The sequence below is a fragment of the Eptesicus fuscus genome, chromosome 6 (assembly GCF_027574615.1).
Source record: "Eptesicus fuscus isolate TK198812 chromosome 6, DD_ASM_mEF_20220401, whole genome shotgun sequence".
Classification (NCBI taxonomy): Eukaryota; Metazoa; Chordata; class Mammalia; order Chiroptera; family Vespertilionidae; genus Eptesicus; species Eptesicus fuscus.
Genome location: NC_072478.1, coordinates 16,285,376 through 16,523,586, shown reverse-complemented (window position 1 = coordinate 16,523,586; position 238,211 = coordinate 16,285,376). Strand labels below are relative to the sequence as shown.

The window sequence follows — 238,211 nt, the reverse complement described above, 5'->3', positions numbered from 1 at the left end:
CCCATTAGGCTCCATTCCTTGCCCTTTCCGTAGCAGACCCTGCCCCAGACCTGCTGCACCTCACCGTCCCGACAGCCCCGCTCCACCGCTTCTCTCTGGCCCCACCCTCGCCAATCGCCACGCCTTTATCCCCCGACCCTGCAACCGTATTTTAGGCTCCGACCCATCCCAGACCAGGCCCCGCCCCTTTGTGGACTGAGCCTTGCCCCTCGACCCCCAGACCACGCCCCTCACCACAGGCCCCGCCTCTCCTCTACTCAGGAGCGCGGGCCTTCTGCCCTCGCCGCCCCGCCCATCTCCAGACCCCGCCCCTCCCTGGAGACCACGCCCCTCCGACACGCCCGGCCCCTTGCATCGCTCAGGTCCTGCCCTTGCGGAGCATGCCCCGCCCCCTGATCCCCAAGTCTCAGTTTTCTGGACAGGCGCGCGGCTCCCCGTCACTCGAACGCGCGGCGGTAAGATGGCGGAGTCCGGTGGTGGCGGTGGCGGCGGCAGCGGTGGCGTTGGCTTCGGTGCAGGCCCGGGCCCGGAGCGCCCAAGCAGGTGAGACCCGGCCCGCAGTGGGCCTGCAGCTGCCCCACGGCTCAGGTGACCTGTGGGGCGTCCTGGGGCTTGGAAGTGTACTGGGCTGCCCGAGGTTCTTTCCGGGGGACCGCAGGCTTTAGGGGCTGCTGAGGGGGCAACTGAAGGAGGGCTGGGAGCCCCGGGACCTCGAGAGGTCGACATGTTGCTCTGGGAGCCAGAGGGGGCATTGGGGGGCTTGGAGGTCTGAAAGGAAACCTAGGGGCTCCTGACTGGGAACTTGGAATGCCAAGGGGTTTGGGAGGCAGAGAGGGCCTGAGAAGGGGCAGTGGGCAGTCTTGAGGTTGTTGATGCTGTTTTCGGGACTCTGAGGAGGGGACTGAAGGGAGCTTGCAGGGACTGAGGCCCAAGCTTTTCTAGAGGGTGCTAAAGGACCCCAGTGTTCTAAAGGTGGACCTGAGGGCATGCTGAGGGGACCTGGGATGAGTGAGGACTGTGGAAGGCTGGGGATAAGGGGCTCAAGTGAACCTGAGGACCTGAAAGAGGCCTAAGAGGACTGGAAGAACCTGACAGGGGAGGCTGTGGGGTCCTGGGGGCGGGGGAGGGGTCCCAGTGAGTCTTGATGGGCAGGGACGGGGATAGGGGTCTTGGGGAGCCAGAGGATGGTGAGAGATTCCTGAAGGTCTAAAGAAAACAAGGAAGATCTATCTTTTCCCAACCCATGGGGTTTAAATATCTCCCCCCACCCCTGGCTAAAGGACTTGAAGCTAGGTCTTGCCCTCAGACTAAGGGGGCAGAATTCACCCCTTTTGGTAACAGGGAAAGTCCCCTTTCCTTTTGGCTAAGTCCTGAGACTGGTTGCTTGAACCCCAGAATTGGTGTAAAACTTGATGTTTACATGTGTTGTTCTGGGTTTTCAGAGGGGAAGAGCACAACCTCCCTTCCGCTTTACATTGCACAGGGCCACTGTAGCCCAGCCCAGCCCAGCCCAGCCCCCTCGGACAGCCTGCCACCCTTGGCTGACCGCGTACACAATTTGGGCTCTTTCTCACTGGAGAGCTTATGGGAGCAAATCATTTCAGTCAACGTGATGAATGATGAAGTTGGTCAGTACTTGTGTGCTGTGGTGTCATGTCTCATTGTGGGGACCTGGGATGGTGCTGGCCAGAAAGGCCTGACGGCCCAGATGCATGAGTTGGGAGTTGGGCTTTGGAGGCCTCCAGTAGGGAGCAAGAGAGATTCAGAGGATTTGGAAAGACATTCAGCGGGTAACCTGGGCAGGGTGTGGTGACCAGGCGTGAGGTGGCATGTAAGGAGCAGATAAGAGGGGACAGTGAACCCAGGTCCCTGCCTTGGGCCCTGGGGTGGGATAACCTGGGTGAGGTATAATTAATTGCATACGATACTGTTCACTCATTTTAGCTGAGCAGTTCATTGACTTTCAATAAATTTATAAGGGGGGATAAATGGTGATGGAAGGAGACTTGACTTGGGGTAATGAACACATAATACAATATATAGATGGTATATTATAGAATTGTACACCTGAAACCTACATAATATTATTAACCAATGTTATCCCAATAAATTCAATAAAAGTAAATTTATAAATTATGAGTATGCATCCATTAACATAACCCAGTTTTTCGGAATGCTTTCATCACGACTAAGAGTTCCATCCAAGCCCGTTGCAATGAACCCTGCTCCCACCCTCGGCCCAAGACACACTCTGATCTGTTTGTTTTTTTTTCTCTGTAATTTTGCCTTTTTAGAAAATTTACAAGAATGAAATAGTATAATCTGTGGCTTCTTGTGACTGGCTTTTTTCTCTTAAAATGTTTTTGAAGTTCATCTAAGTTGTTACAAGTACCAGAAGTTTGTTCTTTTTCACTACAGCATAGTGTTCCGTTGTATGGATGGACACTGTTTATCCATTTACTGGTTGTTTTTATTTTGATAATTACAAATAAAGTTGCTGTGAAGATTTGGTTATGTATATATTTTTTAAAAATATATTTTTATTTACTTCAGAGAGGAAGATTTGGTTATGTATATATTTTTTAAAAATATATTTTTATTTACTTCAGGAGAGGGAGATTGAAACATCAATGATGAGAGAGAATCATGGATTGGCTGCCTCCTGCACGCTCCCCACTGGGGATCGAGCCAAAAGCTGAGCATGTGCCCTGACGGGGAATTGAACCGTGACTTCTTGGTTCATAGGTCAACACTCAACCACTGAGCCACGCCAGCTGGGTTGATTATGTATCTTTGTGAGACATATACTTCCACCTTCCCTACCATATAGGACCCAGAGTGAAATGACTGGGTCCTATATGGTAGGGAAGGTGCACCATTCCTATCAGCAGTCCATGAGAGTTTCAGCTGCTCCCCATCCACAACAACACTGATGTGGCCAGTCTTTAATTTTAGCAATTCTAAGTGTATACTGGTATCTTATTTTGGTTTTAATTTGCATGACCCTAAGAACTAATGATATTGGACATTTTTTCATGGTTTCATTGGCTATTCATATTTTTGGTCAAGTGTCTTCAAATTTTTGCCTATATTTTAGTTGCGTTGTCTTCTTATTTATCTAAAATTGTATTTGTTGATTGATTTTGGAGAGAGAAAGAGAAAGAGATCAGCATTGATTTATTGTCCCACTTATTTATGCATTCATTGGTTGACTCCTATTTGTGCCCTGACCAGGGATTGAACCCTCAACCTTGGAGTATTGGGATGATGCTCCAACCAACTGAGCTACCCAGCCAGGGCTCTTATTGACTTTTAAGAGTTCTTTATGTATTCTGGATTCAAGCCTTTTATCAGATACATGATTTGCAAATATTTTCTCCTAGTCTGCAAGTTGACTTTTCATTTTCTTAATATCTTTCACTGGGCAAGTGTTTATTATTTTGATGAGATGGAGTTTATCAATATTCTTCTTTTATGGATCATGCTTTTAATGTAATATCTAAGAAATCTTTTCTAAATGGAGGCACTTTCTTTTTTTTAACTTATTGTTTAAAGTTTTACATACATATGTCTCCTTTCTCCCCCCCCCCCCCCGTCATTCCCACCCCAGGCAAGCCCCCACCGCCCCAGTGTCTGTGTCCATTGGTTATGCTAATATGCATGCATACAAGTCCTTTGGTTGCTCTCTAACCGCCCCCGCTTCCCCTGCCATTTGTCTCTGGATCTATTCTTGTTCATCACATTATGGTGATCATTATATCCCACATATGAGTGAGATCATGTGATATTTATCTTTCTCTGATTGGCTTATTTTACTTAGCATAATGCTCTCTAGTTCCATCCATGCTGTTGCAAATGGTAAAAGTTCCTTCTTTTTTATAGCGGCGTAGTATTCCATTGTGTAGATGTACCACAGTTTTGTAATCCACTCATCTGAAGATGGGCACTTAGGCTGTTTCCAAATCTTAGCTATTGTAAATTGTGCTGCTATGAACATAGGGGTGCATATATCCTTTCTGATTGGTGTTTCTGGTTTCTTGGGATATAGTCCTAGAAGTGGGATTACTGGGTCAAATCCATTTTTAACTTTTTGAGGAAACTCCATACTGTTTTCCACAGTGACTGCACCAGTCTGCATTCCCACTAGCAGTGAAGGAGGGTTCCTTTTTCTCCACATCCTCTCCAGCACTTTTTGTTTGTTGATTTGTTGATGATAGCCATTCTGACAGGTGTGAGATGGTACCTCATTGTTTTGAGAGTCACTTTCTTAAAAGATATCTCCGCTGCCCCACTGGTGTGGCTTGGTTGATTGAGTGCCATCCCATGCCCCAAGAGGTCACCAGTTTGATTCCCGGTCTGGGCACATGTTCGGGTTGTGGGCTCAATCCTTGGTAGGGGGTGTGCAGGAGGCAGCTGATCGATGTTTCTATCTCTCCCTCTCCCCTCCTCTCTCTCTAAAATCAATACAAACATATATTTTTTTAAATATATTTTATTGATTTTTTACAGAGAGGAAGAGAGAGGGATAGAGAGTTAGAAACATCGATGAGAGAGAAACATCGATCAGCTGCCTCCTGCACACCCCCTACTGGTGATGTGCCCGCAACCAAGGCACATGCCCTTGACCGGAATCGAACCTGGGACCCTTGAGTCCGCAGGCCGACGCTCTATCCACTGAGCCAAACCGGTTTCGGCAATACAAACATATTTTAAAAAGAAAAAAAGAAAAAGCCCCAAGACCTAAACATATTAAAAAAAAAAAAGACATCTCCATCATCTCTAAGATGCCCATTTACCCCCTTCCATCCATCCCAGTGAAAAATCACTGTTGTGTTGTCTGTAGCAACTGATGGTGTGTGTGTGTGTGTGTGTGTGTGTGTGTGTGTGTCTTATTCCTGTGGTGCTAGTGTAGGGAGGAAGGCAAGAAGCCCTAATATGGTGAGATGGAGCATACAAAAAGAAGACCAGGCCCTAACTGGTCTGGCTCGGTGGAAGAGCGTTGGCCTGCGGACTGAAGGGTCCCAGGTTTGTTTCCGGTCAAGGGCATATACCTTGGTTGAGGGCACATCCCCAGTAGGAGGTTTGCAGGAGGCAGCTGATCGATGTTTCTCTCTCATCTATGTTTCTAACTGTCTATCCCTCTCCCTTCCCCTTTGTAAAAAATCAATAAAATATATTTTAAAAAAAAGACCAGGTTTTGAAGGAAAATGTGGCACACAGTAGTCTCCCAAGGATCTTTTGAAATGTAGAGGCCTTTGTAGCATTGTTCATGTATTATTTCTTTCAAACTGGCCAGCCAGTCCTGGCGCATGACTTGCCCATGCTCCATTCTTCATCCTTCCACACTCCAAGGTCATGGCCTCCCAAAGTCACCTGCCTGATTACCTGCATTCAACTAGCCCCGAGGGCACTTTTTCTGGCCACCTTGTTGTATGTGTGTGTGGTTTGTTTGTTTATTGTTAGTTTTTGTTATTTATTTATTTATTTTTGGTAAAACTTATATAACATAAAAACTCACTCATTTAAAGTATACATACAATTCAGCCCTGGCCAGTGTGGCTCAGCTGGTGGAGCGTCCTGTATACCGAAAGGTTGCAGGTTTGATTCCAGGTCAGGGTACATACCTAGGTTGTGGGTTTGACCCCTGTCAACCGATAGCTCTCTCTTGCATTGATGTTTCTCTCTTTCTCTCACTCTTCCTTCCCCTCTCTCTAATATCAATAAGCATATCCTTGGGTGAGGATTTAAAAAATAAACTAAGCTGGCTGGTGTGGCTCAGTGGATTGAGCATTGTTCCATGCACCAAGAGGTCACTGGTTCGATTCCCAGCAAGGCATTAAAATAATCAATCAATCAATTAATTAATTTAAAAAAATAAAAAAATAAAGTGTACAATTCAGTGGTATGTAGCACATTCCCAATGTTGTTATGTATCCTTTATCTATTTCCAGAACATTTCCATAACCTCAAGAGGAAATCTGTTCCCATTAGCAGTCACTCTCCATTCCCCTTCTATCCCAGCCCCTAGCAACTACTCTACTTTCTGTTTCTAAAGTTACCTGCTTTATAAATAGAATTATACAATACAAGATCTTTTATGACTGACTTCTTTCATTCCATGTAATGTTTTAGAGGTTCCTCTACATTGTAGCATGTATCAGTATTCCATTCTTTTTATAGCTACATAATATTCCATAGTGTGGACATACCACATTTTGTTTATCCATTCACCAGCTGATGACATTGGAGTTGGACCCACCTTTTGGCTATTTTGGATAGTGCTGCTATGAACATGCATATTTAAGTTTTTGTGTGAACCCCTGTATTCATTTCTTTGAGCTCGATACCAGGAGCAAAATTGCTGGATCATATGGCTGGATCCTGTATCCTTGATCACATCATCACCACTCAACACTGCTTGGTCTATTTATTAGTGGAGATGCCTTGATGGTGGGGACCATGTCTTATATGTCTAGAACACAGGCTACACAGAGGAAATAAGTGTTCAAGAAATATAGCCAGGTAGGGAGGGATGGATAGGGTGTGGAAAAGCTCTCTAGGGCTTGCAGTTGGCAGGGAAGTCTCATCTATGGACAGGTTGGTCCATAGCCTTTTTGGGGAGACGTGTGGGACTGCTGGGGGCAGGAGTTGGCTGGCCTTGTCTGGAAGGCTGCTTTTTCAGTCTGCCAGGAGGTGTCTGCATCTGCCTTTTTGTCCCATGAAGGTTTTGCCATTTGGCCTGGGGTGGGGGCAGTTCCTGTCTTCCCCTTGGCCCTTCTAGCGGTCCCACAATTTGAGAAACTGTCCTCAGGGGACTGTGCTCCCCCACCACCCCTAGTATTATATAACTTGTTTGTTCCAACTTCTCTTTTCTGCAACCAAGGGGGGAAAATGAAAGAGAAAAGCTTATTCTCTTTCCTTCCTGTCTCCAGGGATCAACAAAAAACCCGTTGCCTAGTAGAGATGGTCGTTAATGACTGAGCCGAACCTCCGGGATAGATGAAGCATGGCTGCCTCAGCCAGGGCCTGAGGAAGGGAGGTGGAGACTGGCTGCAGGCTCACTCACACAAAAGACACTTGTCCTCTAGTGGGATCCCTCCCAGCTCCACCTTCGGCCCTCGGTGAGGTTCAGGTTCTTGGAGGAAGAAGAGGTTTGAAACCGTGCAGGGTGTTAGGGGGAGGAGGTACTCTCCAGGGAGTTGAACCTCCCCAGCTAAAATTCCATCGCTATGAGGTACCTAGCTGGCTGAGTTCCAGGGGAGCCTTTTCTCCACGGAGGCTCTTCAGACGTTGGGCCTTTGGCATCCTCACTCCTTGGCCCATCTTCCCTAAAGGTGTCTGGATGGGGCCCAGACTTGCTGACTCACACTGCTCCTGAGGGTGAGGTGAGGGTATCTGGGTGAGGGACATGTCGCCCACAGGTGTTTCCTTGGGAAGGTGTGCCCAGGACACAGTGTGAGTGGGTTTGGCACAGTTCAGCTGAAGTGTCTGCTCCTGGGTTGGTGGCCTTGGTTTGTTTGAATTTTCCTAACAAACCATCTCTGACTGCACCCTAGCTTGTGTCCACTAAGCCTCGAGGTTCTGGAAGAGTCCAGTCCCCCAATGCCTGTGCAAATAACTGGAGGATGAGTAGGTTCTTGTTGCTTTGGCCCCATCCTCTTTTTCAGCTGGCCCTTCAGACATGGGGACTCCACTATTCCTCTTGGGAATTCTGATGGTTTCAGGGGCCTCATCACACCCACATGGCTGTGGTCTCTCCTTCCATGAGTAGGACAGCCCTACATACTCATTGTGTGCCTTGGGCATATCTACACACCTCTATGCATTAGATTCCTCACCTGGAAAGTGGGACCCCAGACCCACAGGACAGGGTAGCTTGAAGAAGTGAGCTAGGGTGAGGGTGTGCTCAGAGGGTGCCCAGCACTTTGAATGTGCATGTGTTGATGCAAAGGTAGCGACATTGCCCTGGGGCCCTGATGATGTCAGTGTTCTGTCCACTGTGCCTGTGTGGGCTGTGAGAGGATCATGGGGTGTTGGCAGGTCAGTGTGGCAGGTGGGGGAAAGAGAAAGTTGGTGTCTTTGTCAATTTGGGTTGCTGAAATAGAATACTGTAGACTGGATGGCTTATAAACAACAGAAATTTATTAAAGTTTGGAAGCTAGAAGTTCGAGATCAAGATGTCTGGTGAGGCCACTCCTGTTTCATAAATGGTGTATTCTCACTGTTTCCTCACATGGTGGAAGGGTCTAGGAGCTCTCTAGGGTCCCTTTATTTTTTTTATTTTTATTGATTTCAGAGAGGAAGGGGGAGGGAGAGAGCGATAGAAACATCCACGATGAGAGAGAATCACCGGTTGGCCGCCTCCTGCACAACCCCTACTGGGGATCGAGCCCGCAACCCGGGCATGTGCTCCCAACTGGAATCGAACCCGGGACCCCTCAGTCCACAGGCTGACGCTCTATCCACTGAGCCAAACCGGCCAGGGCTCTGGGGTCCCTTTAATGAGGTCACTAATCTCATTCACAAGGGCTCTACCCTCATGACCCTTCCCAAAGGTCACACTGTCTGACACCATTACATTAGAGGTTAGGTTTCAATATACGTGTTTTGGGGAGATACAAACATTCAGTCTGTGGCAATTGGCCTGAGCAGTTGGGAGGACGATGGCATCATTAGTCGGTGGCCACGAGAGGGACAGTAGCAGGGCAGTGGGAAAATGGACCATGTCAAGTCTTAGCTGCTTCTGCAACATGAGAGCAGAAGTCACTGTGAGAGCCTGGCACTCTGGAACAGTGTGGGCACAAGTTGGGTGGGTCTTGGCGGAGTATTGGGATGGGGGCAGTTGAGCCTGAGTTAAGCTGGAGGGAGCCCTGGGCTGGTGGTGCTGGGGAGTCGGACCATGCTGTTCGTCCCTCCTCAGGGAGTGAGGTGCCCCGTTTTTCACCTCTGCCAGCAGAGTCCCGGCAGGGTCCAATGAACTCATGATGTGAAATTGCTCTGAAAACTCCACACTTTGCTCTGAATTGATCAGGGTGCTCTGAATTGATTGTCTCACAGCTGGACTGCTTCCACATGGTAGCTGCTACCCCCTGGGGACGCCTTCTTCTTGTTGTCCATAGTAACTGGGGTAGAAAGGTTTTATTAGCTTCTGCTATCATTGTGCTATCTCCAGGGAGCCCACCCTGTGTATCATTCACTTTCTTTAACAGCAGTTATTTTTTTAAATATATATATATTTATTGATTTTTTACAGAGAGGAAGAGAGAGGGATAGAGAGTTAGAAACATTGATGAGAGAGAAACATCGATCAGCTGCCTCTTGCACACACCCCCTACTGGGGATGTGCCTGCAACCAAGGTACATGCCCTTGACCGGAATCGAACCTGGGACCCTTGAGTCCGCAGGCCGACGCTCTATCCACTGAGCCAAACCGGTATCGGCAACAGCAGTTATTTTTGATCACCTATCCGCAGGGGAGAGTTCAGCAAGGCCAGGGTATAGGTTTTATGCCTGCATTTTCACCAAGCGCACCCCCCCCCAACACTTTAAAAGTGGGGCTTCTCTGCACTCCCTCCCTTTGGTCTTAGGGCATGTGTCAGATTTGGGGTTGATGACCCTGGAGAAGGAGAACGGAAGTGGGAGAAGGAGGGAGAGGGAGAAGCGGAACGGCCCAGATAAAAACAATTAGTCAACATGTGGATGAACTCATGACATCTTGCTCTTCTTCTGGTGGTTGTCACATGCCTCTTGTGTGCCTACCACTGTGTTCGGTGCTGGGCTTGCTACGAAAGGAGGGCGGGAAACAGTTGGGTCCTGCCCTTGGGGCTCCTACGTGCCAGCAAGGAGTTCGTGAAACAGTGGTGCAGTCATTGCCCCTTGGTTGCCATGAATGATCCTGAGGCCAAGTTGGCGGTTCCTGCCTTCTTAGAAAGGTTCTGAGAGCCTCCTCAAGAACAAGGTTTGTGTCATATGATGTTTAGTGTCATCAGCTCAAGTGAAGGGGGTCAAGTGAGGTGGATAGTTCTGGGTGCTGGCAAGGGGTGTGTGCAGGTTCTGAAGGTGGAGGAGACAGGCTTTTCAGGGGTCTGGAGTCAGAGAGGAGCTGGAGTGGGTGGGAGGGACCAGGTGGGAGACTGGAGGTGCAGGATTTGGGTGAGGGGACACACAGGTCAGATTTGTGTTTTGGAAGGATCCCTTTGGCAGGGGAGGAGGGGGCCTGGACCAAAGGTGGGACTGTGGCGAGGGCATAGGTTTGGGGAAGATTTGAGGTTGAACTTGTGCAATGTGCTGACCAGTGGTGGCAGCCAGACAGGGGTCATCTGCTCTCAGGATCCAGGAGTGCATGCTGGGGGAGGATTTGTGAGTAGGTGGGTGGGCAGGGGAGGACCAGCCCTCACTGGACCTGAGAGGCTGTGCTGCCTGCCAGCATCCGATAGAGAGCTGGGAGGTAGACATCCTACCTCCAAGTCTCACTGGCTGCCTGTTCCAGAAAGCCCTCAGGCCTCTCCTTGGTCAAGGACCTCGGGTCTTCCAGGTCCTGGTCCTAGGAATGTCCCTCCTCGAGGAAAAGCCTTTGTCGCTGCAGGAGATCTCTCCAGTTTGATTCCACTTGCAATGGCCTCTGAGCCTCTCACTCCTATTTGCTCTCTCCTCTCTGTTGGCCACATCCTGGTCCGGCCCCTTTTTCCACCTCCTCCTCCTGCAGGCTCTGTGCCACTGTCTCCCCATTCTAACTGGTGGGAGACTGCTCATTGTTCCCCCATCTGACACCTGCCAGGGCTTCCTCAATCTCAGAACAAAATCAGCTTCTCCATGTGACCCCCTCAGCCCACCCTCTAGGCCCCCTAGCTTCCATCACCCTGCCCTCCTCTTGGGCCAGCACCCCTCCTGGTCCATTGGCCCAGCTCACACTGGAGTGTCCTGTCTCAGCTTTTTGCACACCCCCAGTGTTGCCTCCTGGTTCCTGGCTCATCCATCTGTTCACACGCCCCATTCCCACCACAGCCCACTGCCCGCCTCTGCTTTGTGTTCACGGAACATTCTCTGTGCTTAGGACTTGTGCCCCCAAAAATGTGTGCTCCTCGAGGGCAGGGCTTCATCGTGGAGGCTCTGATTCCATCTAGCAAATACTCCACACATAGTCTGCTATGGGTTTGCCAGGGTTGCTAGCCTGACCGAGAGGCTTCTGGAACAGTCCTCGCCAGGTGAGGGGCACCCTCCTCCTCCTCCCTTTATTTCATGGCAGGATCTGGATAGAAAAACCGATTCCCAGGCGTGTTGTCAGTGAATCAGACCTGTTCTCTCAAATAGGAGAGAAGCCAGTGAACAGTACCTTTTGGCAGGTGTGCTTTGTGTAAGATCTTAATGCTCTGTGTTGAACACGGAAACAGCTGGCTGCTCTCCCTGTCCAGCTGCCTGCAGTGGGAAATGGGGGCCACCTTCCAGGTCCCTACTAGCAGACCCCCTTCCCTTTGTGGTAGCGCTAGCAGCTGTGCAGATGAGCTTTTAACACTTGTTTAACCCTGGGTCTCCAGTCCCTTCTTTCTCCCCTTCCCGACCTGTCCCTGGTCTCTGCAGAGGGCTGCTCGGGATGCAGAGGACAGATCCTCCCTAGCATTCTTCCTCTGCAGAACAGGTTTCGGAGAAGATCCAGGGTGATTTTAGACCGCTCGCCAAGCAGCTCAGGACTAATCTTTCCTATGAGCCACCTTGCCACACATGGAAATACTGTGATTCCGGAGGAAGTAACCAGCACCTTTGGGGAATCTCAGAGCTTTCCTGTGAGTGAAGCAGCTTCTGGAATTGAACATGCTCAGCTTGGAGGAAATCTTGAGGGGTGGACCATGGGGCTTTTAAAGCCTCGAGGGTGGTTACCCAGTCCAGGTCCAAGATGTTTCCCGACACCACAACTGCGAAATTCCACAGGGGTCAAAGACTGACTGGACCAGGGAGTGGGCTGAGCTAGATATCCGGAGAGCTCTCCTCTCAACGGGGTGTTAGGAGTTGAAGCAGTCTGCCAAAGGAAGCAGGAATGGAGACGTGATCACCCAGAATCTCCTGTAACTGGAGCTAAGAGTGACGCATTCTCTCAAGGAATGGTTCAGGGCGTGGCAAGGTGCCCATAAGGTGACAGGCATGTAAGGGAGCCCCAACGAAGACCCCAAGGCAGCTTCCATTTGGAAAACTTCCAGGACTAAAGTTGTAGTGAGGTCTGGGGTGGGGGGAAGGTGGGGGGGGATGGTCCCAGGAGGGCATCTCTTGCTTTCTCTCTTCTCCTTCTCTCTCCTCTCTTTGTCACAAAAGGGGATAATTGGAGCCCTGCGTCTAAGGTAGGGCTGTTGGGAGTTCACAAATGTTTATGCTGCATGTGAGTCACTTGCAGAAGCAATGGGTAGTGTTTTCCTTGTCGAGGCTGATGGCATGGACTGCCTCGCAGCTCCAACCTTAGGCATGCTTCCAGCATTTTAGCATTTAGAGTTGCTGAACTTTCGCAGTGGGGGGCGCGGGTAGCTTGTTGACCTTTACCACGGAGCCTGCTGTCTCATTGCAGGCAGGCGGGGCTCAGGCTGAGTATGGCCACCACCTACTCACCCAGAGATCGCCCAGTGTGGCTTCCTCGCCCCCCTCCCAGTCCCAGGCTAGGAAGCCTGTGTGCAGTGCTGGAAGAGGTGGCAGCTGGAGAATTGTTAACTCCACAGTGGTTTTTCCAGAGGCTCATCTGGAATGTGGTGGTCAGGAGGCCAGGATCTGAGGCTTCTGACATTGAAGGCCCTCTTTGGTTATAAGCACCAGAAACTCAACTCAATGCCTTCAATAGAAAAATAAAAGTTCATTGTTCACATTGAAAAAAGTTTAGGGAGGAATTCAGTTTTAGGTCTCTTCAGGGCTCAGATGATTCTCCTGGAATCTGACTCCCATTTCTCAGCTCTGCTTTCCCTCTTGACTGGGCAAGGTGACCCCACCTTGCTCCCCACTATACCAGAATCCCCAGAGGAAGGCGAATCTCCATTCTGGTGGGTCTAGAAAAAGTCTCAAGGAAGGCTCGGATTGGATTGGATGATTCAAAACCCCATTCATTGTGCCTGGAAGCCTGGGAGGCTCTGGTTGGCCAGGCTGAGTCATGAGTCTTTTCTTTCAGCCCAGGGATGGGGGTCTCCTGATCCTTACCACTCGGGCTGAGAGTGAAGACTAGAAGGTTCCCTGAGGAAAACGGGGACCTTATCAGAAGATGGGAGTGATGTTGGTACCTCCTAAAATGAAGATGTTCATGACAGATCCCTACTTATGCCTAAATTTGTGCTGCTGTTGGAAGGGCCTGGCTGAGCTATCCCCACAGCTGTGTCTGCCTGTGTCTGGCCTGGCACCACTGGGCATGAACACATGCCATATCACTTGGCAGAACCATCCCTTTCAGGGCCTCAACACCTGTCCTGCCAGGGGAGGCAGCTGGGCTGGGCCCTGAGACACTGGAATTTGGCAGTGTTAGAATGTCACTGGGTTTTTGAATGGTGTTCTGGGGCCGTGCAGTCATGCACATACTTGCCTGATTTGTAGAGTGAAGGGGTTTTGCTCATTCAGGTGGCTTTGTTTCCAAGCCCAGTGAAGTAGGGATAATGTGGGGGGATGGGCTGATACTGGGATCGGCTTTGAGTCAGTGGGTGGGAACGGAACAGGCAAAGCCTTGGCCTGAGACCTGCTCACTAGTCTGCCCCTGCTACTCATGGCATGGGGCAGGGGGTGGGGGGGGGGGTACTGCTGGGCTTTGTGGGGCAAGGGAGGCTGTGGAGAGATCTGGCTGGACTGTGAGGGCAAGGGAGACCATGGGCGACCTGCTTCAAGAAGGCTTGGAAGAGCTGGGGGACTTGGGAGTGCAGCATAAGGAGGGTTAGAGGGCAGGAGGAGTTGGCCCTTCAACATGGGGCACAGCATGAGCAAATTGTGGAGGTCAGATGTCCCAGAGGAAATTTTGCTGAGGGCTTCCTGGTTGAGCCCAAAGGATAACATACCCAATTACAGGACTTGGACCAGGAGGGTGCATGGAGGGAGTGAACAGAGCAGGTATGTGTAGCAGAGATTTGTAGGGAATAGAGATGGGAGTCAAGCTCTAGCCAGTGCTACCCCCCCCCCATTACCTCACCCATCCATTTACCCATCCATCCATCCATCCATCCATCCATCCATCCACCCATCCACCCATCCATCCATCCATCCATCCATCCATCCATCCATCCATCCCATGCAGCATCCAGTTGATAAGTGTGACTGAGCTCTGAGCACATTTTGGGCATGGTGCCTGGCACAGGAACTCAGCAGGAGATAGAATCCATCTTACCTTGCCCTGGTGAGGCTCCTGTTTCAGCCTTGGGGAGATAGGCTGGGAACAGACAGGTGGTGTGCCAGACAGAGCAATGAGTTGGGAAAACAAATAGAGCCAGGTTGGGGATCTGAGAGGCCTGGGGGTGGGGGGGTATGGCTCTCCCAGAATGACCCACCAGAGTGGGGCAATCTCCCATGTAGCAGCTGGAGGATTAGTGGGCTAATCTATAACCTTGTCGTGGCCGTCACCCAGGAACCACGTCCTGCCTTTCCTGCTGTACAGCTCCACGTCCACTTTGTGGCTTGGCACCCCTAGATAGCGGTCTCAGTGATCATGGGGTCTCCCCACCTGGGGCTACAGAGAAAGACTGACACCAGCCAGGCCTCTTGTGTGCTGTGTGGCCTTGGACCTCTCCGTGCCTAAATGCCCTGTCTGTAAGAAGGATGATAGTGGTGTTCCCTTTGCCAGACTGCCCACTGAGAGGTAAGCTGGGAGCCAGGTCTGCACCACCCAGCCCATAGCTCTATATGGAGTGGGTTCTCACCAGGACAGGGAGGGATGGGGACTGTGGAAGCAGAAAGCTTACTGCTGCCAAGGGACGTTGGCTTCGGGTGTCCTTTTCCTTCTTCCTAGCCTTGAGAAGTGGCCAGAGTTGGGCAGGTCTGGGAATGGTAGGTGCTGCCTACGTGGTCCTCCTGTCCATAGTAGTAGCTAGATCCCCACTTGTCCTGGGCTCCCAGGGGCATCAGTAAGAGGCTGGGGTGAGGACTCAGAGCCCGAACAGGTCTTGGCCCAGTTTGAGGGGCACTGGGCTCACAATGGCCCATGGGAGGCTATGGAGAGCAACAGGGTCTTTGGCAGGGGGGTGACAGGGTATGATGTCATGCCCTTCTCCTGGCAGGAGGGTGGATGGTATCTGCAGAGCACTCCCCTGTGACCCAGTGAGTATTGGGGGAGCATGGGGGTTTGTGCTGTTTGTCCCATCAAGTCACAGAAGGGCAGGACGATTGAGCTGACAGGACCTATCTGGAGTGGAACCAGCACTGAGTAGGGCCACTCTGCCAGGCTCTGTGCATTAGGGATCTTAGGCAGGCCTAGGGCAGGGTGTCATTGTGGGGCTGGTGACACCCAGGCTGGGCAGGATGGGAGCAGCTTTTCTCACCTCTAGAGTCCTCAAGAGGATTCATGAAGGCTCTTTCAAGGTGAATGTGGTTCCAGAACCTACCTGTCTGCCCCACCACCTTCCCCAGCCTCAGCCTGCCTGGTGTTATGTGGGGCCCTCAGGAGGTGCCAGCCCTAGGTATGGGCAGGTTGCACAGTACTTCCTTCTGGGCACTCCCTGACACCCCCTCTCTTCTGTCACCCTGTCACTGCTTGGCAGGCACAGATAGGCAGAAATAAGGCCATACAAGTAGATGAAGTCTCCAGATGGTGAACCATGAGGAAGACGAGGGGATGTGTGGGTGTGTGGCCTGGAGTTATTTTTCAGGGCTCAGAGAGGGGGGTTCTGTGGGTGATGTGTTCCCAGGGTAGGCTCAGAGTGGGCCTGGCCATGTCCATAGCCTTCGGCTCTTGGAGGAAGCAGGGCAAGTTCTAGGGTGTGGACTAGGCTCTGCCTCCACCTGGTGGCCTGGCACTCCTGCCCTCCCTGGACACACACACATCCACCCACAGGGTGTACAGATTGGCGTGGTGCTGGCAGCCTGTTTTAAGTTGTCACAGAAAATATCGGAGAATAACCAGCATGATGACCAGGAGGGAGAAATAAACAACTGCTGATGCTGTAGAGAGAGTCCAGGGCTTGGAGGACCTGGGATCTGGGGCCCTGGCTGGGTTTTCCTCTCTCTCTCTGGGTCTCTATCCCCCTTCTCTCTGGGTTTCTGATCCCCCCACATTCCCCCTCTCCCTGGTCTCTGTCCCCTTCTCTCTGGGTCTCTGTCCCCCTTTTTCTGGGACTCTGTTCCCTCTGGGTCTCCATCAGTGGATTGATGCCCTGGCCTTCTGGGACACTACTGTGGGAACCTTTATCTGCTTCTGGCTCTGAGCTTTTCTCTGCTCCCCCTGTAAGCCCAGGGGTCAAGCCCTGCCAAAGAACTGCAGGCATCTCTGAAGGAGCTGCCCCTTATCTGTAGGGATGGCCCCAGAATGGGCTTGCTGCCCCTTGAGGGTGAGGGGGGCAGAGCAGTCCCAAGAGAGAGAGATGCTGACATGAGTGGGGGCTGTGAGCCAGAGCAAGGTGCCAAATCCTGGAGACTGTCCTTGGGCTGTGAGCATAGCTCTCCAAGCTGTGCAATATTGTAACCATGGTAACAGTGGCTGGGCTGTCTGCCTCTGTGGGGCATGTGAGACCCTGGCTTTGTTGCACCTCTTACCCACGGAGCTGCGGTCCCAGGAGCCAGCCATGGCCTTGGCAGAGCCAGTAGGCTACATTGTAGTGAGCAGGTATGGGGGCCATGCTGGGCCTTGGTCTCCCACTGAAGGGGATACTTGTTGCACCGTCTTCCTGTGCTGGTAGGGAATTCATGAGGTTGTCTATGAAGAACCACTTGCAGTAGGTGCTTAGTTATAAGCCTATCTTGTGAAGGTGAACCTGAAGAGGCGGTTGGAGCGGGAAGTCACAGAGTTTCCAGTATGGCTAGACAGGAGGTGGGGGAGGGAGATATGTGAAATAGAGCGGAGAAGTGGACCAGCAGGCTGCCAGAGCTTTATCAGGGCTCTAGAGTCCAATTCCCCCTCTCTGAGCCTCTGTCCCCCTCTTTCTCTGGGTCTCTGTCCCCTTCTTTCTCTGAGCCTCTGTCCCCCTCTTTCTCTGGGTCTCTGTCCCCCTTTCTCTCTGTGTCTCTATCCACCTCTCTCTGTGTCTCTATCCTCCTCTCTCTCTCTCTCTCTCTCTCTGGAACTCTGTTCCTCTCTCTCTGGTTCTCTTCCTTCTGTCTCTGGGTCTCTGTCCCCCTTTCTGGGTCTCTGCCCCCTGAAGTGCAGTATCTTCCCTGCTGATGCTCCTGGGACTTTGGGTGGAGTGGCTGAACTCCCTGGTACAGCGTCAGCCGGGGTACGAGCCAACCAGCTGCGCTGCGCTGCTGTGCTCCTTGGAGCCACATGGACAATAAAACCAAAATTGGCTTTGAAAGTGGAAGTGCTCTCCGTTTTGAGGGGAAGTGAGGGAATTTGCATGTCAGAACAGTATGTTAAAGGGGCAATACCGGCAGACTCTGTTCTGGCCTGAGCTTTGGGCTCCATGTGGGGGTGGGAAAGGATTTTACAAAACCCCAAAGAAATGTTTCCATGAAATTCCTGTTGTTGCTTTTTCCTTTTTTCTTTCTTTCTTTCTTTTTTTTTTTTTTTTGACATTCCAATGAAAAGAACTGTTCCGGGGCTTTGGAGATCTCCTGTAGGGTTGGGAAACTGACCACGGAGACCAGGGCCAGCAGTGGGCAAGGACAGGAGGAGAGTTTCCACCTCCACCATGGGGCCCTGTCACCCTGTGGCTCTGTACTTCCTGTGGCCTCTCCCCATTAGACCGTCCTGCCCTGGGCTGGGTCTCCTCATAGCAGAACCTGAGGCAGCCTGTAGTATATTCATGGGGTGACCCCATGAAGGACTGGGGAGAAGGAGCCCATGTAGAGGGTACCAGTAGGGAACTGGTGACAATGTGGACAATAGGCTCAGTGGCTGGGGTTCCCTGAGAGATTATGGGTATCCTGCCATGTGGTGGTCCTTCTGGGGGCATTTACTCCACCCAGTCCCATGGGCCATCGGCCCCTGTGCAGGGGAAGCCCCAAGGGAAGCAGAGGCCATGTTCCCATGTCTAGCGCAGGCCTGGGCCCGGCCAGAGGTTCCCAATGAGTGCTGGAGGAAGGGGAGGCACCAGCACAGGGTTAGGGGATCAGGACAAGCCCAAGCACAGGCCAAGTCTGTGGGGGCATGTGCAGCCCCTCAGCGTCCAGATCCGGGCAGAGAGTCATCCAGGACAGCAGTGAGCAGCCTCCAGAGACACTCTGACCAGCTGCTGACGCACTGGCTCCGATGACTCAGTGCTAGTGACCATGCTCGGGTGGCTGTCTAGAGACTCCGACTGGCCCAGGAAGGCGGCGGCAGCCTTCCTGGAGGAGGCCTATAGTCCCGCCACAGCGGCCACCCCCTGTCTGGCTGGCCTGAGTAATGGGTCCTTGCTTTAGTCATTGGTCCCAGGCCTCAGCTCTCCCTCCTCCTCCTGCCCACCTCTGCCCAGCCATGGCTGCCTCTTTGTCCAGTCTGGGACTTTGGCCTCTGCTGGCTTCCTGCCTCCCTCCCTGAGCTCCCCAGAGGCTGTGAGATGTGTGAGGGGTAGTGCAGGGGCTTCAGGGACAGTTGTCCCGTCGTTGAGATGGGAGGAAGGAAACAGCTTGTGGGGTGCTGGGAGCCTTGCCCAGCACGAGGAGGATGTGTACGCAGAAAGTGGTTGTTTCTCACTCTGGTTATAGCTCGGCCCACACCCTGTAGGCAGCAGCCCAGTGGGCTTGGTTGGGGTTCCAACCTGGGTATCCTAACTCCCATATATGAACATTTTAGCTGCCTCTATGCTCAGCTGAAGGGCAGACCCTATCAGAAGGCACCGTAATTCTTTGTACCTCCTTGAAGGACATTTAGCTCGTTTCCCATCTTTAGCCCCCAGGAATGGTATGTGGGGAATATTCTCACTCATCTCGTGCACATGTGAGTATACCTCAGCTAAATCCCAGAAGTAGATTTGCTAGTATGAGGATATGTGAGACACTGGGAACAGGCATGAGTGTCTGCTGTGAGGTAACCTGATGAATCTGCCCACCTGAGGGGTAAAGCCAGTCCCTTGGTGAGCAGGTCTTTCCAGCCAGCTGTGCTTTCTTTCCTATAAACCATCAGCCCCATCATTTGTACATTTTTTCTGTGAGGTTTCTAGTTTTGTATTGATTTCTTGGGGCTCTTTACATATGGAGGACCATATATGTTCAGGGACAGAGCAGCTCCACAATGAAGTTGCCCTTGATGTGGTATCTTCTCGTGAAAATGTGAATGTGCATTTCAGTCCTTGGGCTTAGGGGAAACACAAGAAGTTCTCCTGCCCTGCCCCAAAGTCTCCAAGAAAAAAAGAGACTATCTGAAACCAAATTAGCAAAACGTACAGAATCTGCGAGGCAAGGTGTCCACAGAGAGGCCAGCCTGGCTCAATGGGCATCTACCATGTGCCAGTGCTCTGTGGGTGGTTCCAGGCTTTAAGTTCCCAAGTGCATGACCATGTTCCGTGGCTCCCAGGTGGCTTGTAAGGGTAGTGGCAGGTTACAGTCCCCCACTGAGCCTTACCACCTCCCTAGCCCAAAGGGAAGCTGGGAGAAGTAGGTGGTCTGTGGTCCATCACTTCCCAGGAGGTGATGGGAGCCTCACCACAGCCCTGGGACATCTGTGCTCCCGCCTGCCCCATTTGACAGTCAAGAAACAAAGACCTGGGGACCAGGGAATGTGTCTGAGTCACACAGCTGGCTGATGACAGGGTAGGGATCAGAATTCTCCCTCTGCTTCTCACATCGGATGTCAGACCCTGGCGAGGTGAGGTCTGTGGTACAGCCTGGGCAGGTTTCCTGGAGGAGTGGGTCTCACTGATCTGCACCTCCCAGCCTTTGGGTCCTTGCCTGACCCCCAGAAACTCCACTCAGGGCTAGGCTCTGGGTTTGGGCTTTAGGGGGTCCTGGTGATGAATGCGACATACTGGTGCTTGGACCTGTTGAGTCCAAGTCTGCTCCTGGGAGGGGGGCTCCCAGGGGTCACACCAGCTGTCCTGACCTCTCAGGTCACTGTGCTGCACAGAGAAGGTGGTTCACCAGCCCAGGCTAGAGGAGCTGGAGGGACAGAGGGGCTGTGGAAGTGGGGACAGACAGCTCAGCATGCCTTCGCTGCAGGCAGGGCCCCAGGCAAGGCTGCCAGGAAGGCCCTCTGTGGCGTCAGGGACCAAGGCCCAGCACCCAGGATACAGCCAAGCTCTTACCCCTCTAGGGAGAGGCCCCATGGCCATCACTGTCTAAGCGCAAGGGTAGCAGGGCTGGGAAGGGAAGCCAGGGCACCCCCACTTTCTGGCCACTGTATCTTTCTTCCCTGCTCTTCTCCCTTCTCTCTGGGGCACCCACAGCTGCAGTGTGAAGCAGTTCTTTGGTCCCAGTTCCTAGGGCATGCGCCCATTGAGGACAAGGTCACTCCTTGTTCATGCTGTGTCCTTCCACCCATGGGAAAAGGTCTAAGGGCTGACAAAGCCAGTGTATGTGTGTGTGGCGGGGGGGAGTAGGATGGACCTGAATGTCTTAGGGGTCCTTGGAGGCTTGTGTGGGATATGGCCTTGGCTGAGGTAGTCCAGAGGCCTGTCAGAGGGTGTAAGCAAGAGGACACAGTGAGACCCCATTCCTGGAGATGTCTTGGCAGTGGCTGTACTATGGAGAGCAGCCCTGGCTGGGGATTGGGGAAGAATGGGGGCAAGGGGTGGTGCACTTTGAGGCTCTTTGACTCCTGAGAGTTCATGAACCAATGGCATTCTGTTCTAATTTTTAGGATTTGGGTCCATTGTGGGGTCTTGGGAAACTGACAGAGCAGAGACTGGCCAGTCAGGAAGGGTGGGCTGGATGCCGTGGCTCCAGCTGCTCTGTGTCAGGGGGAGGAAGGGCCGAGTGAGGTGGGCATCCCCCCTACATGGTGGGGAGAGGCAACTGGGCCAAGCTAGAGACTCAGGGTCCTCCTAAGCCCCTTTTCTTCCTTTCCTCCATGGCCTTCAGGAGGGCTGCACACCCAGCCTCCCAGGCACACCAGGCCCCACAGCATTGACAGCCCAGACAGCTAGGGCTGGGCTCCAGATCATGCACCTGGGCTTCCCATGGGTGGGAAACCTTTCTACCAAGTGCAAGCTGTGCCCCTCCTCTCATGTTCCGTGTGCCCCAGCCATGTCCCCACGCCTTCGGGACCCTTGTAACCCATCTGCCCATGGTTAGCCCTCCTCTCCTAAGGCTCTCTGGAAGGACGCTGAGGTGGGTGGCTTGTGTGAGGTTGGCAGCAACTGCATGGATCCAGCACAACTACATGCCCTGTGCTTGGCGTCAGTCCTTTTACCCCCTGGAGTGCTTTGGGAGCTGGTTGACAATGGGGCCCACGGGCCATCTTTCCTCTGCTGCTTTTTTGGGAAGACTGGTGCCCACATTTCAGGCCCTCACTTGTGGGCAGGTGTCAGTCCCAGGAATGGGAAAGCAAGTTTCAGAGAGCCTGAGGCTGGGAAGGTAGGCTGGACCTGGGCTGGGGAAGTCCTGGGCTATTGAAGCACTGAGGCCTGACCCTGGAGGTGACCTTGTCTGCTCCTGAGGTGTCTGGAGGATGAAGTGATGTATTGGTGCCTCCAAACCATCCATTCACTGATACATTCTACTAAAGTTTTCTGAGATGAAGCAGCAAAGGGGACATGCACGGGAGTGGGGGGGATTGCGGGGGAGGCAATGGAGGGCCTCCTCATACACTCTGAGGTGCTGGGTTTCATGCAAGGTTTTAGGTAGGACCTGAGAAGGTTCAGATGCCCTTTGATGGTTCTGTTTTGGGGTTGTTGTTTGTTTGTTTGTTTGAATATATTTGTATTGATTTCAGAGAGGAAGGGAGAGGGGAGAGAGAGACAGAAACATCAATGATGAGAGAGAATCACTGATCGGCTGCCTCCTGGAGGCCCCCTACTGGGGATTGAGCCTCCAATCCAGGCATGTATCCCCGACTGGAATTGAACCTGGGACCCTTCAGTCCGCAGGCCGACGCTCTATCCACCGAGCCAAACCAGCCAGGGCTGTTGTTTGTTTTTGAGGTGAAATTCACATAATATAAAAACCATCATTTTAAAATGAACAATTCAGTGGCATTTAGTATATTTACAATGTTGTGCAACCATCACCTCCATCTAGTTCCAGAATACTTTATCTCTTCAAAGGGAACCCTGTCCCCATTAGCAGTCATTCCGCATTTCCCCTTACCATCCCCGGACAACCCCTAATCTGGTTTCTGTCTCTATGAATTTGCCTGTTTTGGGCATTTCATAGAAGTGTGATCATACAACATGTGGCCTTTTGTGACTGGCTTCTTTCACTGAGCATCATATTTTTCATCTTGGTCAACATTGTAGCGTGAATCAGCTTCATTCCTTCTTAATATTCAATTGTGTGCACATACCACATTTTATTTATCTACTCATTCGTTGATGGGCATTTGGGTTATTTTCACCACTTTCCTTTTTAAAACTTAAAAAAAATTCTAAAATGGTCTTTGCCTTCTGAATCCTCATTTGGAGGTACAGGAATCTCTTGTCCCCATCCCCCCAGCAGATGCCGCCATAGGTAAATCCATCTTCTTACAGCAGATATTCTTGGTTTTGTGGCTTCCCCACAATTTGCTCTGTTTATCCTGCATTGGCCAGGAGGTGACAGGAAGATCCCGTGCGGCCTGCTGCTTCCCTGAACAGGTTCAGATTCTGCTCTATCCTCTCACAGCTCTGGGGCGATGGATAAGCTGCTCAGCCTGCTTCTGTCCCTAAAGATGGGACTGATGGACCTTTCCCCTTGACTGGGCAGTCAAAGAGTGTAGCCCACAGCCAAATTCTTCTGAAAACGGCCAGGGTGACATTGTGGTCATGTGGCTGCCCTACCCCATAGTGCTGGGCACAAGAGGTATGCTGGGCAGGTGTCAGAGCGGCTGGGCTTTGAAGGCTGGGCCCTTCTGGAGGTGGCACCCTCCCCCCCCGACCCCCCCGTGAGAGGCTGGCCTGAGGCACCCGTGTTCTCAGGGCCTAGCCCTCCTGAGAAGTTGCAGGTCAAGTTCCTCCTCCATGCTCACAATGGGCTCTGTGCCAGCACCCAGCATCTTAATCCCCCCCTCTGTAGAGGAGAGATAAGTGTACCCATGGGGGCAGCTTGCTGGGGCTTAGGGGACAGTGGTCACTCAGAGTGCAGCATTCAGGAGACACGTTTAGAATAAAAAATAATGGAATAGAGTTTTTAAAAGGAGAGGTTGGAAGCAACCCAACTGTCCATAGATAGTTGAAGGGATAAAGAAATTGTGCATTCATACATGCACACAGTGGAATAGTACTCGGCCATAAAAAGGAGTGAAGCACTGATACATGCTACAATGTAGATGAACCTTGAAACATGATACTGAGTGAGAGAAGCCAGACACAAAAGCCACAAAAGACTACGTGTTGTCTGATTCTATTTATATGAAATGTCCAGAACAGGCAAACTAATCCAGAAAGTGGATTAGTGGTTGACAGGGGATGGGAAAGGGGGATGAGTGAAGCGGGGGATAGGGAGTGACTGCTAATGGGGATGGGGTTTCTTTCTGGGATGATGGAAATGTTCTGGAACTAGATAGAGGTGGCAGTTGCACAGTATTGTGAATATACTAAATGCCACTGAATTGTACATGTCAAATGGTGAACTGTATGTTAATGTGAATCTGACTTCAATTAAAAAAAGAGAAAAGGCACGTGCCTGGCCAGTGTGGCTCAGTGGTTGAACGTTGACCTATGAACCAGGAGGTCATGGTTCTATTCCTGGTCAGGGCACATGCCTGGATTGTAGGCTCGATCCCCAGTAGGGGGCATGCAAGAAACAGCTGATCAATGATTCTCATCATTGATGTTTCTCTCTCCCTCTCTGAAATCAATAAAAATATATTTTTTTTTAAAAGAGGGAATGTGGTTTCCTCAGGTCCTGTCTGAAACCCTGTCCATATCATAGGCAGAAAATGGCAGTTTCTGGCCTGAGTGGTGGCAGGGCTTGGCCAGGTTTCTACTCCACTGCCAAGGCTCAGTGGTTAGGTGGCAGTCAGGACACAGGTCTTGTTTCTACTTCTCTGGGGCGGATTCTGGTGATTTAGCCCATGCCTGGGGCAGCTTCAGAGCCTGGGCGAGCTGCCCAGGATCCCCGGGCTGAGGCCCTGAGGCCTCTGAGCCTGACACCCACCCTGTTCTCCCATAGCATGGCTGATAAGAATGGAGCTCTCAAGTGCACCTTCTCTGCACCCTGCCATAGCACCAGCCTCCTGCAGGGCCTGGCCACACTTCGATCACAGGGCCAGCTCCTGGACGTTGTGCTCACAGTCAACAGAGAGACCTTCCATGCGCACAAGGTGGTCCTGGCTGCCTGCAGCGACTACTTCAGGTGAGCACAGGCCTGGGGGATGGGCTGGAGAGTGCAGATTCTTCTGAGAGGGGCAAGTTCAACTCTAGCTACGGAGAGATGGCATTGAGGGAAGGTGGCTGGTGTTGGCCCAACATTCAGTAAACCTTCCACTTTTCCCAGGTTTGCAACTTACGCAGACTTTTTAGGGACATTACACAGGCCAGTAGAACATACCTGGGGGACAGAGTGGCCTGTGGGCACCCAATTAGCAGTTTCTGTCCTGAGGGGTGGCAGGGCTTGGCCAGGTTTCTGCTGTGTCTTTGACACCTGTGTGAGCTGGCCTCAGAATCCAGCAGGGACTGGCACATGTCCCTGCCCTTGTGATGCCTGTACTCAGGCCGAAGGACAGGAGGGACTCCCAGGCGGTGGCCCCTAGTTTGCCAGGCTCTGTTGCAATCCCCATGTGACAGGCGAGACCTTGCTGAGTGTCTGGGTCAGTCTGCTGTGAAGACCCTTTCCTAAAAGTGTCGTCCTGGGGGTGATTCTCTGACGCTGCTTTGCCAGCGGTGACAGGCGCTGCTGCGACCGTGTCCGAGTCCCAGCCCAGGTGCGCACCACAGGCTGCACACTCCGAGGCGAGGTGTCCAGCCCAGTGTGCCCCCGGCTGCCCGCCCTGCGGGCTCAATGAGGCCCTTCTGGGGAGCTGGAGAAACCAAGCCATCTGGGGCGCCGCTTCTATTTTTATTCTGGATTTGGGGACGGGCGGGCCGCCCCAGCCAGAAATGCCCTTTAAAGGCTCTTTTGCGCTGGCACTGCAGCGGCAAGGCCTTAAAAGGCAAAGCTCCCTCCCGTCGCAATGACTGTTTCTGCCTTCGACAGGCCGATGGGACTCTCGGGGACAAGAAGGGGTAGGGCCCTGGGGCTGGCAGAGCGCTGCTCCTGGAAGCGATATGGCACTGCTTTGTGGAGTGCTGGGCGGTTGTTCGTTGATGGTCCCAAGGCAGCATCAAGCTCAGCCGTTCCTGCTCTGGGGCCTAAGCCTGGCCCATACTAGCGTAGTGACTGGGTGACAAGCATTCGTTAGGCAAATGGCCAACGGAAGTTCCCTTCCATCAGTCATCCGTTATGTTTATGATGTATGTTGATGGCAGTCACAATTATGATGAAAGACCAGCTCACCCTCTGAGAGGAGCCTCTTATGCAACATCTTTTAGAACCTCCCATGAACTTCTAGCAGGCACTGGGATTCTTACCCCTTTTCCTGGAAGGGCCCCTCCTGAAGGCTGTGGAGGGGAGGGTGCTGAGACCCAGGTCCTGTGCCCCAGAGCAGGACAGCCTAGCTGACGGACCTGGGGCCATTCACGGGGAGCATGGGGGGGTGTCTTACAATAGGCTGAGACTCCTGTGGGTCATTTTCAGGGGCTCCCCTGACTACCCGGACCTTTCTCTGGACATATCAGTGACCCCAGTGGGGGGCCCCAATAGGCACTCCAACCAGAGACCCTTATCCCCTTCCCATCCCTGTGTGACAGCAGTTGAGATTCAGGCAGGGGAAGGTGGAGCCACCTGTTCAGGTGAGTGTGCTGGGGAGGTTCTGGACTCTGTGAACCATGATGTGTATTCCCTTGGAGTCCCCACTATATTTCCTGAGCTCACTGAGGAACTGGTCTTCATGGCTGGGCACTGATATGGGGTTGGAAACTTTCCCTCAGAGCCAAAGCCAAGGTTTGGTCTCCTGCACAACCACATCGCCATGCCATGAGCGGGGGGGGCGGGGTGGGGAGTTGGCCCCCAGCCTCAGAACCAGCCTACCCCAGTGCTGCATACATCTGGGTGAGGTTGGGCAGGGCCCCACGAGAGAGGCAGAGCGTGCTGTTGGTAGGAAGATGCATGGCTTGGGGTGGATTGAAAAACCTTTTATTTTTTGCGTGTTTTTAATGCATACCTGGCCTGCTTTCCCCTGGTGGGCAAAGCCCTGCTTGCAGTGTCTCGGGGCCAGGCCATCCCAGTGGCCACAATGTCTATTGGTGCCCTGAACCCACGTGCTGTGTTTCTGACCCTCAGGGCCATGTTCACAGGCGGCATGAGGGAGGCAAGCCAGGACATCATTGAACTGAAGGGCTTGTCAGCGCGTGGCCTGCGGCACATCATTGACTTCGCCTACAGTGCCGAGGTGACGCTGGACCTGGACTGTGTGCAGGATGTGCTGGGCGCAGCTGTGTTCCTGCAGATGCTACCAGTGGTGGAGCTGTGTGAGGAGTTCCTCAAGGCTGCCATGAGCGTGGAGACCTGCCTGCACATTGGTCACATGGCCACCACCTTCAGCCTGGCCTCACTCAAAGAGTCGGTGGATGCCTTCACCTTCCGGCATTTCTTGCAGATCGCTGCGGAAGATGATTTCCTGCAGCTGCCACTGGAGCGCCTCGTCTTCTTCCTGCAGAGCAACCGCCTACAGAGCTGTGCCGAGATCGACCTGTTCCGAGCTGCTGTCCGCTGGCTGCAGCATGACCCTGCCCGGCGGCCACGCGCCAGCCATGTGCTCTGCCATATCCGTTTCCCACTCATGCACTCGTCTGACTTGGTGGATAGTGTGCAGACGCTGGACCTCATGGTGGAGGACGTGCTATGCCGCCAGTACCTGCTGGAGGCCTTCAACTACCAGGTGCTGCCTTTTCGGCAGCACGAGATGCAGTCCCCGCGCACGATTGTGCGCTCTGATGTGCCCTCGCTGGTGGCCTTTGGTGGCACGCCCTATACTGACAGTGACCATGCTGTCAGTAGCAAAGTATACCAGCTGCCTGAGCCAGGAGCCTGTCACTTCCGTGAGCTCACAGAGATGGAAGTGGGCTGCAGCCACACATGTGTGGCTGTGCTGGACAACTTCGTGTATGTGGCCGGGGGCCAGCACCTGCAGTATCGCAGTGGTGAGGGTGCAGTGGATGCCTGCTACCGCTACGACCCTCACCTGAACCGATGGCTGCGCTTGCAGGCCATGCAGGAGAGCCGCATCCAGTTCCAGCTGAACGTGCTGTGTGGCATGGTCTATGCCACGGGTGGCCGCAACCGGGCCGGCAGTCTGGCTTCAGTTGAGAGATACTGCCCACGGCGCAACGAGTGGGGCTATGCCTGCTCGTTGAAGCGCCGCACCTGGGGCCACGCAGGTGCCTCGGCCGGGGGTCGCCTTTACATCTCAGGTGGCTATGGCATCTCAGTGGAGGACAAGAAGGCGCTGCACTGCTATGACCCGGCAGTCGACCAGTGGGAGTTCAAGGCACCCATGAGCGAACCCCGTGTGTTGCATGCCATGGTGGGTGCTGGCGGCCGCATTTATGCCCTGGGTGGCCGCATGGACCACATGGACCGCTGCTTTGACGTGCTAGCTGTAGAGTACTATGTACCCGAAACAGACCAGTGGACCAGCGTGAGCCCCATGAGGGCCGGCCAGTCAGAGGCCGGCTGCTGCCTGCTGGACAGAAAAATTTATGTTGTTGGGGGCTATAACTGGCGCCTCAACAATGTGACAGGCATCGTGCAGGTATACAACACCGAGACAGATGAATGGGAACGTGACCTGCACTTTCCTGAGTCTTTTGCAGGCATTGCCTGTGCCCCGGTCCTGCTGCCCCGGGCTGGAAGCAGGAGGTAGCTCCCGGGATGCCCTCCCCGCCCCCACACACACACACATGACCTGGCTGCATGCTGTTCTTGCCAGGGGTTTGGCGAGCACGTGTCCTATAGAGAACCTTGGGCCCCCTTCCCGTGGGCTGGCTGTATAGTCCCATTTTGTTGATAAGACTCCTTCCTAGGGTCCTTCCTTCCCAAAGCAGATCTTGGCTCTCTGCCTGCCCAGGGAGCCTGCCAGTGAGGAGGCCGATGTGTTGTGGCAGAAAACTTGAGCCTGAGGCAGTTTCCTCGTCTGCACAGGCTCCTCACTCATGGGTTGGAATAGTGGGTCTCTTTGGGGTATTGTTATGTCCCACTTCTCCCATCCCTCAGTCCAGCAGTCTCAGATGTTCAAATGCAGGCTCATTCGTGTCAATCCAAATTCATAGTATGCCACTCTCCCCATCCCAAGTTTCTTGCCCAAGTTTCTTGCGCATGTGTATTTTGTTTGCTTGTTTTTGTTAATCCTCACCCAAGGATATTTTTTCCATTGATTTTTAGAGAGTGGAAGGGAGGGAGAGAGAGAGAGAGAGAGAGGGAGAAACATTGATGTGAGAGAGACACATCGATTGGTTGTCTCGCGCGTGTGCCCCAACCAGGGCTAGGGAACGAACCTGCAATCCAGGTATGTGCCCTTAACCGGGAACCGAACCCACAACCTTTTGGTGCATGGGCTGATGCTCTAACCACTGAGCATTCTGGCCAGGGCACACACATGTATTTTTAAACTAGAGGCCCAGTGCATGAAGGGGAGTGTCCCTCAGCTGTGCCTGTGCCCCGTGATCAGGGCCTATCGGGGCTTTCCTTCCCCTGGCTGCCAGCGGCTGGCCCCGCCCCCTCTGCTGCCACTGCTTGCCATCTGTGGCGCTGCCCCCCACTTCCCCCTCCCCTCTCCCCATCACCCATCGTCTCCCTCTGTGGGCGACAAGCATGGGGTGCGATCGACAAGCATGGGGTGCGATCGACAAGCATGGGGTGCGATCGATCTCGCTTGCCTGGCCTGGGCCTCCCTTTGTGGGACTCCATGATTGATGGTTCTGCAGAGGGAGGCCCCGCCCACCCACCGCAGTGCTGCGGGCCAAGTGGCCTGGGCCTCCCTCTGCCCCCTCCCCCCGACCAATCGCATTGCACCCGCCTTGGCTGGCCTGGCACCAGTGCTTGTCAAAGTGCGGTCGTCCAGGAAGTCGCCCGGACTGTCGTTCTGCTGTTTGGTTGATTTGCATATTACGCTTTTATTATTATAGATAACTGCACCCCACTTCTCTGGAGCTGGAGGGGCTTAGAAGCACCCAACTTGGATTGATGACCAGAGGACAGTTCTGTCTCCCCAATAGCCTAAGCTGCTGAATGGGAGAGGGCCGCACAGGAGGGTTCAGTGTGTGTTCCTGTTCCTGTCCTTGGTCTGACCACCTCAGGGTGTTTTGCTCATTCGCTTTCAGGAGGAGAAACCACAGCTTCCAGAGCTGGTCCTCATGGATGTCGGGCCTTCCACCGGGCACTGAGCCACATGGGGGCCCTGAGGAGAACTGGGCTGATATGTCCCTGTCCCACAGATGAAGGAGGATCCTGCTTCAGGATCCCAGTGCACCTGCACTCCGCAGGTCTGTTCAGGATTTTCATTTCATCCGCTCTCCAGCCCCGCACTCCCTGTGTCCTGTGTTCAGGGTGAATGAAGTGCCACCTGGCCAAGGCCACCAGCTGGAGTCAGTGGGCAGGAGCCTCTCTTCAAGGGCTTCATGGCATCTCCAGCCACATTTGTTTTGGTCTCTAAATCTTTTTATTGTTGTTCCATTTTGCTTTTTTTTTAAGAGGCCAGCACCGCTGCCTTATAAATGGGATTTATACCCTTGGGGCAACTTAAAGTGTCTCTTCTGCTGCTAACAGACGATTGATGTCATGTTTCTGTGACCCACTCGCTGTGTAAAGAATTAACCTCATACCTTAGCAGACGTCGTCTCCTAATATTTTCCTTGTATTTAATAAAAATGTTATGGTGAAAAGATGGAGCAGGCCCAGTGCCGAGTTTGTGGAGCCTGATAGGTCACAGATTCCTCCTGTCCTCTGTGCATTTGGGGCCCCCTCTCCCACCTCACCCTTTCCCATCCTTGCAGAAGAGCTGGCAAAGGTCCAGTCTTTAGCTCAGGGATGTGAGTGAGGGCAGCAGGAAGTGGGGCCGGTTCTTCTACGGGATGCTGGGAAGACAGAGGGCAAACTTCCTGGCCTCCGGCAACGCTCCAGGCTGTTCTATGTGCCTGGTGGTCTGGCCCCCTGCCACCAACCAGCCTTCAGTCCTCACAGGTTCTGTCTCCATCTGCTCAGTTCTGGGGTGCAAGATCGGGTGGCTGTGGAGCCCCTCTCCCCAGAGGCTGCAATGCAGAAGAGAAAGGGCAGGCCTAAAGAAGGCATGAAGTCATTACGCTTCCATAGGGGCCCAAGAGCTCCACAAGTTGCCTCAGTCCTTGCTTTTGTGGCAGCCTCACTGTGAATGGGGCTGCACTTTGGTAGAGACGGCCTTCTTGTTCATGTACAGCCTTCTGAGAGGGGAGGCTTCCAGGTCACCCTCAAAACATACCACAGGCCTGGTGCTCCCTCCCGCAGGCACGGGGCCCCCAGGGGGAGGCTGAGTTGGGAGGCAGTGCTGAAATAGGAACTTGGTTGGGAACCAGGAAGGAGCCCATGCTTTCAGGGGCATTGAAAGGAAAGCAGTAGTCCTTGGGGACTTACCAGAACATTTTGGCCTCTTCTCACCTCCCTAACCTGAGCTCCCCCAAGAGAACCCTTTTCTGCTAGAGGCACGGCCCCTTCAGGGGGCAGTGAGAAGCCTTTGCCAGCCACAAGTTCCCCCAGATCAGCTCACACCTCAGAACATCTTGTCCCCAATGAGCTGGCAGGGGTGCCGGTGCAGGGTGGAGGGGGTGCTGCCGTATCTAACCAGTCGATTGTGCGTAACCGTCTGGGCTGGTTCGTGGAATGTTCTCGGGGGCCCTCTACCCCTCCTTCTCCATTCACCCCCCCCCCCCGGAAGAAAGGAAAATTATTTTTCGTATTGTAAACTTTAAACACGAAAAAGCTGTTTTTAATTTAGCAGAAACTGGCTTGAAACTTTGTGAATGTTTGTGTCCTTTGGAGAAAGGCAGAACATGTGTACCCATACACAGAGGCTTGCACACACACACACACACACACACACACACACACACACACATGCTTACTCAGGCATACCTGCACACACGTGCTTGCTCATACACAGTTGAACAAATAGCTTGTGCACATGCCCTTGGGCCAGCCTGGCCCTTTCTTTCTGTGTGGCTCCCTGAAGGAGTCTGCAGCCTATCACCTTATCACTTCTCTTCACCTTTCGCCCAGGGCAGCATCCACTGTGCATGAGGACCGAGCTTGGGGAAAGCCCGTCTCCTTCCAGATGGCCTGCTTCCCCACCTCGGGCTCCTGGAGCCTCCCTCTGCACCTGGGCTGGGGTTGTGGGAAAACGCTGTCTCCAGGGACAGTGGGATGCAGGCCCGTGAGAGGGAGGCCAAGTGTGACTTCTGGGGCCTTTCAGCCAGCAAGGGCCAAAGGGGCCTCGGGGGAGCCGTGTGAGGTGGGAATCTGCCCCAGACCTGGCCAGTTTGGAAATCTGCCCCTGGCTTTGTGTCCTGGAATGTAGCTACAGCTCCTCTGTTCTCACGGCCCCAGAGATTTCCCTTCTCATGGTGGAGTCTCCGCGCACGGGTTTTATTAGGGGCACCTGGCCGTGTGTCCCAGGAGGCACAGCCAGGAATGTTTGTTACACAAATGAGAATTTCTGGGTGGGGAGGTGGGAGCAGAGCCTCATCCACTCTAGTGTCTGTGGGCGCTATCCGTGGACCCCAAGGGCAGATGGTCCATGAGACCATGCTCCCCACACAATAAGACCTCAGCTTAACTCTGGGCACATGCCCAGATTGCGGGTTCTATCCCTGGTCAGAGTGCAGGCGGGAGGCAACTGATCAGTGTTTCTCACATCGATGTTTTTCTCTAAAATCAATAAAAACATTTTTTTTTTTTTTTTTAAGGAAAGACCCCAGCTTAATTCTTGTGACTGACCTACTGTTGCTATTCCGGCAGCCATTTCTCCCTCCTCACCCATAGAGCCTTGATTTGGCACCAGCAGCAGTGTGCCCAGAGTTGGGTGGGGGTTAATTTAGGATTTGGCTCAGCTTTTTTTTTTTTTTTGGTAATGCCTTTTGCGGGGATTTTTTTCAGCCTGGGCAAATTTCCCAGCTCTGGCCAAGCTTTAAGGGAAGGTCTGAGCTGGGGGTTTCTGGTCATGGAAAAGGCCTTATTGCCCCCTTCAATCCCTTAATGCTTCCTATGAGGACAGTATGCAGGAGTTTCTGCAGCCCTCTTGTGGCCATGAGGAGCAAGTTAAGAGAAGCACAGAGAGGCTGCCTCCCAGAGCCCTGAAATCATGAGGCCACCAGTTCTACCCTGGAACCTCTGATCTCCAGACTCCTTTTTCTGAGAGTCACAATGTCTGTACTGCTCAAGAGTCGTAGTATCTTAAGATACTAGTGGTCAGCTATTCTGTTATTTGCAACCCAAACACTTAACAAAATTATAATGTAAAGGTAACAGATGCTGGGATTTCCCAGTCTTATGTAAGTCAGGGATTTTATTTGCAAACAACAGTAACTGGCCAATTTCAATAGCAAAGATGTGCTTTGGAGGGCTGTTGGGTTGCTCACAGAAGTGGCAGGAAGACTGGAAAATTAGGCTCAGAAAACAGTAAGAATCAAGGTGGCAAGGCAGCTGGGGTGATCAGCTGAAATCAGGTCAGGGGACTGACTGGTGAGGACGCTTCTGCCACCACCACAGAATCCAGATGTCTCAACTGGTAGTCATCTGCCCTTGGCACTCGGCCATAGCTGTCCCTGGAAACTGGATACTCCTGCCTTGATGCTGTTTCTTTGCATCACTTTTTCCTGAGTGGAAACATCCTATTGGCCTAGTCCGTGTCCTGTGCCAACCTAGCTGTCTGGATCCCCAGGAAAGTGAGTATGTGAGTGTGCTAGTCAGCTGCTGACAACATGTAGCAAACAATCCAAGTTTCAGTGGCATGCAAAAATAAATGGCTGGGCCCTAGCCGTGTCGCTCAATGGTTAGAGCGTTGGCCTGTGCACCAGAGAGTTCTGGGTTCGAGTTCCAGTCAAGGGCATGTACCTGGGTTTCGGGTTTGATCCCCAGATCTGGTCAGATCACGTGTGGGAGGCAACCAATTCATGTGTCTCACTTCAATGTTTCTCTTCTCTCTCTCTCTCTCCCCTCCCCTCCCCTCCCCTCCCTTCCTCTTCTCCCTCTCATCTCCTTCCCTCCCTCCCTCCCTTCCTCCATCCTTTCTTCCCTTCAACTTTCTAAAAATCAATGGAAAAAATATCCTTGGGTGAGGGCTAACAAAATAAATAAAGAAAAAAGTAAATGGGTGTTTTTCGTGTATCTGTGACTCAACTGGGATGCCTGTTCTGTGCTGCCCTCAATTGAGCAGCTCTGCTTCCAGGTGCAAGGCTGTGGAGGAGCAGGTGGGGGAGGGGGAGGGGTGCATAGCCCAACCTGTCTTCATCCTCAGACCAGCAGCCAGCTCACGTAAAGTTCTCCCAAAATGGTGCCAGAGGACAAGTGGAGTCACGTGAGGCCTCCTAAGGTCCAGATTCAGAACTTGTATGCTGATGCTTCTGCCCGTATGCCGTTAGCCAAAGTAAATGACATGGCCAAGCCCCAAATCAGGACTGGGAAATATCCTCCTTCTTACAAAGGAAGGATGCACAACGGTGTGGCACGGGGCGGGACACAGGAACAGATGGGGAACTGAGGCCCACAGTTTGATCCATCAAACTGTTGACTTTGAGGCTTCTGTTGTCAGTGGGGGGCTGACTTCCCATGGTGGGGGCTCCCTAGGCTTGAATGGGGATTCAGATGCTGGGCCTCCAGAAAGAAAAACCCACTGGGCCACCAAAAGAAAAGCCAGTGCCCCCTGGAGGTCAGGAATTACCTTTTGTCATGTAGGTTGGGACTATAGGTGTCCCGGGTTTTGGGATAGTGGGAGGGGTGCTGTGTGAGGGAGTTCAGCTGCAGCTCAGCCAAGTATCTGCATTGTGTTGTCACTGCATGTCCCTCTGCATGGTGGTTGCAGGGGAGGGACTGGACTGCTTGCCCTGCCCCACCTGCCATCCCTAGAGCCATCCCCCTAGGTTCCTGCCCCTGTCAGCTCCAGCCTCTTGCTACTCTCCTTGGCAATCCTGCCCTGTCTCACCCTCTACCCCACACTCAGCCCAGGGGAGGGGGGACAGGGACCTTCGTCCTCATCTAACCTCTTCAATTGTATGGAGTGAGCACTGTGTCTGGCATTTATGGCTTCTATTGCCTGGTTCTTCCTTTCACATCACAATTAAACCTGGCTCTGGCTTTACCTTTCAAAACTCTGTCTGATGAAGGTCTGGTTTGGAAGTCAAAGATAGGCTCTGGATGGCTTTCCTCTTTGCCTCCCCACCCCCATGGCCCAAATTCACCTCCATGCAATGTGGGTACCCCAGATTGACTAAGGTTCCCTATAAGGCAGTGCAGAAAAGCAAGGCATGAAAACTCACATCTCCAGACAGGGGTTGCTTCCCCTAAGAGTTATTGCGTGTTGGTGAGGAAGCAGGCACTAAGCTAAGTGCTTTATTTTCATTATCTATTTAATCTCCCAAGAACCTGCTATGAGGATTGCCACTGTTCACTTTTAACATGGGTGGACAGCAAGACACTGAGACGTGAAGTCACTTTCCTGTTGTTACACAGCTGGAGAGTCAGCAAGGGCTGGGCCATGCAGAAGTGCTCAGCGTAGGTTTTCATTTAGCTTGCGTTTAGAGACTTCATGTTGAGGGGTATTATGGCCTGGATGCAGGGAAAGGGGCATTCTAGACAGGAAGACAGCCTGAGCAAAGGCCCTGAGGCAGGATGCAGCAAGGCTAAAGTGGAGGACATTAGAAAGGGAAGGGTGGGAGATGATGCTGGGGAAACTGGCAAGGAACCAGTGGAGCCAGGCAGATCTACGGAGCAGATGAGAGAAAATTAAATCCTGGAAGCAGCAGGAAGTGGCTTATGAGGACCCACCTCTTAGCTTACACTTGGCCGTGCTCTGTAACTAAAGTGAAACTATTTAACAATTGGACACTCCCAGCCCCTTCGGTCAGAACTGGCCGGAGAAGGACCTAGGACTGGGTGAGCCTAGAGTGAGGAACACAGCTCTCCTTAGGGGTCAGGATAGTCTTTCTGGAGGAGGGATGAATAGGAGTTTCCCAGCAGAAAAGGATTCATTTAACAAACGCTTCCTAATTACCCCACTGTGCCTCGTCTTACGTTAGCTCTGGGGACCCAGGAAAACAGAATGAACAGACAAGTATAATATGAGACCTCAAGTTCTCAGAGCCTTCAAGGGACAGAGAACAAGTCTTAAAAGTAGGGAACTGGGTGTGTCTGTGTCCTTTCTGCATCACACACGGAACTCTAGCCCGGTGGTGTTTGGCTTTTGATCTCAGCTCAGTCTACAGGCTAGCAGACAGGAGGCTGGACACAGCTGCCTTTCGAGAGTGGGATGTTTCCTGGTCATGGGAAACACACAGGGCACACTTCAGATAGGGCCCTCAGGGAGGGTCTCTCAGAGGAGAGGCCTGAAAGATGAGAAGGTGCCAGCTATGAAAGGATCTGGGGGGCAGCGGGGAGCAGTCTGGGAAAAAGCAGTAGTATGTATAAAGGTGGCGAGTGGGAATGGCTGGGTGGGGGGGGGATCAATTGGGGAAAAAGGAGACATGTGTAAAACTTTAGACAAAAAAAAAAAAGAAAAGGCAGTGAGGGGCCAGGGAGGGGGGCATGAACCTCGTGGGTCACTGGGAGGAGGGTGGATATTTTCCCCAAGTGTGACGGGGACCATGAGATCCACCCCAGTTTACAAAGGCCACAGGGTGCTGGGAAAAGCCCTACCTTGGCCACACTGGGTGGCAGCAGCTTTCTTTGATGAACTAAGAAAGTGAAAACATCAGGTCTGGGTTCTTCCTGGGTCACCGGATGCCTCCACCTCACCCTCCTCAGTACTAAGGGTCAGTGGAGCCGGAGGAAGGCTTGGGTCAAGTTCTGGCCATTGTGCAATGAGTAGGCTCGAGGCTTCCTCTGACTCATCACCAGGGTTTAAGATGGATTTTGTTACTGCTGGGGTGAGGGGTGAATGGGGATGAGCCCTGGTACCTCACTTCTGCCCTGGGGCCATTGCCCAGTTTTGTGACCTCATAACCCCTCCCTTCTCCCCCCGCCCCCAAATCTTTTTCTGTGCCCGGAAACCAGCTTAGTGCAGACATATGGAAGTGATCAGGGTAAACAGCATCTTTTGAGCACTTATGAGCCAGGCACTTGACTCATGTTAATCTCATTTAAACCGTACAAAACCCAGTACAGAGAAGGAAGCTGAGTTCTGCTGTCAGGCCTGAGTTCCAGTTCTGGCTCTGGCTCTTAACTGGCTATGGGGAAGTTGCCATCAATGTGCTCTGTCTCTGTTTCCTCTCCAGTCTCGCAAGATAGTGGCAGGACTGAGAAGCACTTTTGTAGAAGGCCCAGCCCTGCACTTGACTCCCAGAAGCTGCAGTCTCAGTTAGTGCCAGGGACAGAAAATGGACTTCAAATCAACTTCAGCAAAATAGAGAATTAGCTGACACACTGAAAAGGCAGGACTGTCTATTTTTTTAATCCTCACCCGAGGATATTTTTCCATTGCTTTTAGATAGAATGGGAGGAGGAGGGAATGAGGGGGGAGGGAGGGAAGAGAGAGAGAGAGAGAGAGAGAGAGAGAGAGAGAGAGAGAGAGAGAGAGAGAGAGAGAGAGAGAGAGAGAGAGAGAGAGAGAGAGAGATGAAAGTGACACATCGATTGGTTACCTTCTGCACATGCCCTGGCCTGGGCTGGGGAATGAATCTGCAACCCAGGTACTGCTGACTGGGAATCAAATCCTAGACCCTTCATTGCACGGGCCAATGCTCTAACCACTGGACCACACAGACATATCTTAAGGCATGGTTGGATCCAGGAGCTCAGACAGTGTCTCTCTCTCTACCTTTGTCTCTGTTTTCCTCTGTGTGGGTTCACTCTCTTGGCCTATTTCTCTTCAAGTAGTGACCTCTGGCACTGGAGGCTTGTGTTATCCTTCAAATCAGCCACCCAAGCAAAGAAGGCTCTACTGATTGTCCGAGGCTTCCAACTTGAGAAGAGGTGTTTGTGGGGAGAGGGAGTTGGTGAGACCAGCTTCATTCACATCTCATGGACTGAAAGTCAGAATGAGTGTTCCCTGCAGGGCAGTTAGTTGTTGATACCCAAAAGCGGGCAGATACTGGTTAGGCAAAAATGCTGAAGTTCATGATGTTTCTCAAAACCATATGAACAAGGAGGATAAAATGGAGCAGTGTCAGTGCCCAGGACACTCCAAATTAAAATCTATGTGTGTATATATATTTAATATGGACATTTAATTAAACAGTTGGAAATTGGAACTAAAAGCATATTCAGAAAAAGTCATCGTCCCCTTGTAATTCTCCACTGGGGTTTCCCCTAAGCCATCCCTGGCTCTAGTAAAAAAGTGTATTTTTTGTGCAATTACAACTGCCCACATCCCCCTGGCTGCCCCTCCTGGCTTCACCCTGCCCATGCCTGAGAATCCCTAGGGTGTCCTGAATATAAACCTTTGATATGGTGGTTGGGGTCCCTCTGCTTAGGGAGAGACAGCTGGGTATCAAACGGAACCCCTCTTGCTTCACTGGGTCATCCCTCTATCATCTGGGAGACTCTAGTATCCCATTCACTGCTGGTCTGAGTGGGATTTCTGGACCTTTCCTTTAGTGCCTCATGGCAAAACCAGTATTCTTGAGCAAGACTGAACTGGAGAAATTCACAGAGAGGAGGCTGAAGCTCTGTAGTTCTGGTTCTTTGGGATTAAGGACCCAGAGAATAGGAACTGGTACAATATGAGGTAACCGGGAAAGAAAGGTATTAAGGATGATGCCCAGGCTTGGGCTGAGGCTGCTCACAAGGGCCAGGCCTCAGCTCAAATACCCCCTCCCCCCAGCCTTCCCTGATGGTGGTGGTGGTAGGAATCTCCCTCCCTAACATCACCCCCTGCCAGCCCATCACTGAGTACTTTTTTTTATATATATAAAGAGAAGTATTCTTTTAAAAATATATATATTTATTGATTTCAGACAGAAAGGGAGAGGGAGAGAGAGAAACATCCACAATGAGAGAGAACCATGGATTGGCTGCCTCCTGCACGCCTCCCACTGGGGATGGATCCCGCAACCTGGGCATGTGCCCTTGACCAGGAATAGAACCTGGGAGCCTTCAGTCTGCAGGCCGATGCTCTATCCACTGAGCCAAGCCGGCTGGGGCCCATCACTGAATACTTACTTTTATTGATTTCAGAGAGGAAGGATGAGGGAGAGATAGAAACATCAATGATGAGAGAGAATTATTGATTGGCTTCCTCCTGCACTGCTCTACTGGGGATCAAGCCTGCAACTGGGGCATGTGCCCTGACCAGGTATCTGGACCGTGACCTCCGGGTTCATAGGTCAATGTTCAACCACTGAGCCACATCAGCCAGGCAAAATGTTTTTTACTTTTAAAGGAAATAACTTACTTTCTTTAATGTAAATGATTTATTTTTTCAATTACAGATGACATAGAATATTATATTAATTTCAGGTGTACAACATAGAGATTAGACATTTATATATCCTATGAAGTGTTCACCCCAATAAGTCTAGTACCCATCTGATACCATACAGATGTTACAATATTATTGACTATATTCCCTATGTTGTACTTTACATCCCCCTATTTTTATAACGGGCAATTTGTACTTAATTACTTTCACCTTTTTCACGGAGCCCTCTCAACCCTTCTCCCATCACTGAATTATTTTCTCCGTCACATTTATCTCCATTTGAAAAAATTCTTGGGTCATTTGTTGGTGACCCCTCCCCGACTTTGCACCTCATGAGGGCGTCCGCCGGGCACATACTGGCTCTCAATAAGTATTCGTTGAGTGATTGAATGCAGGAACGAGCAACGTCCTGAACAACTCTCGAAGCTGAACTGACCCGAGCCCAGGCTCAGCCTCAGGGTGCTCCCTGTCCTTGGAGGGTGCTGGCCCCGTCCTTGAAAGGGTCTGGGTCTGACTGTATCGCTCTTGGAGGATCCAACGGCCGCTGTCCAGCGGGCCAGGAGGAAGCCCACTGCGCCTGCGCCGAAATTTCCATTCGCTCCCCCCGTGGGTCGCGACAGCGCTGGCGAGGCGAGCGCATGCGCCTGCACCCCCGCCGCGCGGGAGGTGCTTGCGTTGCTCTCCCGGCCGCCGCCGCGCCTGCGTGTCGCCCGCCGCCCGCGGGCCTGGCCGGCGCGTGCGCGGTGGCACCGGCGAGTGGGGGGGCTAAGGAGGTGGAGGAGGAGGAGGAGGAGGCGGAGGAGGAGGAGGAGGAGGTGGCGGCGAGAAGATGGCGACTTCGAACAATCCGCGGAAATTCAGTGAGAAGATCGCGCTGCACAACCAGAAGCAGGCAGAGGAGACGGCGGCCTTCGAGGAGGTCATGAAGGACCTGAGCCTGACGCGGGCCGCGCGGGTGAGGGGGCTGCCGCGCCGACCCCCTCAGGGCCGAGAGGGTGGAGGAGAAGGCGCGTGTCCAGCGCGTGCACAGGGCGGGGGCGCGCGGCGGGGGCGGGGCGCGCGGCGGGGCGGGGCTTGGCCTGGCCCGAGGGGACAGGTGTCCTCGCTCCTTGGGCGTCGTGGGCGGGATTGGTGCCCCACATCATCGGTATCTGTTGGGGGACAGGTGATCCCACATCATTGCTACCTGGAGGGGCAGGGGTCTCCATGTCATTACTACTTGGAGGGAACAGGTGCCACCACATCATTGTTACCTAACGGGGACAGTGTCTCAACATCATTGCTACCTGAGGGGGACAGGTACCCTCACATCATTGTTATCTGGAGGGGCAGGGATCTCTATATCATTACTACCTGGAGGGAACAGGTGCCACTACATCATTGTAACCTAATGGTGACAGGTGTTTTTACATCATTGCTGTCTGAGGGGGCTAGGTGCTCCCACGTTACTCTACCTAGGGGTGACAGGATGACACTGAGGTATATGAACTGGGCGTTGCTTGAAAGCATCACTGGTACATGGGGACGGTCCATATGTGCTCCCAAATTGTTACCTGAGGGGACAAGTGATCCCACATTGTTACTACTTGAAGGGACAGGTGTCTCTACCTCATTGGTGCCTTGCCTTATTTCCTGGGAGCCTGTGGAAGGACACGTGGCCCTGCTTGCAGACCTGAGGTGGAAGAGACCTTTTGGACTCCATAGGTCAAGGTTAGATGCCCTCCCCTGTGGGGACTTGAAGGGGGTCAGGAAGGCAGATGTGTTCAGTTCTAGAGTTTGGAGTGGAGACAGCTGCCCCTTGCCTGTGCAGCCTATATGGTGGGGACCAGGTGATGTTCCTCCCACAGAGACAAAGGACAGCTACACACAGATGCCCCCTGGCCTTTAGGAACAGGGTGGAGGGTCAGGTTTCCTCAGGTAGCTGGGTGGGTTCGGTGTGTAGAGGCAGGCCTGGTTATCTGCTAACCTCACCTGGGAAACCACTGTGGGCCCGGAGCATGGGCTTGGTTGGGGCTGAGGTTGGTGGCCTGGCTTTTCTCCTGGACCTCAGCTCTCTGGCTGCATAATCGCAGCAAAGGACTAAGCTCCTCGGGCCTCATGTTCTTTGTGAAGTGTGTCTAGCAAGCCCTTCCTCGTGGGTCAGAGGGCAAGATGCTATTTACAGGTGTTGGTAATGTCTGCTGTATTCCTCAGAGCAGTGGGATCCCCACCCTGCACCTTGGGGCTTCAGAGAGGATTTGACACCCACATTGCTGGTTTCTGGATTTGGCCACTGATCTGACCATTTCAGGCAGACCTACCTCTGTGACTTCAGCTTCAATCTGATTCCTCAGATGGAATTTTCAGGTCATGTTATTTTCTCATTTTCGCTGTGAGATTGTGACCTTATAGACTAGAATGTGTCTTCCTTTCCATGCATTTATTTGGCACATATTGGTTGGGTGCTCACTGTCAGCCAGGTGCTTCCTGTCCCTACTCCAGCAGCTCATGTTCTCACTCAGGACATAAAGGAAGAGATGGTTGGTGAATGAATGAATGAATGAATGAAAGTGAGCAACTGGACTGACCCCATAAGTCAGGGCTTCTGAGGGCAGGAGTGTCCATATCATGTTGTCTCCAGCACGTAGTGTGTCTTGCACAAGTACGTGTCAAATGTATATAGTATGACAGAAAGAAGTGGGTTGTGTGAAATTCATGCCTGTCTTCATGACTGGAGGTCTTGTTTCTGCCTTGCGGTTAGAAATGGATTATTGTTGAAAAGTTTTCTTTAACAGCTTTATTGAGATATAGTTCACATACCATATAATTCACTTGTTTAAAGCATACAATTTAGTGGGTTTTAGTGTATTTATGGAGTATGCAATCATCTCCACTGTCTAATTCCAATAACATTTTCATCTCCCCCAAAAAGAAACGTGGTACGATGAGCAGTCAGTCCCCATTCCTCCCTCTGCCAGCTGCTGGCAACCACCAATCTGCTTTCTCTTCCTATGCATTTACCTATTCTGGGCATTTCATGTAAATGGGATCATACACTATGTGGCCTTTTGTGACTGCCTTCTTTCAGAATGATGTTTTCAAGGTGCATGCATGTTGTAGCATGAATCAGAAAACTTAATTCCTTTTTATGGCTGAATAATATTCCATTGTTTGGATGGACTACATTTTGTTTATCCATTCATCCACTGATGGATTTAGAAAAGATTTTTAAGATACAGGGACAGCATTTCTCTCAGCCCTAGTAACCATTTCCCATCTCTTTCCTCCCTCTCTCTGTTGTCTTCCTTTACGTCAGGATTTGGGGAGGTGGGATGGGCATGGTCTCCGGGCAGAGATGAGCTTACACTGGATTTTAGAGACAGAGCAGTGTTCTCTGCTGGGGGCACTTCTGCCCCCTAAGGGGCATATGGCAATGCCTGGAGACATTTTTAGTTGTCTTTACTGGGAGGAGGGAGTGCTACTGGCATATGGTGGGTAGAGAACAGGGATGCTGCTCACCACCCCACAATTCACGGATGGCCCTACCACAGGAGTGAGTGATCTGGCCCCAGAGCCCAGAAATGTTCAGTCTGGAGGGAACCCTGAGTGGGCAGGGTTCCAGCCTTGGCACCTGGGCAGATAGAGTTCAAAGCTCTGCCCCTGCTTTTATGGCTGTGCCACCTGGGCAGGCTGATGGCTTTTCTCGAACCTGGGACCAGGATGGACAAGCTTCTTCCCAGCCTTTTGGCCATTGTCTGTGGCAAGTGGCATTTCTGCAGTGCCTGGTGTAGGTGAGTGAACCCACTTGATGCAGGCTCCCCTCCTGCCCTCTCTCTGTGGCTGCAGCCTTCCCTCACTACCTCCCTCTGCAGTAGACACCTTGGTTTCACCTGCACATGCTAACAGATAGGGCATGGCCCTGTTGGTAGCTGCTCCTCTCCAGTGAATTCTGCAGGACAGCTTGCCCACTCCTGGAGTGAGCAGGGCCACTTGTGTTTCTGCGTGTCCGCACACGGTCCTCAGTGGTGATGGAATGCTCGCAGTGCCTTCCCATGTGAAAGGCCAGTCAATAGACATTCAGTGTGATAAGCAAATCAACACTGTCACCTTCCTGGGGAGCAGGGTCACAAGGGCCAGGTTGAGTGGAGGGACAGGGTATAATGTCGGGGAGACCACTTTTGTATTGTAGCACAGAGAGGTTGGGTGTATGAGGGTTCCTCTACGACCCTGAGACTTGGGTCGCATGATATGCAGGGAAGGGCTGTGGTGCTCTGCTGTGTGACTTTGAGCAGGTTTTTTTTTTTAACTTTGTTTTGTTTTGTTAATCCTTACCTGAGGATGTTCTTTCCATTGCTTTTTTAGAAGAGAGTGGAAGAGAGGGAGGAAGGGGGAGAGAGAGGGAGAGAGAGAGAAGAGAGAGTGAGAGAAACATCCATGTGAGAGAGGTATATCAACTGGTTGCCTCCCGCATTCGCTCCATCTAGGGGAATGGGAGGGAACCTGCAACCCAGGTACATGCTCTTCACTGGGAATCGAACACAATCCTTCGGTGCCTGGACTGAGTCACATTGGCCAGGGCAGATTTTTTATAGTTTGAATTCTGATCTATAAAGTTGGGGTAGCGTGTTTGTTCCAACATAATGACATTTTTGATTGTCCATTATGACCCAGGGATCATGTTGGGTGATTAATGTAGCATACAGAGCATTAAGGGCCGTGCTTTGGGGGAGTGGGTGTGTTTTAATGGGTCAGGAGAGAATCACTGCAAATGCACGAAGCACAGGCTTTCAGAGAGAAGAAGCAGGGTGATGTGGACTGACTTGGGGGGAGTGGAGGCTAACACCTGGACAGTGAGGCAGAGCCCCCTATGCCGGTAAGAACACCCTAGCTTAGGACAGACAGATGCAAGGCCCTGGGTGGGGAGGGATTGGCAAAGTTAAGGACAGGTCAGAGGACAGAGAGGCTGGCTTGTGGAGGGAGTGAGAGAGGTGAGGCTGGAGTGGCTCTGGGAACCCTGGATTCCACCTGAAGGAGGGGTGTTTGATGGTTAGAAGCCTGAGCTGCTGCTTATTTTTTCAGTAGCTGTATTGAGATATAATTCCCAATACATCCAACCCACCCATTTAAAATGCACCATTCAGTGGTTTTTAGCACATTTACCATGTTGTGTAACCATTACTTTTATCTAGTTCCAGAATATTTCTGTCACCCCAAAAGGAAACCATGTCCCCATTAGCAGCCATTCCTCATTACCCAGCCTCTGGCAACCATTAATCTGCTTTCTATCTCTATAGATTTGCCTGTTCTGAACATTTCACATCAATGGAATCATACACCATGTGGACTTTTGTGTCTGGCTTCTTTTACACTGCATGATACTTTTGAGGTTCATCCATGTTCTAGGGCAGTGATGGCGAACCTATGACACGCGTGTCAGCACTGACACGCGTAGCCATTTCTGATGACACGCAGCCGCTGAGATGGCCGCATGCCGAGGATGAAACATTTGCTGCTCCTGAGGATGAAACATTTGCGAAATAATGTTTTTTCCTCAAAGTGACACACTACCCGAGTTATGCTCAGTTTTTTGGCAAAGTTTGACGCACCAAGCTCAAAAGGTTGCCCATCACTGTTCTAGGGTGTGTCAGTACTTCAGTCCTTTTTATGGCTGAGTAATATTCCATTGTGTGGATGGACCACATTTTGTTTATCTTTTATCAGTCAATGGACATGTGTGTTGGCCATTGTGAATAATGCTGCCATGGATATTTATGTCCAAGTGTTCGTGTGGATGCAGGTCTTCCTTTCCCTTGGGTGTACACCAAGGAGTGGAGTTGCTGGGTCATATGGTAACTCTCCATTTAACTATTTGAGGGCATTATCTGTTCTACAAAGATGGGTGTGAGCTGAACTGGCAATGGGAGGAGAGGGGAGGGCAGCAGATAGTGTGAGAGGCCACTGTAGCATCTAGGTTAGGGACTTCAGGGGTGGGGTGGCTTGAGCAGGATCAGTGGATTTTAGTGGTATTTTGGCATCAGAGGCAAAATATGTGCAGGTGGATTGCATGTGGGGCGTCACCTTCTTGCCAGGGGCTCAGGACACAGGAGGCTCTGAGCATCCCAGGAAGCAGCCCCAGGGCCAGGAAAAGCTTGCGGGCAAAGCAGTCCACGTGGCTTGGCTTGACTGCAGATTTGGCTGCACTGAAGGAAGCGGGGTGTTCTTCTGGCCCTAACCTGTGATAGGGGTAGCTCTGCACAGGCTGGAGGAAAGCGCAGTGGTGAGCTGAGCATGAAGACCGCCCCCAGTCCTGGCCCCCGTCCTGGCTTTGGCATCCTTTGCCTCTGTGCCGGCTGTTTCAAGTGTTTGGTACCATCTGTAGCTTCCACGTATGCACACACGCAGGAATCCATGAGCTGCTCTGCTGAGAGGATGGGGAGCCATCCCCTGCCTCAAGAAAGCCCCAGCAGCCTCAGTGCTCTCTTGGTTATGAGCTGTGCACATTGAACCCTAAGAAGGTATGCCCATGTGCTAACCCAGTGGTTGGCAAACTGCGGCTCGCGAGCCCCGGTTTGCCGCTCTGTTGACTAATGGGTTTGCCAACCACTGGGATAGGGGCTTAATCACAAGGAACAACAGCAGCCTGTAATTATTGGAATCGAGAGTGTAGGTCAGTGGTTGGCAAACTCATTAGTCAACAGAGCAGCAAACCGCGGCTCGCGAGCCGCACGTGGATCCGCTTGTGGATCGGGAGCCGCAGTTTGCCGACCACTGTCCTAACCCCAGAACCTGTGACTGTGGTCTTATTTGGAAAAGAAATCTCGCAGATGTAATTAGTTTAATAATCTCAAGATGTGATCATCCTGGATTTAGGGTAGTCTTAAATCCAATGACTGGCTACCTTATGAAAAGAGGAGAGGACAGAGACACATAGGGAAAAGGTCATATGACAATGATGGCTAAAATTGGGGTGATGCAGCCACAAGCCAAGGATGCCTAGAGCCCCAGAAACTGGAAGAGACAAGGAAATATCTTCTCCTAGAGCCTCCAGAGAGAGTGTATGGCCCTGCAGACACCTGTATTTTATGTATTTCTTTTTTCTTTTTTCCCCAAAGGTATTATTCTTTTTTAAAAAAATATTTTTTATCGATTTCAGAGAGGAAAGGAGAGGGAGAGAGAGAGAAAGATACATCAATGATGAGAGAGAATCATTGATCCACTGCCTCTTGCATGCCCCACATGTGAGATCAAGCTCGCAGCCTGGGCATGTGCCCTGACCAGGAGTTGAACCATGACCTCCTGGTTCAAAGGTCGATGCTCAACCACTGAGCCATGCCAGCCAGGCTGACATCTGTATTTTAGACACCTAGTCTCCAGAACTATGAGAATATAAATTCCTGTTGTTTTACCTGATTGGTGGTCATTTGTGATGGTAAACCTGGGATATTGTCCCCCAGGCTGAGAGCCTGCAGAGTCCAGGTACCTTATAGAAACCATCTTTAAATCTGTTGTTGTTGTTTTTTTGATGTTTTGTGCCTGGCCAAGTGGCTCAGAGTTGGTTGAGCATCATCCCATGCACCAAAAGGTCTCAGGTTCAATTCCTGGTCAGGGCACATGCCCAGGTTGCGGGGTTGATCCCCAGTTGGGGTGCATACAGAAGGCAACTGATTGATGTTTCTCTCTCTCTTCCTCTCCCTTCCTCTCTCTCTAAAATAATTTCTTTTTTTAAATTCTCACTCAAGGACATGCTGAGAGAGAGAGAGAGAGAGAGAGAGAGAGAAACATTGATGTGAGAGAGAAACATCGATCGGTTGCCTTCTGTACGCACCCATAACATTCCGTATGCATCTCCCCTCCCCCTTACATATGAGGAAACTGAGGCCCCAGCTGGGAAGAGGCAAAGCTGGTGTTCAGCCCCTGGATGAGCACATATAATGTGTCCAGAACAAGAAATTAAAAGCACAAACTAGAACCTCTGCTGTTCACAGAGCCCACTTGGGCTACTTGGCCTGTTCTTCTAAATAAAGTTTTATTAGAACATGTCCATGCCCATTTGTCTGTGTCTGGTGTATGGCAGAGTTGAGTCATTGTGACAGAGTCTATGTAACCTGGAGAGGAAAAAATATTTACCATCTGGCCCTTTACAGAAGGAGTTTGCCACTACTGGCTAATGGTTCTCACCTGCAGTTTGAGATTTGCTGACCTAGAGCAACATGGAAGATCTGAAGGATGGTGGGAGTCGGTTCTCCTACTTTCAGGGGCCTTTGGACCATCTGATAGCTGAAGAATAAGACTCCTGGGCTACCCCAAGATTCTGCTTCTGCAGACCCGGTGTGGGTGCCTGAATTCTGAGTGGGGGTGTGAGGATCCTACCATGCAGGCCTTGCTAGGAGGCCTGGGTGCTGTAGTCACCATGGTTGTGCCAGGTAGAGGGAGAGGGTCAGCCTCAGTCTGGGGGTGAGCAGGCTGTCTGGCCCTCAGGTTGCTGGCCCAGTGGTCATTGTTGGTCCATACAGCCAGAGAGGGTGTTTGCTGTCACTGTCCCCAAGGCTGGCCTCGGACACAGTGCCAGGTGACCCTTGTCCATGTGGTGAGCCTTGTGGTCCTGGTTGGGTTAATTAGGTTACACTGCCAGGCCATCCTGGGCATTGGGGAAGGCTGCGTTGGCCTTTCTCTGTTGCTGTCTGTCCTGGGAGTGTTTCTGGTTTTGGCTCAGGACCTGGGGCTCCCTTCAGTGTTGCTCCAGTGAGGGGAGGTGACAGCCTCAGCGCCTGGGATTTAGTCTTTGGTGCTGGGGATTTATTTTTAAACAGGACCCTCTGGGAAATGCAGCTCAGAGGTCAGGGGTGGGATCTGGCCTGGGAGGTATTGGCCTGAGTGCAGTCCTGGGGGAGCACTTGTAAACATATGGGGACAATTTTGGTTGTCATGACTTGGAGGATTAGGGATTCAGCTCAACACCCTGCAGTGCCTAGGATGGCCCTACACCAGAGAACCAGCTGGCCCCAGTAGCCCTGTTGTATGCTCCTCTCTATGCTGGGATTATGCAGGTACAGAAGGTTGGGTGGAGGCCCCCGATTCCATGAGACATGTGACAACATCTGCTGCAGCTGATGGCATCCTCTCTGGTTTATAGAGGGGGAGACAGAGGCTTGGAGTGCGTTAGAGGTAGGAGGGCTGGGGTTGGACCCAGGCTTGGACTAACCCAGTGGCTGTATATGTTCTCCCATCCATACTGCTCTGGGAGTTTACCAGCTGGTCAGGGTAGGAGAGAGCCTTCCAGGCTGCTGGAACCTGGCGTGCTGAGGAAATGGTTCAAGGAGCACAGGCTGCTTGGGCAGAGCTCTAGGAGGGAAGCAGTTGAGTGGTGGAGGGCCCTGGGCCAGGCCTTGCATGTGGGTGATGGGGAACCACGGAGAGTTCCAGCAGGATGGCCACATGAGTGACTAGAGGTGCTAAAAGCCCATGTGCAGGTACCCAGGGGATTGTTGCAGTGACCCAGAGGAAGAGCCTATTGCTTTCTCCGTTGTCCAGATGAGAAACAGGTGTGAGAGGCCCCATGGTTCATTGTATATGGAGGTGCTGGGTTTGAACCTGTGTCTGAACCCGGGGCCTGTGTATTTCTTAATGCAACCATGGAGGATCATGGTGTATGCCAGTGGTCAGCAAACTCATTAGTTAACAGAGCCAAATATCAACAGTACAACGATTGAAATTTCTTTTGAGAGCCAAATTTTTTAAACTTAAACTTCTTCTAACACCACTTCTTCAAAATAGACTCGCCCAGGCTGTGGTATTTTGTGGAAGAGCGACACTCAAGGGGCCAAAGAGCCTCATGTGGCTCGCGAGCCGCAGTTTGCCGACCACGGGTGTATGCTAAGCTTCCGTTCATAGCCATCAGTCGAAGACCTTGGTGGTTGTCCTTGGTGTTTTACAAACCAGATACATATTGTGTTCATTCCATGCATGCAAGCAGCCAGGCACAGGGGTGGGCGTAGAAACTTGGAGTGGCCCATGGTGAGGACAGAGGGAAGGCTGATTTGGGCAGTTATAATGCCAGGAGATAATAATGATAGCATTTATTGGGAGATGAGAGGAAGGAAGACAAGGTAGTGACTCCCTGGCTGTGATGGGGGACCAGACATCTTTTGTTTCTGGCCAGGATGTCTCTGATCCCCTCTTCTCTCCTCTTTCCTGCTACCATGTCCAGCCAGGCCCCCAGGGCAGAGGTGGGTACCACTGGCCAGATGGGAGTCCAGGTTCACAAACAAGGAACCCACCAAATGCCTCATGGTCCAAGGACATGGAGAGAGTCAATATTTATTATTTGCTAGATGGGAACAAAGTGTGGCACAAAGGATTCCAGAGTACCTTACCTTAAGCCTGACAGAGTCCCACAGCAGGCTTCTCCTTGCTTACTCCGAGGTGAGTTTAGACCCAGACATCCCCTCTGAGCTTCACTCCCTCTTTGTAAAGTGGGAGTGACAGTGGTCTCCACCTCATTGGACTAGGGCAACACTTAGATGGGTTAACCCCTGTAGTGTGTTCAAAATGGGACCCCGCACACACTGTGTGCTCGCTTCTGAGATTTTGGAGACATGTGCACTACTAACACACGGCAGGCAGCTCTCAGTGCACATATGGAAGGCATTTAGTAGACTTTTGGTACATGCTCAGCAGCCACACATGTATTCAGCAGGTACATAACAGGTATTAGGTGGACACACAGAAGGCACACATGTGTAGTCAGCAAGCATCCAACAGGTATATAGCAGCACACAGGGTATACTCAGCAGACACTGAGCAGGTGCATAGTGGGCATTCAGCAGGCGCTATGCAGGCACTGGATTGTGACCTCCCTGAGGGCAGGCTCCTGTTCATTCTAGAATCTCCTAGGTTTCCCATCACACTGTCAGGCTCCCCCCTTAAGCAATGAGAGTGTGTTGTGGGGTGCTGTTCTCCATCTGGGAAAGTGAATCACGCACTGAGTGGCACGGAGCCATGTGGGTAGCATGGTGGTCTTTGCAGAGCTCAAGTTTTGCTGAACTACTTCCGGGAGAAACTTTCAATTTGTATTGACCACACACAGTGTGTTACAGGATGGGTTGGGATAAGCAGGGGCAGTTGGGAACCCCTGAGTGCCCTGGGAAGAATGTGAGAAACACCAGGCACTCTGACGAGGTCCCCCATGAGATGCCTGCAGAAGCTGGGGTTTGGATGGAAAAGCCCTGCTTTAGTTGGTACTTTTTGAGCACCCACCCTGTGCTGGGCTCTGGGGATGCCCTGCAGAATAAGTCAGATGGAGCCCTTCCGTCAGAGGAAACCATGCCAGTGGCCAGCTGGTCCCTGGCCATGGCCCTGAGGTCACAGCTCAGAGAGTGAAATGGAGTGGGGGCCTTTAGAAGGTGGTGACATTTGGGCTGAGCCCCCTGGGATGAGGGTGAGTCATGGAGGTGGGGAGTGTGAAGCCTGTAATGGTGGCAGGGGCTGGCTGAGCTCAGTGGGTAATTCTTCATTGGCCTGGTTCTGGGGTCGGGGGGTACTCAGGTAAGGTTAGGAGCAGGACCTGAAATGAGATGCAGGTTTAGCAAAGATTCCTCCAACCACCATCTAGGGATAGGCCTGGGAAGAGCAAGGAGAAGCCTTCAGGGACCTAAGAGGGTGTTGGGGCAGGTGTCCCCTGAGAGAGGGTGGCACCAGGGGAATGGATTCGGACTTGCTGATTTGGCAGTTCTTTCACCTGAAATCAGGAATCTGATTGTCAGGGGCGTGAACAGGGAGGTTTATATTGAATGGCTTCTACTTAATGTTCTGGTGGCCTCAGTACAAGGAAAGACATTTCTGAAGGAGAAAGGATACCTCGAACCCTAATTCCGTATTTGAAAGTCCTCTTTCTCCAAGTCCATCCTGATGCTTCACTGGTCATGGGAGTTTCACCCCAAATCCGGAGCATGGCCTTCTGTCCAAAGGTTGAATCTACAGTGAAGGACAGACTTTCCTCCTCATCGGCTGTTAACTGCGCCCGGTTTGCCCCATTCCCAGATACAGCCTTGGAGCTCTGTGATCTTCTGAGTGTACAGTGCCTGGGGCTTCCTGTCAAGGGAAGAAGACCCTGAGAACGCTTACAGGCTGTCCTTTTCCTGCCAGCTGAGATTGCAGGGAAGTGTTCTGCCATGCCTTTTTTAAATAAAAGAAATAATTTATGTCTCAAAACTTTGATGAAAACAGAAAACTCTAAGTACTTCTCCTTTCCTCTGTGCATCTGATACAGCTCACCTGGACGTGGAGATGGGTGGGTACATGCCAGCTGGTCACTCATGTGGTAGTCTCTGGGAGGCAGAGTGCCCAGGGCTGGCTCTGCAGGGCTGCTAGTCCTTGGGTTGGGGACATGGGGAGGCGGAGTGCACCCCACATCGATACGAGAGCTGTCCACCCTGCCGGAGGCTCAGAGTGGCCACTGTGTCCATGCCCTCCTGGCTAAAGAGCCCCCTCATATTGAAGTCAGTTTCAGTGTTTCTCAAGTGGCTGAAGAGGCAGACCCCTGCTGCCCTCTTCCACGGGTCCTCTCACACCTGTGAGCATTGTACTGTGTCTATCTCTCTGTCCTTTCAGGCAGACAGGGTTTGATAGCTATAATTAGGACAGGAGCAGCTCATTTAATTGTCACAAAATCAGTGCACAGCCTCCAGAATGATTTATGGGGCCAGCAGCCTCCTTCACGCCCAAAGTGGCAAACTGCCGCTAATTCCTGCCACTGGCTCAGCAATTATAGAGGGAGGAACTTTAAGGGTCCCTAATAGGGAGCCTGCTGGGGGCCACCTGTGCCCAAGAGCCTGCCATGTGGCCCCCTCAGCACCTGGCCAAGTGGATTGTCATTGCGGTTTGGGCCCTGCCTCTACTAGCTTTTCCCAACTGACTCCTTTCTGTGCCTCAGTTTCCCTCTGTAGAGTTGTTCAGATTAGATGATATGCCCTCCCAAACCTCTTAGCCTTGTGCCTGGCCAGCATCGGGGTGCCCATGGGCCAGCATAACAATAGGGTCTTACTTGGCACACCCATGTGCCGTGGCTTGACATGTGACAGATGGGCAGTTCATTACTATCAATGTTTGTTAAGTGTCCTTTTTGGGAAGAGGGGGTGTATTCGTTTCTTTTCACTTTTTCTTTAGAGATAATTTTAGATTTAGTGAAAAGATGCAAAGACAGTACAGACAGTTCCTGTGGCTCCTGACTGTGAGCATCTCACGTGACCAGGGTGGGCTGATCCAACCAGGACAGTAGAATCATAACATTCTATGAACTAGACTCCAGACTGCACTTGGATTTCCCCAGATGTCTCCTGGTGACCTTTCTCTGGCCTAGGATCGAGCCCTCCAGGCTTCCACATTACGTTTAGTCATTGTGTCACAATCCTCTCTGATCTGAGATCATTGCTCAGGGTTTCTGCATTGTCCACAATCTTTACCCCCTTCAAGAGAACTGCCCAGTCTTTTTGTAGACTATCAGTCACGGTTTGGTTTGTTTGATGTTTTCTTGAGATTGGGCTAACCAAACCGTGACTGGTGTGTTTTTGGCAGGAATCCCACACAAGTGAAGTGCTAATTTTCTTTTTTAAAGTTGTGGTACAAATACATGACAATATTTACCATCTTAACCATTTTTAACTATATATATATATGTATATATATATATATATATATATATATATATAAATTGATTTCAGAGAGGAAGGGAGAGGGAGAGATAGAAACATCAGTGATGAGAGAGAATCATTGATTGGCTGCCTCCTGGACACCCCCCACACACACACTGGGGATGGAGCCCACAACCCAGGCATGTGCCCTTGACTGGAATGGAACCCAGGACCCTTCACTCCCCAGACTGACACTCTATCCACTGAGCCAAACCAGCTAGGGCTTAGCCATTTAAAAAAATACATATTTTTGACCTAACCGGTTTGGCTCAGTGGATAGAGCGTCGGCCTGCGGACTCAAGGGTCCCAGTTTCGATTCTGGTCAAGGGCATGTACCTTGGCTGGTTGCAGGCACATCCCCAGTGGGGAGTGTGCAGGAGGCAGCTGATCGATGTTTCTCTCTCATCGATGTTTCTAACTCTCTATCCCTCTCCTTTCCTCTCTGTAAAAAAATCAATAAAATATATTTTTAAAAAATACATATTTTTATTGATTTCAGAGAGGAAGGGAGAGGGAGAGAGAAAAACATCAATGATGAGAGAGAATCATTGATTGGCTGCTTCCTGTACGCCCCACACTGGGGATCAAGCCCGCAACTCAGGCATGTGCCCTGACTGGGAATCAAATCATGACCTCCTGGTTCATAGGTCGACACTCAACCACTGAACCACGCCAGCTGGGCTATCTTTTTTTTTTTGGAAAGAGTTCCACTTTATTATGAAAAATTGTTTTTGTCTTTTTAAAAACAAACAGGCAATTGATAAGGAAGGAGAAGTGGGGGAGAATTGAGGTGCTTCATTAGTGACACCAAACCCTTGCAATTCAATTCATTTTTGAACCATGAGGAGGAACAGAATTAAATAACCAAATGGGGGTACAGAGCTAAGATTCCCAGCCTTTCCTCTTGGGGAAAACTGAGGCAGAGTAATACTGAGCAAAAGTGGAGGAAGCCACAACCCAGGTCATTCCCAATGAGGTGACTTTGGGGACAGGGAAGAGGATCCACATGGACATGGAAAATAGGCGTGGCTTGTAAACCTGGGACCTTGGGGGACCTGGGGGTGTTTGTAAACCAGGTTATGGTCAAGAGAAGAGGCAAGAGCCCAGCTAGTGTGGCTCAGTGGTTGAGCATCAGCCTATGAACCAGAAGGTCATGGTTCGATTCCCCAGCTGGGCTATCTTAACCATTTTTGAAAAAAAGTTTTTATTGATTTTAGAGAGAGAGAGAAAGGGAGAGAGTGAGAGAGATAGAAACTTCAATGAGAAACATCAACATTGAATGGTTGCCTCCTGCACGCCCCCTACTGGGGATTGAGCCCTCAGCCCGGGCATGTACCCTGATCAGGAATTGAACTGGTGACCTCTTGGTGTATGGATCGATGCTCAACCACTGAGTCACACTGGCTGGGCCTAAGCATTTTTAAGTGGACAGTTTAGTGGCATTAAGTACATTTACATTGTTGTGCAGCCATCACCACCACCAATCTCCAGAATTTTTCATCTTGCATAACTGAAATTCATTGAGCACTAACTCTCTATTCCCCTCCACCATCCTGTGGCACCCACCATTCTTCTTCCTGTTATTATGGATCTAACTTTATGGATATAAGTGGAATCACACAGTATTTACCCTTTTGTGTATGTCTTATATTACTGAGTATAATGTCCTCAAGGTTCATCCATGTTGTAGTAGGTGTCAGATGTCCTTCCTTTATAAGGCTGCATAATATTCCATTATATGTATCATATTTTGTTCATTCATCTTTCAGTGGACATATGAGTTGCTTCCACTTTTTGGTTATTGTGAATAATGCTGCTGTGAACATGGGTGTACAGATAAATGAAGATGCTCCTCAACTTAATGATAGGGTTAAGTTCTGATAAACCTATTGTAAGTCAAAATGCATTTAATACACCTAACCTGCCAAATATACACCTAGTGGCCAGATTATTATGATCTCTGGACGCATAATAATCTGGCCACTCAGTATACATATATATTAGAGGCCCGGTGCATGAATTCGTACATGGGTGGGGTCTGGCCAGCCTGGCCAGGGGGAGGGGACATGGGTGGTTGGCCGGCCTGCCTACTGGTCTAACTCCTGGTTGAGGGGACAATTTGCATATTAGCCTTTTATTATATAGGATATACACTGAGTGGCCAGATTATTATGCGTTCAGAGATAATAATAATCTGGCCACTCAGTATAGCTTATCATAGCCTAAAATGTGCTCCGAACACTTATATTAGCCTACAGTTGGGCAAAATCATCTAACACAAAGCCTAGTTTATAATGGAGTGTTAATAGTTAATGTAATTTATTATTTGTATTGCTTTCACACCATTATATAAAGTTGAAAAATTGTAAGTTGGGGACCATCTGTACAAATATCTTTTTGAACCTCTGCTTCCATTTTTTGTTGGTATATACCCAGGAGTGGAATTGCTGGGTCATGTGATAATTCTATGTTTAATTTTTCAAAGGACCTCCATACTGTTTTTCACAGTAGCTGCATTATCATCAGTAGTGCACAAGGGTTCCAATTTTTCCACATCCTCATTAACAATTATTATTATTATTATTATTTTAATGAGCCAGCCCAGAGGTGGTAGGTCATGGTTTTGATTTGCATTTACCTGGTGATGTGTGATGTTGAGCATCTTTTCATGTGCTTATTGACTGTTTGTAAATCTTATTTGGAGAAATATTCCTTGAAGTCCTTTGTCAATTTTCTTTTTTTTAAATCCTCACCTGAGAACATTTTCTCTGATTTTCAGAGAGCCGGGAAGCGAGAGAGATGTAAGAGAGAAACATAGAACAGTTGCCTCCTGCATGTGCCCCAACTGGGGCTGGGATTGAACCCGAAATCTAGGTTTGTGGCCCAGCCAGCATGGCTTATTGGTTGAGCGTTGACCTATGAACCAGGAGGTCACCCGTTCGATTTCGGTCAGGGCACATGCCTGGGTTGCGGGCTCAATCCCCAGTGTGGGGTGTGCAGGAGGCAGCCGATCAATGATTCTCTCTAATCATTGATGTTTCTACCTCTATTTCCCTCTCCCTTCCTCTCTGAAATCAATAAAAAAATATTTTAAAAAATTTTGGTATGTGCCCTGACCAGGAATTGAACCCAAGACCTTTCTGTGTATGCTCCTACCCACTGAGCAACACCGGCTAGGGCTCCTTTGCCCATTTTTGAATCCAGTTGTTTATTTTTATTGTTGAGTTTTAGTAGTTCTGTATATATTCTGTATATTAACTCCTTATCAGATAATATGATTTGCAAATATTTTCTCACGTTCCATGGGAATGGGGTCTTTTCACTCTGTTGATTGCGTACTTTGACACGCACATGTTTTTAATTTTGACAAACTCCAGTTTACATATTTTTTCTTTTGTTGACTGCTTTTGGTGTCATAGCCAAGAAGTCATTGCCAAATCTCACATTATGAAGCTTTTCCTCTGTTTTGAGTTTTATAGTTTTAGTTATAGTTTTAACACTAGTCTTTGATCCTGTTGAGTTAATTTTTATATAAGGTATAAAGTATTGGTCCAACTTTAGTCTTTTCATGTGGATATCCAGTTTTCCCAGCATCATTTGTTGAAAATACTTCCTTTCCCTACTGAATGGTCTTGGCACCCTTGTCAAAAATCATTTGACCATATATATACAAGGGTTTATTTCTGGGCTCTCTATTCCATTGGTCTATACATGTCTGTCTTTATGCCAGTACCCCAGTGTCTTGACTTCTGTAGCTTTGTAGTAAGTTTCGAAATCAGGAAACGTGAGTTCTCCAACTTTGTTCTTCTTTTTAAAGATTGTCTTGGCTATTCAGGGTCTCTTGAGATCCCATATAAATTTTATGGTGGGTTTTTCTATTTCTGCATAAAACATTTTTGGGATTTTGATAGGAATTGCATTGACTGTAGATAGCTTCGGGTCTTGTCCTGCTCTTCTCCTCCCAGCTGTGACCCTGAGCAAACACACAATTGGGGTTAACTATGTCTGGGTGAGGACTGGACCTGCACATTGTTGGTCTGCAGAGGAAGTCGTGTTTGCTGATTGATCACCCTGAGGAGCTACTGACTTAGAGGAGAGAGGAGGCTATGGGAGGGCTGCCTGAAGGAGAGCTCTGTGATGGGTGGGACAGGAAGCAGGTGGGAGAAAGGGTCTTTGGGAGGAGAGGAACCGTGGGAATAAAGACACAGAGCCTGGCGGGGGGTTGTGGTGAGGCATGAATGTGGTGCATGGTGACTCTGGGTGGGGGACAAGTGGCCAGAGAGGAGAGAATGAGAATGGAAACCAGATGGCCCCCAAGAGCCAAGTTGGGTAGCTTAGATGTGATCCTGAAGCTGGCTGTGAGGAAAGGGAAAGGGAGATCTAGATTGGCTTTGAGTTTATGAAGAGCTTGATAAAAGATTGGTCAGGGGAACGAGGAACAAGGAGACCAGGTGCAGGAGGCATGGGACCTGCGGGACTCAGGTGACTACGAGGCCAACTATGATGGGGATGCTCGAGGGAGGAATGGGACTACCCTGGGTTTGTGGCTGTGACTTAGGAAAGATATGGCACTGTCTCCAGGGCCAGAGGAGCAGTGTTGTGGGGTGGAGGACTAGGAGAATGAGAGCCTGGTGGGAGCTGCTGGATGAGGATGGTCCTATGTATATATTACAGAGAGTTCTGAGGGTAACTTGACATTTGGGCCCTCCCTAGAGGAGTGACCCTAGAAGCACAGAGAGCTGTGTTATTGAGGAAGCTCAACTCCAGGACCAAGGCCAGGGGAGGAGTGAGGGGCTGAGGAGGAAGGGGGGCCCCTCTGAAGGGCCGCCATGGGTGCCAGGCTGGAGAGGTGCCCCTAATGACACACCAGTGCTTGCTTTGAGCCTCATGGCACTCGGAAGTACAGTGGCTGCAGCTATTTCTGGAGCAGTGGGTGTTGGTGGGACATGATGAGGGGCCACATTGAGCCCAGTGATGCCCAGAGTGATGTTTGCCCAGGGGGCAGGAAAAGATGCACCTGGTGGAGGACAGAGCAGTTGCAGAGGCTTGGCATGGGGGCTATACACATGAAAAGGTGGTGCCTACGGGGACAGGATCCTGGAAAGCTCTGTCTTGGCCTTGTGTTCCTGCAGGTATGTTAGACTTTTGAAGGTGGTGGTGGGAAGCTTGTAGGGGGTCCCAACCCCTGGTGCAGGGACAGGTGCGGTGATGGGAAGCCTAGGACAGCTGCTGCACCTTTCATAATCATCTAGGGAGAGACTGGATGGGGAGGAGGAAGACACTGGGAGGAAGTGCCTGCATAGGGGTGAGAAAGGGACAGACAGAATGTGTCTGGGGTCTGGCCAGGGGCTATGTCCATAAATGGGTGTCGGTGAGAATTGGGGTGAGCTAGTGAGCTTGTTGACACCCTCTTGGGACCCAGTGGGAAACTGTAAGTGCACCCATGGGTGTGGGTGACCTGAGAGCACATAGTCCCTGGGGGAGGAGAGTCTCCAGGTCACATCTGCCCTGGGTGGTTGTACTTGTGCCTGTACCACACTCAGCTCTCTACATGTCACATTGGGCCCCATCCTGGAATACACTGGGTTTAGGAGTCCTATGCCCACCTGCCATGGATGGGCTCTTTGCTTGCCCCCACCTGGCCCCTCTATCCAGCTCCTCTTAGCACCAGAGACCCTGCAAGGGAAGGTGGCTCAGGTCACTATGGCTTAAATTCTTCCATTGGTTTCTCATCACACTCAGAGTGAGGTCCCAAGAGGCTCTGAGCCCTTCCCTTCTCCCATCACTTACTAGTAGGTAGGCAGCCTGGCCTGGCCTTTTAAAAAATATATATATTTTATTGATTTTTTACATAGAGGAAGGGAGAGAGAGAGAGAGTTAGAAGCATCCATGAGAGAGAAACATCAATCAGCTGCCTCCTGCACACCCCATACTGGGGATGTGCTCGCAACCAAGGTACATGCCCTTGACTGGAATCGAACCCGGGACCCTTTAGTCCGCAGGCCAACGCTCTATCCACTGAGCCAAACCGGTTAGGGTTGGCCTGGCCTTCTTGTCCACCTCCATGCTGGTCCTCCCCCAGTATGCTCATTCTGACCCCAGGGCCTTTGCACTTGCTGGGCCTCCCACCTGGAGTACTTTTCCCAGCTTCAGTGTCACCTCCTTGGCCACCTGGCCTCCCCCATCTCCCATTTCCTGCTTGTTTTATACATGACCTCTCACTCAGGAATCCTCTATCTTTTTTCTTCATTTGATGCCCGACTCTGTCTGAAGAACCAGGACCTATTTATGCTGTGGGTGAGCACATAAGCTGCCAGAGCTCATTCCAGCCAGCACAGGCCTGCTGGCTTCCCCCTGCTGCCTCCTTTCCAGCACCCTCGGTCAACTAGCTCCCTGTATCTCTAGGTACCCACCCAGGCCTCCTGTCCTGCTGGACCTGGGCAGTGCCCAGTGGGCCCTCCCTGAATGAGATCAGTCAGCTGGGCCAAACACACAGGATTTTCTGGGACTGCTGAAGGGCAAAAACAGGATCCAATGTGAGTGGCCGGGCTCCTGGGCTGTGTTGAGCTATTCCCTCTTGTAGGGACTGGGTGGGGGTATAGTGTAGGCTACTCCCCAGGAGCCTCCAGCTCTTGAGAAATCCTGTGCTCTCCAGGCCTGGTTGCTGGCCCCTCTGATTTTGCCACTGTTCCCTCCCCAGGACTTTACAGGCCTCTTGGCATTGGGGCATCTACTGTAGCTGGGGCCTCTAATGGTTAAACACTGGACAGGCAGCAGTGGATTTCTTCGGGGTTTTGGCTCAAGGAGAGACCTGCATTCTGGGCCTCTCTTGGCCCACATGCAGCTTGCTAGCTCTGCACCTTTCCGTCCCAGTTGATCTGCTTCTGGGGGTGGGGTTGGGGCTTCCTCCCTCTGGGCCTTGGGTCAGGCCATGCAGCTGCTGTGCTGGAGCAAAGAACAGCAGGGACGAGCTGGGCTTGGCGGCCCTCGGTCTGCAGCCAGCTGGGTGACCTCAGGGTGTACTGACCCTCTCAGAGCCTGGGCTCAGGCTTGGGGTGTGAGGGGAGCCATGGTCCTACTCTGGCTGATAAAATATCACCAGCCAGGAATTCAGGCCCCAAGTTTTTGGCACTTACAGTGTTTCAGGAGAATCCAGCAATTCTGATGTTTAAGTTAATCTAAATGTGTGTTTTTTTAAGTTGGCCTCAAGTTTGCATTTTTTGACATACTCTCAGGCCTCAGGAAGGTCACAGCTGTAGCTGCCACACTCCCACCTGCCAGGTTGCAGGCTCTGATGTGGGCACATGGACCCTCAGCCCTCTGGGTTGCAGCAGTTGAGTGACCATGCCACTCCTGGCATGGGTGCCGGGCAGGTCTGTCCATCGCAGGTTGTCTGTAGAGGGGATGTGCGATGGCCAAGAAGCCATGTGCCCGAGGGTCTCTGATCAGCAGTTCATGTTCTTCTGCGTACACCTGTGGGGCCACAGTGGCTTCCCAGTTAGAGGAAACAGCTCTGAGGACAGGGATCCTGTCCTTGGTGACTGTCCCTTACCCACACTGTTGTTCCACTGGTGGAGACTCGAGAAGGGGTGCTCTGGGCCCCAACTGTCACTCCCCTCCACACTGATGTGTACTTGGCCCTTGGCCACAACCTGGGGATGCTTTTCATTTCTTCAGGGTTTTTTTTTTTTATTGTGGTGAAATTCACAAAACATAAAATTTATCATTTTAAAGTACACTTTTCAGTGGCATTTTGTACATAGGCAATGTTGTGAAACATCACCTCTATCTAGTTCCAGAACATTCCCTTCAATCCCAAAGGAGGCCCTGTCACCATGATCAATCTCTCCATATCTTCCCTCCCCCAGCCCCTGGCAACCATTATTTTGCTTCCTGTCTCTGTGGATTTGCCTATTGTGGGCATTTCATATCAATAGAATCATATAACATGTGGGATTTTGTTTTTGGCTTCTTTCATGAGTATCATGCTGTAGCGTGTGTCAAAGCTTTGTTCCTTTTTATGGCTGAGTAATATTCCATTGTGTAGATGGACCACATTGTTTATCCTTCATCCATCGATGGACATTTGAATTCTTTCCACCTTTTTGGCTGCAGTGAACATGGTTTGCAAGTGTTGGTGTAGATTGAAGTCTTCGATTTATAGAGTTTGTACTGAAGAGTGGACTTACTACATTCTGTGGTAACTCTGTTTAACTTGTTCAGGAACTGCCAATTTCCTGGTGTATTTGAAACAGGAGCATGACATGAGTTGAACTTAATAAAAGGAGAGGAAGGAGCTTTTGGCAGCATGCAGAGAGGGCTTCGGACAGGGGTTTGGGGAGGAGGTTGGAGAGATCACAGGCTGGGACCAGGGTCCTAGAGGTCAAGCTGCTGAGACTTGCTCAGGGACGCGACAAGGGTTTGAGGGAAAAGAGGGGGACCTGCAGAGAGTCTGTGATGCTCCCCTGCCTGCCCCTCAGCTCTTCAGTGCTGCACTCAGGCCCCTCCTCCAGCCCATCCCAGCCAACTCTCTGACCTGACCGCCTTGTGGTCTCTCTCTCCTCATTGTCTACCTGCCCAGCCACGCATGCCATCATTGGACTTGTCTCCCCAAGCCCATATTATTCACCTTCTGGGCCCTTGTTTTTGCTTTCTCTTCCCCAGGCTGGGACAATTCCTCCATAGCGAGGCCTGTCCAGGGAAGTGTCCACTGGACCACAAACAGTTTATGTGGGGCCCATGTCACTGGGCTGAGAATGTGGTCTGAGGGCAACGAGACAGTCTGAGGGCCCACCTTCCTCATCCCCTGTAGCAGGTGCCACCCAGGGCCCTAGTGGGGTCTCGGGGCTCAGGGCAGGGCCATGAGGTCCCTGGGGATCACAGGGTGGGCCAGGGAGGCCCAGGAACCGGCTTTCTTAACCATGAAATGGCTTTCAAGGTTATATAACTATGTCTAAAAAATGGAGCATAAAAGCTATTTTGGGCCCATGGTAATGAGGGCATCTCACTTTTGTATTATCTTTCCAGGGCCCCTGCCATTCTGGGGTGGGGGCAGCATTAAAGGAGTTACTGGTGGGAGATAGCTTCAACACAGAACCTGAGCAAAGCCTGGTGTCAGCCTGTGGATGTCCTGGTCATTTGTTTGGCATTGTCCTGAGGTAGTTGCTGGCAGATCACCTTGTGGCGCCCAGGGTCCCAGAGGCTGGTGAATGCTGACACCCTGGTATGAGAAAGGTCAGCATCCTTGCCACATCTGGACCCCATGTCCCCAGGTGGGTCAGGCCCTTGTCAGAAATTTGGCCTGCCATTTTCAAGGTGGCCAGGCTGAGAGGGGCCAGGACACATCACTGCAGCAACATTCTGCCTATGGCTCCCTGTCCAGGCCGAGGGGCCCCTTGCTGGAAGTCAGTCTCTCTGTTTCCCATGAATGGCATCCTAGCTGGTGGTTTCTTACCCATTTGTGATGAACTATAAAATTAAACTGCCAAGGGTTCTTTCCCTTGGACACAAGTAGAGATGTGTGCTAGCATGCCCTCCCCGCAAGCTGTGTGTACACCCGGAAGGGTGTGTTCAGTCAAGGCAGAGAAATGACAAGTTTTGGAGTTTTCTCTCTCCATGCACAACACTCATGGATACACCCGTCCTGTCCCTCCTGTTCCCCTTCCCCAGGGGCCCACCTAGAGCTGGGGGTGCCTCTCCACACCCCTGAGCATGCTAGGCAAATGTCTGTGACCCACTGTCCCTATGTGAGATTCCACTCCCTGGCCCCTCCTCTCGGACCTCTTACCACCGCGGGGCCTATGCACTTTAAGCCCTCCCTCTCCTTCCTCAGCTCTGTCCAGCTTGGGGGTCCCTCTTCATGGCCTCCAGGGAAATCCCTATCCTCATAGAACCTCTTGCTGTCCAGATCATCCCATTAGCCCATTTTCAGGTTCTTATCGGTCTCTGTTTGGGAGAGGAAAAACCAGGGTGTCCGATCCCAGCCCTGAGCTCAGGAGGCTTGCTTACCCCAGTAATGTGGTTCACCAAGGCCTTTTCTGTGTTCCAAAGAGTTCTTCTGCTAGCCACCCTGTTCCCTGCACATTCCAGTGCCCAGCCCCCACTTGGGGACGTCCCTAGAAAGGGGGAAGGCTGGCTTTATTCTGGGTCCATCTTTTTTAGAGATGGTCCAGAAAATGCAGCAGGGACAACTTCCCTCTATCCACCTCCCACTCCTCAGGCAATGCTCTCATTCTTTTTTTCTTTTTTTTAAATTTAATCTTTATTGTTCAGATTATTACAGTTGTTCCTCTTTTTTCCCCCCATAGCTCCCCTCCACCTGGTTCCCATCCCACCCTCTTCCCTTACCACCCCCCCACTGTCCTCATCCATAGGTGAACGATTTTTTTTTCCAGTCTCTTCCCGCACCCTCCACACCCCTTTACCCCTGAGAGTTGTCAGTCCGCTCCCTTTCTATGCCCCTGATTCTATTATATTCACCAGTTTATTCTGTACCTCAAATTTTTAATTCACTTGATTTTCAGATTCACTTGTTGATAAATATGTATTTGTTGTTCATAATTTTTATCTTTACCTTTTTCTTCTTCTTCCTCTTCTTAGAGAATACCTTTCAGCATTTCATATAATACTGGTTTGGCGTTGATGAACTCCTTTAGCTTTTTCTTATCTGTGAAGCTCTTTAGCTGACCTTCAATTCTGAATGTCAGCTTGGCTGGGTAGAATACCCTTGGTTGTAGGTTCTTGCTATTCATCACTTTGACTATTTCTTGCCACTCCCGTCTGGCGTGCATAGTTTCTGTTGAGAAATCAGCTGACAATCGTATGGGTGTTCCCTTGTAGGTAATTAACTGTTTTTCTCTTGCTGCTTTTAATATTCTCTCTTTGTCTTTTGCTCTTGGCATTTTAATTATGATGTGTCTTGGTGTGGTCCTCTTTGGATTCCTTTTGTTTGGGGTTCTGTGCGCTTCCTGGACTTGTAAGTCTATTTCTTTCACGAGGTGGGGGAAGTTTTCTGTCATTATTCTTCAAATAGGTTTTCAGTATCTTGCTCACTCTCTTCTTCTGGTACCCCTATAATTCTGATGTTGGTACGCTTGAAGTTGTCCCAGAGGCTTCTTACACTGTCTTCAAATTTTTGGATTCTTTTTTCTTTTAGCTTTTCCAGTTGAGTGATTTTTGCTTCTTTGTATTTCAGATCTTTGACTTGATTCTTGCATTCCTCTAGTTTGCTGTTGGGTGTCTGTATAATATTTTTTATTTCAGTCAGTGTATGTTTAATTTCTAGTTGGTCCTTTTCCATATCCTTGAGGGTCTCTCTCGTATCCGCAAGGGTCTCGCTAAATTTATCGGCCTTTTCTAGGAAATTCTTGAAAAACCTTATAACCGTGGTTTTGAACTCTATCTCCGGTCGTTTGTTTTCCTCCATTTCTTTGGTTTTTTATCTGTTTCTTTGTCTCCCCATTTTCGCTGCTTCCCTGAGTTGGTAGGATAGCTTTGTGTGCTAGTTGTTCTATATGGGCCAGTGGTTCGGCCTCCCCAGTTACCTGAGGTGGACAATCTTGGTGCACCCCTTTTTGGACTGTGTGTACAGCCTTGTTGTAGTTAAGTCTTGATTGTTGTTGGTATCAGTGGGAGGAGTTGACCTCCAGGCCAATTGGCTATGAGGATCAGCTGTGTCTACGCCGGGAGACAGCCTTATTTGACTAGACTTGTGAAATTGTAAAATCCTCTGTGCTCAGCTTGGATGGGGTGGAGTTTCAGGGTGGAGCCTACAGCCTTGGCTTCCCGTCAGCCCCGCCCTATGAGGTTCCTGGGTCTCAGTGTCCCTCGGTACTAGCTGCAAGCACCTCTGAGAGAAAGGCGCCCTGGAGTTTCGCCCACTGCCAAACAGTCTAGTCTCTCCCCCAATGAATCTGGATTCCCAGATTCTTGCCCGGAACTGGGGTTCAGTGCAGTCGAAACTGGGGTTCAGCGCAGTCCAGAGCTTTTGTCTCCTTCCCGCTAGGGCAATCAAGCGGCACAGTCAACAGTCTGTCCTCTGCGCGCATTCACGTGCACACCTCCGGAGCTCTGCCTTTCGCCGCTCCCCTGAGTTTCTGCCTTACAGCCCAGATTCCCCCAGTATAAGCCTGGGTCCCCAGGGTCTGGCCTGGAACTGGGGTTCAGTGCAGTCGGAACTGGGGTTCAGTGCAGTCCGGAGCTTTTATCTCCTTCCCGCTAGAGAACACCAGCCAGGCACTCAGCTGCCCCGTCCTCTACAGCTCTGTCCTCTCCGCATGCCCGCGCCCATGTCTCCGTACCTCAGGCTTTTACAGCTCCTCTGATTTTCCTTGTGGTTTTCTCTTTCCTTCTAGTTGTAGAAATTCCAGTCAGTCAGCTTTCCTGTGGTTCTGGATGATGTCCGTTTTGTCTTTTAGTTGTATTTTTGAAATTGTTGTGCGAGGCTTCAGTTTAGGTGTTTACCTATGCCGCCATCTTGGTTTCTCTCCCCAATGCTCTCATTCTTACTGGAGTGGAGGCCCTGCCCTGGGCTGATCCTGCAATGGTTCCAGCTTCTTGTTCTACTGAAAAGGAACATCTTTTTGCATAAATCTGTGTTTTGGACATTTCCCTCAGGAGAGCTTCCCAAACATGGGATTACCGGGCTAGAGGGCAGGAACACGTTCATGTTCCCAGTGAACACTACCAAATGGTTCTGAGGACACTTCAGGCCACCTGCCTCTTAGGGTCCTAGTCATTTTTGCTGAGGTTGATGTGTGCAGGGCAGGTTCATGTACTGGTTGGGCTTCACCCCTTTGCCCCCGGTGACTGGAGGAAACAGGCTTAGTAGAGGAGAGCATGGCTTAGGGGCATTAAGGGCTGCAGGAGAAGTCTGGGGTGTTGCCACCATGATAGTTCTTGGTGTGGGATTTGAGGTGATATAGGATTGGGTGACTGTGAACAGGACCTTTGGAAATAGGGTTTTTGCAGATGTCATAAAGTTAACATGAGGTCATCTTGCAGGAGGTTGGGCCCTAAACCCAGTGATTGGTATCCTTACAAGAAGACAAAACAAACACACAGGGCCAAGTGAAGACAAGTGGAGATGAGAGTAATCTATCCTCCTATCTAATAAAAGGGTAATATGCAAATTAACCATCACTCTGTCACATAGATGGCAGCGCCCAGTCCTCTCAGCCCCACCAGAGTCCCCCAGTCCCGGGGGGAAGGGGGACGGCCGCTGAAAGTGGGCAGCGTGAGCAGCCGGGCGGAATGCTTGCTTCATCGCCGCGGTGACGAGGCAAGCATTCTGCGCCCAGCCAGGCGCGGATGGGCCTCTGGGCCACAGAGAGCCTCTGGGCAGTGGGCACGGAGCGGCCAGGCCCCACAGAGAGCTACTGGCGCACGGATTCATGCGCAGGGCTACTAGTATATGTATAAAAGGCTAATATGCTAAGTGTCCTTCCCACTGTCCAACCGATCGTTATGACACGCACTAACCACCAGGGGCTGGACGCAGGAGCTGCTGTGACACACGCTTGCCATTTACAGAGAAACGGCAGTGCGGACCTGGCCAACAAAGCAACCCTTGGCTTCCCCCAAGTGGGACACAGGCCCCGCCACCACCCTGGAGCCACAGCCCACCAAATCGCAGCCAATGCTGCTGAGACCCCATGGCTAGCCTGGAAACGGTCACTGTGAGTGCCGGATAATGATGTCACATCACGTAGCAATACCTGGCTTCCTCTCCCTAGTGACTAGCCTCCTTGGAGTTTCTTCAGCCCAGAAACCTGACTTGCTTTATAGCCAAGTGTAAACATTTTACACTATAACCAAATGTCTGTGAAGCATTTTCCCATGCCTCATCTCATTTGATCCTCACAGAAGTCCTGGAGTAGGTAGATAGGAGACTCGGTGGAATCCTATTTTCTTTTCATTAGCCGGAAAACGGAGATTTAGAAAGCCTAAAACTTGACCCGACTGAAAAGAAGTAAGAAATGATGGACCTTGAAAATAACTTCAGGTGTTCTCGTTGCGCAGAATATAGTTAAACACTGCTGCACTTAAATATTATTTTACCCTTTTTTATCCCTGTGTGATCTACAATAATAATCTACTTTCTATTGACATTTACTGCTGTGGTGCTGACAATTACCTGAAAGAGAAGTTGGGGTGCTTCACTGGACTGGAAAAAGTTTAACTAAATCAGAAAGCAGGTCTAATTAAGCAAGTTTATTCTATATATATAAAAGGCTAAGTTGACTCGCACATGCGCGATACATATAAAGCTCTCGCTTGCGCCAATTGCACACATGTGTTTCCATCTGTCATTGTTGATTGTGAATTTGATTGACTCTTCTATTATAGAGAAAGGGCAAATAGTGATATTAAAATATTTCTTCTAATTAATTTTCTTTCAATGGGCACGAATTCATGCACCTGGCCACTAGTGTGACTATAAGCCTAGGAACACCATGGACTGCCGGAAGTTACCAGAAGCCGGGAGAAAGGCCTGGAACAGACTCTCTGTCAGAGCCTCCAGAAGGAGCCATCCCTGACCACACCCTCCAGATCTGTGACAGAATAAATTTTGTTGTTTTAAGTCTCCTGGTTTGTGGTCATTTGTTCTGGCAGTCCCAGGACACAGAGTGCTAAAAGTGGCAGAGAGAGGCTCCAGGGTCAAGTTCCCACCAGCTCTTGGAGAAGTGTCTCTCCTCCAGTGCCCTGCCACCTGAGAGGCTGCCCAGGGGTTGGAAGTGTACACCACCCTGACCCCTATCTCTCTCCCTCTCTTTTTCTCTCTTTTTTTTTTAGCTAGGCAAGGGACTTTATTAAACTTGTTCAAAACTTTATTCCCAGGCTTCCTCACTTAATTAGCTGCATAGAATAAATTGTGAGCTGCAGCATCCAAAGGATTTGGTCTTAAAAATATCAGCGATCTTCCCTGCTGGTGTTGGTCAATAGTTAGAGCATCTGTCCTCTCAATGAAGGATCAAAGGTTCAATTCCTGGTCAAGGGCATGTACCTGGATTGCAGATTTGATCTCTGGCCTTGGTCAGTCAGGGCATGTGCAGGATGCAACCAATAAATATGTCTCTCTCACATCAATGTTTCTCTCTCTCCCTCTCTCCCCATCCCTTCCACTCTCTAAAAATCAATGGAAAAAATATCCTCAGGTGAGGAGTAATAACAAAAAACATACACAGCCTGGCCGGCATGGCTCAGTGGTTGAGCGTCGACCTATGAAACAGGAGGTCAAGGTTTGATTCCTGGTGAGGGCACATGCCCAGGTTGGGGGCTTGATCCCCAGTGGGGGTGTGTAAGAGGCAGCCGATCAGTGCTTCTCTTTCATTGTTGATGTTTCTATTTCTCTCTCTCTCTCTCTTCCTTCCTCTCTGAAATCAATAAAATTATTTTAAAAAACACACACAAACAAAATATCAGAGATCTGCCTGGTGTGGCTCAGTTGGTTGACGGTCTTCCCATGCATCAGAAGATCACCAGTTGGATTCCTGGTCAGGGCACATGCCTGGGTTGTGGGCTCAGCCCCTAGTAGGGGATGTGCAGGAGGCAGCTGCTCAATGTTTCTCTCTCTCTCCTTCCCTTCCTCTCTCTGAAATCAATAAAACCATTTAAAATTTTTATACATGTATATATCAGAGATCTGATCTTATCAGCTCCAGAAGCCAAGTGACATGATAATGCAGTCACAGTATAAATGAGCAGCTCTACGTTCCCTTTTCAAGCTTGACCATCTTTAGAAGTTAACTAGATTCTGTTTGCCTCATTCTTGGAAGCTCCTCTGGCTGAAAGCATCCAGCCATGTGGATTCCCCAGAGCCTCCTGCTGTGCAGGGCCAATAGCCCCTGAGGAGGCCTGGAGAGCTTCTGGAGATCACAAGGAAACTGGGTGCCCTTGGCTATTTAGATGGGGTTGCACTGTGTGCTGGGGTTGGCCACCTGCTTCAGGGGATACTGGCCAGCAGTAAGCATACTCAACTGTGCTGTGGGAACCAGGTGCTCAGACAGATGGGGTGAGATTGGCGTGCATGTGCTGGTCATCTTGTGCTATTCAGGACAGTCAGACTTCTCTCCTAGGATACAAAGACATGGAACTAGCGGTAGCAGATAGCTGAAATGTAAAAAGTCATCTAGCACAGCTTCTATCAGATGATGGCAGAAGGTAGCTTTGTCTTCCAGTTGGCCCTTGCTGGTGTCTCTGGGCTTGGCTTTCAAGCTGCGTGTGGACCCTGCAAAGCTCAGCCCCCCACTTCCCACTCAGAACCCTCACACCTGTCCCAGATCAGCCAGGGCTTATATAAGGCAGAGATGATGAAGTGGGGGCAAGTTGCATTGCTCACAGCATCATGCTCCAGCCCTGTGGACATGATGTCCAGATGCAACCCAAAGGGAGGTGTGCAGCCAGGCTGAGCTACATACCCAGCAAGTCTCCACATTCCTGCTGCTCCACACAGTGCTCCCAGGATAGAGCGAGGGAGGGAGAGAGAGGAACATCAATGACAGAGAGAATTATCCATTGGCTGCCTCCTGCATGCCCTCTACAGGGGATTGAGTCCACAACCCTGGGCATGTGCCCTGACTGAGAATCAAACTGTGACCCCCTGGTTCATGGGTCGATGCTTGACCACTGAGCCACACTGGTTGGGCATATTTTTTACTGGTTTTTAGAGAGAGGAAGTAGGAGAGAAAGAAACATTGATGTGAGAAACATTGATTGGTTGCATCCCGAACCCACCCTGACCAGGGATCAAACCCACAACCTGGGTATGTGCCCTGACTGGAAATTGAACCTGCCACCTTTTGGTGTTCCAACCAACTGAGCCACACCAGCCAGGGCTTACTAGTTCATTCTTTGTCCTGGAGTGTCAGCTTGAGGTTCCCTGTTGTCAGCTCTCCCCAACTGTCCAGTCTCAGGGGCTTAAAACAACAAATTTATTCCCTTATAGTTCTAGAGTCTAGAAGTCTCAGATCAGGGTGTGGACAGGGTTGGATCCTTCTGGGGGCCCTGAAATAGAGCCTGTTCCAAGCCTTGCTCCTGGTTTCTAGGGGCTGCCAGGAACCCTTGGGGTTCCTTGACTTGTGGTTATATCACCTCGATTTCTGCTCCCATCCCTGTCTGTCTCTCTTCTCTTCTTATAAGGATACTAGTCGTTGGATTTAGGAATTTCCCTAAATTCAGGATGATCTTGTCTCAAGAGCCTTAACTAATTACATCTGCAAAAACTCCATTTTCAAACAAGGTCAGATTCTGAGATTCCAAGTCAGCCCAGCACAGGGGCTGAGCTGCTTCACCCTCTGTTCCAGGTCCATCTCACAGCCTTGCAGCCACTTGCGATGCTTTCCAGGTGCTCCCATCCATTTCCCAGCCCATGACCCCATTGAGCAGGTGTGTCACTTCATGTTTGGGAAACTGATTCTGGAAATGCTGCTCACGATTTTCCTCCCCTCTGCTGTTCAGCAACACCTGAGGAGCACACCTCCTTACCTCACTGACTCTTGCATCCAGGGCCAGGCATAAGAAGGCCCCTCCCCACAGGACACTCTGTAGCCTGGGGGCTTCTAATGGGAGAGTCCAGAGGTCCCTGGTCATGACTGGCTGTGGGGTGACTCTGAGCTTCTCAGCTGTGGATAGTCGCTTCCTGGGGTGGGCACTGGTCCTAGAGTGTGCCCAGGGAAGCCCGGCAAGCAGGACTCCAGCCATCAGGGCCCACTGGCCCACTGGCAGACACAGGCAGGCAACATATCCCAGAGCAGGTGCCATGGACTGAATTGTGTCCCCCAAATTCACATGTGGAAGCCCTAATCCCCAGTATGAGTATATGTAGTGATGGGGCCTTTGAGGAAGTGATTAAGGTGAAATGAGGTCATAAGGGTGGGGTTCTGATCCGGTATGACTGGTGCCCTGATGAGAAGAGGAAGAGGAGAGAGTCCTTTTCACACACACCCAAGGAAAGACCATGTGAGGACATGGCGAGAAGGTGGCCATCTGCAACCCAGTAAGCGGGCCCTCACCAGAACCCCACCCTGCTCCCAAACCTCTAGAACCATGAAAAATAAGTTTCTGTTGTTTATGCTGCCTAGTCTCTGGTACTTATTATAGCAGTCTGGGCTAAGATAGAGGGTTGTTTTGGAAGTAGGGGTCAGGGAAGACTCCCTGATGAGGTCTATGAGCTGAAATCCAGGTGATGAGAAGGAGCTCCATGGAAAGTTCTAGAGAAGGGTGGAGTGAGTTCAAGGATCTAGAGGCAGAAGGAAGGGCCTTGTGGGAAGTTGGGTTTGTTAGGAAAAGAGCCTGGATTGTGACTGAGACCCCTCCTGTCACTGGGCAACCTCAGGGCCTGTTGTCCCTCAGTATCTCAGTTTCCTCGTTTGTAAAAGGGAGGTTAAGCCCTGTCTCCCCTGCTGAGGGCTGCAGCAAGGCCTCATTCAGGGTGGGCTCCCAGCTGGCTGGCAGGTCTGGGGTCTCATTCTCTGGGAGAGAGGCCCACATGATCCAGCTGTGCTGAGCTCAGACCCCGAGGGACCCTTCACACATCCCAGCCGGAAGGTCTGTGCTCAACAACTGCACCAACAGGGAAACAAACGTGCTCCCAGCGGACCCTCTGATTCAGCCGGGGCCAGGAACTTGGCAGCAACCACAGAGCCTGATTAAAGGCATTCCGAGACTCACTCGGTGTTTGTGTATCTGGTTCTGTATTTACACTTTGGGAACGAATAAGGAGGCAGCTGGGGAGTATCTCACTCAGTTTGGAAGTTAGGGGGGGGCCGGTGACTCAGCCTGGAATCCTTGCTGGGCCACAAGCCTGTGATGCTTTCATTCATTCCCTCATTCATTCATTATTCTCTCCCTCACTAAGCAGATGTGTGATTCAAAACTCCAGTGTCCTGGCATTCTTCTGGGGGTTGGCTGGGCTCCTCACCGTGGAGCCCTTGGTTGGCATGAGGGTAGGCTGTGATGTAGGACCAGGGCAGCAACAACGTTAATAAGAATTAACTCAAAGTCTCGAAGTGGAGCAAATATAGGAGCTAAATCTAGAAGGAAGCATAGGTGTAACTCCTCCTGGCCTTGGATTTGGTGATAGCTTTTTGGATATGACACTAAAAGCACAAGCAACAAAAGAAAACTAGGTTAATTGGACCCTATCAACATTTAAAACTTTTGTGCATCAAGAGACTATCAAGAAAGTAAAAAGAACTCACAGAATGGGAGAAAATATTTGCAAACCATATAGTTGATAAGGGATTAATATTCAGAAATATAAAGAACTCTTATGACTCAGCACAAAAAAAGACAAACCCAGTTTTAAAATGGGCAAAGGACTTGACAGACATTTCTCCAAAGATGATAGACAAATGACCAACAAGCCATGAAAAGGTGCTCAACATTACTAGTCACCAGGGAAATGCAAACCAAACCCACAATGAGATAAGTCACATCCATCAGGATGGCTACTGTTAAAACAACAGAAACCAACAAGTTATAGGCAAGGGTGTAGAGAAATTGGAGCCCTTATGTAGTATTGGTGGGAATGTAAAATGGTACAGCCACTATGGAAAACAGAATGGCTATTCCTCAAAAAATAAGTTACAGTCACCATATGACCTGGCCATGCCACTCCTAGGGATATATACCTAGAGATTTGAACAGGGACTCAAACAGATACTTGTATACCTATGTCCACAGGAGCACCATAGTCACAATTGCCAAAAGGTGGAAACAGCCCAAGAGTCCCTCAGTAGATGTAGGATACACACAGTGTGGTTCATCCACACAATGGAACTTTATTCAGCCATGAAAAGGAGTGAAGCACTGACACATGCTACAACATGGAGATGAACCTAGAAAATACTGTGTTGAGTGAAGGAAGTCAGACACAAAAGGCCACACGATGTGTGATTCCGTCTATATGAAAGTGCAGAACAGGCAAATCCATGGAGACAGAAAGTGGCTTAGTGGTTGTTGGGGGGGAGGGAGATGGGGAGTGACTGTCAATGGGGATGCGGTTTCCCTTTGGGTTGACAGAAATGTTCTGTAACTAGGAAGAGGTGATGGTTGCATAACATTGTGAATGTACTAGATGTCATTGAATTGTGTATGTTAAAATGGTTTGTTGTATGTTATGGGAACTATGTTTTGATAAAATAAAATAAAAAAGATGTTTAAAAAGAGAGCGAAAAGCCCTGGCCAGGTTGCTCAGTTGGTTGGAGGATCATCCCCTACACCAAAAGGTTGTGGGTTCAATTCCCAGTCAGGGCACATACCTAGGTTTCAGGTTCAATCCTTGGTCGGGCACATAAGGGAAGCAGCCGATCGATGCTTCTCTTTCACATCGATGTTTCTCTCTCTCTCCCTTTCTCTCTCTCTCTAAAGTCAATAGAAACATATCCTCCGATGAGGATTAGTGGGAAAAAAAAGAAAAGCTATCTTGGGCCTTCCTTTTGGGGCATCTGCTGGTACAGCCATCTTCCTCAGAATCCAGGTTTCCAATCCTTTACATAGTGGGTAAGGGGAGACCTGGGGAGAGACAGCATGACCCATGGACACGTGGCATGAGTGGTCACTGCTATCTCTTGCAGCCACAGGACGGAGGCTGGGGAGTCACAAGTCAGAGCTGGTGACCCTCAGTCCTCCTCTCCCTGGAATAACTAGGCCCAGGGTGTTTGGTGCTATCCTCCATGGCCTCAGTGCGATATTCATAGCCATGCGCATGTCACCTCAACTGAGCAGTATAGGGGGAGGGCCCAGTGTGGGGAATGGAGCCCAGGAGGGGCTGTCTACCACCTGAAACTCACTACCTGCTGCCCAAGCTGAACCTGGGAAGGAACCTGGAGGGATGCAGCGAGACAAACTGGGTGAATACACCTGTCAGAGAATGGTGGCCCCAGAAAACCCACCATGGCTCCATAAGACTCAAAATTAGATCCTATTAGGGGTTCTTGGGGCTCTCTGCATGTGTCCCCATGGCTGCTGGAACACTTGGAGAACCTGGTGAAGCTCCGGTCTTTCCCTCCCAGAGACACTCCCAAAGGTGGCTTGAGCCAGGGTGTGCAAATCCCCCTGGGCCCCAGTCAGTGCTCGGTCCCAGGAGCATCATGTGCCTGAGCTGGCAAGGGGACAGTGTGTGCTCTTTGCTTCCCTCTCATGGGTGGTTCTCAGATTGGGCCCCAGACTGGGGCACATGCTGCCTCTGCACTCGAACAGCCATCTGTTCTTTCTTGAGCCTCAGTTTCCTGGAAGTTGGGGGTAAGGGTCCCATGTGGGCACAGGAGAAACATGGTTCCTGCCTGGGACCCTGAGTGTGTCCAACTCTTGTTCCTGCCCTCATATGTCACCTTATTTTCACTTGTTCCCCATGTGTGCTGAACTCTTCCACTGTGCCAGGGTCCTTATGGGGCCGACAGTCTGATGGGATGAGACAGACAGACCTCAGTCAGGTAGTTTTGTGGAGGAGGTGACCCCATTGGGGTGAAGTGCTCAGTGTTGGGCTAGCCCAGTGGTCGGCAAACTCATTAGTCAACAGAGCGGCAAACCGCGGCTAGCCCACTGGGAAGATCCTCATAGGGGAGGTAACACCAGTGCAAAGGCCTCACAGCAGCAGCCATCGCAATTGCGGAGCCTGGTGGTCGGGGGAAGCAAAGGGCCAGACTGTGAAGCCTTTGTGGTGAGAGGGGACAAACAGGCCTGTCCAGAGCACACGACTTCTCGCTGGCCCAACCTGGCTTTGCAGGACAGAGCTCAGCCTTCAGCACACTGACTCCCCTTAATCTCATTAGAAGGCCCACCATTTGGGCCAGATCAAGGCTGGCTTGTCTAGAGAGTGAAGCCGGGGAGAGGCTGACAGGTGGGGGTGTCACTGCAGCCTGTTGGCGCAGGGGTTGGGGGACTGAGGCCTGGGGAGTGCCCTAAAGAAGTGGCTGCATCCATCACACCACACCTTCCCAGGGCCACTGGCCCCTTCCTGTTCCCTGCCCTTGTGGTCTCCACTTTACCCAGCCAATGGATGCTGCTACCCATGCTGGGGGAGTTGTGACCAGCACGGATGTGGGCCCTGACAGAAGCTGGGGATATACACTTTGCTGGGCGACCCCACCCCTGTAGGGGTCCTCTCAGCAAGGTGGGACTGAGGGAGGCTGGAGAAGTCACCATTTACACAGGGCTCTCTACAGAGGAGTGGGTGTTGGGCAGGGACAGATGAGAAGGACATTTTGCATGTGCTGAGAGGGTAAGGGGAACAAAGGGGCCCAGGGCTGAGATGAGGAAACTGGTGGGGGTAACTGAGGGCCAGAAGGGGCTGTGGCCCCAGAGGTGGTTCTTAAGAGGTGGAAGCAGGGCTCAAACACAAGGAGGGAATCGAGTGGGTCTCAGGTCTGAGGTTACTTGTGCCAAGGCATGAGTGGGGGCCCTAGCCTGTGTATTCCTCATAAATATGGGAGGGACACAGTGGGGTATTCATGTCACAGACAGACCCTGCGCTGGGCCCCGCAGACTCTTGAAAACCACCTGGGTAGGAACAGAGCAAGGTCAGCCTCTCTCCCACTCCACACAGCCTGCAGGAAACAGCTGTTTACCTGAGTTAGGTGCTCTGCTGAGTGGGTGGCCAGTTTCCAGGCTTCACTTTCCCTCCAGTGTCTAAGGCCGGCCCCCTCCTCCCCCCCCCCCCCAGGAAGCTGGGCACTAGTTGGGAAGCGGATTGTGTGGGTGGCCAGCTGGTGGAGGCCACTAGAAGCTATTGGTGAGGGACCACAAGTGGCCTTATTGTGTACACAGAGTTGACCCTAGCAACCGCCCCAGCTGGGAGAGCGACACCACCCCTTCCTGTATGCCCAGCCAGCCACCCCTTGTTCATGATACCCGTCTCCCACAGCAGTGTGATGGGCTCCAGGTGGTGCTGCCTGGGCCAGGGCATCTGCTCTTGTCCCCAAAAAGTGGAACCAGCTGCTTGAGAGAGAAGAAGCGATTGCCTGGCCAGGCCCGAGGCAGCCGTTGCTGGTCAGGGAACCTCGGGCTTCTGATTCTGAAGTGGGAGAAGTCCCCAATTCAGTGATGGGCAGAGGACTGCAGGAATTCCGCCAGCCCAGATGAGAGCCAGCCACTGGGCCCAGTCCTGGTGAGGCAGAGGGACAGGCAGAAGGAGCCTGGGGCTTTGGGCAGGACCCTTGAACTCAGGCAGATCTGCTAGTCTTGTGTGCTGCTGGAGGATCCACATCCTACACTTTGAAAGTCAATGTTACACTTCTGAGCTGACCCCTCTGATTCAGGCCATTGGAAAGAAGATTTCTCTTGTGTCTGTCCAGGCATCATTTTGCAGCCTCTGGCCTGTGCCCAGTAACAAAGCCTTTGGCCACGATGAGAAATGGCTCCCCCGGGTGGGTGAGAGGCCGCTTTCTCGGGCTGTAGGCTCCAGGCCGGCTCTATACTCTCACTCAGTCACAAACCTGCCGTGTCAGCCAGCAAAGAAAGCTCCCCGAGGTTCACAGAAACTGGGGATATACACTTTGCTGGGCGACCCCACCCCTGTAGGGGTCCTCTCAGCAAGGTGGGACTGAGGGAGGCTGGAGAAATCACCATTTACACAGGGCTCTCTACAGAGGAGTGGGTGTTGGGCAGGGACAGATGAGAAGGACATTTTGCATGTGCTGAGAGGGTAAGGGGAACAAAGGGGGCCCAAGAGTCCTGGGGAGGACCTCTTGTGGCACCTTGGGTTTCTGATTCTGCCTTTTTGGGTGGAGAGACACTTGGCTTCTTTGAGAACCTCAGTCATGGGGTCCTACACCCTCTGTGATTGGTGCTACTGACCCCACCACATGGGTCCTTTCCAGGCAAGGTGTGCTGAGGATGGCCCCCCCAGCCCTCACTGCAGCTGCCGGTTTCTCTTACAGCTCCAGCTCCAAAAGTCCCAGTACCTGCAGCTGGGCCCAAGCCGTGGCCAGTACTACGGCGGGTCCCTGCCCAATGTGAACCAGATTGGGAGCGGCACTGTGGATTTACCATTCCAGGTGAGCAATCCCCCACACCCTCTTCCCACACTGCCTTCCTATGGGAGCTTGCCCTGGCCTCCCACCTGGGTCACATCCACTCTGGGCAAATTTTTGTGTGATGGCTGCTTTGGACAGTCAGGGTCAGCACACTATTGCTGCAGCCCTCCCACCCCATACCCTCCTACTCCTTTCCTGTCCCTGGGATGGCCTGGCCAGGCCTTGCCCAGATCCCCCCTGGCCTGTCCCCTGTCAGCATCAGCAGACCCTGCAGCAAGGCCTCAGTCTGGCTGCGAGCGTTTCGGCAGCCACTACACCTGTTGGCCGTCTGTGCAGCAGCGGGAACCGCTTAGGGCCTCTGGGGCTTGGCTCCATCAGCCTCACTAATCCTCAAGCCCAGAGGTTCTCAGAAGGAGGCCCTGAGACCTGACCCCACTTGTCTGCAAATGTTTCTTGGCAGAGACCTATACAGCATGGCTCCCGCAGGCCACAAGGCCGCCATACACATTCTTATCATAAATAGCGCGAGATAAAACTCACCACCTGGGCGCAGTGCCAGCCTCTTCTCTGGGGCTATGCCTGACCCTGTTCTACAGGTGGAAGTGGAAGCAAGGTGGGCCAGGGAGCCAGGGCTGAGAGCCAGGCCACTCCAGCATGGTGTCTGCTCTGCAGGGACAGGTCCATGGACTGTCACACTTTTGTCCCATTGCTGAGACAGGGCCCCAGAAACAATCACATCTGTCCACATGCTGATAGGCCAGGTGGAACTTGGCTGGTCCTCAGGGAGCTCAGTTCCCACCTGAGTAATCCACCAACTCCTACTCCTCCCATGATAATGCTGCCAGGATGCAGCAGGCCACTGGCCAGGGTCCCCCAATCTGGCTCTGGGTCTGCCCTGCTCACCTCTGGGCCCCTGGGGTATGGCCTCTTTGAACAGCCTCATGAGAACAGATGCATAGGGCTGTCCAGCTGACCAAAACCTGACCTCTTTGTCAGGATACTTCCTCCTCCCTGGCTCTCCCCCTCCCTCTATCTTCCTGTCCCTCCTCCCCGGAGGGGAACATCTCTCTGGGCACCCAAGCTGGCCCTGCCTGGGTCACCGTGGCCCCAGGGCTAAGGGTGCAGGGCCTGCTGGGTCCCAGGACTGAGGGTGAGGCTGGAGCATCTCAGAGTCTGGTTCTTTGCATTCTAGCCCAGCGGATTTCTGGGGGATGCCTTGGCAGCGGCTCCTGTCTTTCTGGTAAATGAGCCCCTGGGCTGAGGCTATTGGTGTCCCCAGTGTGGCTGCCCTCCTGGCCTGGTGGGAGGTGTCCTGTCTGACAAATGGAAACTGACTTGCTCTGCACCCCTCCTATCCCCCCGTGTCTGGGGACATTCGTGTGGTCACATGGAGAGATCCCACCCAAGAATTCAAGCATGTGCACCAACGCTGCATGTTTGTTCCCATGACACATGCACACAGGTGTGCACAGATTCTAGACTCGGCCTGGTGAGCTGGGCTGTGGCCAGGCCGAGCTTCTCTCTGCCTCTGGCTCTGCTTCAGCCACCTCAGTTTTCCCTCTGCTCCCCAGGCATCTCTGAGAGGAGATGAATGGCCTCTGCCCTCTGGTGTCCCTGCTAGAGGGTGGGGTTCCCTCCCTCTGCAGCTGGGCCCAAGTCGTGGCCAGTAGTACCCAGTACTACAATGGGAACCTGCCATCTCCCAAGCTGGCAGGTCTGTGCTGGGTCAGAGAGAGACAGGGGTCCTGGACACTGGAGAGCAGTCAGACCTGAATGCCAAGTGAGGTGTTTGGATACATGGGGAAGAGCAGGATTTCTGCCACTTTTTGCCCCACTTCCCAGATAAAAGAGGAAGGCCCAAGGACCAGATGGCTGGGGAGGGGGGCAGGCTGTGTCCAGAGCTGGCTAAAGTTGCCAGTCTTACCACAGTCAGATGGCAAGAAGCCCCACGGTGCTAGGGATGGCAGAGAGCAGGCTCCTGGGGGCCCCAGGGGCATGGAGCTGGGAGAGGGAGTAGGGCCTGGCTGGGACCTCATGCCAGCTCCAGGTGCTGGAAGAAGCCCTATTCTGCCAAGCCGTGGGCTAGGGCCCCCAAAAGTGCCTGCACTCGGCTCATGGTGTTGCCAGGATGTGGTGGAGAGCACTGGGGCCTCATCTTAGTTGAGGCTGACCCCAGGCTCAACAAGGAGCCTGCGGGGAGCCAGCACTTGGCCAGGTGGCCCTTGACATCCTCGGCTAGAGCCTTGGGCTGTCTCTTGGCAGCCCCTCCAGGGATGACGTAGGTGGGAAAAGGAGGCCAGCCAGGCCCGAGAGAGCAGGCGGAGGCCTGTCTGCACCTGGTGAGGCTGAGGGTGGGGGTTGGGGGTTGGGGACTGCTCAGGCCATCTGCACCCCTGGCACCCTGGCCAGCACTGGCCCCGAGCTTGTGTCATTCTGCCTGGCCTGTGCATGCCTGCCGCACTGCACGCCTGCCATCTCAGCGCCCAGGGTCCTCAACTTGCCCCCAACCCCATAGTGCTAGGAGGCTGGGAGCTGGTCAAAGGAGGAAATAGCTCTGGGTTGCCTCATGGTGGCCAAGGTTGTCTCAGGAGTGGGAGGCCATGAGGTCAGATCCTGGGGACAGGCTACAGCTGATAACCGTTTTGGGTTTCTCTCATTTTTTTCCCCATCTCCTTCTCTCCCTCTCCCCTCCCCCAGACACCCTTCCAGTCCTCAGGCCTGGACACCAGCCGGACTACCCGGCACCATGGGCTGGTGGACAGAGTATACCGGGAGCGCGGCCGGCTCGGCTCCCCACACCGCCGGCCTCTGTCAGTGGACAAACATGGACGGCAGATATCCTTTTCCCAGAGGACTTGGGCAGGGAGGCAGGGCCCTGTTGGTGACTGCAGGACCCTGAGTTCGTCTAACTAATGGAGCTACCAGGTCTGGGGATGGATTGGGGCCGCCCCAGTGGACTTCCCAGAGGAGGCAGTGAGGCAAGCTGAAGAACCTTTGGCTAGGTGGGGACTGAGGGACACAGGGAACAAGGATGCAGCAGTGGCCGCTGGAGCATGCAGCCTGAGGTGAGAATTGGGGAAGGTGATGTTGAATCACATTGCACTTGGATGCCCAGCTGGGCATTGGGGCCCAGGAAGGCTGTGAGCAGAGTGACTACACATTAAGGCCATGTTGGTGTACCCCTCTCAAAACACAAAATTCCTGTCTGTACCTTAGCCAAGCAGAGAGAGCGTCAGAAGTTCCCCCCGACCTTGGCCACCCCTTGGTGCTCAGCCAGCCAGCCCCACCCCCACCCCCAGAGTCTGAGTGCTGCTCTGGGACCCCCTGCTTCCTAGAACAGAGAAGTCTGTTCTTTGCTGGTTCTCATTTCCGTGGCTGGGGGAGCCCGACCAGCTGGGCCCCAGACAGAGCCCTCAGGCCCCGGGATCCGCCCATCAGCCCAGAACTAAGAGTCATGACCTGGGTCATCTGAACTAGACTCCCTGCCGTCCCCATGGGCCCCAGTTTCACAGCTGAGGCCCCTCTTGGAAGGGGTGTAGCCCGCACGTGTGCTCGCAGGGGGTGAGTGCTGAGTGCTAGGTGGATGGGGCCACCCCTGGGGCCACTCGCAGCCAGGAAGGAAAGGGCCCCCCCGCTTCCCGCCCTGCAGGCCCAGCTGTTTGCAGGTTCCCAGTAGCCTGGCCACCAGGTTTTGGGAGCTAGGGTGGAGCTTGAGTCAACAGCACCGACCCCTTAACTCTCACTCAAGCGGACAGCTGCCCCTATGGTACTGTGTACCTCTCGCCACCCTCGGACACCAGCTGGAGAAGGTCAGTGACCCAGAGCCAGCCCCTAGCCCTCTTGTTGAAAACAAAACCAGATTTTCATTCTGGTTGTGTTTGGAAAATCAATATAGTCACTTAAAAATGACAAAACTAAGAAGCATCTAGGAGTTTTTAGAAATCAGTTCTATTTTTCTTTTTTAAGCAAAGCTGAGATTATATTGGATATTTAGTGTTGTAGCTTGCTTTTTTCCCCCCATTTAATGTTGTGGTTTCCTACATTGCTAAACATTCATGAAAATGTGATTATAAAAAGTATTATACATTTATTGCTAGAAGATTAGGAAAATAAATAAATGCACCCAAAGGAGGAAAAAACACCTATAATGTCATTATCTAGAAAGGTCTAAAATAAGTATAAATACCTATAATAATACAGGTGATGGCTGCACCCAATGTGAATCCATTTAATGCCACAGAAGTATACACTTAAAATGGTTAAGGCCCTGGCTGGGTAGTGCAGTTGGTGAGAGCATTGTCTCAATATGCCAAGGTTGCAGGTTCAATCCCCAGTCAGGGTACATACAAGAATCAACCAGTGAATGTATGGATGGGTAGAACAACAAATTGATGTTTTCTTCTCCCCTTCCCCCCCCTCTCTAAAAATGAATAAATTTTTAAAAATTAAACTATGAAAAAAATGGTTAAAATGGTAAAGTTTGTTACCCATACTTTACCACACAGAGAAAATGTATATGTGTATATGCAATTTCAGTAAAAAAAAGACCAAAAGTAAGGAAACTTAAAAATATATATGTGTATCATACAATACGTAATATATTTAACTCAATAGCATAATTAAATTCCCACCAAGTACTTATCATATATCAGGCCCTATTCAACCATCAATACAGTAACTGATATAAAACACACAGAGCATTGCGGAATAGGTGCTATTATCATCCCCATTGTAGATATAAGGAAAATGAGCATAGAGAGGTCAGAATACTTGCTCAAAGACACATATTTGCGGGGTGGGGGGCGGGGGGCTAGGACCCTGACTGGTTCCTCACTGCTCAGCTGCCCTGGGATCAGAGACTGGCTGATCCTTTGTAACCTGCTCCTCTCCCTTAACTAAGTTTCTTCCATGTCACTGTCAGTATCTCAGTGTCTGGGTCATTCCCATTGGGTGCATGCAGCTCTTATTCTCATCCCCGAATTGCTAGCTGCGCTGATGGACCTTTGCATGTCCACCCAGCTACCCTTGGGCACCCATAGTGTCCTGGGCAGCTGAGGGCTGTTCTGAAACCCCTCCCTCCAGGCACCTGTAGCTGGGGGCAGATTGCCCCTGACCCTGGTGTGGAAGATGGAGCTCTTGGCAGCATTAGGGCTGATTGGAACAAGACCCCCACCTACACACACACATGCCATTCCCTCCCCTTCCTACCCAGGGGCTGCATTCTTTCTGGGGCCTTCTCTGAGCCTTATGTCACTGCCTCCTCTTTCTGCCCATCACAACTGTACGTGATTAAACCAGAGAATTAATCACGTACAGTTAAAGCCCACATGCTTATTGCTTTTTATTAGCAGTTCACTGTGCAAGTGTGTAAACACCAGGGAGATTCTACTGATAGGATTGTCCACCAGAACTCAGTTTGTAACTGAGTGTCCCAGAGGGTGGGGTTGCCCATTGGTGTTTTTCACCAAAGGGGACCCAGTGATGGGCTAGGGGCTTATACCCACAAGGCTTGGCCACTGTGGGTCCATTGGGCCCCCTCTCCAAAAGGTTTCAGCAAGAAGGCTCTGTCCTTTCCCTAAAGCAGAGAAGTGCGCAGGGGGTGGGGAGATGGGAGGGCCTGGGAACAGACAGGCAGGTTAGGACAGAGGGACATCTCTTCCGCAAACAGGCTTTGCAGACGAAAACCATGGTCACGGTCACTCCTATGATTCTTTTAAGAAAAATGCTCAGGTGCAACAGCCCCCCTCTCTGTTCCATCTGGTGTGTCCTGGATCAAGTGGAGCCAGGACTGTCATCCTTCATCATCCTTAAGGGCCCATGCTCACTGTCTCTCTCCTCTCCCAGGACCAATTCTGACTCTGCCCTGCATCAGAGCACAATGACACCCACCCAGCCAGAGCCCTTTACGGGTGGGTCCCAGGACGCACACCAGAAAAGAGGTATGGGCCAGTAGATGGGCATCTTTCCTCAGGTCAGGCAAGTCCAATGGTAGTCCCTGTGCTCCCAGAGGTCACAGCTCATGGTGGTCAGATCTTCGAAGAAAGATTCAGTTGGTGCTGTGGGACAAGGGAGGGACTCGGGGAAACTTCAGAGACGGTACTATTTGAGTTGGGTTTTGAAGAGTGTGTAGGAGGTTTCTGTGCAGAGAAAGCAGTGCCTGTAAACACCCATTGCCTTCTGTTCATGGATTCAGCATGGCCACGCAGTCTGGGGACCTTGCGTGTTTTTTTCAAATGTTGGGGACAGCAAGCTCAAGCAAAAGGGGCAGTTGTCAGCTCATGACTAAGCAGGCCACAGCTAGATGTTCAACTTCAGGTAGAGCTTGACCAGAGGCTTTACACTGGGCCATATCCTGGCTGTGCTGCTCAGAACCCTTGTGGTCCATACCCTAGGCCCATCCTGGCCTTGGTGGGTGGGGAAAAGGCTGGTTCTTTCCCAGCTCTTGCCCAGAGGCTCCTCTCCAACTGGGCCATGTACATAGCGCTGTGGCTGGGCAGATCTGTGCCCAGGCTCCCAACCTCTCCTCGGAGCCAGGCATGGGCAGCATCACTGGGACTTCCCAGGAGGGCACATGCCATCTTAAAAACTGGGGCAGCATCATCCAGAGGGGAATGCGATGCTGTGAGGCCAGCCCCAGGAAACCCCATAGGGGCCTATCTGCCCCAAGACACCGAAACCAGAGAATTAATCACGTACAGTTAAAGCCCACATGCTTATTGCTTTTTATTAGCAGTTCACTGTGCAAGTGTGTAAACACCAGGGAGATTCTACTGACAGGATTGTCCACCAGAACTTTACCCCTGCAGGGGCTCTCTTTGCACTCCATCTTCCTGGGACCCTAGCTCATCAGGTAGTGAAGGTGAGATTGCAGAAGGAATTGTCTTCATAATAAAAGCCAGGGTTCTAAATGTTCAGAGGTGATGAGGACACTGTCCCTGGAGCTTCCTTCCTGTTTCCTGTACTGGGAGGCAATTCTGAGGTGGCATCTCCATGGTGGGTCTCCCAAGAAATCTGGGCTTTGGGGGTAGGTAGGGCTCTGTGACTGTGGAAGAGAGCTGCAAGCCTGGAACCCCTGGCACCTCAGAGTCCAGTTGGCCTTGGGGTGTGGGGAAGTGAGACATGTTACCTGTCCTCATTCCTCCAGTAGGGGGCCAGATAGTGACGGAGTCACGGCTCTCCCACCCCCCAGCCTGGCCCTTCCAGGTTTCAGGAAGGCGGGATTGACCCATCTGGCTCTGTTCAACACATTGAGGGAGCTTCATCCTCCCTGAAGTAAAACCCTCATTCAGATTTGACCACTCATGCCAGCTGATTTAACACGAATGCAGGCCTGAACCTCCAACAGGCATGAAGAAATCGGGTCTCATCAAGAAAATGTTTAGTCTCACTGTTACCAAAAGGTCCAAGGAAAGGGGCCTTCAGGTGCGACTGGTTTCATGGCTTCAAATGATGCCCATCCAGTCTCTCAGAACTTCCCTTCCCTCCTCCTCTCTTCCCCTCTTTCCCTCCTCTAGGGTTGGCTGGCATTTCAACTAACTCAAGGGGCCACAGCTACCATGAGGCTCCACCCAACCCATCTAACCCTGAGCAATGTGACACTGTGATGATGGCCCAAGAGGGAGAGTCAGGTGTGCACAGGGCAGTGGCCATTCACAGGAGCCGGAGAGAAGTTCTCAGCTGTTCTTTATAGCCCGCCATCTCCAAGGCTGAGTTGGTCCCATTGGGAGACTGAATAATACATGTCCTTAGCTCCAGAGCTTAAGTCACAGGTTCTCTGACTTTTTTTAAATGTTTTTGTTTTGTTTTAATGAAATCCATTTTGTACTTTAGTACAATCCCCAGAAGTCACTATTGGGGCACACTGCTATCACGGTTATGACTGTATGTCAGGGAAGTGCCCTCCTGCTACCGCCAGGCAGCTGCAGAGATTCCCTTTCTGACTCTCCTTCTCCCCACACCTCACTCTAGTCTTACTACTAACAGTCCCAGGAATGGAGGAGACCACATCAGAGACGGACAAAAACCTTTCCAAGCAAGTATGGGACACCAAGAAGGTAAGAGCCTTTGGGCTTTTGGAAGTGGTTTCTTTTTTGGTCTTTCTTTAAGCACATCCAAGCAAAGATGATGAAACAACACATTGAAGGAGCTTCATCCTCCCTGAAGTAAAACCCTCACTCAGATTTGACCACTCATGCCAGCTGATTTAACACGAATGCAGGCCTGTTACACTGGTGAAAAGCATGTAAAGAATTAAGTAAGCCTGGCAGCGTGGCTCCGTGGTTGAGCATCGACCTATGAACCGGAGATCACAGTTTGATTCTGGTCATGGCACATGCCCGGGTTTTGGGGCGTGCAGGAGGCACCCAATCAATGATTCTCTCTCATCATTGATGTTTCTACCTCTCTCTCCCTCTCCCTTCCTCTCTGAAAATACAATTAGTAAAAAAATATGTTTTAAAAAAAGAATTAAATACAACCCGTGCTTCCTTTCACAGCACATACACTAAAATTGGATAATACAGGGATTAGTATGGCCCTGCACAAGGATGACACAAGGACATCAGGGTCCCTGCACCTGAATGTGGTGCTGCCATACAGAAAGAGAAGATGGCTAGTGTTGGGGAAACACCCTGACATCCTGGGAGTAAGAAGAGGGTGGCAGAGCCCAGCATCCTGGTGAGATTTTTTTTTTTAATCCTCACCCATAGGTATTTTTTTCATTGCTTTTTAGAGAGAGAAGAAGAGAGGCAAGGAGGGGCAGAGAGAGAGAAAAAGAGAAACAGAAACATCGATGTGAGAGACACATCAATTTGTTGCCTCCTGTATGTTGCCTGACTGGGGCCAGGAATCGAACCCGAAACCTTTTGGTGGGGGACTGACGCTCTACTGAGAAACACTGGCCAAGGGTGGGTGAATTCTTAATACTGTTTATGTGGAATGTTTTTCAAAAGATTCTTTAGAAAGTCATTGTCAAGGTGCTTTGCAAAAATCCAGTAATAAAGCTAATGTTTATTCCCAGAATTAAGGAGCCTGTGGCCATGTAGAAACCCCTTCCACCCAGTTTCCTACAAAAGCTCAAGGTCACAAGCCCCCTGAGGCGGCCCAGTTACTGCCAGGCAGGCATTCCCTTCTCACTGGGTGGGTGTGTGGGCTGGCCCAGCCCTCCCCAGTGGGTCCACGTTCTTGTCTGGTAATCCCTAAAGAACACATCAACAGGAGTGTCTACCTGAGGGCCCCAGAGGCAGACAGGAATTAGGGAACGTGATACAGTGGAGCTCCTGTCAGCACGCAGGCTTTGTCCTGTCATGTCTGCTGCCATAGGAAGAGAGTTCTTTGCTTTGTCCTTGAATGAGAATCTAGAGGCCTGGCCTGGAGCCTGCAGATCTCCGGTGGCAATAGTGTCTTTAGCTCAGCGGCCGCCAACCTTTCAGACCTCACAGACCACCAGCGGTCCGCGGACCACCGGTTGGCGACCGCTGCTCTAGCTCACAGACGTCTTACTGTCCAGGGTTTCCCTAGGACCCCTTCTCCTGGGCTAGCCTGCAGGGTGGCCAGAGTTCTGGTCCTCAAGTGGTGGCGTGCTGGGGTCCCCATGGGAGTCACACCTCTAGGCACCAGAGGAAGGCCGGTCCGCTAGTGCCACAGGGGCAGCCTCTTCGTTTCAGGGCAACCAGTCCAAGCTGCCTCAGGCTTCCCCACATGATGTTCTTTCTGGGGGTGGACAGACAGATGCTGAGCAGAGGCAGTCTCTGCCCTGATGACTCCCTCTCCTTCCCATCCTGATCCAGGAATATATGAAGGGTTAGCCTCAGCCCAGGTTTCCAGTGGACTCTACAGAGCCTGGTGGCCAACAGCTGTGGCACAGCCTGAGGGGCTGAGATATAAAGAGCAGGCAACACGACCCCCCCGGGACACCAGCTCTAACAAGGCACCACATCACCCCTGGACTGTGCTACCTTACCAGGCAGACACAGTGAAGCTGGGAGGGACCACATGGAGATCCTCTCCACTTAACTCTTGGTTTAGCCCCTGGGCATGTCTGGGGCACCCCCCCACACACACACACACAATCCCTTAGGGACGCTCTTCATCTGTGGGACTCCCTGGGACCCCATAAGCTTGCTTCTCCTTGAGCGTCACTCAGCCCTCTTGGGGAGATCAACCATGCTACCAGGAGGCTGCTGAGCCTCTGCTGTCTTCTCTTTCAGACAGGGTCCAGGCCCAAGTCCTGCGAGGTCCCCGGAATCAAGTAAGTCACAGTGGGACCTGCCCTGCATGCCTATGGCCACCAGGGGCTGCTCAGCCGGTAACCCCACCCCACTTCCCACCTGTTCACGAGAGGCTACAAGTCCAGACAAGCGGGATGCTAAGCTGCTGGTGGCCATCCAGCAAGGCTTGCCCTGGGGGATGCTTCCACCCCTTAGACACACTGTCCCCAGCAGGAGGACCCTCATCCAATCCCCTCTCCCTGCCCTGCAGGGATAGGCTGCTTCCCATTGGAGGTTTGGGTTGATAGTTGTTTCTCAAGTATGACAGCATCTGATCGCAGGATGTCCTTTTGCACCAATTAGTGGGGTTTTTTTTGCAAGCCCCCCCCCCACCTCATATCCCCCACCACTGCCACCACAGCTTCTGGGGGAGAACCAGCAGTCACAGTCCAAGAGGTCAACTCCCCTATGTCTGGCCTTTTCCCAGCATCTTTCCATCTGCTGACCAGGAAAACACTACAGCCCTGATTCCTACCACCCACAACACCGGGGGTTCCCTGCCTGACCTGACCAACATCCACTTCCCCTCCCCGCTTCCAACCCCGCTGGACCCTGAGGAGCCCACCTTCCCAGCGCTCAGCAGTTCCAGCAGCACCGGCAACCTCACTGCCAACCTGACACATCTGGGCATCGGCAGCACTAGCCAGGGTAAGGCCGGGAGGGCGAGGACACTTCCTACCCTGGCAGAGTTCACCTGCTAGCAAGGACGGCGTGTGTGTGTGTGTGTGTGTGTGTGTGTGTGTGTGTGTGTGTGTGTAAAAAGAGAGAAAGAAATACGACTGAGCAGGGTCACTTCCAAAATGCTGGGCATAAAGTGGGAGCAGAGCCCCACATGGGGGCTTGGTGTTACTAGGCTATCCCAAGGCGAGTGGTGTTAGGACAGCGGGTACAGTCTGGGCAAAGGCCCCACAATGGGAAGGCTCATGTTGTCTCTAGGGATGGGACAGTGGTTGTGAGGAGTGCTGGGAGCTTTAGAGAGTGGGGTCCACCAGACTTTCCCTTTGTCCTCTTGCCCACCCTGAACAACTGGCATGTCTATTAGCCCCACCATCAGGCCCAGCCTAACTCGGACCCTCCTCATCCTGTACAGCCTCCACCTGCTGCCACTCCCCTTCTCAGTCCCAGCCTCTTCTCCACCCAGAACAGCTGTCAGCTCATAGCCCTCCTCTGCTTAGGTCCTTGCATAGCCCCTCACCTCCCACACCTCTCCTCTCCAGATAATGAGCTCACCTTGAGGCCTCTGTACATGCTGTTCCTCCCCCATGGTCCTCCTCTTCCTCTAGGCGGCAGGGGCCCCTCACCTGCCCCATCTCTGCTCACACCCCCTTCCCATAGTGAGGCCTCCTGGCCTCTGCTCACACCCTCTATCTGGCTTCTTACACAGCTTTGCTTTTTTGCTTTTCTGTACTCACCCTGAGTTACTACTTTGTTCTCGCCTGTCCCCTGGGCTAAGCCTCACTCCCTGCAACCCCACTGTGACCCCTGCACTGAGTTGACTGTGGGATGTGTGGGTTTGCATTCAGAGAGGAGACAGGGTGCTCCCAGCAGCCCCAGTGAGCAGGAGGGCCCAAGGGGGCCCCTCTGTGAGGGTATCAAAGGTATCAGGGCTTGGTGGTCAGGGAGAGCACTGCATCATGTTCCCTTCTTCCTGCCCAGGGACCACAGAGCAGCCGCATTCACGTGTTCATCACCCTGAGTGTGGTGGGCAGCACCATGCAGCACTTTTTGAGATAATCACATGCTCAGAATCACGTTCACTTGCAAGTGCGCTGACTGCCCGGGGAGAACAGGTTGTCAGAGGGGAGGCCACACCTAGACCAAGGCAGGGCCCCATCAGACACTCTGAAGAGAGATTTCTGGGGGAAATTGGCTGGCCTGGGAGCTGGGTTGATGTGAGGAGTGGAGAGTCAGTCCTACCTCTGGTGCCCACGGGGCCTGCGAATGTGAGGTGTGTTGGAGACAGTACCATGTTCCTAGGTTTTTAGATAAGGGGATGGAAGCCAGACCATGAAGAGAGGAGTGGGACTCTGGCCTGAGGATGTTGAGATTGCCCCTGGGTGCCCACCCAGGCTTAGCTACAGAGCAAAGGGCACCATCCCAGCCATGCACCACCACCACCCCCTCCCCACCCCCCCGAAGGCCCAAAGACAAATGAGTAGATTCAGGGAAGCCCAAGACCCATGGCCCCTAGAAACCAGTATGCAAAGGAAGAGAGTGGAAGGTTGGTTCGGGGACTACTGCCCTCCCCGCCGCCCCACCCCCCACCGCTTTCCCTGGCTGATGCTGACACTGCCGTTTCCTGGCCCCATTTCCCCCCCACTTCTGACTGTGGCCTCCAGAGGACCACCCCCCTCCACCCGAAAGTCCTTGGCAGCCCCCAGCGCCCACCAGGAGCTGTGCACTTCTGACCTGAGCAGAGTCTAAACAAGCACAGGAAAACAAGCACATGTGAAAGCTGCAGACCCTGAATCGGCTGCATATGGGAGGGGGGTCTGGGGGCGGGGATCGGACCCTCGCCACCTGGTTCTAGTATTTGCCAGTGATGTCTGACATGTGTTGGATTGTTTTCAAACCTGCCGCTCCAGCGGCTCGCCTGACAGGGGCTTCACTTTCTGAGTGCGTTTTAAATCAAGCTGAGCCTTAGCTTCTGGCACACATGGAGACTGCCCCCCCCCCGCCCCCGCCCCAGCTCACCCAACAGTCAGGTCATGAGCCCAAGAGAAGGAAGAGGCCTCCCCATCAGAGAGGGAGACAGCGGCCCCTTTCGTCCCCTTCCACATTTGCTGAAGTCAGTTCCCTGGCTGTCCGCTAGGACCTGGGAGGACAATAGGCCTGGGTCCTCCTTCTTGGCACTGCTCTGTGCCTGGCCGCTCCTGCACTCAGGGCTCATGTGTCTTGGGATGGGCCCCTATTACCTGGCTCGTCCTCCCCTGGCAGCTCTCCCTGCCTGCCCAGACTTCCCTTCCAACTGGCCCCACTCCTTTTCCCAAAGGTGACCCAGGTTGCCAAAAAGAATTCAACAGTAAGGCATTCGTCCACCCTCCGGGCCCCCATGTGAGGCCAGGAGCTCACTCTGCAGTTCAGCAGAGGATTCAAAACCACCTTTGTATTCAGGGCAGATGTTTGAGGCTGGCAGCCCAAGTGCCAAATCCAGCCCAGTGGTGTATTTTGTCTATCCCACGACTCGGTGTGTGTGGTGCTTTGAATAGATACTTAAACATCAGGAGAGTGCATGTACAAACCTGGATTTCTGGCTTCTTTTGAATCAGAAGGCCTAGCAGCAGTGGGTCAAGATCCTATGCCCCAAGATGGGCCAGAGAGCTCCAGTTTATCACAGGCCCACCTGCCCCTGTCACCCCACTGCTCCTCTCACTCCTGGCATTTGACTCTGCTGCTTACTGAGCACTGACATCTGCTCTCTCTGGATGTCACATGTTCCTCAGCTTGCTGGACCTATGAAGTGATGGACACTCAGAGGAGATGAGGGAACTGCCCAGGGTACCCATTCCAACTGTGCTCTGAGCAGGTGTCTCCTGGACCCCTGCCCAGGCCTCTGACCCTGGCTCCCTTGATGTCACTGTATCCATAGCAGCCTGATTTCTGGGTCCCAAGGTCTGTGCAGAAATTGGATCCCCAGGTCCTGCCTCAGGAGCAATCTATGGCACCAGGTGCCCCGCATTGCTTGGCCAAGAGGAGCCACCAGGGCATCCAAAGGGAAGTGACCTGGCTCTCCTCACATGGATGACACAGCAAGCAGCTGCCCGTCATCTCTCTCAGTGCACACTGGGTGCACTCTAACTGGCCCGTGAACCTGTCACCTTACCTGCTGGAACAAGGTTGATCTGGTGCCCTTGCCAGGGTGGGCCTGGCTCCCATGAATGAGTTAGGCACCTTCACTGGCCTTGACTCACAATTCATTAAAGCCTCACAGTTAACTGGCAAGGACAGCTGATATCATCTCCATCTCAAGGATATGGAAACAGAGTCTGGGTGGTCAGGCCAGGCCCCCAGGGCTCCTCGTTGCATCAGCGGGCCTGTTGCCTGTCTGGCACAGTGCCCTGGGATAACATAAGCCCCAAATGCTGCCACACTGAATTTGACCTCACTCAAGTCCTTCACAACAGTTGTATCCAGGGATTGGGTTACTGGGGGAGGGGGCCAAGGGGAGAGAAGGATGTGGAGTCTCTGGCAGGAGCTCCATCAAGAATGTGGGTTTTGGAAGAAGATAAAGAGTAACTGAGTTTCTAGCTTAGGCATGCCAGTGGAGCTAATGGTCCAACTTGGAAAATACGCTGAGGAGGGGGAGGTAGAAGTGAGATGGAGAGGTGGAGGGGATGCCAATTATACAAATCTAGGGTTAGGAGGAGATCTGGCCGGAAGAGCAGTTATGAGAAAGGACATGTGAATCGAATGAGGGTGAGGAGGGCATGAAGGTCAAGAGGAAACTGCAGTGTTGGGCAGGACTGACTTGCTTGAAGCTAACCAAAACCCAAGGCTGTTTAGGGAAAAAAGTAGATTGATTGTCTCCCAAAGAGGGAAGTGCCAGTGTAGCTACATCCAGGGCTCAGGTGCTGCCTCTCCCACCTCATTCTCTAGCTGATCCTTCCCCTTCCAGCCATAGAATGCCACACACACACACACACACACACACACACCCTCTATACCTCCAGCCTCTCTTGGAGTTCATCAGAAGTCCAAGGTCAGTCTCTCATTGGATCAGCCTGGTCACATGTCCCATCTAGGGGCCAATCATGTGGCAGTCCAGGGGCAGGAAAGTGCTGCCCAGCAGGACCTTCAGGACACACCCCTCCTGGAGGGATGGCAGGATCAGTATGGAGAGTGTTGGTCATCATGGGATTTTGGAAGGAGAATAGAGACCCCATAGAGCTGGGGTCCCCAGGACCTTGGAGGGGGTATCCTGGGTTTGGCAATCAGGTCATGCCCACTGGCTTATGTCTGAGCAATTGAGCTGTCCCCAGCAGTGACCCTTTGGAGTGTATGAGTGGCCCTTTGGAGGCTAGAGTCATGCCAACCCTTCCTTCCTTCCAGGGATGAACACTCCAGGCTCTTCACCGCAGCACCGTCCGGCCAATGTCAGCCCACTGTCCCTGAGTTCAGAGACACGGCGGCAGCAGCAGGCACAGCAGGTGTCACCCACCCTCTCCCCGCTGTCACCCATCACTCAGGTTCGAGGGCGCAGTGGGGTGGGGGACGGCCCAGTTCTCTCTGGGAGGCCTCCTACTCCTTCCAGGGAGACCTTAGAAACAGCCCAGCATTTTTGGCTTTTTGTCAATTTTTTTAAACACATGGGAAATGCATTAATCAGTGGTCTGGAGACCCCTGTGCCATCATGGGCAGGTCCTACGTTAGCATTTGTTGTGTGAATGGGGCATATTTCAATTATGGTAGTTTCTCTTTTTTAGGATCTAGTTGAAATTTTCCAAAATAAAATTTTAGAGAGATCTCCCTCTCTCCCCCAATTTACTGTAATTTTGATTTTTTGGTAATGGTGTGTGTATAGAAATTAGTCTGTTTCATCTAGGTCATGCAGCAAGCTGGTGTATGATTGTTCATAGTAATAGTACTCTCTCATATCCTTTTATTTCTGTAAAGTTGGTAGTCATGTTCCCACTTCTGTTTCTGATTTTAGTAATTTAATTCTCTTTTTTACTTAGTCAGTTGAGGCTCATAGAATGAGTTAGGAAGCGTTCCCTCCTCTTCTGTTTTTTGTTTGTTTGTTTTGAAGAGTTTGAGCAGCATTGTTGTTAATTCTTTAAATGTTTGGTAAAATTCATAAGCGAAGCCACCTGAGGTCTGAGCTTTTATCTTCACTGGGAGGTTTTTGATTATTGATTCAACCTCCTTACTTGTTATAGGTCTACCCAGATTTTCTATTTCTTCTTGGGTCAATTTTGGTAATTTGTGTGTTTCTAGGAATTTGTCCATTTTGTTAATTTTTTAAAAATATGTTTTCATTTCTTTTTAGAGAGGGAGAGAGAGAAACATCACTGTGAGAAAGAAATATTGGTTGGCTGCCCCCAAAAGCACCCTGATTGGGGATCAAGCCTGTAACCTGGGCATGTGCCCCGACTGGGAACTGAACCAGTGACACCTCGCTCAACCAACTGAGCCACACCAGTCAGGGCTTGACTATTTTTTAAAAATCCCTGACAGATAACATTTTAAAAAATATATATTTTATTGATTTTTTTACAGAGAGGAAGGGAGAAGGAGAGAGAGTTAGAAACATTGATGGGAGAGAAACATCGATCAGCTGCCTCCTGCACACCCCCCACTGGGGATGTGCCCACAACCAAGGTACGTGCCCTTGACTGGAATCGAACCTGGGACCCTTGAGTCCGCAGGCCGACGCTCTATCCACTGAGCCAAACTGGCTAGGGCTGACAGATAACATTTTTGTTATTTGTTTTTTAAATATAACCTTGGTGGCATGATTCACTTATAACGAAATTAAGTCATTCACACATTTCGATGCCTGTTCTGGGCCTGATTCCCCTCTGTGTCTGCTTATACAGTGGTCTTGTTCAGATCAGGATCCAGAAGAGCCATGGTGGTTTTTCTGGCAACTGTGTCATCACTCTCTCCATCTGTGACCCCTGCCCCTTTTCTCCACCCCCAGTCTCTCAGGCTTGCTTTCCCTTTCTGGAAAGTACTTATGAGAGATTAGGCATCTGCTAAGCTCCCGGGCAAGTACTGCCTCCATCACAGGGCAGGATTCCTGCATATCCCAGGGACTCTGCACAGACTCATGACTGTTGAAAACTTCCTCTGCTTATTTTCCTCTTTCCAACTCTGAGAAGGCTTGAGCTGGTTATCACCTAGTGGCTACATCAGTACCTTCATCACTCGCACCCTCTCTAACCTCCCCAAGGGACCCAGGCTGCAGGATAGTGATGAGCAGTCCCTTCCCCTCTCCGAGGGGGCTAGGTGCTGGCCACCCTCTAGGTTACCACAGCGTGATACATGGTGCCTGCCTGCAGTGGGGAAACTTCAGTTCAGAGAGGCCAGGATTTCCTGAGCCTGTGTGAATACAGAAGGTTGTACCTACCTCTTGGTGTGCAATGAGGATAAAAGAAAGACTGGTTGGGTGTAGGGTGCAGCCAGCTGGATTAAATGCCCAGGTCCAGCTGACCCTCCATAGCCCTGGGTGAGGCCCCGTTTAGGCCTGTGCCTCCCAGGTCCAGGGTGCGGATGTCTCTTTGTTCATCTATCACATCGTTGCTGAGCTTGCCAGGCCATGAGGGCCCCTCGGGGAACCAGGTGCTTGTGGCCTGGCCCCCACTGCTGACTCCTGAATCTGATGCCCCTCTCTTCCCACAGGCCGTGGCCATGGATGCCCTATCTCTGGAGCAACAGCTACCCTACGCCTTCTTCACCCAGGCAGGCTCCCAGCAATCAACTCCACCGCAGCCCCAGCCCCCGCCACCCCCGCCACCAGTATCCCAGCAGCAGCCATCCCCGCCACCTCCACAGGTGCCCATCAACCTTCCCCCAGGCAGTCCCCTGATGCCGAGCACGAGCCTGACGCAGGGACCCCAGCTGCCCCCGCTCCTGGTCACAGTACCGTCCTCTCTCCCCCAGTCCCCCCCAGACAACTCAGGCCAGCCACCGATGGGAATCGACATCGCCTCGGTAAGCCCAGGACATGGTCGTCGAGGCCTGGCTTTGGGGCCTGGCTGTGGGGTCATGCAGGAGGAACGTGGGGCTGTGGGAGGCTACATTGGGTGCCCAGTTTTGTCTGCAGCCACTCAAGGTTCCATTTGGAGGCCAACTTGCCAGGGTTTGGGGCTGAAGCAAACACTGCCAGGGGCTCAGTACCCAATGGAGTTTCTCCTGAGGATGTCACCCCATGTACACATGGGGAAACAGAGGCATAAGCACATATCAGTGCCCCAAACCTTACCTAATATGGGCTACCCATGTCTGGCTGCCAAGCCATTCCCCATGGCCCTTGATACCTGCCCTGCCCTTCCCATCCAAAATGGGGCTTCCCTGGAGGTAAGGAGAGCACAGCTCTCAGGGCCAGAGGAACAGGCATCTGCAAGCCAGAGAGTCTGGGTGATCTTGGAGGGGAGGAAGGAATGCAGCACAGTGACTGAGCCGGGGGCTTCAGCTCAGACCCTGGGACCTCCCTGCCTGGACCAGGGCTGCAGCTCAATTATAGGATGGGACCATGGGACCCACTTCCTGGGCTGCGGCAGGGGAGCTGCGGCTCAAACCATGGGACCCTGTGCCCAGCCAGGGGCTGCAGCTCAGACCATTGGATACCCTACCAGGGTTGAGCTAGGTTTTTACCTCTGCAAACCCAAAGCTTCCTGATTGTTCAGACTTTCACCCTGATTACTCTGGTGGGAAGGGGGTGGTCATTGCTACCTTTGGCCACATCCAGAGGAACAGAGACCCATGTTTGGGGCATAGTGAGCCCTCCCCATTCAGCCCTCAGCTAACAGCCATGGGATAAAGCCTTCAGAACATCACGTGTTCTGCAAAGAACAGCCACCCTGCCCCCCGACACCTAAGCTGGTGGTCCGGCAGTGACCTAACAGTAGAGACCCACATTTCCAAGCTGCTCCAACCCCTCAGCAGGCAGGCGCCCCCACACACAGGAAAGTACTCAAGCCTTTCCTTTAGCATTAACACAGCAAGTGTGGGGACAGCTCTGATGTTGGGGCCAACCTGGGCACCCAGTTCCCCAACACCCTGCTGCAGTAGGGCCTGGCTGTGGAGCTGGGTGGACATTGTGGGCACGGGTATTCAAACCAGGTGCACACATAGTGCCTCCCCAGGCTCCCAGGTCAGAGAGTCTATCTCCTGGTACCCCCAGGGCCTGCTGGCTCCCTTGGGGCACAGGCAGTCTCCTCCAGAGTTTCTGCAGACTCTCCCAGGCAAGAACATCTCTATGGACATTTTCCTGGTCTTCACCAAGTGACACACTAGTGCCACCCATACCCTATTAATTGAGCTCCCATGCCCCACCCAGGCTCAACCTCCATCACAAACTGCTCAGAGTAGGTCACTGAGGAAATGGGGGAGACTGAGCACTCATAGGGCCTTGGGCCGGCTGTCCGGGCCTCCATGAACAGCAGGCTCAGAGAGGTCAGGCAGGGTTTAAATACAGATCCTGGCCCAGCCTGTCCCATCTGTGGTGAGAAACCAGGGCCTGGTAAGAAGCCAGGGTCCTCTGCCTTTGAACAAGGGAGGTAGCCAGCCCTCTGAGGTCTCTGGAGAGCCTGACCCCATCAGGCTTGTCCTAAGCCATGCCAGTGATGGTGACTTCTTAATACTGGGAGCCCTGCTGTCAGTACCACCACCTTGAGGTGGGCAGGATGTGCCAGTACAGACTCGGGACTGAGAGAACCAGGGATCCATCCAGAGTCAGGAGCAAAAGGCAATGCCTGCCTGCCCAGTCCTAGGCCATCTCTGCTTTCGTGTGTGTAAGGGTGCATGTGTGTACCGGTATGCACATGTATGTAGTGTGGGTGTTTTGAAGCATGTTGAATCAACGTGGACCCAACCCTTACTCCCCGACAGCCTTTCAGGACAATTCCATGACACTCGGTTCTAGGTTCTCTGTCTCCAGCCCCCCATACCTGGGAGCTGGGTTTGGAGACAGGTACCCCTGAGGCCCCAAGCTCTGGCCCCAGGTCCTCTGCTCACTGAGGGGTGGGGGCTTGTGGGAGGCTCAGCTGGGAGCCGGGCTGGGGCCTCCACATCCTGACCTGTTTGTCGTCACAGGCCCCGGCTCTGCAGCAGTACCGCACTAGTGCCGGCTCCCCAGCCAACCAGTCTCCCACCTCACCCGTCTCCAATCAAGGCTTCTCCCCTGGGAGCTCCCCGCAAGTAAGGGATGCCGCCACTCCATCCCCAGCTCACCTCGCCCCCCTGTGCCCTTGCCCGCCATCTGTGCCTCATGCCTCACATCATCCCATCTCGTCCGCTCCATGGGGCTGGGAGGAGAAGGCGCTGCCCCTCGTTCCCGCTGCTCCTCTGGTCTGTGCAAAGCCCCAGCTGGAGGTGGTGAGCTCCTCAGCCTGTTAAAGATCTCAGTGCTGGCCCTGACCAGGTAGCTCAGCTGGTTAGAGTGTTGTCCCGATACACCAAGGTTGTGGGTTTGGTCCCTGGTCAGGGCACATACAGGATCTCAGTGTCAGCCACACCCCAGCTCCTCGTCCATGGTTGGGGACAGCCCCAAGTGTCGCTCAAACATGGCATCCAATAGCCTGTTCACATGTCCTCATCTGCATCTGACCACCCTGAGGCCTGGTGTCTTGAGGCTTTTGAAAGGAGGGGGGTGCTCCCCTTGCTTTGGAGCCCAGCTGAGGTGACAGCCAGTTGTGGTGGGGGTGCTAACTACTCACCCCCTTCCCTACCCTTTATCCCATAGGAAGGTGTGTCCCCCAGAAAGCTTCTCTGAACAGTACTATAGCCTGTTAGGTCCTTGTCCCCCTTCCACAGATGAGACAGGCTGACCCTAGGCCCTAGGCAACAGGCAGGACTTGACCAATCCTGTCAGATGCAGGTTACCCTCCCACACCTGGCACAATTGGTCCCTGATATCTAACATGCACACACCCTGTCCGGGTTCCTCAGGGTTCCCCTTAGCCTGACTCGGCCGTAGTCTTATTCCATCCAGAATGTTCCATCAGAGAGGAAGGGGTGCTTGAAAAGCTGACATCTGGGCCCAAGACATCTCGCTCGCAGTGAAGCCTCTCCAGGACTCTGTCCCTCAGTCCCCAAAATGTCACTAAGTTGAGAAACGCCTAGGAGCCCCTGGAGTGCCCCAGGCCCCAAGCCTTATTCTCAGCCAAGGGAAGATAGGATTCGCCTTTCTGCATAGAGCAAGGAGCAGAGCTGCCCCTCTAAACAGGCAAGAAAGACATCAGGCTCCCTTGTCCCCAGCTCAGACGTGCACCCTGAACCCAGACCTGTATTGGGAGAGTGGGCATCCCGTTCAGGGAGGACTTGAGGCTTCATCTGCTCTAGGAGGGGCCCTCAGGCGCTGCCTCCACACCCACAGCCACCAGGGACCCTGCTGGGACTGTCAGTGTGCAGCCTCTTGCTCCATAGGCAGGCGGGGAGGGTGGCAGTAAGCTTGGGACAGGCCGGGGCTCGGCCTGATGTGTGCATGCTCTCTGTTCATGCACCGTGGCTCTGAGTTCTTATGGCTCCCAGAAAGTGGTCTCATCATGTGGTACCGTGGGATATAGCAGGCTGGAGAAGCTGAACCTGGCAGGGTGACAGCAGGTGGGACCTGTTCCAGATGGGCAGCCCTCCCTGGGGACAATCCCTCTAATTCAAAGCAGGACAGGAATTTGAGGGTCAAGTAGATTTCTTTCAGGAGAGATTTGTCTCTACCAAAGTGGTCCATCCCAGGCAGAGCCTTTTCCTGTCATGTCAAGCCACCATCTGTGTGTCAGTCCATCTGTCAAGGGATGCAGGCTGCTAACTCAGGTGTGAAGACGAGGCCATCAGGGTGTCTGACCCCAACCAGAGACACTGGCTTAGAGGGGCAATGTGTTGGGTAGAGGGAAGACCTGACTTCCTTCTGTAGGTTGAGTCCTCCAGGACACAATCATCAGCCCCAAGGACCTCTGCCTCCCTGGCCTGGAGCAGATGCACTGAGCCTGAAGCAGTTGAGATGTGTCTTGTGTGCTGCCTCCCTCTTCAGTTCTGAGCGGACCTTCCTGCAAACTCTCATGGCCTCCTCACAAGAGAAACCATGGCCTGAGGTCCCCTGTGCATGCTGGGCCTCTCTGGGGCCAAGGCCACAGGGACAGGAACAGGTGCCTCAGAAGAAACCTGCCACCTCCTTCATGGGCAAACCCAGCCAAAACCTCCTTCAGCCCCTTTTTTAAACCTGAAGCTGGTAATTTTTAACTCTTCCCTGGTGTTTGAATAGAACATTCATCCCCAGGAGCCTCCCTGCCCACCAGGGTAGCCATCTGTCCCTTTCTGCTCTCAGCCCACTGACCACCTGGAGCAGCCAGTGGGTTTGTGGCCAATCCTTGTCTGGAATGGAAGCCTGAGACTCAAGCCTTGGCCATTGTCAAGCATGTGGGGACCTTTCTAGAACAGGGAACTCAGAGGGAAGGTTCTAGGGCCTTTGATCTGTGGAGACATTTGAGAGGATGCATGCCAGACACACACGTCACTTGTGACACCTGGGAATGGCCATGGTGCAGCAACTTCCATGAGCCACCCTGTCCTGCAGAAGAGACACTTTGGGTCCGGGCTGGGAATATATCTGTCCAGGCCTGGTGTTTCAGGTGCAGCCGGGACACACACCAGCCATCCCTTTTCTCCCTCCCACGTCCTGCCAGGCTCCATCCCGCCATCCCTGGCAGTATCTCCAGAATGGGCAGGGGCTCCAAGCTCTTTCTGGTGTCTCCACCACCTCTGAGGTCCTAGCCCCCTGCTTCTCTCCCAGGAGCATCTCCCAGCCCCCTTCCCTGGCCAGCCTTGAACAAGCAGGAATGGGGCTGCATGCCCACCAATGAGCTCTGGGGTCTCGAGGGCAGGCTGCCAGGAGTCAGCAGGTGAGAGGGGGCTTTCTGAGTGCCTGTCCTATGTTTGCTGTGCACCCATCCTGTCCACATGTGTGGACAGGTGCCTGACAAAGCTCACCAATTGCTCGTCTCATTCTGAATATTTAGGGAATCTTGTGCCTTGGCTCCAGTTATATGCTTTCCTCTGGCACTTGTCAGGGTTCCTGATCCTCATAGCCCCCACTCCCTCATCTTCTGTCTGACAGAAAGGAGGTCACCTACATCTGAGTTTAAGGAACGGAGAAGGGGGTGGCGTTCTTGGGAAATGTCAGGGTGTAGAGCCACCTGCCCCCAGCAGGCAGGAGAAAGAAGCCATCATCCTGAGATGGGGGAGTTGCCAGCTCAGTGTAGACGCCCTGGAATAGCTGTCATTCACCTCCTTTGTCTTGTGCATCCTTCACTAGGTCTCAGGGGCCTCCCTGTGGGCTCAACCGGCCTGTAGGAGCCCCCTCCCCTCCCCAACCTAGTCATGGGGATCATGACAACAGCAAGCCTCTCTTCTATCTGCAGCACTCTTCCACCCTGGGCAGCGTGTTTGGGGACTCGTACTATGAGCAGCAGATGGCGGCCAGGCAGGCCAATGCTCTGTCCCACCAGGTGAGCGGGTGCCCGGGCCACAGCGCCCTCAGCAAATGCTTGCCCGGACCCCGCCCGCCCTCGGGAGTGAGCTCTGCTCCTAGCCCCTCCTGTCTACAGGCAGTGGAGCATGTGACTGCCTTTGCCTCTCCTGGCGTATGCACCTGGTATGTCAGTGAACGCCAGCAGGGACGGGCAGTGGCTGTCACAGTGGCATTTGGCGTGGGCCATGCATGTGAGTTTGTGGGAGGTCAAGTTGGCTTTGTGTGGAGGCCAGAATCAGGCATGTGGGCACAGGAGGGGTTGGCCGCTGCCTGGAGCTGGTCACTGAACCATTCATCCATTTATCCATCCATCCATCCTGCAAGCCCTGAGGGTGTGTATGTGGGCAGGCCCATGTGGGTTAGGAGAGGGCGATACCCCATGGCAGAGGAACTTGTGTGAGCAGCCCTCAAGAGGGTGGACCTGAGCACAGCTCTAGGCATCCTGCAGAAGAGGTGGTTCAGAAGTCTCAGGCAGCCCATGCCACAGCAGCAGTGCTCAGTGGCCAGCCTCACACCCTGTGTCCCCTCCAGCTGGAGCAGTTCAACATGTTGGAGACCGCCATCAGCTCCAGCAGTCTGTACAGCCCGGGTTCTACACTCAACTATTCGCAGGCGGCCATGATGGGCCTGACGGGCAGCCATGGGAGCCTGCAAGACACACAGCAGCTTGGTTATCCCAGCCACAGCAGTATCCCCAACATCATTCTCACAGGTGAGGTCCTGTATGAGGTGTCCTGGGCAGGGGTCTCAGTCCTGGTGTCCCTGTCATAGGTCTCAGCCCTGGGGGAGATGGAACTCCCTGCCCTGTAGGGTGAGTCATGACACAACTGAGGTGTCTTTGGTGTGGACCCACAGAGACCAGACCCCTGTTCCTAACCTTGAATCGCTGCTGGGCTGCAAACAGGCAAGGGGGACATACACCTGGACCCCACACCAGGCATACAGCACCTTGTGCTCAGAGCAAGAACTAGAGAGAGCCAGTCACTCTCCCAGCCCTATGCCTGCCGCCCAGGCACCTGAACACTGTTAGCTGAGTGTGTTGGAAACATAGGTGACCATGGCAGGGGGTGAGCCCTGCATGGCAGGAGGGGTGCTTCCTGTACAGTCAACAGGAGTGTAACAGCTTGTACATGCTGCAATGTGTGTCTCAAACGGCCAGAGTATAGTGCCCAGGTGCCTGGGGACATGCACAGTGTGTGTGAGGGAGTCCCGCTCCATGTAGCAGAGCCCAGACCTGTGATGCCCTCTCCACCCGATCACCCCTGCTTCCCTCCACTGAAGGTTCTTGGTTTTATTGAAGAAGGAAGTAGTTTCCTTATGAGCCAGGGCTGTGTGGGATTGAGGTGGACACCCCCTCCCCTGGTGGTCCCCACTCACATCTCCAGGATGGATGGGTCTATGCCCAGAGTCCCCCTCCTCCTCAAGGCTGGGACCCCAAGTATAGACCCAGTACTTCCTCCCTACCCTGAAGGTGCCTCAGGTACCCGAGGAGGACCAGGCCCCCATAATGACCCTGACAGTCCAGAAAGATGGATACTTTTAAACGTGTGTGTGTTTATTGATTTCAGATAGGGGGAGAGAGAGAGAGAACATTAATGATGAGAAAGAATCATCGATTGGCTGCCTCCTGCATGCCACCCACTGGGGATCAGCCCCACAGCCCAGGCATGAGCCCTGCCCAGGAATTGAAGCGCCACCTCCTGGTTCACAGGTTGACAACCACTGAGCAACTCTGGCTGGGCAAGATGGAGACTTTTATACTGGTTCCTAGATGGGGAAACTGTCTTGGGGACTCCTCACAAGTAGAGGAGGGAGTCCAGGTTTGAACTAGGGTCTCTGTATAGGAACCAGACTTCCTCCATGCCACAGGGAGGGCCCTAGATGCACATGCCCAGCCTGCTTCTCTGACAGGAGGGGACTACCTGCTGATGTCTGGGGCTGGATCTTCCTCTGGGTAGGGCCAGCCTGTGCGTTGTGGTGTTGAGCAGTGTCCCTGGTCTCCACATAATATTAGTAGCACCCCCTTCCCCAGTCCTGGCAACTAAAAATGTTCCCTGGGGTGGCCCAAGCCCTCTTCCCTGAATGTGGGGATAGGAAACCAAGACTGAGTTGACTTTTGTGTCCCCCTAATCCAGTGACAGGAGAGTCCCCTCCCAGCCTCTCTAAAGAACTGACCAGCACACTGGTTGGGGTTGGTGATGTCAGCTTCGACTCCGACAGCCAGTTCCCTCTGGATGAACTCAAGATTGACCCCCTGACCCTGGATGGACTGCACATGCTCAACGACCCTGACATGGTCCTGGCCGACCCGGCCACCGAGGACACCTTCCGGATGGACCGTCTGTGAGTGCACACCCAGCACTCTGCTGCCCAGCCCCGGCTCCGTCACCCCGCCGGTCAGTGGTCCCAACGGAGTCTCCCTGAGCCCAGGGACTGCACACTCTGTCCCTGCAAACGGCCGAGCTTGTGATTCTGAGCTTGCAATACCGCCAAGCACCCCCCCTCCTGCCCTCCCTCGGCTGTCCACCTTTCTTGGGAGGCTGTGAGTTGCCCTCTAGGACTCCCCCCTGTGCACACTCTTTCACCTCCCACCCCAGGCCAGGAGCCATCAGTCCCTGTAAGATGCAGAAAGCATGTTGGGCAGGGCCATAGGCCTGGGGGCACCGGGGTCTGCTCCTCACTGTGGTGGGCAATGTGCATTTCCGACTGTTGTCCAGCTCTCACTGCCTTCCTTCATCCCTGGTTCCTACCCTCCACCCCCGCACCTGCCACCCCCAGGTTGTGGTTAGGTAGAGAGCCATCCCCACCCAACAAAAGAGAGAGAACGCCAGAGAGTGGGACAGACCCAGTGCAAAATAAACACTATTTTGATTGCTGTCTTTTCTATTCCTGAGCAAACAGAATGCTAGAACCCTTCATGGGGGTGGATGTAAACAGAGCAGCTAGATCTTCCCAGCCTCCTCCCACCTCACCTACCCCCACACCAGGTCCCTCTGGGGCTGCCTCTGTCAGGAAGCCGCTGGCCAGGATGACAGGACCTGCTAGAGAACGAATGTGGAGTCGGGTTATTTCTAGGGGTGGGTTTAGAAATTGTTTTCATCTTTCCTGCTCTGTACTGTGGTCACTGTTACTGTTATTTACAGACTAGTGGGAAGGGGGTGGCCAGGGCATTTTTGTTGTATTTTTTGTTGTTTCTTTTGGTTTGTATTTCCATTTTGGCTATAGATGAGTAGCTGACTCCTTCAAGCCAATATTTGCCTGAGAGCATCTTTTTATTCCTGAAATACTACATTACATATGTTTTAAAGCTAACTGGAAGCAGTCTGCCATCTGAGCTGTGACCCTAGCCTCATTAGTTTCACCTCAAGTTATCTCAAAACAGAAGGGTTGAGTGGCTGCCCAGCCCAGTGAGGGCAGGTTGTGCCAGGCGAGGACTCTGACAGAAGCTTGGGTGACTGGAGGTGCCTTTTCTCTGGCTACGTAACAGACTTCTGAAAAGGAGCCAATGCTTTTATTAAGGGTCTGGAAAAGACCTGGCTCTGCCTGGCCCTAAAGGTGCCCGCCAGTCCTCAGGGCTGTTGTGTCCCTGACCCTGAGGCTGGCAGCAGCTGTGGCCCCTCTGTTCCTAGACACCCGAGATGAGATGGTCTCTCATCCCCATCCTGAGAACCAGCTGACATTCATCCCCCTGGCCACTTCTGTTGTTGCTCCTCCTGGTAGGACTGGGTTTGGAGGCAAAGAGCAGCGTGCTTTTAGTGGTGGGTTTCTAGGTGCTTGCTTCTCAAAGTGCCTTGATAGGCAGAGGTGACCATCCCTCTGCCCTCCAGGCCCTTCGAGGGGGTGACAGGCTGGCTCTCTTTTCTGTTGGCAGCTTTACTAGGAATCTCTGTTTCAGTCCCCAGGTTGCATCTCAACTTACTCCTCCACATGCTGTTGAGCTGACACTTCTGCCTGGTGTGTTTCTTTGTGGTGTTAGTGGCCACCTTTCTGCCTAGGCCTTGGGAGCCCTTTCAATGGGAGCTGGATTTGATCCTAGCAATTGTCCTTCCTTTTCGCTTCTTGGCCAGGCTGTTAGCACGTATCCAAGCAGCTGGGCAGCCACACTTGTGAGAAGGTCTCCCTCCTCAATCACTTGGCCCCGCCACCATTGTCTGGGCTTGAGGAGCATAGTGTCAGTCTGTCCAGGTCCATGGCCTATCCTTTTACTGTGGCAGGGACTGAGGACATAGATGGGGACTTTTTTTAAAAAAAGAACATCTAGATGTACATAGAAGAGTTTGGTTACCATTAGACTTGTATGTAGAACTTTTTTAAAAATGGCCTTAATAAAATTACAAGCAACCTTCCTGGATGCAATTTTCAAACAAGGCTTTGGGATCCAGTGAGGGAGCCTTGTCAGCCCACGCTTCCCATCTGTCCAGCACCAGTTCTAGGTGCAGACAGACAGGAGAGGCCCATGGCCTGGAGCACAGGTAACATTGTATTAACATGCATCCTCTGCCTATGAGAGGTGTAGGTGCAGAGCTATCCTCGGAGGCGGCCCCACCAGGAGCCAGCGGCCAGGCATCTCCACGTCTTCCTGGGCCTTGGGAGGCCTCCCGGGGTCTGCAACAGGGAATTTGTGGGGTTTTTTCTTAAATATCACTTCTCTACTAAATATTCTTGAGTTGCCAAGACTTTCTGAGGCAAGACAGCATAAGGGAATCAGTCTTTTGACTTGTGATGTGAAAATACTGTGATTTTAGGTAAGCTGCACCAGGAGGGGCGGGCCTGTGCCTATATTCTGTATGTAGACCTACCGCCCATGTCCTACTCTAATAAGCTCGGGGCAAGACTGGACTTCAAGCCTTGACACTGAGCCCACATGGGCTCAAAGGCCATCCAGGTCCCCCGACTGCCCTCTTCCTAGTGCTCTTGGCTTTAGCTGAGCCCCCTCAGCTGTGCAAACCTTTCCTCTGGGAGCTCGAGCTGCCTGGCCTATCCCCATCTGCCTCAGTTTACCCTCTGCCCTCCAAGTCCCCAGGGCAATGAGTTTGTTCCTCTACATAGCTCATGGGCTGAGATGGATCCTGGGGTCAGCGACTCTCTACGTTCTCCAGAGAAGAGGGTTGTGCCCAGGACTGACTGGAGGAGAAGACAGGGTCTCGGGATCACATCCCCCATCACAGGTGCCCATGCTGACCTCCCCGCTCCATGCCCTTACAGGGGGAAGACAGGCAGCGCTGTTTGGAGCGTCCTGCAGCCCCCTCCCCTTGACACTTCTGGGCAGGAAGGGTGAGTGCCAGTCTCTTGGGGCAGAGGTGCTTGAGACCTTAGTGGAAAGCTCGGGGCAGGTCAACCCCTCAGCAAAATTTGGGGACTCATAGCCAATGGTATTCAAATGTTGGCCAGGCTCCCCAGTGGGGACAAGTCACAGTAGAAGGGGCCCTAATTAAAGTGGGTCCAGCCCCACCACTGGTTCACAGGGGTCCCTGGGACCAGCTATCGAGGGCAGGGCTGTGTGCTTCTTGACCTTTCCCCAGGGATGCTTCCCCACCCCCTTGCGTGGGCTGGACTTTTTGGCCCTCTGTGCTATTATCTGCTCATGGGTCTTCATGGTGAAGGAGGGTTCTGAGTGGTTAGTGTGTTTGACCTGATTTTCATTGGCCAAACTCCTGGAAGGACATCCAGTGGGGTGGTCTGCTGTGAGGCCCATGTGTCACAGTGGAGTGGATGAGGTCAGCTCTGTCAAATGAGGCGCTGTGTGGAGGGCAAGGGGCCCCCTATCCGTTCATGCATTCTGCTGGGGCCAGATGTTCAGTATGGGGGACCTTGTCTGTCGGGTTTCCTGGGCCTGATGAGTGCCTATGAGCGACTTTCACTAAGGAGCCATGGGGCCCCTGAGCTGGTTCATAACCAAACATCCCTCCAATGCCCCGTCCACTGGACTCAACTTTCTGTTTTTCCACAGGAGGCACCCCAACCCCATATGAGGTTCTGGAGGCTTAGGGGATTGACAAAGCAGCCCCTGGGTTCTGATGAAGCTGTGGCCAAAGCTTTGGGGGCCCAGTGTAGGACTTGGGTATGGGGTGCTCAAGGTCAGTGGTACCGGGCACCCTGGTCCTGGCCCATCACTCCTGCTGGTGGCATTCCAGGTGAGGGGTCTGTGGCTACCTGAGCCCTCATGTGGCCTGCAGAGCTGGGGGAGGACTTAGTGCCTCACCCACTCTGGGAGGCTTGCCTGGAGTAAGTGTGCAGCTGGGTCTGTTTCTGTCCCCATTCTTTTTGCTCCCTGGGCTTCCACCTCCTGGGGGTCTCACAGTATGTATGTGACTAGGGACCTCTGTGACATTCCTTTAGGGGTGCTGGCTGAGTGGGGCTCAGGCCTTTCATTACCCTCGTGCCACAGGCAACTGAGCACTCCCCAGGAGAGGGAGGTAGGGTGCTGGGGTACTCCTGAGGGCATGGAGAGCAGATGCAAGACCCTTGTGAACTGGGCCTAAGTTTCCCTCCTGTTTACTGGCTCAGACTCATGGGTCTCAGGGCCCCTCCCAATCGGGTTGAAGGGCAAGAGTTGTATGTCAGGGTAATGCTGGCTGCAGATGGCTCTCTCTGCTTTCCATCCTCCTGGCCAGTTCCCAGCACCTCATGCCAAGGAGCCAGGTTCTGGAATTTGGGGGCAATTGATGCCCAGTCCACCCTAGCCTGTCACTTCTGACCTCTTGCCTACTCGGACAAGGGGACACTGCCATGGCCTTCCCCACTGGGCCCTGGGAGGGAGGCCTTTGGCAGCCAAGGTCCATTGCCCCCTAATGTGTCCCCCCAGGAAATTGCCCCCAAGGGGGCTGGGTGGCACTTCTAATATATGCAAACTCATCGGTCTGAGCCCTGCCCCACCTGTGTCCCTCTGTCCCCAGGCTGGCTCTGCCCCTCACCCCCACCCCAGCATGTACACTCTGCTGTGGATGTCCCATGGGCCGTGCGTGTGGGTGCCCGTGGCGGGCTGGGGCGGGCGGCTCAGGGCGCACTCGGCCAGCCCCTGCCTGTCCTCTGGCGTGGACGCTTTTGTCTTTGTACCTTTGCATCCTTTGTAATGAAACCCAATAAAAACCCAATGTTTTCGTCTCTGCCTCCTCCCCTTTTTTCCTGCCCCTGTTCTCCAACCCAGAGATGAAATATGGGTGTCACAGGTACACCTGGTGGGAACGCATGAATACGGACACACAGATGTGCACCCCTCACAATCTCACCCTACTGACCAGCTACTTGGACCTGTGTCCTGAAGGGGAACAACTAACCCCCCAGGATCCTGGAGCAGACACTTCAGGGGTGGGTGAGCTGCAGCAACTGGACACTGCTAGTTAGTTCGGAGGGAAGTCAGCAGTAAGGCCAGACTCCACCATCTCCCCAAAGCAGAGACCACAGCCGCCATCCTGCCGAACACACTTTATTTTGTCCTCTCTGATCTCTTCCCTTCCCCAAGGTTGGCTGTCCCTCAGTGCTCCAGGCCTGAGGGTGGCCGTCATCTAATGGCAGGTCTCCACCCATCCCTAGGCCTGCAGCAGCCCCTGGGTCTCATAGTCTTCCGGGATGGTGTCTGCGGAGGGAGAGAGGATAGGTGAATGAGAAAGGGTGAGGCCAGCAGGGCAGACCCACTACCTAGCAGGCCTTCCCCTCACCCCATCCCCTTACTCCCTCCTCTTACCATTGCAGCGGTAGCGCAGGTTGGCCCAGATGATGTTCTCCTGGGAGAAGCAGAAGACACCCAGGCGGCCACCCCGCATAGTTGTATCCAAGACCACATTGCTGTCAGCCACCAGCTCAGGGCCCTCGTAGAACCGCACTCTGGGGGAGGGGGGGGAGCAGGGGACAGTGAAGCACCTCAGAGTTTTGGCGTCCTGCCCTGACAGATGGGCCCCTCCTATCTCGGAGTAGGGGCCATGAGTCTCTCCTGCCTGACCCATACTCAGAGCAGGTGGGGTTCCTGACTGGAAGCTCAGTTTCCCTGTGTGAGAGAATGGATATCCAGGATCCTGTACACAGTAGGTGCTAACTGGATTTCCTGCACAGAGTAGGGATTGAGAAATGGGGTGTGGGTGAGACCCCACCTTCTAGCTGAGGCCCCACTGTGTGCTGGGTCCTAGGAGGGGTGTCATGTCCCAGGGCCAGTCACAGTTAATTCTAGCTGCCTGCATTGTACCTGTTTTACAGACAAGGGGACCAAGGCCCCCAGAGTCTCTCCTTCCAGGAGCCAGGGTGGAGCAGGGACTCAGTCCCTTGGCAGGGGCAGGGTCCCCACCTGATGTAGCCCACTTGGGGCCGGTGCTGCAGGAACCAGCGGTAGGACGTCTTGTCCTTCCAGCCCACGTTGCGGGGATCCTTCCACAGCAGCCGCACCTGTGATGCTGTGTCCCCTGTGTGCCACAGCGCATTCCGCAGCTGCTCCCCAGGGCCCGTGGAGGACTTCACAGCCTGACATGCCCAGGAACAGGAGCAGAGGGTCAGAGGCCACAGAGGCCACTGGAGCCTCTCAGAACCCTGCCTGGTGGTTCCTTCAGGTCATGGAGGAATGATAGAAGTCTTGGGGGTGCGGGGTGCGGTCTGGATGGGAAACCCACAGGAAGCCGCCTTGAGCACCACATGGAGATTTGCAGGTGGGTCATGGGGGGTAACAGTGGTCTGGGGACTCATGAGAGGGTGTGGAAGTCGGTGAATAGGTTTGGGGTCTGGGAAGATTTGGGGGTCTGGAGGAGGATTTAGTGACCTGTAGAGAGTTTTGGGTGTCTATGGGATAAACAGGGGTCTAGAGGATTTGGGAAATATCTGCAACATAGTCTAGGGGGTCTGCAGGAGGATTTGGAACCTGAGGGAAGGCTTAGGGCTCTGTGAGAGGGTTTCAGGACCCAAAAGATGACTGGGGGTGCTGGGTGAGGGTTTGAAGGCCTGTGAGAGGAAACGGGGGCGGGGGGGCGTATTTGGGGCCTATGGGAATCCAGAGGAGAGATGAAAGTGGGTAGGAAGACTTGGAGGTCCATAGAGTGATGCTGGGGGTCTGTGAAAGCTTCGGGGTTCTGTGGAAGGGTTTAGGGGCTTGCTAGAGGACATGGAACAAGAGGTCAGGAGGCCCCCTCCCCCTGCAACCTTGAGCTGGATTCCAGGTTCAGCCACAGCACGGAAGGGGTTGGCCTGCCAGTACGTCTGCTCCATCTGCTTCCACATGACCACGTAGAAGCTCGAGCTGTCCTGGTAGCCAAAGATGAAGCCAGCGTAGTCATCGTCTGTGACAGTGTTCACATGAAATGTGCCTTCGAAGTCCACGCCATTGAAAGCAGTGTAGCCTGGGCAAGTAGGAGACCAATGGGATCCGGGACTCCCCAGAACCGTCCCCCCAGAGTCCAGCTTGGCCCCTGGGCCCAGATTCCCCTCTCAGTACACCCACCCCATCCCTACCCTCTGAATCCAGACACAGCCATGCCCCTGAGCCCTGGACCTGCCTCAGCCACCCTGCTCTAGCCCAGACCCAACCTGACCTCGTCCCACCCTCACTCTGGCCCTGCCCCTGCCCCTGAGCATCTCCCTGCAGAGCCTTTCCCCTCCCAGGGTCTCACCCACAGCCAGGCCAGGGTCGCTGTTCATCGTCTGCACAATCTCCATCCCCTAATAAGGACAAAGGAAGAAGGGCCTCAGCCTGGCCATGGGGCCCTCAGCTTTCCAGCCCCTAGGTTAGCACCCTAAGCGGGCGTTCTGAGTTCCTCCCACCTTCCGCCTGGTCCCTGCTCCCACCTGGTTGAGCACCACCCAGTTGGGGTCTATTTGTGCGTCACCCTCGGGGTCCAGCACCACCGTCTGGAAGGCCCGAAAATCGGTGAGGGTGATCTCGGCATTCTCCGGACAAACATCGATCTTGTCCACCACCTTGTCAGCATCGAAGTCGCCCTGGCACGCATCACCTACGCCATCCCCTGAGAGGAGGTGGGAGACCCTGGGGTGGAGAGGTGAGCGCCAGGCTCCCCACTCCATGCCTAGCCCCGCCCACTCCAGCGACTGGCCACGCCCATACCTTCCATTGGCCCCACCACGCCCATTTGAAAACCTGCCCCAGTGGCTCCACACACCCCTGTCCCACCACGGGTCCCACCCCCTGCCTTACGATCTGAGTCTTCCTGGCCCGGGTTGGGCACCAGGCGGCAGTTGTCCCGATTGTCAGGGACTCTGTCGTTGTCGTCATCCTCATCGCAGGCATCACCCTGTCCATCGCGGTCTGAGTCCTGCTGGGCGCTGTTGGGCACTGTGGGGCAGTTGTCCCGAGAGTCCTGGTGCCCATCCCCGTCCCTAGAATGGGTGGGGGAGGCAGAGAAACAATGAGATCCTCACAGGGCCCAGTCAGGGGCTGCCCATCCTGAGCCCCCATCCTAGGAGGCCTCCTTACTGGTCTTGGTCGCTGTCACAAGCATCTCCCACAAAGTCGTGGTCCACATCCCTCTGGGGAGGAGGGGGGTGCAGGGGTCCACAATCAGAGCAAAGGAACTCAGAAGCCTCCAACCCAGGCCCAGTTCAAGAGCAAAGGTCCTCCTGACCCCAAGGAACACCCCTCCAGCTGCTTTGGAATGGGCGGCAGTCTTGTTAACAGCCTGGAGCTCAAGCCAGGGGTCTGACCCAACTGGGGTCTGACCTGCCCTCACCTGGTCTGGGTTGCTCTTCTGGGGACAGTTATCACAGACATCCCCTACACCATCACCATCACTGTCCTTCTGGTCTGAGTTAGGCACCCTTGGACAGTTGTCCACTGCGTTTCGGATCCCTGCAGAAAGCAGGGGAACAGGACAGGACCCAAAGATCAGGCGGGGCCAGGCCGACTTCAGCAGGGCAAGTGCAAGCCTGGGGCAGAGTCCTACCCTCTCCCAGCTCCCAGTTACTACAAAGTAGGCCCAGCCTCATAAAGACTTCATGAATAGATGGCCATGGAGGGGACTGGCCCTCACTAGGGGGCTGGCCCTCACTAGGGGGCAGCTCAGCAAGGCCCTCTCCTTGCCCTGTGAATGCACCCCCTGAGTTTCTATGCCCCAAGTGTAAAAAGGGCGCGCCCAGCTGGCGTGGTTCAGCGGTTGAGCATTGACCTAGGAACCAGGAGGTCATGGTTCTATTCCTGGTCAGGGCACATGCCTGGGTTGCAGGCTCGATCCCCAGTGTGGGACTTGCAGGAGGCAGCTGATCAATGATTCTCTCTCATCATTGTTGTTTCTGTCTCTCTCTCCCTCTCCCTTTCTCTCTCTCTAAAATCAATCAATCAATAAATCAATAAAAACATTTTATTTAAATAAGGGCACCTCCCCAACCCTAAACTCCAGGTTTTGTCCTGCTTTTCCTCCCTGCAGCATCCGACATAGCGTTTTTCTGCTCCCCTGAGCATGGTCCATGGTCCCGAGCATCCCAGGTCAAACCCTCGGCTTTGGAGCCCGGCTATCCCCCCAACACCCCCCCCCCCCGCCTCGCTCACGGTCACCGTCGATGTCATCGTCGCAAGCGTCTCCTTTGCCGTCCTGGTCTGTGTCCTTCTGGTCTTCGTTCTTCTGGGTTCGGCAGTTGTCACACGCATCGCCCCACTTGTCATCATCCGAATTGCGTTGGTCTGGGTTCCGGACCAACGGGCAGTTGTCCTAGGAGACAGGACCAGTTAAAGGGAGGGAGGAGTCAGGCCAAGTGGGGCAAAGGTCACATCCAAGATCAGCCCCTTTCTGACTCTGGGAACCCTATATCGCACCGGGGCCGAGAGTCTAGCCTCTGAGGCCACGCCCTCGCCAAAGCCACGCCCCACCCAGCTCGCCTGGGCCCCGCCTTGGCCCCACCTCCTCGTTTAGGATTCCGTCCCCGTCGGCATCGGGGTCGCAGGCATCTCCGATGCCGTCGCGATCCACGTCCTCCTGCCCTGAGTTGGGCACAGTCACGCAGTTGTCCTAGGGGCGGGCAGGGCAGGCATGAGGGGCGTGCCGTGTAGCCCCGCCCACACCACGACGGACCACGCCCTCCGCTCTTGCCCGCACCCTCCTCTTCCCCCCACAACATCTCGCCCTTTGTCCGCGCCCACCTTGCGGCAGTGGCGCTCTGAGCAACGCAGCTTCTCATCTGGGAAGCCGTCCAGGTCGGTGTCTCGGCCGCAGAGAACCCCGTTGCCAGCCCAGCCGATGGCACACTACGAGTAAGGAGGTGAGCGGATGCTCCGGCGTCACCGAACCCCGCCTCCCCATTCCACGCCCCTTCCTGCACGCCTGCACTCACCACACAGGATTTCGAGCCATCACGCTCCAGGACACAGTCGGCCTTCTCGTGGCACGTGCTGGGAGTGCCGTCGGGGCACAAGCGCTGGGCGCGCGGACGGCAGCCGGAAGCTTGGTCGCCCACGAAGCCAGGCTGGCACTGGCCGCACTGGAAGGAGCCCTGCATGTGGGCGGAGGGAGGTCAGCTCGGGACGCTGCCACTTCGTGCTTCACCCCCCCCACCCCCTGCCCCGTCTCTCCATCCTTCTCCTCTCCTCCCGGCCTTACCCGGGTGTTGACGCACACGGAGTTGGGGACGCAGTTATGCTGCCCAGTCTCACACTCGTTAATGTCCGTGCAAACCTGGGGGAGAGGGAGCGCAAAGGTCACTGCCCCCACGCAGACACCCCCGAACCTGGTGCCGGGTGTCCTCTGCATGCTACCTCTCCCCTCCATCCCGCCTCAAACACCGACCATTCCTAACTCGGACCCTTACTCCACTGACTCCCTTCAGCCGGTCCCCACCACCTCTCGCTGGAGGCGAGGCAGGGAAACGGCCACGTGGCTCGGAGAGTTCACGAAACAAAATGCGCACCCTCCCTCCCCCATGACTCCTCCTGGCGCCACCCCCCAAGGCCCTCACCTGCTTGTTGGCCTTGGCGAAGGGCAGCCCCACACCTTCGTGGGTGGTGCCGCTATACCCCGAAGGACAGGCCTCGCATCGGAAGCCAGGGCTGGTGTTGATGCAGCGGACCCGAGGGAAGCAGGGATGGGCGTTACACTGGAGGACAAGGGCCATGGAGGGTCAGAGGATGCGGAGCTGCTCCGCTCAACCCCGTCGCCCCCCAGCGGCGCCTTAAGGTTCCTTTGGCTCGGAGTTAGAGAGTCCAAGGGCCATCAGCCGGCACTTTGGAGGGGGGATGACACATGGCGCGGAGGCCATCGTTCCGGGGGTCAAACGCGACTTTGCCTTGTTGGGGGTAGAGGCAGGACCAGGGGAGGAGCGGGAACGCCTGGAGGGGGCTGCTCCTGGGACCCGGTAGGTTGGGTGGTCATGGGCGGGGGGAGGAATTGTGAGGGCGACCGTCCCCAGCGGAGGGGGGGAGTGGTCGTCGGGGTGTGCGTGCCCTTCGGGAGGGGGGTCGTCGGGGCGGACTCTCCGCGACGGTGGAAGGGTCGTTGGGGCTGCCGAGCCTCGGAGGTGAGGGGGGTCGTTGGGGTGGACCACTCTCGGCGGTAGGGGAGTCGTCGGGGCGGGTGTCACTGGCAGTGGAGAGAGTTATCGGCGCGGGTCTCCCTGGTGAGGAGGAGGGTGGTCGGAGCGGGTGACCCCCGGTGGTGGGGAGGTCGTCTGGACGTGCGCCCCCGACGGTGAGGGGGTCCTCTGGGAGAGCACCCCCAGCTGACGAGGAGGTCGTGGGGACGTTGGGGAGTTGGGGGATCGTCGGGGTGGTGGGGGCGGGCACACCTCGTTGATGTCAGTGCAGTGCGAGCCGTTGCCCGTGAAGCCCGCGGGGCAGGGTCCGCAGCGCGCGCCGCTGGCGGTCATGGTGCAGGCCACGCCGGGGAAGCAGAAGCCGGGCGCGCACTGGGGTAGGGGCCGCACGCTCAGGCCGGGGGTGTGCGCGGGCTGCATCCCTGCGGGGCGGACGTGGGCTGTCAGGACCACGCCCGGGGGCGGAGCCTACAGCACCCGCTCCGGCAGAGGGCGGAACCCATCAGGACCCCACCCCGGACCGTTCTCTCGGATCGCTCCAGCCCCCCGCCGTCCGTCCGTGCTCGTGCGTCTTCCGCTGTTTCCCTCCGCGTCTCTCCACCGCCCTGTACCTCCCGCACGGCTTCTGCCTCTTTTTGTGTGTCCTCCTCCCATCACCTCTGTCTCCGTTCCCACCCCTCATCCACTTTCTCCATCTCTGTCAGCCTCGTTCTCCTCCTCGTCTCTCTCCCTCCCTCTCTCTCCTTCGCTTGCGGTGTCTCCCCGGCACTTCTTGCTGTCCTGCCGCCCGGTCTCTGCCTCCTTAGGTCCACGCACCGCACGCGTCACACTCCATCACCGTGTTTTTCAGGAACGTGATCTCCTTGACCTGGTGTGCAGAGGGGATGGTGTGTGGTCAGCGGGGCTCCGTTTTTTTTCTCCTCCTCCTCTCTCCACCCCACCCCCCCAACTCCCTCCCCTCCCCACTCGGACACCCTTCTCCGGTCGCCTGCCCTCGCGCAGCCCCTACCTCCCAGCCCCCAGCCCCGCCTCTTCCAGGCCTCGCTCACCCCTCGCCTCGCCCCGACTCCGGTACCCTCCAGCCCCGCCCGCACCTGCTGCCTCAGCAGCTCCCTCACGTCCCGCAGCGCCGCGTTGGTCTCCTGCAGTTCGCGCAGCATCTGCGGGCCCAGGTTTGCACCTGCACCGATAGGGGGCGCTGATGGGGTGTCGAGCCTGGGGACTCTCCCCGACGCAACTCCTCACGCTGCCGCCGCCACAGACAGGAACCCGATTCCTTGAGAGCTTCCCCCGCTCCCCCGCAGCTGCCTGCTTTCTTCATCCCCCTTGACCCCGCTAACCGCCCCCAGCCACTGGGAGCCGCGACCCCAGACCTCCCGCGGATCCGCCTGTCAGCTTGGGGGTTGGGAGCGCGGTGTGGGGGAGGGCGCGGCTTACCCAGCGGAACCTGGCTCTGGCCCTGACCCGACGCACCCAGGGCGGCCAGGGAGAGCAGGAGAACGCAGGCGGCTGCGAGAACCATGGCAGCGAAGGGGAGCTGGACTTCGGCTTGCTCTCTGCCGCCCACCCGGCCGGCGGGGCCTATTTATCCCGGCAGCGAGGCCGGCCCCAGGGACGGCCCACCACCGCCCTGCCCAGCGTCCAGCCGCAAGGTAAACAGCCAGTTCTGGCCTTTGCGTTCAAGGCCCCGCCCGGCATGGACCTGGTGGGGAAACTGAGTCATAGGGGGCCAGTGCAGGGGTCAGTGGGGTGGAGAGTCCGGTGGGACCACCCTCCAGCCCTCTCAGTCACTTATTTTATTGAGTGCCTGCTGTATGCCAAGCCCGGGGCAGCCCCCTCAGCTCACACTTGGGGAAGCAGTCAAGGGTGGCTAAAGGTTAAGACCCACCTCCACCTCCCTCCCTGCTTTAGGTCAGGCTGACTGGCCCTTCCCTCCCTCCCTCCTCTCTTGCTTCAAAACGGGGCCAGTGAGGTCTCTCTGTGCCTCTGTTTCCCCCTACACAATGGTGGAAATAAGCATCATTATTACAGGAAAATGAGGGGTCAACGGAAAGCAGGGACCCTCAGTCTGCCTAACCGGGTCCACGGAGGCATGCTCCTGGCCCTGACCCCAGAGAGTTGCCGTTAACGCCCCTCAGCCCTGTCTGGTTTCCCCTCTCTCTGGTTCTCTGCCTGGTGGGTGCTTGGTGGGGGCAGCCTGGTAGCCCAGCAGCGGGAGGCCACTCGGTTTCCTAGTCCGTGCAATTGGCTGTTTGGGTGTCCATTTCCCCCCAGGGGAGGGGTGTACAAGCCAAAGGGCTCCAGCTGGAAGTCTGAGGGGGGCCCAGACTCCTGTGTGTCAAGGCTTCGCCATACCTTCCAAGCTCTGCTCCAGTTGCTGTGGGAACAGCCTGTAATAAAAATAAAAATTACTGCTAATCAGGAAAATCATCCTTCTCATCCCAGCCACACTCACGAGCTACAAAACACCTCAGGTTTCTGGAGTTAACCCTCTCCATCCCTACCCTTTACCACTACCCTCCAGAGGCGTACAGCCTCTATTCTGAGGGTGGGGAAATGGAAGCCCAAATGGTGGAAGTGACTAGCTCAGTACCACTGCAAGGGGAGGGTGACGCCAGGGTAGGGTCACAGCCAGATCTGTTCTCCTGAGAGGCTGTGGGGAAATCAATGAGGGCTTCCTGGAGGAGATGGCAAAGAAACCTAAAGGAAAGGGAGGACTCAGAGCAGCAGAGGGAAAAGGTGGAGACAATTCTGGCAGAGGGAAGCACGTGGAGCTTGCAGGTGGGAAAAATTTCAGGCACATTCATGTACCCCACAAGTTTGCACTGAGCACCTACTGTGTGTCATGCCCTGTGCTAGATGCTGGGGATACTGGGTGAACAAGCCAGACCCGGCCTCTCCCTCATGGGTAGCCCAGGTTGGTGGGAGGCAGCTACGTAATCATCCAAAGGGGCCAGGACTATGATGCAGGAGCCCCAAAAGGTGCCTGACCCAGCCTGAGGTGGGAGGAGTCTGGGCTGGCTCCCCAAAGGAGAAGGGAACACCAAACAAGGACCAGGAAGATGAGGAGGACACGGCCAGGCAAGGAAATGATAGGAAAGCATTCCAGATAGAGGAACAGCATGCACAGAGCCCCTGAGGCAGAAATGAGCGTGCTGGACAGGCTGATCTCAGGACGGAGAGATCTTGGAGCTCAAGAGAAGCAGTGCCAGTGGTGTGGGGCTTGGGCTGTGTTCTGAAGGCAATGGGGAGTCACAGAGGGTGAGTGAGGAGGGGTAGGCCTGGAGGGGAACAGCTGGCCCCAGCCTGGCCAATTCCAGTGAAACACCCGCCTTGCCTCTGCCTGCCATGAGCTCACCTCCTGTTTTTCTTGGCATCTGGCACACCTGGGGGCCACTCGGGGCTGGTGCTGGAATTCTTGGGAAAACCACGGCTCCAGCAGGGCCGGCAGGCATGCGTGTGCCTCATGCAGCTGGGACAAGGGCACATGGAAGCCAGGCTCCTGCCACAGGCTTGGCACGAGGCTGAGGCTTGAACACACGTGGCCTTGTTCGGGCCATGGGAAGAAATGGGGAAGGGCACTTCAGGCAGAGGGAACAACGCAGGCAGAGTCTCCGAAGATGTCCCTGTTTGCATATCAGACAACAGAGGACCGGAGACGGGCATTCTGGTTTCATACTCTTGCCTCCTGGGCCCCACCAGCCCTGAAATACACTTTCTAGGATTGTCCCCTTCCTCTTCACTTCCCAGCCTTTGTGCCTGCTGTTTCCTGCCACTCTAAATACCTTTCTCTATCCTTTTAGTCCTGGCTCTGATGCCCCCTCCTCCAGGAAGTCCTCCTTGCTCTTTTTGAACAGTGCTCAGAGGCTGGTGCTTGTGTGATCAGCCCTCTGGGACCTCTGGCAGAGTGTTCCCGGTGGAGAATGTTGAGATGGCCTGACCCTGGGGACTGTGTTTAGTTCTGGGGATTCCTTAGGAGGCTGGGGGATTTAGTGATCTGTGATAGCACCTGCTACCATTAATGTAACATTGTTATTATTCCTTATAAATAATGCAACACCATTGCTATTCACAATAGTAACCCTTGCCAGCCCTGTACTTTAGGACACACTTCGGGGCAACATAGCCTGGGTTGGAAATTCAGCTAGGCACAGCCTTGCTCTGTGACCTAGCCAAGTTGCTTGACCTGTCTGTGCCCGTTTCCTTACCTATAAAATGAGGGTGCTCCTTGTTGAGAGGATTTGATGTGCAAACCCATGTGCAACATCTGGCTCTAGTGTCACCCTCCTTATACAACAAGGGACTTACACACTATGTCACTTACACCTTAGAGAGTTTTTAGTCACATTTTCCTGGGAGAGGAGATGAGACACCTCAAGGTCACACAGCCAGGATTAGCACTGGGGAAGGCGGGACGTCTAAGTCCCTCACATCCCCCTCCCTGCCCTTGGTCACAGAATCCAGATGAGAAATGCTGGCCCAGGTCCCTCTGCCTGGTACCTCCTGGCCTGAGCCTTGGGCTGGTGCCCCAGCCAGCTCCCTTTCCCACCACACGAGTGGATCTGGGAGCCTGGCCAGGCTGGGGCTGAGGGACTGGGGCCTTGGTGATGGGGCTCCTGGGGCCCCTCCTGGCAGAAGCCTTTTGGGCCAGGAGACATGTGGGCGCCCCCAGATTGCCCAGCTGCCTCCTCTGGTGAATCCAGAGGGAAAATATGTCGGGAAGGCAGCCGCCCTGCCCTGGGCGGGCCTGGCCACAGGCCCAGGGTCTGGGGAATTCATCAGGGCCAAGAGGGAGGCCACAGTCAAGGAGCCTGACCCAGCCTGCCTCTGATGGCCCCACTGGACCCATCTCTCCTGAAGGACCAAGTGGCAGGGGGCAGGCGGACAGGGTGCCATTTGGGCACTGGAGCCTAAGAGACCCATCCTGATTTGCTCTGTGACCTTCAGCAAGCTCTGCCTTCTCTCCCACCCTCCATTTGCCCCAGCCCTGTCCCCATTCTGTCCCAGGCTTCCTGAAAGATGATGATAAAGGAGAAGATAACAATAAATATAATGCCTACAGTTTTATTTTGTAAGTACCAAACACTCAAAACCTTGCCAACCACTTTTATGGGTTTTCTCTTTCTGTCCTCCTCATCCCCACCCTCTGCAGCCCCAAGAGGCAAGGAACTGGTCATCGGTCATCAGTCATCGCGGGAGGCAGCAGAGCACAGCGATGAAGGTCTTGAACTCTGGCATTTGGGCCCTGAGTTTCATATTGCAGCTCTGCTGTGTGACCTGAGGCAAGTTGCTTAACTTCTCTGTGTCTCAATTTCTTCCTTATGTTCTCTCTTACTCTCTCTCTCACTCTCTCTGTCTGTCTCTCTCTGTCTCTCTCTCTCTCTCTTTCTCTCTCTCAGTGGTGGAAAGACCACCTTCAAAAGTTTATTATATTGTAAATTTTTTCTTCTCAAGGTTAGCAAGCAAAGTTGCTTCAGGAGAGAAAACAGGAGACCCACTGGAATTGAATGATGCAACATTCAGTGGATACTGATTTTTTTTTTAATACATTTTATTGATTTTTTTACAGAGAGGAAGGGAGAGGGATAGAGAGTTAGAAACATCAATGAAAGAGAAACATCGATCAGCTGCCTCCTGCACACTCCCTACTGGGGATGTGCCCGCAACCAAGGTACATGCCCTTGACCGGAATCGAACCTGGGACCCTTGAGTCCGCAGGCCGTCACTCTATCCACTGAGCCAAACCGGTCAGGGCTGGATACTGATTTCTAAGAACAATGTTGCACAGCCATATCTTCATTGTTTTCCAAGGATAACTGTGGCAGGACAAAGGACCACCTGCTCTGTGTCTGCGTTACAGGGAGAGAGACTGCCTGCAGGGCTAACTGCAGAACTGTTGTCCTCTCCCTCGGTCCCTCTCTCTGTCTAATGAACTGACAATTGGAAATGCCTGAAGACTTTTGCACAGAAGCAGTTAAAACCAAGGTGAAAATGGAGACCATAAGAACTCTACCTCTTATGGTCATCATGAGAACTGAGTAAATTAATCCACGGAAAGTGATGAGCCCTCAGTTGGTAACATCCCCACTCTCCAGATGAGCAAACTGAGGTTTAGCAAGGCAGGTTCGTCCCAGGTCCTCTCAATTTTGGCATGCTCAGAGAGGGAAGTCACACACACCCTCCCCTCCTCATAAAGGCACCTAGCCTGGTCACAGGAAGAGAGTTCCCCCCATCCCCCAGGTTTCTGGGGCTCTGTCTGGAGATGGTGGGTTTGTGGACAGAGCCTACCTCCTCTAGTTTCTCTCCGGCTTCCACCCCAGCTCATTAACAGGAGGCCCTTGTTCAGCCCAGTGATGGATGAATGGAGGCTGAGGGTGGGGTGTGTTTACCCATCAGTTGCCTGGCGAGCAGGGGCCTGGCTGGGGCATGGGCCAGTAGGGGAGGGAGCTACCAGGTAGGGAGGAGCCCCAGCCCCAAAGTGGGAAGACTGGCACACAGTAGGTACCAAATAAGTGATTATCGTTCAGTGGGATGAAATTAAATAACTTCATTCACTGGACAGACACTGACCCCTTCCCACACTGCGCTCAGGGTGGAGGAGGTCTTGGCCTTTCAGCTCCGTGGTGGGTAGCTTCGAAGGCTGACAAGTGCACACAAGCTTCATGGAACACTCACCACACAGAAGTAGGGGTGCACAGAAGTAGGGCCAGCTGGGTTGGAAGAAGGAGCCCAGGGGTTAGGGAGGCCCCACTGCAGCGGGGATGTTGGTACCAGGACCTGTACAGGTGAGTGGTTCTGGTTAACTAGGAGCACCCCAGGCAAGGGGCACAGCAGGGGCCAAGGCCATGGTGGGATGTGCCTGATGTGTTCAGTGAGAAGGTAGGTACAGCTGGAGCAGAGGGGCTCTGGCGGGGGAGGAGGTGGGACCATAGGGAGGAGTGTGGGATGAGAGCCCTGTGCAGGGACAGAGCTGTGAGCTGAGAGCCATGGTTGGGTTCCACAGGCATCTCTAGCCCCATCTCTTTCTGCTCTCTGGACCCTTTACCTAGGCTGTGACTACTCCCTGGTGCATCGTCCCCTTTAACATGGCTAATTCTCATTCTAGCTGTGTCAGTGGCCTCTTCTTGCCTCCAAAGTGCCCTCAGCATCCTCCATCACAGCTTGAGCGTACTGTGTGGCACTGCTGGGTTACATGGGGTATGTGGGTGTGTCAAATGAGCCCCACCCTCTTGTTCCCCACCATCATGCACACATGATGGGATAAATGAATGATGGATTAGATGTAAAGGTGGGTGAAAATAGTTGGAAGATAGGTGAATAGATGGGTGGATGGGTGGATAGATGAGTGAGTGGATAGGTGGGTAGGTAGATGAGTGGATGGATGAATGGATGGGTGTATGAACATGGATGGATGGATGGATGGATGGATGGATGGATGGATGGATGGATAGATGGATGGATGGATGGATGAGAGGATGAATGGATAGATAGATGGATGGATGGATAGATAGATGGATGGATGAATGATGGATGGATGCACAGACAGATGGGTGAGCAGATGATTGGAAAGGTGAGTGGATAGGTAGGCCAGTGGGTAGATTATATGGATAAATGAATTCTCCCCAGGATCCTCTCTGGCTATGTGGCAACCCCATTCAGAGGTCACTGTGAGGAGTAAATAAAAGAAGGCGGGTAAAGCACACAGTAGGCACACACCTATTGAGTCTTCCTGACTCTGTTTCCCACTGGGTTGAGTAATTACTAGAGCCAAGGAGTTCCAGAGAATCCAGGAGCCATAAGACCACAGAACAAGGAGACAAGGAACTAAGAAATGACAGAGCCATGACATCATAGGTTTATGGAGCCTCAGGACCACAGAGTACCAAAGCCACAGAACTGTGGGATAAGGTCACAGAACTGTGGATCTTGGGGTCATGGGACCACAGAGTGCTAAAGCGACAGAATTGTGGGATCCTAGAGCCATGGGGGACCATGGTGTTAAGAGAGCATGAACCCAGAGTGATGTGGCCACCAGTCAGCAGACGCACAGAACTATGGGATGGTAGCCACAGGACCCAGGAGGGCTGAGACACAGCACTGAGGCCTCCCACACCTGAGGGGCCACAGGTTGGAGTCTCAGAATTGACCCCAGCAGAACCGTTCTCTCAGGCACACCCTCACCTGCCCGCTGTCCACGGAGGCTCCCAGGGGCCACGGAGCTACGAAGTGCTTTCTCCCCCATCTCTGGGGAAGCCACAGGAGAGAAGGACCACAGCATCACCGACTCCTGCAGCCAGCCAGCCACCACTCGGTGAATCCCTGTGCCAAGTGAGGCTGTCCAGGTGCCGGGAAACAATGCCAACCTCCAGCCAGGCGTGCTGGGACGCTGAGTGCTCAGCAACAAGTGGAAAAAGAATAAAAAAGTTACTTCTACATCCATGTCCTTTTAAAGGCTAACCGCAACATGGCATGGAGGGGAGGCTGTACTCTGGCACATCCCCTCTGGGCAGTGGTGGACTGCTGACTTGCCTCCTTTCCCCAGCTTAGCTCCCACCTCTGCTCATGCCAGGAGTCACAGCTCAGCTCAGATTCCACCAGACACATCCATGTATTAATGAGTTCTCCTGGGACAGCAACTTCTCCCAGCAGAACGTACCCCTGATGCCCAAAACAACCAGTCTGTTTTGGAGAGGGGAAAAGGCCCAGGATCACAGAGAGCCAGAGCCAGAACTCAAACCCCTGTCTGGCCCTGGCTGGTTTGGGTCAGTGGATAGGGTCCCAGGTTCCATTCTGGTCAAGGGCACATGCCCGGGTTGCGGGCTCGGTCCAGCGTGCAGGGGGCAGCCAATCAATGATTCCCTCTCATTGATGTTTCTATCTCTCCCTTCCTCTCCCTTCCTCTCTGAAATCAATAAAAATATATTTTAAAAATACAAAACAAACGAACAAACAAAACCTGTCTGTTGGATGCTGAGCATGAACTCATCAGAACCCAGCGAGACTGCCTGTTGGAGCCCCGGACGGCCTCCTCCTGGAACCCTAGCCATTTTGCTTCCCCAAGTGGCATAGTGAGGAAGCCAAGGCATGAGACTGAGTGATGTCTTCCCTCCACTGAGCTCAGAACATGAGCCAGGGCTGCTGTGGGGACAAAATGTGATCACAGAGAGTGTGCACTGGGACTTGGTATTGCTGGGCTGGAAGGACCTTGCCCTTTCCCCACCTTCCACGTGGGAAAGCAGAGGGCCAGGGAGTGGGGTTCTCGTGCTTCCGAGGCCCTGGCACAAATGCAGCCGAACTCTGAAACGAGGTTACAGGGAGAGAAAGCCCACCCCTCATTGCCTTACCCCAGGGGCAGGGCTTCTGGATTCAGAAGCCCAAATGATGCCTTCAGGATGTCTCTCCATCAGCTTTCTTCCTTTAAAAAAGAAGTGATAAAATACACACGACATAAGATTCATCATTTCAACAACTTTAAAGTGTACAATTCAGTGGTTTTTAGTCATGGCAACCATCACCTCTATTTCGTTCCAGAATATATTTTTTTTGTCTTTCCTTCCAGAATATTGTCATCTTCCAAAAGGAAACCCCACTCCCCATTAATAATCACTCCACATTCTCCCCTGCCCCCAGCCCCAACCACTAATCTACTTTCTGTTTCTATGGATTTGCCTCTTCTGGACATCCTATATAATACAAGGCTAATATGCAAATCGACCCAACGGTGGAACAATCGGTCGCTATGACGTGCACTGACCACCAGGGGGCAGACGCTCAACGCAGGAGCTGCCCCCTGGTGGTCAGTGTGCTCTCACAGGGGGAGCGCCACTCAGCCAGAAGCCGGGCTCACAGTTGGTGAGCAAAGGTTACAGGAGCCTCTCCCGCCTCCGCAGCAGCACTAAGGACCCCTCGGGGGATGTCCAACTGCTGGTTTCGGCCTGCTCCCCAAGGGATCCCAGACTGCGAGAGGGGTCCTGGGCTGAGGGACACCCCCACCCAGTGCACGAATGTTGTGCACCAGGCCTCTAGTTTCATATAAACGGAATCATACAACATGCATCCTTTTGTGTTTGGCTTCTCTCATTGAGTATTTCTTCAAGGTTCATCCACATTGCAGTATGTATCACAGCTTCATTCCTCTTTATGCCTGAATAGTGTTCCATTGCATATACAGACCACATCTTGTTTATCCATTCACCAGCTGAGGGCCACTTGAGTTATTTCCACCTTTTAGCTACTGTGATAATGAATGCTATGAACATGTGTGTGCAAGTTTTTGTTTGAACACCTGTTTTCAGTTCTCTTGGGTATATGCCTGCGAGTGACATAGCTGGATCGTATGCTAACTCTATGTTTAACTTTCTTTTTTAAATATATTTTATTGATTTTTTACAGAGAGGAAGGGAGAGGGAGAGAGAGTTAGAAACATCAATCAGCTGCATCCTGCACACTCTCTACTGGGGATGTGCCCGCAACCAAGGTACATGCCCTTGACCGGAATCGAACCCGGGACCCTTGAGTCTGCAGGCTGACGCTCTATTCACTGAGCCAAACCGGTTAGGGCTCTATGTTTAACTTTCTGAGTAATGCCACACTTTTCTACAGCAACTGCACCACTGGACACTCCAACTAGCAGTGCACAAGGGTTCTCGTTTCTCTATATCTTTGCCAACACTTGTTTTTTATTATGGCCATCCTAATGGAAGTGAAGTGGAATCTGGTGATAGTTCTGATTTTTATCTCCTGGTTATCTCTCTTCCTGTCCCTTAGGGTGCAAAACTGGGCCAGGCTTGCATTTCTCCAGCCCCATGGTCCTGAACAAACAGATCACCTTTCCCCTGATGGGCCCAGAAGATATCTCAGAGCTGACTCTCATTGACCCAGCTCAGAGTACCGTGACCCTCCCAGAGCCAATCACTGTGGGGGGAGATGGGAGACCCCAGGTGGAGGAGGCGGGGTCAGCCCCTCCTGGACAGCACTAGATACTAAACGTGGGGAAGCCTGGGTCCCCCACCTCAGATTCCTGCTCAGGGGCTTTCTGGATCACAGGCTGTTGAGTCTGGCCTGCTTTAATGGGGGTGACTCTGGTAGTGTCCCAAGCCTCTATCCTCTGCCTCCAGCTCCAAGCGCTACATCTGAGGCCCCTCTTGCTGCCTTCCGCCCTGGGGAAGGGTGGCAGTCCCAGCTCCAGCCCAGGCCTCCTGGAGGCTTCCGCTGAAGGCAGCTCCCAGCCCAACTGAGGCCCTTCCCTCCTTTGCTGGCCTCTTTTTTTTTTTTTTTAAATATATTTTATTGATTTTTCACAGAGAGGAAGGGAGAGGGACAGAGAGTTAGAAACATCGATGAGAGAGAAACATCAATCAGCTGCCTCCTGCACACTCCCTATTGGGTATGTGCCCGCAACCAAGGTACATGCCCTTGACTGGAATCGAACCCGGGACCCTTCAGTCCGCAGGCCGACGCTCTATCCACTGAGCCAAACTGGTTAGGGCTTTGCTGGCCTCTTGATCTCCCCTGGCTATCAGGCAACCTTGACCATCATAGGAAACGGGTTTGGCCCAGAACAGCAGTGCCACCAGTCTGTTGTTTCCAAATGGCTGGTGTATGGCAGAGGAGGAGCCAATGGAAGGGGACTCCTCACCCCATCACTGGGTTCAAAGCTGCTCCCAGCACTGCTTGAGGCCCAAAGGGTTGAAGTAGGGAAATAACAGAATGGCATGAATCATCAAGATCAGAGCAGTGGTCATGACCCAGAGCTGGGAGGGACCGAGGGAGGGAGGCAGGGAGCAAACAGAAGCCCAGAGAGGGCAAAACATTTGCTCAGGGCCCCACAGTAAAGGAGAAGCAGATCTGATTCCAATCCTCACCTTTTTTCTTTTTAAAAAATTGCTTTGTTGTGGTAAAGACATATAATATAAAATTTACTATATATATATTTTTTTCTTTTTTTTTTAAAGATAGGAAGAGAGAGGGATAGAGAGTTAGAAACATTGATGAGAGAGAAACATCGATCAGCTGCCTCTTGCACACCTCCTACTGGGGATGTGCCCGCAACCAAGGTACATGCCCTTGACCAGAATCGAACCTGGGACCCTTGAGTCCACAGGCTGACGCTCTATCCACTGAGCCAAACCGGTTTCGGCTAAAATTTACTATCTTAATGCTTAAGTGTGCAGTACCGAGCTACTATGTGCATTCGCATTGTGTGCAACCATCACCATCGCTTATCTCCAGAACTCTTCATCTCGAAAAATTCAAACTCTGTGCCCACTAAACAACCCCCTTCCCCCCACCCCCAGCCCCTGGCACCAGTCTCTGTCTTCTCAATCTATACTTGAACTATACTTCCTCTTAGCAACTGGGATAAATAATCAGGCCCCAAAGTTACTTCAGCCACCTGATTTTAAACAGCGGACTTGCTCACCCGCTAGCCTGGAATATCTGGGACCGCTGGGGTCTCGTCGCTGGTGCTCTACTGGGGTGTGTGATTTCAGATCAATGTCACATTTCTCAGATGGGAAACTGAGTTACCCCTCACGGCCAGAGAGATGCTGAAATCCAGCGTCTGACCCCCGCCCCGGTCCTGACCAGGCCCCAGGGTGGGTCTCAGGCTTGTGGGTTGGCGGGTGTCCCAGGGCCTACTTTTCCACCCAGCACGGGGGCTGATGCTGGGAGGGGCAAGGCCTCAGTACTGGTGCTTGTTTTTTTAACCTTTGCAGCCAGAGACTCAAAGCTGAAACCATCCTGCCCGCCCCCGAACCCCCCGCCCACCCGGTCCGGCCAGCAAGGCTACCCAGAGGCCTGACCCTCTGGACACGGGGCCTCCCCAAACCACAGGGTCATAGGACTGCGTCCAACTGCACATCTGGACTTTTTTTTTTTTTTTTTTAAGAGAGAGAGAGAAAGTTAAAGGGAGGGGGGAGAAACATCCATGTGAGAGAGACACATGGATTGGTTGCCTCCTGCACACATCCCGACCAGGGCCGGGGATCGAGCCTGCAACTGAAATATGTGCCCTTGACCGGAATCTAACCCAGGACCCTTCAGTCTGAGGGCCAAAGCTCTATTCACTGAGCCCAACAGGCTAGGGCCACATCTGGACTTTTTGACTTGGTTCTGGTTTCCAGCTAGAGCACAAGGGCCTGGGATGGGGAAAACACGGGGCCCACTTGCTTGCACAAAGGTTTGGGTCGAGGGCTTGGCCCATGCCCCCTGCCTGCCTCTCCCAAGTGGGTCCTGTCCAGGTCTGGCCATCAAAGGCCACTCCTTATCCCCAAGGCCCCCGGTACCATCTGGAGCAGGAATATTCTGATCCAGACATGCGGATCCAACGGTGCAGCGCACAGTCAAGGTGGGCTATTGGTCTCCAACATCACTTCTATAAGGTTTCCTGTCTTAGGCAATCCACTCAGGGCTGGGCCTGAGAGCTGGCCAGTGTCTGAGACTCCTCCCACATCCAGTACCTCAGTGGCTCCTGTCCTCTCATCCTCTAAAACATGCAAGTACGAACACCTCCCTGCCCTGGTCTTAACCTGCTGACGCCTGCCTGCTGCCTGCCTCAGCCTATTACCCATGGGAGCCAAAGGGGATATCTCAAAATTATAAATCAGATGGTTTTACTCTCCAGCTCACACACCCTCCTTGGCTCCCCATTATTTTCAGAATAAAACCCATCTCCTCCCCATTGCCTGCAAAGCCCCCTGTGATCTCACCTCACCTGCTCACCAGCCTGTCTCTTCCTCCTCTGCTCGCTCTCCTCCAGCCACACTACTCGCTATCCTCCAGTAGCCATGCCCTTTCCCTATCCCAGGGCCTTTGCATGAACCATCCCTTCAGTCTGGAATGGGCATCCTCCATATTTACGTGATACTTTCCTGGGTCTCAGCTTGAAGATCACCAACTCAGGAGGCCTTCCCCGCATCCTAAGCAAAAATATTTGTTTTACCTTCTTCCCAATGCTCTTTATGCTTTGAAATTATATTCTTTGTTTGTGTTTTCATACAAATTACAAATTGTATCTTTTACGCCCAGTGTGTACCATCATGCCCAGCACATACTAAGTGGGGTTGTGTCTTCTTGGGGATGCGGGGACATACCAGCCCTAGTGCCCACATTTGAGAAACATCTACCCTCTGAGGTCCCCTGAGTGCCCCCAGGATATATAACTAAGAACTTTGCCCTTAATGTATGCCAGGGTGATGGGAGGCTCGCAGGTAGCCATGGGGGGCCAGGAAGAGGAACTTCCAAGTTCCAACTAAAGTAAGGATAAGAACCAGCCAGGGTGGGGGTGGGCTGGAGGGACTTAATGAGGGGGGGGGGGGGAGGGGGACATATGTAATACTTTCAACAATAAAGTATTATTATTTTTTTTAATCTTCAAAAAAACAAAACAAGCCTTTAACTTACCAGGAAAAAAAAAAAAAGAAGAAGAATCAGCCAGGTCAGAGGCCACAAAGGGTGCTCAGGGTGGGGAAAGCCGCACGAGCAAAGGCCTGGAGGTGACAGAGAACAAGGCAGCATTCCTGGAACTGGGTGTGGCGGGAGACAGGGAGATGGAGTCTGGCCTCCATCCCAGGGTGATGGGAAGCCATGATAGGTATGTGAGCAGAGGGCACATCAGACTTGTACCCATCACCCTGTGCCAGGCAGCAGGAGGCTCCCTCCCCAGACCTCAGCAGCCTGTGGTTCAACATGCTCTTGCTGGCTGGGAACATCTCGAAACAGCTTTATACAAATTCTTGTGGAGTAGGTGGTGAGGCCATCTGCCATCCCTGCCACCACAGGGCTCAGGGAGATCCGCCATCTGCAGGAGCCTCCCAGACCCAGATAATGTGCTGATGGCCACCTGGCCCTACGAGGGCCTCTCAGCCTCCCCCAGAATGTCCAGGTACCCCCAAGACCCTAGGTCTGGCCACCCGCTGCCGGCCCCCAATGGATGCCAAAGAACGCTCTCCTTATTCCCCTGGAATTTTCCTAACGGGCCCTGCCAACGTCTCCAGGAACATATAAAGGGAAATGTTTCCAGTCCGAGTTGGGCTGTTTTACGGCATTTGGGGCCAGGAGCCTGGCTGCAGAGTGGAAAGGCCTCGTCACACCTCTGTTCCTGCTGCAGAGCCGCTTGAAGCCAGCCTGCCCTCCTCCGGGGCCTGGGTTCTGCAGGGATTGTCTAGCCACGCAAAGTCCCCCTCGCCCCCATCCTCTGACTGGGGAGACATCCCCATGCAGCAGCCCAAAGGTGATGCATTTTTCATCCTTTATTAACTCAACAAGCACACCTGTCGCACTCCCACCAGGTGCCGATCGATCTCTGGGTCGGGTGCTGGGGCCATAGTGGGAATAGATGGGACCAGCCCTGCCCTCAGGTGGGTATTACCCCCACGTCACCGGCTGAAAATGGAGGCCGGGGCGGGGGGGTGCAGCTCGCCGAGATGGTGCAGGGACAAGCAGAGCAGTTCCAAAGTGGTGTTTTGTTTTTTCTAACAGAGTTGACATTCACCATTTTAAAGTGAATAATTCAGTGGCATTTAGCACATTCACAATGTTGTGCAACCAGCACTTCTATCTGGTTCCAGAACTTTTCCCTCACTCCACAAGGAGACCCCTGTTCCCATTAGCAGTCATTCCCTATCCCCCCTCCCACGCTGATCTGGTTTCTGTCCCTATGGATTTACCTGTTCTGGACATTTCATATAAAGAGGATCATACACGTGACCCTTTTATGTCTAGCTTCTTTCACTGAACATAATGTTCTCAAGGTTACTTTATTTTTAACTAAAATTTTTTACTTTATTTGCTGAAATATTTTAAAGCAATCCAGGACCTCAAGGCATTTCTCTATTTCTTTGCTCCAAAAACACGAGGATTTTCATATGTTACCCTGATGTGTTATCCACAATCCAATTTCCTCAGCTGTTTCAAAAGTTGACTTTTTACAGTCAGTGTGTTAGAATCAGGTTCCAAACGAAGTCCCCATTTGGTTGTCATGTCCCTTATGTTTCTCTTTATCCTCTCTCTTTTTAAAAAAAAAAAAATTGTGGTAAAATAACATAAAATTTACCATCTTAACCATTTCTAACTGTCCTGTTCAGTGTCATTTAAGTACATTCACATTGTTGTGCAGCCATCATCACCATCCAACTATAGCACTTTTTCATCTTGCAAAACTGCAACTCTGTCCCCATTAGACACAAACTCCTATCCCCCTTCCCCAGCCCCTGACGACCATAATTCTACTTTCTGTCTCTAGGAATTTGAGGACTCTAGTCACTCATATAAGTGGAACCTACGTATTTGCCCTTTTGTATCTGGCTCACTTCGCTTAGCATAATGATTTCAAGGTTCATCCATGTGGTAGCATGTGTCAGAATTTCCTTCCTAACATGTTTATGACTGAATAGTATTCCATCGTATGGCTATGCTACATTTTGTTAACCATTCACTTGTCGATGGACACTTACCACATTGCTTCTATGTTTTAGCTATTGGGGCACTTTCTCGGAACATGGGCTTTAATATCTGGGCAGGGACCTCAGGGAATGAGAGTGCAACAAACAAATCGCCCGGCTTGCGTGGCTCAGTGGTTGAGCTTAGACCTATGAACCTGGAGGTCACATGCCCAGGTTGAAGGCTTGAACCCCAGTGGGGGGGTGTGCAGAAGGCAGCTGATCAATAACTCTCTCTCATCATTGATGTTTCTATCTCTCCCTCTCCCTTCCTCTCTGAAATCAATAAAACTATATATATAAAAGCCTAAGCGACCTTTACGGCGGTTATGACCAGAACGATGGGTCAACCAGTTGCTATGATGTGCACTGACCACCAGGGGGCAGATGCTCAATGCAGGAGCTCCCCTGGTGGTCAGTGCACTCCCACAGTGGGAGCGCTGCTCAGCCAGAAGCTGGGCTCATGGCTGGCAAACACAGCTGCGGCAGTAGGTGCAGCGGGACCGGGATGAGCGGCGGTGCAGCTCGGGCTCCTCCCCAGCCACCTGCTGCCTCGGCACTACTACATCCCCCAAGGGGTCCTGGATTGCAAGAGGGCACAGGCCAGGCTGAGGGACCCCACCCGTGCACAAATCCATACACAGGGCCTCTAGTATTTTAATAAGATAAAATAAGAGGCTCTTAAAAAGAAAAAAGGCATCAATGGTAAGATATGTACACATATAATACCTTAATAAAAAAAATTGAAAAAAAAAGAAAAAAGGCATCAATGGGCTTCCTCCTGTATGCCCCCTACCAGGGCAATCCAGGCATGTGCCCTGAATGGGAATCAAACCTGGCAACCTTTTGGTGCACAGAACAATGCCCAACCAACTGAGCAACATAGGCCAGGGCAGCAACAAATAATTTTTAGGGTAAGTATGTTCCAAATATTATTTGAGATATGCTTATCCTAAAATTTTATTTGTTGCTACACTTGACTAGCCATCAGGAAAATGCAAATCAGATGACTACTATAAAAAACCCAGCCCAGCCCTAGCTGGTTTGGCTCAGTGGATAGAGCTTCGGCCTGCGGACTAAAAGGTCCTGGGTTCGATTCCAGTCAAGGGCATGTACCTTGGTTGCGGGCACATCCCCAGGAGGCACCTGATCGATGTTTCTCTCTCATCGATGTTTCTGACTCTCTATCCCTCTCTCTTCCTCTCTGTAAAAACAAACAAACAACAACAACAAAAAAACCCAGCCCAGCCCTAGCTGGTTTGGCTCAGTGGATAGAGCATTGGCCAGCGGACTAAAAGGTCCTGGGTTCGATTCTGGTCAAGGGCATATGCCCTGGTTGTGGGCTTGATCCCCAGTAAGGGGCATGCAGGAGGCAGCCATTCAGTGATTCTCATCATTGATGTTTCTATTTATCTCTCTCCCTCTTCCTTCCTCTCTGAAATCAATTAAAAAAACAAAAACAAAAACAAAAAGGCCAGCCCAGTCAGTGTGGCTCAATGGTTGAGTGGCCCAGGAGGTCAGGGTTCAGTTCCCGGTCAGGGCACATGCCACAGTTGGTCAGAGCACATGCCACATTTGTGGGCTCAATCCACAGTAGGGGGCTTGCAGAAGGCAGTTGAACAATGATTCTCTCACATTATTGATGTTTCTATCTCTCTCTCCCTCTCTCTTCCTCTCTCTCTGAAATCAATAAAGATATATTAAAAAAAACAACAGAGAACAACAATGCTGATGAGGATGTGGAGCTTTTCGAACCCTTGGGCACTGTTGGTGGGAATGTAAAATGGTGCAGCCACTGTGGAAAACAGTATGGAGGTTCCTCAAAATACTGAAAATAGACCCCTGGCCAGGGACCTCAGTGGTTAGAGTGCCAGCCTGTCTACCGAAGGGTATGTTCCCCCTGTCAAGGGCATGTACCTCGGTTGCGGGTTCGCTCCCTGCCCCAGTCAGGCCACATGCAGGAGGCAACCAGTCAATGTGTCTCTCTCACATAGGAATTTCTCTCTTTCTCTCCCTCTCCCACTCCCTTCCTCCCTTCTACTATCTCTGAAAAGCAATCTAAAAAATGTCCTGAGGTGAATATTAACAACAACAACAATATCTATCTAATAAAGAGGCAATATGCAAATTGACCATCACTCCATCACAAAGATGGCTGCACCCACAGCTGAGGCCACGTTCCCATAAGGAGCCTTAACGAGCAATCAGCAGGGACCTGAGGCTACACCCTCCTCCACCCCAGGGGGCTTGACAGGGGAGCTCAGGCCATGCCCCCCACCCAGCTGGGATTGACAGGGGATCTCAGGCCGTGTCCCCCACTTGGTGGGGCTTGACAGGGGACCTCAAGGCATTCCCCCCGCCCTGGTCTGGGCTGGCGACCTCAGGCCATGCCCCCCGTCCTGGCGCCAGGGCAGGGGACCTGAGGCTATGCTCCCTGCCCGGCAGGGCTTGACAAGGGTGGGACTGGCCAGGTCTGGATCTAGCCCAATGTGTGTGTGGTGGGGGGGCGGCCGGGTCTGGGTCTCACGCGATTTTGAGGTGCATGTGGATGGGCGGGGACTTATCTCTGGGTCCTGTGGTGAGCCCCAGACTCTGACAGGAGGAAGGTTTTCATATACATTTTACTAATTTTCTTTCATCTCTGACACTTCTTTTTTTTTATTTATTTCTTTATTGATTAAGGTGTCACATATTTGTCCTCATTCTGACACTTCTATTGTAGAGAAAGGGAAAATAGCAATATTAAATTATTTCCTCTAATTAATCCCCTTTCAATGTGCACGAATTTTGTGCACTGGGCCACTAGTATGTGTAGAACCTACCCGCAAAGCCGGGCATGGCGGCTTCCTTAGTGGGGCAGTGGCAGGGAAGTCCCCAGACATGGCAGACAGAGCCCAGACAGCAGGGCTTGGGGGCTTCCTTAGTGGGCAGTGGCAGTGGAAACACCTACCCGCATTCTGTTTATCTATTCATCTGTTGATGGGCATGTGGGTTGTTTCTATCTTTTGGCCATCGTGAATAATGCTGCTGTGAACGTGTGTGTACAATATCTCTTTGAATCCCTGCTTTCAATTCTTTGGGCTATATACTCAGAAGTGGAATTTCTGGGTCACGTGGTTACTCTATATATAACTTTTTGAGGAACTGCCAGACTTTTCCCCACAGTGGCTGCACCATTTTACATTCTTACTGGCAATGTACTAGGGTTTTGATTTCTCCACATTCTTGACAACACTTGCTATTGTCCATTTTGGATTACGGTCATCCTATTGGGTGTGATGTGGTCCATTTTCCATTTCATTCTTTATCACGTTCTAACACACCACACAAGATACTGAGTTCTTTTTGTTTTAAAATATATTTTTACTAGAGGCCCGGTGCACGAAATTCGTGCACGGGGGTCCCTCAGCCCAACCTGCACCCTCTACAATCCAGGAGCTCTCAGAGGATATCCTACTGATGGCTTAGGCCTACTCCCCATGGTTCTCTGCTCTCTGCGGGGCCTGGAGGTTTCCCTGCAGCCATGGAGATGAAGCCCCCATGCCCTGCTGTCCACTCTCTGCCTGCTGCCGCCATGTGCCATGTGAAGGAAGCCCCAATGCCCTGCAGTGTGCTCTGTCTGCCAGGCCTGGGGGCTTCCCAGACACGGACACACTAAGGAAGCCCCCATGCCCTGTTGTCCGGGCTCTGTCTGCCGGGCCTGGGGGTGTTTCCACCGCCACTGCCCACTAAGGAAGCCCCCAAGCCCTGCTGTCTGGGCTCTGTCTGCCATGTCTGGGGACTTCCCTGCCACTGCCCCACTAAAGAAGCCGCCATGCCTGGCTTTGCAGGGCCTGGCGGCTTCCCGGCTGCCGAGATCAGGAAGCCACCATGCCCTGCTCTGCTGGCACTGGAGTCTTCCCGATAGCCTCTGCGACCAACGGGAAGACGCCAGGCCCCGCTCCTCCGCGGGCTCCATGTGCGCGGGGCCTGGCGGCTTCCCGCTGCGGCAGCACTAAGGAAGCAACCATGCCCTGCTCTCAGTGCTCTGTTTGCTGGTGGGACAGGCCAGACACTCCAGCAGCGGGGCTGAGGAGACTGGGCGCCGCCATCTTGTGGGTATGGGGGCCACCATTTTTGTTGTGGAGTGATGCCTAATTTGCATATTACTCTATTATTAGATAGGATTGATTTCAGAGAGGAAGGGAGAGGGGGAGAGAGAGATGGAAACATCAATGATGAGAGAGAATCATGGATCGGCTGCCTCCTGCACACCCCCATTGGGGATCAAGCTCGCAACACAGGCATGTGCCCTGACCTGGAATCGAACCCTGACCTCCTGGTTCATAGGTCAACACTCAACCACTGAGCCACGCCGGCTGGACTTATTGAGTTCTGATGACTTTGTTTACTGTCCATCTTCCCACTAGAAAAGGCCACGCAGCTATCTGTAAACTGGGGACAGTGGCATGGGGTTGGGCCCCCTGGGAGGTGTGTGTTAGTTTCCCAGCCCAACACCTTCTAAAATAGCCACGGTGAAACTCCACCCAAAATATATGCCAGCGTGCAGCCTGGTGAGGAAATGAAGGGGGTCTCCAGGGGCTGTCTTCCTCCAGGAGACCCTGGCTGGCCCTGACACCCTCAATAGCAGCTTTGAGTCTCTGTGGGAGCCGAACCTTTGATGCTAGGCCATAACCCACATCTCCAGACACCTCAGCACATCCTCCCAAAAAGCAACCTGTGGTTGAATTAGAATCAAGGTGGCCGCCCCACTGTACCCCCACCCAAGGCCTGCTGTGAACCCATCATCACCTTCAAAGAGACCGTTCAGAGAGCAGAGGAGGCAATAAAATATACACACACGCCTATTTTTCTTTTCCCACTAGCATCACCAGGGCCTTGGCCGCACATCTATGGCCCACAAGGGGCTCCTTTGAAGCCAGAATGGAGCTGCAGAAGGGGAACCCACAGAAACCCACAAGCTCCCACTGTTCCTGGGAGAGCCTCAGACAGGGTCCAGTTCACAGTCCCACAGGGCTGGCCACCTCTCAGCAAAGGCTGGGTCTCAAGGGCCACATCTGTGGGAGACTGGAGCCTGACAGAGGGTTTCAAAGAGGCTGATGGCTAGATGGAGGAAAGCAGCTGCAGGATCCTAAATGTCCTTTTCCTAAAGTCCTGGAATTTCCCTGTGGGAGCCATGGGCTGTTTACCCTCTCAAGGGACCTTTCTTGCTATGAGAGAAGAATTCCATTTTCCTCTACTTGGAGGCGGGCATGGAACTCGCGGAGGGGCGGGGCCAGCCAGTGGGGCACAGTTGTGAATTCAGGACTGGTGGGTGAATTCGAGCTGGCTTAAGTCACCAAGTGGGATGGGCCTAGGATTGGTTGAGATCTACCTGGGCCGAGAGAAACACATGCCTGAGGTGGAGGCTTAAGGGACTTTGTGTGGTCTGAAATGTTTGGTGTGTTTTTTCCAATGATGAATTGTTAAACTGTAGAAAAGTAAAGAAGACTGAGCATTGGCAAAGAACTGACATTTGATGGCTGGTGGCCAGGTGCTGTCCCCAGCTCTTCACGTAACATACTATGAGGGGTTGGTAGCATTAGATTCCCGTTTCACAGGTGAGGCACAGAGAGGCCAAGACATTTGAGAGAGGTCACACAGTGAGCTGATGTGAATCCAGACCTTCTCTTTGAGTTAATCTGTAGGAATCCCTTTCCACGTCCCGCGTGGTCCAGGGTTCCGGTTCAGGGTTCGAGTTCTGGAGAAGGGCCGCACACAAATGAAAGGAGGCTTGAAGAAATTCAATTTGGCGAAATGGGGGGGCCAGGCGGTAGTCCACCTCTAGTGGGAGAACTACTCACTGCTCTGGCCCTGCCATCCCTTTTATTGAGGCTTTGGGGAAAACATCTTAGCCAGGATAAACAGAAATTTACATGGGAAAAACAAAGGTGGAGGCTGCTTCAGCTAACAATGTCTCAACTAAAGGGTGAGTGGTTAGAGCAATTAAGGTTGTTGACCAGCCTTCCTTGCTTCCTGTCAACATCTCTCTTTTAGTGAAACTGATTTGTTTCCGGCATTAATCCAAAGTCAGCAATGGTCTATCCTACATGCTTAGAACAGAGCCTTGTGCTATATTTTTCCTTTTATTTGAATTTCATTGTTTAAACTTTCATTTTGGTAAAATATAACATAAAATTTGCTATTTTACCTGTAAAATGTAGTGGCATTAAGTACATTCACCAAATGTGCAATCATCACCATTATGTATTTCCAAAATTTCTCATTGCCCCAAACAGAAACCCAGTATCCATTAAGCATCTCCTCCTGCCCCAGTCCCTGGAAACTTCTGGTCCACTTTCTGTTACTATGGATTTGCCTGTTCCAGATATCCTATATAATAAAAGGCTAATATGCAAATTGACCGAACAGAACAACTGGTCACTATGATGCGCACTGACCACCATAGGGCAGACGTTCAATGCAGGAGCTGCCCCCTGGTGGTCAGTGCGCTCTCACAGGGGGAGTGCTACTCAGCCAGAAGCCAGGCTCACAGCTGGCGAGCACAGTGGTGGTGGCGGGAGCCTCTCCCGCCTCCGCTGCAGCGCTAAGGACCCCTCCGCGGACATCCCCCAAGGGGTCCTGGACTGCGAGAGGGCACAGGCTGGGCTGAAGGACCCCTCCCCAGTGCACGAATGTCGTGCACTGGGCCTCTAGTTTTATATAAATGGAATAATTCACTCTGTGGTTTTTAGTCTGGTTTCTTTCACTCAGCGTGGTATTTTCATGGTTCATCAATGTTGTAGTGTGTCATCAGCACTTCACTCGTTTTCATGACTGAATAATATTCCATTGTATGGATGGACCATTTTTGTTCATCCATTCATTAGCTGATGGACATTTGGTTTGTATCCACCTTCTGGCTACTGTGACTAGTGCTGCTATGCACATGTGTGTAAAAGGATCTGTGAATCACAGCTTTTAATTTCTTTGTTATACAGTGGGGCAAAAGTGGCTTTACAATGGTCAGGATGCAAAACAGTTTATTCTTCTATTATTATTTATTAGTTATTGTATTATTTTCCATATGAACATCTGTAAAACTACTTTTGCCCTACCCTGTTTTTTTCCTACACACACATTTTTCATATAATACTGTCACAGACATTACTTTTTAAAAACAGTGTTAACTTATGATTGACATACCAAAAACTGCACACATTTAACATGTACAATTCAATGTGTTTGGCATATGTTTACACCTGTGAAACCGTCACCTTTATCAAGATAATGAACACAGCCATCACCCCAAATGTTCCCACCTGCCTTTGTCGTCCCATCCCTCGACCCCTCTCCAGACTCCCTTCTGACTGGTTTCCTGTCTGTTTACATTCATTCATTTGTACTTTCTAGAACAGCTTACAAATGGAATTATACAGTGTTAGCCTTTTGGGTCTGGCTTCTTTCTCTCAGCATAATGCCTTGGAGGTACATCCGTATTGTTTTGAATGCCGGTAGTTCATATTTTTCATCAATGAGAAGTATTTTGTTGTATGTTCATCCATTTTCCTGATGATGGACATTCTAGTTGTTTCCAGTTTGGGACAATTGCAAATAAAGCTGCTGTGAGCATTTGTATTCAAGGTCTGCTTTCATTTCTCTTCGGTAAATACCTGGTTCCCATGATGGGTGCACATTTAACTTTTGAAGAAACTGTCAAAATGCCTTTCCAAGTGGCTGCACTGGTTTGTATATCCAGCAGCCTAGACAAAAGTTGTGGTTCCTCCCCATCCTTGCCAGCACATAATAGTGTCAGTCTTTGTCATGATAGCCATTTCTGGGAGGGGTTGTGGGAGAAATGTGCTAGAGGTGACTGGGAATAGAAGATTTTTACAAAATGTGATCCTTTTAGTCATCCCTTCAACTTTATAAATATGGGTAATAGGACTTTTTCTTTTTCTCTCCAAGCAATGACAGGGGCTCATGAGTTGTTCCATAAAACATTTGCTGAGCACCTACTGTGTGTTCCCTATTGTGCCAGTCCTTGAACATAAACAGCAAACAAGACTGACAGAGTTCCTGCCCTCATAGAACTAGCTTCTACCTCGGCTTGAACTGGTTTTTTAGAAGCAGAGCCTGAGATGGGATTCACGTTCATGTGAGTTTGGGGGAAATGTGTGAGGGAGTAAGGGATAAGGACAAGTTAGGGAAGGAGGAGGCAAGGAAGTGGGTTCAATTGGAGTGGAGCCTCTGATCTGGGTGAGGGTGGAGCCCTGGAATTTGACAACCACTAGAGTGTTCCCATTTTGGTGCAAGGGGTCTGGCCTCTTATGTCCCATACCCTTCAGTCCTTGGTGTGGGCTTCCCTAGTGTGTGTGTTTTTTGGCAGGTGTGGGACCATCCTGATGAGGCAGTTTGGTCGATGTCAATTCACAAGGGATGGCTATGAGCTGTTAGCAGCCAATACTTGCAGCAGCTGGCGTAGGGAGGATGCACCAGCCAGTAAAAATTCTCGTCAAGGCACCCACAGCATCCTTCACAAAAATGGTGTCCAGCCCGGCTGGCATGGCTCAGTGGTTGAGCATCGACCTATGAACCAGGACGTGAGGGTTTGATTCCCGGTCAGGGCACATGCCCAGGTTGCAGGCTTGATCCCCAGCAGGAGGTGTGAAGGAGGCAGCTGATCAATGATTCATCAATCATTGATGTTTCTATCTCTCTCTTCCTCCCCCTCCCTCTCTGAAATAAATAAAAATATATTTCTTAAAATGGTGTCCATTAGACAAATTAGCACACTGACAATAATTTAATCACAGTTATGATCAATGCAAGCTACGATGAGGGCTCCACCAGAGGAAGGGAGAGGAAGGTTTTGGGGTGATAGGAAAAGGAAGGCTAAGTAATGGATCTGGAATCCTGGCTACCATGTCACTGGGGCCTGAGGATCAGCTGATCCAGATCACATTATCTGTTTGGGCTCCCTCCTGAGGCACCTGAAATGATTAGTTGGATGGGCTTTGGATTTATTTGAAACTATCTATTGACTTATTGGGATTCCCCCTTAAACTGTATCTTCCTGGAGAGGGATGACCTAATTATTCATTTTCCATATCCCCACATTTCAGTGCATAGGAGGCCAGGAAAGATGTTAAGAAAAAGGAACCTTTTATCATGTCATGACAGGAATACTGGAAAATCAGGAACCATGAAGGATCAGGAACCAGGAGTCCTGTGAGCTGACTGCCCATATTTAGAGAGCCCCAGAATCTTGGGACAGAAAGGGAAGTGGGGGGTTCTCCAAGACACTTTCCAAAAAGCTGAGCCTCAGAATTTAAGGAGATTAAGGTTCATAAACCAGTGGCTGAACTTGGACAGCCTTTTACTGAGCACCTATATGTGGTTATTAGTCTCTGCATGAGGAAGACCTTGTGATGAACAAAGCCAACCCCTGTCCACGTGGAACTTCATAAATATTGAGGGAGTAACTAGTAGCTCATTTATTCTTTTTTGTTGTTAATCCTCACCCAAGGATATATATTTTTCCCATTGATTTTCAGAGAGAGTGGAAGGGAGGAAGAGGGAAGAGAAAGAGAGAGAAACATACATTGTGAGAGAGACACATCCATTGCTTGCCTCCTGCACGCTCCCCGCTCCCCGGCTGGCGCTCAAACCTGCAACCCAGACACGTGCCCTTGACCGGCCAGGCAAGCTCATTTATTCTTTATCCCACCTTAATGGTTATTATTTTCCTTTCCCAGGAAACCCGAGGCTCAGAGAGGTTAAGTCACTTGTACAAAGTCACACAGCCGGTAGGTGGCCAGGTCAGGATTTCACCCCAGAGCAAGTGTTCCCAATCACTTTGCTATATACTGCCTCTTAATATTATTATCCGAAGCAACAGACACCATTCCGAGCACCAGGTTCCGTGCTAGGGAAGGTCCTGATTCACTTATTCAACAAATGCACACAGAATACCTATTTTTGTGCAGGCACCCCAGTGTACAGGGGACGTCTCTGAAAGATAGGGCTACACCGTCCCGCCAAGCCTCCACAACTGGGTGTTCCACCTACGTAGGGCATTCGGTTAGCGTTCAATTAACCCAAGGGACGAAGACTCTCCGTCCCCAATGCCCGCCGCCCCGTCATCAGGAAGCAGAGGTTGGGGCGGGACCACGTGTCCCGGCAGCCAACGCGCAGGCAGTTGGAAGCCCCGCCCTCGCGCGTGCGTGCTGCGCGTCTTGTCGGCTGGCTAGGCACTGAGCGTCCCGGCGCGGTTGGAGCCGACGGCAATGAGCGCGCGCGCCTGCGTCGACGTCGGGCTCGCGCACGCGCACCTGCGCTGGCGTCGGGCTCGCGCACGCGCACAGCGCCGGCGGCAGTGGTGGCCGTTCCTGTGGGGGTCTGCGAGCGGCTGGCGGCTACGAGCGGAGCAGCGACGCTGAGGGGCTTACAGGTGGCGGCGGCGGCGGCTCGCGGCCCGGCTCGCGCCGCGGTGGGCGTTTCTGTTCGGTCCAGGGGCGCGGGCGAGGCGGCGGCTGCGGCCCGAGGCCTGCGGCCTAGGCCTCAGCGCGGCGGCGGGCTCGAGTGCAGCGCGGAGCCGGCCTGCGGGCCCTGCGCGTTGGCACCATGAGCGTGGAGGCGTACGGGCCCAGCTCGCAGACGCTCACTTTCCTGGACACCGAGGAGGCCGAGCTTCTCGGCGCCGACACACAAGGCTCCGAGTTCGAGTTCACAGACTTCACCCTCCCCAGCCAGACGCAGACGCCTCCCGGAGGCCCCGGCGGCCCCGGAGGTGGCGGCCCGGGGGTCCCGGTCGGCGCGGGTGCTGGCGCTGCGGCCGGACAACTTGACGTTCAGGTGAGCGGCACATGGCGGCGCCGGAAACCGGGCCAGGCCTTAGCGCCTGGGGACCTGCTCCGGTTCCCCGACTCAGGCTGGCCCCCAAGTAACCTGTACCAGATCCCTTACTCCCGCCGGGTCCGCAGTAATTTGTTTCAGGACCAGCTACTCTGACCAGGTCCAGCGTAACCTATCCCTGTTGCCGCACTCCTTACCGGGCGCAGGGCAGACCTGCTCCAGGTTTCTGCGTCTGGGTGATCTGCCGTGGTCCGGATCTAGCTCAGGCCAGGTCTTAGGTGACCTGCCACAAGTCCTCTTCTGAGCATGTCCGAGGTGACCTGTTCTAGGTCCGTCTCCGGCCAAGTCGGGGTGACCTGTCTCTGGGTGTCCCTCCACCTGGGTCCCGGCCCTTCGGTGGAACCGGAGCCCTGCCCCACCCCCACCTGTGGTCGCAGCCATCTGGGCACCCCGCATTCACACACCGAGCCTCCAGATCAAATTTCCCCAAGCCCAGGGACTCTGGCGAGGGGAGAGTGGAGGCTCCTAGAGCAGAAAGGGAATTTTTGCTTCCAGTGGAGAATCCCATTCTCGCTGGCTATAGATGTTGTTCTAAAGGCAGGTTGCATTTTGTTTTTCCTGCTTGCATTGCCTGTTGCTGAAACCGTCGTGTTACATAACTCCATAGCCCTGCCTTGGAAAAGTTAGGTTTGAGTTTGTTCCTCCAGTGGGCAGTGATAGTGGGTTTTACGTAAATGGATCTGCTACATCGGAAATTTGTTTTTAATGATATGAACATTTAGTGAAAGCTGCTTGGGTCTTTTAAATTTGGGTTTGGGTTATGAGAAATATCAGGCGTACACTTCCTGGACCTGTGTGGGGCCTGGCTAGGGTCTTGGGCTGCGGTCCGAGGGAATGTCCCCATCATCCTCTAGACCTCAGATTCCATTCAGCAGGTTTTCCTGTGCCTGGCACTTGCCTCAGATTTATTCTCCTGAATTCTCAGCCAGGGAAGAGCTACAAGGCTCACCTTGTCACAGGTGTCCCATGGCCTGAGGACCCAGTGCCAAGGCTGGGGGAGCCACCCCTTCCTCAGCCAGAGTGAACTCAAAACCTGTCCTGGGGGATGGGGGCTTGCGTTCTGGTTGGGTGTCTATCTAGTTGGTTGAGTCACTCCCGTGGGTAGGCCACCCACTTGGGCTTTCTTTTAGTCCCTTCTAGAAGCAGAAAACATTTGACTCATTCTAACCCCAGATTCCTTAAAAATAGAAGTTTGATGGGTGGGGCATCAGGGAGAACAGGTGTGCAAGTATGTATGGTGTTTTTTTTTTCAGTTTTGTTTATATGTGGTGGAGGGAGGGAGGAGAGAGGGGAGAGTTTGCCTGGAGAGAAGAATGAGCTGCTGGAAGTGGGTGATCATACCTGTAGTCTCGACTCTAGACTTCTCTGTTTCCACAGCTATAAAATGTGGCATAGCAGTTTTAGTTTTGTTACTTTTAAACACACATGAAGTCTGGACTCCTGTATGAATGGGCCAGAAAGTGCTGTCTGTAACTTGTGCTCACCGTGTCGTGTCTGGAAGCCCTAGGATAAAGATTTCTTGGTTGAGCAGTGTGCCACCATTTGTGGGGTGACCTGCCCTAGGTCCGTCAGGGCTGTAAAAGGTAATGGTTTTATTACAAACCCTTTTTTAACTGTAGCCAATACAAAATAGCCAACCTGGAGCAGCTCTGGTTCTAGTTTTGTTCCTGGTGTTTTTGGTTAATTGAGAGCATGTCCTTCTCTTTCAGTTGAAATAATTGATTTCCTTTCCTCCACCTGAACACTGAGCTGGACAAAATAAAAGCAGTAAAACTTCACTGGAGGTAAACATTGCAGTTGGGCTCACTTGAGTTCTGATGATTTCAAAAGAGACTGCTTTTCCTTACTGGTAGTTAACCCTGATACCCATCCTCCTGTAGCGTAACTTTTGATTTGTATTTGGGGGAGGGGAGTAATATCCTTTGTCAAAGAGGCGGCCCTGAATTTAGGGTAGGGAAAGTTCGACTAGAATAGGAAAGTGAAAAAAAGTTGGTTATCTCCTTTGCCAGTTGGTGGCATTGGCTACCTACAGCATTTGGAAAGATTTTTCTTGTTTGTCCTCAGTAGTTATCTGTATAACCAACTGTATGATGGGGCTTTCAGAGAGACTCAAAAAACTTCCCATTCTGAATGCCTTTTGATCTTATTGGATGAGTGGTTGTAAAGCATCAAGTGCTGTGTAGCCAGTTTTGTATGGACAGATCACATTTTATCCACATACTAGTATCTGTTGTTGGACATTTGGATTGTTCCTGCTTTTACTTACTGTGAATAGTGCTGCTGTGAACCTTGGTGTACAAGGTTCTTTGTGGATGTATGTCTTCAGTGAAATTGCTGGGTAACTCCTTCAGAAGCTGCCAGACTGTTTTCCAATGTGCAGCCACTTTTGATAGTCCTGACTGCCAGTTTTGCACAGTTGGTTTTACCTGAAAGTTTGTTTAGAGGCAGAATGAGAGAATGTCCCAGCCAGGGGGAGAGAATGGCAGGCAGGGATGACACCTGCTGAGTTCTTGAGTTGGTTCAAGTAACACTTATTTTCTTGTTTGTGAAATGAAAATGATATTTATCAGGTCCCTCCAGATCCTGGGATGAAAAGTGGTGAGGACACAGCCTTGCCAAGTGTCCTTAAGACAGTTTTCTTTTGCACAGCTGACCCTTTTGTGGGTCCTTCCCCACCCTCAAAGGACAGGGAAAGGTAGTTTCAGAAGTCCTTTGCCTAATAGCTGGTGTTACAACCCTTCTGGTCTGTCTAGTTGAATTATTTCTTCTTAACTGTTTCTATAATTGTTTTTCCTCCAAGCATTGGAATTATGGTGAAAATCTAAGATTTGGGAGTACTACCCAATCAAAAAAAAAAGAATGAACTGTCAATATATGCAACAATGTGGATGCATCTTAGAATAATTACACTGAGTGAAAAAAGCACTTGGACAAAAGAAAAGATGCTCCTCAACTTACAATGGGGTTAACATCCCGTTGAACCCATTGTAAGTTGAAAATATCATAATTCGGAAATGCATTTAATACAACTAACCTACTAAATGCTATAGCTTAGCTTAGCCTACCTTAAATTTGCTCAGAACACTTACATTAGCCTACAGTTGGGCAAAATCATCTTGCTGCAGCTGCCCAGCATCATGAGAGTGTATTGTACCACATATCACTAGCCCAGGAAAAGATAAAAATTTAAAGTATGGTTGTACTGAATGTGTATTGCTTTCTCACCATCATAAAGTAAAAAAATCGTAATTCTCGGGACTGTCTGTATATACTCTATATGATTCTGGTGATATAAAGTTCTAGAAAGTGCTAGCAGACTTTGAGTAATAGAGAGCAGGTCTGTGGTTGAGAGAGGGAAGAAAGAAAGGGATGACAAAAGGCACTAGGGGATTTGGGGGTGGTGAATATGGGTGTTTACATCCATTGACACCTTTCAACTTATAAAATTAAACACTTTAAACATGTCATTTATTGTATGTCAGTTGTATCTTGCTGTAAGGTAAAAACCACATGGAGATACCACTGTCCACTTAGTGGAGTGGCTCCTTTTTTTGTTTTTAAAAAGTTGGAAATACCACTTGGAACTTTCATACCTTACTGGTCACCCACAGCTCTGTGGCCCAGCAGAGAAACAAGGCAGTTGCCCAAATGTGGGGCTGCTCAGAGGGTTACAGCAGCTTCGTTCATGAGAGCCCCAGACTGGAAACAACCAGTGGCTGTAAACAGGTGACCAGATACACAAAGACTCTTCCTCAGTTGTAATCCTGAGAACACAGACTTGGGCTTCTTTTTCCTTTTCAAGTGGGAAGATACTTTAATAAAGAGTTGTAACCTGTTTTTCAAAACCATACTCCTGCTGCCTTCAGAATTCATGGAAGGCTGTCCCCACATATCCTTGACCATCAGGGAAACATATTTTCTTCTGCTTACTGGCCTGTAGCTTATGAAGAGGAGTGATACAGTTCAGGGGTTCCTAAAAGTGACTTTTTCCATCTGGTTTTGTGAATATGCAGTTCAGCATGCCTTGAGAAAATCAGAGATAAGACACTGGTAACCTTGCAGGAATCCAACAAGTGTTCATCACTTTCCCCTTGTTGTATTTCCCAGGTTTGTTTCCAGATACTGAGAACTTAACTAGCAATTAGAACAAAAGAAGGTTTTGTGTCAGTTAATGGTGAATAAATGAAATTACTTATTACTCAATTTACCCATTTCTTCACCCAGATTCAGGAAGATTATGGAGAAAATTAACGCCAATGCAATACCAATATTAACTAAAAACTAAAGTTCTCTCTCAGTCCAGCTTCCACATACCAGAAAAAGACATCTTTCTAATAGCTACAATGAGGTATGATCACATACTGTAGAGCCCTCTCATTTTTAAATGTGCAAGTCAGTGTTTTTCTAGTAAATTTCCAGGGTACGTCTGACCATCACCATAGTCACTTGCTGCCTTTGATTTGTCCTTCACGCCACCTTTTCTTTTCTCCATTTTTAAATTTATTTTTTGTTTGTTAATCCTCACCTGTGCATATTTTTCCATTGATTTTTAGAGAGAGTGGAAGATGCGGGGGGAGTGGAGGGAGAGGGGGGGGGATCAATTGATTCCCCCTGCCCCGCCCCCCACCCCACCCCCAATCCCCAACCAGGGCCAGGGATTGAATCTGCAAACCAGGTACGTGCCCTTGACCAAAAAATGAACCCACCGAGCCACACAGGACAGGGCTCCTCCATTTTTGCTCTTGCTCATCTTTATAGTCTTTGGTCAACAGCTATAACATAGGGAAATTGGGTGACCTCTACTTAGCCATTCCCGGTCATATGTTAAGGAGATGTGCTTTCCCGTGTACTGGACTCTGCACAAGGATTGTTCAAAGGCAGGAAGTGAGGCCTGGGCATCCTCACAGGTCTGTTCACATTTACTTCTGTCCCCTCTGTGCAGGCCATCAGGCAACCTCTTCAGCCTGGTCCCTGACTCCTGCCCTCAGCAATTCTGCTTGCTGTGCCGTCTTCAGGCACAGCAAACAGTGAGTCCTTTGCCAGCTGCAGCTCCTTTGTTAGAAATGACAGGTGTTGCCCAGATTGTAGTTGACTTCAGGGATGGTGAGGGCCCAGAAGAGGGAGTGGTCTGCCCTGCAAGAGTGTGGCCTAGGCCAGGAGGAGAGTTTAGTCGGCGCTGTGGTTGGATGTGTGCTGCGTGCACTCAAGTGAATGTGTAAATTACTACGGTACCAGGCTGCCACAGTGGTCAGTCCTCCTCCTGGGCATATGCTTGTTCTGCACTGGACGCCTCGTTACCTCTGAGTCCTCACAAGGAGTTATGACTAGAGCAGACACGAGTTTGTATCTGTGGTTTTCATCAGGGTCTAGGATCCCAGGGCTGAGGCAAGCTCCCCTTGGATTGGAGGTGTGCGTGAGGATAGTGCTAGTCAGCATACCCTTTGGAGGCCCCACCTGAGAGGGGCAAGGGCCTTCCTGGATGGAGTGGCCCCACCAGAGTGATGAGCATGGGGGCTGGAGGGGGCAGATTCTGGGCAGCTGTGGTGGTGCAGAACTGTCCAGCCCACAGAGTAGAACCATGATGCCCAGCTATGTTCAATGGGACCCAGAGCAGAGTGTGGCCTTGGGAAGTGCAGAGGGGACAGTGAGTCTAGCTGAGTCTCCAGGTCTCAGAGGGTCCTTGAACTCTTCTTGCCAGAAGAGCTTTCCTTGAGAGCAGAATGCTGCTGCTGCTTCTGATAAATGTGAGAGACCGAGTGGACCTGTGGCTTGCAAAGGGTCCTGTGCTTTTTTATATGTGTTGCTTCAGTAGCAGCTTGCAAGCTGGGCAACTGAGCCAGGCTTCTCAGGATCCCTGTGGACTGTTGCCAGGAGGCTTCTAGACATACAACAGATGCAGGCTGCCTGCTGAGCTCTGAGCCCTTTGTCACTGATGGCACTTGCCTATCTACTTCAGCTCCTTGCAGAGCTCAGCTGCCAGGGATGACAGTGAGCTTGGAGAGGTGGCTCTCTTCACCTTGAGTGGGAGGCATTTGATAGAGCTTCTGGGGATTTCAGGTCGCCACCTATATTGTGTAAAAATGTTTATTATGGATTCTCTAATGTGTAAGTAGTGAAAGTAAACCCTGTCCATCCATTACCTTGAGTTGACAGTTATGAAGGTTTTCCTCTCCCCCTTTTTATGTTTTTCTTCACTGAAATGTTTTAAAGTGTCACTTCAGCTTCCTTCTGAGATTGCTCCATGAGAATTAGCGATGCCCAACCATTGCCCTACAGTATTTAGTCTGCATTTCTAGAAGCAAAAAAGGGCACCTCTCCTTCATAGTTTTACTGCTGTTGTCAGGTGAATGGTGTCAACAGTATTTCAGGACCTTCTAATACATGGGGCTTCCTTTCTCCACAATCAGATTCTTTACTGGTTAGAAAGTGTCGCCTTTGCTTGGTCCAAACCCCTTCGAGGTCCAGCGTTAATGTGATTGTTATGTTTACCTGTCCTGCTCTCCAGGGCAGCCCCATTCTTTTCTTTTCATGCCACTAAGCTGGTGTCCGGTTGGGTCATTGTCCTGTGAGGTGTCCTGCCTTCTGGATACACCTTGACTTCTCCTTATATGTGTGGGGTGGGTTCCTACTCAGTCCTCAGGCTCCTTTGCTGTGCAGACAAGAGGCAGCCCAAGGTGACTGGGGGCATGTCCAGTATCCTCGGAGCATGGAAATGAATTACAGAGGTGGACTCAGCATGCGGATCAAAACAAGGGTCCACTAAGGGGGAGGAGGGCGAGTACCTTTTATCTAGAACCCAGCTCTCTGTTGGGGGGGACCATGTCTTCATTGTAAATCCAAAATGGTCAGCTCACAATTTCATGTGGTTAAAACTAATGGATTAGAGGATGCTAAGAGACATCACCAATAATTGGATCTTGAATTGGATCTTGAATTTACAACAACCATAAAGGACATTATTAGGACACTGGGGAAATGTGCCTGTGAGTATTAGATAGCAGTACTGTATCAGTATTGCTCCTGAGTGGGATGTCTGTACAGGTATGCCTTGGTGACATTGTAGGTGCAGTTCCAGACCCGCATTGAAGTCAGTCATGCCACTGTCTTGGTTTCTGAGTGTGTATAAATGTTATGTTTATACTATATTGTAGTTTGTTAAATGTACAATAGCTTTATGTCTAAAAAAATAATGAATATACCTTACTTTAAAGATACTTTATTGCTATATAATGCTGACCGTCATTGGAGTCTTCAGTAAGTCGTAATCTTTTTGCTGCTGGGAGATTTGGCCTTCAATTTGTTAAAAAACAAAAACAAAAAATAAGATCTGCAAAGCGCAATAAAACATGGTATGCCTCTATTGTGATTATGGGGAGGAAGCCATTGTCCTGGGCTCCACAATTCTGAAGTGGATCAGGAAAATAAAAGTGTGTATGCAGAGTGAGAAGCAAAGAGCGGTTGTGGTGAAATGAATCCAGGTGCCAGGTATGTGGGTACTTCATTTTGAAACTTTTTCAAACGTTGGGGGAGGCTGAATCTTCTGTTATCCTTTTCCTGAGGCAGGGCTCAGAGGTTTCTGCCTTAGGCCACTCTGAGGGAAAGGTGATTTCCCACTCCCTCTTTTATATTTAAACCCTGGGTATAAAAGAACAAATGATGAATCACTTTACAGCCTTTGTGTTTTGGATGAGATGTATTGATTTAACCACTACTAGTATGAGGGCTTCCTGGGATGTGGACTCAGTTCTGGGTGCTAGGGTCATAGCAGGGAGCAGGACAGGCATAGTGGCCTCACTGGGTTCCCCCACATGGGGTCAGGGGAGGCCTCCCTGGGACATGCCCTATGGACTGAGACCCGAAGGACCAGGAGCCAGCTGTGCAGAGACCAAGGGACAGTGAGTGGTAAGGGCCCCTGGTACCTGCTGTCTGAGAGACTGAGGGAGAGAAAGGTCTGTTTCCTATTGAGTGGTAAGATGCTTACGAAGTTTGAAGTAAAAACTGTGGTATAGTTTTTTCCAGCACATTGAGTGGTAGTGTTTGAATGTACATGCTTTTCCTCTGTGAGAATGAAATGACCTCTCTTCATACGCTCCGATACTCACTGTCTGAGTTCTGTAGTGGGGTGTATGGAACTGTCTCTGGCAGAAAACCCTTGCGGGCGTTGATCAGCTCAGCAGCTCATAGATAGACTTTATATAGTGAGTGTCTAGAACACAGGTGGAGAGGAAACTGTTTACCCAGTGATGTGGTGCCTAAGGTAGGCTTAGGGTGCCCATGGGGCAGGGAGGCCCTGCCCCTTTTGAGCCCAGCAGGATCCAGAGGTCCTGACTGGAAGTGAGGGCTTGGTGACCTTGGAGGACCTCAGTCCTGTGCCAGCTAAGGACGAGGACACCCTGCACTCCTCCCATTGTATCACCTGACATGGGATGTGGGCCTTCTCTGTGCCAGCTACTCTCTAGTGTTTTAACTTATTTAATTACGATTTCTAAGGTCAAAACTTTTTTAAACCTCAATGCTTTTATTATTTTTTAATGAAGCTGTGAGGATTTTATTTTATTATTTTTAAATACATTTTTATTGATTTCAGAGAGGAAGGGAGAAGGAGAGAGATAGAAACATCAATGATGAGAGAGAATCATTGATTGGCTGCCTCTTGCACGCCCCCGAGACTGGGGATCAAGCCCACAACCAGGGCATGTGCCTTTGACTGGAATTGAACCTGGGACCCTTCAGTCCACAGGACGACACTATCCACTGAGCCAAACCAGCCAGAGCTAATTATTATTTTTTTCCTCACCTGAGGAGTGAGGATATTTTTCTCTTGATTTTTTAAAATATATATTTTATTGATTTCAGAGAGAGGAAGGGTGAGGGATAGAAACATCAGTGATGAGAGAGAGATAGAAACATCAGTGATTGATCGGCTGCCTCCTGCACGCCCCCTACTGGGGACCAAGCCCACAACCGGGGCGTGTGCCCTGACCAGAATCGAGAGCCCTGACCTCCTGGTTCATAGGTCTATGTTCAACCACTGAGCCACACTGGCCGGGCTGACTTTTTTTTTTTTTTTGAGTGGAAGGGAAGATAGAAAGGAGGGAGCAGAGAGAAACATCAGTATGAGAGAGCTACATCAATGGGTTGCTTCACACTCTTGCCCCAACTGGGAGTAGGGATCAAACCTGCAACCCAGGTATGTGCCCTTGACTGGGAATCAAACCCAAGACCCTAAGTGCACAGCCCGATGCTCCAACCATCAAGCCATGCTGGCCAGGGCAAGGTCACATGTATTTTTGAAGTTAATGTTATATTAAAACTTTACAGGCAGTAGAGGGAGAAACTAACAACCCAGCTATAGAGGTCAGTTTGTGTTGTTGCCAGCTCACAGCTGGGCAGGAGTGGGGCTAGTGGGAGCTAGGAGTGTTTGCACATGCATGTGTGCACTCAGGCATGTGAGTGAGGAGTGCCATACCACACTCCCCAGCTAGGCAGCTTCTGGGCCCTGGGGCCTTGGGGAATCTGTACTTCTCCTTGGCTTTAGTGGGGGGTGAGGATAGTATCCCTTACTTGGATCCATATTCTGTTGTCTCCCTGGAGTTCCAAAAGTGGACTTAGATTTCCGCCCCTTATTAAGCCTGAAGGGATCAGTGTGGTTTAGAGAGGGTTGCCACGTGGCTAGTCAGGCTCCCTTACAAGCCTCACATGCTCCTGAGGTGCCTTATCCCTCTCCCTGGCGAGGGGAGGTAAAATGTGAGGCAGGAGTGGGTAGGATGAGGGCCACCCAGGTGGTGGGCACTTTCCCTTTTATTTCACATTCTACTAGTAATTTTGATGTTTCAGGAAAAGATTCAGATACCACCAAGAATATTTCTTTATATATATATATGTTGATTGATTGATTGATTTCAGAGAGGAATGGAGAGGGAAGAGAGAGAAACATCAATGATGAGAGTCATTGATTAGCTGCTTCTTGCATGCCCCATACTGGGGATTGAGCCTGCAGCCAGGGCATGTGCCCCAACTGGGAATGGAACTGTGACCTCCTGGTTCACAGTTTGATGCTCAACCACTGAGCCACGCCACCTGGGCTATTTCTTTATATGTTAAAGCTTGTACTACCTGATGAGAGATCTTAGGAGTTCTTCTAGACTAGAAGTTAGTAAACAATTTCTTGACTGTGGGACAAGAAACAAAATTGAAACTATTATTAGGTATTTAGTCCAATCAGGCCAAATTATTATGCGTTCAGAGATCATAATAACCTGCCCACTCAGTGTATATGCCCCCCACACTGCCAAGAACTGAAATCCAGGTGCCATGAGCTGGCCACACACTTTCAGAAAACCAACACGAATGTGTCTAGGTACATTCACATCAAGAGACATTGTGAGCCAGCAGTGCCAGTCCTCTTGGCAGCCTCACACCAGTGTTGCCACTGTATGTGTCAGGAGAGGCATTACCAGATGAAGAGGTGACTCTTTGAAGTGATATCCAACAAAAATTTTACAATCAAATTAAAATTGGGCAAAGGACTTTAATAGACATGTCTCCAAAGAGAATATACGAGTGGCCAACAAGCACATGAAAAGATGTAGCCATCAGAGAAATGAAAATCAAAACCACAATGAGATACCACCTCATATCCATTAGAATGACTCTTGTTTGTTTGTTTTTATTTTGTTTTGTTTTTTGTTAATCCTTACCTGAGGATTTTTCAATTGATTTTTAGGGAGAGTGGAAGAGAGAGGGCAAGACAGAGAGAAACATCGATGTGAAACACATCGATTGGTTGCCTCCTGCACGAGCCCTGACCAGGGCCTGGGCCAGGGAGGAACCTGCAGTGAAGGTATGTGCCCTTTACCAGAATCGAACCTGGGACCCTTTGATCCACAGGCTGAGGCTCTATACACTGACCCAAACCGGCTAGGGCTGTTTGTTTTTTTAAAAACAAAAACAGAAATATTATAACAAATGTTGATGAAGATGTGGACAAATTGGAGCCCTTGTGCACTGTGGTGGGAATGTAAAGATGTAGCCACTGAGTAAAATAGTCTAGCAATTCCTCAAAAAGTTAAACATAAAATGATTTTGGCCGAAACCGGTTTGGCTCAGTGGATAGAGCGTCGGTCTGCGGACTGAAAGGTCCCAGGTTCGATTCCGGTCAAGGGCATGTACATTGGTTGCGGGCACATCCCCAGTGGGGGATGTGCAGGAGGCAGCTGGTTGATGTTTCTCTCTCATCGATGTTTCTAGCTTTCTATCCCTCTCCCTTCGTCTCTGTAAAAAATCAATAAAATATATATTTTTTAAAAAGAGTGTGGTTTAAAAATAATAATAAAATAAAAAATAAAATAAAATGATTTTGTGACCCAGTAGCTCCACTTCTGGGTGTATAACCAAAAGAAATGAAAGCAGGGTCTCTTAAGAGATATTTGTACACCCATGTTCACAGCAGCCAAAAGGCAGAAGCAACCCAAGTGTCCACTGACACATGGCTAGATAAACGAAACGAAATGAATCTATGTAGTGGAATATTACTTTGCTTTAAAAAGGAAGGGAAATCTGACACATACTACATCATGGATGAACCTTGAAGACATTATGCTGAGTTAAATAAGCCAGACACAAAAGGACAAATACCTTATGATTCATTTATATGAGGTTCCTAGAGGAGTCGAATTCAGATAGACTGAAAATAAAATGGTGGGTGCCAGGGGGAGGCCAATGAGGAGTTAGTGTTTAATGGGAACACAGTTTGGGAAGATGGAAAGTTCTGGAGATGGATGGTGAGAATGGTCACATACTAATGTGAATATATTTAAATGCCCCTGAACTGTGTACTTAAAAGTAGTTAAGATGGTATATTTTATGTTAAGTGTATTTTATCATATTTTTTTAAAAAAAAGGTAAGGGATTCACAAAGAGGTATTTGCGATGATGTTATAGTTTTGTTGGTTTTTTTTGCATAAAATCTAAAAGTTGATTTTGACTCTTTGAAAAAAAATGTTTTTCAAACAAAGCATACAGTCTTATATAATAAAAGCCTAACGTGCAAATTGTCCCCTTGGGTAGTCGTTCTGGGAGACCAGGAGTTTGACCCCTCACTATAATGTGCGCTGACCACCAGGAGGCAGAACATGGCAGGTGTCAGCGATGTGGCGCTGGCAGCAGGCTGTAGTGGAGGCACTGCCAGCCCCAGTGGGCCCCCCATGAGAGTGGGACTGCAGAGGGATGGTGGAGCAGGTATGAGCAGGGCCTAATCGCCCCTCCTGTTGCCCTGCAGATGGTGACCGGTGCAGTGGCGGCAGGGGGCGGGGCTGCTGCCTGGCTCCCAGGCGCTGAGGGGCGGGGGGGGGGGGGGGGAGGCAACTGGTCGCCCTGCAGGTGGGATGGTAAAGCAGGTGAGGGGGCGGGGCTGTGAGGCTGGGGCTGCGATCCGCACAGGACACCCCAAGGGACCCCACTCGTGCACAAATTTGTGCACCGGGCCTCTACTCTTCTTATAATTAACCTGGTTGCTGCCGTCCTGAAAAAAGCATATTAATGTGGTGGCTGACACTGAAATAGCGTTCTGATCTTGGCTGAGACCATTGCAGACATAGGTGATTTTATAACAGGATGCTGACTTCCCGACATCCCAAATGTAATACCCTTCTCATGAGAATAGCTGTCCTTAGGCTTGTATAGGTGATTCAGACAGAGTGGCACTGCTGGCTCAGGCTGTGCTGGCTCTGGTTTTTGTTCCCCTGGCTCTAGGTAGCAGGGTTCTGCAAGGGAATAGAGCTGATGTTTGCCCTGGGGCTCCTATCATCCCTCTCTAGGCTTCCTCACCACACAAAGCTCCTGTTGCCTGACCTAGCCTTGTGTGGGCTGTGGCCCCTGGGAGGAGATGACCAGACTGTTGACTGCCACCTGAGGTTCCTATAGGGATGATGCTAGGATTCCTGTTCCCCTGGGGGAGCTGAGTCTGTGCATCCCTGAATGGACTTGTGAGCTCATCAGTAGTGTCTGTGTAATTCATGGCTTAGTTACTTAAAGTTGTTTTTTGTGTTTTTGTTGTTATAACATAAAAGGTAATATATTTAGTAAGATTATTGACTGAATTCGGAAGGTTATCCTACCATTCAATTTCTAATTTGTAATCAAGAAAGGGCTGCCTTCCAGAGAGGGTACTGGGATGGAGGAAGTCTGTCTACTAAGGAGATAACTGCTTTCCAGGGCTCACAACCTAGACTCAGGGGCTTAGGCTTTTGGAGGACCCTTCACTGTGTGGGATTCCAGGTCCTCTGGCCTGACATTGTGCAGCTGTCCCCAGAGGGGATCATATTTGGCTTGTAGAAAGTCCTCTTGCTTCTGTGGCCCTCAGTGATGGAAACAAAGCATTTCCCTCTGCATCCTAGTTGTCACTGTGGCTCCATCGGGGTTGAGTCTGTCTGCCCTGTTTCGGTTTGAATAGTTTTTTTTGTTGTTGTTGTTTTTTTGTAATCCTCAGCTGAGGATATTTTTCCATTGATTTTTTAAAAATATGATATCATTCCTTTTTAAAAAATATTTCTTTATTGATTTCAGAGAGGAAGGGAGAGGGAAAGAGAGATAGAAACATTAATGATGAGAGAGAATCATTGATTGGCTGCCTCCTGCATGTCCCCTACTGGGGATCAAGCCCACAACCAAGGTACATGCCCTTGACCGGAATCGAACATGGGACCCTTCAGTACGCAGGCTGACACTCTGTCTACTGAGCCAAACCAGCTAGGGCTCCATTGATTTTTAGAGAGAGGGAAAGATAGAGAGAAATATTGATGTAAGAGAACACATCAATCAGTTGCCTCCTGCACGAGCCCTGACCAGGGCCCCGGCCAGGACAGAGCCTACAACCAAGGTACGTGTCCTTGACCGGAATTGGACCCAGGGCCCTTTAGTTCACAGGCTAGCGCTCTACCCACTGAGCCATACTGGCTAGGGTAGGTCTGAGTAGGTTTGATAGGGATGGGGAGAGTGAAATGGCAAAGCAGAAGATACTGAACTGTCTCAAAGAGGAGAGCAGGCCAGTGCTTCATAGGAGGGTTGCCATGGCTACTCACTTGGGGAGAAGCTACATGCCCAATGCCTGAAGGCTGTAGGCTTGCATGTGATACTGCTGTTCTGTGGTAGGTTGGAGGACCTGAGGGCATCCTGCAGAATGGGGCTGTGGATGACAGTGTGGCCAAGACCAGCCAGTTGCTGGCCGAGTTGAACTTCGAAGAAGATGAAGAAGATACCTATTACACAAAGGACCTACCAGTACATGCCTGCAGGTGAGCATCAACAGCAGAGGCATCCCAGAGACCGCTGTTGGTCACATGTCCTTGGGAATAAAGAGGTTGCTAGGCCTGTGTACACGTTACCAGGCAGGAGGGTGGGCCCAGTACCCTCTATCACCCCTGGTTATTCTAGCAGGTAGGGAAAGGTTCCCCTCTTGGCCTTCCTCAGGTCCTGGGGGTGTTCCTGGTACCTGCCTCACTCACTCATCAGGAAGAACTCTTCTCATTGGGTGAGCATTTGGGTTTATAGGGTAAATAGAGCCACTAAGATTTCTCTTACAGAGAGATTACTGTTGGATTCTTTAAAATGTCTGCTTCCTGAAAACTTGGAAGTGGACAGTCAGTGGGAGACCTGCATATTGACCAAATTTGGAATTCTCATCTAGAGCAGGACCCATCCCTTACGTTTAGACTTATTCTTGCTTTTTTGTTACACGTCCAAGAGGAAATTGACACCAAAAGAGGTGAAATGATCTTGCTTAGGGCACTCAGCCAGTTGGGGCAGCTTTGGGCCTGGGGCTCTGTTCAGCCCTGCCTGCCCTTTGGGCACACTGCCCCCAGTGTCTACCCACCAAGGGACAGAGCGCTGCATCCTCCTGCCCCCACTTCCCCCATTTTACCTTATTTTGGCTCTTTGTTCACTCTCATTACAAATGTTTGTTTTCATGTTTGTTAGTCCTCACTGGAGGATATTATCCATTGATTTTTTTAGAGAGTAGGAGTGGAGAGGGGGAGGGAAACATTGATGTGAGAGAAAGACATCACTTAGTTGCCTCTCACCCTGACCAGGGTCTGGGATTGAACCTACAACCCAGGTACATGCCCTTGACTAGGAATCAAACCTGTGATCCTTTGGTGCATGGGCTGACGCTCTAACCACTGAGAAACACCAGCCAGGGCTCATTTACAAATGTTTTTGCATATATATGAGTGATGTATTAGTGTTCCTGTTATATACACTGTTGCCAGTCCTGGTGAAGCTGCAAGTGGTTAAAGTCTATACAACCCCTTGGCCCTCCCGGCTGTCCATATGTGGAGGGTTTGTGGGGGAAGGTTCTTGGTTGAGCACATTCTGGTTTGAGACTGAGTCTTGGCTTCATACACTTACAGACTCTGTGGAGAGCCAGTGGTTTTGTTTTGGGTATGTTGACTTTCAGAAAAACAAGATGGGGGGTATTGTGGTGGTGGACTCTCCTGATGTGCTCTTTTGGAGCTGAGCTCTGTCACCCAGGAGCCTCTGCTGCTGGGTCTGAGTTGAGCGTTCCTGGGAGCATGGTGCCCTCTGCTGGAGTGTGAGCAAAGTATAGTCACAGCTCACTTTCCAAGTGCCCAGAGCTACCTATGGACACCCCTTTCATAAGTTACATTCCTGAAACTGAAGGCCATAGGGGTGACCAGGTTGCCTTTGGGGTGTTGGGCTCACTTGGACTTCGCACAGCACCTGCTCCCCACTTGGAAAGGGTTTTGCTGCAGTCTGCGTTATCTCTGAATGTCTTGACAGCACCCCAGCTCCTTTCTACATTCACAGGACCAGGAAACCTCAACAGTTAACTGATTGGATTTTGTTAGTGGGATTGTTGGGTTTGAGTATGTTTTTAATGAAAAACTTTAAAATGTTGTAAGAGGAAAAAATTTTACATTCTGCCAAATTAAAACCAGAGAGCGATCTTCCAGCTTTAACTGTTCATTTTTACTTTTTAGTTACTGCGGAATACATGATCCTGCTTGCGTGGTTTACTGTAATACCAGCAAGAAGTGGTTCTGTAATGGACGTGGAAATACTTCTGGCAGGTAGGTATCAGACTGCCATGTGTCTTTAATCAGACTGCGCTCAGATTTGTGTGTAAATTATGGAAATGCTAAAGCGAAGCACAATATAAAATCATGCTAACAAACCTGGGTTTTTTTCCTTCTCTGTGACGGGTTTAACTTGAAACAGATGGTGCTGTGTGAATGCCTTAATGTATTTACCCTTGATTTATTCTCTCATTCTTTTTATTATGCCAGTATGGTTGGCTTAATTTCTCATTCCTAGTTTTTATTTATATTTTTCTGCAAGATGAGCTCCTTGCATTCCTGTTCATCTTCATTATGGGGTGCCCGGGGAGGATGTTCCCAAGACAGTAACGGGCATCCATGGGAGCCACTTCCTGAGAAGGCTCCCTTAGGCCTGAGCTCATCGAGTAGTTTAGAGGCTAACGCGGGCCAGATCCTGAATCATCAGATTAAATCAAGTTTATCTGACCAGCGGTGGCTCTGGGCTCCCTCCTGATCACCAGCACTAGTGACTGAGCCTGTGCTTGTGTTTGGTATTGGGGTGAGAGCAGTGTGATGGTGGTGCTTAGTTTCTAGGGAGAGTCGGTCTGTCTAGCTCAAGTGCTGGACTCCTTGGCCCCTACCCCGGGTTCACTGCAGTGCCACAAGAAGCAGAGCAGAGTCTCAGGGGGCCAGGGCTCCAGGTCTTCAGCAAGGAAGCAGCATCTTCTGAGGTTCATGTTTTGGAGAAGTGACAAAAATCTACAGGCAGGTTTATGTGCACAGAGCCCCATCCACCCTTCCTGTACCTTCAGCAGCCGTGGGCCAGGCCTTAACATCATGCTGCCTAAGGGACACAGAGTGATTGGGTCTTGGGTCATCTCACAGTTAGTATGCAAATTGTGGGGTTCTGAGCAAGGTAAGAAAGGGGGCTAATATTTTTAAAACACTTAAAAGGAAAAGCATCTCCAAGGTGACCAGAAGAGATTCTAGTCCTATTTCCAGAATGTTCTGGACAATTTGTGTTACCATGTTTGCATTAGTTCCTCTCCTGCAGGGAAAGCAATTAAATAAAACTTGTCTTAGTTGGCAACCCTAGCTTCTGGTCAGCAGTTAAGATCAGGGAAGTGAGGGAAGGGCCTCCATGAGAAAACAGGCTCAGTCAACCAGCATCACATGCTCTTTACAAGGCTTGAGTGAAAGCTGACAGGGTCCTGTTGCCACTGTAGGGGGGTGAAGTGGATACAGATGGTATAAGAGGAAACCATTGTAATATGCCCAGTGGTGGTGGCTCCAGAGAGGAGTGGAGGATTTTGGGGGGTGGTGAGAGCGGTGATGGTTGGTTAGATTATCTGATGACAGACTGTGGGGCCAGAGAGGGTTCTAGCCTAACCTCGTGACAGGAAGGGTTTACTCATGTGAAGAGAGGGCTGCCACAAGTAGTGTTCCATAAACCTACAGAAAGCCCGAGGTAGGTCCTGTACCATCTGTGAGCCCCAGTGGCACAGTCCATGAATTAGGTGAGTTGTAGCCTGGAAATGTGAACAACGGCAGAGTCCTGGACACACCGAGACAGCAGGGTTCCTGAGGATTTCATTGCTGGCCCTTGTGCTTCCTGAGAATAGCCCTGAGCCCCCTATTTGATATTTTTTATTGTCCTCAGCTTTTAATACGCTTGCTTATAAAGTTTCCTGGCCTGCAGCATATTAGGAGTCGTTGCTCCTGGCAGCCAGCACAGAGGTCACTTCCTCAGGGCTTCTATAGGAAGTGCCAGAGAAGCGACTTTGAAAGAAGCATCAGAGAAGCTACAAGGAGCAAGAGGAGTTGGGAAAGGGGCAGCAGCTGTAGATTCAGTGAGGCCCAATAGTTGGACTTAAGAAAGCAGGAACTGGAGGGGGTGGGAGGTAAGAGGCAGAAACTGTGAAATGTGTTAGGAGAGTTTTCCTTAAAAGTGGTTCAAGGCGGATTTGTGCTCAATGGGGAGCCAGTTCAGGGGCGGCTGGTCTCCTGAGACACCAGATGGATGAGGTGTGACCAACCCTGCTAATGGACCATGAATGGTACCGGAACTTTTAACAGGGGCTCAAGAATTGGAAGTGGTGAAAAGCCAAACTTTTGAGTGTTAACTATTTATCATTTCCTGATTTAAGCCACATTGTAAATCACCTTGTGAGGGCAAAATGCAAAGAGGTGACTCTGCACAAGGATGGGCCCCTTGGAGAGACAGTCCTGGAGTGTTACAACTGTGGCTGCCGCAACGTCTTCCTGCTTGGCTTCATCCCTGCCAAGGCTGACTCAGTGGTGGTGCTGTTGTGCAGGTGAGGGCTCCCCGATTTCCCTGGGGGCCAGCTCTGACTCAGTGGAACTTTAAAATGGTTTCTGTTGACTGGCTAGATGTTCGGATGTTCGGGGGTTGGGGCTTGTTGGAGAGCTAGGACTGTCAAGTAACTCTGCGGGTGTGTTCTGGTTAAATCATAAAAATGATTCTATAAAACCAAAGTCTGTTTTGAGTTTTAAGAGTTCAGAGCTCAAGTGTGTGGGGAGATGCAATTTATTACTAACAATTTAAAGGTAATGTGATCACATAATGAAAGATAGGGACTGCCACCTTGGGGTGAAAGGTAAGTCTTGGGGTGGAGGTCATCTTCACCTGGGCTCCTCTTTCCTTGGGGCTTCTATAGGCAGCCCTGTGCCAGTCAGAGCAGCCTTAAGGACATCAACTGGGACAGCTCGCAGTGGCAGCCCCTGATCCAGGATCGCTGCTTCCTCTCCTGGCTGGTCAAGATCCCTTCAGAGCAGGAGCAGCTTCGGGCCCGGCAGATTACCGCCCAGCAGATCAACAAGTTGGAGGAGCTTTGGAAGGTGAGGCCTATTGAGAATGCAGTCTTCCTCAACACTAGTTTCCTGTAGACTTGGGGCAGGGCAAGGGGTGCTGTCTTCATAAATAGGACATTCTGGAAGGATTCTGGAGCTTCTATCAGGAGGAGTCCTGACAGGAATTGGCCCTGGGCAGCTATGGGTGGACATGTCCAGAGGAGCCTGGGCCTTAGTAGATAGGACTGTGAGTGCATTTTATTTTTTGTTTGTTTGTTTCCATCTTTGTTTGTTTGTTTTCAAAATATTTTTGTTGAGAGTATTCTAGGTGTCCCCCTTTTTCCCCCCATTGCTCCCCTCCACCTAGTTCCATCCCTCCCCAGGCCTTCACCACCCTACTGTCTCTGTCCATAGGTAAGATCTTTGGTTAATCTCTTCCCATCCCCCTTCCCTCTGAGATTTGTCAGTCTGTTTCATGCTTCCATATCTCTCATTCTATTTTATTCACCAGTTTATTTTGTTCATTAGACTTCTTGTTCATTTATTTTTATTTTTAAATTCAGTTGTTGATATGTATTTGTTGCCATTTTATTGTTCATATTTTTTATCTCTTCTTCCTCTTCTTGAAGAATACCCTTCAACATTTCATGTAATGCTGGTTTGGTGGTGATGAACTCCTTTAGCTTTTTCTTGTTTGTGAAGCTCTTTATCTGATCTTTAATTCTAAATGAGAGCTTTGCTGGGTAGAGTAATCTTGGTTGTAGATCCTTACTATTCATCACTTTGAATATTTCTTGCCACTCCCTTTTGGCCTGCAAAGTGTTGAGAAATCAGCTGACAGTCATATGGGTGCTCCCTTAATAGGTAACTAACTGTTTTTCTCTTTCTGCTTTTAAGATTATCTCTTTGTCTTTAATCCTTGGCATTTTAATTATGATGTCTTAATATGGGCCTCTTTGGGTTCCTCTTGTTTGGGACTCTCTGTACTTCCTGGACTTGTAAGTCTATTTCTTTCATCAGGTAAGGGACGTTTTCTGTCATTTTTCAAATAGGTTTTCAATATCTTGCTCTCTCTCCTCTTCTTCTGGCACCCCCATAATGTGAATGTTGGTACGCTTGAAGTTGTCCCAAAGGCTCCTTACACTATCTTCATATTTTTTTATTCCTTTTGCTCTTGCTCTTGAGTGTTTTTTTTTTGTTGTTGTTTTTTAAATATATTTTTATTGATTTCAAGGAGGAAGGGAGAGAGAGAGATATCAATGATGAGTCATTGATTGGCTGCCTCCTGCACGCCCCCTACTGGTGATTGAGCCCGCAATCTGGGTATATGCCCTTGACCAGAATCAAACCGGGACCTTTCAGTCCACTGGCCAATGCTCTATCCACTGAGCCAAACTGGCTATGGTAGCTTGGGTGTTTTTTACTTCCTCATATTCCTCATATTCCAAATTGTTGATTTGATTCTTGAAATCTTCTACTCTACTGTTGAATCCCTGTAAATTGTTCTTTTATTTCGGTTAGTGTATGTTTAACACATTAAGCGCCATATCAGTCACCGATGACTGACACTATACTTTCTGTCCAGACCAGTCAGTCACTGGTGCCGCCAGCATATCAGTGAAATCCGATATCGTGGGCTAAACGGAAAGGAAGACAAAACAGGCTTGGCGCTTAACGTGTTAATTTCTGACTGGTCCTTTTTCATGTCTGACATTTGCACTAAGATCCTTGAAAGTCTCATTGAAGATCCTGAGTAACCTTATAACCATGGTTTTGAACTCTGTATCCAGTAGTATGCTTCTATTTCTTTAATTTGTGACATGTTTCTTTGTCATCACATTTTGGCTGCTTCCCTGTGTTTGTTTCTATGTATTAGGTAGAGCTGCTATATCTCCTGGAATTGATAGAATAAAAATAGCCTTATGTAGTAGATGTCCTTTAGGGCCCAGTGGCTCAGCCTCCCCAGTCACCTGAGCTGGGCATTCTAGGTGCGCCCCTGTGTGCACAGTCTTGTAGTTGAGCCTTGATTGCTATTGGTGTCACTAGGAGGAGTTGACCTCCAGGCCAATTGGCTGTGAGGACCAGCTGCAACTACAGTGGGAAAGCTACTGTGCAGGAAACACCCGTATGGTGCAGGTCTTGCTTTAGTGGGGCTTTGGTGCTCACTGAGTCTGCCTCTTGTGGATGAGTAGAGTTGTAATCTGTAATGGTCTGAAACTGTCCACTGGGTGCACTGGCTCCAGGACCTCCAGGGAGGTGCAGTCAGTCACTGCCTGGGGCCACCTGGCAGGAGCTACAGAGGGTTCTGTAGGCAGCTGCTATTTGCTATTTGTACTGGACTTGGAGGTGCCCAGGGAAGGCCCAGCTGTGAAGCAAGGTAGACTGATGCTAATGCCAGGTCTTGGACCTTTTGTTGATAGGTTTGGGGCACACTGTCACCAGCTGCAGCTTGTTTGAGAGATTTTAGCAAAGTCTGAAGCCTGAACCAGGACAGGCCGTTCATATAAAGCTGCTGCAAACAGCTTGAGTGAGGCTGCAAATTGGATGGGGCCGGATCTCAAGGAATCCCCAGAGTGGAGCAAACAGTATGCTCTAGGTTGATGGAGACTCAAATATGGCTCTGCGATATGGGAGGCCCCAGCACGGGAACAATGACCCTTGTGATACCCCTGTCTGGGAGAATGCCACCCCTGAGTTCTGCCCTGATGCCAGACAATCCAATTCCTCCCCATATGTGTCTGGGTCCCCCAAAGCCACCTGGTGCTGGGAGTCCGAGTAAGTTCGTGCTCTGGCTCTTGAAATGGAACACCTGGGTCTCCAGCAGCCTCTGTGTCATTCAGCCACAACCCCTGCTGATGTTTACAGCCCGTAGTTACGGGGACTTCTCTTCCCTGCTCTAGAACCCTGGGCTGGTAGGGTTGGGACCCCTTGTTCCTCACAGGTGGCCTCCGCAGAGACGATCTCGCTCCTGATTAAAAAAAAGGCACACATGAGTGTTAGAACAGCCTGTTCTCGGCCTCTGCCCCTCCTACCAGTCTCAGTGTGCTTTCTTCTTTACTTCTCTAGTTGTAGGACTTCTGGTCAGCCAACTTTCAGGCAGTTCTGAATGATGGTTGTTCTGTATTTTAGTTGTAATTTTGATGTGGTTGTGGGAGGCAACAAATATAGGTGTTTACCTATGCTGCCATCTTGGTTCTCTCCCCTGTGGGTGCATTTCAAAACTTTGCTGGGCCTTTGATGTATCTGAGCCAGGGAAATACCAAACTGTGGTGAGTGTGCAGTGGGAAAGGTCACAGTCCCAAAAGTCAAAGACCCTCAACCCAATAGCTGAAGGAGAGAGGGGCCTTCCTTAGGTTTCATGGTGGGGCACCTGCCCTGCTTGCATAGCCATTTCTCTAGGGAAGCCCTTCTGTGATTTTCTGTTTAGATTTTGCTATAAAGGTTTAATAACAAGTATAGAAATTTTAATTAGGTACCTGTATAACCAGAAATCTTAAATGTAAATTTATCTTTACTTTGAGTGCAAGTTAAAATATTTTTCAGGCCCTGGCCAGTGTGGCTCAGTTGGTTGAGTATCATCTCATGCACCAAGAGGTCACTGATTCAATTCCTAGTCAGGGCACATGCCTGGCTTGGGGCTCAATCCCTAGTAGAGGACGTGCAGGTGGCAGCTGATTGATGTATCTCTCTCTCTCCCTCCTGCCTCCCTCCCTCCCTCCCTCCCTCCCTCCTCCTTTTCTCCCTCTCTCCCTCCCTCCCTTCCTCCCTTTCTCTCCCCCTCCCTCTTGCTTCCTCTCTCTCTCAAATCAATAAAAACATATTTTTAAAAGATTGTTTTTCAGACCTTGTCTAGCAAGGTGTCTTTTCACTTCCATTTTCAAGTTACCACAATTTTTCACTGTTCCTGTTTATATTTCAGCAGCCCAGATATTGTTCTGTCCCTGCCAGGGAAGAGTGTGTAGCCCTATTGGTGCAGTGTAGGATCAGGAGGAAATGGGGAGGTTAAGGCTCCTCTTCTGCTCACACAGCCAGAGGAGCTGGAGGTCTTTGGCAGCCTGGAAGAAGTGCTGTCCCTCCCAGTTCAGGGCCAGATGATTGTGGAGGACGCAGCCCTTTGGTGGTGTAGGTATGTTAGTTGTGTTCCTGGAGTATCATCACCAAGACTTACCCCTATTGGTGTAACCTTGTTAGGGAATATTAGGAACAACAGGCATCCAGCTCCCTATACCACGTGAACTTCCTGATACGAGGGCTCTCCCACAGGGTTGACACCACTGACTGCTGGCACCCTTCTCAGCATCAGCCCAACATTGGCTTGTCCTGAGAAGTGATGGGTGTTTCCCCATTCCTCTGGTGACTGGTGAGCTCGCATGTAGTTAATTTCATACACAGGTGGAATTGGGGACAAACTCGGTGTGGGTCTTGTCTTCTAGGAGAATCCTTCTGCCACCTTGGAGGACCTAGAGAAGCCCGGAGTGGATGAGGAGCCGCAGCATGTCCTCCTGCGGTATGAGGATGCCTACCAGTACCAGAACATATTTGGGCCTCTGGTCAAGCTGGAGGCTGACTATGACAAGAAACTGAAAGAGTCACAGGTGATGTGGTGTGTGCAGGAGGGTATGGTTGTTTTAACACATCTCTCCTGAGACTGTTAGGATGGTTTTACTTGCAGGCTGCCAACACTATCATGGGCCTCGGCCCAGTGCCTAGAGTGACGGAGCCATGGATCGAAGGCAGATGCTCTGTCACTCAGAGCTAGACACTAGCCTGATTTTAAATTCAACAAAAGTCCCTCACTGTTGGGTTCGCAGTCTTTGCCCGTTGCCACGAGCGTCAGATCCAAGGAGCCGCGGTCTGCAGAGGGCACTCTGTGCTAGTCCCACGAAGAGCGTGTCTAGGAAGTAAGAGCCGCGGGGCTCCTGGGCCGTGTCCTCAGCTGCTGGCTTCCTTCTCTTCTTCTGAGGACCTCGTGAGAGCAGACGTCGAATGGGGGATCCTGGTTGTCTTCTGCGGGTTCTTAGGTCCTAATGACTTCTCTCCCAGGGGTGCCTTTGTTGGTGTTTCAGGCTGTTGGATGCTGCTTGATGCACCCCAGCATCATGGCTCATGGAGTTGCCGTAGGGCACATGCCTGTGGATACCCAGACACAGGAGTCCAGGCCATGTCTGTGTCACAGGCTAACAGGGCTCTTATTTTTCATGTGCTCAGACTCAAGATAACATCACGGTCAGGTGGGACCTGGGCCTTAACAAGAAGAGAATCGCCTACTTCACTTTACCCAAGACTGACTCTGGTAATGAGGATTTAGTCATAATTTGGTTAAGAGGTGATTTTAAGTTTTAAAATATTTGTGACCATAAATAGCATAATTCCTAGTTTGCCCTTGTAAATATCCCTTAATTTAAACTCTTCAATGGTAGCCTAGGCACATGTTGAAAACGCTAACTTTTTGCTCTCTTTTTCCTGGAAGATATGCGGCTCATGCAAGGGGATGAGATATGCCTGCGGTACAAAGGGGACCTGGCGCCCCTGTGGAAAGGGATCGGCCACGTCATCAAGGTCCCTGATAGTATCCTTTGTGTGAAGAATAGCTAGCACAGGGTTTCTGTGTGTTGGCCACTGTGGAGACCAGTCCTGGGGCCTTGGGTGGAGAGTATGGCCATGGCTGGAGACATCCCTTTGAGTCAAGTTTATTTCAAGCCACTGAGCCCTTCATTTGGACTTTGAGGGCACACATTTTTTTAAAATATATATTTTATTGAGTTTTTACAGAGAGGAAGGGAGAGGGATAGAGAGCCAGGAACATCGATGAGAAACATCAATCAGCTGCCTCCTGCATACCCCCCACTGGGGATCTGCCCGCAACCAAGGTACATACCCCTGACCGGAATCAAACCTGGGACCCTTCAGTCTTCAGGCCGATGCTCTATCCACTGAGCCAAACCGGTTAGGGCTGAGGGCACACATTTATATAAAACTAGTAGAAGCACTGCTTTACCTGGAGCCAGGATGCTTTGAGATGTTCACCTCTTCTCTGAAGCTCACAGTCAGAACCTGGATTCTAGACGTGGCCAATCCATCCTGGCATCCTGGATGACATCCCAAGGTTCACGGGGTAGTTTGGGTCGGGAGAAGTTGCAGGGGACTGGGACACTGGACAGAATCTGTCAGAACATTGGTCTCCCTGACTGTGTTGCCACCTTTTGGCACAAAGGGAGGGATATGTCTCTTTAGTAACCAAATAAGAGCTCCTCAGAAAGGTAAACCCAGTTTATGACAAGGATGAACCTTAACTCAGCATTGCAGATTATGGCGATGAGATTGCCATTGAGTTGCGGAGCAGTGTGGGTGCACCTGTGGAGGTGACACATAACTTCCAGGTGGATTTCGTGTGGAAGTCCACCTCATTTGACAGGTGCGTCTGCCCCCAGCTCTAGATGATTCTCCTTTCCTGGGGGTGGGCTTACCACCAGCCTACATGAGCATGTAGCCAACCTGTTGCTTCGCCACAGGATGCAGAGTGCACTGAAGACTTTTGCCGTCGATGAAACTTCTGTATCAGGCTATATCTACCATAAGCTGCTTGGCCACGAGGTGGAGGACGTAATCATCAAGTGCCAGCTGCCCAAGCGCTTCACTGCACAGGGGCTGCCTGACCTCAACCACTCTCAGGTTCTTATCAACCTGGAGATGGTTGGGCCTGGCCCGAAGAGCTGCTGGGTGTGGGGAGGGGGGCCCCCGAGGGCATCTGTACCCCCTAATGGCCACTTGTATCTGAAGGTTTACGCTGTGAAGACTGTGCTGCAAAGACCACTGAGCCTGATCCAGGGACCGCCAGGAACAGGGAAGACAGTGACCTCCGCCACCATTGTCTACCACCTGGCACGGCAGGGCAATGGGTAGGGATCAGCAGGCCTGACTGCAGGAATGTTTTGGGAGGGTTACCTGCTCACTGTGTTTTACATTATTTGTATTAGGTCAGGCCTCTGGTTGCTTTTAACAAGACAGCCTGCAGCCTGTTGCTCTTTTTATTTATTTATATTTTAAGATTTTTTAGAGAGATGGCCAGTTCATGGGCGGGCGTTCAACCACTGAACTACACCAGTTGTTTGGCTCTCTCTCAAATTAAAAATAACAACATGAAAAAGATATATTTAAAAAGAAAGAAACATCAATGATGAGAGAGAATCATTGACCAGCTGTCTCCTACATGTCCCCCAATGGGGACTGAGCCTCAAACCTGGGCATGTGTCCTGATCAGGAATCGAACCAGCAACCTTTTAGCACATGGAACAACACCCAACTAACTGAGCCACATTGGCCAGGGCAAGCCTGCTGTTCTTAAAGGCAGTATTGTCAGTTCACCCAGGTGGTGCTGTGCTGTATGTACCTCAGCTTGGAAAGTCTTCACCATGAGATGGAGAGGGGTGAGGATGCAGGTCTGTTATTAGCAATTCTTTGCATGAGTAGAGTGAAAACTGGTTGGGGACAGGGAGCCCTAGACTGGCTGGGCTTTTAGCTCCTGCATTGTGCCATTCCTGGCTTTAGTCTTTTTTTTTTTTTTTTTTTTTTTTAAATCTCAGGAATGGAGAGGGAGAGAGAGATAGAAACATTGATGATGATGAGAGAATCATTGATCGGCTGCCTCCTGCACGCCCCCTACTGGGGATCAAGCCCACAACCAAGCATGTGCCCTTGACCAGAATTGAACCCGGGACCCTTTTGTCAGGCCAACGCTCTATCCACTGAGCCAAACCAGCTAGGGCTCCTGGCTTTTAGTCTCAGGTTTGTCTGCACTGCCTGTGATTGAAAACAACAGTCTTAGGTACATAGCATTTCATTAATCTCCTCTGGGCAAGCACTGAGATATTCATTCGCTTCATGTTTAAGGCCTGTGCTCGTCTGTGCTCCAAGTAACATAGCTGTGGATCAGCTGACTGAGAAGATCCACCAGACGGGGCTGAAAGTTGTGCGGCTCTGCGCTAAGAGCCGCGAGGCCATTGACTCCCCGGTGTCATTCCTGGCCCTGCACAACCAGATCCGGAACATGGATAGGTGGGTGTCAGGTACCTGGCTGCGGTGGGGGGGAGGGGAGTCTCCTCTGTGTGGCCCTGGTGCAAGTCCTCCATGCCCACTGCTGTGCCTGTGCTTCCAGCATGCCAGAGCTGCAGAAGCTGCAGCAGTTGAAGGACGAGACTGGGGAGCTGTCATCTGCCGATGAGAAGCGGTACCGAGCCCTGAAGCGCACAGCTGAAAGGGAGCTGCTCATGGTGAGGTCCTGGGCCTTAGGGCATATGATGGCACCTTTAGTTAGGTTGTGCCTGCTTTTGGAAGAAAGCTTAGGTACCCTGAGACGGTGCATACATGATTTTTTAGTAGTTTCTACTGCCTGCCAGCCTCCCTGCCGCTGGGAACTTGGGGTCTTGGTCTGTACCCTCGGGGTGGGTCTGTTATTTCATGACAAATCAACCAAAAGTGGATCCCAGCCCAGCACCTGTTCCCCGGCTCAGCACTGCTCCCCAGAGGCTGTCTCAAGCACCGAGCCGTCTGTGCTGAGAGGTTTTCTCTGGTAAGGCCCACCACTTAGGATCTCAAAAGTTTATGTGAGTGCTGTCAGGGAGAGAGAGCTTATTTTCGTGGTTGTCAAGAGGGCAGGGACCAGAGTGGTATCATGTTCTGTTCTGCCTACCTGCCTTTTGGCGCCTGGTAACCTGTACTGTTGCAGGTGCCCCTGATGCTCACACACTCTCTTCCCCAGAACGCGGACGTCATCTGCTGCACGTGTGTGGGTGCAGGGGACCCCAGGCTTGCCAAGATGCAGTTCCGCTCCATTCTTATCGACGAGAGCACCCAGGCCACGGAGCCAGAGTGCATGGTCCCTGTGGTCCTTGGAGCCAAGCAGGTGGGCCAACCCCTTTCATGGTGTTCTTGTTTGAAAACTGGTGTGCATTCTCTCCTGTTCCAGTTCTGTATAATTCTTAATGCTGGAGGTTGTGTGTAATTTTTAACATCCTGTGAGGCTGGGTTTTTGTTTGTTTTTAACATCCTGGACACCCTGATAGAGCTCAAGGATGCATGGTGAGCCTTTTAAGGGGTCTTTGAGAGCATCTCTGTGTGGGTCCTGAATGAATGTCTGAGTGTGTTTCATGTCTGTGGTGGACAGTTTCCCATGCCCAGTCAGTATCTTACCACTGGAATTTGCATGACTTGGTGGTTATGTGGACCCCGGGCCCCTTAGTCTTCTGAGAATGGATGTCCCAGCTGCTTCATGCTTGAACCTCTCACCTGTGTGGGCCTCTCATCACAGCTGATCCTTGTGGGTGACCACTGCCAGCTGGGCCCCGTGGTGATGTGCAAGAAGGCAGCCAAGGCCGGGCTGTCTCAGTCACTGTTTGAGCGCCTGGTGGTGCTCGGCATTCGTCCAATCCGCCTGCAAGTTCAGTATCGGATGCACCCTGCACTCAGTGCCTTCCCTTCCAACATCTTCTACGAGGGCTCTCTGCAGAACGGTGTCACTGCAGGTAATACTCGGCAGGGGGTCAGTGGAAACATGCGGTCACTTCCTTCCTGAGTGGCTTTACTAGCAACCATTTGTGTGTGAGAGGTGCCTCCAAGAGGTGCCATGGTCAGCAGTACAGCATGTCCACTCTGCAGTGTGGATGGCCAGTTCTCAGAGCTCATGCCCTGGGATCCACAAGATGGGAAGGCAAGATTCCTTTCAGAGTGAAGTTGACATATGCCCTTTGCTGTGCTGACATTTGCACTAATGGTTCAAAAGCAGCACTGGGAACCAGCAGGGATTTCAGCAGGAGTCTGGATGGTGCCATCAGACTACTGTATGTAATCACTGCCACACGCTTATGGCAACCAACACCCTAAGTGCATATCCTTGTGACACTGGTGGGTATGCAAGGTACTTGATGAATGAAGGACTCACTGGTCATTCAGCTGGGGGAGTATTTATTTTCCTGAAAACAAAGCAAACTTATGACTTTAAGAAAAACAACTAACAGTACTTACCACTGTGATAAAATCTGAGGATTCAACAAAAATTAATATTTTAGAATCCTCATGTCCCCTAGCATGAGCTAAGTGTTCCCAGTGCTGACTAGTTTTTCTGATGAGATTAAGGTGGTGACAGTGTCTGTGAGGGGAGTCAGTAGGTACTTCTTATCCTAACGGCTAGCGAGGGTGTTGCACAGTCACTTGGGTCAAAGGCTGTCCCGTGCACAGGGCAGAGGAGAGAGGCTTTCGTCACAGGCCTACCTGGCACCATCTGTCCAGCTTTGGTGGAGAATTGAGTGAATCCCACAGTTGTGGGAAAAGCTATAAAACATGTCACCAGTCCTAGCTGGTTTGGCTCAGTGGATAGAGTGTTGGGCTGTGGACTGAAGGGTCCCAGGTTTGATTCCGGTCGGCTCGATCCCCAGTGGAAGTGGCGGGGGGGGGGGGGGGGGGGGCGTGCAAGAGACAGCCAATCAGTGATTCTCATCATTTCTATCTCCCTTTTCCTCTCTGAAATCAATAAAATTTTTAGAATAAAATAAAATCAGGATGGATATCTTGGCTATGGAGGTTTCCCTGAGGAGTGAGGGGCCAGCCCCACACCAGCCCCCCTAGCCAAGGGTTCCAGTACCAGAAGAGAAGTCCCCACAATTCCTAGCTGTAGAATCAGCAGGAATTGTGGCTGAGTGGCATGGAGACTGCTGGCCCCAGGCAGTTTCTCTTAAAGGGCTCTTTCTCCCCTCTGAGCTCTAGCACTGGGGCAGCAGCTTGAAAGGAACCTGAGACATTCAAGGAGAAACTAACCTGCCTAGAATGAGAGCAAGAGCTGGAGGGGCAGTTTCCTCCCAGACAGATGTGCTGGCAGAGGCTATTGTTTCTTTTTCTTTCTTTCTTTTAAATAATTTTATTGATTTCAAGAGGAAGGGAGAGGAAGAGAGAGATAGAAACATCAATGATGAGAGGGAACCATTGATTGGCTGCCTCCTGCAGGTTGGACCGAGCCCACAACTCAGGCATGTGCCTTTGACCGAATCGAACCCGGGACCCTTCGGTCTGCAGGCCGATGCTCTATCCACTGAGCCAAACCGGCTAGGGCGCTCATACTTTTCACCCCACTCTGGTGATTCCCTGAAACCCCACACCTCCCTACTTGCAGGCTCATCCAAGCTATTTCCATACAACAGGCCTCTCTTGCCTCAGGCTTTGGACTTTCTTAAAATTTCTCAAGCAAGCAGCAGCTGGCCTGAGTGTGCCCCATATCTCTCAGTAAGTGACCTCAGGCTGAGCACTAGCAACAGCTTTCCTTGATACAGAGGTTGGCCTCTCCTGGACATCTTCAAGCCCAACACAAGTAGCAGCCATCTATAGATTGCTTTGTAGCTCATGCTGGGAGGCCCCAAGAAGGGCGCAGACAGAGGCTGACTTTGTACCTCCCGGGAGGCCCCAGAGTCTGTGCATCTGGTGGTCAGCTTCAGACCACGCTAGTTTGCAACCTTACCACATTCAAAGGGGTGGACTCGGTGAGCACCAAAGCCCCACTAAAGCAAGTTGGCTCCTGTACAGCAGCTCTTCAGCTCTAGTCACAGCTGATCCTCACAACCAATTGGCCTAGGAGTCAGTCCCTCCCAGTGATGCCAACATCAATCAAGGCATAGCATAGCTACAGTAGGACAGTGCACACAGCTCACACAGGGGCACACCCGAGTGCCCAGCTCAGGTGAGTGGAGAGGCTGAGTCACTGGGCCCTACAGGACACCTACTACTCAAAGCCTCTCTGCCAAGTCCAGGAGACATAGCAGATCTACCTAATACATAGAAACAAACACTGGGAAGCAGCCAAAATGCAGAGACAATTGTCTCAAATGAAAGAACAGAAGGAGATTCTTCAGAAAAAAAAACTAAATGAAATGGAAGCAAGAAAACTACCTGATACAGAGTTCAAAATAATTGTTATAAGATGCTTAAAAAACTTACTGAGAACTTCAAGAAACTTAGAACTTGAAGGAACTTTGAGAACATAAGCAACATAAAAAAGGAACAGTCAGAAATGAAAGATACACTAAATGAAATGAATAATTTACAGTGAAGTAGAGGGTGCCAAGAATAAAATCAACACTTTGGAATATATGGAAGCAAAAAACACCCAATCAGAACAGCAAAAAGGAAAAGAACCCAAATCTGAAGATAATATAAGGAGCCTCTGGGACAACTTCAAGCGTACCAACATTCACATTATGGGGGTGCCAGAAGGAGAGGAAAGAGAGCAAAATATTGAAAACCTATTTGAAAAAATGACAGAAAACATCCCTTACCTGGTGAAAGAAATAGACTTACAAGTCCAAGAAACACAGAATCGCAAACAAGATGAACCCAAAGAGGTCCACACTAAAACACATCCTAATTAAAATGCCAAAGGTTATAGACAAAGATGATCTTATAAGCAACAAGAGAAAAGCAGTTACCCTAAGGGAGTTCCCATATGACTGTCAGCTGATTTCTCAACAGAAACTTTGCAGGCTAGAAGGGAGTGACAAAAAATATTCAAAGTGATGAAAAGCAAGGACTAGAACCAAGATTACTCTACCCAGCAAAACTGTCATTTAGAATTGAAGGTGAGATAAAGAGCTTCACAGACAAGAAAAATATAAAGGTGTTCATCACTACCAAACTGGTATTACATGGAATATTAAAGGGTCTTCTTTAATAAGAAGGGGGGGAGATAAAAAGGAACAGTAAACTGGCAATACATACATATCAGCAATTGAATCCAAAGATCAAAATGAACAAATAGAACAGAGGCAGACTCATAGGTACAGAGAACATTTTGATGGTTGCAGGATTAGAGGGGGGTAAATGGTATGGGTGAAAAAGGTGAAGGGATTTAGAAGTACAAATTAGTCATAGCCCATGGATACAGACAATAGGTGAAGGCCTGGGACAGGGTGGGCGATGGGTGGAGGGAGGCAAAAGGGAAAATACGGACATCTGTAATACTCTTAACAATAAAATAAACTTTGGGAAAAAAAGACATTTGGCAGCAGACCCTGGGCTAATGGGCGACTGCACTCACCAGCTGGCCTCTGTCCTCACTTGAATGACAAGAGACAGACTTGATCTCATTTCTAGCTTGACATGAAAGGGCATCATACCATGTATACTTGCATGTCGATGTTAGGCTATTGTCATGCAGAAACATTGGTTTCCTCACACGAATTTGCTGGATAGACATGCTCCTTTGACAGGAGAGGTTGCTCAATAGTGTCGTCCACAGAAGCCAATTGTAGAGGCCTTTGAGTCCTGTGAGGGCAGTAGTAAAGCTCCAGAAGGAAATAGGAGAACATCTTCATGGGCATGAGCATAGGTTTCGTCAATTAGCTGTAGAAAGCACTAACCAGTAAGACCTGTTCAGGGAATGAGCAGCTCTTTGTTGAGTGTCATGTGCATGGCTTCACTCAGTCCTTGCATCTTGGGCAGGGGACCCTTCGGATGGCTTCTGGCTGTGCTTTTCTTCTCTGATGGGAAGTGTTGCCTCTTTTCCCTCCCCAATGACAGCGGATCGAGTGAAGAAGGGGTTTGACTTCCAGTGGCCCCAACCTGATAAGCCGATGTTCTTCTATGTGACCCAGGGCCAGGAGGAAATCGCCAGTTCGGGTACCTCCTATCTGAACAGGTATGCAGAGGTTTGCCTGCCACAGCAGCTGGCTTCAGTGGCAGCTTGGCCAACTCTTAATGTGTGTAATGCTGGTCTGAAACTGCCCTCCTCACTCTGTTCTGTTCAGGTTTCTCAGGCCACAGCATGTTCTCGTTTTGCTTTTCAGCGTGTTGTTTTATGTTGAGCAGATTGTTTTTGTACGTATGTGTGGTGAGCTTTTTCTGTCCTCTATGACTCTCTTGGTCCAGGACAGGATGGCCCCACCGTGGGCATAGCTGCCCCTGCACCTCCCATAGCCTCTGGTCTCAGGAGCCCACAGGTGCAGCCCAGGGAACTGAATGCCTGGTTTCCTTAGGACGGAGGCTGCAAATGTTGAGAAGATCACCACAAAGCTGCTGAAGGCAGGTGCCAAGCCGGACCAGATTGGCATCATCACACCCTATGAGGGCCAGCGCTCCTACCTGGTGCAGTACATGCAGTTCAGCGGCTCCCTGCACACCAAGCTGTATCAGGTGCGAGCTCCATCTCCCTCTGCCACACTGACCTTGATCACCTGGCCAGGGAGGTTTGCATTCGAATGTTAACCTTTCTGCTGAGTCCTGCAAATCAAGACTGTCTTAAGAGTTAGAAGTGTGAGACAAGGTTCATAAAGTTGTTTTTCTCAGGATACTTTACAGAGTATAACTTGAAAAGGCTCCAGGGTTGACCATTAGGGCTGTGGTGTGTGCTACTTTGTAGTGGATGTTTCTTATCCATGAGAATGCTGTCCACTTTTGGGTAAATACCTAGGTAAAATGTCTAAGTGTATCTCATGAGGGTGCAGGACAACATAATTATTTTTCCATGTGGAAATGAACCATACTATAAAGTATGGTTCTGACAGTGACATGTGGTCTTTGTTATGTTAATTTGGGAATAGTCTTGGGTATTAAAATGAGCAAGTATGCTTTTATTATTGGGAAACAGATTACCAAAAATAAAAAGACAAAGCAGGAAGGCCAGGAGAGCAAGTATGCTTTTATTATTGGGAACCAGATTACCAAGAATAAAAAGACAAAGTGGGAAGGCCAGGGCCGGGGACCAGGAATTCAGTGGTGCATTTGGACCTGCTTCATGTTGCCTACGGGTCCTTGAGGGCAGCCTGCTGACTGACCATGACCATGTGTCCCTGCAGGAGGTGGAGATTGCCAGTGTGGATGCATTCCAGGGGCGTGAGAAGGACTTCATCATCCTTTCCTGTGTGCGAGCCAACGAGCACCAAGGCATCGGGTTTTTAAATGACCCTCGGCGGCTTAACGTGGCCCTGACCCGAGCAAGGTACAATGGTTGAATCCTGTCTGGGCTTGTAGGTGGCAATTGCCACCTTCCTGTCTCAGGGTGCTTCAGAGGGACTATTACTCAGGGTGTGACTTTGGGAGGCCTCTCACTTCCTGGTCCCCCTGTTAACAGTCCTCGCACCCCAGCCACACCTTGGGCTGGCAGGACAGGGCCTGGGATGGGGGCTTCGCCAATTCCTGAGGTCCAAGGGCTACAGCAACAACTTAGAAAGGAGGGCTCACCTGCGAGTACTTTGCTTCTGTGTCCTGGTGGTTTTCTGTGGTCTCAGTCTCATGGACAATGTCCGTTCTGGCCCTTCTGACTTGAGATTCAAACCCAGTGCCAGGCATGTGTCCCTGTCGAGTTGTTGAACGTTTTGGCCCTGACTCCTTTTTGGTTCTGGAATGTAACTGCTCTGAAATAGTGGTAACAGCAGAAGAGACTTGGAGAACAAGGTGGCTCCCGTGCTGCCCCTGTGCCAGCCGGAGGTCAGGCTCATGTTCCTACATCAATTCTTGCCCCACCCAGGACACTTGGTTTTCATGGGTACCCCTTTCTGTTGTACACTGTGGTTAGGTGGCCAGCATGGGGACGTGTCCCTAACACAGCTGGGTGAAGGTAAGTGTCCACAGGAGCTAGGCCCAGTCTCAGGCATCAAGTTACATGCCTTGTCAGGTTCCCTGAGGCATCTTAGGAGGCCAACTTGAGGCTACAACAAAGAAACTAGTCTCTGAGCTAACCTGCCAACCGGGTTTTTTGTCATCTGAGCCCTTAGAAATCCACTTCCAAATAAGCTCAGTGCAATGTTAACAGCTTGTAGGGTGGGCTCCAGTGCCAGGCATCTAGGCAGGGCGGCTGAGGGTGGCCCTCAGTGACTTTGGACTTGGGTTTTGAATTTGTTTGGCTTCAGACTGTTCTATGTGGTGTTTGCTACGAGGCCATAAGCACCATGTTCTTTGTGCCCACACCTTGCAGATATGGGGTCATCATTGTGGGCAACCCTAAGGCCCTGTCCAAGCAGCCCCTGTGGAACCACCTGCTGAATTACTACAAGGAGCAGAAGGTGCTGGTGGAGGGGCCCCTGAATAACCTGCGGGAGAGCCTCATGCAGTTCAGCAAGCCCCGGAAGCTGGTCAACACCATCAACCCTGTGAGCTGTGGCCGGTAGTCAGGAGGGATGGGACCCCTTTTCCTCCAAGCCCCCGTTTTGGCATCTGGCAGTGAGCAATGGCTGTGTAGCCTGTGGAAAGCGTGTGCATGTCAGTGTGTGAAGAGGAGCAATGCGTACTGGCTCCCCATACCAGTGTCCTGAGGCTGGGGGTGTACGGGCGAAGTCCTGGGGGTATCTAGGAGTGAGACAGGCAGTTAGGAAACCTTGTGAACCCAGGGTGCCTTGGGGGGTGAAGGGTACAGGGCTGCTTGAACCGAAGCCAGAGATGGAATGTTGAGCATCAAAGGCTGAGTTATTGAAAGAGGAGTGGGATTTCTCACCTACCCAAACCCTCTGCAGGGAGCCCGCTTCATGACCACAGCTATGTATGATGCCCGGGAGGCCATCATCCCAGGATCGGTCTATGATCGGAGCAGCCAGGGTAAGTCCTCTCTGTGGGGGCCTGGGCCAGCGCTGAGGATGTTGACCCTTCCCACGCCTGCACTGCATCTGTCCACAGAAACCTGCCTGACAGCGAGTTCCTTCTCAGCTTCCCTCCTCTGAGATCAAAGTGTTGGTCTTTGGCAGTTTCTAAAAATAAGATATTTTTAAATAACCCAGTTCTGCCGGGTTGCCCCCATGCCCCCACCCCACCTGCCCTGTGCTCCCCTTTTCAATGGGAACTCACACATGCAGTTCCTCCAAGTGGCCTGCAACCTCATTTCAGGTTTTGTCTCCTTCCTGAAGTCTCCTTCTGCTTTGTCAGAGCTCAGAGTTGGGAGCATGTTCTTGTCTCCTATGTGGAGTCTCTATGTCCAAAGGCTGAGTCTGACCCCTGCTGGCTGGAACACCTCTTCCTGCCTGAGCCAGTGTAGACGGTTCCCTTTCATCCCCCAGGTTCCTGCCTGCTGGGACCCTTCCCCACCCCAATCACCACAGAGGGTGACACAGCGCCCTGTCACTCAGTTCACTGCCACCTGCCCACGTTTTTTACTGTGAGCTTTGTTCCCTCCTATGCTCGGTATTCATCTGAGGGCAGCTGTGCCCCGGATCCTCTTCTCACATGTTCTCGGCAGCCCCCTTTCTTTGACCCTGTATTTGCCTGGCTTCTGGGTTCAGATTGGGGATCGTGTTCTCTAACAACAACAATCCTCTCATCACCACATCTAGCAAGTTGCTGTGGAGCTTAGGCATTCTCTTGCTTTTTGGTGTGTGTGGTATGAACATACGTTTTGGCACAGAAAGGACCATTTTTATTTGAAATATTGAGTGGTAGTTCTCACTTTGTCAGGTCCCTGTAGTTGTGTCAGAATCCCCTAGGAAAACAGGTGGTTTCCCAGGCACCACCCCCAGCAGGTTGAGAAGGGGATTGATGGTGAGAATCTGCAGTAGGCAGTTCTTGCTGTGGGGATACCCTAAAAACTACAAGCAGAGCAGTAACAGGATGGGATAGGCATCCCACTGCAGGCAGAGTAGCTGACGGGAAGTAGGCAGCAGACTCCCCTGTACACAGTGGAGAACTTGCCATGTACCCTGTCTTACAGGCCGACCCTCGAACATGTACTTCCAGACCCACGACCAGCTTGGCATGATCAGTGCTGGCCCCAGCCATGTGGCCGCCATGAACATTCCCATCCCCTTCAACCTGGTCATGCCACCCATGCCACCTCCAGGGTATTTTGGACAGGCTAATGGACCAGCTGCAGGTGAGCGAGCACCAGGCCTCGGAGCAAAATCACTTGTCATTTAGGCTTAGACCTCCTTCAAGGAATCCTGGACACTGTATTTCAGGCCGAGGCACCCCAAAAGGCAAGACGGGTCGTGGTGGACGCCAGAAGAACCGCTTTGGCCTTCCTGGGCCCAGCCAGACGAACCTGCCCAGCAGCCAGGCCAGCCAGGATGTGGCATCACAGCCCTTCTCTCAGGGGGCCCTGACACAGGGCTACATCTCCATGAGCCAACCCTCCCAGATGAGCCAGCCTGGTCTCTCCCAGCCTGAGCTGTCCCAGGTGAGCTGGCTGCACTGAACTTGAAACACATCCCACTTGCAGAAAAGTTAGGCCAACCCAGGGTGCTCTACACACACGCATGCGCGCGCGCGCGCGCGCGCGCGCACACACACACACACACACACACACACACACACACACACATCCTTACCCTTGACACACTCCCCAAAGGACTCAGGAGGAGGATGGCCTCCTGCATGGCTGCCCTCAGCAGTGGTGTTACGGGTTGAGAACGTTCTGTCCATGATGCTGCCCTTTCAAGCAGTCCTAGGTCACCCGTCTCAGTGGTGAGGTAACCAGTGTGGGTCTCCTGCTGCTCAGGTTTCAGGACTACTTTTTCAGACTCTTCTCTGGGCTTGGGAGGGGCTGAACACACAGCAGATTCTCAAAGTTGCAAGGACATGAGCCAGTTCTCTGGCTGCTCATCTCCCCAACTGTGTCTTTCAGGACAGTTACCTTGGTGATGAATTTAAGTCCCAGATTGATGTGGCGCTGTCGCAAGATTCCACGTACCAGGGGGAGCGGGCGTACCAGCATGGTGGAGTGACGGGGCTGTCCCAGTACTAGAAGGCAAGCCAACTCCGGAGGAGGGCTTCACCGGGCCCTGGACTTGTCAGGAAACTCAGGAAATGTGGGAGTCTCAAGTCCAGGAGGGGCCAACTCATCATTGTGACCTGTCACTTCAGGTCCCTGCACCTCTCCCTGTGTTATGTCTTCTCCTGAGAGTCCTAGAACTCCTGAGAAAGGCTGATTGTGGAGGTCCATAGTCCCCTGGGCAGGCAGGGAGGAGGACATCCCCTTCCCTGACTGGCAGCTTGTGAGGGGGACGGGTCCTGGCACTAAGTGCATACGGAACTTCTGCAGAAGGTGCCTGTGAGTCATGTCTTGTAGTTCCAAGGCACCTTCCTTCTGGCAAGGCCTCCTATCCCATTGCTGTGGGGCTGTTGGTGTGCCAAGAAGAGTTGTGTGCTGGTACTGCTGGGCGAAGGGGTGCCACTCTTACAGCACAGGCTGTAGCCTTAGCTTTTGACTGCCTTCTGTCTCTGGTTGGAAAGTCAGTGGTCTGAGGGCTGTCCAGCACGTGAGGTCCCATTTTGCAGGTGAGAACATAGGTGCTTAGTGGAAATAGGGAGAAAGCACCTTGCCTTCCAGGCAAGGCTGGGCTCCTACCTTCTCTGATAGTCTGTGCCCTCTCCCTCTCTCTCTCTAGGTGGCAGCGGAAGAGCTAAGCTTTGTGGCTTAGTCCATCAGCATCTTATTCTGGGTAATAAAAAATAAAATAAATGGATACCTGTTTTCCACTGCTAAAACTGAAGCACCACTGTGAGCAACAGGAGAGGGAGAGGAGCACCCGAGGGAGAGCAGCCCGAGATAGTGAGCGCCCACTGCTGGCACCGCGGCGAGGAGACAGAGGGAGAGCGGAGGTGGGGCCGGCCAGCCCGAGAGCCCTGCAGCCAGCTCGCCAAGGAGGCCCAGCTCGCCGCGTCTACACCTGGGTCTGCGACCAGGAGGAGGGAGGAAGACCCTCATCTCAGAGTAGCCCTTTCCTCTGTTCTTTCTTTCTTTTTCTCTTTTATTGAAAGGGGACTACGTTTTACCAGGAACAACTCACATTTCTGTGCTGAACAGGCTCCTTGCAGCCGTGCCTAGAGAGCCCCGCTGAGGCGCGTGTTCTGTCCACACTGAGACCTTGCAGTCACGCCGCCTGTGTTCTAAGAGGGTTTTCATTTAAAGAAAATGTGGTGTTTGGGGTTTTCTGTTTGTTTTTTAAAGATTCTTTCAAAGGAGTACTGAAAAATACTTTCCTGAGTTTGTCTCTCAAATCTTAGTGGTGGACCTGGGAGATGCAAGAAGCTTCCAGAAACGAAGTTTAAACGAGCCACACAACGAGGTTAGGATGAACACCTGTGACGCGATCATGGAGAGGAAGATTTTTGTTTTCAGTTTAGTTTCCAGCAGCTTCTCCCTGTGCGTCAGGGCAGTGAGAACATCACCGGGGCCCACGGGCTCCGCTGGACTCCGAGAAGCGAGGCACTTCTCGCATGCAGTGGACTCAGTCCCCGGAAGGGCCCAGCAAGGCCAGCCACGAGGCTGGAGGGTGGGGAGGTCGTGGTTCCTCACCCAGCGGCTTCTTCCCCAGGGAGGTGCCCACAGGCCCTGTGGCCACAGACAAGCCGAGAGCCTTCCCCCCCACCCCCTTCTCCACCCCACTCCCAAATTTTGAGCCCTTCTACCTGTGAGCATAGCTTCAATGATTTGGGGTGGTTTTCACTTTATTTGGGAAAAGAAGTTTCGGAAATAAGTTGGTTCTGTGCTGAAGGTGCCTGGGGGAGTGTGTCACTTCAGCTGGATCTGCACTGTGGAAGTTCTTGTGGTTGGGAAAGGCCCCCTGTGGGGTAGGTGTTCATCATCCTGGTGACCACCGAGTTGAAAACTGTTTCCTCTTACCCAGGTCCTAGTGACCACGACCCCCAGCATCCCTTCCCCATGCGTCTGACACTGGCCCTTATCCCAAAACCTCCAGATGCCATCTGGTACACGGAGAAACGGGGACACACAGGCACCTTCCTTCTGGCAAGGCCTCTTATCCCATTGCTGTAGGGCTTTTGGTAGGCCACCTAGAGGCATTGCGCTTGGATAGGCTTCTGCTGTGACCCGTGTGCCCTCGCACTGCCCTGTTCCTTCTTTGGAGTGCTCTACCTCGCTCTGTGCTGTTGGCTTTTGTTCACCTTCTAGCAGCAATTACTCTGAGTTTTCCAAATCAAGGAGCATCTTGTACCAAGGCAATGTCATTTCTGATTTTTGGTCAATTTGTTTTAAGCTCTTTTGTCACCAATAAAATGTTAAAAACTCTTGCATGTGTCACAGAGCTGGATAAGCTACAGGGGGTGGGAGAGCATTTGGTCTGGGGTCCTGCAATCTGAAGGGCAAAGCTAAGAAGGGCTGGGTCAGCAGACTGGAAAGCACCTCTGCCCCTTGTGCCTGTGCTTGCGGTGTGTGTGGGGGAGGGCGACTCCCAGGGTCCCCCTATATACAGCCTTCTAAGAGGACCGGTGGCTCCAGACCACCCTAACCCCACCAACCTGATGGACGTCTCAGCACTCCCCCAGCCCCAGGTGACAAGACCCAAAGACAGCAGCTCAAACCACCCAGTGTTTATTGTGTCCCCGCTCCTGCCCGGTCTGTCAGCGGCAGCCGCACTCATCCACCACCATATCCTCATAGTGCCGCAGGACCACGTTGTCGCTGTTGTCGAAGAAGAGCACGGAGATTGGTGACAGGCGCGCGGGAACACAGCAGGGCAGGCCGGCAGGACCGGGGGCTGCCGAGTGCATGAGCGCGCGCAGCACGGCGTGGTTGAGCGCGGGCGGCCCGCCGGGCCCGGGCAGCGTGGCGGGCAGCGAGCACTGGCCCTGGCAGTAGTTGGCCAGGAAACCGCGCGGCGCGATGACCCAGTGATGCCAGCCCACCTCGCGGAAGCTTACGTAGAGCCGCCTGGCGCGACAGGAACCCCCGTGGCCGCCACCCACTGAGGGCTCAGCCTCGCGCCGCGGCCGGGCTAAGGGGTGGCACAGGCGCGGGTCAAGGGTCACCAACAACAGTGAGGCCTCAGCCAAATGCCCGCAGGTGCCCGTGGCCCGGGGGCGCAGCGCCAGCACCAGGCGGAGGCTGCGTGGTACTGAGGCGTTGTGGGCCCAGGTGGCGCCCAGCAGCTCGGCGCGCACCGGTGTCCGCAGGGAGACCACTGCCTGGCGGAGCAGCACTGGGCCTGCGACCACTTCCTCGGCCGCCTGCGCAACGCTTAGCTCCCAGCCGCCTTCTGTCTCCGCCGCAGCCGCTTCCTCCCCTGCGAAGCGCAGCTCCAGACGGGCTCGGCTGGGGAGCTCGGCGGGTTCCACAGACGACAGGTCGAAGAGGAGAGTCCATTTCGGACACTGCTCTGGCGCCGAAGGCTCCGTGGTCCGGGCGCGTGCACCTATGGAGGCCGGGAGAGGGCTCAGCTCTCGTGGCGTCACCGCCTACGCGCGATGGGTCTCGGTTGGGAACTTGGGGGGAAGGTTAGTGCCTGAGGCTGAGGGCGCACCATCTGTTACTTGGCATCAAATGGTGTGAAGGAGGGGGAGAGATGGAGTGTGGGCGGGGCATCGCTTGCATGGAAGAGACCTGCCCAATGCAGGGTGGCCTGCCCGAGTCGGGAACACAGGCAGGGGGCAGAGATGAGCAAACGCCTGGGTAAGCGACGCTGGGGCGGGGTGTCATCTGCAGGAAGGCTTCAAATGCTGCGAAGCAGCGGGAGTGAGGGAGAGTGGGGGCAGGGCTTCAGCTGCAAGCAAAAGGCCTTGCCGGGAGCAAGGCAGCCTGGCCTTGTGGCCACTCACCCGGGTCCCCGCAGGTGTCCACGGGAGAAGGGATGGAGTACGGGGGTTCAGGTTGCTCGTGGGCTGGATTGGGTGGGTGGAGACCCTCGAAGTCACTGGAAGCTCGTGGGGGGCTGGGGTGCCCAAGAAGGTATCGGCCTCCCAGACCCACACCCCCAGAGCAGGCACCACTCACCGCGGCCCGGGATGTGGCGCACGATGTTTCCGGCGACCCCCAGCTCCTCCACGTGACACGGTCGTAGGGTGGCCCCCGGGGGCGTCCGTCGTGGGCTGACCCTGGCCTCCTGGGGGTCCCGGCGACGGAACAGGCGCCACATGATGGGGGGTACGGACCGGGACTTTGGTGCGCCCCGGGGCGCGTCGCGCAGCCCGAGAGCCTGGAGCAGAGAGGCGGCGGGCCCCGGGGCCGCGGGGCCGCGGGCCGGGAAAGGCGAGGGCAGCAGCAGGGCGAAGAGGAGGAGGAGAAGGCGGTGGCCAGGACGGCAGAGCAACGGTGGCATCTTTCTCGCTGGCGGCGGCCGGAGGAGTGCTCGGGGTCCGGGGCTGGGCCGGGTCAGGGTCCCGGGGGGCGTGGCCGGGGTACTGAATCCTGGCAGGAACCGATCCTGGGGCGGGGTCTCCGGGGTGCGGAGCAGGGGTCCCGGGAGGGGCCACGGCCCGGGAGGGGCGGAGCTGGAAGGAGCCAGGGTCTTGGGGAGCCGGGGAGCCGTCCCAGGGGGCCAGGTGGGACGGGGTGAGGTCCGGGGGAGCGGGACGGGCGTCGAAGGGTTCAGAAGCGCTTATCCTTCACCAAACCGTTCCTCAGCGGCTTCCTGGGGGCCAAAACCCGCCCCGGTTAGCCCAGGGACCCCACGCTCCCACGTACTCCCCGACCCGCCTGCCATGCCGTCCACATTCCCTTCCCCAGCCGAGTTCCTAGTCTGGCTCCTCCCCGCAATTAAACTCTCTCCTCCCCCTTTCCTTCCCACCCCGGGCCCTGGAGAGCAAATCCCACCTACCCACTCTGCCTGACACACTCCCATCTCCTCAACCGGGGTCAACCCTGCACTTTATCCTCCTCCCCTCCAGAAATGCAGACCTGACAGAGGCCTCTGCCACCCTCCAGGGCAGGCTTGCCTGCTCTGGTGGCGCTGGCTGGCTCATAGCACCATTAGACAGGCTTCCCGCCCTGTCCTTCTCCATCCGCCATCTGTCTACACTGCTGCAGCCCTTACTCTCATCCCATGTTTTCATTTATTTTTTATTTCAGAAGGGAAGGGAGAGGGAGAGAGAGCTAGAAACGTCAATGATGAGAATAATTGATCAGCTGCCTCCTGCACGCCCCCTACTGGGGATGGAGCCCACAACCCGGGCACTGTGCCCTGACTTGGAACTGAACTATGACCTCCTGGTTCATGGGTCAACATTCAACCAGCTGAGCCACACCAGCTGGGCGTATTAAATTTTTTGAACCAATAATATGTTCTCATGATCTAGACATCCTGGGATATAATCTTATAGACACTAGCAGACACTCTTTTCCATAAGAACGAAGACTTTCCTGGAGATGACAGTTTGTCACTTGAATCCTTCCTTCCCTTGGGCCGGAGCCACTGGCTGTCCCGTCCGGGGAGCACGAACCCTTTTCCTGTGGGTCGCTGCTTTCTCCCCCTGAACAGCAGGAGCTCTTTATCTGTGAGGTTATAGATAAGCCCCGCATGGATGTCCACGTGTCTGTTGTTTCCTGGTTTAGCCTGTCCGTCCTCTAGACAAGCAGGAGGAGGTCCCTGGCTTCTGGATCCTCTAATACACAGTTCAGTTGCCAGATGACAGTGTCCCGTTTCCGGCTCTGGTCGGAGTTCACGGTTCCACTTCTGCGTCCACATCTTTGAACCACTGGAGTTTGCCCTGGGAACTGATGCGAGATAATCGCCCGATGGTTACCAATGTCCCACCGTGTTCCAACAGTCCTTCCTTCCCTCCTGGTGACATCAAGTGTGATGATTTGGCTGTGTTTCCCCACATTTTTAATTCCTGTACTTCTATAGTACTTTTAAAAAAGCATACTTTTATTGATTTCAGAGAGGAAGAGACAGGGAGAGAAACACCAATGATGAGAGAGAATCATTGATTGGCTGCCCCCTGCACGCCGCCCGCGGGGGATCAAGCCCACAACCCGGGCGTGTGCCCTTGACTGGAATTGAACCTGGGTCCCTTCAGTCTGCAGGCCGACACTCTATCCACTGAGCCAAGCTGGGTAGGGCTGTAGTACGTTTAATGCCTTTAGGGATCGTACCTCTGCCCCATGCCTTTTTATCAGAGCTTTCCTGGTGATTCTGGATTGTTCTGAACAAGTGCCCCTCCTTCATCAAAAACAATGTTAGTATTTTTTTGGAGGGGAGGGGTGGTTGCCTCGGTAGATATCAGAGTCAGACTTTCCAGCTTCAGTGCACCGCTGTGGGGAAGGAGTCAGGCGAGGGAGGAAGGTGGGACATGAGGGCAGCGTGTAACTGAGATGGATTCTGGACGTTTCCTGGAGAACAAGGAGGAAAAGGGGAGCGAGGGGGCTTCGTGGAGTCTCCCAAGGTTTTCACCCTGAGTTGCCCTCACCTGTGATGGACCAATGTTCGGGAGAGGTTGTGGGCCTGGGGGTCGATTTGAGATATTTTAGAAGAACCTCCTTCTGCTTGTCTAAAGGACGGACGGGCAGACGCCGGAGACAGAACGGTGCTCAAAGGCGCACTGAGAGCCGCAGAGAAACCTGGAAGTTGGGGTGGATTAAGTGAAAGGGCCCTAGGGGAGGGGGCGGCTGGTGGGGCGGCCAGAGACCAGGCAGGAAGCACCGAGGTGGAGTGAAGAACATCCAGGATGGGGCGCAGAGGAGCACTGGATAACTGGCTCCCTGGCATAGGTCATCAGTTTGGCTCAAACAGACTCATAATTTTTTTTTTTCGAAAGAGCAAAGCAGAGCCAAGATGCCACCACCCACATCAAGCTTTCCTTCCTCCTGTGGTTTAAAACCCTCCTGAAGACGGGTCCTTGGGTCAAGCGTCAGCGTCAGCATGAGCCCTGAATTCCTTTCCCTCCTCTTATTTGGGCTGTGTGTTGGCCAAAGAGACACAAGAAGAGATGGATATTTACCTAAACCTCCCCTCCAAGCCCACCAAAGGGGTAAGGTGACTGAGGAGAAAATGTGATTCTGCAGGACCGGAAGCCCAGGCCCGGGCCTGAATCTAACAAGTTTGCTCTTGTGAAGAAAGGAACTTCAACACCCATAACGCTCCAGATCTAGTAAGAATGGAGACGGCTTCCACCTTCGAGTGTGACGGTCAGTGGCCCTGGGGACTGCAGCGGCGTGTGCTAACAAACAGGGGCTCCTTCCTTGGCCTCAGAGTCCAGTGGTCAGCTCTCGATCTGGGTGACACACTCCCAGGTGCCACATCAGCAGATTACACCGCGGGGAGCCCCATCCGACGGGGCCTGTCTGTGCGATGGTGGTTCTCACGGTGGCTTTCCTGGTGGAGCCAGAAGCCGTCTGCACGTGGATCCAGCAGTGAAGACCCAACTGTTGTAGAAGAAGAAGTGCCACAGCCGCCTGGGGAAACCACAGGTGCTCCATGCAGCCGGCCGGCCCTGCTGAATCTGACAGCTCGGTGACACCTCCACGCTCAGCCAGTCCAGGACAAGGTGACGCCTCTTCCTGGGTTCTTCACCGGGCCCAGCTGGCAGGCCTGCGCAGAAAGACTCGCCTGACACATTTTGGATGACTTGAAAAAATACTTAGAACTTCAGCGTCAGATTGAGTAGCAAGTACAGTCTCATGTATAGGAACTGTTCTTCCATTGAAAAGTGGGGCCTGGCCAGTGTGGCTCAGTGGCTGAGCATCAACCTATGAACCAGGAGGTCCCGGTTCAATTCCCAGTCAGTGCACACGCCTGGGTTGCGGGCTCGATCCCCAGTGAGGGTCCCCAGGAGGCAGCTGATCAATGATTCTCTCTCATCATTGATGTTTCTATCTCTCTCCCTCTCCCTTCCTCTCTGAAGTCAATAAAAATATATTTAAAAAAGAAAAGTGGGGAAAGCCTGGCTGGTGTGGGTCAGTGTTTGAGTGTTGACCTATGAACCAGGAGGTCACGGTTCAATTCCCAGTCAGGGCACATGCCTGGGTTGCGGGCTCGATCCCCAGTAGGGGGCATATAGGAGGCAGCCAATCAATGACTCTCATCATTGATGTTTGTATCTCTCTCTCCCTCTCCCTACCTTTCTGAAATCAATAAAAACATTTTTTTAAAGAAAAGTGTATAGTATTCATTATTACTTCCCCTCCACTCTATTTTCTGCTCTCTACCAATTGGTCACATGTTGGAATTTCTGCATTTATCACATGTTTTTTAAATCTCAGTTCATATATTCTGAACATTTTACCTAATTTTGGAGAAGTCCACTCTATATCATATTAATAATTTGCTCTTGACTTGTCCCCATTATTTCTGGTGCAGGTTTAAAATGTCATCCATAATACTTTCGTTTTCAAGATCTGTTGTTGTTTCTTGTTCAATAAATACTAATTCTTAATTTTAAAAAAAATGCAGAGTAGACTGACGGATGCTTAAGGGGCCCCGGGTTCAGTGTAAGGCTTCTTTTGGGGATAATGAAAATGTTCTAAAACTGACTGTGGTAATGGTTGCACAACTCTGTGAATGGGCTAAAACATTTAATTATACAGGGTGAATGGGCAAATTGTATGGTATGTGAATTCTGTCTCAATAAAGCTTTTATTAAAAAAAAAAAAAAGAAGAAGAAGGGAGGTGACCCTGGATTTAGCCAAGGCCTTGGTCAAGCCAAGCAGGAGTGGTCTCAGGGAGAGGTGGGTGGAGGTGGGTTTGAGAATGGAGGGGTTCTGCTGCAAGGGAGGCAGTGAGTGGGCGGCTGGTGCAGCAGGCTGGGGAAAGAAGGCCTCTCTCCTGGATCAGAATGTCCTGAACAGGCAAGTGGCTGGGCGTCCCTGGCCCTGGATGGTGGCCTTGGAGGGAGATGGACCATCCACTGGAGCAGCCAGCCGGTGCAAGGTGGATGTCGCATCCAGCCACTCCTGTTTCCTCGGGGACACGCAGGCCAGCTTGTCAGCCAGGGAATGGTGGCGATGGCAGCTGACGGCTGAGGAGAAGGGAGAACCGAGGCAGAGCAGGCATGCTGGCGCTGTGGGCATCACCAAGGACCCTCTGGCCCATTATTGGTGCAGCAGCGTGAGCCAGACACGAGTCACAGCGCATTGGCCACGGCGGGGGCAGTGCCGGAAAAGTGGACGCACAGAGCAGCCAGGTGTCATCTGGTAAGTCCAGACCCTGGATGGGGCGAGGCCCTTGGTGGATGGCAGTCCCGGCCGCCCCTGAGGATGATGCCCTTCAGACCAAGGTGCCCGATTATGACCAGGGCGTGGGGGGGGGGCAGCCCAGGGGGCTGAATCAGTCCAGAATGGTCTCCCAGATGACCAGTGGCCCGGCTGTGGGGGTGGATCAGGAGAGAGAACGGAGGGAGGGGGTAGGAGTGGGGAGAGGAAGGGGCTGGGAGAGGAAGGGGTCAGTGCTACTCAACTGCCATACGGTTTGTTCCCTGCATCACTTCAAAGTGATTCTCAGTTGTCAGTGTCTTACTGTTTTCAAACCTGAGTTTTTGTGTATATGGTCTGTATGATCCTGTTTCTGAGCAACTGCTCTGTGGCTTGCTGTGGTCAATCTGAGAAAAGTGCCTGTGTTAAGAAAGAACATCTGTTCACCTGCTTCTGAGCTGCTGGGTGAGGAGCACAAAGCATGAACTGTACCTTCGGGGTCCCGTCACCCCGAGGCTCAGGACTGTGTCATGTGAACATTCCAGATCAAGAATTACACCCGAATTTCTCTTCTTGTCCTTTTTCACTTGCAACTTTTATGTACCTTGAAGTCTTTTAACTTTTAACAGTATACTGTTAAAAGTTAAAAGACTTCAAGGTACATAAAAGTTGCAAGTGAAATATATATGTGTGTGTGTGTGTGTGTGTGTGTGTGTGTGTGTGTGTGTATAAAATATATATATATTATTGATTTCAGAGAGGGAGAGGGAGAGAGAGATAGAAACATCAATGATGAGAGAGAATCACTGATTGGCTGCCTCCTGCATGCTCCTGATTGGGGAAGAGCCCGCAACCCAAGCATGTGCCCTTGACCAGAATAAAAACCGGGACCCTTCAGTCCGCAGGCTGACGCTCTATCCACTTTGGCTTAGTGACTAAGCCAAACCAGTTAGGGCAACAGCATATATATTTTAAGGCCAATCTCTTAACTGTCATGATTATTCATGTGTTTATTTGGATGCCTAATATTTGAGATTCTACCCTCCTATGTTGCATTATTTATGCAGCCTTTTCTAGCCTTTCTTTTTTGCATTTCTTTTGTACCTGCTTTTTGTTAACTCTGATAGTATTAACGTAAGTACCTAATACAGCTGAAAGGCAATCCCCACCCTCTTGCAAAATGCAAAGCCCCCAATCCTGGTCTGATACTTAATATTTTAGTTCTAATTATTTTATATCTCTCAAATTAGGGAATTAAAATGTTTATCCAGATATGTATCAGTTTCTCTGCTGATCTACTTCTTGAGTTTTCTGAAATATAACTTTCTTAGTGTTTGCTTGTCTCTTAAATAACTTCTTTTTTTGTGTGTTTTTTGTTGTTGTTGTTGTTGTTAATCCTCACCTGAGGATATTTTTCCTGTTGTTTTTTTCCAGAGGGTGAAAGGGAGGAAGGAGGGGGAGAGAGAGAGAGAGAGAGAGAGAGAAAGAGAGAGAGAAGAGGAGAGAGGGAGAGAGAGAAGAAAAGAGAGAGAGAGAGAGAGAGAGAGAGAGAGAGAGAGAGAGAGAGAGAGAGGTGGACTGACCACCTCCCACATGTTCCCCAACCAAGAATCGGGTAGGTGCCCTGATAGGGAATTGAACCCACAACTCTTCAGTGTGTGGGCAGAAGCTCTAACCACTGGGAACACCATCCAGGGCTTGAGTAATTATTTTTAAAATTGTGTACGAAATTCCTCGTTGCTTTGTTATCTCGTCTTAGCACTTGGGGTGATACCTGACTCCACAGTCATCTAGCATCCCTTGTTAGTCTGTTTATTGGTCATCCATCTCTTCTTCTCCGCGGCTGTTTCACATTCTCACTATGATGTGTTTGGGGCATGGATGCCTCTCTGTTCATCCTGCTTATGATGGATGTCTTGCCACTTTCTGGAAATTCTCAGCATTATGTCTCTCATACTGTCTCTCCCCACCTGCCTCCTATTAGAATCCAGCTAGACCAGGTCATTCTTAAAATTCTAGCTGCCATAGGTGCCATCTGTTTTTGCTGCTTCTGGGTAATTTCTTCACAGCTTTTAGTTTACTGATTCTCTCTTCAGCTGTCTGATCGTGTGAGCCCTGACAGCGTTAGCAGGTTGAAGGGTGGTCTACGCCCTAACCTCTGGAACCTGTGAATGTGGCTTTATTCGGAAAAAGAGCCTCTGAAGATGTAATTAAATGACGTTTAACACAGAAAATCAGGAGAGAAGAGAAGGCCATGTGAAGAAAGAGGCAGAGGTCGGAGTGACGCAGCCACAAGCCGAGGAGCCCCCGGAGCCCCCGGAACTGGAAGAGGCAGGAAGGACCCTCCCGAGAGCCTTCGGAGAGCGGGCGCCCCCGCCGGTAACTTGACTTCAGACTCCGAACCTCCAGAAATGTGAGAATACGTTTCTGTGGTTTACGTCGCCCCGTCTGTGGTACGTGGTTACAGCAGCCCCGGGAAAGTAACGTAACATCCAGTGCTGTTTTGTATGTCACTCGTGCCTTTTATTTTTTGAATAAACCTTTTATTTTAGAGTAATTTTAGATTTGCAGAAACGCTGCAGAGAGAGTCCAGAGAACTCGAGTGGAGCACTGCCCAGCTTCCCGTGTTACTATCGGACATCTCCACCGAACGTCTGACCACTGGGCAGCCAGGGCCGGGACCCTGCCACGAACTGACTGCAGGCTCTCCCGGTTTCCGCGGCTGTCCTCTTTCTGGTCCAGGATCCCACCTTGCATTCAGTCCTCTCATTTGGGTCCGCAGTCTCCTTGTTTTCCATGACCTGACGGTTTGGGGGCACCCTGACCACCCCATCTTTATGCCCAGCTGCGCCGACTCTAGGCATCCTTGGGGAATCGAGGCCTGCTGGTGCTGCCCACGGCACTCACCGTGCAATGTGTCCCTGGCACACCCTGTCCTATCCCTGCGGAGCTCATACTCCGCTATCCTAGAGGGAATGGCAGCAGGTACCAGGCCCTCCACCCACATTCTGGCCGGACGTTCTCTGGGAGACAGAGCAGGGAGCAGCACCAGGCGAGGCTGGGGTGCGGCCTTGGGCTCTGCACTTGCAAGGACTCTCCAACGGAGGCTCACTGTCCGCAGCAGGAAGAGCTTTCGGATGTTTAGATTTGGCCGAGCGGGAGCCTCCCTCCCCCGCCCCGGAGTTCTCTCAGCCGCTGCTGTTTCCGGACCCCTCTGAGGGCCGGTCAGACTCCTCACTGATCTCTCAGCAGAATTCCTGACTCATGATCCCTGGACATCAACAGTCAAACGCCCCCCAAAGGAACGCCTACCCGACCCCACTGGCACACCGAACCCTGCCTGGTAAATGGCATTTCGGTAAGTGGCAGCTCGAGCCAGAAGTCTCGGGTCACCTCTGATTCTTCTACTTCAGTTTCACCTACATCCAAGGCCAGGCTGGTCAGTTCTACAACGGAGCTGGGATCTAACCACGGGGACCCAACGTGCCGCCAAGCCCGCTCGTGTCCATGATCTCCATGCACCTGTCCGATCCCTCCGTGCCCGGGGCGCCGGCTTCTGGCCGAGGCGCACCCGCCTGTAGCCCATGTTGGGGCACAAAGTGCTTCTCTGTCTGAACCGGCCTTGAGAGCCCCCCTTGACCCCGTGCTCCGATCGGGCAACGCCCCGGCCTCTGCTTCTCGTCTCCCGTCTTTCACGTAGATTTTAAAATCTCTGCTCCTCTCATCCCCCTGGCCACCCACCTTGACCTCCTCCTCGAGCCGGGAGCCCCCCGCTTCCCCACAGCCGCCATTCCCTCCGAGGCTAACCTGGAGGCCTGCTTGGTCAGCACCCTGACCCCCACCTGCTCCAACACCCCTCACGCTGCCTCGGGGGCACTGCGCACCCCGGACCCTGCTTGTCACACAAACCTGCCTCTGCTCACTCCTGGGGCCCTGCAGGCCAGGGGCTCAATCCCAGGGCTGACAAGTCCCGGGGTCCTGCCTCCAGGATGCTGACCAGGCCTTTTTCTCTCCTTCCCTCGGACCCACCTGGCCACCTCCGGCTCGGGTAGTCGGGGGGCCGGGGAGCAGCAGCATGGACAGCGCCTGGGCTGCCTAAGCTGCCCGGGGCACCCCCGCCCCCGCCCCCCGCTACCTCCCGTCTGGCCAATGGCTGCTCCTCACCACCCACAGGGCCCCCTGGCGTGGCCCTCACCGCTCTGCTCCACCCTGACCTCCCTTTCGCCTCCTCGGTATCTATCCTTCCGGCACTACCTCCATCACTACGTCACCCACGCCTGCACTGCAGTCTCTGTTCTGGACGCGGACTCAGGGGCAGCGTCTGCTCTAGCCTCACGGCCGCCGTGTCTCCAGGGCCGGCCCACGGTGCGCACTCAGGCCGACCGCCGTGACTAAAGGAACGAACCCGGGGCGGCAGCCCCGCCAGACTCACTCAGCTTTGCTGGGCTTGGGGCTCGGGGCCTCTGCTGCATCGTATTCCCGTACATCCTTCAGCTCTTGAACCTGGCCCGTCAGCACCTTGGCAGCGAAAGCCACGATGTACTGTGTGTGGGAGGGGAAGGCACAGGTGAGAAAAGCGCCTTCCCCTTCGGAGGGCCACGCACTCCTGCCTCAGGCCCCTGACGTGCCCGCCCCCGGGGGCGCCTGGGAAGGGCCTGCACCTGGGCCCCGGCCCGGGAGGGGGCAGGACTGCCAGCTGAGGGAGGACCGGGAGCCGACTCACCAGGAACCAGTAAAGGTTCATGACGGTGAGGAGCAGCAGGAGCGCGTTGAAGAAGAAGTAGAAGGGGATGTCGGGCACGGAGCGCAGGCTGCAGTGGCACGTGGCGTACAGGACCTTGAGTGGGAACCAGTAGAGGCGGAACCAGAACCTGTGTGGGAGGGAGAACAGGTCAGGGAAGAGAGGGCGGGTGGTGGCCCCACTCTTCTCTCTATTCCTGCTCTGATCTTTCCTGCCCAACCACACTCCTGGCCCACTCCATTCATCTGCCAGGCCCCGCCCCTCCCGCCAGCTCACCAGCTGAGGCTGAAGCTGAGGCAGCCCAGGTCCGCAACCAGCGCGTGCAGAGGGTGGTGGGAGCCGCCCCGGGACTTGAAATAGACGTTGAGCTTGGTGAACTCCAGCTGCACGTCGCTGACGTCATGCAGGAAGAGCACCAGAATGCCCACGTTGTGGTACCTGAGGAGGGAAGCCGGGCCGGAGAGGGGAGAGGGCAGGTCACACAGGGCCCAGATCCCTGCACTGAGGACCCCAAGACAGGCCCCCGGGGCACCCCTTCCCTGCCTTTCGGAGCCACCCCTCTGGCTCACCTGCCCTGCCCCACCCCCCAAAGGGCCAGGTCAGCGGCAGCACCCAGACTGCGCTCACCAGGGGACAGCCCCCCTGGGTCCTCACCTCACTGCCCCAGGTGGCCCCGGAGCCTGCCTGGAAGTCCTTTCTCGAATCCTTCCTCACTTCTGTGACCTCTGACCCACCATGACGGCTGACTCCCACAGGCCAGGACCGCTCTGTGTCCAGATCCCCGTACACTTGCCGACACTCCCAGGTCTATGGGGTTTACCTGACTTGGCCCTGACTTGGCAGGTGCCGAGGAAATGCAGGTCCCCACTAGGGGCTAAAGGAGCCTGAGAGCCGTCCCCGTTCCCTCCCCGGTGTCCCCCTTCCCGCTGCTTGAGCCAAGCGTCCTGAACTCAGCCTGCATGGGGCCATGGTCCCTCTCACCACGTCTCTGTCCCCACTTGGCCTTCCTGTTGTAAGCCCTTTGCATGTGCTGTTCCCAGCACCTAACATGTCCCTTCCCTCACCTCCTTGTCTCTCTCACCTGCCACCCATACCACCCACCCCACCTACACCTCACCATCCCTGCAGTCCTTACCTTCCGACTTGATTTTTCTCCATAGTTAATACCTTCAAACAAATTAGTCTTTTCGTTCTTTCGTTTTCCTTTTTGGGGAGGTGGGGCCTGTTTATGACTTTATCCTCCAGAGCAGTGCTAAGAATTTTCCAGAACAACAGGAATGTTCTATACCTGCATTATCCACATGGGAGCTACCAGCCAGATGTGGCCACTGAGCAGCTGAAATGTGGGTGGTGTGCCTGAGGGACAGATGTGTGATTTGTTGTTGTTGTTGTTAATCCTCACCCTGAGGATATTTTTCCACTGATCTTTTTTTTTTAGGGGGAGTGGAAGAGAGAGGGAAAGACAGAGAGAAACATCGATGTGAGAGAAACACATCAATTGGTTGCCTCCTGCACGTGCCCTGACCAGAGCCCGGGCCAGGGAGGAGCCTGCAACCAAGGTACATGCCCTCGACGGGAATCGAACCCGGGATTCTTTGGGCCGCAGGCCGGAGCTCTATCCACTGAGCCAAACCGGCTAGGGCAGAATGTGTGATTTTATTTAAGCTTAATTAAAGTTGAAATGGCCACTTGTAACCAGCGGCTACTATATTGGAGGGAGCAGCTAGAGCAGTGAGGCTAATAGGAACCGAACAAGAGTGTAGACCTCATTTAGATTTTCTATCACCCATGTTAAAAAAAGAGAAAAATTAAAATAATATGTTCTAATTAACTCAGTATACCCAAAATACTGTTGTCTCAACATGTGATGGATGTAACAAAGGCCGTGACGAGATATTTTTATCCCTTTGCCTTAGAAATGAGGTGGATTTGGAAACCATCAGCAGGCCGCAGTTTGGATAGGATCAGTGGCCGGTGTGGGCTCTCAAACTTCAGGGTTATCTGTTCGTGGCTGTACTCCCAGCAGCACCTGCCACATGGCAGGTGTTCAGGAAACACTTGCTATGTGACCTGGTCCCGGGTGCCATCCGGGTGGGGGTGGGGGGCCTGGATGGGACGGGGGCTCCCTGCACCTTTTCCACCCCATCCCTCCGGAATCTCTCTGGAACCCTCCCCCATGAACACCCCGATGCCTCCCCGCCTCCCTCCCCCTCCCCCCCCGCATTAGCTCTGCCCCGGGCCAGCCTCCCGCCCTTGCTCATGCAGTGCCCTCGCCTCCTGGACTCACCGGAAGGCATAGGAGGAGACAATGAGGACCAGGGTGACCACATGGTGGACGAGCATGACCACCGAGTCCTTGCGCCAGGCGTCCATGTACAGCGTGGCGTAGATGGAATGGCCGTAGAAGCTTCCCTGCAGCAGATAGGCGGCTGCGATGTCCCGTGGCACCGCCATGCCAGGTGTCCAGTCTGGGGAGAGCCAGACCGTGTCATCAGGGACCTGCAGGGCCTCCACGCGAGTGACCAGAGTGACCCCCACACCTCTCGAGCCAGGCGGGAGTCCTCCCCGTGCCGGGGCAGGCCACGTGTCTCTGCAGATGTACCGGCCACTGGTCTTCCATGCCCGGCTCTCTACCTGTTGCCTTTTATTAATAAGCATTATTTTCTAGAGCAGTTTCCGTTTTATAGAAGGAGGTGCTCCTACCCCGGAAATCAGTCCCCTGCAGGATGTCTGACTCTGCCCTGGTTCCCTTCCCGTCTTCTCTTAATTACCAGGCACCCTCCAGCCAGCGGGCATGTCCCTGTTCCAGCCGTCCCGGCCCAGCAAATTCCCAACCGGACGGAGCCGCTGCCCACCTCCCGGTGCTGGCACAGCAGCTGCAGCAGAAGTCACAGACCCTGCTGCTGCCAAGGAACACGGCTCTCCCCAGGCGGGCCCTGGCCTCCTTTCCCCGCCTCCTGCCGCCTCCTTCACTCCTGGCACTTGTGCCACCTTCACTCAGGTCTCACCCCTTCTTGGCAACGCTGACCCCCCACCTTTCTTCTCTGCCCATTACCAGGGCCAAGGGCTCTGCCAGTGGCCCTGGGACTCTCTGCTCACTGGGCGCTCCTCCTCTGCCCCACCCCTAACTCAGTGACCCCCTGGAGTCCTAAGTTCCCTAGACTCTACCCATGCCCCTGCCTCATGATGACCCTTCATCTGTGCTCTGGCCACTCCTGCAAAGGAGATCCACTCAGATCCCCATCTTTGGTCCATGTCTTAGCTCACTCCCCCGGCCCCCCACTGCCCCTACCCTGGTCCAGGGCCCCTGCACTGCCCCAGCTCCTCCTGGCCTCCGAGAGTGTTCCCAACTGTCCTCTCTGCCCCTGGGGGCTCAAAGGCTGTGAAAACACAGACCCTTAGGCGTGTGCTCAAGGGAGCTGAACACAGACTCAGACAGGCACTTGTACATGCATGTCCACAGCAGCACTAGTCACAGTTGCCAAAAAGTGGAAACAACCCATCAATAGATAAAGGACAGACTAAAGGTGGTCCTTCCACACGTGGAATATCACTCAGCCGTAAAAAAGACAGACATGCTGACACACTGTGTGGATGAACCCGGAAAACACGATGCCGAGCCCTAGCAGGTTTGGCTCAGTGGACAGAGTGTCGCCCTCAGACTGAGGGGTGCCAGGTTTGATTCCAGTCGGGGGCACATGCCTGGGTTGCGGGCTCGATCCTCAGTGGGGGGTGTGCAGGAGGCAGCCAATTGGTGATTCTCTCTCATCATTGATGTTTCTATCTCTCTCTCCCTCTCTAAAATCAATAAAATATATAAAAAAAAATATATATATAACAAAACAAAACAACACGCTGCTGAGTGAAAGAAGCCAGAAGCAGACGGTCCACACACACTCTAAGTTCTGCAGCATTGGGCACATTCACACTGCTGTGCAGCATCCCCACCGTCCTTCCCAGAACCCTCTCCTGCTGTAAAACTGAAACTGTCCTTGTTGAACACCCCTCCCCCCGCCCCGCCCCCAGGCCCTGTCTCTATGAATCTGGCTCCTCTGGGACCTCCTATAGGTGGACTCACAGTACTTGTCTTTTCGTGTCTAGCCAAAATGGTTACTTTTATGTTTCAAGCATTTTACCTGATAAAAGAAAGCAAAACTCCCCATGAATCAGATCTAATCTCCCCCGACTTTAACACGTCCAGGGGCTTCTCAAAGTTTGGGAATGCTGCAGCTGGAGCGCCCCCGCCCCCCCAAAACTGCCAGATGCCTCTGTCCCGCTTCACAGGAAAGCATGCAGAGCCCGATGCACAGAGTCCACTAGGAAAGAGACCACCAAGTCTTCCACCTATTGCACCGGTAAGCCTTACAGTGGGTGAGCATCCCCCCTCCAGCCTCGGGCCCCAGGTCTGAGGCAGCGGGGAGGGGGGCATATAATTCACCGTCCAGACTTCATCTGCCCCTCCCCACATGTGAAGGGCCGGGCTCTGTCCACGGACCTCCAGCCTCCTCTCCATAGGTCCCACCTGGTGCTCTGGATACTTCATATCACCCCCTCTCCCACCTCCAATATCAGGGCCCTGGGCTTCCCAAACCCAGTTCCTGGTCGCCCCTAGACCCAACCCTACTGACCCCCCATTTCACTGAGGAGCCCAGACCCTCCTCTCTTACACCCATCTCTGGTTTGGCAGCAAATCCTACCAGCTCTGCCTTCAAAATATTTTTCTTTTAAAAACCTATGTTTTTATTGATTTCCGAGAGAGAGGAAGGGAGAGAAAGAGATAGAAACATCAGTGATGACTGAATCTTCAATAGGCTGCCTCCTGCACGCTCCCTACTGGGGATCAAGCCCACCATCTGGACCAGGAATTGAACCGTGACCTCCTGGTTCATAGGCCGACGCTCAACCACTGAGCCACACTGGCCAGACTAAAACATTTCTCAAATCAACATCTTCTCTCCTCTGCCCAGTCCTGTCCTGGTTGGAGCCCCCTCCTCTGCTCCCAGCCCCCTGGTAAATACCCTTTCTGCCCACCTGCCCGCCTCACCCCCTGCCCTGGTCAGGTGAGCTGCTCCCTGCTCCTGATGCACCAGGAACGTGATTCCCGTCTGCTTCAGGCTCCTCCGGGTCCCCCTCAAAAGCCACCTTTGGAGGGGCTCTCCCCTCAGACACCCCACACTCCCCATCAGCACTCATGGCTGGTAACAGGTTTTCTGTTTCACCGTCTGTCGGGGGGCTTTCTCTGACCTGCTCACAGCCTGGCACACAGGAGGTACTCAGTGAATGAGCCTTCAAAGAAGCAGTTAACTTGCAAGCATGGGATCGTAGCATGATTTACAAGAAGCCAGAGGCAACTCCCATGCCTGAAATTTTAAGAGAGTTCAGTTACGGTTCATTTGCATAAAGGAACGTTGAATGACAGCTAAAACTTCTCCTCTAGAAACTTACCACGTGGGAAAGGCACACCGGAAAGTGGCCATGTGGGCAGCACAATCCCATGAAGATAGCGGGGTGCCCAGTGAACCCAGTGCTGGTTACCAGGACCCTGCAATGCAGGGGCTCCGTGCCAGGCCGTCCTACATGCCACCAGGCGCCCTCTCAGGCTGTTTATGTCACATGGCAGGAAGCACATCCATGATACACGGCCCGGGTGGTCAGCATAGGAACAGAGGCTCCCCCCTACCCCCCGCCCATCACAGGCCATGTTTTCCATACTGGCCGGCTTGTTGGTGATAGAGGACCCTGAAGACACCCTCCTGCCCATCCCGCCCAGCGCTCAGGCCTTGACTACCCCCACATCGAACCCAATCCACGGGTGCAGCCCCTTCTCACCGTCTCTATCTCTTTCCCAAGCTGGTCTGAACCGCACTGGTCCCGCCCTTCCCCCCTGGGCCTTGCTCCCATCCTCACCCAAGACTTAGCTATCTCAGCCCTGGCCAGGTAGCTCAGTGGTTAGAGCATCGTCCTGCTATGCCAAGGTTGCAGGTTTGACCCCTAGTCAGGGCACATACAAGAATCAACCAATGAATGCATAAGTAAGTGGAACAATGAATCGATGTCTCTCTTTCCCTTCCTCTCTCTCACTCAAAAAAAAAAAAAAAAAAAAAAGATTGCTGTCTCCATATGGCAGCCAGAGGAAGTTTTTTTGTTTTTTGTTTTTTTTAAATATATTTTATTGATTTTTTACAGAGAGGAAGAGAGAGGGATAGAGAGTTAGAAACATCGATCAGCTGCCTCCTGCACACCCCCCACTGGGGATGCGCCCGCAACCAAGGTACATGCCCCTGACCGGAATCGAACCTGGGACCCTTGAGTCCGCAGGCCGACGCTCTATCCACTAAGCCAAACCGGTTTCGGCCAGAGGAAGTGTTTTATAATCCATAAACTACCCCAGTTAGAATACACTCAAACTCTTGCTACCTTCCTCTCTTTCTCACGCGCCAAGCTTGTGCATGCCCCAGGGTCTTTGCATGAGCTGTTCCTGACACCTGGAGTGCCCACCTGGGCCCACAAAGGGGTCACCTCCTCCAGGATGCCTCCCTGAGCCGTAATACGTGCAGGTGCCCCTTTCATGTCCCCAGGGCCCCTTGATCACCCTTGTCTGGGGCAGACACCCAGAATGGGATGGCTGATGAGGGCCAGCTCCCCATGTGCCCTTCTCAGTGTTTAGAGCAGAACTATCCCTCACCCCACTAGGGACCCACCATAGAAGACAGAGGGCGGGTCGTGAAAGAAGGGGTAGTCAGTGCCAAAGAGCAGGTAGGCGCTGTAGCTCCAGGTGCCCAGATAGAAGAGGAACTTCCAGGCGCTCTCAGGCATCTTGGCGGCATCTCTGGGCTGGAGGCGGCACCGCTTGGCCAGGGGCTGTGGGTGAGAAGATGGGTGGCCATCAGAGCTAGGAGCCATTCCTTCGGGGCGGGGAGACCAAGGCCCAGGGATTCCCCGAGCTGGGCAGTGCTGGGGAGGGGCCGTTGGATACCCACAGCCGCCTGGAGTAACCAGAGCCCATGTGTGCCCGCCAAGGGCTAAACTTAGTGCCCAGCTGTCTGGCTGAGGTGTGCAGAGGGGAGTGATGGGGGGACCTGAGGGAAATGTGAGAGTAGAGGCTATGAGGGCCCGGAGGGGAACACGTGAGCATAAAGCAAGGGAGGTCAACGGGTCTGCACAGGGGAGTCAGGCAGCTTGGGGTAATGGGGAGCTGGGGGCATGACAAACAGTAGGGGGTTAAGGGAAAGACGTGGAGGGGCTGTAGCTGTGAGCCTGTGAAGAGAACATGGCGGGGATGTGGGAACACCTGGGGGAACGTGGAGGGCTGGAACCGAAAGAGATCCTCATGGGACAGAAATGTGAGGGAGGGGGTGCCTCAGAGGAGGAATTTGGGGAGACCAGAGAGGAATCAGGGCCTGGGGAAGATGGAGTGGGTATTTGGGGGAGGACATGAGGAAATTCTCGCTTTTGTCCAAGAGATAATGAGGCAAGGAAAGGGCAGCACAGCGCGACGGGGTGACCTGAGGGGGCATCAGGGAAGACATGAGGAAGGTGGGGACATGCAATGATGAGGTGCTGAGGAATCTTACTCTGGGGTCCAGGGTGGGGCGGGGCCTCAAGCTCCTCAGGGGCGGAGCTCTAGAGCTGCCGGGCCAAGTCCCGCCCCCTTTCCAGAGGCTGAGGGGGCTGGAGCAACTCCAGTTGTCATAGAGACAGCCAGAGCCAGCTCCGGTAACCCTTGGCAACCAGGCTGCTGCCAAAAAGATGAGCTTTGGCGGCCTGCACAGCCCCTCCGCCTATTCTTGGGAAAGGCGAGCCTCGAATTGGGGCGAGAGGCTGAGGGAGGGCAGCCCGGGAAGGGAGCCCGACCTCCAGGGATTCCAAAAGTCGGGGGGGACCTGACCTTGCTGTCCCAGCCCAGCTCCCTCAGGAACGTGGGAGGGGACCCCATTCCACCTTGGTGGCCCCAGAATGACCACATGCCCCTCCCGAGCACTGGCCCTCATCCTCCTGGACTTCCCACTTCCAGCTGGAGATTGGGAAGGTGGGGGAGCAATAAAGCCCAAATGGGACCAGGGCTAACTGTGGAGGGGACACTGTCATCCCTGCCTCCGCCGCCCTGAGCAGGGTGACAGCCAGGGTCTCTCCCCAGTGGGTGATGTGGGGAGGGGGTGTGGTCAATAGCAGCCAGACAACACCCCATCCCAACTTAACAAGAGCCAGCCTCTTCCCAGCCACAGAGAAAGGCCCTTTGTTGGTGCTGGGCGCCCTGTCCCTGCGCCCCTGCCACGTCCAGCCAGACTGGGGCGCGGTGACTCCAGCTGGCCCAGGAGGGAGTGGCAGCTGAGCTAGGGGGCCAAACCCCTTCCCAGCAGCTCCCAGAGCAGACCCCTCCCCAAGGGTGGGAGGGAGGCCAGGCGCCAATGTCACCTCATGGTCACCCTCCAGTCCAGCCGGGGCGGTGGCCTCTCCAGGCTCACTGAAAACTGGGCATTTCCGTCAGCGCCTCTTGGAGGCAGCCTCAGGCCCTTCCACCCCCCCACCCCCCCACTCTCCAAGGCTGCGACCACCAGCGAGGCAGAGGAACCCAGGTCTTTGCCTCCCTGGAGGCGGGCGCTGACTCCAGACAGACGCAAGGCAGCGACAGGGCAACTCTGACCCTACCCTGTAGCCACAGACAAGGGGGCTCTGCCGGCTGCACAGGCCCTGGACCCGCTCCAGCTTGGGCTCCAAGCCCCCCGCCCTCGCCCGCATGGCCCGGAGTTTCCGGACGCAGACCGACCCTAGGCCACCAGGCCTCCATAGCTATACACAGAGGCCTCCTGTCCCGCACTGACCGGAACGGGTCGTGCTCCGGTTCCCTCACATCACGAACACCCCACCCGTGTCACGGACCCAACATCGCGGGTTTCCCGGTCCGGCCACACCCCCGCATCCATCCCCACCCCCATCTCGCACTGACAGAAAAGGGCGCGGGGCGGCCCAGGACCCCGCATCCAGAGCTCCTACAGCCCGAGGCCCCCACGTTCTGCGACCCAGCTCGCAGAGACAGAAAGGGGTGCACAGCGGCCCGGGGTCCCCCAGCCCATGTCCGGGTGCCCAGCTGCACTGACCCGAAAGAGGCGCGCGGTGGCCGCTGAGCGCAGCACGGTCCAGCCGAGCGCGCCGAGCGCCAGCAGCAGCAGTTCGGAAGGCGCCAGGTGCGCGTGCTCGGCCAGGCCCCGGCGGGCCAGCCCCCAGCCGCAGTCCACGCAGCCCCGCGCCGCCGCTACCGCGCTGCCCCAGCTGCGCTGCACTAGCTGCGCGTAGCTCGGCATGGGCTCGGGCCCCGCCGGGCCCGCCGTGGTGGCCGCCGCCGCCATGCCGCTCGCTTGCCGGCTGTCTCCACCGCCTGCGCCTGCCCGCCGGAGCTGCGCGCCCCGCGTCACGCGCCGCAGCCGGGCGGGGGGCGCGCCGGCCGGAGCCCTGGGACAGAGGGGCGGGGCAGACGTAAGCTCCGCCTCAGCGGGGGACGCTGGGCCGAGGCGCGGCGTCCACGATCTGGGGGCACGCAGGTGCTGGGTCCCCAGGAGGCAGTGGCAGGGACCACCGGCGGATACGTCTTGGTGTTGTCGCGTTGCGTCCCATTTTGCAGCAGAGGAAACCCATTTTCGGCCCCATTTTCCAGCGGAGGGAACCCAGGCGCAGAGCCTCCAGGGCTCCCCACCCCTAGGCTGTGCCCTCGACACGGGGCAAGGAGGCACCAGCAAGCAGGCACTTTTTCCCCCCAGCCCTCCACCCTCAGACCTCACCATTCCCTGAAGCCAGGCACATGGACCTGGTGCATCCAGTGACCTCACTACATTCAGTAGGTTTACTGTAAATGAAGGCCTCTGTTCTCATTCTCAAGAGGACACTGACCACTCTAGGGTGAAGAAACACCTGATGAAGATTCCACCCTCCAGCCCAGGGTTCCTGGACTAGGGACCTGAATGTGGACTCAGGCTTGCTCCTCTGCACCTACCCAGGACTCAGGGGTTTAAGTGTAAGGTAGATTGCAGGCATGAGGGGGTCCCCTGGAGGAGTGGCCAGGGGGCCTGAGAGGTTAGGCCGTGTCTGAAGGCCATCTGATGGACTTCCATGACCCTGAGGACCTGGCAGGACTCCCCTGCAGCAGGTTAACACAGGCTGTGGGGAGGCCAAGGGAGTGGGTGCCCACTTGGGGGGCGGGTACTCAGAGGCTGGATCAAGACCAGGCTTTATTGGGACCACCCCAGGTAACCTTCCACTATCCACTGATGGGCCCTTTGCCTGAAGCCCCCCAACAGCCATCCCTGAGGGCACTGACAGCCCCCATCCCAGTCCCCAGGACTCCCACCCACCTGTGCCCCTCCTTTACCCACATCCGGGATGTTATCCCCTAGCCTTTGAGGTGCAGAGTGCAGGCATCAGTGTGGGCTCTGCAGGAGCTAGGCTAGATCCCATGCAGCCACCAGCCTGATTTGACCTTCAGGTAAACAGGTGAAAACAGGCAGGAGTCAAAGGGCCCTCATTTCTTCTTCACCTCATTCCCCCAACCAGTCCTGCAGCACATTGTGGCCCCACCTTCAAATGTTCTTGAATCCAGCCACTTCTCTACACCTGCAGTCTCATGTGGTCCTGGCCACCTCGTGCCCCGTCTGACACCCTGGCTTTCTCCTTACCCCGCACAGAGGTCAGCAGGAGCCTTCTCTGCTCACAGTCCTCCTGGTTTCCATTATTCAGAGTAAAAGCCCAACTCCTGTGACTCACCACCTGCCCTCCTCTCCACCTTGCTCCCTCCATTACAGCCACACTGGGCTCCTCCCTGGTCCTCTTAATACCTCAGGCACACTTCTGCCTCAGGGCCTTTGCACTGGCTGTTCCCTCCGCCCGGAATGTTGTTCCCCTAGGGCAGTGATGGCGAACCTATGACACGCAAGTCAGCACTGACACGCGTAGCCATTTCTGATGACACGTGGCCGCTGAGGCGGCCGCATGCCAAGGATAAAACATTTGCTGCTCCTGAGGATGAAACATTGGCAAAATAATGTTTTTTCCTCAAAGTGACACACTATCCGAGTTATGCTCAGTTTTCTGGTGAAGTTTGACACACCAAGCTCAAAAGGTTGCCCATCACTGCCCTAGGGCCTAGGTAATGGCAGGGCATCTCCTCCTCTAACTTCAGGCTTCACCTACAAATGGCACTTGCTCAGTGTACCTCCTGGACCGCCCCCTCCCAATCAGTCTTCTCCTTGGCACTTGTCACCATCTGTCCTGCTGTACCTCCTACTATTTTTGAATATGAAATGGATGCGGGGGGGGGGGGTGTTCCACCCATCCCATTGGGTGACTAATTCCACAGCCAACCTGGCAGGCAGAGGGGCTCAGAGGTCCTGGGCTGGCCGGATATGCCCCCATAGGTCCAACTCAGCCTGTGGAGCAGCCCTGGGTCTTCCCAACCGCCCAGCACTATCTGGTGTCCATCAGTAATGGGAGAGGGCTCTGCCCACCAGCCCAGCCCAGCCTCTAGTTTCATTCTGGCAGGGCCCAGATAGGAGGCCACCAACATGTGGGTGCAGGGCCGAAATGGAAAGTAGCTCTTGGTGCTGGCAATTAGAAACCAGGGCTCCCAGGCACCAGGGGCCTGCTAAGGGGCTGCTGAAGTCCCATGGCTGGTGCTGCTTCCCTGCCCCAACTGAGAGGGCAGGCTCCTCTCTCCCCACTGATGCCCCTGCCTGGGGAGGCCTTCTCTGCACCTCTCCCCTGCTAAGCTCCACACAGGCAGGGAAAACTAGGGGCCAGCTCTACTGAAGGGGGTCCCTTGCTGTGTCCTGTCCTGGCAACCAGGGACTGAGTTTGGGTAGCCTCCTAGGGCAGATGGGGCCAGGCACTGGGAACCCAAGTGCCTTATCTCCTTCCTGGGAAGGAACCAGAGACTGGTCCAGGGACAAAGGCCAAGAAACCCTGTCCAGCTCCTGGAGCCCAGGATGGCCTCAGGGCCTTTGCATGGGCTGTTCCTGCTGCTTAAGATGCTTGTCCCCCAGAACCGGCCTGGCAGCAACTTATAGTTTGGGTGGACACAGCTTGATGGTAACCTCATCCCAGAGGCCACCTCCCCACCCCTCTCCCTGTGGTCCTGCTTCCTCTTATCTCGAAGGGCAAACACTATGCCTTTCTCTCTCCACCCTGGGGCTCCAGCACCCAGGGCCCTAATCACAGCAGGTCTCAAGCTTGGCTGATGACTCCGAGGAGCAGGGCCTGGGGAGGCTGATGTTCTTCCACAAGGACCCAGTACACTCCTTCCTTGCTTAGCCAAGCTGAGGCTTGAGCACTTCCAGCCCCCTCACCACCTACAGACCACCTGGAGGTCCTGGGTTTGAATCCTATTGCTCCTCTTGATGGCTGTGACCTCTCTGTGCCTCAGTGTCCCTGGATGCCAACTGGGCTTGGGGGACACAGCTGTGCCTTCAGCTCAGCAGCATGGGGCAGCTGTTTTGAGGAGCAAAGGAGTCCCTTCGGCTGCTGTTCATAGACCCTGGTCTCCAGGACCTTGTGCCCAGGCCCCTCCTGTCCCAGCTTTGGTTCCCAAACGCCCCTCTCAAAGGGGCAGGTGCAAACATGGTTCAGGTGGGGAGACCCGGAGTGGAGACGTTTATTGACAGAAGAGGGTTGGGCTTCCAGCGTCTGCCTCTGACCAGCCAGTGAGGGAGAATGGGTGAAGGCGGGTGCCAGCGGGAGGGCAGCACAGCTGGGCCTCACCTTCCCACTGAGGAAACGCATCTGGGGCCGGCCTCAGGCGCTGGGAGTATATTGCAGTACTAGCCGGTCAAAGTCATTTTCCTTCAACATGAAATGGGGGCAAAAGAGAAAGGAAACACATGTGAGTCAAAACCTGAGTTCCAGGCCCTCCCTGTGGGCTGGGGGGTCTGGGGCTCACCTTGGCCTGGTACTCCTTGATAAAGGGGTGGAACCTGTGTGCATCCTTTAGCTGGGACAGGTAGCGGTTTGTCACCTGTGGGGAAGGTGAGACTGAGGTTAACTGAACACAGGGACCCCTGTGGCTCTCACCTGCAGGGCAGGGGTGGGGTGGGGTAAGGGCCACTCAGCAGACTCCCTGCCAGGAGCCCGGATCTCCCCACATGTCCTCCTTTGCCCCACCCTGGAACAGTGCCCAGGCTTGGACATGAATGGGGGATTACCAGTGTTCATGGGAGTGGGCTACACAGGGACCTGAAGCCCTGGCAGAGGGTGGGGGGCCGGAAGAGTGGAGGGTAGGTCAGGGGGAATGGAGTTGGGAAGGAAGATGAGTTTCAGGAACGCAGAGGCCTGGGGACGGAAGCAGAGGCCCCAGCAGAACCTTTGCTGGCAGCCTTGCCCCACCCGCTAGGCTCAGCCCTGACTGTATGGGGCTGGGGCATTTGTCTGGCTCTGTCTCCCCGAAACCAGGAGTCTGGGTCCGTTTCTACCGTGACTGGAAGGGTCAACCTAGCTGTCCTGCATCACCCTAGCTGAGGCTGACCAAGTACTCTTCTATAAGGGCCAGGAAGTGACTGCCACGGATCCCTGGCTGGGGCCCTGGCCAGCTGGGCCAGTCACCAGTCACCTAAGTGAGCAGTGCTCCAGCACCCTCCTCCCGCCCCACCCTGACAAGGTGAGGATCACTCCCCTGAGCCCCTTTTCCACCCTGTTGCCCACCCCCCACCCTGAGGTGGCACAGGTCAGGGTCCCAGCCCTAGTGCCCTTTCTAAGCCTCGGCCCACTTGTTCATAGGACCCATGGGAGCAGGTGACCTGTGGCCCTGGCCAGGGTGAGGGCCCTGGGAGAGCAGCTGCAACTCCAACCCCCCAGGCCCCACTAGCAATGGCAGCTGTACCTGCCCACGGGGAGCAGTTTTTTGCCCATACCCCAGGCCAACCCTGAAGTCCAGGCCTTGAGACCCCGAACTTCCTCTGGAGCGGAGGCCACACCAAAACCCCCACCTTCCCAGGCTGGCTTCGTGAGGGCCAGACAACCCTCCGCACCTGGCTGGGGGAGGGACCTACCTCAGGGGGCTTGCCTAGGTGCTGAGACAGGACGATGAGGTTAATCAGCGTCTCCGGGTGGCCGCTATCCTAAAAACACGGGGACACCGGGCAAGCAGGGTCAGCATCTCTAGGCCCCGAACGCGACCTGCTCACCCCCATCTCGGCCAGGATGATGGCCCTCCCCCACCGTCCTGGGGTGGGGATGTGACCTGCACAAGGTCACACCTTCAGAGGTGGAACAGGCGCAAGGCTCCAAGACCCTGAGTGCTCCCCACACTGGCCAGTCTGCAAGGTGGTGACTCAGGGTCCTCCCACCTGCTCTCCCTCTTGAACTTGGTGCCTCATCAGATCAAACTAGGACAGTGGCCCTTGCCTGGGACCATTTGGAAGGGGATTATTTACTCCACGGATCTCAAACCCCAGAGTAACAAAGCCCGGCCAGAGGCAACCTCAGTGCTGCCACAGCCAGCTTCCCTCCTGCTGGAGGGTGGGGTCTGCCTGCGGTCTCAGACCCCACCTGTTCCCTGGAGGTCTTGGCAGGAAGCAGCTGGGAAATTACCAGAACCTCCAGGAGGGTGACATCACCCCACCAGCCCATGCTGGGCTCTAAGGCACAGGGAACTCTGGGAACGGGTTAGCCAATGCCTCCGCCAGGAACCTCAGCCAGAGCCCCTGGAGGCTCTAAGGCAAGGATGTGGGGGAGAGCCCTGCTGGGGCACTTGGGGCAGGGATGTACCACCCAGGATGCGTGGCCGCTGCAGGCCCACTCTACCCAGGCTGCCCTTCTTTGCAGAGACCCGGCTTCTCGGGGTGTGTGTGGGAGGCAACCAATTGAAGGGGTAAGGTCTCTCACATAGTTGTTTCTCTCTCTCTGTCTCTCCCTGTCCCTTCCACTCTAAAAAAAAAAAAAAAAAAAAAAGAGTCAATGGAAAAATATCCTTGGATGAGCATTAACAACAACAACAAAAACAAACAAAAAAGAAGTTTCCTAAAAATGGAAGAAGCTTTGATATCTTTTCTGGTTATAAAAATATAGCGAAAGGCACAAGAAAAAAAATATATATATAGCGAAAGATCTCAGGTGTCAGGGGCGAGAAGAGACGTGTGGCCACCCCAGAGTATTCTTGGTTCCTCTTCTGGACAAGGTCCAGGCCCACCTCCTGTCTGCAGCCACTCTCCCCTCCCTCATAGGGAATAGTGGGTGTCTCTTCCAAATACACACCAAGATGAGGCTTCACATTGAGGCCCCCAGACCAGGCAGTCAAGGTAACAGCAAGGAAGGGCCGGGGCATGGCTGTCCGCTCAGCTCAGGCCAACTCAGACCCCAGCTGACAAGGTCCTCCCATTTCCAAGAGAAGCTTGAATCAGGATCTTTGTTTATAATCATGAGTTTTAGCTGAGTCAGCAATGAAATCCCCATGTGGCCCATGTCACCTGCCATCCTCTCCAGGAGCCCTGGGGTCTGGGCTGGGCCTGCCCTACCTTGTCCAGTGCCTCCTGCAGCACGCCCTCCGCGGCCTCCCAGCGGCCCTGGGCCATGTGGCAGGCCGCCTGCCCATTGAGCAGCAGCAGAGTGGACAAGCACTTGTCGGCCATCTCCTGGAAGATGTAGTAGGCATCCTGCAGCTTCTCACCTCCCTGTGGGGACAGTTCTGACGTCACTGCTTTGTCACCCTGCTGCCGGGCCCTACACCAGCCCATTCCCTCAGAGCAGAGCAACTCCAGCACTTTGCAATGACAGCCCATGGCAGTCATTCCTTGGAAACTAACCCTGTGCAGAGACCACAGCCTGGGCTCTGCCGAAGGGGCCAAAACAGCAAGAAGCCCTCACACTCGGCTCCCCCAGCCCTCAGTTTACAGACTTGAAGCTGAAGCTTCCAAAGGGAGTTGGCCCATGGGCATCCAGGCCGAGGTCAAGTGGACACACTGGGTCACATGGTTTGTCAAGGGTGGCCTCTTCTCTGTACCCAGCAGCCCTGCCCCTGCCCACCAGGTTCTGAGTTCTGCCCTCTTGCTAAAGGTGCAGGGCCACATTTGCAAGGGAACCTGAGACCAAGGTGTGCTTTCAAAAACAGGCAAGGCTACCAGAGAGTGCTGTCAGAGGGCTCATCCAACTACACTGAACACATACTAGAAACCTGCCCGGGTGCGGCCTCACCCCCGAGGGCAGTGTAGACACAGACGAGGAGCACATTTTACAAGGCTCAAAATGTAACTCTGGGAACAGCACAAAAAAGCAACTCAGGGAACAGCAGCCAAGTGCCAGAAACCAGAAAAGGGGCTGTTGCCAGGAGATGAGAGATGGGGTGCCCAGGCATGTGAGGAGGGGGCTGGGCAGGAGGAAGGGGCCAGGGGACACTGGCAAGCGCCCAGTGCCAAGAGCCCAGAGAGCAAGCTGAGCAGCTTCCAGGCACAGGATCAGACCTTGGAGGGGGCACATCCCTGGAGAGGCGTGTGGACAGATGTGCCCCAAGTCTGGCTGAAGCCCCTAACTTGTTCACTCTGACTCTGGCCAAGCCACTTGGCTGCGAGAAGCCCGGAATGGGGTTGAGACTGAGGCTCAGTAAAGTGGGAAACATGCCAGGGGTGGCCTGGACAGGGGGGTTCCTCTGGGTAATGGGACCCTGGCACCAAATAAGCATCAGTCCAGTGTACCCACAGCACCCCATATCTGTACTCCCCCATGGGAGCAGCAGCTCTGGATTCAGGGGGCCACCTCCGGGCGCTCAGATGCTCCTGCACCCTGCCTCCAAGTCCCCTACACGTCCAGGGGCTCACCACGGCTAGGTTGACCCAGGCAGTGGCCAGCTGGGTGAGGGTGGCATCCTCATCTTGGTCCTGCATCTTCTTTAGCTCCTTCCTGGGGGTGGAGAGGTGGGAGGCAGCAAAGTGATATGGCTGGTGCCCCCCAACACACCCGTGTTCCTTGGTCATGGGATGCACACACATGCTGGCTCATGGTCTCTGGCCCAGCCACCCTCCCCCCACCTTCGGCTTGGACATGCCAACTCCACTACACTCAAAAAGCCCACCCCAACACCTACATCACAGAGGGAAACTGAGGCATGGGCATCGCCACCCCGCAATCCTGCAGGGAAAGCAGGTGAGGCTGTTGTGTCATCCAATGGACTGGAATGAAATAACTGGAGAAACAATCATGTCACCATGTTCCGGGTCTCAAGGTGGTTCTGGGACAGTCCCCATTCTGAGTCCCCATTCTGAGTGCCCCCTTGAGGGCAGAGGACCAGTTTCTGGAGAACATGGGGTCCTGACGTGGACTTGTCATTGTTCAGACAACCTGATGCACAGGCCCCAGCCCAGCAGCCCCAGGTGGGGACAGGTAGAGAGGGGCTTACCGGGCGAGGTCCACGCGGTCCAGCTTCAGCAGGATCTGCACCGTCATGGCCATGCTAGGGGACAGGGCAGATGGTCAGTGGACACCCTCCCCACTCCACTCTCATCAGGGCTCATTCCATGTGGGTGCCATCTTCCAGTACATTCCTACGAGTGCTCAGGCCACCATCCCTGCCTTGCAGAGGGGGACACTGAGGCTGACCACCAGTCCAGCAGAGCTGGATTAGACCTGGGCATCCCTCACTGGGCCAAGCCCCACTCCACCTCCCAGGGCCCTGGCTCCCACATCTCACACTGACCACGCTTGGGCTGGGAGCTTCTGTGCGGTCCCAAGGGTACAGACTCCAGGCCCACGGGCACTCTGTCCAGGCTGGGCACCCTACCCATGCCACACACCTCCCTTCCCAAATTCAGTCACAATTCCTGAACCCATTCCTCCCTTTTGGCCCTAGACAGTTGTGACCGTTCACTACTTATGTGGCCACTCGTTCTCAAGTTTTTCCACCAGAACACGACCTAGCAGCCCTCATAGGAGCCTGAGAAACACTTACGGGGTCCACTGCCTTGTTTGTTCTGCACCACACCTGTTTCTAAGCTGGTGCAAACCCCTTTCTGGAGTGAGCTGGATGTAAACAGATATGTAACAAATGTGGTGACCAACTAACTTCGGGAAGGCAGGCACCAGAGAGCTCATGGGAGAGGGCAGCTGCAACCTCGGGCCAGAGCTCTGGACACTGCAGCCTGGATGCGGCGTAGGCCCAGAGTGGCCTCCTGGAGTGGGGGGTGGAGCTGATTACGGGGTGCGCTGGGCTTCAGAGCCCCCGCCCAGGAGTGCCCTAAACAAGGGTCTGTCTCAGGGGAGGGCTGGGGGGCCCTGGGAGTTTGTGGAAAGACCAGGGCCAGAACACAAATGGGTGTGTATGCAGAAACCACGGGCAAAGACAAAGGTGCTTTCTGCTCTGCTGTCAGAACAGGGTTTTCAGCAGTGGCCCAGCCATGCAGAAAGGACCAAGAATGGGAACTGCAGCCTGAATGGGAGGCCTGGACCCTGCAGATCTCTCAAAGCAGCCTCCACCTCACCATCCCCATGACAACAGACAAAGAGGCCCCGAGCAGTCCGGAGCCTGGGGCACTCACCACTCCAGGCTGTCCCCCTGGTGCAGGGCACGCAGGGCAGCGTCCGGGTTCTGGTCATGGAAGTAGATGGAGGCAGCCATCAGCAGGAAGGTGGTGTTGGTCACATCCACACTCCTGCTCATCTCTCGGTCCAGCTCAGCGACGATTGTGTCCCTGTTAAGACAAGGTGCTTAGGGCCCAGGGCGGCAGGAAGCAGCCTCTCTGCTGCACGAGCAGACATACCCAGGGGTGCCCAGCAGCGAAGGGACAGAACAGGACCAGCTGTCTGTCTAGCACCGCTGTGTGCCAGCCTCACCGCCGTCCCACGAGGCACTTCTCACCTCACAGACAGGGACACCCAGGCCTCGTGCGGGAGATGTGGTGCAGGAGGGGCCGTGCCCGCTAGGCAGCACGAATGATGAGCCAGGCCTAGAGTCCCCTGGCCCTCAGAGCTACCAGGCTGCTGTGGCCGACACGGAGGGACAGCTGACTCGTCAGGGGTGCCTGTGCAGGGACATGAGGCTGCACAAGTGAATTTCACACCAGTGATGTCGCTGCCTTCCTGAGGAGTCCTGTGTCCCGGCCTAGCGTGCAAGCCCCTCCTGACAGGTGGGCGCCATGCTATGCTGGGCCAGGGGCTGGCAGCCCACCTGGAACCGAGGCTGGACCAAGGATCAGCTGAACACCCCACAGCCCCAGGGGGGCATGAGCCATGCTCTGCTTCACTGGAAAATGGAGCTAAGACCCCGTGTTTTAAAGGGGGTCGTGGGCTGCTAGAGTTGACAAGAGAAAGGAAGTGTGGGTCCAGCCTGCATCACCACTATTATTTAGGGTCCAGTCTCTTCAAATGTTTATGTGCCATACAGGTGCTGGGGGGCTATTGGCCAAGTGCATGTGTTTGAGGGCCTCTAGAAGGCAGGGACATGCGTCACTGTCCACACCCACCAAGGGGGTGCTGAAGGACAAAGGACTTCACACGAGCCTATTTCCGGTCCTGCATGACGGGATCACGTACAAAGGCCACTTGGGGTTAGTGTGAGGAGCCCCTGAAGCCATCTCTGGAAGCTTCCTGCCTGGTTCCTGGCACACAGGGGGTGGACATGCTGCCTGCGGTTGTCGCTGTGACATTAGCGTGGTACGCTGTTCCTGTCACACACTGTAGTTAGCCTCACGGGCTCTGGTGCTGTCTGCACCGTCTGCTTGCCGGCTGTGTGCAGGGGGCAGCAGTTTGTGCTGAAGGGATGGCGGCACCAGGTGCACTGTTTTCCTGAGCACTCCCCCATGCCCTGTGCTTCTTGTGGTTCTTTTCTGCAATGGTGGCAGCAGTCATCGCGCCTTGAAGGCCCCAGGGTTATCTCCCTTCCACGTGAGAATGGGCTCGGCACCCTGGCTAGTGAAGTACAGAGTGGGAGAATCGATGGCCTCAGGAGGGTGCTTGTCTTAGTATCCCGAGGCTGCCAGCACAAAGCACCATGAACTGGGGAGTCAAAACAGGGATTCACTCTCAAAGGTCTGGAGACCAGAAGTCTGAGATCAAGGTGTGGGCAGGGCTGGCTCCTTCTGGAGGCTCTCACAGAGTCAGTTTAAGGCTCTCCTGGTGCTGGCGGCCACAGCAGTTGTTGGTATGTCCACTTCACCCCAGTCTCTGCGTCTGCCTTCTCCTCTGTCTCCTCTTCTGTCTCCTTGAGAACATCAGTCACTGGACTTAGGGCCCATCCTATGTCCAGGATGATCTCAAGACCCTAACTACTTACATCTGCAAAGACCCCATTTCCAGGAAGTCACGTTCAGTTTCTGGGTGCCAGGACAATCCACCGCTGCCCAGGTAGGGGAAACCGAAGCACAGGAAGGTGAGGGGGCAGGGAGGAAGGACTGGCCCCCCCCCCGACCCCCAATCCTCACCTCTGGCTGTCGCTGGCCAGGTACTCCGCAAACATGCGCACAGCCTGGAGCTCAGGGGCTGAGGACGGCTTGATCTCATCCAGGACCACGCCATACTTCCTCTATGGTGAGACAAGCACGCTGTCAGCTCCACCCGCCCTGCCCTGGAACACAGAGAGCTTCTCAGGGTTCCAGCATCACCCTAATGAAGCTCCAATGCCTAGAACTTACACACACCCACCACCCCAGGGACTCCTCATCCTGCCAGGTGCCCAACCTCCACCTCGCACTGTTCCTTACTCTCCATCCCAGGGACGCTGGAGTCATAGCCTCTGCTCACCTGTGCGAGGTACGCTCTGTACAGGAAGACATCCCTTTCCACGTCTCTCTCCGGACTCGACGGCTGTGGAAACAGAGGCAGGTCAGGACCCACAGGGCCATGTGCCTGGTGGGCCCTTAGAGGCCATGAGCAGACAAGGTGGAGTCCAGGCTCTGGCTTTCCACTTCCTGTGCCCCTGGGCAGCAGGAGAGCAGCCTCCACTGAGGGCACACAGCATGGTGGGCACCTGATCTCGTCCCATCCTGACATCACCCCAGGAAGGAGGCTCAACTGTCAGCACTCACCCAGGTAAGGAACTGGGCACCAGAAGTGCCGTAACTGCTCTAGCCACAAGTCAAGGGGACAGGTGATGCTGGAGAACAATGGTGCCTGGGTGGAGATGTGTGACGAGGACTTTACTTTCTGTGACAAGTATTTCCATGTAGCTTGCTCCTGTCCTGCTTCTGTTTTAAAACTTTAATTTAAACATGACACACAGGAGAGACAAAGGTTTGCCTCACGCAAAAGACCTTTCTGGGAGAGCTCAGCTCCGCTGCCCCAGCACAAGGACATCTGTGTCCAGCCCGGGCCAGGTGGGACCTCGGGGACCTCCCTGCACTCGGTGACAAGGTCCACGGACTGCACCGCCTCGGCCTAACCACTAGAGAGAGCCAAGGAGCAGAAGAGAGGTGACCTCATGACCTCACACAGCACCCACTGCGGGACTGTGAGGAAGGTCCCGGGAGGCTGGAGGCAGGCGAGGGACCCTCTCTTAGGAGAACAGCTTTTGGATCCCAGGGTGCTGGCCAACTTCCCGGAGGCCCTGTGATGCCTAGGACAGGTGGACACAGAGCAGCATAGCCCAGAGGGTGTGGGGGCACTGGCACAGGCTACCTGAGGGGCTGGGGGAGAAAAGTGAGGTGGGAAGAGGGCCCAGCCACCTCGGGTGGCCTCTCCAGCAAGCACAGAGAGATGGTCTATATAGCTGCCACAGCACAGGGTCTGGGATTCACAGGTGGGGATACACCAGGGCTGCCCACCCCCAGGTGAAAACCAGATCCTTGTCACCATGCCGTCTTCTCCCCAGCCTGAGGGGTGGGGTGAGGTTGGTGAGCGACAGTGTCCTCCTCTCAGGCCACGGGAGACCACAAACAGGAAGCCTGGCTCCTGGTCCCAGTGTGACTCAGGCCAACTTCACTGCAGGGCCCCAGGGGCTTTCTCTGACTGTGGAGACCAGGCTGGGGGTCTGGCCATGACTTGGCACATCTGCTGAATAAGTGACTTTCAAATGACCCTCAGAGGTGGATACTGGTGTGGACAACCCATAAGGGGGCCCCACACCACTTTCAGTAGAAAAACAGACATGTTGTCCTGGCTGGTGTGGCGAAACGGTTAGAGCAAAGTCCATGCATCAAAGGGTCTTGGATTCCATTCCCGGACAAGGGCACGCACCTAGGTTTTGAGTTGCCACCTTCCCCTACTCCCCGCCCCGTCAGGGCAGGTGTGGCAGGCAACCAGTTGGTGTGTCTCTCCCCTTCTCCCTCTCCCTTCCACTCTCTCTGAAATGCAATGGGAAAAAAATATCCTCATGTGAGGATAACAAAATTAAATTAAAAAAACAACAGACCTGCTGGCTCTTGGTGTCTTCGAAGGAAGGACACAATGGGGGAACCCTTGAGTCCCAGAGGAAACTCTCAGCCTGCCCATCTGTAAAATGGGCACCACCATCACCAACCCTGCAGGACTGCCAAGGTCTTACCAAAAAGCCACATGTGGACACTTGGGACCTTCTCAATCAGTCGGAAAGAGAAGAGCTTCTGAGAGGTGTAAGAACAAGGACAGCCTGGCTGGTGTGGCTCAGTGGTTAAGCATAGGCCCATGAACCAAGAGGTCACCAGTTCGATTCCAGGTCACGGCACATGCCCCGTTTCAGGCTAGATCCCCAGTAGGGGGCGTGCAAGAGGCAGCTGATTGATGATGTTTCTCCCTTTTTGATGTTTCTATCTCTCTATCCCTCTCCCTTATCTCTCTACAAATCAATAAAAACATTTTAAAAAAAGACAAAAAAAGACAGATGTACAGACCAGGGGCACCAGGTGAGTTGAGCGCTCTGTGGGACTGTGGGTCCCCAGTTCTGACAGCTCATGCGAATTACCTGGGAACTCAGAAGGCCCATGCCTGTCAATGCTGTCTGACACCAGGTGGTCCTACCTGCCCCCAGGTAGTGGATAGGTGCAGTGAAGCCTGAGAGCAAGAGGTACTATCTGGGAAGGCCCGTGATGGAGTGGGGGTGAGGGGGTGTTTGCATCCCCTCCCCTTACTGGCCATGAGAGTCACCTGACCACACTAGATGTCAGCTCCTTCTGTTTTGTCCCCAATACCTTGGTGTGCCTGCCATCTTGTGGGCGCTTGAAAAGTGTCCAACAAACAGGGGCATGATGGTGACACAGTGCTAGGACATACCAGTGTTCACCTGGAACCACCTCAGGTCCTGCCCATCTGAGGTTGCTGGGGAGACTGTACCAAACTACCACAAACTGGGGGCTTAAAACAACAGGTCCGTATTCTCTCACCGTTCTGGAGGCCAGAAGTCCAAGATCAAGGTGTCAGTCAGCAGGGCCATGCTCCCTCCCAAGGCTCTAGGGGAGAATTATTGCTTGCCTCGTCCAGCTTCTGGTGGTGCTGGGCATTCCTTGGTTTATGGCTGTATCACCCCAACCTCTGCCTCCATCTTCTCTGTCTGCCTCAAACCTCTCTCTGCCGTCCTCTTCGAAGGGCACCAATTACACGATCTGCCCCAGCTGATCGCATCTAAAGACCCTTCATTGAACCACATAAGTCACACTAATAGGTTCTGGGTTGGACATATCTTTTCGGGGTAGCAGTCAATGCAACACCGGCTGCCTAAGAGGCTTAGGTGCTCCAATGGACCAGAATCCACTGACATCAGATGGCTCGGCAGGGACAGTGCTCCCATTCTCTGGATGCCTCAGAGATATGCCTTGGCCATGTCTATGGCTCAGAAGCTGGGCTGTGTGTGCCTCCAGCGAGAGGGGTCACTGGTTCGGTTTCCTTTGTTTTCAGTCACTCTCTACATATAGCAGATCACACTGGTTCCTTCAGCAGCGATGTACCGTTTGCATATCATGATGGGAGAAGACTCAAATAACGCATTGCTATGACGTAAGCAGCACAGACACATGGCAGAAGCCAAAAGGTGAACATGAGTGCAATGCTGAACTTCACAGTGACCCTACTGAGAGAGGTGTCAGGAGGGGAAACGGAAGGTCAGCCCTAGTTGCAGAGACAACATGAAAGAACTGGGATCTGAGCCCAGGTCCATCTCAATCTTCTCACAGCCTATACCACCCTAGCAAGGAGGCACATACAGTTCTGATGGTGGGCAAATAAGGTTGCCCAGAGGGACTTGGCAGATATGATTAAAATAGAAAGAGTATGCTGGTTACCTGGGAGGGCCCAGTCTAATCACGGAAGCCCTAGAAGCAGAGACTAGGCAGAAGGAATGCAGCAGAAGGGGAAATTCAGACTTTCCCCATGGCAGGTTCTGAGAAGGGAATTGGGGACTGGACAGGGTGGAGCAAAAGCAGGCAGGTTGAAGGCTGGAGAAAGCCTCTAGGAGCTTAAGAGTGACCCCTGGTGGCGAGCCCACAATCTGAATGAATTTGAGAGCAGATTCTTCCCTAGAACCTCCAGAAAAGACAAAGCCTGGATGACACCTTGAATGTAGCATGGTGAGTGCCATACTGGACTTCTGACCTAAGGAACGGCGAGAGATTAATAAATTAATGTTGTTTTGTGCTCTTTGTTGTAAGTTGTCAAGGCAGCAACAGAAAATTAATACAACGGTGCAAATGTTATCTCAACAAACCCTAACAGCTTCCCGAAGTCCCCATTGCGCAGATGCTCAGAGACCTCAGGTTCACTGCCGAAGATGAGAAGCATGGAAAGCAAGCCTTCTCTACTTCAGAGTCCAAATTCCTCCCAATCGTCTGGCTGCCTCTGTGACGACGTCTGCCACTCCCTTCTTTGGTGCTCTGATGGCATCCTAATCAGTTTGGAATAAAATCCAAAACCCTGCTGCCTCCCACCCTGCCCACACCATTCTCCATCCGCCCCCTCGGCATCTCCTCCTTACTTCTGCTACACTGGCCTCTTATGCCTTGACTACCCTGAGCTCACACCTGCCACAGCACCTCTGCAGTAACTTCCGGGGTCAGAAGCTTCGCAAAGTTCAGTCTCAGGTTCAAGTGACAATGGGAAAGGCAAGGCCTGATTGGACCACTCCCACCTTAAGCAGCCACCCCTCCCCCAATTTCGGACTGAGTACTTTTTATCTCCCCTTGCCCACACAGAGTGCTCAAGTTGTGCTATTCCCTCGCTTCTTTGTTTACTCTTTGGAATACGAGGCTGTGAACACAGGCAAAGACCCTGCCATATTCCCCACTCTTAAAAAAATTCTCCAATGGTTCACTCCAAGTGACAGAAGGTCCATGTCCCTCTCTGAAAGGTCCTGCTAACAGCCCTTGCTGTCCCCCCTCTCCTGCCATCAGCTCCTTGCTGGCTGGGCCCTGCCTGAGGATTTATTTTCTAGCTCTCAAACGGCCAAGCTCATTCCCTCGTTCTCCATCACACCACCTCCTGACTTGTTTACTAATTTGTTTACTGTTTCCCTTGCCAGGCTAACGGTTTTGTCTATCTTGTCACTCTTTTGAGCTCAGCACGAACACACTGCCTGACCCACCGAGATGCTCACTGAGGAATGAATGAGTGAGCGAGACTGGGGAGAAATAACCGGGCTAGTGGGGCAGGGTAACGTTGGGGAAGTCATTTCTCTCTTGAAAGTGAGTATTCTCATCTGTAAAATGAGACAAACAGTCCCTACTTCACGGGGATTGAGGGTATGGCGGCCAGTGTGGGCGTCCAACAAACGAGAATTACTGCCGTTATTATTATAGTGGCATAAACCCCTAACTCAAACGCCTTCCAGGACGCAGTGAGAAGTAAAAACTGCTACCGCTGCGGGTTCTGTCATGGGAGGATTACTCCTCACCGCCTCTGAAGAGATGCCTGGGGGATAAATGCCGCCAGAAGAGTTTTTTAAAAACAGAGCGCGACCCGCGGCCAGCAGGAAGCGCCTCCACCTCAGTCCCCGGCCCCGAAGCGGCCGCACCTTCACCCGCTGCGCCTCGTTGATGCACTGCTGGTAGCTGCCGATGTAGAAGGCGTTCTTCACGTCGAACAGCTCGTCCACTTCTCCGGAGCCGCCGGGAGCCGGACCGGGAGCCGGAGGCGCCATGTCGCTCTGGTGTCACCCACTCCTCTTCCGGAGGGACACGTCTACAGGAAGCGGGGAGTCACCGCGGGGCACGCTGGAAAATGTAGTTTGCTCGTTCCGGCCTGAAGATGAGCCAATGAGAGATTCCTAAACCGGAGTAAAGGGGCGGGTGATGCAAGTGCGTCTTTCAGGGCATTTCGGGAATTGTAGTTTGATTTAATCCTGCGAGCCGATGGGACTCAGGAAAACCTGGTAAGGATATAGTCGAGACTGGGAATGGCAGAGAGAGTTTAAGAGGGTGGAACATCGCAGGAGTCGGAACCAATCAATGGGAAATTTTCATACGTCATTGGCACGCGCCGGAAGCGCGGCTCACTGGCGTTCAGGGGCTGGCGGCGAGGATGGCCGGGTTCGCTGAGCTCGGTCTGTCCTCGTGGCTCGTGGAACAATGTCGGCAGCTGGGTTTGAAGCAGCCCACACCCGTGCAGCTCGGCTGCATCCCCGCCATCCTGGAAGGTGAGTTGTGGCCGGGCCTCTTCCCTAGGAGGCATCTCCGCTCCTGCCGCCGCCTCCGTTCCCTTTACCCAGGCTGGTCCGGAGAGGCGAGGGGCAGCCTCGGGCGTTTCGGGGAGCCTGGTTCCGGAGGCAGACATGGCAGTGTTGTTAACGACTCACTGTGTGTCCGCGCACAAGTGATGTGACCCTGAAACCGCTGTAGTCTCAGAACTAGGAGGTTTTTGTGAATGACTAACCGATAGTACTGGGAAAATTGACTAGAACTTGCACTACTGTCTTCATTTTACAAATGGAAACCGAGGCTGTCAAGTTTACTGGTAGATCCAGGACTCTGATTCCGTGATTGCACTTCTCCCCACTCTTCCGGCCCAAGCCAGTTTTTGCCATTGCAGAGATGCCCACAGGAAGCCTAGGCTGTGGCAAGTTGGATTAAATACTAGTAAACAAAGGTGAAAGAATCAATAGGGAGCGTAAGATGCAGATTGGAGGAGGGCATTCCGAGTTCCCCGGGCTCAGACCGACTGTGGTGGTGGTGGTGGGGAGGGTTGTCAAAATGAGGTACTAGTTAATAGCATCTTGGATCATGGATATGGGTTCCAGTCCAGTCTGCTACTCACCGGCTGTGTCCCTGGGAAAATCTCTTTGAGTGTCAGTTCCCCCTTCTGTTAAATGGGGATGATAATGGTCTCTCCTAGAATTTGTCAGTGTGCCTGGAATGGAAAGGGCATGGGCCAGTATCAGTCACTGTTCAATGGAACACCTGTCTACACCTAAACTGTTGATGTTGCTTTGCCCTCTGCCCAGGTCGGGACTGCCTGGGCTGTGCTAAGACAGGCAGCGGCAAGACGGCAGCATTTGTCTTGCCCATCTTGCAGAAGCTCTCTGAGGATCCCTATGGCATCTTCTGCCTTGTCCTGACACCCACCAGGTGAGCCCCCCATGCTATGAGAGTGTGGCCTGGGAATGGGAGGTGTCAAGGAAGGCTTCAGTCAGGGGTGCCTTAAAAGATGAGAAGGGTCTCTCACAGGAACAAGTTTGGGGAGAAGTAATCTAGGCAGAGGGAACTGCTAGTACATTCATGCAGAGGTGTGAGGGGCAGGGAACAGGAAGGGCATTGGGGGCTGGGCATATTAGAGCCAGCTTAAGAAGGGCCTCGAATGCCAGGTTAGAATTGATTCTGAGGGAGAGGGCAAGACAAGAGCCCAGGAAGCAGGGACGTGGGCTGAGGAAAGGCCTGGTTGGAGCCAGGGCCAAGGGGACAGAGAGGAGGGCACTTGGACACTGGCTACCCCCAGGGGAGGAGGGTTTCAGGCTTTGGTGACTGGTGTCAAGGCCATTGCTGAGAACATGGGAGGAGGAGAGGCCAGTAGGGGAGGGGCCCTGGGCTGTCCTGGGGCCCAGTCTGTAAGGGGGAAGAGTCCACACAGGCTCCAATGCTAATTGTCAGAGTTTTTGTCCAAAGGAGACAGGAAACCATGGAGGGCATGTGAGCAGAGGAGAGCAGGTCAGGAAGCCCTGGGGGTGGAGATGGGAATGGGAGACAGGTACAGAACCTCTGTGTTACCCAGCCCGGCTCCTTCACACCCACAGGGAGCTGGCCTACCAGATCGCAGAGCAGTTCCGGGTCCTGGGGAAGCCTCTGGGCCTGAAAGACTGCATCATCGTTGGCGGCATGGGTACGGGGGCCCCAGGGAGGCTTTGGGTATGGGACCCCTGCAGTCTTGGACCACCTGCCCAGCCCCACCTCTTGCCCTCCACCTGCAGACATGGTGGCCCAGGCCCTGGAGCTCTCCCGGAAACCACATGTGGTCATCGCCACGCCAGGGCGCCTGGCTGACCACCTCCGCAGCTCCAACACGTTCAGCATCAAGAAAATCCGCTTCCTGGTGAGTTGGCCTGGGCACTGATTCATCCATTTGGAAAACGTGTCCCACAGGCCATCCAGCAGAATGTTAGGAACGTGACAGGGATAGCTCAGGGACCCACAAGAGGTAGACCCAGCGATGGTGGCTGGGAGCAGGCCCTGTCTGAAGAAGTGACATTGGAGCTGAGACAGGTGATGGAGCAGGGCCTCCAAGACCTCAAGGGAGAGTGCTCCCAGGCTCATGGTCAAAGCTGGGAAGGGGGAACATGGGGGAGGCAGGCCCGCCTTGGACAGCACACTCACCCCAGACCCACTGCTGCTGGCGTTGCAGGTGATGGACGAGGCAGACCGGCTGCTGGAGCAGGGCTGCACTGACTTTACCGTGGACCTGGAAGCCATCCTGGCAGCTGTGCCGGCCCGCAGGCAGACGCTGCTCTTCAGTGCCACCCTGACCGACACACTACGGGAGCTGCAGGGCCTGGCCACCAACCAGCCCTTCTTCTGGGAGGCTCAAGCCCCGTGAGTCCACAGCCACATTCCGGGGGTATTCGGGGGGGGGGGGGGGCAGGCAGAGGTGGTGGGGTTACACCCAATACACCCAATGGAGATTATTGCCCATAGGTGGGCAGGGCATTGGCCGAATTCAACAGAAGGGGAAACTGAGGCCTACCCCTTCCCAGGGTGCGCACGGTAGAACAGCTAGACCAGCGCTACCTGCTGGTGCCTGAGAAGGTCAAGGACGCCTACTTGGTCCACCTGATCCAGAAGTTCCAGGATGAGCATGAAGACTGGTCCATCATCATCTTCACCAACACATGCAAGTGAGCTTGGTGGGCCCACAGGTGGCCCGAGGTCACAGGCGGGAGGCACACGGTCAGTCTCCGCACTCCAGGGCCTCTGCTCAGACAGAGGTTTTGGGAGATTTTCTCAAAGAGGCCCAGAGAGAACAAGCCACTCACCAGGGTCACCTCTTCTGAAGGTGGAGCCAGGAATGGGGGATCCTCAGATCTGCCCTTAACCGGAAAGGCCAGGCTGTCCCCATCCTCGGAGCAGCCTGTTCACTAGGTCTAAGGTCCCTGAGGCCCAGTGCAGCAGCACCCCACCCGGGGCAGTGCTCCCCACAGTCCCAGGGGACTGTAGACTTCCGAAGCATGTGAAGGGATTGTCAAGACGCTGTAGACTGTTCTGACATGAGCCAGTAGGTGGGCAGTCCATACCACATTGATGGGACCTCGAAGAACTTACTGGCTACCTGAAAAGTCTGGGTGTGGGGCTGGCTTAGGCTAGGAGAGGAGTCAGCAGAGAGGAGGTCAGCGGGCAAGGCACCCTGCACCTTGCTTGTCCTTACCTATCTGTGCAGGGGCACCTGCCTGGGGTCCTGGGCAGGGGCGGGGGCAAAGAGAGCTTTCCCAGGACCCCAGCTTTGTAGGGGCTGAAAGTGCATTCTTCCCACCAGGACCTGCCAGGTCCTGTGCATGATGCTACGCAAGTTCAACTTCCCCACTGTGGCTCTGCATTCTATGATGAAACAGGTGAGGAGACCCCCATCTGCCCTCCTTGCCTGAGACTCCCAGCCTCCGGGCCTTTGCTAGGCTCTTCCCTCTGCCTGGAGCACTCTTCCTGCCACCCCCCTCTGCCCTGTCTGGCTTTTTTACAGTCCTCTCCCTCCCTGGACTGTGAGCCCTGTGAGGCCAGGACCATCCTGGCATCAGCCCTGGCCTAGGCCTCATACAATAAGTGCTCATTGACTAAGATGGTATTTGACGCCCATCCCCATTCCCCCAATTTTTCCCTGATCCGGCTCAGAAAGAACGCTTTGCTGCCCTGGCCAAGTTTAAGTCCAGCATCTATCGGATCCTGATCGCAACAGATGTGGCCTCCCGGTGAGCAGCCCAGAATACTCCCTCCTATGTGCTGGCCCGCTGACACCGCCACAGAGGGGCCAGAGGGGGAGGCTGGCCTCGGGCAAGGATTGGGCAACCCCTGTTTCACTGCTAAGTGACCTTGGGTGAGTCCCAGCATGGGTTTTACCATGTGGACAGTGGTGCTGATCGGCCTCTGCCTCTAGGGGCCTGGACATTCCCACAGTGCAGGTGGTCATTAACCACAATACCCCTGGGCTCCCAAAGATCTACATCCACCGAGTTGGCCGGACAGCCCGTGCAGGTAAGTAGACAGGGCGGGATGGCCTTTGGGGAGCCATCCTTCCAGATTGCCCACACCGTGAGGAGCCAAAGTCATGAGCTAGTGTGTGTGTGTGGGGGGGGGGAGGGGAAGGTGGGGGGATACAGCCCCAGGTGAAAGCTGTTGGGGAACTGTCCTTTTAAAAGCAAAGGTGGGGGTACTTTGGCTTTTTCAGGGAACCTACATCTGTCTTCTGGGGCATAGCATATACTGCCCCGATCCTCATCAGTCCCTGTTGGCTCACTTCAGTCCTCTTAAGCTCTCAGGGCTGCCAGTTGGGACCTTGCAGTGAGTGGGTGCATGAGCCCTGGTGGATGTGATGTTGCCTGTGGGATTTGGTGTCCAAGTTTAACCCCTCACTGTGACCCTAGCCAGTGACCAAGGAGGCATCCATCTCTGATCCCCAGCCCTAACAGGGAGGGGTACTGCCTTTGTGAGATTTTCTCATGCCTGGAGTGGAGCCCCTTCTCTCCTGCCCTGTGGCCTCAGGCAGATCACATCAGCTTTCTGGACCTTACTGCTTTGTCAAATGACGGGTAACGAGAACATGTCTGTTTGCGGCTGCTCCAAGGATCATGGGCCTTGTCAGCTGTCAGTGCTGGTCCAGCACTAGCTAGTCATTGTCCCAGAAACGGAACGGAGAGACTGGCATGCAGAGATCTGGGCTGAGGCCTGTCACGGCTTATTGCTGACATAACTCAGCCTGGGCTCCCCGGCAGCCATGCCAAAAAGGGATCAGCCACATCACCTGCCTCCAACTCGGGCCAAGCTGGCAAGAGAGCCACCTCTCCCTGGTGTCCTGCAGCTCCCCTGGGACAGATCACCCACTACACAGGTCTTGCTGGGGGTCAAGCCCTGATACCCCAGGCTTCCTTCACCTACCCACCAAGTTCTGTTCCTCAAGAGGAGTCCTGACCTGTCTCTTGATCCCTCATCCTGGCCCCTGGCACATAGCAGGTGACTGTGGTATGTCCTTATAGGGCGGCAGGGACAGGCCATTACACTGGTGACACAGTATGACATCCACCTGGTTCATGCCATCGAGGAGCAAATCAGTGAGTAAGGGGGCAGGAGTGGGATACCCACCTACCTTCTCACACAAGCAAACTTAGACTCCACTTTCCTTTCTATACAACCCCCAAAGTTTCTTTCGCCCAATTATTGAAAGAGAAGCTCCCCATAATGGCCGTCTGGTGGGCAGGGACTTTGGGGAATGTCCTCAAATTCAGAAACACTTGACTTTAAAGAATACTGTCCAAAAAAAGTACTTTTTCCCCAATTCAGTTCTTAGCGTTGGTAACCACACACACACACAAGAGCAGTCTATATCTTACTTAGGTCTGAAGTCCCAGATCTTGCCCACCTGACTTGTATCTGTTAAGACCCCCAGACACCTTGCATGCCCCCCCTCCCCACTCACACTGGGAACTCACTATTGGCTGAAATTCCTCTCCGTCATGTCTGCCCCTCCCCCCCACCATTGTCCCCACAGAGAAGAAGCTGGAGGAGTTCCTGGTGGAGGAGGCTGAGGTGCTGCAGATTCTCACACAGGTCAACGTGGTGCGGAGAGAGTGTGAGATTGTGAGTGTCCAAGAGCTGATCCTTGGGACCCAGGGTGCTCCCTTCAAGATGGGAACTACCCCCCATGACAGCCTCTCCCTCTGCCCCCCATCCCCAGAAACTTGAGGCAGCCAACTTTGATGAAAAGAAGGAAATTAACAAGCGGAAGCAGCTGATCCTGGAGGGAAAGGTGAGGGTGAGCCAGCAGGTGGGAGGCAAGGTTCCTGAGGTAGGGAATAACCAGCTCAGCCACCTCCCTGTCCTCCCCGAGCCAGGACCCTGACCTGGAGGCCAAGCGCAAGGCTGAGCTGGCCAAGATCAAGCGGAAGAACCGGCGCTTCAAGGAGCAGGTGGAGCACGCGTTGCAGCGGCAGAAGGCCGGTGGGACTGGCCACAGGGGCCGTCTACCCAGGGCTCAACCTGAGGCCCGCTCGGCCCCCGGTTCCCGTCTAAGGCCCACTCCGCCCCTACCTGCCCAGCCAGAGACTCCTTCATCACACTGAGGGTTGGAGGGCAGTTTCCCCCTCCCAGGCTGCCGTCCCCCTCAGTGGAGCCCATGGACACCCATGTGCAGTACATGGCTGCTCTACCTGAGGCCCCAGCTGGCCCCTTCTCGAAGCCTTGGCCAAAAGTCAAGCTATAACGGGAAGAACACTGGCCATGTGGCTGGGCCCATCTCCATAAACAGTGACTCCAGCCCAGGGTCACTGAAGGGGGTGCTGTGGACCCAAAAGTGAAGGTGTGTTGTTTGCAGGAGATAATAAACGGGTCTTTTGCCTTACCCAGTCTGACTCTGGGAACAGGAGTAGGAGAGGAGGGTATGGCTTCCTGTGCCTTTTAAGTCCCCTGGAACCTCATGTCACTCTGCCCCGCCCCCCAATTCTTCATTCCTATAGGGCCAGGCCCAAAACTTTGAACTGCAGTGCTGGCTGCTCCAGGTGGGTGACCTTGGGTTGATGAAGTCCCTCAGGGTCTGTTTCCTCGTTTGAAAATGGACATAGCAACTGCATCTCTTCAAATGTGGCCATGAGGCTGGTGAGAGCATCCTCTTCTCGAGAACATGGCTGTGGTCTAGGAACTTGAGTGCCTGCCCACCTCATCGAATCTAGGTTTGCAGCCAGAGTGAAGGGAGGCTTAACCAGGGCCATCTAAGTCCAAACTGGTCTGGACAACATGAGCTGAGCCCCAGGGGATGGGGGCAGCAGGACCAGGCAGTTGTGTCCCCTAGGCACCGCCCCCCATTGGGCTCTGAGCCATCCTGCTCACCTCAAGTGACTTTCCAGCCCTACATGAACAGAGGACAGCTAAGATGTATTGGAGAGGAGACAGGAGAAGGTCCAATGACGGCATTTAGTGTCCACACACCACACACACAGTCATGCTTAGAAATGTAATCTGGGCACCAGCATGTGCCCTGGTGGAGAGTCTAGAAATCTTATACAATGAAAAGCCCCCAACAGCCCCTAAGCTGTAAGCAGCCAGGCCCTCCGTTGGCTGTCAGCCCTGGTCCCTGCCAGGGCAAGTGGCCTGCTGGGCCGCCTGCGGCCAGCCCGTGCCCCAAATGGGAAGCATTTGTGTAGAACCTGCTCCCATCGGCTCCAGCTCCTACAAGGACTGGTGGCCAGGCCAGGCTCAGGGAGCACCCTCGGCTAAGCGGGCCAGGCCCTCCCGCAGCTCGCTCAGCTCGAACAGCCTGACGTCCAGCAGCTGTGCAGCGCGGCCCACCTCAGCCCTTGCCCGTTCGCGCTCAGCCCGAGCCTCCTCCAGGCTGCGCTCTGTCACCCGCAGCTGGTGCTCCAACTCCACGTTGCGGGTTTCCAGGTCCTGCAGGGAGAGGGTGGGCAGGGTTACCAGCCCTGACTGGGGCATCCGTTTCTGAGCGCCATCTCCACAGTTCCCACTGTGGGCCAAGTCCCCCTCCGTCTCTTGATCTCCCCGCTGCCACCTGTGCTGAAGACGCTCCCTGATCCCCCAGCCAATTTGAACACCACAGAACTGATCACGTCCCTCTTCCGAAAGCCCTCCTGTGACCCATCAGGCTGGGGATGAAATCTACATCCCCTTCCTCCTTTCTCTTTCCAGCTCAGCCTCACTGGCTTTGTGGTTCCTTAGACACACTGATACCCTCCCCATCTCAGGGCCTTTGAGGACATGCCCATGAATGTTTCTTGGATAAAGTTTTTAACAACAGCCAGGCCAGCCAGACCTGTGTTCAAATGCAGGCTGGGGAGGTGTGAGGACTTGATGGGGTCAAGAAAGCTCAGCAGGGATTCAAAAATTGCTTGTTGAGTAAATGGATCTAAAACGTTGTACCAATAACAACCGTTTACAAACCACCTCAGACCTTCCATGCATCTGCTCTTCCCAATCCTTCACCTTAGGGTAGATGTCTTCCTGACCCCGTTTACAGATGGAGAAACAGGCTAAAAGGGACCAGCCAGGAAGGGAGGATACCAAACCTGTCTCACACCAGAAGCTGGCTGCCCAAGTGCAGTCACCCCATCTCCTGGCAACCACACACACCTGCACCTTCTGTTGCGTCTCCTCCCGATCCACTGCATCAGGGGCCTCGCGGGGCCCACCAGCCTGGCTCTTGAGCGTCTGGATCTCCTAGTGGAGAAGAGTTCCCAGGGTGTTCTGGGGGTCCTGGCTCTCCCATGGGAGGTCAGGGAAGGTGAGGCCTGGGGACACACATACTCACATGCTCAGTGCTCACCTGGTCCTTGGTTTGCACTAAGGACTCCAGCTGCTCCAGCGCCTGGCCTGGCCCCTCTTTCTCACTGACTGGGGTCGGCTCTGTGGCTGCCTGGGCCTCCAGTTCAGCCACCTGGGTGGACAGAATGGTCAGCAACTCTCCGGGGAATCTGCCTTCTGCTCAGTCCCGCACCCTCTGCTTGGGGTTACCACCCCACCCCTGGCAGGGAAGACTTTAAGATCTGACACACCTTTGAGGTGGGCTCTAAATCAGACCCATTTTACAGAGCATGAAACTAAGGCTCAGGAAAGTAACCTATAGAGATCACACGGCCAGTTGGTGAACCCGGGACAGACAGGACATGTTCAGGCAGGGGCTCCACAGTTGCCCGAGGCCCAGGGTCTCTCGGAGGGAAGAAGGGTCCCCTTACCCGCTGCCGCAGCCGCTCGGCCTCTGCGCGCTGTGCCTCTAGCTGCTGCCTCCACTGGGCGGCGGCCGCGTTGGCCTCTCTCAAGGCGCTCGCCAACTTGTTGTTGCTGTCCTGCAGCGCGAAGAACTCGGCCTCCCATTGTACCTCGCCCACGGAGCTGCGGGGACGCAGGGGTCGGCTTCGGGTCGAGCCAGACCCGCGGCGCTAGGCTAGGGGCGGGGCAGCACTCGGCGGGGGCGGAGCTAGGGCGGGCGGGTTAGGAGGCGGGGCCATGCTGGGCAGGGCTGGTAATTGGACAATGGGCCGAAGCGGGGCGGGCGTGGAGGCGGAGCCAAGGCGCGAAAGTCCGCGGCAGGCGGGTCCTGCCGGAGGGGTGAATGGGACTGGGCGGTGCGATCCCTGTCGCAGGCGGGGTCAGTGTAGGCGCCGGGTGTTTGTTCAGTGAGACAATGGGAATGCGGCTGAGCCCGGCGTCAGCACACGGGGACCCAGCCAGAACGGGGTGGGGCTGGGAGGCTACGTGGGTTAGAACTACCCGGAGGAGGTGTGAGCGGGGCGGGGGCACGGTCATCCCTCGGAAGGCGTGGCCAAAGCCGGAGCGCGTGCAAGGGCGCGGTCGGCTCCCGAACTCCGGAAGGGGCAGGATTGTTGGGGTTAGCCGCCTCTGGGTCCCCAGGCTTTGGGTCCAGAGTCAGATCCGCCGCCCGTCGCGCCGGGGCGGCTTCTGAGAAGCTGCTCGCGCAGCCCCACATCCTGCCGCGACCCTGTACCCCGCCCAACCCCCTCACCCCTCTGACAGCATCTTCTTGAGCCGCTCTCGCTCCGCGGGGCCCGGGGCTTCCGCGCTCTGGCTGCGGAACAGTTTCTCGTCGCTGGGGGGACCATTGGTGCTGATGAGGGGGCTCGGGGGCACCTAAGGGTGTGGACAGAAGCGGGGTCACGGGGGGGGGGGTGTCAGTCAAGGACCTGTTAGAAGATCATGGTTAGGGTCAAGACTGATGTTACTGAGGTCATGGCTGAGAGCAGGCATCCTTCCCCTGTCACCCATCCTCCATGGTTCCCCGTGACCCCCCTAGACCAGAGTTCTGGACTCTGGCCCCCAACCTTGCCTGCCTGAGCTCTCACCAATTCCCCAGCAGCAAACCTGACGCAGGTCAGTCTAAACCCAGAGATCATCAAAATGTGCCCTGGGCGGGCATGGGGAGCAATCTGAAACCTTAGAACAGTACCCCTCTGGGGCCAAATTTCAACATCCATTTCAGGAAGCCCTCTCCACCATGCTGAATTTCTTATGAATTCACCTCAGGAGCCCTGAGGGCAGGGGCCAGCCTGCCTTTTCATCTCTGTAACCCCAGTCCAGCCTTGGGCCTGGCACACAGTAGGTGGTTAATAAATTACACTGAGTAAAGTCATGGGGGAAACTGCCCGGGGAACAGTTCTTTACTCCACCCGCTCATCCATTTGAGCTGGCTTTCTGGTCGTCCCTGACCCAAAGCTAGGCCACATTCCTCCTGACATGCTCCATGGCACCCACACTCCTCCTCCGTGGTCCCTGCCACAACTTGTGAGCATCTGGTTCTGGGCACCAGCACATCACAACGCAGGAACAGACCCCCCTTCTTCTCCCCATGGGACAGGGAGTGCTGACCTGGTGAGTGGAGAGCCCCAGGGCTGGACTGGTGAGCTCCCCCCCATCCTGAGATTTCTCCCTCGCCAGCCTCGCTGCTTCCTTCACTTCCTGGAACTTCTCAGCAAACTGAGGAGAGGGGACAGAAACAGTCAACAAACCCCTGGCCCCCTCCCCTGGGCCCCAGCCAGTTACCTTCCAGCCAGAGCCATCCCTGTCCCAAAGGGAACTCTGTGCATCCCCTCATCTCATGAACTGGGCAAGGGGAAGAAGGCTTGGAAAATGATGCCCCAGAGGGCAGAGTGAGCTGGAGAGCAGCGGGTGGGATGTTCATGGGGGAGGCTTACATTGAGCCGCCCGGGAAAGGAATTGCCTTTCCCTCTCCATCAAGCTTATTTCAGCAAGGAGAGCCTCAGGTGGTGGCTAACCTGTCTTTAATGTGTGGAACACATGCAAATATCCTGGTATGACAAAGAGAAAGCAGGTCTTGGGGTCTCAGCCCTAGCCAGGGAGGAAGTGACTGTCCTGTTCTCATTTTTGTTATATTAATTTTTGTTTGTTTTTAAGATATATTTTTATTGATTTCAGAGAGGGAGAGGGAGAGATAGAAACATCAATAATGAGAATTACTGATCTGCTGCCTCCTACTCAGCCCCTACTGGGGATCGAGCCTGAACCCTGACAGGAATCGACCTGTGACTTCCTGGTTCATAGATCGATGCTCAACCACTGAGCCACACCAGCCAGGCTGTATTAATGTTTTTACATTTGCTGCCCATATCAGCTTTCCAGTTAGGGTACAATACCCCTACCCCCTTTTTTTTACTTTAAAATAAATCTCCTTAGCTTGAAAATAACTTTTTTAAAAATATATTCTTATTGATTTCAGAGAGGAAGGGAGAGGAAGAGAGAGATAGAAACATCAATGATGAGAGGGAATTTATTGGCTGCCTCCTGCATGCCCCGCACTGGGGACTGAGCCTGCAACTCAGGCATGTGCCCTTGACTGGAATTGAACCTGGGATCCTTCAGTCCACAGGCCGACGCTCTATCCACTAAGCCAAACCAGCTAGGGCAGTTTGAAAATACTTTTTAAAGGAAATATTTAGCGCTGGCTGGTTTGGCTCAGTGGATAGAGCGTGAGCCTGAGGATTGAAGGGTCCCAGGTTCAATTCTGGTCGGGGACACATGCCCAGGTTGCGGGCTCAATCCCCAGTGTGGGGCATGCAGGAGGCAGCCCATCAACGATTCTCTGTCATCATTGATGTTTCTATCTTTGTCCCCCTCCCTTCCTCTCTGAAATCAATAAAAACATTTTTTTTAAATAAAGGAAATATTTACAGATATACAGCCACTTGATTTATGCAAAGGGGCTGGCGCAATTCACTGGGGGCAAATGGTCTTTTCAAAAATGACCCAAGATCACCGGGCCAGTGTGAGTCAGTGGTTGAGCGTCGACCTATGGATTCCAGGTCAGGGCACGTGCATGGGTTGTGGACTCAATCCCCAGTAGGGGGTGTGCAGGAAGCAGCCAATCAGTGATTCTCTCTCATCATTGGTGTTTCTATCTGTTTCCCCCTCTCTCTTACTCTCTGTAAAAATAAAAAAATATGTATTTTTTTAAATGGCCCAAGATCAACTGGATACTTCTGTGGGAATAAATACTCCTACCATACACTACCCACAGAAGTAAATTCAAGCCCTAAATATGAAAGGAAAACAAAAGCTAATAGAAGAAAATCGTCATGCCCTCAGCGGGACTCAGCACAAACCAACCATCCAGGGAAACAATGGATAAAACAATACTGACGTCTAAAGACAGCAGAGGGTGGAGGGAAAGGATGATACAGTGCTAGTGTGTATGGGGAAGCACCCAGCCCATTCCTGGAACCCAGAGAGGGGCAAGGCGTGTTGAAATTGGAGGTGTCCTGCAGAGCTGGGATGTGAGTCAGGGAACAGGGAAGGGCTTCTGGCTTGTCCACTTCTGCAGCTGGAAAGGTGGAGGCCCGGCACCTGACCAGGGGCCCCAGTGCACCCAAGAGATGACACAGACCCAGCCCTGACCCTCCCACCATGTACCCCCGAGGCCCACCTGGGTTAGATGCTGTTCAGAAGCAAAGCCAAGGCCGTAGACAGTGTTGGCACGGCTGTCTGCCCATTGTCCGAACTTCTGGGAGGTTTTGGTAAAGGTCATGTTGGGGGTGACAGTACTGTTGATAATGGCCTGAGGAAAGGAGAGGAAAGTTCAAGGTCAATGGAACTGTTAATAATGAATATGAGAGCAACTCGGGTATCACTTTCTATTAGTGCCTCCAAGATCCTTGTCTGAGCCATTTCACGAGGAAGAGACTGAGGCCCAGAAAGGGTCAGGGCTCCTCTGGACCTGCCCCTGGGCACACAGCAAGGCAACAACCAGATCCAGGCCCACCACCCCAGCCAGGCCCTGCCAGGACCTTGGCACCCCCAATGCTGATGATCCGGTAGACGTTGCGGGTGGCATCGTAGAAGTAGGAGACGGTGAGGGCGTGCTTGCCCGCAGGGATCCAGTTCCGCTTGGTAGCTGGGTCGATCTGGAACACATGTGCCCTTGTGCTGAAGATGGGCTGCTCCCTGCATGGGGAGAGGGTGCTCAGTGGGGACGAGGCACTGCCCCGAGGGCGCAGGGCCAAGCCGGTGGAGGCAGGGGCTCACCTGGCTGTGGACATTGGTCAGGCTGGGCTAGGTGGGCTTCCAAGGGGCAGCCAGAGAGGTGGCAGGAGCTGCTGGTTCGGCCTCTGGGGTAGAAAGGACTTGTGAGTGTCCCCCCAGGACAGGCTGAGGGAGGCCAAGCAGGTCCAACCTCAGGACTCACCACCAGGTGCACCATTCTTGGAATTTCAACCACAAAGGTAAGAGAATCAGTAGATCACTCAGATCAAGGAGACCCTGACTCTCTCCACCCGGAGAAGCTCCTACAACACCCTGGGCAAGAGACGGCTCTCTGAGAGGAGTCTGAGAGGTGGCCCCTGACCTCTCAGCATAAACCTAGCATCATCGGGGTTATTAAGTCCTTGGTGAAGCCCCCTCAATCTCAGGGTGGGTTGAGGAGGCCAAAGCCAGAGCCTCCAGCAAAAACTGTGGCATCACCAGGTGCCTACTGGGAGACCAATCCCCACTGGCCTCCCAGAGGGACCCCTTCATTTCCACTCTAGGACACAGGCACAGACTTAGTGTCAAAGTCCAATTAGGGAGCCCCCCCCCCCATCCTCGTCAAAAAGACAAGATGCAGCCAAACAGGACCACCCTGGTCCCCACTACCAGATCTCCCATCACCAGTCACTGCCAATACCAAGGGGGCTGAGTGGAGCCAAGGTTGGGATATGGGCTCCCCACACGCCTCTCTCTAGCCACCACCCCACAGCAGCCAGGAATAGCTGCGGGGGACAGGGACATGGGGTGATTTTTTGACCCTCCCCCTGCCCCTCAAACTTGCATCCAGGGTATCTGCAGGGGACTCAAGAGGGACCTGGGGGAGGGGAGGCAAGTTGGGGGAAGGGACACCCGGGCTTAGTGGTCTCCGTGGTCCGAGGGGGACTGCACCCCCACCCGAGTCCTGGGCAGCTGCTGTCCTGGTCACGGGGTCTGAAATCCGAGCCCCTGGTGGGGGAGGGGCGACAGCTCTGGCCGAGGTTGGGGGCAGTCCTGGGTCAGGCTGGGGCTCCGGGGTCCCAGGAACTCCGGCCCTTCCGGCCGGGGCGCTCCAGCTGTGACTTGTACGTTTGGGAAAAGTTACTCACCAACTAGTCATGCCCCTCACGCCGCTGGCAGTAAGGCTCCCGGAGGGGGCCCGACCCCGCCCGGTGCCCCGGATCCTTAATCGCTTGTGCGGGCGAAGCCCACCCCACGTGCCCCCGTCAGGACTGAGTCCCCACACGCGTCAGGAGTGGGGCGCCCAGTGCGTGCCACAACTTCGGGATATGCGGTCCCCAACCTTGGGACTTCAAGATCCTCGTGACGTCCCTGATTCCGGGTCCAGAACTTCGGGACCATAGTATCTGCCTTCTCCAACCCCAGGCCCATAACTTCGGGGATCCTCCGCGCCGCCCCGATTCCTGAGCTTTCGGGACCCTCTGCCCCCTTCCATGCCCAGGTCCAGAATTTCGGGGTCCCTTCGCGCCCTCCCCAGGTCTGGAACTTCGGAGACACCTTCGCAGCCTCCTGCGAGGCTGGGCGAGGAACTTTGGGAAGCTCTCACTGTCCCCTTCCTGACTCGAGCTACGGAACTTCGGGCCCCTGAGCGCCCGCAAGACCGGGTGCTCCGGGGCTTCCCGGACCGCCCCCAGCCTCCGCATCCAGAACTTCGGGGTCCCCCGCGCCCTCCCTCGGCCCTGCAACTTCGGGGCCCCCCGCGCCAGCACGCAGTCTCGGTTGGCCAGGCTCACCCTGCCGGCTGGGCTCCCCGTGAGTGTCCCGGCGGAGTCGGGTGCGGCCCGCGGCGCCGACTCCCCGCGCCCTCCGCGCCGCCCGCGCCTTTGTCTGCGCTGCCGCTGCCGCCTGCGCCGCCTCCGGTCCCATTGCAACGGGTCCCGACGCAGCCGCCGCCCCGCCTCCCCGCCTCCCCGCCCCTCCACATCCCCGAGGTCTCCCGCAGCTCCCCCTGCCGGCCCTCCGCAGCGGGGCGGGGGAAGGAGGTTGGGAGAGCCCGGTGCGCTGGAGAAAGGGCTGGGAGGGCGGGGAGTAAGGGTGGGTAAGGGGGCTGGGGTGCGGGAGGGACATTGACCCAGACCCAGAGACGGAGAGACTGGGGAGAGAGGCAGAGACTCAGGAGACGGGCAGACAGAGAACTGTAACAAGACAACTGTGCCAATGCCAACGACGCTTGGAGGATGTGTGTTAGGGTCCCAGAATCCAGGATGGAGGGAGTGAATGTCGGTGCCCAGTTCCCTCCAAATGGGCGAGTCCCCTGGAGGTCCGCCTGACCGGATTGCTCCTCTGGTCAGGGGCAGTGCACCCCTTCATATCCATGTCAGGAGCAGGGCCTTCTGCCAGGAACAGCTGTGATCGCCTCCCCGGCCCGGCCTGCCCCAGGTCACAGAATGCCATCGCGTCCCTGAAGCTCTGAGCCTCACCACAGTGAAGCTTTCTGACAACTCAGAGGTTTTGCTTTTCGTCTTCTCTGTCACATCTCCCTCTTCCTTTATTTCTGTTTCCCTGACAAGAATCACACATCTGAGCTAGGAGCTTCAAATTACCTTTAGGTGAATTCTGGAGACTTAGTCCCAGGCCAAGATCTGAGTGGACGCCCTCCAGGACTTTGCCCACGCTGTTCCCTCCACCAAGCATACCCTTCCTTCAGACTCATGTTCTGCCTTGTCCTTCCAGGCCTGGCTCGATCTCACCCTGTCCTGTCCCATGCCCCCATCCCTTTCTGTGATATCCCTGATGTGTGTTACCTGTTTATTTGTTCATCTGTGGCCAGAGCGGGGCACTCCTGGAGGGCGGGCACACCCTGGACCCCCAGCCTCGCTGGGGAGATGGAAGCACAGACTCAGTTTCTAACTTCACCAGGCATCTGCACCAGCAAAGGATTTGGCTTTGCTCTCAGGCCCGAAGCCACAAAATGCATGAACAAAGAGAATACCGTCTGTTCTGTGCAGAGTGACTTTTCCTTATTACCAAAAATATAATTTAAAAAAAAATAGTAACTGGAAAGGTGCCGGCAGGGCCAAGGTTTCTGGAAGCCATTCAGGGTGCGCTGAGTGCCGGACGGCTACAGCTCTGTAGCTAAGGGCCACTTGGCCCCTCGGTGGGGAGGGGCCCGGCCAAATTCCCTCCCTGTGTGGGCAGAAGGCAACAGCATGAGAGAAAGTGGGGAGGTGAATCCTCTCCTGGGTCCCCCTCAGGCTCTAGGAGGGGCCGGGGTCGTGCTGGCCTTGAGCAGCCCTAACCTGATATTGTCCTAGTCAAGTCCAAACTGAGGGAGTGGCTTTGTCAATTCGGACTCCAGTTTTCTCACCTGGAGAATGGGCTGATGCTCACAGGGCTGAGTGCGGGAGGAGGCAGGGAGAATCCAGGTGACACCAGTAAGCTCCTCACTGTCCCCTGGATATAGACACAGACTCAGGCCTCTTCTCCTTGCAGGGCAGAGTGGCTGACCACAAGCAACAGCTTTCCCTTCAGGTCGAAGAAGGACGTGCAGGAATGAGCAGCTTGTCACAGGAGGGACCAAAAAGGAACTAAAATGGCTTGTTTGGCTCTAGGGAAGCACTTTGCCGGGTGAACTTAGGGTTAAATCTGACCCAACCTTTGAACTAAGGCTAAATGCTCTCTGCTCCCTGGAGGGCTCCTGTCCTATCAGATCAGGGGAAGCCTGTCATTCTTCCCCAAAGCCACACACCCAACCACATGGCATGGGTCACCATGGCCACCTAGATCTGTTATAGCACGATTTGGGTACTGTCCACCTCTTCTGCAGCTTTGCTCCAGCACCTAGAGCAAGCCTGATCTGCAGCAGGAACGCTGTAAATGCTTCCAGAAGAAAGGGATCCCTAGGCGCCAGTCTTGGTCCTTGGTTGTCTCCAGAGTCACATGAGCCAGAAAGTGATTCCCAGCCCTGCTGCCTCTTACCAGTGTGGGCCACACGCTGACCTGACAAGCTCAGGGGAGGCCTGCAAACTCAAAGACCTAAAGTAAGTAACCACATAGGATGGTCTGAAATTAAATTTAACTAAAAGCAGTTATGGTGGGTAGTCACCTCCTAGGCTGGTATCTTCACTGACAAGGTCAACCTTTACCTTAACTGAGCCCATCTGCCTTTTTGCATCTATGATAACATGTCCTTGAAATGTCTGGGTAACTTGTAACTTCCCTTTTTCTGGAGCCCTTGGGGCACAACCTAATGTGTCTGGGCGCCAGGACAGATACCACAAATTCCTTCATTGTTATCATGTTAATTGTTCCTGCACCCACCTAAGTATATGTCTATCATTTCACTTTTTAACCAATCCCAGGGGTTACACACACACACACACACACACACACACACACACCCCTCCCCGCTTTGCTTTCTCCCGCCTCTCTAGTCTATCACCAATGGATTTCATGTAACCCACCTTCGTCCCTCCTTTGATTGCAATGTATAAAAATAGAGGAAAACCCACCGTGGTCCAGAGCATTATCCCAATTCGTTGAGGTTCTGCTTCCCAGCAATTGTCGACAGTTTGGCTCAAATAAACTCACAAAAATCCTTTACAGGTTTGAATGTTTTTTACGTTAACACCAGCAGTGTGACTTTAAAGAAGCCAGTTTCCCTCTCTGTGCTTAGTTTCTCCATCTATAAAATGTGCATAAGAATGCTGCTTACTTCTGAGGTTTCCAGTAAGAATCCAACGAGTCCTTGAGTGGAAGAGGGCATGGCCCCAGGAGCTTAATAAATGTTCACTGTTATAAACATATTTATTCTTGAGTGTTTGGGCATGTGATTTCAATCCCGAGCAAAGTTCTTAGGATATTCTTTTTTAGGGTTGAAGGGTCCCAACCGGGTGTGAGCTCAGGTCCAACCTGGTGTGATATCCTCCTTTGTGCTTCCCCAGTCATCCTCCTCCTCCTCCTCATTCCCCTACAGCCATGCCAGTAGAGCCAGCATCACACCTCAGCCTGGAGACAACTATTCATCCCTCAAAGCCCCATCTTCAATGTTCTCTCTCTGAGAAGCCCTCCCTCCTCTTTCTCTAGACCTCCCCAGCACCCTCCCTCCTTCTGATCCAATCCTGACCCCAAGGGGCTCGGGATATTTGTGTCTAACACTGACTTCCCCTGCCTGAGGGCACCTCAAGGGCTGGATTGAGGCTTCCCTTGGGTTTTGCATCTCTCAGCATTGGGTGGATGTATGGGGACCATGGCAGAGGAGAGTTTGATGACCCAGTCTTGGTGAAAGTGGCCCTACCCGGGGTTGCTCAGTGGTTAGACCGTCTGCCCAAGCACTGAAGGGCCATGGGTTTGATTCCCAGTCAAGGGCACGTACCTGGGTTGCAGGTTCGATCCCTGCCACTGGTTGGGGCACGTGTGGGAGGCAACAAATCGATGTGTCTCTCTCACAAAGATGTTTCACTCACTCTCTCTCTCTCCCTCCCTCCCTCCTTTTCACTCTCTCTAAAAATCAATGGGAAAAATACCCTTGGGTGAGAATTAACAACAACAAAAATGTGTGTGTGTGTGTGTGTGTGTGTGTGTGTGTGTGTGTGTGTGAAAGTCACCCTGCCTTAAATTTAGATCCACCTCAATTTCTACCCAAGGCCAAGGTTAATTCACTAAGCAAACAGCACCCAGGAAATAACAGAGCCAGGCACCTTTAGGCCCAGGAACAAAGGGGCTTGGGGATGGGGTCATGCGCTGGGTTTTGGGCTCGAGTTCCCAGGACCAGGAGAACCCCCTCCTAACTCCAAACATGGATCTGTGGTCTGGATCCCACAGACCTAATTACCCTCATTGCCTCGTGCACTAATTACCTCCACCGTGCCAGGTGGCTGGGCGGGGCTGCTCCACTTTTGGGAGGTAGGTCGGCTTGATTATTTTTGGCTTTGCCGTCCTTGAAGGCTCCAGCATCTGCCCAAATGAAGGGCAGAAATTGGGGCGGAGAAATTGCAGCAGGAGGGACACTGGGAGATGTGGGGGGTGGGTTGGCCCAGGAGCTCCCTGAGCAGGGACTTTGGACCTGAGGCCTGAGGGTCTTCGGCACATAGCTGGGGTGGCAAGACCTGGAGGGGCTGAGAATCAGCTCTGAGGTGGGCTGTTCGGGAGGTCTAGTTTAAACGTGGCACCATTGGTGGGAGATGGCTGGGGGTGGGGACTGGTCAGAGGGGCCTGGGTGGGAACTGCTGTGTGTGTCTGGGCATATGACCTCCTCTCTTTGCACTTTTCTTGACAGATTAAACAGGGATAACAACTCACAAAGAGTGCTCTCTCCAGGCGGAGGGCACAGCATGTGCAAAGGCCCTGAGGTAGGGATGGGCTGGGTGCATTGGAGGGAGGCCAGGTGGCCAAAGCAGAGTGAATGGGAGGAGAGTAGGGGGTTCTGTGGGCTGAGGGGCCAGGTAGGCCCTTGGGCCATGGTGAGGTGTGGGTTTTGTCCCAGGTACTGGAGAGCCTCGGGAGAGTTCGGAGCCAGAGAGGGAGGGATGTGATCAGATTTATACAGCAGGCTCCAGGCTGAATTTTAGCTCTTAGGAGA

The 238,211-nt window shown here is 52.9% G+C and overlaps 9 protein-coding genes, 1 long non-coding RNA gene and 1 other non-coding gene across 18 annotated transcripts; 5 read left to right on the top strand and 6 right to left on the bottom strand.

The window, feature by feature from the left end:
- Positions 1-455: 455 nt before the first annotated feature.
- On the top strand, positions 456-29,697 carry KLHL26 (kelch like family member 26). Of its 5 annotated transcripts, none has more exons than XM_054717256.1 (4): positions 456-543; positions 24,319-24,501; positions 26,527-27,769; positions 29,565-29,697. In XM_054717256.1, exons 1-4 carry the CDS (start codon positions 461-463, stop codon positions 29,625-29,627), a joined length of 1,572 nt encoding a protein of 523 aa, XP_054573231.1. In that variant the 5' UTR covers positions 456-460; the 3' UTR covers positions 29,628-29,697. The 5 variants fall into 5 exon arrangements, with proteins under 5 accessions (XP_054573231.1, XP_054573230.1, XP_027988250.1 ...); XM_054717255.1 differs by having other exon boundaries at positions 26,527-27,997; XM_028132449.2 differs by having other exon boundaries at positions 26,527-27,997; positions 29,370-29,628.
- A 9,972-nt stretch (positions 29,698-39,669) lies between these two features.
- Positions 39,670-107,042, top strand: CRTC1 (CREB regulated transcription coactivator 1). Its single transcript, XM_054717253.1, has 14 exons — positions 39,670-39,797; positions 76,389-76,505; positions 79,182-79,315; positions 80,228-80,293; positions 82,329-82,423; positions 84,453-84,538; positions 86,693-86,733; positions 87,180-87,400; positions 91,802-91,938; positions 94,094-94,405; positions 96,509-96,613; positions 99,829-99,915; positions 100,470-100,650; positions 102,074-107,042. The coding sequence occupies exons 1-14, from the start codon at positions 39,672-39,674 to the stop codon at positions 102,283-102,285; spliced, it is 1,920 nt and encodes a 639-aa protein (XP_054573228.1). The 5' UTR covers positions 39,670-39,671; the 3' UTR covers positions 102,286-107,042.
- Positions 84,964-85,065, top strand: LOC114228026 (U6 spliceosomal RNA). Its single transcript, XR_003614112.1, has one exon. It is a non-coding gene; the product is annotated as a U6 spliceosomal RNA (small nuclear RNA).
- Positions 107,043-107,348: 306 nt separating the features above from the next.
- Positions 107,349-113,631, bottom strand: COMP (cartilage oligomeric matrix protein). The gene is made up of 15 exons (XM_008156380.3): positions 112,815-113,631; positions 112,460-112,534; positions 112,194-112,352; positions 112,003-112,107; positions 111,764-111,871; positions 111,415-111,574; positions 110,600-110,718; positions 110,347-110,399; positions 110,068-110,249; positions 109,701-109,879; positions 109,526-109,574; positions 109,059-109,255; positions 108,217-108,389; positions 107,623-107,762; positions 107,349-107,514 (listed from the first exon to the last, which is right to left on the bottom strand). The coding sequence occupies exons 1-15, from the start codon at positions 112,968-112,970 to the stop codon at positions 107,468-107,470; spliced, it is 1,902 nt and encodes a 633-aa protein (XP_008154602.2). The 5' UTR covers positions 112,971-113,631; the 3' UTR covers positions 107,349-107,467.
- Positions 113,632-113,751: 120 nt separating this feature from the next.
- Positions 113,752-114,521, bottom strand: LOC129149385 (uncharacterized). Its single transcript, XR_008556294.1, has 3 exons — positions 114,482-114,521; positions 114,204-114,255; positions 113,752-113,809 (listed from the first exon to the last, which is right to left on the bottom strand). It is a non-coding gene; the product is annotated as an uncharacterized LOC129149385 (long non-coding RNA).
- Positions 114,522-140,094: 25,573 nt separating this feature from the next.
- On the top strand, positions 140,095-180,578 carry UPF1 (UPF1 RNA helicase and ATPase). 2 transcript variants are annotated; one of them, XM_008156378.3, is made up of 24 exons: positions 140,095-140,662; positions 154,874-155,016; positions 156,724-156,813; positions 158,928-159,095; positions 159,459-159,639; positions 164,025-164,186; positions 164,800-164,884; positions 165,062-165,160; positions 165,898-166,006; positions 166,104-166,263; positions 166,372-166,490; positions 167,482-167,646; positions 167,747-167,861; positions 168,350-168,493; positions 168,899-169,112; positions 173,149-173,266; positions 173,604-173,760; positions 174,423-174,565; positions 175,541-175,715; positions 176,076-176,157; positions 177,260-177,421; positions 177,507-177,724; positions 178,172-178,294; positions 178,935-180,578. In XM_008156378.3, the coding sequence occupies exons 1-23, from the start codon at positions 140,432-140,434 to the stop codon at positions 178,289-178,291; spliced, it is 3,360 nt and encodes a 1,119-aa protein (XP_008154600.1). In that variant the 5' UTR covers positions 140,095-140,431; the 3' UTR covers positions 178,292-178,294; positions 178,935-180,578. The 2 variants fall into 2 exon arrangements, with proteins under 2 accessions (XP_008154600.1, XP_027988234.1); XM_028132433.2 differs by having other exon boundaries at positions 164,800-164,917.
- A 286-nt stretch (positions 180,579-180,864) lies between these two features.
- GDF1 (growth differentiation factor 1) lies at positions 180,865-182,831 on the bottom strand. Its single transcript, XM_008156376.3, has 2 exons — positions 182,279-182,831; positions 180,865-181,700 (listed from the first exon to the last, which is right to left on the bottom strand). The coding sequence occupies exons 1-2, from the start codon at positions 182,601-182,603 to the stop codon at positions 180,910-180,912; spliced, it is 1,116 nt and encodes a 371-aa protein (XP_008154598.1). The 5' UTR covers positions 182,604-182,831; the 3' UTR covers positions 180,865-180,909.
- A 41-nt stretch (positions 182,832-182,872) lies between these two features.
- Positions 182,873-201,499, bottom strand: CERS1 (ceramide synthase 1). The gene is made up of 7 exons (XM_008156375.3): positions 201,251-201,499; positions 198,854-199,013; positions 194,440-194,620; positions 192,429-192,590; positions 192,135-192,282; positions 191,844-191,953; positions 182,873-182,915 (listed from the first exon to the last, which is right to left on the bottom strand). The coding sequence occupies exons 1-7, from the start codon at positions 201,497-201,499 to the stop codon at positions 182,873-182,875; spliced, it is 1,053 nt and encodes a 350-aa protein (XP_008154597.2).
- Positions 201,500-204,759: 3,260 nt separating this feature from the next.
- Positions 204,760-218,211, bottom strand: COPE (COPI coat complex subunit epsilon). Its single transcript, XM_008156371.3, has 10 exons — positions 218,023-218,211; positions 212,853-212,915; positions 212,534-212,634; positions 210,653-210,805; positions 209,518-209,571; positions 208,940-209,021; positions 207,644-207,799; positions 206,180-206,248; positions 205,075-205,149; positions 204,760-204,977 (listed from the first exon to the last, which is right to left on the bottom strand). Exons 1-10 carry the CDS (start codon positions 218,146-218,148, stop codon positions 204,930-204,932), a joined length of 927 nt encoding a protein of 308 aa, XP_008154593.2. The 5' UTR covers positions 218,149-218,211; the 3' UTR covers positions 204,760-204,929.
- Positions 218,212-218,510: 299 nt separating this feature from the next.
- Positions 218,511-225,032, top strand: DDX49 (DEAD-box helicase 49). The gene is made up of 13 exons (XM_008156370.3): positions 218,511-218,643; positions 219,448-219,571; positions 220,234-220,319; positions 220,408-220,529; positions 220,839-221,026; positions 221,188-221,328; positions 221,964-222,039; positions 222,314-222,390; positions 222,576-222,673; positions 223,672-223,746; positions 224,184-224,272; positions 224,370-224,441; positions 224,527-225,032. The coding sequence occupies exons 1-13, from the start codon at positions 218,529-218,531 to the stop codon at positions 224,752-224,754; spliced, it is 1,491 nt and encodes a 496-aa protein (XP_008154592.2). The 5' UTR covers positions 218,511-218,528; the 3' UTR covers positions 224,755-225,032.
- A 595-nt stretch (positions 225,033-225,627) lies between these two features.
- Positions 225,628-233,551, bottom strand: HOMER3 (homer scaffold protein 3). 3 transcript variants are annotated; one of them, XM_028132434.2, is made up of 10 exons: positions 233,425-233,551; positions 231,695-231,777; positions 231,457-231,613; positions 231,096-231,227; positions 229,025-229,132; positions 228,165-228,289; positions 227,377-227,533; positions 226,953-227,078; positions 226,775-226,861; positions 225,628-226,075 (listed from the first exon to the last, which is right to left on the bottom strand). In XM_028132434.2, exons 2-10 carry the CDS (start codon positions 231,706-231,708, stop codon positions 225,884-225,886), a joined length of 1,098 nt encoding a protein of 365 aa, XP_027988235.1. In that variant the 5' UTR covers positions 231,709-231,777; positions 233,425-233,551; the 3' UTR covers positions 225,628-225,883. The 3 variants fall into 3 exon arrangements, with proteins under 3 accessions (XP_027988235.1, XP_008154590.1, XP_054573227.1); XM_008156368.3 differs by having other exon boundaries at positions 226,968-227,078; XM_054717252.1 differs by lacking the exon at positions 233,425-233,551 and adding an exon at positions 232,589-232,607.
- Between the last annotated feature and the right edge of the window lie 4,660 nt (positions 233,552-238,211).

What these genes read in the sequence shown, in the direction of transcription:
- COMP (XM_008156380.3), bottom strand. Translation starts at nt 112,970, where the DNA reads ATGGCCCTTGTCCTCCAGTGTAACGCCCATCCCTGCTTCCCTCGGGTC. An exon ending in ACGGAATCCTAAACGAGGAG is followed by an intron (nt 111,575 to 111,763) that starts GTGGGGCCAAGG and finishes CCTGTCTCCTAG; the next exon opens with GACAACTGCCCGTTGGTCCG. An exon ending in CGACCCTGGCCTGGCTGTGG is followed by an intron (nt 109,256 to 109,525) that starts GTGAGACCCTGG and finishes CTACTTGCCCAG; the next exon opens with GCTACACTGCTTTCAATGGC.
- HOMER3 (XM_028132434.2), bottom strand. An exon ending in TGGGGCTCTCCACTCACCAG is followed by an intron (nt 228,290 to 229,024) that starts GTCAGCACTCCC and finishes CCACACCCTTAG; the next exon opens with GTGCCCCCGAGCCCCCTCAT. An exon ending in AAGAAGATGCTGTCAGAGGG is followed by an intron (nt 227,534 to 228,164) that starts GTGAGGGGGTTG and finishes GCGTCCCCGCAG; the next exon opens with CTCCGTGGGCGAGGTACAAT.
- CERS1 (XM_008156375.3), bottom strand. Translation starts at nt 201,499, where the DNA reads ATGGCGGCGGCGGCCACCACGGCGGGCCCGGCGGGGCCCGAGCCCATG. An exon ending in CTCAGCTTCAGCCTCAGCTG is followed by an intron (nt 192,283 to 192,428) that starts GTGAGCTGGCGG and finishes CCTCCCACACAG; the next exon opens with GTTCTGGTTCCGCCTCTACT. An exon ending in CCCAAGCCCAGCAAAGCTGA is followed by an intron (nt 182,916 to 191,843) that starts GTGAGTCTGGCG and finishes TTTGGCCCCCAG; the next exon opens with GAAGCCGCTGAGGAACGGTT.
- CRTC1 (XM_054717253.1), top strand. Translation starts at nt 39,672, where the DNA reads ATGGCGACTTCGAACAATCCGCGGAAATTCAGTGAGAAGATCGCGCTG. An exon ending in TCGGACACCAGCTGGAGAAG is followed by an intron (nt 80,294 to 82,328) that starts GTCAGTGACCCA and finishes CTCCTCTCCCAG; the next exon opens with GACCAATTCTGACTCTGCCC. An exon ending in CCAATGCTCTGTCCCACCAG is followed by an intron (nt 99,916 to 100,469) that starts GTGAGCGGGTGC and finishes TGTCCCCTCCAG; the next exon opens with CTGGAGCAGTTCAACATGTT.
- UPF1 (XM_028132433.2), top strand. Translation starts at nt 140,432, where the DNA reads ATGAGCGTGGAGGCGTACGGGCCCAGCTCGCAGACGCTCACTTTCCTG. An exon ending in CCGGACAACTTGACGTTCAG is followed by an intron (nt 140,663 to 154,873) that starts GTGAGCGGCACA and finishes GTTCTGTGGTAG; the next exon opens with GTTGGAGGACCTGAGGGCAT. An exon ending in AGTTGGAGGAGCTTTGGAAG is followed by an intron (nt 159,640 to 164,024) that starts GTGAGGCCTATT and finishes CTTGTCTTCTAG; the next exon opens with GAGAATCCTTCTGCCACCTT.
- DDX49 (XM_008156370.3), top strand. Translation starts at nt 218,529, where the DNA reads ATGGCCGGGTTCGCTGAGCTCGGTCTGTCCTCGTGGCTCGTGGAACAA. An exon ending in TTCTGGGAGGCTCAAGCCCC is followed by an intron (nt 221,027 to 221,187) that starts GTGAGTCCACAG and finishes ACCCCTTCCCAG; the next exon opens with GGTGCGCACGGTAGAACAGC. An exon ending in TGGCCGGACAGCCCGTGCAG is followed by an intron (nt 222,674 to 223,671) that starts GTAAGTAGACAG and finishes ATGTCCTTATAG; the next exon opens with GGCGGCAGGGACAGGCCATT.
- KLHL26 (XM_054717254.1), top strand. Translation starts at nt 461, where the DNA reads ATGGCGGAGTCCGGTGGTGGCGGTGGCGGCGGCAGCGGTGGCGTTGGC. An exon ending in GGCCCGGAGCGCCCAAGCAG is followed by an intron (nt 544 to 24,318) that starts GTGAGACCCGGC and finishes GTTCTCCCATAG; the next exon opens with CATGGCTGATAAGAATGGAG. An exon ending in GCCTGCAGCGACTACTTCAG is followed by an intron (nt 24,502 to 26,526) that starts GTGAGCACAGGC and finishes TCTGACCCTCAG; the next exon opens with GGCCATGTTCACAGGCGGCA.
- GDF1 (XM_008156376.3), bottom strand. Translation starts at nt 182,603, where the DNA reads ATGCCACCGTTGCTCTGCCGTCCTGGCCACCGCCTTCTCCTCCTCCTC. An exon ending in GCGCCACATCCCGGGCCGCG is followed by an intron (nt 181,701 to 182,278) that starts GTGAGTGGTGCC and finishes CGGCCTCCATAG; the next exon opens with GTGCACGCGCCCGGACCACG.
- COPE (XM_008156371.3), bottom strand. Translation starts at nt 218,148, where the DNA reads ATGGCGCCTCCGGCTCCCGGTCCGGCTCCCGGCGGCTCCGGAGAAGTG. An exon ending in ACAGAGCGTACCTCGCACAG is followed by an intron (nt 212,635 to 212,852) that starts GTGAGCAGAGGC and finishes GTCTCACCATAG; the next exon opens with AGGAAGTATGGCGTGGTCCT. An exon ending in TGCAGGAGGCACTGGACAAG is followed by an intron (nt 206,249 to 207,643) that starts GTAGGGCAGGCC and finishes CCGTGTTTTTAG; the next exon opens with GATAGCGGCCACCCGGAGAC.